This window comes from Orcinus orca, chromosome 4 (assembly GCF_937001465.1).
Source record: "Orcinus orca chromosome 4, mOrcOrc1.1, whole genome shotgun sequence".
Lineage (NCBI taxonomy): Eukaryota > Metazoa > Chordata > Mammalia > Artiodactyla > Delphinidae > Orcinus > Orcinus orca.
In genome coordinates this window covers 48,211,669-48,485,307 of record NC_064562.1, presented here as the reverse complement: position 1 = coordinate 48,485,307, position 273,639 = coordinate 48,211,669, and the positions used below count along the sequence as shown (strand labels likewise).

At 40.5% G+C, this 273,639-nt stretch overlaps 4 protein-coding genes, 1 non-coding gene and 1 pseudogene across 6 annotated transcripts; 3 read left to right on the top strand and 3 right to left on the bottom strand.

Annotated features, from left to right (window-relative positions):
* Window positions 1–3,523: 3,523 nt before the first annotated feature.
* SCARB2 (scavenger receptor class B member 2) lies at window positions 3,524–71,829 on the bottom strand. The gene is made up of 12 exons (XM_004280185.4): window positions 71,372–71,829; window positions 52,398–52,555; window positions 31,754–31,901; window positions 30,812–31,000; window positions 24,850–24,941; window positions 20,804–20,923; window positions 17,266–17,435; window positions 14,001–14,119; window positions 12,526–12,599; window positions 11,115–11,166; window positions 7,929–8,087; window positions 3,524–6,440 (listed from the first exon to the last, which is right to left on the bottom strand). Exons 1-12 carry the CDS (start codon window positions 71,486–71,488, stop codon window positions 6,402–6,404), a joined length of 1,437 nt encoding a protein of 478 aa, XP_004280233.1. The 5' UTR covers window positions 71,489–71,829; the 3' UTR covers window positions 3,524–6,401.
* Window positions 71,830–100,069: 28,240 nt separating this feature from the next.
* On the top strand, window positions 100,070–134,793 carry FAM47E (family with sequence similarity 47 member E). The gene is made up of 8 exons (XM_033406530.2): window positions 100,070–100,229; window positions 104,284–104,656; window positions 106,878–107,005; window positions 112,956–113,106; window positions 121,277–121,477; window positions 126,263–126,418; window positions 126,943–127,020; window positions 129,299–134,793. The coding sequence occupies exons 2-8, from the start codon at window positions 104,513–104,515 to the stop codon at window positions 129,362–129,364; spliced, it is 924 nt and encodes a 307-aa protein (XP_033262421.2). The 5' UTR covers window positions 100,070–100,229; window positions 104,284–104,512; the 3' UTR covers window positions 129,365–134,793.
* A 5,458-nt stretch (window positions 134,794–140,251) lies between these two features.
* STBD1 (starch binding domain 1) lies at window positions 140,252–145,260 on the top strand. 2 transcript variants are annotated; one of them, XM_004280182.3, is made up of 2 exons: window positions 140,252–140,989; window positions 143,384–145,260. In XM_004280182.3, the coding sequence occupies exons 1-2, from the start codon at window positions 140,782–140,784 to the stop codon at window positions 144,244–144,246; spliced, it is 1,071 nt and encodes a 356-aa protein (XP_004280230.1). In that variant the 5' UTR covers window positions 140,252–140,781; the 3' UTR covers window positions 144,247–145,260. The 2 variants fall into 2 exon arrangements, with proteins under 2 accessions (XP_004280230.1, XP_049565361.1); XM_049709404.1 differs by having other exon boundaries at window positions 140,853–140,989; window positions 142,882–145,260.
* Window positions 145,261–147,821: 2,561 nt separating this feature from the next.
* Window positions 147,822–244,298, bottom strand: CCDC158 (coiled-coil domain containing 158). The gene is made up of 23 exons (XM_049709360.1): window positions 244,233–244,298; window positions 229,879–230,022; window positions 223,386–223,603; window positions 218,130–218,239; window positions 217,689–218,016; window positions 217,251–217,327; window positions 215,696–215,806; window positions 214,952–215,066; window positions 208,500–208,619; window positions 205,516–205,713; window positions 204,359–204,841; window positions 201,478–201,667; window positions 199,467–199,619; window positions 197,299–197,411; window positions 193,428–193,586; window positions 191,969–192,049; window positions 191,079–191,177; window positions 171,610–171,767; window positions 162,533–162,589; window positions 159,770–159,837; window positions 157,365–157,523; window positions 150,377–150,484; window positions 147,822–148,091 (listed from the first exon to the last, which is right to left on the bottom strand). Exons 2-23 carry the CDS (start codon window positions 229,946–229,948, stop codon window positions 148,015–148,017), a joined length of 3,252 nt encoding a protein of 1,083 aa, XP_049565317.1. The 5' UTR covers window positions 229,949–230,022; window positions 244,233–244,298; the 3' UTR covers window positions 147,822–148,014.
* Window positions 198,690–198,797, bottom strand: LOC117196758 (U6 spliceosomal RNA). The gene has a single exon (XR_004477110.1). It is a non-coding gene; the product is annotated as a U6 spliceosomal RNA (small nuclear RNA).
* Window positions 244,299–264,887: 20,589 nt separating the features above from the next.
* Window positions 264,888–265,305, top strand: LOC125964196 (histone H2B-like; annotated as a pseudogene).
* The last annotated feature ends 8,334 nt before the right edge of the window (window positions 265,306–273,639 follow it).

The following is a 273,639-nucleotide window of genomic DNA, read 5'->3' as shown; positions in this document are numbered from 1 at the left end:
TGCCTCTGAGAATGATGTCCATTTAGGTTTTTTGTTTTTTGTTTTGTAGAATTCTTGGTAGACACTTTGTAGAATTATTTGCTTCTTAAATCTATGTGCTTCTGTAACTTGAATAAAAATAAAAACAAAGTCATTGTGTCTATCGAAATTAAAATTGTCTTTGGACCTAGCAATGCTACTTCTAGGAATTTATCTTGTAAATGATTTGGCAAAATTAATGGAATACAAGGTTATAGGTTACAGTCTTATTTATAATAACAAATGATAGGAAACAGTGTTTTGCTTAAATAGTTGCATTCATACAAAGGAATACTATTCAGCCAAGTAAAGCTCTTTATGTACTGAAAAGAAAGATCTCAAAGGTAAATTATATAAACACAATTTAGAACACTATATGTGTTCTAAATGCTACAATTTGGGTGGGAAAAAAAAAGAGGGCTAGAATATGTAATTACATATATTTGTATGAAATATTCCTGGAAAGATACATTTTCAAAATGAATAACATCGGTTGCCTCTGAGAAGATGAATTGGGTGGCAAGAAGATGGGTGGAGGGAGGACTTTGCAGTATAAAGCCCGTTTAGTTTTTGAAAATGTAAATGGGTTACCTACTCATACAATTAAATAATGCTAATAGTGGTCATTGCAGAAGTCCCAGTGAGAACGCTGATATACGGATGAGGACAGCAGGCATGAAGACTGGGGAGCAGGTGGACTTGATGATTGATGGGGTGTGGAGAGGCAGGCAAAGAGGCGTCTAGCAAGGGTCCCTGGTTCCTGGCTTGTACACTGTGATGTCATTGGAATTTGGGAGGGAGACAAAAAATGAGTTCCTTTCTTTACTTACTGGATTTGAGGACAACCTGGCTGAGGATATCCAGCTGGGCTTGGATATGTGGGACCGAGGTGGAACAGAGAGGCCCATGTTTAGGGTGTAATTGAAGCCTGGGTGCCAATGAGATTGTCAGGGAGAGAGGATCAAGTGAGAAGATGCAGCTGAGCATCAGTAATTAGACCAGAGGAGACAGCCCTCAAGAGAGCCTGCGAGAAAGAAGCAGCAGCAGCTGAGCCAAATCACAGAAATTATGGATGGAAGGGGAGAACGATCTCAGATGGAAAAGAATGGATGATTATTTCTTCAGTAGGAAGCCATCCCTGATCACCCTTCCTAAAATTGCACATCCCACTCCTGTCACTGGCTGCTTTAATATTCTTATTACCACCACCTATTTATTGCCCCCCAGCCCCCATTTAACGTTAGCTCCATGAGGGCAGCAAACTTTGTTTTATTTGCTGGCGGTGTCCCTGGTGCTAGCAGAGCGCCCAGCCACATGATAGGCCCTTATTCAGTACCGTGGAATGAATGAATGATTTCCTCGACATGTTTCTCTCCCTTGGCTTTCCCATTTTCATCTCCAAGTCCTATATATTTTATCTTTTAAATATTTCTAAAATATTTCATTTCCACTGCCATCTTCCTGACTCAAATTTCCGTAATCTCTTGCCTAGACCAGGGATCAGCAGACAGCCCATGAGCCAAATGTGGGCTGCTGCCTATTTTGTCCACAGTTTCGTTGGAACACAGACATATGCGTTTGCTTACATGTTGTCTAGGACTGCTTTCATGCTACAAGTACAGAGTTGAGTAGTTGCGACAGAGAGGCTTGCGAAGCCAAAACTATTTTCTAAGTGGCCCTTTACAGAAGAAAAGTTTGCCAGCTCCTACCTAGACTACCGCAGTGCAATGAGCGAGATTCATTCTAGGTTGTCCGGTAAATGAGCTAGCTGTGGCTGGGGGTTCCCCCTTCTCCTCGGGGAGGGGAAGGGGCTGCACCCAACCTTATGTCCCACGTAACTGGTGTCTTCTTCACCCCAGCAGTGGAGGTTGCAACGTTCCATGGGCAGCCCAAGTCCAAACTGCCCCTTGTTCAGTTGCTTGTGTATTCCTCCATTGACAATACTTCGCCCTATAAAAAGGTGGACTAGAAGGAGTCTGCCCTCTGCACTGAGACCAAACAGTGCCCTGGCCCTCAGCTTGCCTCACCATGGGATGACAGGAAGATGGAGGGTCTGTGCCTTCCTTTTTCCAGAATTTTGTTTTTCCCCATTAAAGCCATTACTTGACCTATGCTATGTATGTGGCTTTGTGGAATTCACCCTGCAGGCTAGTGCATGACACCCAGACAAGATCCAGTGGGGACCCTAAAGGAACCACCTAACACAACAGCCTCCTAACTGACCCCCCTTCATCCACGTTGACTCTCTTCCAATTTATTCACCCTGCAGCTAGAGTGAGTCTTTCTAAACAAACCTGTCGTATCTCCCATTCCAGCCCCCTACACACACACACACACACACACACACACACACACAGACCAACAACCCAGTTCACAATACTTCAATGGCTTCCCGTTTGCCTTGAAAAGGACCAAAACCTTTGACATGGCTCAGTAAGGCTGCCTTTCTCTTCAGCCTCATCACCCACTCTTCTTCTTCCTTCTCTGAATCCCAGCCAAATATTTTCTCAGTCGCTTGTAACATGTTCCTGGGCACCTCCTGCTACCTCTGTCTGAAATGCTTCGCTCTGCCTCATTAACACCTATTCTTCAGTCTCAGTTAAATGTTACTTCCTTGGGCAAGCCTTCCCTCAACTCCGAGTCAGGTTCCCAGAGCATCACGAAACTTAGTTGAAAGTTTACATTTATGATCAAACAAGGAGCTTCTCCTGTGACAGGAGCCAGTGAAGCAGATTTGGGATTCCTAGGAAGCACTTATGCTGAGGTTCAAGTGTCCTTAATACATAAGGACACTTGTAACACTGAACTAAATATTTTATGATTGATTTGGATTTGCTCTGACTTCAGAAATAAGTTGCAATATTATTGGGATGGGAAAGGTTTTAAAGGTAATCTAAACTTTTGGACTAATAACTTCAGTCCAAATGTCCACAGAAACAAAGGTCTGGTATTTCTCCAGCAGCTCTCTGATCCTGCTGAGCCCTCTGGGTGGACTTGTCTGCATTTCACTTTGCGTTTACCTGGAAACAGACCTGAATAAGGATGTTAGTGCAGGTAGATTATTTGGTTGGAAGCAGCAGTGAGGGGGCAGGTAGAGTGAGACAGGGGATGAAGAAATGATGATAGGAAGCAGTTTCCGGTGTGGGCAACTCTAGCTGAGGAACCAAGTAGAATGAGCCTGAGAACTGTCCCTCTGAGGACTGGCACCTTTGTCAGCTGACTCTTGCCCCCTTTGATTGAGCGTCAATACATAGGAGTATTAAACCCCATGCTCCTGAGGGGCTTCCGGGGCTCTGGAGAAAGCTCTGAGGCAGAAGAGCACAGTGTGGGACCTTCTTGAAGTGGGGCTTGTCAGGCTGCCTGTAACTGCAGCTGAGCTGAAATCAGAGGTGGCCCAAGGGTGTGACTCAGGCCTGAGTCCGTCAGGAGGGCAGAGAGCATCTTTCAAATGAAACGCCACAGACCACTGGACATCTGATGACATAACATACAATTTCCAGTGCAATTTCATAGAAAGTTTTTTTATTAGTGAAATATTTCATTGCATTAAGGGTAGAAATAAACATGTCAAGAATCACATGAAAGGAACCAGCGGTATAAACTATAGGAAGAACATTCTGCTCAGCATTTAACAGCCACAAGCAATTAATCCTAGTGATAATGCCCAGAGGGCCAAGGATGGCGGGCACCTTTTACAGAACTCTTATCTTGAGCAACTGAAATAAAAAATTAGCCTCTCTTAAGTAAAAACCCCGATAAAGGTTAGTTGTGTAGTACTTGGTCTGCCTGACCATTAGTGAGCTTTCTAGAATAAAGTCTAGTGGGAAAAGCCTGGAGCTGAATGTGGCAAAGACCATCTCCTGTCCTGTGTTCAACTCCTGATCTTCCCTGAGAGAAGTGAGGTAACCTCTCTCTGTTTGGTTTCTCCTAAACTGAGTATCATAGTACAGGACACCGTATTCTTTGATTGTGACAATCACAAAGCTTTTGGGGACCTTTCTAGGATAATAGCTCCACAAAAATGACCATGAGGAACTGTTTGTTATTTCAACCTAAAACCAAATAGGTACATTCATTCTTCTTAACCAATCTATGATCTTGACTGCAGTGTATGGGTTTGCCACAGATTTTTCAGAAGGAAAATATCAAATGTGATTTTTAAGCCAAGTAACTATTAAGAATCATAGGAAAATATTATGCTTTTGGCCTCCCTGACTGTGTGGGATTCAATCAAAAGGTGTACATCATTAACTGTAATATTATCACTCATAGTATTTAAAAATTTCTTCCTCACAGATGATTATATTCTGGTAAGAGAATGAATCAGTGGGTACGCACTGACTTATCAGTTTTATTAATGTGAATAAATGGGTGCATAACAGAATAAGATGTGCCAATTATCTAGTTAAATACTGATAAATTTTTAAAAATCTAGATATTTGGCATTATTGAAGACAAAATATCTTCAATTTAGCTTTTCACATTTCGGTGATTTGGGGTATCTATAGGTTCTATCTTAATTTATAGAGAAATTGAGAGTTTAATGAACTGCCCCTTCAAAAAGGGAAACATTACAAATTGCTTTAGGGTAGAGAGTAGGAAAATTGAGGCAAGGAAACGAAATGATTTATTACCTCCATACAGGGATCAGAAGTTGTATTTGTGAAACTGTGGCTTTTTTTCTTTCATTTGCTTACACTGAAACCCAGTTTTAAACAAAAAATCCTGCAGAATGATTCAGTTGTTAAGACATTATCTGTGCACTTTGCCATATTAACTGTACAGGTTTCTCAATCAAAAATGAATAGTGAACGTTAAGAATCAAAGAAACTGCCCTTAAATATGCTTGAATTCTGTGACAGCTGATGGTTCCCAATCCTGACGTAGGTTACACTGAAAGCCAAGAGGTCTTCTGCAGAGAGGTGGCTCTGCTTCTGGTCCCAAGGGACTTTTCTTAAATGCACTTTCTGTGCAATATTTTAAAACACCATCACTCTGTCAGCAAAATGATTGTCACAGGAAGCGTAGGGCACATTTTTCTCTATTCAGTGAGTGACAGTGAGCCACAAAACATCAGAAGGAACTGAATCTGAGAAAAGAACAACTTATAAAAACAATTTCAAAGTTACCAAGAAGACTGCCCTAGAAGAAATGTCTCTTTAGTGTAGTCAGACTTCCTGAAATTTAAGTGTACCTTAGGCTGTGGAGAGATGGATTTCCTATATTTAGAAATCATTTTACAAATAATCACTCAATAGTATTGTAATTGTATTGTAACAGTCACATTTGGCAAGGGTGATTGGGGAAAAAAATCAGTTACTGATTACCTTCTCCCAGAAACATCTTTCCACATCAAGATCATTTGGACTAAAAAAATAACAAACTACCCACAAATGTCATAACTAGCATTCTATTCTATATGAAATATCTGTACTTGTCCTCACCAACATCATTTATGCATTCTCTCAATTCACAAAAGTACAAGTCAAAAATCCTCAGGTGCTTGTCACTATCAGCTCACGGGTACCACCTCCACAAACCCCTTCCCTGCTTGATTCCTACCCTGTATGAAAGCTGTCTGAATTATTTTCCTGGAGGAATTATGAACTGAAGATTAGCAAGAAATGCAATATGGGGCATCCCTGGTGGCGCAGGGGTTGAGAGTCCACCTGCCGATGCAGGGGACACGGGTTAGTGCCCCGGTCCGGGAAGATCCCACATGCCGCGGAGCGGCTGAGCCTGTGCGTCCGTAGCCTGTGCTCTGCAGCGGGAGAGGCCACAACAGTGAGAGGCCCGCGTACAGCAAAAAAAAAAAAAAAAAAAGAAAAGAAAAGAAATGCAATATGCACCTTTTCAAAAGAGGAAATTAGATGCATTTGAATGATATCGAATGAGGCTTACCATTTTACCCTGCATCCCCAAATCTTATTTACTTCTGTTTTGTGGATGAAATGAATGGAGGAATACAACATCAAATAGTATTTATGTATTTTGAGCACAAAGTTTGGTGAATGAAGAGTAGTGAATAAGGTTAGACCAAGTAGTGTTAACAAGTGAGGCACAGACATTATAACCACGACAGTGGTCACAAAATTCTGGAGCTACCAGCACCCAACAACAAAAAAATTACTACACCAGAGTTTATTAAATACTTGCTAGACACATGAAAAACAATTTGTCAGGGACCACAGGATCCTGATGGCCAACCAGGTCAGCCTGTTCTTGAACCTCTGCCAGAAGGTGCTGAACACACGCAGGCACGGGGTCTCCTCCCTCTCGCACCAGTTGACAAGCCTGTGAGGATGCAGACAGTTGCCCCACTGTCGTGGTCCAGGTCACGACAGCTCGCACGCTTCCTTCCCCAGGCGCAGCCCATGGTTAGCTTAGGTTCGTATGAGAGGTGCTCTTTCGTCTGCAGTTCCCTGAGACCAGGTGAGAGAGGACAGCGAGGTTAGGAGATCACGTGACCAACTTCTCCCCAGATGTGAAAAGTGGAGAGAGGGGTGCAAGGAGGGGAAACTGATGGGAAAACTGTCATCCCAATCACCTTCTCTTCTCTTGGCCTGCTTCCTCTTGCTGTTTCTTTAACATTCAGCCCTAATCCTCTCCAGGAGGCCTGCTCTGACACCCCTACCCTGACACTGGACCAGAACCCTTCTCCTTGTGTTGACCTGGACCATAATCCTCATCACACCCTATTGAATTTCTCTCCTTCAGTTGGAGGCCCATCAGAGAACAATGTGTCATAGGTGATGGGTGCTCAGTAATGCTTGCCTGTTGGATATGTGAAGATGGCTAATTGTAGGAACAGTCATAATATTTACGTGGGCTTTCATCTGTGCCTATGAAAAGCTCAGTGACAGTACAATCCATCTTACATTGACTGTAAGATCAATCCATAGATAGAAATGGAAAAATCGTTGTCTCACACCTAATTCACGCTAATGTGATGGGCATGGGTTGAAAGGCATACTGGAAGCACGCAGAAGACAGGGAAATCTGAGCTTATAGGATTTAGATGGTTTCAGCCTATTTCATTTCCTATGTCACATTTGCCTCAGATACATAATGGAGGCAGTGAAGAGAGGGAAAAAAAAAGCCTTTGTTGCAAACAGAGAGGCTGGTGAGAATTTAAGAAGGGCTCATTGAAGGTGTTAAGACCCCTGGGTTGGCCTGCTGGTCACTTAGGGAAGCCAACCTAACCACTTATCCCACCCATTTGGGGCTGTTCCCACCCCTCCAGGAGAGGAACTACTCCCCTGTGCCCATCATTTATTATGCAATGACGACTCAGTGGTAGGTATCTTCTGATAAACCAGGGATTCTTTCCAAGCAGATCTCTGGCTGCCTTGCTCTATAATTATGGAGCTATTTTGTCATATAACTAATATTTATTGAGCTCTTACTAAATACTTACACTGGGCCAAGTGCTTTATGTTTAAAATATCATCAAATCCTCACAAAAAACTCCTAAGCGGGGCTCAATTATCATCCCATTTTACAGATAGAGAAACCAAGGCACAGTTTCTGGGGTCACACAGCTATTAAGTGGCCAAACTGGGATTTGAACCTGGGCAGTCTGACAAGAAAGCCCGGGTGCCTAGCTGTTTTATATTCTTCCTCTTTTTTTCAGGTTACTTGCAAAGACACAATGCTTTCTCCCAGGGGTTCCATTCCTACCAAGAAAGCCTGAAATACTGGAAAATACCATTCTATCACCCCTCCACCTTGACACACTTCCCTTGCCTCTCATTTGGCCCAGCAGTAATATAACCATGAAATCACTGCGCCCAGCATAAAACCTCAGAATCCACCCTAATAAGCCCGCTGACAGCCCTTCAGTGAAGCACAGCTGAAGTCCTCAAGGAACGTTATTCAGTAAGGGAGACATTCCTCCAGCCACTGCTCACCTCGTCCATGGATCCCTGTCCTCTGCACGCGAGCCAGGTGAAGATCAGACCAAAGAACACACCCAGCGCCATGATAATGTAGGGTATGTTGGTGATGATCTGAGTAGTGTTAATCACAGACTTCAGTCGACTTGCAGTCTCTTTATCAATGAGAACACTCTGCGAGGAGGAGCAAGAAAATAGTATTCCCTTGATTACTGAATATCCAGGGTGTAAAGTTTTTTGCTCTATCTTTCCTCCAAACCATTAAACACAATTTGGGTATGTCCTCCTGTTAGCAAACCAGAGATACTGAAAATCCTTTTATAAGTTAGAATAACCAGAGGGGGCACTTATTCACTGATGTCTCTTTTCTCCTGAAGACATGTTTTACTCAAAATTGGTGGGAAAAAGGAGGGGGAAAGTATTCAGAAATACTGAGATAATATCAGCTTTTCTTTTGTATCAGACAACTCCATGTCACCCTTCAAAATCCAACTCAGCATAACTTCCTTCCAGAAGTCTCTTTGGCCTGGTTCAAGGCCCCTTTTCTGCGCTTCCATCTCACATTCTAAAATCTTCCATCACTGTCTCCACATTCTGCATTATAACTGTGTGTTTACTTGTTTGTCTCCTCCTGACTGTGAGGTTCCTGAAGGCAAGACTTTTATTTCAGTCAACTAAACACTGGGTATAGCGCCTGAAACACAGTAGGTGCTCAATTAATGTCTCTTGATTAGATGAATGAATGAATGCAATATTCCAATAATGGCATGTGGAAAGCATCATTTCTCTCTTGGTTGGATCTATACTGATCGGGACCAGAGGTCTAGACAGAAAGTGTTCAGGGAAGTCTTGAGGCTAACCAGAATTCCAGATAACTAAGGGCAAAAGTATTATCACCTTAAACTGTGAGGTATCTGAAGAACTTAATTCTATAAAAATTATTAGCAACAACTGGGACTTTGGGCTTAATTAATGAATGGGCTTAATTCATCTGCTCAATTTGCAGATGAAGGCCCATCATGGTCAGAGTCTCCGCCTCTGGAAGGAAAGGGGTGGGAGAGCAGTCTCCAAGGTCACTTCCAGGTCTAATGTTTTCCTTTTCTAGAGAAGAGAAAAGTCAAGTTCTTTCTGGGAGGGAGTAAAAGCACGAGGTTTCACTCCATCATTCCCTGGACTCAATCTAGTCTTTAACAAAAAGTCAAAGCAGAAGTTAAGGTGGAAGGGACTTCAAATATGGTGCAACAATGAATGTAAGCTGGCAGAACAGGGCCCTTCCACACTTTCAAAAAGCCCTCCTTCCATGGCTCTCCCCACAAACAATAACCGTAATGACCCAGGAGCAACTGTAAATAGGTCCTATAAATGGTAAATACTGCCTGAATTCTTCCTATGAAACAATAAAAGCCTTGTCTTAGAACTGTAATCACAAACCCTTCAAAAGTTTATCAGTGTGGCTACCAATACAATGCTAAGTTGAAAAAGGATATAAAACCGTATCTACCGTATGGTCTCAACTATGTAATATCAAAACCAGAAAAATACTGAGGCAACATAAGCAGATATCAATTGTACTTTTCTCTGAGGGATGGGCTTGCTTATCAAGCAGTTCACTTTTTAAATACAATTTTTAATCTCCTGAGTTCTATAAAGAGCACGTTACTTTTACAAAATGTGAAACATCAAATTTTATTTTACAAAGTTGTTTTGGAAAAAAAATTTTACGACGTATTGCTGAGGAAAATAAAGCAAGTTAAAAACAATTTATCAGGGGCTTCCCCGGTGGCTCAGTGGTTAAGAATCCACCTGCCAGTGCAGGGGACACAGGTTCGAGCCCTGGTCCAGGAAGATCCCACATGCCGCGGAGCAACTAAGCTCGTGTGCCACAACTTCTGAGCTTCCTCCGCTCTGGAGCCCGTGAGCCACAACTACTGAAGCCGGCGCACCTAGAGTCCGTGCTCCACAACAAGAGAGGCCACTGCAATGAGAGGCCCGCGCACCGCAATGAAGAGTAGCCCCCTCTCACTGCAACTAGAGAAAGCCCGCGCAGCAAATAAGACCCAACACAGCCAAAAATAAACTAATTAATTAATTAAAAATAAAACAATTTATCAGTCTGGCTCAGGTTTTGCGAGAAGTCATTTGAACTTTCCCTTTCCTTGCTAATCTTTGTTACTAAATCTTCTACAAAGAACAAATATTTTCAGGGAAGAGAGAAAAATCATGAAACTTTAACAACTGTTGCTGTTAACAATGGAAGCCAGCCGATCATGAATTTGAGGGGGAAAATTCTGCAAGTTTCCCCTCAAAACTGGGTGAAAGAGAGAAGGGAAATTGAGGAGATATAACTACAGTAAATGTGATATGTGATTCAGAAAAGAATTTATCACAGGTGTCTTAAATAGTGGATGTTTCATGAGCTTTCAGAATATGCTTTACAGAACTTCAATTTATGCCTAACAATTAGGGATAACATTTCTGTGGGTACACTGTGAAAGAAATATTTCTCAAGAGAAACTCCTCTTGTTTGAACTAAGACAGGAACCAGAAAGTAGAAAAGACTCTATGCTATGATGAAGAATAAGGCACCCACGTATCACTGCAATTAATGGGCAGGTATCACATTTTATTTAATCATTTCTCAAGCACCCCACGCTCTTTTTTATTCTTTTTCTCCTCAACTAATGAACGGTAAACTAATTACCTTTGCATTTTGTTTCTTACATAACCAGCTTCCCAGAAAGAAGTTTCACCCAAATAATGTTCTTGACAAGGGAAATTTCTTTCTGTCGTTTTCAAATCTCAGACACAGGAAGATTCATGTAAACATATAAACAGAAATTTTCTGAGGACAAACAGGTTTTTAAAAATCAACTTGGGCTTCCCTGGTGGCACAGTGGTTGAGAGTTCGCCTGCCGATGCAGGGGACGTGGGTTCGTGCCCCGGTCTGGGAAGATCCCACATGCCGCGGAGCGGCTGGGCCCGTGAGCCATGGCCGCTGAGCCTGCGCGTCCGGAGCCTGTGCTCCACAATGGGAGAGGCCACAGCAGTGAGAGGCCCGCGTACCGCAAAAAAAAAAAAAAAAAAAAATCACCTTTGCCCCTTTCTCACATCTTAAATTACACATAGCTACAATCGCAGAAGTAGGAAGTTCCCCAAGCTTCCACAGGTAAAACGTACCTGTGGCTCCCTCCCAGGACTTACCTCATTGATATACATCACTGGGAAAACCAGGGTTCTAATATTTCCCGTTTCACTACAAACACAAAAAAAGAGACTATTTTATAGACATCCTCATTAGGATGGCACACTGGCCTGGCGAGACAAGTTTATATGAAAATGCCAGCCCAGTTATTTCATTAAATTACCTGGAATTTATGCAGACCTCTTATTATATCTGCAAACACCTAATAATCAGCAGTTAGATCACAAACAGTCTAACAATTCAAAGTGTTGCATATTTATGTAAAGTGTGTTTAACCAAAACACAAGATGCCAAAAGTAAATTCATCAAAATGATTACCATACTCCCAAGAGTTATTGGAGGGGAGGTTCCAGCAGAACAATACTGTCATTCCTCAGAATGTTTTATAATCAGGCTACTCAGTATTGTCTTTACAAGAGCCTGGAGCAATCACTTACTGAGCATTTACCATGCACCAGCTCTGTACCAGGTGTCTTGGGAACATTATCTCACTTAATTCTCATGGTAGTCCCAATGCAGTAGGTATTACTGTCCCAGGTTTAAGACAAGGAGATGGTAGCTCGGAGTAATTTGCCCAGGACCACCATGAGGAAGTGGTGGAGCTAGGATTGGAATTCCACTTTGATTCTAAGGCTCTAGATTGTAACTACTAAATTATACTCCCTCAGAAATACACACACAAAATGCATCCTTACAAATCACATTTGCTTTCTAGAAAGATCCCAAACACATGTGCTTAAACCTGGCAAATTTTATGGGGGGAGCCAACCAAGTTTGAATGATAGATAGGCAGACAGAAAGATTAGATAAATATAGATATAGTATAGATATGTATTACAGTTTTGCATTCTGCTTTTTCATTCAACATTGAATGAAGTCATTTTCTCAATTACCACTGAAAAGTCTGAGCAGGAGATTATACTCGAGAATCCTAATTAAGCAGATGGAGTGTGGGTACACTGGACTCCAGAGAGTATTTCACCATCCACGGGAGGGTTTGTGGCTGGCCTGGGTGGGAGCAGTGGAAAGAAAGGGAGGGAGGGAGGGAGGCAGCCAGAGTCCTGGTGAGGGAAATGCTTAGCAGAGTGGGTAAGAGCAGACGCTGGGCCTCAGTTTCTTCATCTGTAAAAGGGGGTAATACAGGGTTATTGTGAGGAACAAATGAGTTAATGTATGTAAACTACTTAGAATAATGGTTGATCCATGGAAAGCATTCTATAAGTGTTTGGTTAAGTAAAATAAGTAACTTCCAAGACCCAGGCTGCCCATGACAATGCTGATCGTGCCTCATCCCTGAAGGGCAGGGTGAACAGACTTAGAAGTGGGCTGTACCCCTCTCGACATCAACCCCACCAGAAAGTCAATGCAGCAAAACCACCCTCTGCCTCTGCAGAAACAAGCGAAACTTACATAAAGTCGTCTAATTTTTTGACATAAACGTTGATTTGGAACCTCTTGGCTGCTCTTAGGATAATTCCAGTCAACTGTGAATCAGAGAAGTAGAAAGAAAACGTTAGGATTTATTAAAACCACACACACAGTTTCTGTCGATAGAGCACCGTTTCTGGGTGGTTCTGATAAACAGGGCGGCCACTGCCACATGTGCTAGGCAGAGCGGGACGAGGGAAAACTGTTCCCCAGGACAGAATGAGAACTGTGGATTGTGTTAGGTGCCTGGTAGACCAATGTTTCTCACACTTGACTATGCATGCGAGTCCTTGGGCACCTTACTAAAATGCAGATTCTGATTTGGTAGGTCTGGGGTGGGGCCTGAGATTGAGCAGGATGCTGTCACTTTGAATAGCAAAGCCCTAGAGGACACGGGCAGGAAGGAGATCCAGCAGATACCCTGTCGGCTCTGGGTTTCCAGGCAGAGGGACAGAGTGCTACAAGGAGGATGTGGTCACAGCCAGAGAATGGTGCCCACCTGTGGCCAGGCCCACCCAACAGAGCCCGGAGGACAGACGCAGCATTGTCCTCCCATGGCCACGCCACCTTCTGCACCAAGCGGGTGGGGTTGTGCCTCACCCTGGTGACAAGCGGTTTGGCTACTGAAAAGGAGCTGACTGATGGCTAAGAGAGAAAAGGGAGAAAACCACACCTGACCTTATTCACAAAACGATAAGAGCACCGATTTCTCAAATATGAATGCAATGAGTGTAGCTAATGGTTGAAATGCCCATAAGTCGCTGTGCTCAAAGAATGTGCTGGCTCTTCTGTGACTGTTCCATGCATGTGCTCAAAATCCCAAGAATGAAGATATCTCACCTTTAATTCAGTCCCTACAGTGAAAGGTTCTCACATTGTGAAATGATACATCCTTTCAACATGGTTTTTAGGTTTTCTCCTCTATGAATATGGAATTAGAGTATGTATATATTTGATGCTTTTTAAATTAATGATGTCATATAATAACTCTCAAAAGCACCTGTATAAAGAGTTTTGCCAAAAGTGACTGAAGCTAATATATATACATTTAAATTTCAACCAAAACGTTCCTGGCAGCAGAATGTCTTCACCCTGCTGATCTGTGGCCCAGTGAGAGGAATACGTGTATGTTCAGGTCCAGTCTTTTGGCAACAGAAGACTGACCAGGTTACCTGGGTCCGATTCCAGTTGTTTCCAATGATGGGACTTTCACTGTTGCTTTTTTGTTAAAGTGGGTTTGCCAATATTTCTGCGTATTAGCTCAATACAACTCAGCCTTCTAATTACAGGGCTATGAGACTCTGCATCACATCACACTGAGCTGAGCTCCCTCCACTTGAATATGTGAATGGAAGGAAGACAATACACTTCTCAAGAGTACCCAGGGCTAAGCTGGTGAACACCGTATAGACAGAATAAAATGTATGTTTTTTAACCAAGAAGACGTGTGTACTCACAGGATTAATGTCCACAAATGTCTCATGATAGTCCTTATTTGGGTGCATGCCTTCTATGGCAGAAACAAACTTCTCATCTGCTTGGTAGAAGTGTGGGAAAGACATAATAATAGGTGCACCTGCATTTTGAGGAAAACAGAAATGAATGGTGAGGTTCTTAAAAGTCTAAGATGAATATAAAGTTCCTGACCACAAATCCAGTTCCTCAGTAGGGGGAAAGCTATACACAGAAAAGTTGGATTGGGGAGAGGGGCAGGCTAAAAGTATATCCTACATCTCTTAGCTAGGGATTTATACTTCATCTTCTGACATCTCTTTTACCCCTACATTATTTTATATCAGAATATGAAGTCCTGGCTAAATCATTTATTCTTCAACAAACATTTGCTGAACCTATAATAGACAAATGCTTTACACACATTATTTTAATTAACGCTCCCAGCAGTCCTATGAAGTTAGAACTATTTCCTTCCTTTTGCATTTGAGGAAAGGGAGGATCAGAGAAGTTATAAAATTTCCCCAAGACATCCAGCTTTCAGGCGATGGAGGCATAATTCTGATCGAATAAGGGACGACTCATTTTAAAGCACTTGTTTCAACTGTAATTCTCTACCAGTACATGGACTTTTTTCCCCCTTATCTTTCTGCTTTCCTGTTTATGTTTTACCCAAAATAGGCATCTTGCAGCATCTTAGTTCCCCGACCAGGGATTGAACCCCGGCCCTCAGCAGTGAACGTGCGGAGCCCTAACCACTGGACCGCCAGGGAATTTCCAATGTAGAATTTTTTTTAAGACTTTGCCTGGTCCTGCCATCTGCAGCCTCTGACTAGATCAAGGTCTGCCCACAGGAAGACACTGTTTTTTTTTTCTTACTTTTTTTTTTTTAAAAAAATTTCCTATTCGTTTTAAGGAACACATAGAGAAGCAAGTTATTAAAGGAAACCTATTCTATTGATAGATTTTGCTCTTGAAAAGAGGAGAGGGACTCAATAACTGCTGCCAGGAAAATACATTTTGGGAGAAATTAGCTTAACGGCAAGTAGTTTAAGTCTGCTCACATATCCTCCAGCCCATGGCTCAGACACCTCACTTGTCATACACACAGTTCTGCTCTCTGCTGCTACACAGTTTCACGAAGACATGATTTCCTTCTTTGTGACCTACACTGACCTTTATTTATTGATTTTTTTGGCTGCACCACGTGGCTTGTGAGATCTTAGCTCCCTGACCAGGGATGGAACCCAGGCCCTCAGCAGTGAGTGGGCAGAGTCCTAACCACTGGACCGCCAGGGAATTTCCTATACTGACCTTTAAAATGTATTTTTAAAGATCTGTTAAGGACTTAATAAGGGCCAGACACTGTCCTGAGTGTTTTACATACATTATCTCTAACCTTCACACAACCCTCCAAGGAAGTTATAATCACCCCCATTTTACAGATGAGAAAACTGCTGTCTGGAACCCTCCTTCAGCAACGTGGCCAATTTGCTAACAAACAGAAGTCAATCCCAGATCCCCCTGACTCCAGAACGCTCACTCATCCCACTAGCCAGAATGTTCCCCTGGGGAATGCAAAACACTTGAGGATAGTCCTGAAGGGTAATATTTCAGTCCACATCTGGGAACACAGAACAGGCAAGAGGAAAAGGATTATAGCAAGAGGTAGGACTGTTGCAAAGTAGAATCCTTCTGTTGGTTCTGACATCAACTTCTTGAGGAAGCAGACTGTTAACAAAACAACAAGAAAAATGTGTCTACGTGTGTGCCTTGAACCACAGAAACATGGGTTGATCGGGCAGGTGCCATTTCAGGACCATCCCCCAGTGAGCAAGCAGGAGAGGTCTGATCTCTAGGTCAGGGGTGTGTGTTCCCCAGAACAGCGGTTCCCAATCTCGCAGGTACCACCTTTATGAGAATCACCTGAAGTTCATTAAAACTACAGATTCTGGGGTGCTAGCAGGTGGGCCCTGGGACAGATGTTTTTAATGATTCTCCAGACAGTTCTGAGGCCAGGCTTGGGAGCCATGACCCCATCAGACAAGGAAAGGGAGGGTTATCCCAAAAGGAGATTTTCAAACCAAATGGACACGGGGGCAAAAGTTAGCACATCATTCAGGAAAAAAGTACAACTTTAATCAAGAGAAAGGAGTTACAGAGTTTCTCAAGAGAAACTTTAAACAAGAATTGTAGCCTCAGAAAGATCGCAGTACAAATATGAGAAGACCCTAAGTTCTAGCAGGAATTTGCTCAGAGGTAAGGATTTTATAAAAATCCCATTCCTTCTCTGAGCCCTGGTTTCCACAATTATGAACAGAGGCTACTGGCTGTCTCTCTAGCAAGGCTATTGTGAATATTCTGCAGCATATGATTGCAAAAACTAGTCCTCGTAATGAAAAAAATGCTTCTGTCAGCTGCACCCCTGATCATTCCACCTCATTCACGGAAAGGAGCAGATTAGCTCAAACATTAAGAAACACTGGCCCTGGACCGGTTTCAAGAAAAAGAAAAACAAACTCTTAAACTACTTCCCAGGAAAAACATAACACGGCAATCTAGGAATAAAAATCATTACAGGAAAGCCAATGCTTTTTTTAAAAAAAAACTATGCTATAGCCATGGTACAAAACTTTTTTTTTTTTTAATTGCAGTTCATTTACAAGGCTGTGTTCGTTCCTGGTGTACAGCAAAGTGATTCAGTTATACATACATATATATATATATATATATACTTTTTTAAGATTCTCTTCCTTTATAGGTTATTACAAGATATTGAATATAGTTCCCTGTGCTATACAGTAGAACCTTGTTCTATTTTATTTTATATATAGTAATTTGTATCTGCTAATCCCAAACTCCTAATTTCTGCCCTCTGCTTTCCCCCTTGGTAACCATAGGTCTGTTTTCTATGTCTGTGAATCTGTTTCTGACAAAATGTTATTCTTTTTTTTTTTTCGGTACGCGGGCCTCTCACTGTTGTGGCCTCTCCCGTTGCGGAGCACAGGCTCCGGATGCACAGGCTCAGCGGCCATGGCTCACGGGCCTAGCCGCTCCGCGGCATGTGGGATCTTCCCGGACCAGGGCACGAACCCATGTCCCCTGCATCGGCAGGCGGACTCTCAACCACTGCGCCACCAGGGAAGCCCCAAAATGTTATTCTTGAAAGGTCAAAATCGCTCTTTCTATTGGGCTGACAACATTCTCTGTTGAAGAACACCAATCCTGCATCCAGACCCTCCTGCCCATGTCCCCTCTCTGAGTTCTTACCGTTCTTGCAGACGCTGACATTCAAAACTCCTGAGCCCAGGCAGTTTCCTTTAGGTATACAGAAGCCAGCGTTGTCTGAGGTATTGGCTAATATTTCTGCAGGCACCTTAAACCTCAAGGCAGGCAGTCCCTGTACGCTCTCAAAGTCACTGAAAGTTATATATACTGACCTGTTAGGAGGTAAGAATAAAAAGTCAATGTGAGCTCCCATCAGCATGATCTGCCCGTACCAGTGAGCTAGGCAACCGTTCTTGGGTATAACGTGGCTAAAAGCTTACAGGATAAGTGGAAAATGAAGAGGCAAAAGAAAGCTTGAAAGGAGCTCAACCCATTGAATGTGTAATAAAGTAGGAGACAGATTATAATGAAAGATGTTTAAGAGGCAGCAGCTATGCTAACATCTTAACAAGACTTAGAAAAAAAACATAACGTGGGGTATAAAATCAAGAAAATGAGTTAGAATGGATATTTGTGCTGAAAGAAATGAGTTGCCTAGACTAGCATGGACACATGCCAGGGTGAGGCAGAGGCAAAGCGAAAGCTGAAGAGTTGGCAAAGCGTGTGGCCCGGTAGATTCTGCAGGCCTGGAAAAGTGCCCCATTAGACAGATACTTGATTAGAATATATACTTTTTTTTTTTTTGCGGTACATGGGCCTCTCACTGTTGTGGCCTCTCCCGTTGCAGAGCACAGGCTCCGGACGCGCAGGCTCAGCGGCCATGGCTCACGGGCCCAGCCGCTCTGCGGCATGTGGGATCTTCCCGGACCAGGGCACCAACCCGCGTCCCCTACATCGGCAGGCGGACTCTCAACCACTGCGCCACCAGGGAAGCCCCTATATTTTACTTGTAACATGATATTCTATCAAACAAATACCCCATTATTTATTTATTTATTTATTTTTAAACTTTTTGTTTGTTTGGTTTAATTTTTGGCTGCGATGGGTCTTCGTTGCTGCGCGCAGGCTTTCTTCCAATTGCGGTGAGCTGGGGCTGCTCTTCATTGCGTTGCGCGGGCTTCTCATCGTGGTGGCTTCTCTTGTTGCGGAGCACGGGCTCTAGCGCGCGGGCTTCAGTAGTCGCAGCGCGTGGGCTCAGTAGCTGTGGCTCGCGGCTATAGAGCCCAGGCTCAGTAGTTGTGGCGCACGGGCTTAGCTGTGCTGTGGCATGTGGGATCTTCCCGGACCAGGGCTCAAACCCATGTCCCCTGCACTGGCAGGCAGAATCCTAACCACTGCGCCACCAGGGAAGCCTCATTATTTATTTATATTTTCCTTTTCACAGGCACTTAGATTTCTTTGGATGGAAGAAATTTTCACATATTGAAATATGGGGAAGTTATTCTGGCTAACACATGATTTAACTTAAACTTTATGCTAATGGGAACAGCCTCTCTCATAGCCTATCAAACACTCATTGTACATCTGCTTTAACCATTAAAGTAAAGAATGCTTTTAAAAATCAAAATGGAGTAATTGTGGGTCACATTCAGGATGGAGCCGGGTGGCCATTGTGGATGTGGTTTCAGACACATTCCTGCATCACTGTGAACATAAATTTTCTGAACTGCATCAAACTCAAGGACACCACTAGCCGTTCTCAAAACAGTATCTGCTCGCAGTGGCCAGCTGCAACCTTACGGTCTCAAGGTCTCCCCTTGTAACTATGCAACCATTTCAGATCCCAACCAATCCTTGCTTAACAAGCACTCTTACTTCTTGCCAGCCCCAGTTATAATTCTTGATAAACAACTCACGTAACTAACTGCAACCTTGAGGTTTTTGCCTTTGTACGTCTCCCCCATTTTGTAGTCTGATAAAACACAATTCAAGTGCTCCTTGAATCAGTGCCTCCTAGGCTACAGTCCTCAGTTTGGCTCAAATAAAACTCTTTTCTATTCCTATTATAGATTCTTTATTATTTCCGTTGACACTTCCAATTTTTCCTAACTACAATCCATGTTGCAGTGAACTTTTCTGTATAAATCTCCTTCACGTATGTACACGAGTTCTTCAGGTCAGGGAACCTTCATAGGAGAGAAGTGCGGAATCATGGGGTTTGCACGTCTTTGGCTTTACTAAGCATTGCCAAGTGGCTCTTCAGAAGTAGTGGTACCAAACAAGAATGAGTTTCCTCTGTGCCATATCTTTAATAAGCCTCCTACTACCCTCTGAAGTTTCTTTGTCTCACCCATTGCGCTCAAACATATTTTCTCTTCCTTCAGTCCTTTCACAAATATTGACTGAAGGGAGCAGCTGGATGGAAGGTGACTGAGATATTCCACATGAAAGCTGGAAAGGGTCTGCACCATGGCACAGAGAGCAGGGATGGAGTGAAAGGAGAGCTCTTTCTGAGGAGGATGGATCCCACTTGCTGACTGATTCAGTGCAAGGGAAGAGGGAGATTTATAGTGATTCTGGAAGGGCTGACTGAGGAGGTGCTCAGTTGTGTGAGATATGAAAGCCAGAAGAACAGCTGACCTTGAGAATATTGACTCCATAGCATCAAAGGCAACTAGATTAATTTTTTTTTTTTTTTTTTTTTTTTGCAGTACGCGGGCCTCTCACTGTTGTGGCCTCTCCCATTGCAGAGCACAGGCTCCGGACGCGCAGGCTCAGCGGCCATGGCTCACGGGCCCAGCCGCTCCGCGGCATGTGGGATCTTCCCGGACCGGGGCACGAACCCGTGTCCCCTGCATCAGCAGGCAGACTCTCAACCACTGCGCCACCTGGGAAGCCCCAACTAGATTACTTCTGATGGAGGAGAAGTCTCACAAAAAGCCTTGCAGGAGTGAGTGGGAGAGGAAAGGGAGGCTGTGTGCTCAGCCTCTCAGCTGAGCAGTTTTAGGGTGAAGGGCGGGAGAAGCAGCAGGGATGACGGGGAGCTGGGAATCAGGTCACAAACAGGAGGCCTTCCTGCCACAGAGGGGACTTCATCATGCGCGTCTGGACAGAAATAGCAGGTGGGAGCCAGAGAGAGGTTGCGGGCCACGTGTGAGCAGACGGGATCAACAGGAAGGTTAGAGCTCAGCAAAGACCTATGGACTCTGAAATACGGACTGCAGTATGCTTTCTTTACCTTCTATGGAGCGACCACCTGTTGACCGGAAGAAGACCAGGGCAAATTTCACACCTGACAGAGCATACCATAATAACAAAGAGCTAACATTTAATGTTACTGACAGTGTGACAGGCCCTGGGCTGAGTATTTTATTAAAGTAACTCGTTTGTCCTCCAAACAACTCCCAAGGTAGGCAACTCTTTCTATCCCTATTTCACAAACGAGGAAAGTTAGGCACAGAGTGGTTAAATAATGTTCCCAGGGTCACACAGCTGTAAGTGGTGGAGCTGGTATTCAAACCAACACAGCCGGGCTCTGGAGTTAGTGCTGTGAACCACTACACTTCGCTGTTTCTCAATATGCCATCATCGTTGATCACTCACTAAGCATACATACCCTCACCGAATAAGTGCAACTATATATAATTCCTCACATTTTTGGTGGTCTTACAGTCAAAGAACTTATTTTTCAGGTTCTTACCTGCAAAAATCAGATGGGAAGACATAAAGGATTTCGTCTTTGGTGATTAATGGGTGAAAAGAATCTCCGTCTGTTCCGTTGATCATATTGCACTCGTCTGCTGTCCACCAGTCAAGTGACCTGTCATTGGGAGACAAGAAAGAGTCCAGAGGGTCACACTTGATTTTAGTCTTTTTTTTTTTTTTTTAATGGTCAGGACTTTTCAAGACTCAACTGGGAGCTGGCTACCCACAGAATCTTATTCACACGCAGACACAAGGGTGGTATTGGTTGGGGACTGGATCAAGAGGTGGAAAAGCAGGCCCCCGATCCCCAATCAATTCTGACAGAGGCAACAGCCAAAAATCCTTCTTCCCTTCCTCTAAGACAGAGTATCTCACGTAGAGGTTTGGGAATATGCACTTACTTAAAGCAGTGATCCATTTGGCATTTACAGTAGCTTTGTTCACAGCCAGCCCGTGGACAGATGAGCCCTGGACAGATATGGCAGGGAGATAATATTTGTGACAGAGCATTAACTGTCTCCCCCTCCAAACAGCTAATGGAGGATTTCTTTTGGGTCACAAGAAAGTTTAACCTTGAATCAACTTTATGCTCACTGAGAGCACAGTTGAGATGGCGGGTTTTTAAAAATTAATGCCTTGAAAAATGGTATAAAATGCAAAAGACAGGAAAGGACAGGCAATAAATAGTAATTCTTCTAACTTCTGGTCAAGGTGCCCTTCTAAGTTCGTGAATTGAGGACGTCTTCCAGTGCAGTGGTTGACAGAACAAAAAAGAGAACATTTAAAAGGTCTATACCCTACTCAAACACAAAAGAACATCTCCCTAGACAATGAAAGGTGATAACTGCCAAGTTGTGAGTAAGGCTACAACTGCCAGCCCATTGGACTGCAGGTCTGGAAGCCAGGAGAAAGATCTGCAAGTCTAGTTCCTGAGGTTAATGAGGATTAAAAGTGGTCCAGCAAGGGTGTGAAACCAGGATCTGGGGGCAGGGATTTTCTGGTCAGCGAGAGAGGCCGAAGAAAGCAAAGCTGAGCTGCTGGGAGGCAGAAAGCCCCAGGCACAGCCTCACATCCAGAACCTGAGTCAAGCTGCCTGCTGACTCTTTGGCCAGATCTGTGATGAACCCTGGGTAATCGTGAGGTGGAGACCCACCATGTGTACTGGTGTTGGGGTTCCTAGGTAGGCTACATGGAGGCAACTGCAAAAGTGTTACCTAGGGAGAGGTGAGAGGATAGATGGATGGTAGGTAGAATGGATGGATGGATAGATAGATAACAGACAGACTTCCCAAATAATTATTCTGCAAGTCAACATTTTTTTTAGTGAAAGAAACTTATACTAAGAGATAGGCAACAAAATCAACAATAAGATGAATTCACCTGAGAAGAAATTAAAATAATTGAACAATCTGGCTAATAAATATGTTGTTTAGTATCCTCAAAGAGACAAATGGAAGAATAACATCTGTTAAAAAAGAATGGTAAATTATTAAAAACAAACAAAAAAGAATGAGATAAGAGTAGTGAGACCCAAAGAATGAAAAATAGAAACCTTCAGAATAAAAACACAATAAAAAAGTTTTCTGAGAGAAAAACCCCATATAGGGATAAGCTCTAGACTGTAGGTAGTTGGAAAGAACTGGCTAACTGAAAGATCGCTCTAAGGAATTTATACAAATATAAACTCAGAAAGATTAAAAATTAAAGGATCAAGATACAGAGAATATATCAAGAGGCTCCAATAAATATTTAATAGGAGTTTGTGGGAGGGTAGTGAGAATAGAGTGAATAACAGAGAAGCAATAATTTAAGAGATAATGGCTGAGAGTTTTCCAAAATTTAAGAAAGATACGAGACCTTGGATTGAAAGTATGGCCCAAGGGCCAAATAGAATAAATAAAATAAATTCAAATCTAGATATGTTGCACTAAAACTGCAAAAGGCCAAGGAAGAAGATAGATATCAAAAGCCAATGGAGTAACATCTTCATAATTCTGAACTGTCAACCTAGAATTCTATACCCAACTAAAACCATTAACAGCTGAAAGTGCAATAAAGATATTTTTAAATATGCAAAGTCTAAGAAAGTTTACCACCCACAGATCCTCACCGAAGGAACTACTAATAGAGTGTTTCCCAACCTAGTAACATTTTGAGCCTGATTAATTCTTTGTGGGGGACTGTTCCATACACTGCAGGATGTTTAACAGCATCCCAGGTCTCTACCCAGTAGATGCCAATAGCAACCTCCAGTTGTGACAACCAAAAATGTGTCCAGGCATCACCAAATGTCCTCTAGAGAGCAAAATTGCCCCTGTTTAAGAACTACTGTACTAATGACCTTCAGCAAGAAGAAAACTAAATCCAAGGGGAAGATGTGAGAAGGAAAAATAATAATAAATTAATAAAATATGTTGGTATGTTTAACTATTCACTATAAAAATAATGAAATTTTACTTATATTTGGCTTCTGAAGAAGGTGAAACAAGTTGTAGACAAGAATAACATAGAAGGTACGGGTATTAAGAAATGGGTAAAGTTATTGTCTCATTTGAAGAAGAGAGATAATAGATAGCTTTAGATTCTGTTAGAAAAAAAATTGTTAAAGACAATCAAAGGGTAGAACAGATATAAACCAGCTAAGGGTGAAAAATAATGTCAAAATGGGTCTCAATATATCAAATAATATATCATTATATCGTAAATGTATCAGTAATTACAACATGTATATAAAAGGATTAAACTCTCCTATTAAAAGGAGAAAGAAAATATGGAAAGAAAATAACAGATTGGGTTTAAAACAAAATCCAGCTATATTCTGTTTACAAGTAAATCTCCTTCCCAGCTCAGTACCCAGTCATCTAGTTAACCCTCCAAAGGCAATACTGTTGCCAGTTTCTCATATTCTTTTAGGGTTCTTATATCCTTGGGAATGTGTGTGTGTGCACGCATGCGCTCCCTCATGCATGTGCAAATGTATGTGTATGTACCTGGATATGTGTGTTTTAAAAAAGTTAAATAAACTTAAAATTTAAAAACAGTTTTTGCTTTACAGAAAAGTTGTGCAGATAATATTCCACACCAGTTTTTTTGCCTGTATTTCTGGGAAGCTGCGAAGTAAATTTAATGTTCAAGAACAAAATCCCTTTTACCATAGTTCCTGAAGAATTAGCCTCCTTTTCTCTTGAAGATTCCTAATTTCTATGACTTAAAAAAGTCATTCTGCTTTATGTGTGGCTTTATTGCAAGCTGCCTCAGTCCCTATTTGGAGGTAGTTTGTTTATAAATTATAAACATTAAAAATATTTTGAGGGCTTCCCTGGTGGCGCAGTGGTTGAGAGTCCGCCTGCCAATGCAGGGGACACGGGTTCGAGCCCTGGTCTGGGAGGATCCCACATGCCGTGGAGCAACTGGGCCCGTGAGCCACGATTACTGAGCCTGCGCGTCTGGAGCCTGTGCTCCGCAACAAGAGACGCCGCGATAGTGAGAGGCCCGCGCGCTGCGATGAAGGGTGGCCCCCGCTTGCCACAACTGGAGAAAGCCCTCGCACAGAAACGAAGACCCAACACAGCCATAAAAATAAACAAATAAAGCGAACTGTCTAAATTAAAAAAAAAAAAAAAAAATTTTGAAATGCTATAATGCTGAACTCAAATGTATTTCATCTTAAAAAAAAATACACAAACAATGCAGAATCACTAAATTAAATAAAAAAAAAGAACCTCTCTCCTTCCCCCAAAACAAGCAGTGATTTGAGAAGTATTTGCGCTGCAGCTACATATCATTCAATGACTAAGCGGAAGAGCAAAACTTTTCATTGGCTTGTGATTCCCAATCTTGATTTACAAGATAATAATTTTACATATTTACACTGTATTATTTATATTATAGGATATTTTACATAATTATAGATTTTTTTAATTTATAGGTTTTTCATCCAAAAAAATGATAGTGCTAAACTTCTTTGAAATAAAGCAGAAGTGGACGTTCACTTAAATGAAAATTGAAAAAATAATTACACCAATAAATCATTAGACTTACGTTTTTCCATTCCATTCCACAATCTTGGAAAAGTTAAGGTAATTGTCTTCTCCAGTTAGAAAAACATAGTCTCCATCATTAGTCCCATTTTTCTGAAAATAAGTGAATATGGTCATTTATAGTAACTGTGATGGTTCATTTCATGTGTTTACTTGGTTAGGCTATGGTGGCCAGTTGTTTGGTCAAACAATACTCTAGATGTTGCTGTATCTTGTAGATGTGATCAGTTCGGTTTCAGTAAAGGAGATTACTGTTGATAATGTGGGTGGGCTCATTCAATCAGTTGAAGCCTTTAAAAGCAAAGTCTGAGGTTTCCTGGAGAAAAAGAGTTCTCTTCTTAAGACTGAAACATAGAAATCCTGCCTGGGCTTCCAGCCTGCTGGCCTGTCCTACGGATTTCAGACTTGCCACTTGCCAGGACCCACAAGTGCATAAGACAATTCCTTAATATAAATTCCTGAACAGATATATAGATCTCCATTGATTGTGTCTTTCTAGACAACCCTAACTGATACAGTAACTAACACATTTAATCTGTAGGAAACTGCCCTAGTTGGGCCTAATTGAAACTGCCCTAGTTGGGCCTAATTGCCTCATGGGACTGAACCACAACTAGGGAATAGAGCAACTATTTTGCTAAATCCCATATTAACCATATTATTACTTTATGGTTTTAAAAAGTATGAGCCCAATTAAATAATGGACAAAGGATTTGAAGAGACATTTCTCCAAAGAAAATATACAAATAGCCAATAAGTACATGAAAAGATGCTCAATATTGTCAGTTATTAGAAAAATGCAAATCAAAACCACAATGAGATACAACTTCATACCCATGAGGATGGCAATTAAAAAAAAAGGAAAAGAACAATTGTTAGTGAAGATGTGGAGAAACTAGAGCCTTCCTGCATTGCTGGTAGGAATGTAAAATGTTGCAGTTGCTGTGGAATACAGTTTGGCTGTTCCTCAAAAAGTTAAACATAATGTTGCCAGATGACTCCAAAATTCTACTCCTATGGATATACTCAAGAGAATTCCGCTCCAAGGTTTATATCCAATGGTCATACAAAAACTTGTACACAAATGTCCATTTGCAGCATGATTCACAGTAGCCAGAAAGTAGAAATAAACCAAATATTCATCAACTGAAGAATGGATAAACAAAGCGTGGTATATCCATACAATGGAATATTACTCAGCCGTAAAAAGGAATGAAGTGCTGATACATGCTACAACATGGATGAATCTTCTAAACATTATACTAAATAAAAGAAGCCAGACACAAAAGATCATATATTATATGATTTCAGATGAATTTCATTCCATTTATAGGGATGTCCAGAATAGGCAAATCCATAGAGATAGAAAGTAGATTCGTGGCTACCAGGAGCTGGTGGGAGGGGGAATGGAAATGACTGCTAACAAGTTGTGTTTTTTGGGGGGGGAGGGGCTGATTAAAATGCTCTGGAATTGTAAAGTGCTGGTGGTTGCACACCCTTGTGAATATACTAAAAAACACTGAAGTGTACACTTTTAAATGGTGAATTTTATGTTAAGAGAATTATATCTCAATTAAAAAATAAAAAAGCATAAATCTAGGGCCAGGACCCAATTATACTTGAATAGAAAAAAAGTGGTATTAATATAATCCCATTTTTCAATTAAAGTTTTCTCGAGCTGTATATTCTTTCCAAGTTACACTTCTTAATGGCACAGACAGACACACTGTACATTCTTACAAGTTCTTCATCTGGGATGGAGCTTTGATTTCTGGGAAATAGCATGGGTTACTCTGAAACATTTAAATGCTTAACCACTTAGTTTAGACCACATCTGAGTTAAATGGAGGACTTCAAGAAGCAACATACATGTATTTATATTTTAGTATTTTGGTCTGCTTCTTTTCAGTCTTTTTTCTAGACAAAATTTGTTTATAGAACTAAGATATATTATATATAACATACACATATAGTATCTGCTATACACAATTTTTATACATATATACAATTGTGTATACATATATACAATTTCTTTACTTATGTGTATAATATATTTCCTGTATTATCGAAAGTTCTTCCTAGGTACAACTTAATGACCCCATAATATTATGTGGAAATAATTTAACCATTTTCTTATTATGAATATTTAGTTTTGAATTGTTTTGCTACTATAAATAATATATGAATATCTTTATGGCTAAAAACTTTTTCCGTGCTTTTATTTTCTAAATAGACCACTAAAAGTGAAATTGCCAGATAAAAGAACATGAACTTTTTTTTTTTTTTTTTTTTGCGGTACGCGGGCCTCTCACTGCTGCGGCCTCTCCCGCTGCGGAGCACAGGCTCCGGACGCGCAGGCCCAGCGGCCATGGCTCACTGGCCCAGCTGCTCCGCGGCATGTGGGATCCTCCCGGACCGGGGCACGAACCCGCGTCCGCCGCATCGGCAGGCGGACTCTCAACCACTGCGCCACCAGGGAAGCCCAACATGAACGTTTTTTAAACTTTTGAAACATAGTATCAAGTTGCTCAAGGTCACCCAGTGGAAACAGCAAGATAAATCAGTTTACATTCCCCAAATGCCTTTTGTTAAACTTTGCTTATTGGATCAACAAAAAAGGGGTTTCTTATCTCTTTTCACATTTCTGTATTCACACTCTTTTTTCATTCAGTCATTTTGCTTAAAAAAACATTCATACTTTTTGTGAATTCTTTTTTCAATTTTTTTGCCTACTTGGGTTCTTCTTTTTGTCACTTAACACTACTTCACCAACTATGTCAATATATCAACATGGTCCATATACATAATAGTCATGTTGTGTTCCACATATGAAATTTTACATGAGTTTAAGATATGAGAAAGGACTCCTCTTTAAGGGCAACAATACGAACATACAATTTAGAAGCAAATTCACATAAAAAAATGCTGAACCACCAAATTTTAAAAATGCTTGTGTTACTTCTTGAAGTTCTCCAATGAACTCAGATGTGGGTTAAGCTAAGTGGTTAAGCATTTAAATATTTCAGAGTATGTCCAAGAGTTCTCCCCAGCTGTTACTGGCCCAAGAGTCAGACACTGAATGTCAATGCTTCCCTGTTACTTGCTAGAACTTTTGTTATTTGAGAACAAGCAGGAATAAATAGGTTTTGTGCTATTGCAGTAGGGTTGTGGGTTGAATACAAGGAACATATCACTGCAGGAGGTTGAGAAATGTTCTGAGAATAAGACAACATTCATACCACTAGCGTAATACATGCATAATCTATCCTCCCAGTACAATTGGCTGGACTGGCTGACCTCTCAAGGATACTCCCCAGCCACCATCGCTTTAGACATTCAAGAACCCACACTCACTGGGAGGTGCTTGAACTCTCTTATGCCAAGGAAAACAGAGGTACCCTAAAATCAACGGGTAAAGATTTGCTGATTGGCTTTCCAGTATGCAAATAAGAGCACCTGATATCCAGCCAGGTCCCTTGTTCTCAGGAGCTCTGTGCCAACACTCTGTCTGTATTACCTCATCCTTCTCACTCACACACCCTGTCCCGCACCATTAATTGTTTGGCTGTTTCATCATTAAAGTCTTTGAAGGAAAAGTGTTCAACGGCCTTAACTAAGGTTTTCTTTTTTCATCACAATGTGTATTGGAGCAGGTGGAATGGGCACACAGGCCTAGGGGATCAGAGGGGAATGTGGCAGACGCCACTGGGATTAAGGAAAGATTTGAGGCCGAGCTCAGATGGGTACAGAGCAGGAGGTGCCAGTGAGGTGCAGAAGCCCGTGGTCTGTCCCGGTCTTGAATGAATGACGGCCCAAGTAGGGACCTCTGTGCTGCTGGAGACAGAGTCAGGATTGGCCAGAGCAGATGAAAAACTGAACAAAAAACACCTTTGCCTTTTTACCAACAACACTAGAGACAGTTTATTTGGCTCCCAAATGGAAACATATAGCAGTCATTCATATTAATTCAGGGTCTTTATTTTGAGCCGGTCATGGAAGGGGAAAAAGAATAACGGTTCCTAAAATGTGTTGCAACTTATAGTTTGCAAAGCACTTTTGTGGCCTCTCATTTGGCCATTCTAAGCAAACTTTGAAGTGTAGATACCTTTAGCCTCAAGTTATAAATGATGAAGCTGAGGTTCAGGAAAGTCCCATAGCTATTAAGCGAGAAAGTCAGAATGCAAATCCAGGCCCCCTGAGTCTAAGTCTCGCGCTCTTTTCCTGCATGTGGGAAATCTACACCAGGTACTAATCTAACTGAGCAATGCCAGGGCTTTTCACTAACAGGGCCTTGTAGAGCTACAGTGGTGCTTGCAAGGAGAGGCCGAAAGGGAAAAATATAAAGTAAAACCACATATCCTTGCCACGGGAAAGCAAAAGTGCCAATTTTTAAATCTGTCTGTAAATGTGAGTTACATTTTTAACAGGTATTTAAGGATATTAGTTATGTAAGTTTGATGAGGTCAGTGTAAAAACAAAAAGCAAGCTATACAATGAAAGTTATCAGAGAAATACTGAGATGTTAGGAACAGGATCTACTTGGCAGATGGATGGTAGCCACTGGGACCAAAGGGTGCTTAAGGAAACCTTTGTATCTTTCAGCAGGAAGTTTCCTGGAAATTATTTCTAGGAGGGAGTCTAGTCACAGCTTAACAAGAAATCGGTGCTTCCTCTGGTCCTGTGGAAGCTGGCTCCTGTGAGACGGAAGCGTCTAGGGAACATCTGTTGGGTCTGCTTGCCCAGAGTGAAGGATTTAGGGGTGGTGGGACCCTATTCCTAGGACCAGCCTCCTCTTGCAAAGATAATATTTAAAAGTTGTTTACCATTTCGTTTGAACAGTTTTTAAGTTTTATATATCCCTGAAGGTAGAGGGGCAGTATTATTACCACTAAGCAACTGAAATGCTAAGAGATTACATGATGAGGGTGAGGTTCTCCAGTAGTTAGACCCAGAGAATAACCACAAATTTAAAGATGGGGAAATTCATCATAATTCCATATCCTGTCCTGAACCTACCTCTCTTCCTGAGTTTAAGTTTGTCATTTACCAACCTTCCAGCTATCCATTTTACTCAAGTTTTTTTTTTTGTTTTTTTGGGGGGGGGATAGATTTTTAATTGCTTTTCATTTTAATTCATTGGAAGCTCAGGCAGCAATAACATATGCTTTGAATAATAATTACGTGAATACTGATATTTTGGGGTTCAAGCCAAAGTAAATAAAATCTGCCAAAAATGATACAAAATTCCACTTATAAACAAAAGAAATCATAGACGAGGGACACACAGAGTTTCAAATTATCCAGCCTCTTTCACAAATGTCTAAAAACCTAACAAGTAGCTCCCACTCCTAATGGACTATCACATCCCTATTTAGTTTCTTATTTGCCTCTGTCAGACTGATCCATGGGTTTAGTCTCCAAGTCATCAAAACAAGACTCGGCATTGATCACTGAAATTTATGACACTTTGAAAGACTGCACCCGATTAATGGCACAGCACACTCTATATATTTTTCATAGTGACACTCATTCAAAGTCAGCACTGGTAGCATGCTAAAATTGTGGGATGGGCTTCCCTGGTGGCGCAGTGGTTGAGAGTCCGCCTGCTGATGCAGGGGACACGAGTTCGTGCCCCGGTCTGGGAAAATCCCACATGCCGCGGAGCGGCTGGGCCCGTGAGCCATGGCCGCTGGGCCTGCGCGTCCGGAGCCTGTGCTCCGCAATGGGAGAGGCCACAGCAGTGAGAGAGAGGCCCGCGTACCACACAAAAAAAAAAAAAAAAAAAAAAATTTTTTTCCCCTACTAAAGCACTTTCTTATTTTTCCCATACTCTACAAGAGATCTAGAATTCCAAGCAACTTTGGTCTTCTCCTAGAAGAAACCCGAAGTGAAGATAAAATCTGTCTTGGAATGCCCTCCTCCTCAGCTGAACAAAGAATCTGTGAAAAGAAAAATGGACTTACCCCATAGAACAGGCCAAAATAGGGAGAGATGTCAGGTTTTAAAGTGTTGATGAGGGATAAGATCTCATCTTTGTAGCCCCAAAGCAATTCATCCACCGTGTGGGTCACAAAGAGCTTCTGCTGATACGCCTTCAACAGGGCCTCGATGAGCTCGTGGAGAAAGGGTAGCTTGGCCCATTCCATGGCGGTCTGAGGAACACAGGCACATTCAGAGAGCAGTGTCCCCACCCCACTCTCCTACTGCCCCTTCAGCAAACGGGGCTGCAAACGTAAATGTAAAACGTTGAGATCAAACAGCTGAGAGGTTAACCAAAGACCTCCTCTCTGGCTGAGTGTGAAGAATAAGACTCTTCACTTATTGTCCTTTCTCAGTATTACATTTTGTAACTGTCATTTTAGCATCCTCACTCGCAACTCTCAGAGTTCTCCCAACACCACAGAAGGGGAAAAACTCTTGCAATATATTGGCATCTTTAGCCACAAGGTGGCACCATCTTCCTCCCGATCCGGGTTAGAGGCTGGGTCCCCATAAACTCTGCCCCACTAGCCAGCTGGGCAGGGCCAGACCTGGGATCTAATACTTTCCAGGTCCTGGGTCCACCATAAGTGTCCAGCTGCATATGCAGCGGTCACCCAGGAGTTGGAGTGGGAACCTCAGAGGGGATAGAAGAAGTCTCCTGGGCCTCATATGAACACACAGGAAGAAACTGTGAAAAAAATCCTAAAACTTACATTCTGTCACCATTTGAAAAGACCACATTTGAAAAACCTCAAAAAAAGTCTGAAACGAACTTTAAAGAAGGGGGGAAAATATAAATATATACATACACACACACATATATATAACTTAATAGCTCCTAAAGGTAAAACCATAATGGCCTTAACTTAGCTTTTTCCTTTCTTCTAAAATCCACAATAATGAGATTTAAAATGCCTACTTACCAGTGCAGGAATATTTAATGTTCTAAGTAAGTCAACTTTAGGGTCTCCAACAGATTTATCTCGTTCAAAAACATAGGCCTTGTTGCTCACGGCAGATATTGTTGTTCCGTTTTCTCCAAATTGAATATCTTCTTTGTTTCTGAGTTCCCTAGAAGAAGAGGATTTCGTGTGAAAATAGGCAACACTTTACTAAGTAACACTTTTCCTTTCTTTCAGCATCAAAGTTATTTTCAATATAACATTCCCAATACAACCCATATTGGGGGAGACTGAAGATACTGACCCCCTAAACACTGGAGATTTAAGCTATAATGTGAAAAGGAAATGAGGCCCCGGAGAGAGGAAAAAAGTGTTGTTTTGGGCTTCCCTGGTGGCGCTGTGGTTGAGAGTCTGCCTGCCGATGCAGGGGACACGGGTTCGTGCCCCGGTCCGGGAAGATCCCACGTGCCGCGGAGCAGCTGGGCCCGTGAGCCATGGCCGCTGAGCTTGCACGTCCGGAGCCTGTGCTCCGCAACGGGAGAGGCCACAACAGTGAGAGGCCCACGTATGGCAAAAAAAAAAAAAAAAAAGTGTTGTTTTCATTCTTTCCCCTCATAATTTGGGAAATGCAATGGTCAAGGGTCACCTTAACTAGGGAATCAAAGCCAGTGAACTCTCTCCTGGGTTATAGTTTGGTCCCAAAATATTTTCAAATTTTTCAGTTCATAAATTCAGTTTCAATTTCAATGTGTTTACCAATGTCTTTTTATTTCTAAGTTGAATTCAATTAAAAATCCATTGAACAAAACGAATGCCTAAGGTTTAGTAAATTAGAGGAGTTCACTCCTGGCTTTGATATCCATTTCAGCTTGGCGTCTGTGAGTGCCCCCAGATGAGGTATTAGCAAAGTTGGTAGGAGGTGTCTGGTGCCAGGCCTGAGACTAGGGTGAGGGAAGTGATGCACCTGCCTTGGGTACAAAATGTAAGAGGTGCCCAAACACTCAGTAGTCAAAACAAATAATACTTTAATGCAATTTTAAAAGATCAAAATTAATGCTAAAAATTCATGATGAACAAAATATCAAAATTTTATATAAAAACAGGACTGATGTTTTGACAATCAAATGCCTCATGCCAGTCCTGAGTCTGCCTGGTCCATAGTAGATGGTCACTAAATCGCCATGTCTATTCCTTCTCTGCCGCTTACCTGTTCTTCTTCCTGTCTCATCAAGGGCTGTGTTGTCTCACCTGGTAGCCCTGTGTCTCCTGAACCCTTGAACTGTAGCTAATTGGAACTGAGATGTGTTGTAAGGGTAAAATACATAGCAGATTTCAAAACCAGTAACAAAAAAAAAAAAAAAAAAGAATGTAAAATATCTCAACTTTTTTATATTGATTACATGTTGAAATGATACTATTTATTTTTTAAATTGAAGCATAGTTGCTCTACAATATTATATAAGTTATAGGTGTACAGTACAATACAGTGATTCACAATTTTTAAAGGTTATACTCCACTTATAGTTATTATAAAATATTGGCTATATTCCCCGTGTTGTACAATATATCCCTATAGCTTATTTTATACCTAATAGTTTGTACCTCTTACTCCCCGACCCCTCCCTCCTTCCCTCTCCCTGCTGGTAACCACTAGCTTGTTCTCTATATCCGTGAATCTTTTTTGTTATATGCACTAGTTTGTTGTATTTTTTAGATTCCACAGATGAGTGATATCATACGGTATTTGTCTTTCTCTGACTTATCTCACTTAGCATAATGCTCTCCAAGTCTATCCACGCTGCTGTAAATGACAAAATGTTGTTCTTTTTTATGGCTGAGTAGTATTCCATTGTGTGTGTGTGTGTGTGTGTGTGTGTGTGTGTGTGTGTGTGTACCATATCTTCTTTATCCATTCAGAAATGATACTATTTTAGATGGAATGAGTAAACTAAAAATATATTATTAAAACTAATTGCATCTGTTTCTTTTTATTTTTTTTTAATGTGGCTACTAGGAAAACCTGGAATGACATATGTGTTTCACATTATATTTCGATTGAACAGAGCTAATTTAGACAAAGGTACGAAGGCATTAGGCAGTGGGGCTACCACCTCCTCCGGAGGCCTTTCCCAACCACAGCCACACGTGGGGTTTCTCCTCCCTGAACACCCATGGAGCCTGGCACTCAGTTATAAAATGCTTAGCGACATCATTTAGATTGTGAAGAAATTAGCTTGAAGCCTCAGGTAGATTGCAAGTAAGCTTAAGAAACTTGTATGCCTCAAATCTTTTCTAGATTTTAAAATAAAAATAGATAAGCAAACAATAAACAAATGCATACCTATACGTAGAAGCAGATGAGTCTTCGTTCTTCTCTAGTACTTAGCACCAAGCTACACACAGTAATATAAATATCCGAGACTTGTACAGCTCTTCCAAGGGTTTGACCACACTACGCCATTTGATATCATTTAATCTTTCTAACAAGCCTGTGGCACACACGGAGCAAGTACTTTCGTCCAACTTTTACAGATGGGGACTCAGGGCAGTGGAAGAGTCAGAACCTATGCTCAAGTCTTCTAATTCTTGCCTAGTACTCTCTCCTCTGAATCAGATGGTCTCTCCTAGTAGGTGCTTACTAACTGTCTGTAGGATGAAACCAATGAGTGCCTCTAGCAATTGCCAAATCTAAATAAGTATGAGAGAAAAAAAGTCCACGCCCTTCCGGTTTGCGAGGAATATGTACAAATACTTGTTAAAAGCCTTGTGCAGTTTGCAGTTCGGGGTGTTCGCACTGGACGTTTGGTTGTTAGATACTCACTCCCCTTTCTGCTGGTCAGAGCCCTCATTTTCTTTCCTCTCCTGCACTGGGCAGTGGTGCGGTACCCAATTCCTTTTCCTTGGCCCCGGAATCCTGAGCACAGAGCCTCAGGATGGAAAACACAGTAGACAGACGTTTTCTCCCAGGACGCACAGATGACCCATGGGCTCCTGGGAGTTGGGTCTACAAAGCTTCCCCGGCCCCTGCCCCTTTCTTCTTTACACGTTTCCTTGGGAGCTGTAACCCACTTTATAGCCTTCCCATACACGCTCTTTTTACTTAAATTAGAGGTTTCTCTTGCTTGCAACCAAAAACCCTCTCATAGAGAAATCATAACCCATGAGGAAACAGAGATTCAGCTAACGTAACTTTCCCAGGACTAACCAAGAAGTGTCAGACCCGGGTTTAGACTCTTGGTAGCCTGACTTCATGTCCAAGGTCTTCCTTGAGTCTACACCTAAGTGAATGCAAAGGGATTTGTTAGAAGCTGGAGGAAAAGAAGACATTTCAAAGGCAAATCCCTGTCTGAGCCAAGGCAGGTGCCTGCAGAGAGGGCCCCTCCCCCCCTCTGGTCCCAGAGCCACCCTCCAGGGAAGGGGAAAGGACAGACTTCTCCAGGAGAAGCTGTGTATAATTGGGGCCCAGGATCCCAGCTTGGCCCTGCTGACCACCAGGGAACTAGAAGTAGAAAAAGCGACCCCAGGGTGAACGCCAGTTTCCTTGCACTCACAGAAAGCTGGGCCTGGCAGTCAAGAGCTGGGATTCAACACAGATTCAGAAGCCAGGGACCAACACTGCCAAGTTTTCTAACTGATGACGAAAATCGATGACCTTCCCAAGACTTTTTGTTGTTTTCACTGAGCCTTAGGTCATACACCTAGAGGCCTGAGTAATTCCAAGTCTAGAGCCTGCTTCGTTTATGTCTATGTATGTTTACTGACTTTGAAGATGACTTTTAAAATGTTTTCTTTACTGCTTACCCTGTAAGAACCTGATGTTTTAAAGGGAAATTGCACATGGATGTTCCAATCGCTTTCTGCCTCGTAACTTGACTTGGTTTCTCAATAAACTTCAAAAAGTCAAAGCCAAGGGTTCCCGAACCACAAAAACATTTCATTCCCTTGGCAGGCACAAAGGGTTCATGTCAGGTCACTCAGAGCTAACCAGGAGACTTCCCTCAGTCACCAGCCGTCCTCGGGCATGGCCGACACACAGCCTTTGCTGAGCCATCTAACTGAAGGGAGACAGTGTCACAGGGCTGTCAGGAGTGGCCTCCAGCTCTGCAGAGGCCATGAAAACCAAGGGGAGGGATGGCAAGGGACCTCCATCTCAAAACAACATGTGACAGTCAGAGGAAACCCAAAAGGCTTCCCCTTCCAAGCACTCCTGTCACGCTGGTGACCCTAGGGAGGTCACAGCAAAAGGAGAGGGAGTTTAGTAACAAGAGCAACAAGTCTCGTTACCCAAATCTCCCGATAGCTGATCAACCATAGTCAGCTAGAGGCAGGGCGCTGTCCTGGTGAACAGCAGACTGAGAGCAAGAAGTGATGGATTAGTGCTCTACTGTATCGGAGAAGACCAAAGAAGCTTCCAGAAATAGAAACAGAATTAAAAAAACAAAAAGGCAAAGCAAAATCGCAGGCCTAGACAATTAATTAAGGAACCATACTTGAAAGTGCCTGGTATAGTCCCTGGTACTTAGTAGATACTAATTAATCCTACTGATTGATGTCAAACGCCCCAGGACATCACAGGCGCAGAATACAGTTTACTGTTTGTTAATCACAATGATAGCCCTAGTCACTAAGAAAAGGTTGATTACGCCCCATGAACTGTTTAATCTAGCAGGAAAATACATAATTGATTTTACAGATATTTCATTTAAAACCTTTTTTTAAAAGAAGTTCTTACTTTTTAAAACAAAAAAGAATTTTTAATCTCCTGAATGTTTAGGCAAAATCTCACCATCACAGAAGGCAAAAAATACGCCTGAGATAAGGAAACCAAAAGGAATAATTTTAATCAATTGGAAAACTAACATCTCTGCAATATCTAATTCCTCAGAGGTGTTGGATAAATTAGATACATTCAATACCACCATATAATCCAATGTCCCAAGTCATTTCTGTTCTCCATTCACCCAATGCTCCCTGTTGAGGATTCCTATAAGAAGTGACTGAACACACTGGGTAGAGTCTGGGTTGAGATCTGATTGTCAGGCTTGCATTCAATCCTGGCTTCATCCGTTACTAACTTCTGTGCCTCAGTTTCCTCATCTGTAAAATGGAAATAACAGCATCCCTTCCTTGTAGGGTTGTTGTGAGAATTAAAGCCACATAAGCTTGACATCCAGTTAGAACACTACCTGGCGCATACTAAGTGCTTTAGGAAACATTAGCTACTAATATCATGTAGGAGGGGGCGTGTGCTAAGTTCTTGAGATGGAGAGATGTTAAGACCTGGGTCCTGTCCTCAGCAGAGCAGAGCAGGCTGCCTTTTAAAGGGCTACCTCACATGTAGAAAGAGCTCTGAAGCTGACCCCAAGGTGCTAGGTCGGGGGCAGGGGGGGTGGGCAACTGGAATGGGTGTCCTGAGGGAACACTGGGCAGGAGCACACTTGGTTCCAGAAGGAGTAGGCTTCCTGGGAGTGGGAGGGTGGAGGGGCTCCCAGACAGAGGCAGAGGGAGAGCAAGGCAGGCAGCATCGCACGACAGCACAGGATGTGTTTCCTAAGTGGAGGGTGAGAAAACTGTGGTGGGGCAGAGGATGACGCACTGCAGAGGCGGTTTAGAAAAAGCAGCCAGGACTTCCCTGGTGGCGCAGTGGTTAGGAGTCTGCCTGCCAATGCAAGGGGCACGGGTTCGAGCCCTGGTCTGGGACGATCCCACATGCCGCGGAGCAGGTAGGCCCGTGTGCCGCAGCTCCTGAGCCTGCGCTCTGCAGCCCGTGAGCCACAACTGCTGAGCCCACGCGCCACAACTACTGAGCCTGTGCTCCGCAGCAGGGGAGGCCGCCGCGGTGAGAGGCCCGCACACCGCAGCGAAGAGTAGCCCCCGCTCCCCGCAGCTAGAGAGGGCCCGCGCACAGCAATGAAGACCCAACACAGCCAAAAATAGATAAATAAATAAATAAAAAGCTTCTTCCAACTTTTATGTTAAAAAAAAAAAAAAAGAGCAGCCTGCAGCTCGGGGCATGGCAGGGAAGTGAAGTGCAGTCAGAGTGGATGGGACGACCCAGAAGAGAGGGCAGAGCAGGAAAGCCGGCCAAAGGCGGAGTCTGAACAGCGGGCTGCTGAACTTTCTATCACCACTGCCTTGTCAACTAGGAGAAAGACTGAAAACCCAGAGTCCAGAACAGGACTCGGAGAAAAAGCACTGGGTAGGGGGTGGGCGGTGGCCCATGTTTGTTGGCCATGTATAAGAAACAGCTTCACTGCTGAAGATGGAAATGGTTCCCCGTCCTCCAAGTGTTACCCTGACCCTGCTGGCTCACCCAGGACTCCACATGCATTTAAAACCCACCTGGTCGCCACCTTTTTGTACAGGATAAGAAGCAGATCTTTTTCTATTTTTCTCACTTTTGATTTTTTAAAAAACTGATTTATCTAAAGTTATTTCTATTTTGAGAAAAACGGTCCTATCAGAGTAGAGTGAGTCAGGTTTAGAAAAAGAGATAAGCATCCTCTTACAATAATGGAAACAAAAACCATGGCATTTAAATTTTTTTCTACCATCTCTTTGGTATTTAAAAAAAAAAAAATATATATATATATAGCTTGGCTCAGAGTTGAGTAAAGGACCAAAGGAATAAGAGTACAGCATTTGAAACTTTAAACTAAGTTCCTATCTTGGCTAAATTGTAAGGAGACAATTAGATCCATAAGAAATTAAATGTGAAAAAAAGAGAACTACAAGAAAATAGACTTGAATATCAAACCTTTGAAGGAAGTGGGACTTTTTAAACTCAGAAATGATAGGAAAGTTCATTACAGAATAGATTTGGTTACATATAAATTTTAAAATTAAAAATGCAAACAAGGGCTTCCCTGGTGGCGCAGTGGTTGAGAGTCCGCCTGCCGTTGCAGGGGACACGGGTTCGTGCCCTGGTCTGGGAAGATACCACATGCCGCGGAGCGGCTAGGCCCGTGAGCCATGGCCGTTGAGCCTGCGCGTCCGGAGCCTGTGCTCCGCAACGGGAGAGGCCACAACAGTGAGAGGCCCGCGTACCGCAAAAAAAAAAAAAAAAAAAAAAAAAAGCAAACAATAGAGAAACAGTTGCCACAATTGTGACACAGGGTTAACATCGTTATTACATAAAAAGCTTATGGGGCTTCCCTGGTGGCGCAGTGGTTGAGAGTCTGCCTGCCAATGCAGGGGACATGGGTTCGTCCCCCGGTCCGGGAGGATCCCACATGCCGCGGAGCGGCTGGGCTTGTGAGCCATGGCTCCTGAGCCTGCGCGTCCGGAGCCTGTGCTCCACAACAGGAGAGACCACAGCAGTGGGAGGCCCGCATACCACAAAAAAAAAAAAAAAAAGCTTATGGAGTGGCATGAACACACTGGAACCCAGACAGGCAAACTGGCAAAGGACAAGAACTAAGAATGTGGAAACACAATCGGTTGGCAAACATGAGGAGAACATTCAATCCATGTGGTAACCAAAGGATGGAATGAGAACTGATAGACATATCCAAGAAGAAGGGAGTGGTTAAGTATAGTAATATATTTCCTTTATCTCTTGAATATTATCATCACGAAAATATATTTGTATAATGACTAACACATACATGGGAAAATACCTCTGATGTAATATTAAGTGAGTAGAATATACACGTATGAACATGCATAAGTATAGACAGTATAACCATGTAAAAGTAAGACACAACCATGTGAAAATGACTGAGAATCTATCCATTAGCACTGGTTATCTTTGAGACAGTGAAACCATGGAGGGTAGCAGTAGTTTTTTTATTTTACTTTCCTGTACTTTCAACTTTATCTTTGCTGCTTATATATATTACTTTTATAATATAAAATATATTTTACTCTTTTAAAGGTAATGCTATATATGATATTGTACATGTTGATTACTTTATAATCCAGTATTACTTAATGGTCAGTGAATAATAATTAAAAAACACTTAGGAAATATGTGTCCCTCACATCTTTTTCCTTACTATCAAAGCAGTAATAAGACCTTATAAAAGAAATTAACAATCCAAACAGCAAAACTAAGAAAGTCAAGGAGAAGATGTTTAATGGGATACTGTAAATTCAGCAAATACATGTTAGAAACATGAAAGTTAGTTGATAGAGCCCTTGGACACATTAATTTTTAAAAAAATTCTTGAAATGCTAAATAGTAGGCAAAATAGAAAAAGAAACCGGACAAAATGAAAAATCTCAAAAAGGTTGCAGAAGCCATTGGATACACAATTTTAGGCAAGTAGGTCACTAAGCAACAGGATCGTGAGGCAAATTAGCTTTGTGTCAACAGACCTGTTCCAGGGCTGCTCCATCCACAGCTTAATAAAAATGTAAATAACACACTACATTCCTTAAACCAGACTGACTGGCTTTTTATCTACGTGTGGAACTTCCACCATCTTTTTCCAAAAACACTAATATTCTGACCTCATGAATACGTGAAAGTCATGGGGAATGTGCCACTGTAAATTGTGTGTCCCATCAATCAGGCCCTGCACGGCCCAGCGTGGCCTCCCCATCTCAGAGACTCCCACCCCAGGCCAGTCCACACTGACCAATGGGGGGCCGCACGCCCTCGCCTTCTTTGCACACACACAGCTGACTCAGTCTGGACGGAACACGTGGGACTATCAAATACTGGGGCAGAGCTACTGGAATGTTCTGTCTTTCCCATGTAGCTAAACAATAGCATAATTAAGTCATAAGTGACAGAGATCAGATCCACCAAATGATTACAAAAGACCCATTAGAGGGGCTGTAGGTCTCCCTAAAAAGCCAGGTTTTCCTACAAATCCCAGTTCACAGCCCACTCAACCCTACTAGGAACACTTAGCAGTTTGTAATGCACATGTGAGTAGCTGTTCCTAAACAAAGTCACTCATTTTCAGGACCCTATCCCCCTTTCCTGAACCTGTCCTTGGGTCCTGGGTTTCCCTGACTCAGTCCTGGGGTTCCAGCTGAGCCACTTGTGTCCTGTGGATTTAAACCACGGCTGAGGATGTTTCATTCACTTACTCTATAGATATTCACTGGACACTGGATATTCAGAGATGAAAGGATTTGGTTCTTTCCTTTCACTTTATCACATACCAGGCAGAGTGCATTCAAAGTCAGGGAAAATCTAGGGGAGAACAGAGAGAGGTGGTGGAGTTCCTTCTTGACTGAGGGAACGGCATGCTTACTGACAGGGTAGGGTGTCTAGGGCTGTAAAATTAATTGGAGTTTGGTTAGAACCGTGCTGTCCACTATGGTAGCCACTAGCCACATGAGGCTATTACACACTTGAACAGTGGTTAGTCCTAAATTCAATGTGCTATAATGTAAAATACACATGGATTTCAAAGACTACCTATGAAAAAAAGAATGCAAAGTGCCTTGTTAATAATTCTGAATATTGATTACATGTTTAAATGATACTATTTTAAGTAGTTTGGAGGTAAATGAAATATTCAAATTAATTTCTCCTGTTTCTTTTTACTTTTTTTTTAATGTGACTCCTAGAAAATTTTAAATTACATATGTGGCTCATGTAAAGAAACAAAAATGTTGCCTGCAATTACAGTTCCACAAAGATCAAGCCATCAGCCACTGCAGTAGCCCACCGACAGTGAGCCTGAGGGGAATTCAGGATGGAGAAAAACAGGAAGCATTCTGTGCTTTGGATATCAGCCCCTAGATAGTCAAGGTTCATATCTAAGGAAATATTTCAATGACCCTAGATTCTTGCATCTTCCCATACATAGAAAACAACTTAAATCATTAACTTGAAATGTCTATTCTTTGTGATTAGCAGTAACTTTTTGATGTTCAACTATGTGTTTCTTTCCAGCAAAAAAGTTCACATATATCCTGGCCCCTCCCTTACCTCTTTGGGACAGTTTCTCAGAGCTATCTGAAACGCTGTCTCCTCAGCTATAGGCCTCAGTAAGACTAAACTCAACTCACAGCTCTTATGTTGTGCCTTTTTTTTTTTTTTGTCAGCAGTTTTGGCAACCATGAAGACCCAGAGCAGACTTCTCTCCTTCGCCTGAATTCTACAAGGATCCAGAGCCTTGACACCAGCAGGGCCCCTTGTGCCAGTCTGCCTCCTCAACGAGTCCAGACAAATTTAAGTGAGTCTCTCTTGGTACCGGATCTCCCACTCTTAGCTGAAGATCCTGAGTTTATTCAGAGGTTGTTAAATTCCTCACTATGAGGGGTAGGTTATCCTTGAACTTAGGTTCCAGAAGAGGTACCTATATTTGCTCAACTGAAAGACACTGAGGTTACCCTCAGGTGATAAACACTGGGATGAGTTTGCTCAGCTGAAAGACCCTAAGGAGGCTTGGACTAGGTGATTAAGTAGGAAGCTGACCTGACACCCTTCCTCAACTTGGCTACCTTAACAGACTCTGTCGGGATAAAAGTGAAGATATCACATGAAAGCTTTGCTCAGAGGAAGAGGGACAAGGGTCCTCCCAGTCAGTTATGGCTTTCTCAGGCAACTAAGACATTTATGGGAGTGATGGAAGCAGAGTCCCATAAGGAAACCCACTCATTAGTTTAAAACGTGCTTGTCTGGGGACCATGTATGAGAGTTGGCCACTCACTGATCCCAGCACCAATGGTTGTTTTAGAAGAGACACGTGGAAGAGCAGAAGTGACTCTAGGGTAACACCTAGAGGGGTTAAGCTCACAAGCAGCACATTGCCCATCACACAATTTCATTAGTAAATTTTATTCCTGACAAATTCAACTTTAAAATAGGAAACAGTTTCTCAAACAGAGAAATGAGGGGTATCAGAAAGCCAACCTCCAACTAACAACTAAAACCCAGCCAGGTTTAGGGATGTACAGAATTTATACTTGCAAGTACTTAAGTGAGAACTAAGGAAATCTCACCCTAAAAATGGCTGAGAAGGGGCTCTTTTTGCCATTCTAAAACTGGTTTTTGCATACGCAGTTAAAGAAAGCCAGCTTGATAAAATATCTTTTCAGATTTCTGACCTTAAAGGAACAAAAGCCCTCTTAGGACTTAGGAGGAACTTGCATTTCTCTCCCTATGCCTTTGAGATGTAAATGTTCTACTTGATTGTCTTAGGCATTTTGTTCTGTGTTTTGAGAGCACAGTGTCCGCCATCAGGAAAGTACACATACGATGTACATTTGACAGCCCGTCAAATAGACTGGGATTCCAAACAGTCTTTTTGTCTGGCTGTGCCAGCTCTCAGGAAAATTTGTCATAAGGGGTCCCAGTTCATAAGGGACCTTTGTCTTCTCAACCTTCATTGCGTCCACCTGTACAACAAAGGCCTTTATTTTCTTAGACTATTTTTTTTTTGCAGTACACGGGCCTCTCACTGTTGTGGCCTCTCTCGTTGCGGAGCACAAGACGCGCAGGCTCAGTGGCCATGGCTCATGGGCCCAGCCGGTCCGCGGCATGTGGGATCTTCCCGGACCGGAGCACGAACTCGCATCCCCTGCATTGGCAGGCGGACTCTCAACCACTGCGCCACCAGGGAAGCCCTCTTAGACTATTTTTTTGGAGTAAATTTTCTGGATCTTCTGAAGGCTGCATCCTTTGCACTCCCTTGTTGCGGGTGCCTGTTGCATCTTACTGGTTATCATTATTAAGGTACTACTCATCAGTGGCCAGACAATGGATCTTTTAAATTGAAGAAACTTCTAAATTGGTAAATTTTTAGAGAGCTCTCATTATAAATAGCTGTTTTATTGGTACCTATAAAAAGAGCAAATTAAAAGGTAGATACAGAGGTTTATTAACAACCTCTGAATAAACTATGGGAATTCTTAAGATTCTAACCTTAAGAATTCCCATAGTTTAAAATAAAATAAAACAAAACGATTTGGGAAGCCTTATTTGTAGTCTTGGCTTTCCCTTGATGGGTCTTAGGATACTAATAGAAACATTAGGTTAATTAACATTAATCCGGTTGATTAACAAGGGAATAGGAAATGTTGAGGGGGAAGTCAAGAGACTGCTTCCCAACAAGGTGGAAATTTTAAAGGGACTCGTCCCAGCAGGATAGAAATCTTTAGATAGTGATTTAAAAATGCGATAAATAAAATGGACATTGATGAGATTAAAACAAAGGCTTCAGGGAATTCCCTGGTGGTCCAGTGGTTGGAACTCTGTGCTTTCACTGCCGAGGGCCCAGGTTCAATGCCTGGTCAGGGAACTAAGATCCCGCAAGTCGCACAGCGCGGCCAAAAAACAAAATAAAACAAACAAAAAAACCAAAGACTTTGATACAACATTACCTAAAGTTGAATGGGCCAAAGAGACCCCCTATTGGTCCCCCCAACATTAAAGGGCCCCAAACAAGTCTGGTTTATTTAGCCCAGTAAAAAAAATTTTTTTTAAAGGCTGGAATAAAATTATACTAAGATACCTAACCAGCAATTGCTTGAGGCAACAGTTAGGCCAATTAATCAAGTTAAAGATTGACAAAAGGGCCTGGGTCACTTGGCTAAAGTTAAAGGTATAAGAGTTGATAGAATTGAGATAAAAATTTATTTTTAAAAAATTGGTGTATTTAGGGCTTTCCTGGTAGCGCAGTGGATAAGAATCTGCCTGCTAATGCAGGGGACACGCGTTCAATCCCTGGTCCCGGTAGATCCCACATGCTGCAGAGCAACTAAGCTTGTGTGCCACAACTGCTGAGCCTGTGCTCTAAAGCCCGCGAGCCACAACTACTGAGCCCGTGTGCCACAACTACTGAAGCCCATGTGCCTAGAGCCCATGCTCCACAACAAGAGAAGCCACCGCAATGAGAAGCCCATGCACCGCAACGAAGAGTAGTCCCCGCTTGCCACAACTAGAGAAAGCCCACACACAGCAACAAAGACCCAACACAGGCAAAAATAAATTAAAAAAAAAATTGGCATATTTGAATGGGTTTTCTGTGAGATGGTTACATCTCTCTTGCCTATTTATACTGTGGGATAGACATTATGTCTCACTGGGGAATGCTTCTCCTGCCTGGTATTATAATACAGAGCATATAAATCTGCCCCTAAGGCAGTATTAATTAAACATACTAAAGGAAACAGAGTTACCTGAGCCCGCACAATATGAAACAAAAACTGGGGGCTAATATTCAGGGCCTGATAAAGCAATAGTGGAGACTTTTTTTGCCCCTAGGGTAAATTGGTCTGGGTTTGACTTGTGCACTCAGAAAGAGGGCCTTTGTTGAATGCCTTGTGCAAACTTTTAAAGGCATGATAAAATGAACCCTAAAGTTCTAGAACATAGAACTCCTAATTTCCAGTTTAGCTGGAAATCTTCTCATTGATATAAAAAAGCAAATTAAAGAAAATGTAGTTGCATAAATCAATCATTTGATATCATTTAGGCAGACCAGTTCTTTGGGGAATTGAAAGCAACTGTCTTTGTAAAAAGGCTAAGTCATCTAAGCAAATAAATTTAACTTACACCAACTGTTATTTATAAACTAGTAAGTTTATATTGTAATACCTGATTCACGACTAAGTTATAAAATGAAGTTATGAGATCTCTGGTTATGTCTGTTATATGTCTGTGGGTACATTATAGATATGTCTCTACCTCCAGACAGTATCATCAATATTAATTTATAAAGGAGCCCTATTTAACTGACTTACAGGAGGCACTTAGAAATTAAATATTTTTGAATGTAACAGAAACTAACCCAAATGAATTTCAAGTTCATGTGATCTGGGAAATGTTCAATATTAAATTAATATATGGTTTAAAGTTTAAGTTTGTTGGTTTCATTAATACAGACATGTCTTACTTTTATTGAACCTAGTCAAATATGTTCATATTATTTCTGTTTTAAAATTTATCAGCAAGAAAAATAGCTTGGAATGATGGCTGACGTGGTCTAATGTCTCCTGAAGTTTTCAGGGTAATCTAAATATAATTGTTGGAAACAAATGAGTTAAATAGATATAAATGGGATAAGAGCCATTTAGTGTGTACTGTTTAAGAATTATTATGTTTTATGGTATGTCTACTTAAAAATAGTTTCTCCAGATTTTTGGTAACTTGAAACTTTATAGAGTTTTGCTAAGTTAAGTTAAATGATGGAAATGTACTAAATATCTAGATCATTCCCAAATAAAGATACTGAAAACCTGATTACTGAAAATAGGCTTCCTTTTATAGAGAAATTAAAGATATTTAGCACCATTAATAAATGTTTTGTGTCACATTGAAAATTTTTCCATAAAAGGGCATGTTTTTATTTTTATTTTTTAATAATTATTTTTTAAAGATCTTAATTTTTAAAATTTATTTATTTTTGGCTGCGTTGGGTCTTCGTTGCTGCACGCAGGCTTTCTCTAGTTGCAGCAAGCGGGGGCTACTCTTCGCTGCGGTGCAGGGGCTTCTCAATGTGGTGGCTTCTCTTGTTGCAGAGCACAGGCTCTAGGTGTGCAGGCTTCAGGAGTTGTGGTGCGTGGGTTCAGTAGTTGTGGCTAGTGGGCTCTAGAGCACAGGCTCAGTAGTTGTGGTGCATGGGCTTAGTTGCTCTGCGGCATGTGGGATCTTCCCAGACCAGGGCTCGAACCCATGTCCCCTGTATTGGCAGGCAGATTCTTAACCACTACGCCACCAGGGAAGCCCCAAGGGCACATTTTTAAAAATCATAAATGGTATTTATAAGTTTGCCAATCTACAGAATGCTAACATAAAAGTACATAATTGCTTACTTCTTAGTTTTCACTAGAAATTAAGGTTTTAAAAATTTTTAATTTTTATTGAAGTATAGTTGACTTACAATATTGTGTCAGTTTCAGGTGTACAGCAAAGTGATTCAGATATATATAGATATATATGTATATATATCTATATATACATATTGATATATATTCTTTTTCAGATTTCTTCAGATTCTTATCCTCTATAGGTTCTTTTTCAGATTGTTTTCCAGACTCTTATCCTTTATAGGTGTGTGTATATATATATATATATATATATATATATATATATTCTTTTTCAGATTTTTATCCTTTATAGGTTATTACAAGATATTGACTATAATTCCCTGTACTATATAGTTATGATTCTAATTATTCCTTAAAATGTTGTATTGTCACAGAAATAACCAAGTTGCTTTGTCAACTGCACTGTAATCAAATCTTTAACCATGCCATTTTAAGTCTTTTGTTATTTATAGACAGTCATTGTTTTATTCTGATGCTTTTACAAAAATGAAAATCTTCAAGAAAATTCATAAAAAGGATTTTTTGACAAATATAGGTTTCTGATGACTTTTAGATCATACCACTGAACTGGGTAAGAAATTATAAAACTCTAATAGAAAACCTGATGCGTTTATCAAGATCAACAAGAATTAATTATATGGAACTTAATGAACTGAAAAATATGATTTATAATCTTATGATTTTTTTCTGAAATATACTGGCTTTTAATCTTTGTGTTCCAGAAGACCTTTCCTCTTATGCTAACTATGATATGTGGCAAGTTGATGAAGTATATCTCTGCAAATGAAGATGAAACATTTATCTTCTTCTCTCTACCTAATCTCTCCAGAATTTGGCTTCTCTAACTGGCTCCCCTCTGGACTTGATGGCTTATTGAGATCCAGATTACAACTAGATATACTAATCATTGTTTTAATTTGTTCTCTCTTTGTTGTTTTCAAACTATTTATACTTTTTGTCTCTCTGCTATACTATCTTATTAATGTTACTCGTTAGTTTACTTATATTCTATTTTATCAGATTGTTGCATCCTGCATTACCTGATGTGCAACCAGGCCTCCAACAAAATTAATGATGGCTAAACATCTTGAGGCAATTGATCACACATATATATATGATCACATATATATCACATATATACAGATAAAGTTAATTGTAATAGTGCAACTTTAAATATGGGAAGAAACAACAAGGGGAAAACATTTCCTGGATCATAATAGAGTAGTAAAACAGAACATGCAGAGGATTTTAGGTTGTTTAGGTTAATAGGGCCTAAGCCAGATATAGCATATGAATGGCCTATCACTAAGATCCTTGCCTGACCTGGGAATAAGCATTCCTAGGGCTGTGGGACAAATTGGTCATGAAATGCCTCCCAAGCCTTGGTCAAATTGATGACCAACGTGGGGCACTGTAAACAACAAAAAAATGTTGCTTGCCCTTTTAGTTCTATAGGATCAAGCCATTAGCTCCTGCAGTTGCCTACCAAAACTGAGCCTGAGGGGAATTCAGGATGGAGAACAACAGGAAGCATTTTGTGCTTTGGATACCAGCCCCTAGATAATTAAGGTACATACCTAAGGAAATATTTCAATGACTCAGATTCTTGCATCTTCCCATACATAGAAAAGCACTAAAATCATTAACTTGAGATGTCTGTTTTTGTGATTAGAAGTAATCTTTTGATGTTTTGACTACATGTTTCTTTTTCCTGCAAAAAAATTCATATATATTCTGACTCCTTCCTTACCTCTTTTTTTTTTTTGCTGCACCTAGTGGCATGTGATCTTAGTTCCCTGACCAGGGATCCAACCCGTGCCCCCTGCATTGGAAGTGTGGAGTCTTAACCACTGGACTGCCAGGGAAGTTCCCCTTCCTTACCTCTTTAGAACAGTTTCTCAGAGCTGAGAGGCTGTCTCTTAGGCTATAGTCCTCCGTAAGACACAAAATAAACTCAACTCACAGCTCTTATGTTGCACGTTTTTGTTTTGTTTTTTTTTTGCGGTACGCGGGCGTCTCACTGCTGTGGCCTCTCCAGCCGCGGAACTCAGGCTCCGGACGCGCAGGCTCAGCGGCCATGGCTCACGGGCCCAGCTGCTCCGCGGCATGTGGGATCTTCCCGGACCGGGGCACAAACCCGCGTCCCCTGCATCGGCAGGCGGACTCCCAATCACTGCACCACCAGGGAAGCCCTGTTTTTTTTTTTTTAAGTTGACACTCATATTAAATTTCTATTAGACAGTTCTGGTTATAGCATAGAATTAGCTCTGGTCAGAGAATAAAATTCTAGGTTGAGAGTGCAAAAAAATTAAATTAAAATCAAACAAAGAGGCTATATATACAGAAGAAGCTGGGGTGCTCAGGCCTTGAACATCACACAGGGAGAGTCACTAGGACCCTGAGCAGAGAAGGAAAGGAAATGTCAGCTGTGTGCTTTGGAAAATCACTTTGGCAGTGAAATGGGAGAGACCAGGGCAGGGTGAAAACCGGAGGCAGGAAAACTCATGGAGCAAAAATGAAATATCAGTGAGTGACCAATCCGCCTTCCAACCTACAGGATCTGCTCTTGGGATTCTTACCTTCGCTGTGCCTTGGGCCCTGTGGCAGCCTGGTAGATCCTTTCTCAGATAAATGTCTTTACATACAGAAAATAAAATACCCAGGATTACAAAGGAAACCAATGACTGAAATACAGGTGTCACTGTAAAAATCTGTGATATGGCAATATGTGTGCTTCTTTACCGACATTTTAAATAAAATGTAGCAGCAGGTCTAACAACTACTGTAATTTTTTTTTTTTTTTTTGCCTGCGTTGGGTCTTCGTTGCTGCACACAGGCTTTCTCTAGCTGAGGCGAGCGGGGGCTACTCTTTGTTGTGGTGCATGGGCTTCTCATTGAGGTGGCTTCTCTTGTTGGGGAGCACGGGCTCTAGGCGCGCGGGCTTCAGTAGTTGCAGCACATGGGCTCAGTAGTTGTGGCTCGTGGGCTCTAGAGCACAGGCTCAGTAGTTGTGGCACACGGGCTTAGCTGCTCCGCGTCATATGGGATCTTCCCGGATCAGGGCTGGAACCCGTGTCCCCTGCACTGGCAGGCGGATTCTTAACCACTGTGCCACAAGGGAAGTCCACAATTACTGTAATTTTTAAGTATTTATGAACATGAATTATATTTTGAGCAACCGCTATCATGAGACACAACGATATCTGTGTTTCCATTAGTGGTGAAGCCACGGTACCGCTAACACTGCTGTGATCTGTTGCCTACATTTATACTCAAAGGAAATGCTAAATTTTAGTGAGTGGTTAATGAAAATGAACTGTAATTTTTCCTCCCAAGTCACAGACCACCTGGAATTCTATCCATGACCCCTTAGGGATCCATGGATCAAGGGTTAAGGACCCTTGTGAGGTGTTCCCAGGCTTCCCTAAGGAGTCAGTTTAGGTCCCTCTAAGATGGGAACATGCAGGAAGTATGGTAACAGTTGGACGCTATTTTATTTCTAGGATTTATTTATTCCCATGACCACAACTACAACAGCATATTAAGGCAGCAGACACAATGGCCCAGAAGATGTCTTAATGGAACACTGGGTTTCCTCGGGTTATGGTTAGAACCCATGTCTTTTTCTCAATGAGGATAATGATGACAGGAACAGGCCCAGGAGACCCAGAGGGAAGACTGTTTGTTGGGGTTTTTCTTTAGTTATCAGGTGAGTTTATTCTTGCAGGGAGGAAGTCATCCGTCTCGCCGGAAGGAATTTAGTTACAAAACAAAACCAGAAAAAGACAAATACTGTACGATTCCACTTATATGAGATATCTACAGCAATCAAATTCATAGAAACAAAGTAGAATGTTGGTTCTTAGGGGCCCAGGGTGGGGAGAAAAGAGGAGTTATTTAATGGCTATACAGTTTCAGATCTGCAAGATGAAAAAGTTCTGGAGGTCTGTTTTGCAACAATGTGAATATATTTAACACTACTGAACTGCACTTAAAAATGGTAAAGATGGTACATCTTTTTTTTTCTTAATAATTTTTAAAAAATTAATTAATTTATTTATCCTTTTATTTTTGGCTGCATTGGGTCTTTGCTGCTGCACGCGGGCTTTCTCTAGTTGTGGAGAGTGGAGGCTACTCTTTGTTGCAGTGTACGGGCTTCTCATTGCGGTGGCTTCTCTTGTTGCAGAGCACAGACTCTAGGTGTGCGGGCTTTAGTAGTTGTGGCTCGCAGGCTCAGTAGTTGTGGCACACGGGCTTAGTTGCTCCGCGGCATGTGGGATCTTCCCAGACCAGGGCTTGAACTCGTGTCCCCTGCGTTCGCAGGTGGATTCTTAACCACTGCAACACCAGGGAAGCCCAAGATGGTACATCTTATGTGGGTTTTTTTTTTAAATCACCATAAAAATGGTTAAAACTGCAAAACAAACAAACAGGACGCTCAGAGCCTAATTCTGGCTCAACTTCTAATTGTCACGAAGCTGGACAGCCTCAAATGCAGGCCTGGTTCTACCCAGTACCTGGAGTTTCTCGAGGTTTTAAAGGTATAAAAACGCTTTTGAAAATGACGACCCAAGTGTTGTTTATTTTTCAAAATTCTACTATATAATGATAAAGCTCATCTTTACAATTCTGGGTACTGATTTCCACAGAAGGGACCAAGACAATCCCCTAAGACTAATAATAACATCAAACACTTAATTAGCGTGAATTCTGGGCCAGGCAGTAGTCTAAGCACTTTATAAATACTTGACTCACTTAGTCCTCATAACAACCCCATGGTGGATGTCCTATTTTTATCCCCACTTTATAGATAAGGAAACTGAGGCTCGGAGGACTAGTAAGTGGCAGAAGTGAGGTTCACAACAGGTCATTCGACTCCAGGGTCAAACCATAAGCACCTGAGGCAGGGATCGGGATTTTTATCTCTCAAGTCCAGCGCTGAGACAGTGCTGACTCACAGTAGATGAATCAGGGGGCAACCATTTATTGAGCAATCGGTTACGATAGAATTGTGAGGCATTTTTACCACGCAGCAGTTCTGAAGAAGAAAGATCTCACTGTCTGCTTCCTCTACTATTTTTTTTTTAAACTTGGTAAGGAGAAACTTTGTTGGAAAGAGGCGTGTGGGGCAGTGTACTGTCCTAGCGGGTTGCGGGGATACGGCAACAGTGGGGAAAACACTTTGACCATAAGATCCCCCAGCATCTCCCTCTATTAATCTTTTCAAAAAAATGATTAAAGCAATGCTCCTAACTCCTAACCCACCCTACCACCTGGTTATCTCTTGTACTCTGGAGGAGTGGGAAAAGGAGTGAATATGAAGAGACAGAAAAACAACAAGGTCCTACTGTGTAGCACAGAGAACTATATTCACTATCCCATGATAAACCATAATGGAAAAGAATATAAAAAAAGAATGTACATACACGTGTATAACTGCATCAGTTTGCTGTACAGCAGAAAGTAACACAACATTGTAAGTCAACTATACCTCAGTTGAAAAAAAAAAGAAAAAGAAGAGACAGAAAGTCCTGTCTCCAGACCAACAATGAATTCTAGGAACTGGTCTAAAACTAGGGATGCGGCGGAGAGAAATAGGAAAAGACCCTAAAAGTCACCAAAGAAAATCGCAGGACGACCTTAAAAGGGTAGGGAGTGGAGGGCAGCTCTCCGTCGCTCAGTAGCCACATTCTGCCACCTTAGGAGGAAGCAGCTGCGTTTCTAAACGTAACAGGCTGAGTCTGGCCAGGTCCACAAAGCCACTGACACGTGTGCCAAACACCAGCAGCATTTCAGACAACTGTAGCCGGAACATGTGCCCCCCACGCAGCACACAGAGGATGCTCGTGGGAAGAGACGGGGGCTCAGGCTACAGCAGGGGGTCGCTCCATTTTCTCGCTGGTATGGCAGGGAGGGGGTCGGGACTCACCTGTAGGTGTAGGGCCCCACTTCTTCCAACCGAGGGGTCTCCCCTCTGAGGACCTCCTCTGGATTGGTGACATTGAAGAAATAGAACTGGGTGTGCACGGGCAGAGGGGGCTTCCTCCAGGACTCAAAGGTCTCCGAGCCATTCCTTAACACAATATTCTAGGGGAGAAAACCAAAAGGGGATTTACGTAGTGTAAGGCAGTTGGCTTTGAACACAGAGGCAGAACGAGGGACACCCTGTCCTTTGACCTCCCGGCTCACTTATGTTTTCCACAGGCATTCAGCTGCTGTCCCTTGGGAGCAGGGACATGCCTTACGCCAATATGAAGCCCACAGCCCTCAGGAGCCACAACAGGTTTTCTATAAATATCTGTGGTAAAGAAAGGATGCTAGAGCCATAGCTCATGGGTGGAAACATGGTATCCCCAAAACCAAGGCCACAGTCTGAGCACCCGAAAGGCCTTATTTGCTTCGTCACAAAGGGTCTACTGATCGGACAGCTTCCGTGGAAGTCAGGCCACTCTGAGAAGCTCCGTGCGCTCCCAGCTCGCCCATATGAGAGACCGGGAAGAGAGGCCCCAGAAGGTTACTTTGGTTCTTCCATTTGAGGTGGAACCACACCCAGCTCTACCACTTTCACCACCAGGGGCTGCACACGCATTTTCTCATCTAATCCCCAACAAACCCCTAACATAGGTTTGCATGTCCCTGTTTTAATGGTGAGACAGCTAAGCCACACTGAGGTTAAGTGCTTAGGGTATTCTTTGGCTACAATCCTTCCTTTGTTTCCCACCCTTACCACGGATTATGGTCTAAATTGTGTCCCTGCCACCCCCCCCCAAAATTCATATATTGAAGTCCTAACCCCTAGTACCTCAGGATGTGACTGTATTTGGAGATAGGGTCTTTAAAGAGAAACTAAAGGTTAAATGAAGTCATTCGGGTGGGCTGTCATCCAACATGACTAAGGCCTCAGAAGAAATCAACCCTGTTGACACCTTGCTCTCAGACTTCTAGCACCCAGAACGCTGGGAGACAATAAATTTCTGTTGTTCAAGTCACCCAGGCTGTGGTATTCGTTATGGCAGCTCTCGCAAACTAATGCACCACGGCCCCTCTATGGAAGGAGAATCCTTCCCACCCTACAGACTTCAGGTGTGGCCAGTGACTTGATTTGATTAACGGAATGTGAGTGGAATGGCAAAGCGCCAACTTCGAGCTGAGGCCTTAAGAGGCATGGCAAGTTTCCACCAGCCACCCTCTGTTGCCCTGTCCCAGGTAGTTGCTGATCCTTCAGCCAAGGCCCGAAAATGGTAACGTGTAGACCAGACATGAAGCCAGGAGTCCAGCCTAAGTCGGCTGACCCAGCTACGCTCAAATTGCAGCCAACCTGGCCGTAAGGAGTACGGAGTATATGTTACTATGATAAGCCACTGAGATTTGGGGGTTGTTTGTTACCCAGCATTGCAAGAGAAGCCTGATTAATACAGCACCCAAAGTTAATAGACAGAAAGCTAATAGCTAGTAGTTAACTTGTTAATAAAGAAAAACTGCATTTTTAAAGTTAAGATTACTGAAGTACTCGAGAAGGATAAAAGCATAGACAGAATAAATAAACCAGAATTCAAACAGTGACTAACTCTGCATGTTGGAATTTGGGTCATTGTTATTTTCTCCTGGATGAGATTCTGTATTTTCCAAATTTTTATAATGAATAAAGAAAATTAACACTGAGAAAAATGTTTAAAAGAGGAAAATGGGATCTGCTGATAAAGACAATGTAGGGCCACTAGTAAAACAGTAACTAGATTGCAAGAGAAGCATCCCCTGATATCACCCGTCACTCCTCTAGCGGTGAGGATTTGAATGACAATCAACAGAGGGACGGCTTCAAAACATGACAGAAATCACATGCTAAAACATCCTGTGACACAGAACACAACAGGATGCCAATTTTTAGTAGTTCAGGCCTCCAATTTAATAGAAGCAATGTTGCAAGGGAACTTGATGATATAACACTATTATTCAATGGAAAATATCCCAAGAATCTCTGCAGGGAAAAACAAAGTGGAACCGGAATAAATGGATGCAGAAAACCTAAGCTTGTCAAAGCAAAAACAGTCATCTGGAGGGCTAGAAGTCAGTTCACATCCATGAGTCAGCCGTGTCATAGAACTGGGGACTCTTTGTGGTTTGGCATCAGTTCGGAACATCTAATCATCAGATTTCTAGCCAAACAACACATTACTGAAATATTCTTGGCCTTTACTGTCAGTACTGATTTACTGAGTTGAGATCAGATTGTTGAGATAGAAAAATTTAAAGACAAACCACGAAACCCCTGTCCTCCAAACTCCGGGTCCAGCTCAGACTCTCTCCTTTGTGAAGCCCACCCCGCCTGCCCCTGCACACATTACTCTCTCCCTGCCCTGGCCATAGAGCAGCCTAACCGATCATTTTAGGCAGTTTTTTTTAAGAGTTTCGTGGTCTTTTTATCTTATCTTCTAAACAGGAGTCTTAGCTATCTGGGGAGGAACAAGGGAGAGAGTCGGGCCCGGAGAGAGAGGGCAGCATACCTGGAGAGGCTTAGCAGATGGAACCCAGAGGCCCTGGCAGGGTAAGGAAGGGCCTGTGGTCAAGGTTGTACAGCTGCTTCATGTCAGAACTGGGTCTGGAACCCAGCGCCCCTTTCCTCCACTCTCCCACCCCACCTCAGCATACAACATTTTAATAAAATGGGTATAAACCTACTACACATTTTAGTTATACAAGTTATATGGTAGAGTTTCTCTGGTATAAGGTATACACACAGCACCTAGAAACAGCTCAGTAACATGAATATAACCTACCTAAAACTAGTATGTTAACTATGAGAAGTGTAACACATAAATAATAATTATTTGTCTTCTAGAGGATTTTGAAGGCCCACAGATACCTTCAAAGTCATCTGATTTCATTAAAATGAGTCTCTTTTTTGGGACTTCCCTGGTGGCACAGTGGTTAAGACTCCATGCTCCCAATGCAGGGGGCCTGGGTTCAATCCCTGGTCAGGGAACTAGACCCCACACGCATGCTGCAGTTAAGAGTTCGCATGCCACAACTAAGGACCCCACCTGCCGCAACTAAGACCCAGTGCAACCAAATAATAAATAAATAAATAAATACATACATACATTAAAAAAAAAAAGAACCTCTTTTTCTTATCCAGAAATTTCCAGAAAAAGGCAGGGCAATAATTTCCCCTCCTCCACAAATTCCTTGAGTACCCTCCCCTTAACTGGATGGATCATTCCTTCCTTTGAACCCTATAACACATTACATAGGAATTTCTTAGAAAAAAAAGTGCTCAGGACAGAAAACATCTTCTAAAAATTGAGGTTAACTGGAATCGACATGAAGCAGTGATATTAGCAACCAAAAATGAGAAGGAAAGTGCAGCTACTATATTGGAACATACTAGGTTAACAGTTGGCTACTCAAAACAGAAGGTGCTGACCTACAGAAAAAGAGTAGGGTTTTTGTCTTTTATTTTTTCTTTACTCCTCCCCACTCCTGCTTATAAGATGCTGGGAGAGAAGAAATTGATGTGAGACAACCAGAGAAGAGCAGAAGAAAGGCATGATCAGTCAAAGACAAAGCCACAGTCAAGGCCCTATAACAGCAGCTCGACAGCTACAAGTCCAAGGAGCCTTTAAAGGGTACCCAGAGGAAGTGGGTGTTCCCTAGCCATTTCAGCCACATTCAGATACAGAGAAAGCAATTCAGATACAGATTCACTAGAATCAGAAACACATAGATCTAGCAGCTATTAGTTTGTGTGTCTTATTGGTAGTCCAGCACGCTAAAGAGCTAAGTGCAGCCAGTTCCTTTTGTGGGTGGAAAGCAAAATCTGTGTGTCTCTGTGATCCCTTTTCCTAACAACTATTTAAAGCAGTGCTATACCCACGGTTTTCTTGCAAAGTGTAGAACTATACTTGCAAATCAGCCAAACACTGTCTGTGCCAGGCATTGCAGGTAGGAGATACCCAGCAACACACACATGGTTTCTGTGTTCCAGGAGTTTACCCTCTATCTGGGGGATGGTGATTCACACATGCAAGATAATCAACAATGGAAAGCAGCCCGTAATAAATGGTCAATGAGTATACCAGGCAATGGTCTCCGTGGTGACCAGACAATGGATTCTACGAACTGAGATGGAGACAGGTAGTGCTTAAAGTGAGCGAGGAAGAATGAATTAAAAACTGGGCAAGCGGAGGAGGTCATGGGGATGGGCTCCTTACGGATAGCTGGGGTTGATTCGACTATCCTGTGTGGCTGGACAGAGCGAGCCCTTCCTCCCTGCCTGTTCCATGTCCATCTCTCCTGGAGCCCTCTGCTTAATCAGAAAGAGTGGATGTGGAGAATGAGACAGTAAAAGATACAGAGGAGGGACGGTATTAGATGTGACTGGGTGTGGGTTTTCTAGGGAGTAGGGAGATTGATTTAGAGAGGTAGGTTGGGGTCCCAGGAGTCTAGATTTTATATGATATATAAGGAGAGGGAATAGAAGGTTTCTGAGCTGCAGAATACTATCAAGAGCCAGGCATTATGTTGCCACTTTATCTCATCTAATCCCCTTAATAGTCTACAAGAGGGAAATCATCGTCCCCATTTTACCCCTCAGGAGACCAGAGCTCAAAGAGGTTAGGTGAATGCCTGAGGTTTGCTAGCAGAGGGTGCAGCCAGCCTCCCACCCCAGGACTCACTGCAAACCTGTGCTCCTGGCAGGGTTGAATTTGACCGGAGCCTCATGCCCCTGGAAAACAGTAATGGTTCGGGAATCTCTGCTTCCGTGTTCCGGGAAATGGGTGACTGCAAAGAAACACCCTTCCCCACGTGAATTAGATTCACAGATGTCTCTCTTTACCTAAGACAAGGCTAGGCACTGACCCTCCAGATTCCCATTTTTTGCCTCATCATGATTAGCTGAACAGCTTGACCCCACTGATCAATGGGAGTGAAATGCCGGTACAGCACGGTGACCATAGTTAATAACACTGTACTGTACACTTGAAAGTTGCTAAGACAGTAGATCTCAAGTGTTCTCACCACACACACACAGAATTAACTCCGTGAGGTTATGGATATATTAATTAGCTTGATTGCAGTAATCATTTCACGGTGCCTATCAAGCATCCCATTGTACACCTGAAATATATACAATTTTTATTTGTCAATCATACCTCAATAAAGCTGGGGGGAAAAATGTTTGTTACCCAAACTTTGGTTAGGTTTCCCTCCTTCCCAGCCCCATGAACTCCTCCCTGTAAAAGGAAAACCCTATTGGCTAAGCCTTGAGGCCCTGCAGACCACACAGAGGTTCTCCCTAATGCAAGTCCCCTTGTCCCTACTGCAAAGTCTTTTCCCCTTTACAATCAGATTTGTTTTTTATTTGACACTCCTAACTATTGTGCCACGTTGCCTATTTTGCATTGACACAGGCAAGAGATGTTTCAGAAGGTTACACTGGCATACATGGGAAGGAGGGTTTGGCTAAGATTGTTGTAAGGATGAAATGAAGATTCAGCAGAGCGCTTATTGCAGGCCATGCTCAAAACACTCAGTAAATGGTGACTGCGATCTTGACTATTACCATCTTCAGGTTGGGGATGAGAGGGTTTCAGGACTTAGTCTAAAGAAAAAAAGGAATCATGTCGCTTCCAGGAGTCTGCTCAAATATAAACAACCCAACAAATGTTAAACAATGAAAGAGGGGGAAAAAAAAAGTCTTTAGTCATGATTCTCTCTTCCAGCCCTACATAAAATTCAGTTTAGGTTGAAACAGCAAGGAATTAGTATAAAATCGGAAATAACCAAAATGTTGAACAGGACAAGAATGACTTAGTGAATTATGATAATTCACAGGCTGGAGTAGAAAGCAATTAGAATGATAAAAACTACAAAGACCTAAGGAACATGTTCATAATCTATGTTAAATGGTAAAAGCAGACAATGTAAAATATGCCTAAGTGTGGACAAGACTAGCAGATAAAATGCAAACATGAAACCAGGGGGGTGATATATGGATAATTTTACAATTTCAATCTTTTAGTTACCCTCAAAATCACTAAGCCTCCACACTAAACGTCTAATAGCCTTTATCTCTATGCAACAGGATTATGAAGGGTCTCGCATTCTCTCTGTGATGTTTCTCTGCGTTGTTTGGACTTTTTTTACAACAGAAGTAAACTAATTCTGTAAGCAGAAAAAATAACTGTTCCCTTATCATTTTTTTTTTGTAAGTGAAAATCTAAGAAAGAAACTCAGATTCTACAAAATGTATTTACAGACCCCAAGGCAAGGCAGAAGGAACAGATACAGAGAACCAGCATCATCTAGCTTTTCCTCTGTCCTTGCAAAACAGAGGTAAGGCCGATGCCTCCTCAGCTGTGGTCAGTTCTCCCTCACAAGCGCCAAGGGCCTCCACCCGCCACACTGGGCTGTAGAGTATTTCTTTTCCTGTTATTGTCAGGACGGTTGATGTAACACTCTGTGTTCCTCGCCAGCTTTTCCTGACAAGCGTCACAGTGTGTGAAGAACTTCACAGTGAGAAAGGGCTTGCTGCGGCAACGTGCAAGGACCTAGAGACTGAGATTATTACACTAAGTGAAATAAGTCCGAGAAAGTTAAATATTATATGATTTCTAAATCATATAATATTTAGTGGAATCTATAATTTCTAAATATATAATATTTAGTGGAATCTAAAAAGTAGTACAAATGAACTTATTTACAAAACAGAAACAGACTCACAAACATAGAAACAAATTTATGGTTACCAAAGGGGAAGGCGGAGTGGGAAGGGATAAACTGGAAGTATGGGATTAGTAGATGCACACTACTATATATAAAATAGATAAACAACAAGGATTTACTGTATGGCACAGGGAACTATTGTCAATATTTTGTAATAAACTATAATGGAAAAGAACTGAAAAAAGAATATAGATATATATATGTGTGTGTGTATATATATATAATACTGAATCAATTTGCTGTACACCTGAATCTAACACAATATTGTAAATCAACTATACTTCAATTAAAAAAAAGGATTTGCAACCTCGTTTATTTATTAGAGCGAAGAAAATCATCTCAGAATTATGAACCCCAAAAGAGCCAGTCAGTGTGAGTGAACAGACGGTTAACTGCCCAAGTTTATCTTGCCTGGTTTGTATCCAGCTTAGCCAAAAAAGTCCAAAGACAAGGGGAAGAGTTCCCAGAAAGAAGAAAGGCAAAATCTTTCCCAGAAGGGAGGGTAAGACTAGCTGTCCTCATGACAGTCTGATGTGAACTTGTTCCTCCAAGTTTCAAGTGGATGACGAAGTTCCGGGATGGAAATAAACATTTGGTAGACTGGAGTCCTTCGCTAAACAAAGCAAATGAAAACCTACTAACAGGAACAATCCCTGACAGCTTGCTAGAGCCACAGTGACAGCAGGTGTTGTGACAACCCAGGATTCTCCTCCACCCCCATCACTGGCCTCTCCCTGGTTACTCCAACACTCAAACAAGTCTCAGACCACCTTGGATTCCATTCAAATCGTGCTCTCAAGAGTGTTGGTTTTTCCTGTACCTTTAACATGTCTCTTTTCTTCCCCTGCTAAACGGCTGTCACGGAACCCACTGTAAATCCCAGAGTGGATGGTGTGGGGTGGTGCGTGTGCATGTGTGTGTGTGTGTGTGTGTGTGTGTGTGTGTGTGTACACATTAAGTAGGGAAGGGGAATGAGAGAACAGAGGGGAGTTTATAAATGCAGCTGCCAACATTTCTAAAACAGTTGCTTCTTTATTTTTATCTCCTTCCCTGACATTCAGCTCAGAGAAGGACGATTATCATTGCTAAAATGCTGCTTACTGGAAGTCTCCAGGAATCAGGTGCTGTGCTAGGGCTTTATGGACAAGATCTCTAAGCCTTACGCTGGCCCTGCAAGGTAAGAATTCCCATTTTGCAGACAAGGAAATGTTGGCACCGGCTTTCCCAAACTCACAGAGCCAGTAAGTCAAGTGAAATCCCACCAAGTCTAGGTCTGTGGGTTTGCAAAGCCCAGGCTTGGCCACTCTAGCAGCGGCCTCACCATCGCACCCTCAGGGTAGAGCTGCCAGATTTAGTGAATAAAAACAAAGGATGCCCAAGGATGTCCCAAATATTGCACAGGCCATGTCAAAAATGCTTTAATTCTTAGGATGCAATGCTGAAGGATTCAGGGGCAAAGTGCTGTAATATCCGCAACTTGCATTAAAATAATTCAAGAAAAAGTGTATGAGACAGAGATGACGTCTATATGGGAGGATGCTAACAACTGATAAATTGAAATGAATCAAAATATTGCACAGACATACTCACTAAAATATTATTTGTAGTTTATCTGAAATTCAAGTTTAACTAGACATCCTGCATTTTATCTGGCAACCTCCCCCAAAAAGACCGTGAAACTGTAGAGAAACCATCACTTGGGCTCCGAGACCTTCCTGGGCCACTAGCCAACCCTGTAACCAGCAGAGTTTTCCACTTATGCTAAATTAACAATCAGTGCAAGGTCCCAAATCAGTTTTACAATGTGACTTTGGATACTGCAGAACATGATGAATTGTTCCAGGCATAATATGGTGGCACTACCATCAAAAGAGGTATTGGAAAGATGATCAAGTTACATGGTCAATCTGTCCTGTCAACAGCCAAGTTAATCATTTGGACTGAAAAGCTTACCTTTCAGTTAATTAGCCAATATGTATATAATGAGAGCTTTCTCTATGCCCAACAAGCATAGGCCCTGTTTCAAGAAGACATTTAGCTAAGGACACAAAACTGACCTGTATGTAACAGTGCAGGGCCCAAAGAGGGGCTTATGCCTGAAATTATTTGGATCATTTCAACTGTATGGATTCATCCTAAAATCCCCATCTGGATACCTCACAGGCTGCTCAACATCAACGTGACCAAACAAGGGACTCATGATCGTCTCCCGTAATCACTCAGTCCTGTTGAGTTTACCTCCTCCTCTTCTCCACTTCTATTCCTGTGCCTATTTCAGCACCGGCGGGGACTGAGACAATACTGTTCAGTATTAGCTAGTCTCCTAATAGGTAATTAGGTAACAGGTAGTCTCCTAACTGGTCTCCTTCTGTCCAGCCCTGGCCCTTTCAAAGCTATTATCCACATCAGCTTCCAGAGAGTTCTATCAGGACAGACACTCTCCCTACTGCTCACAGGATAAAGTCTGAGGCGCTTGACCTGACGCAGCCCATCACCTGCCATCCTCTGTCATCCCCTGACAGGTCCTTTGAGCACCAGCAACACTCAACTGCCCACCTTCCCCCAGGTATGGGCTGGATTAGCTGCTTCTGCTGAGAGCTGACATGAGTTGGTACAGCCACAAGATACAACACAACCAAGCCAGCCTGACACAGCTTTTTCTGGAAGGCAGCACAAGGATGGCTGCTGAACCAGCTATGCTGGTATAAGCCACGTCCAGATGATAAAAATAAGCACTCAGGGAATTGCATTAGGCTTGATGGGAGTGAGTAATACTTTAAAGGAAACTTTCAGGCTTCAAGAGCACTGCTGGTTGTTCTTTTAGTTCAACAAAGTGCTACTTAATAATTAAACACAAACTCAGCATCCATGTTGCCATCTACACCGTCTAAATTCACCCAGAGATGATGCAGACCAACTTTGAGAACCTGATCTAATAACATGTGGATGATTCTCATTGGATTCCAGATCAATAAAACTCACCATATATCAAAACACCAGTTGGTGTGCATTATTTAAAAAATTTCTCCCTGAAATTAAGCAAACCCAATGCAGACTCTTATTAATTAATTAATGTAAGTAATTAATGTATGTAATTTGCACTATTTACCTTTTTAAATTCTCTGTTGAGGGAAAAGAAATACACTGCCATTAACATTCTACCCTTATTCTCTGACCTTATTTTAACTCAAGAACAAATGCCTTGGCTTTTTTTTTTTTTAATGTCACTGTTGTTGAACTCATTTTGCTTTAATTGCAACTCCAACGATTTCGGCTAATGAGATCTGACAGTTGAGGTTCAAATGTTAGTCTATGTGTAAGCTGCTACTCTGTCTATAAAATGACATACAAGGGGGGCTTCCCTGGTGGCTCAGTGGTTAAGAATCCGTCTGCCGATGCAGGGGACACGGGTTCAAGCCCTGGTCCGGGAAGATCTCACATGCCGGAGAGTAACAAAGCCCGTGTGCCACAACTACTGAGCCTGCACTCTAGAGCCCACGAGCCACAACTACTGAGCCCATGAGCCACAATTACTGAAGCCCACGCGCCTAGAGCCCATGCTCTACAACAAGAGAAGCCACCGCAATGAAGAGAAGCCCCCGCTCGCCACAACTAGGGAAAGGCCGCGCGCAGCAACAAAGACCTAATGCAGCCCAAAATAAACAAATAAATAATTTATATATATTAAAAAAAAACTTGACCCTTAAAAAAAAAATTACATACAAGACAAGAAGATGGAAGAGTTATCCTGAAAAAGCTCCTGCTACAAAATACACACTAGAGGACTTTTTAAACGCTTCCAGGTAATTACAAATGTGAAACCAAGGTTGAGAACTGCCAGCCTAAAGAAAAAGCAGCCACCAGACAGAAACTTAATCAAAAGGACCAGGTGAAAACTGGGGAAATATATGTGGATTCCAGTCAGCGGGGTGTTGGGGGGAAGAGGCTGAAGGAGTGGATGAGAGAAAGTGTTTTAAGATGTGAATAAATAAGAAGTGTGGCCGTGACAATCATGCTGGGTTCTGTGTATAACCTGTGGAGCCAGTCATTCTTTTACAATCTGTTTGGTTGTGATTATATCTCTCAAAGATGAAATAAGTAATGTTCTACGTCTCCTCTTCCCTCCATTACTGTGGACTATCAGAAATATAGTATTAAAAGTAATATCCTTAAAATGGGACTTGCAAGAGTAATGATTACATTCCCATAACAATGGCATTCTGCCTTGCTTTCTCTAGAAAGAGTATAAAACTCAGATGCCAAAGGAGCCCCGTGGGAAAGGTCAATGAGTGAAGCAGGTACAGGTTTGTACATATTTGCAGGCCAAATCCCAGCAATAATATTCACTTCTACACAGAAATATGCCCTCTCCCATTTTTGTTAAACACATTTTGTTAAACACAGGCTATCTTTCATTTTCCTTCTTTTGGTAAAGAGCATCAAACACAAACAGATATTTCTCTACTCTATGAAAGACAGCAGAGCAAGCACCATGACAAAGGGCATTTTCACTGAGCCTTGCAGTCAGGGGACAACAGGGGTGTGACCGTGGTGGGAACAGGGAGGGAGGTTAGCAGCCTCTATTCTGCCCAGGCTGCTGCCACAGAGGACTGTGATGGGGTCAGCACTGCAAAACAGCCACACGTTTCCGGAGAAGCTGGAAAGCTGGATTATTTGGTGAATTTTCCAGATTTTAAAGGTATAAACTATTAGTGAGGCAAATGTGACCACTGGCCTACAGAGCGGAACAAAAATGTGAAGCTAAATAACAATATACAAACAAAATCATCCTGAAGAGGTTAAGTTTTCGTTCTTCCATTCATCCACACAATGTTTAATGACCATCTTTTTTTTATTTTTTATTTTTTGCAGTATGCGGGCCTCTCACTGCTGTGGCCTCTCCCGTTGTGGAGCACAGGCTCCGGACGCGCAGGCTCAGTGGCCATGGCTCACGGGCCTAGCCGCTCCGCGGCATGTGGGATCCTCCCGGACCAGGGCACGAACCTGTGTCCCCTGCATCGGCAGGCGGACTCTCAACCACTGAGCCACCAGGGAAGCCCTGACCATCTATTTTGTATGACATTCATTCAGCAGGTTGGGAAGAGGATACAAAGCTACATAAGGCAGGACCCCTACCTTCAAAGAGAGCTTTCAGGCTAGCTTTAAATACTAAATTGTGTCATACGAATAGAAAATCCCTGGCAGGGCTGAAGCTAGAGGGGAATTATCAAGGAATTCAATTATGGAGCTGCTTATGTTCTAGTCTAGTTTGTTTCACATGCAGGAAAAGACAGGAGATTTGCTGAACCTGCATCACCAATGGCCCAAACTACTATCCTTCACACTGGACTAATGAAACTAAAAGGACATATGAACATATATTGAATTGGCCAAAAAGTGCGTTCGGTTTTAAGTAAACATAAAAGACACATTTTTCATTTTCACCAAGAACTTTATTGAACATTCACTAACCAAATGAACATTTTGGCCAACCCAATAACAAACTAAACAAAATCCTGGTGGTTTGAAAACATTAATAATATAGCTTCCAAACTGGCCTTACAGAAGTAAAGCAGAGACATTATGTTATTTTTTAAATTATTCTAAAAATCAACAAAATTAATTAAATGAAAACCAGATCAGTAGTTCTCGAAGGGTGGTCTGAGGACCTCTGGGGGTCCCCAAGACCCTCTCAGGGGGTTCCCCAAGGTCAAAACTATTTCCTTAATAATACTAAGACATAATCTTCCTTTTTCACTCATTCTTTCAGGAGCATACAGAGGAGCTTTCTAGAGGTCACACAGCTTGTAATGATGTCATCGCTCTGACAGCTAACGGAATATGTGTTTGTGTATTCTTGTGTTTTAAAAATGTATCCGTTTTAATTTCTAATATTGTAAATAATAGATATAACCCACAGAAATATAGGTTCTTTGGGGTCTTCAATAATTGTTAAGAGAATAAAAGGGTCTGAGCCCCAAAACTCTGAATTAGATCATAAATTTCATAAGAGTAAGGACTGTGTCTCATTTACTATTGTATCCATAGCTCTTAGCACACCGCCTCACAAATGGTTCACACTCATTAAATATTGATATTTGCTAAATAAACAGATGACTGCCAAAGAATATACCTAAAAGTGCTTTTGGATATAGAGAGCAAACACTGAAAGTAGCCTTTATTTTCCTCGGTTGCTTTTGACTAGTTACCAGCTTTGATAAAAAAAAACCAGTCGCTTCATGTAATGTATCCTGTATATAGAGTATATATCTTGATGATATAGGCCATTAATGCCCAGTCACTTGGCCAACATCCTGTGTTTTCATTAATGATCTTATAATCCCACCTGCTGATTCCTCCCTAGGAAACAAGCAAGTGTCTGGCAGAACAGATGGCCCCTTCACTGCGGCCCGACAATGAAATCTTGTACTTTATTCAACAAGAAAACAAAAACGATTCTCACAATCTAGAACCTTCCCCTCCCTCCCTAAAGATATGTCCTTTAATGTAAACGTGCAGAATAATAGTAATTACTAAGAGTAATGGCCCTCAACTAGAATTATCAACTCTTTTATATGTTAGTCATACCAGTTGAAATTAAAAATAAATACAGCAAATTAAAAATAAATTAAAAATAAATAGAAGCACCCCATTTCTGTAAAGTATATGTATTACTATATATGCACAATGAAAAAATGTGGATTAATCAACAATATATGTAACAGTGGTAATCTTTCTTTTATTAATTTTTATTGTCTGACTTTTTACAATGGCATGTATTTTTTTTACCAGAAAAATAAACAAAAATAAAGAATAAAATACAAAGTTAAAAAAAAAAAAAAAGAATTGTCATCTCAAGGAGTGAAGACATGGGTTAACATAATCACCATCCAAACCAGTCACAGACTTCATGGTTAGCTCTTTGACCTGGGTGCTGTTCCGAAGTACTCTGATTCAGCAGGGCTGGTGGGGTCTCTATTTTTTAAATTTCCCTAGGTGATTCTGATGTGGTTCCCTAGAGTCTAGGGACAACACTGAGAACTACTGGTTTCCTCCATTGTCTTAACCATTAGTAATGAATGCACGCACGGTCACCATGAATTAGTAACAGCTGAAAGAAACATAATATAATTTTGATGTCACCAGATCATGTTTCTAAAAGCCAGGGAGGAGTCGGATAATTTTGCTTATGAGTTCAAGAATCTGGCAAGGATACGGCCTCTGTTTACAGATCTATGGTTTCTGCTTGTGCTGAGCCAATCACATGACTCTATCACGAATCTGGAATGAAGGAACTGAGAGATGAAGCATGTTCATGGGAGGCTCAGCAGCTGAAGAGTCATATAGGGTCAGGGCTGGGGAAGGTCCAGATGAGGAAACAGCCTGGGCCAGAGGAAACAGAGGAAGCTGGTTGGTGGGAAAAGCAGAGGAACGCGTGGGAGACACAGAGTGTGCCTGGTCCTGCTGACTTTCCAGTTTCTACTGGATTGGCAGGAGGCCTGACTGTGCTGTGGTTCTTGCCCTTCGATTTCTATGAGCTTCCTCTTCCGGCTTTATAAAAAGCCGGCTAGCTCTTTTTTTTTTTTTTTTTTTGCGGTACGCGGGCCTCTCACTGTTGTGGCCTCTCCCGTTGCGGAGCACAGGCTCCGGACACGCAGGCTCAGCGGCCATGGCTCACGGGCCCAGCCGCTCCGCGGCATGTGGGATCCTCCCGGACCGGGGCACGAACCCGCGTCCCCTGCATCGGCAGGTGGACTCTCAACCACTGCGCCACCAGGGAAGCCCCTACGGCTAGCTCTTTCCTGAGCTCGCGTGAGGGTGCCTCGTTTCCTCAGAGAGCATTGCCCCTCTTTAATGCCAAGAAGTGGAGGACGATGTGATATGGGAGGGTAGAATTTTCTGTCACCACGAATCTTTTGAAAGGAAAGAAGGTGCTAGTAACTGCTCCGGGATAACAGGTGTAAATAAGCCAGAACTGTCACAGGCAACGTATCCAGTGCCACATAGGTGTAAAGGTAATTCGATACCCACCACCATCCATTTCAAAATTGACACAGTCTCAGTTTCCTTGACTAGAAAATAACAGATTAAGTGATGCCTAAGGTTTTTTTCTTAATCTAAGATTCTATGTCTTCTTAACTCTGAAAAGAGACAGCTAAGGAGATGAGGTAGCCGGGCAAGAAGGAGCCCTTTAAGATTACATATACTTGATTGTCTTTACATAAACAACAATGAAGATGTTTTACTCATTTGACTTTAAAAAAGACCCCACATATTCACCAATCAATGTTACTTGGTTAAATTATCAGTGATTATATTTTATTTCTTGAGGCACTAGAACAGCTCCAGAGTTGCTTTGGCTCCCGATGGAGGCCAGCTGGTACCTGCCCAGAGACTCAGGTTCTGGCAAAGGGTAAGGGAATCTGTCCCGTTTGTCTCATCGCTGAGACCTAAGGCTATCGTTCTTCCTTGGTCTGTGAATAGGAAGCAAAGTGTCAACAGTCTCTTGCCCTCTCACTGCTTCCCTTGCCAGCCCATCTCTTATTAGCCAGCCCTGACTTTGGCCAGCTCTGTGTCCTAATTTCTGGGAGATGTTTAAACCGTCAACAAGCCTAAAGGCAAATTTAATATCCTGAGCTGCAGAGTTGTTCTCAAGCACAGGTCATATGCCTGTGTCATAGAATCTCAGAAATTTGAAGCTAGAAGGAACTTTACTATATAAGCTTCAGTTCCTAGATGAGAAACGAATAGCTGGAAACAATAACAAATGTTTACTGTTGTCTGTACAAATATGTTGCCTATACAAATAACAATAACAAAGTCAGGTGCTTGGGAGGGACTGTGCTATATGCTTTCCATCAATCCTTTTATTTCATTCTTGCACCAACCCAAAGGTAGGCATTTTTATTACCCCCATTTTCAAGATGAGGAACCTAAGGGTTTGAGAGGTTCAATACTTTGCTACTTGGCTTGTCCAGTTTAATCCAAGTATTTGTTAGTGACAGAAAAAGGAGTTTTAACCAAGTTCTGCTGATTCTTAGGACACTGTTCTTTCAAGTAAAATGATCAAAAGTGAGGCAGCAGGCTTTTTAGCTACCTACCATGTACCAGGCACTACACTAGGTGTCAGAACAATTAGCAGGATTACCAGATGAAATGTCACATTAAAATCCTGCCCTTCCAGGTTCTAGGGAGGAAAAGAGATTGCTAGGTCTCTGCAAAGCTCTGTCTTCAGGGAGGTTAAAATGCTCGACAGAGAAGGCCTGGTTAATGCTCAGAGTATCCCCCAGGATGTGGGTGTGGGCCAAGGAGGGAAGCATTACTCTGCCTCTTCTGCAATTGAGAAAAGTAGAGAGAAACAATTACAGGGCTTGCCCAATGCAAGGCATAATATAACAAGCCAAGAATGGAACCAAACTGTCTTGGTTCCTTCCACTCTATTCAATGGCCAAAATTAAAATCTCCCTTCAATCACCCTTGGCTACTGTGGGATCAAAGATAATTACCACATGAGACAAATTCTTCTAATAGGAATTATGTTACTAAGCTTCTCACAATTAACCCAACCTACTCATTTGATTTTCATCCTTTTTCTCTCTTCTCTTTTTGATGTAGACAAGACAGGACACAGTCTTCAAATGAAAAAATTAAGAACTGGGAGTATCAGAGTGGATTATATTACAAGTATATTAAAGTCAAGTTATGAATGAATTTTCCATAACAACGTTAATGGAAAGAATGATGGCAGCCATAACTGATCACCTATTCCGTGCCTGATACTGTGCTCCGATTACCTCACTTGGTCTCACAACAGCACACACAGAGGCAGATCCTGGGTTTGTGTGAAGCTCGTACAGGGTGTGGGGGCCCTCCCTAAGAAAAGAACATTTTGGATACAGAACTAGGTAGAAGGCTTTGGAAGGGCCTGTGCAAGCGAGGGACCCAAAGCGTGAGCTTCGTGACCTTCACGGTAAACGCACTGCTGTGCCCAAGATGGCTAACATCCTCACTTCTCCGAGGAATGAAATTGAGGCTCAGAGAAGTAACTTGCCCAGAGGCAGAAGGCTTGGAAATGTCAGGGCTACTATTTGAACATAGGGTGCCTGACCTCAAATCTCATGTATTTTTTCTTTGCTTACGTGCCTTCTAACGAAAATAAAACTGGTATCATTTACAAATAACTATACATACTAACTATACCCCATGAAAAGTACACTCATTTTCTCTAATAATTCTTATAGTCCTTCTATCTACGGGAGTTGTTATTATCCCCATTTACAGATGGAAAAACCTAAAATCAAGAAAGGTTATGCACCAGCCAAAGGTAACCTAGCTAGTACACAGGGGAGCCAGGATTCATGCCCACGAATTGACCTGCAGAGACCTTCCTCTTTCCCGCCACCTCTTGCTACCATCCTACAGGTGATCCGGGAAAGCAGAATGGTAATGATGGTAATGCGTGACCTCTGGTTGCCTTACAATATTCCCACACCTGTCCACAGAAACTAGCCCTGTCATTTAGTTTCACATACCACATTGTGCGATATTCCTTAACAGGGTGAGGCAATTCTGAAAGTTCACTTCCTCTGTACTATAATTTATCAGTCAGATCAGAGTCCATTCCTCATGGAGAAAACCACCTTTAAAAGCCAATTACCAAATATCAACACCAACTCAAGCCCCAGCCAAGCTGCCTTACAGCCCACACCGCCCCAGCATCCTCCCTGCGCAACGCCCATGAATGTACACCCACAGAGCATCAGAAGGCTGATAATATCTGAGACACGGCGGAGATCACTCAACCTACAGGGCTCTCCTGAAACAGCCTTTCAAAGCCACACAAGAAAATTCAATTGGCTGCAGTTGGATTGCTAAACTCTAGTCACCCAAGCAAGAGGTTACCTCCTTAAACAATCTTGCCATGGATTTGCAGGTGGACAAGCGTGGAGAGATTCAGTTTAGTTTTTTCTTTGAACATGGGTGCTCAGAGAAAACAATGAATGGCCTTTGAGCAGCTCAGACAGTGGGCCTTGTCTCCCACTGGCAATGTGAACTTTAAAAAAATTAAACTATGCTTTGCTGTGGCATTTTTTTTTAAGTTGCCTCTAACTGTCAGATTTCAAGTAACTGATGGCCTTTAGAAAAGCCTCTATTAAAGGAATATGTCTTTTGCCACCTGGAACGAAACAATTTTGCTAACGGGGAGTGCAGTGATCAATCTTGGAGGAGGCCCGGGGCTTTTATTATCTGGCCAACGGCAAGTGTCAACCAGTGGAAGAAATTAGGCATGCAGTTGCGGGTGCTAACAAGAAAGGCTGCTCCAATAATCTTTTTTTAAAGGAAAAAGCGATCCCATTAACTCTCTCTGGTTCCTCTTTCCACACAGGTTGGTGGGTGTGGGTGAAAGGGCAGGAGAAATGACTACTGGTGAAGTCATAGGATGGAGAAATCTGAAATGACCAGCTCTCCAGAATACACATCTAGGGGGAAGAGATGGGCTCAGATTCTTTTAAGGATCTAAATGCATCTCTGCCTGAAGCTTACGGCTGTTTGAGAAGAGCAAGAATCCACGGTGAAACAAAGCAACACAGACTGCTGGTACAAGGTATCAAACATCTAAGTCGGCCGGTAAGCACAGACTCTGATGGACTGGAAAGTCACCCAGCCCAAAGGCCTGGCCTGGCTACCAAGCGTGGGCTCAGCCCAGGAAGGCAAGGACACCATAGACCACACACCCGCTTCGCATCCCACCCCACATCACTTCCAAGGCCACAGCAAGCAGCCAACACACCTGTGGGGTCTTTCATTTAGTTTTGTTTCTTCATGAAGTGGGAGGGAAATGAGTTTGGGCCCAACAGAAATTGGGGCGTAGGGAGGGCCCGGGGTGGGCGGGGATGCAGACAAGAGAAGAGAAGTGAATTCTTTAAAAGTCTAGATCCGTAGTCTCGTTTATTATTCTAAAAGGAACAGAAGCGTTCTCATTCCTCTCCTCCTTCTTTAACCCTTACCAACCCACCCCAAGAAGACAAGGAGGAGAGCAGGGCTCTAGTCTAGAGGGTTCGCCGGGGTGCAGATCCTCCCTGAACAAGGTTTAGCAGAGGGAGGGTGGGCTGGAAGTGTCCTCCCAAACACACACGCGCGCGCGCACGCACACACACACAGCCGGCCACGCCTCACCTTCTCGATCGCCTGGTCCACGGCCTTCTGGAAGACTCTGGCCACCAGCAGCGTGACACTGGTCACCAGCAGAAGCAGAGACAGCGTCCCCACCGCGTAGAAGCAGCACCTGCCCATTCCGCGCACCGCTCACGGGCCCGGCGGCCGGCGACTGGACGGGAAACAGGGAGGGAGGGAGGCGCCGCCGCAGTAGCGGCCGGAAGACCCGGGACCCTCGGGCGCCTGCGGCCCGGCCGATGCGCCTGGCTCCCGGCTCCGCGGCCGGACAAGCGCGGCCCCACTGCCCCCGGCCGGCCGATGGGGAGTGGAAGGCGCGCTTTGGTTTCGCTTTCCCTGGCCGGGGCAGCCGCGACGCCCTTGTGGCGCAGCTCACGAGGGAAAGGGAGCGCGCAGGGCGGGGACGCTCGCCGGCCGGGCTCTCCGCAGCCCCGGGAGGCGACAGCCGGCAACTGCGCGGGGAAGCGGGCGGGGCGGAGGCTGAGCCCGCAGTCATGTGCCCCGCAGCGGCTGCCGCGATTCGGCCCGCGCGACCCGCGGCCAGTCCCGGCGGCCCCCCAGCGCCAGCGGCTCCCTGATCCCCGCCCGGCAGCGTCCGCCGCCCCCTCGTCGCAGGCCCCGCGGCCACCCCGGAAAATCGCCTGCCCTCCCCGGCTCTACCCCCTCCTCAGATACGAGCTGCGGGCCAAGCACGGGGGATTCAGGATGCATACGACACTGCGCCTGCTCTAGACGAGCTCACAAGTTAGCGGGGACACTGTGAACCGCAATTAAGGCGCAATGTAACATTGACGAGGTGCGTGCTGAGATCTGTGCCTACCACACCTCTGCCCCGGCGACCTAGGGCCTCACAGTTGAACTGGGCCTTGGGGGATGGGTAAGGGTTTTTGTCACGTGAGGGGTGTGTGCAAGGGAGGGAAGAGGTATTTGGAGGAGAAGAAAAAGCTGTGTTCAGACATTGGGGGTGAAAAGGCAAGATTGTAGGAGGAAAGAAGTTACTTTTGACTCTAGGCTCAGGTGTGCAGTGTAGGATGAGAGGTGTGGAGGCCCCTTGGGGTCAGACTTTCAAGGGCTCTTGTGTCCCATAGGAGAGTTGAGACTTTATCCCTGCTCAGTGGGGTCAGCAAGAGGCTTCAAGCAGGTGGCCCTGATGTTCTCATCTGCTTTGCTCACCAATATGTCCCAAGGCAGCCAGGCTAAAGTCCGCACTCAGCAGGGACTCAAGAAGTATGAGTTGAATGAACATCAACTATATGCTAGGCCTTGGCTAGGTGCTTACACACACCTATTTAATACCCACAGCAGCCTTGTGGCTGTTTGTCCCAGTTCCCCCAAGCCAGTGCCAGATGGGAGCACTTGGACAGGAAGCTGGACCTGGGATGCAGGTGTGGCCTTTGTGAAGGAGAGAGGTGAGGAGGGAAGGCTGAATGGAAGGAAGCATCTTATGCTACAGTGAAGCTCTAAGAAAGTTCAGCAAGGCCTTGGGGGAACCTAAGTCAAGCTGCCCTGTCCCAGGAGTCCAGCATCCCCCAGGAATAGGCTTCTTGCCATTAGGCCTGGGCTGGCGGCAGCCCTAGGAAACTGGCCTCTGCACCAAGCTGGGGATGAGGATCAGAGGATAGATTTTAGGGCTCAGCAGCTGGGACAGGACCATTGGTCAGCTATGCTCTGCACTGCAAGTTCTGAGAGTACGTTTTCTTGTCCACTATGGTAGTAGTATTCCCGTTTTGCACACAAGGAAACCGTGGCTCTGAGAGGTGAGTAACCTAACAAGCTCAACCAGTTGCTGAGGGGTGAATCCTGCCTCGACCAGAATGCAGGCCCGGTGACTTCCAAAGCGCTCACTTTTTCTACCCAGTGCATTGCTGCCTCCCAGCTGCCATCAATGAGAATCTGGGAACAGGGGGTTCAGCTGGGAGACTTTGCTGACGACTTGGTGAGATGCTGTGATGCATTAAAAATGGTGGCAAATTCTTTGACACTCCTTCTATTGAGAAGTGGGGTCTATACCGTTTCCCTTGAGTTTGGGCTGGATTTAGGGATGGAAAGCACTAAATCACTATATCCTGGAACTTCTTAAGATAGATCATAAACACCTTGCAGCTTCTCTCTGGGCCTCTGGAAATGGTAGCTCTTGGTGCCCTGAGCCACCACTAAGCTCAGCTACCCTGAGGCCTCCATGCTGGAGAGAACAGGGGAGAGACAACAGGGAGATGCCCTGCCAGCCCCCTGCTGTCCCCAACCATTTAAGTCATGGGCCCCAGGCACATGGAGCAGAGTGGTCTCTGCCTTGCCCTGCTTGAAATGCAAAATAAAGGACTATTGTTGTTTTAAGCCACTATGTTGGGGCATGTTACTAGGTTTCAGATAACTGGAGCAGACCGTGAGGGCAGGCCTGAGCCCGTGACTCTGGCAGTGACAGTGGCTGCCCAATCCCAGTTCTACCCATCTGTAGCTACCAAAGGTCTTTGAGCAGCAGTCCCAGAGAACCAGGCCTGGGTGGAGTCTGGAATGACTCAGCTCCTCCAAACCTCACGGCCAGGATGCCTGGGCGGTCCCCAGTCCTCATGCCGTCAGCAGCAGCCTTTCCCTACCCCCAATTCTGCCGTGATAATGGCCTGTTCTGACCCTGTCTCTGCTTTAGATTCCAGCTATCTACCTGAGCTCTGTCCTGTGCCCCAGTAACCCTCACTCATCCCCTTGCTGGGCACTGGTCGGGATCCTCTGCAGCCTGTGTGTGTCCTCTCCTGCATTAACTAGAAAAAAGAGTTGGTAACCTGCTTGCTTGAGTACTTGGCACCCCGTGGTTCCTGCTAACATTGAACACCCCTCCCCCGTCTCCAGACTAAGACCAGCTTTTCTGTTTGCTGGCTGCATTCTGCAGGGCAAACTCCATGGTGACCAGCCCACTCCAGCCCTGGGCCACCAATCCCAGGGTGCTGTTCCTTCTCATTGTTCATTGAGGTCTCTTCTTGCCTCTTGTCTGGGCCACTAGGGGAGTAACAGACTGTAGGGATGGAGAGATGGACCCAGATTTGATAAACACATCTCGGGGTGGGGGGAGCATCTAAACCACAGTTTCCAACTCAGTTGCTCTCGGTGTACCTTCCCTTTGAGGCTCTCTCACTCCAGCAACGGCACTTGTCTCCACCTCGTCACGTGGTTGGTAAACTGCTTCCCCTTTAAAACTCTGGTCCAAACTGGACAAAAACCTCTTTCTTGGTTCCTCTTAGCACAGCTGACCAGACTAGCATTTTTAAAATGTACTAAACACTAAGAGAGAACAAAAAGGACCTAAATTACTGAAAATATAAACAGCTTAGAAAAACAAACAAACTCATGTTCCCAAAATAGCAATCTGTGATCCCACAGCAATTCTTTCCTAACGTAAAGAGCTGACGACTTTTGAGCTCCTGGCCTGGCTGTCTTTCTGTTCGGTTTCATCTTCTCCATCCCGTGGCAGCTACTGACAGGGACTTTGCCCAAAGCCCCCCAGATTCTCATACAAGCTTCCAGAGCTCCTGAGACCTCCTCCTCATTTCTGCTCTGTCGGACGCGTCACCTCCGTTGCTCACTGGCACTCTTACGTTTGGGTTTTTTTGTGCTGTTGAATCATCTCCCCTTCCCGATGAGCTTCCATCTCTACATACAAGGGGTAGCTGCTGCATGGCAGGTACACGGACCATTAAGCTCCTCTCACACTCTGGAGGGTCAGACAGTGGAGGAAGGGGTTACTGATGCTACTGGTTGGATGGGGATACAGATGCCCTGGTAGGGAGACAGTCAGGAATTTCCCCAGGGACCCCTCTACACCTAAAATCAGAAGCACAAGAACTTGAGACGAACAAGTGCCTTTGTGAATGAATGACTGTTGGTGCCCACTGCAAATGACACAATCATTCAGGACTCAGAAAAGAAAGAACTTCCTTCACAGAGTCTAAGACAGGCGCCAGGACAACAGACTGAGTCAGGGAGAAGCAAGAAGGACTCTTTGGGCCCCACCTTCAATTTAAAATATTGATATTATACTCAAAGGAGGTTAATCATGTAGTCACTGTACACGGTTATGTTAAAAGTGTCGATGTGTTCAATGTAAACATTTAGAATACGCCACAGGTGTTACAACCCTGTGTGGGAAATAATTTCTAAATGTGACTGTCAGCAAGTCTTCCTTTCTTTGTAGGCTCCTGCAGCTCCTCCAGTCAAAGGTGGCGTTTATTCCCCTCCCTTTAAATCTGGGCTGGCCCTGTGCCCTGCCTGCACCAGTAGAATGTGCCAGAATTGATGGGAGTGTGCCCGTTCTAGGTCTAGGCAGCTCCTTCCTTTACCTTTTTGGTATCCAATCGCCATGTTAGAAGCTCAGATTAGACCGTTGGGTGATGAGAAGCCACGTGGAAAGAGACCCCGGAGAAGGAGAGGGGATCACAGCTCATCCAAGCTCCCGGATGACTACAGCATATGCCACACGGAACAGAGGTGATGAGTTGTCCCGCTGAGCCCTGCCCACATTGCAGAATTGGGAGCCAATGCATGGCTGTGTATTAAGCAACTACGTTTTGGGGTGGTTTGTTATGCCATAAGGGATAACTGAAATACCATATTTTGTTATCTATTCATTATTTTAGGAGCCTGAAAAAGGATGCAGGTGGCCCCAGGCCTTACTTACTTTGTGATCGGCCTGGCTCCAAGAGGTTATCTAAACTCTTAGCTTTCTTACTATGATTTGAAGGTGATCTAGAAAAGGTACTATCACACCCTCGTGATCTGGTATTTTTATTTCTAAATGTTTGTGGAGCATCCCTAACCCTGAGCAATGTTGGATCCATAAGAAAGAATTTCTGTCACCTCCCTTCCCACTTAACAAGCACCCCAAACTTCTCACATTTACACAACTTCTTTATGAGACCAGTTACAGGCTCCTGGATTAGAGCTGCTTTACCATTCATATGCTATCACACAGCAAATCAAGGCAGAGGGAATCCGGGAGGTTGTCCTGGGCCCATCTGCTGTCTCATCCAACCAAGAAATCTTATAGCTTCCCTGTTATCATCTTTGTACCCCAAGTGAGGGGAATCTTTTCTAGTTTGTTGGGTTTGGGTTTGGGTCTGATTCTGTTGGGGTTTGTGGGACAATGAGAACCTCCCTCTTCAAATCCATGTTTCTTTTTTGTTGTTGTTGTTCCTCTAAGGCTGCAGAGTATTTGAAACAACAACTAGGAAGAGACAACTTTTTTGTCTTGTTCCCTTCCCTTCCCTGAAACCACAAGCAGAGTCTCTCTAACTGAGACTGGTTGGCGGGGCAGCGGGGTGGGTAGAGGGGGAGGCAGGGGAGCAAAAGAGGAAAAAAGAAATATTGGGCAAAAATCGGTTACTATGTCAACAATTCGACCTGCTGCTTGGACAATGTGCCAAGCGCTGTGCTAGGTCTTGGACTCGCGTTACTTCATTTAACACGCATAATGCCCCCTGAAGTGGACATTCTTTTGTCAGGATGAGGCAGCTGAAGCAAAGAGGTTGACAAAGTGGTCCAAAGTCACATGGCTCGTACGAAGCAAACTAGTCCTGAAGTCTGAGTCTGTCAGACACTCAAGCTGGGCTCTTAGCCACTTAACCATTGCTTGGGATTTCTGGCCTCGTGTTTACTAAGAGCAAAAGGAAAGCAGGGAAAATGGAAGAAGCTGTGGCAGTACCATCATTCTCGGTCACATGGGCAACCATGCCCCTCAGGAGCGGCAGTGGATCAGAATTCACTGTTTGAGAGAGAGAATACTTCCGCCTGCCTGGACTTGATGGACTAGAATTGCGAGCCAGGAATGAGCTGCAGGTTCCCCTCAACCACAAAATGGCTAAAGAGATAATCCTCAACGCATGCTCTCATGTGAAAAGCATTCTAATCTGTCGTCACTTTAGGTGGTTTGGTGGTGCTTTCTATAAGCAAACGAAGCTTGGGTTGTGTGTTTTGACAGCCGTTCAACTCAGTGTGGCAAGCCAGTGTATAATGAAATATCAGGGCTGTCTGATTCCTGCACATTACGAAATCTGTGCTAAGTAAACCACACAAGAGTTTACAGTTATTCCTTAATGATGTATTCCACGGTTAGAAGTTGTCTCATATGAGAAAGTCAACTTTACTCAGTATCTCTGAGTGGGAGTAGAACGGGGCAATGGGCAGTGAAGAGGGGACTGCGTGAGGGTCAGTGTTCGGCTGGGGACAGGGTGCGGTAAGGGTCGGGGTGCAGGTCAAGGAATTAGCCTATGGAAAGGGTAAAAATAAGAGCTGCATCTCACCTCTAGCCTAGTGCCCACAGGACTCCTGGGCACTGCACTGACCACATTCCCTGAGTCTCTCTTAAATTGTCACTCAGAAGCCTCCTGTAAGGGTCCAACTTCAAAGAAGATTGTTAATCAGTTAACTACTGGTTTAGAAACATTTCCAATTCTCTGATAAACAGCAAACACTCTCTCTTTTTAGCCTCAGTGAAGAATGTTTCAGAATATTCAGGATAAGGGATTGCTTCAACTGCATTACAGGCTCTCTTGAGCAGCACTCTTTTTCTGCGTTTCTAATTAAACCAGGGGAGACAAAGATACCAACCATGGTTCCTCAAAAAGTTGAACATAGGGGGCTTCCCTGGTGGCGCAGTGGTTGAGAGTCCACCTGCCGATGCAGGGGACACGGGTTCGTGCCCCGGTCCGGGAAGATCCCACATGCCATGGAGCAGCTGGGCCTGTGAGCCATGGCCGCTGAGCCTGCGCGTCCGGAGCCTGTGCTCCGCAACGGGAGAGGCCACAACAGTGAGAGGCCCACGTACAGAAAAAAAAAAAAAAAGTTGAACATAGAATGACCATATATTCCAGAAATTCCATGCCTAGGTAGGTAACCGAAAGGATTGAAAACAGATACTCAAACAAATCTTTGTATACAAATGTTCATGGCAATACTATTCACAATTGCCAAAGGTGGAAACAAGCCAAATGTCTATCAGCCAGCAAATGGATAAACAAAATGTGGGAATATGTACAATGGACTATTATTCAGCCACAGCAAGGAATGAAGTACTGACACATACTACAACATGCATGAATCTTGTAAACAGTAGGCCAAGTGAAAGACAGACTCTAAAGGCCACATATTGTATGATTCCATTTACGTAAAACAATCCAGACTAAGTAAATCCCTAGAGACAGAAAACAGATTGGTGGTTGAGGGAATAAGGAATGACTGTTTAATGGGTATGGGGCTTTCTTTTGGGGTAATAAAAAGTTCTGGAACTAGACAGAGATGGTAGTTGTACAACGATGCAATTATACTGTCACTGAATTGTGCACTTTAAAATGGTTAGTTTTATGTTATGTGGATTTCACTTCAATAAAAACTGCAAATCACAGGGGAATTTTATGAGGAGATGGTAGTGTATAAGGAGGAGATGTATAGATATCAAATACTTCCAAGGATTTTTTTTTCTTTCTCATATACCATTTCTGATTTCAGTGATAATCACTCTTGGAATATGATCTTTTGAAAATTCAGTGATGGTAGAGAATTCTAGAAAGGTCTAGCATCTTTTTCTTCAGGGAGAAAATAAAAGGGGGCTCCCTCATTCTCTCTCAGCAGAGATGGCACTCAATACTCTGCTTTCCATGAGACTGGTGACTTCCTCTAAGCCTTCCTTACTTCCCCATGGGGCACTGTACATCCCACAAGTATGTATATCCCAAGGTCCTCAGGACGCAAGGCAGCTGGCATTCCTAATCAACCCCTGTAGAGAGCCGGTGCCCTAAATCCTGACTGCCTGACACCAAGCAATCTGTTTATTCCCTTACAGAGAATAAAGGCCACTTTCTCACACTTGCCCCACTGGAAGGGAGATCCATTGTGGAGGGTGAGGGGGATTTAGGGGAAGGTGGTGGGGAGAAGCTGTCCAACAGTCTTCACCCTGGTGTTGTGAGTTTTCCTTTTCACCAATAAAGCCTATTCCTTAACCTATGCTGGGTGATATTGTGCAATTAGTTCCAAACTCTTTAATAATATGTGACAACCTGAAGGGATCCATCTGGCATGCTAATATCTATGTGTGAAACAGTAAAAAAATACTGCACATTTGACAATGAGGGTCCTCAGGAATTCCCTGGTGGTCCAGTGGTTAGGACTCCATGCTTTCACTGCCAGGGCCTGGGTTCAATCCCTGGTCGGGGAACTAAGATCCCACAAGCCAAGTGGCGTGGCCAAAAAACAAAACAAAACAAAACAATGAGGCCTCAAGACAAGGATGCCCACTGTCACCACTTCTATTCAACACAGTATTGGAAGTTGTAGGCACAGCAATCAGACAACAAGAAGAAATAAAAGTATCCAAATTGTACCATATATAGAAAACCCTAAAGACTCCACACAAAATCTATTCGAACTGATAAACTAATTCAGCAAGGTAGCAGGGCACAGATTAACATACAGTAATCGGTTGCATTTCTTTACACTAACAATGAAATATCAGAAAGGGAGTGTAAAAAACAATAGCTTTTAAAATTCCATTAAAAAATACTTAGGAATAAACCTGACCAAGGAGGTGAAAGACTTACATGCTGAGAACTATAAAACATTAATAAAGGAAACTGAAGATAATTCAAAGAAATGGAAAAATATCCCATGCTCTTGGATTGGGAGAATTAACATTGTTAAAATGGCCATATTACCCAAAACAATCTACAGATTTAGTACGTATGATCCCTATCAAACTACCCATGACATTTTTCACAGAACTACAACAAATAATCCTCAAATTTATATGGAACCATAAAAGACCCAGAATTGCCAAAGCAGTCCTGAGGAAAAAAGAACAAAGCAGGAAGCATAACTCTCCCAGACTTCAGACAATACTACAAAGGTACAGTAATCAAAACAGCATGGTACTGGCCCCAAAACAGACATGTGGATCAATGGAACAGAATAGAGAGCCCAGAAATAAACCCACACACTTATGGTCAATTAATCTTTGACAAAGAAGGCAAAAATATACAATGGGGAAGAAAACAGTCTTTTTAGCAAGTGGTGTTGGGAAAGTTGTACAGCTGAATGTAAATCAATGAAGTTAGAACACATCCTCACACCATACACAAAAATAAACTCAAAATGGCTTAAAGACATAAATATAAGACATAATACCATAAAACTCCTAGAAGAGAACATAAGCAAACATTCTCTGACATAAATTTTACTAATGTTTTCTTAGGTCAGTCTCCCAAGGCAAAAGAAATAAAAGCAAAAATAAACAAATGGGACCAAATCAAACTTATAAACTTTTGCACAGCAAAGGAAACCATAAACAAAATGAAAAGACAGCCCACAGAATGGGAGAAAATATTTGCAAATGATGTGACCGACAAGGACTTAATTTCCAAAATATACAAACAGCTCATACAACTCAATGTCAAAAAAAAAACAGTGACTACCCTGGCAGTCCAATGGTTAAGACTCTGCACTCCCACTGCAGGGGACACCAGTTCAATCCCGGGTCAGGGAACTAAGATCCCATACGCTACACAGCATGGCCAAATATTAAAAAAAAAAGAAATTGTTCAAAAAAACAAACAACCCGGGCTTCCCTGCTGGCACAGTGGTTAACAATCTGCCTGCCAATGCAGGGGACATGGGTTCGAGCCCTGGTCCTGAAAGATCCCACATGCTGTGGAACAACTAAGTCCATGCGCCACAACTACTGAGCCTGCGAGCCACAACTACTGAGCCCAAGCACCCAGACCCTGTGCTCTGCAACAAGAGAAGCCACCACAATGAGAAGCCTGCACACCACAACGAAGAGTAGCCCCCGCTCACTGCAATTAGAGAAAGCCTGCGCGAAGCAACAAAGACCCAACACAGTCAAAATAAAAATAAAAATACAAAAAACAAAAAACCCAATCCAAAAATGGGCAGAAGACGTAAATAGACATTTATCCAAAGAAGACATACAGATGGCCAAGAAGCACATGAAAAGATGCTCATCATTGCTAATTATTAGAGAAATGCAAATCAAAACTACAATGAGGTATGACCTCACACCAGTCAGAACAGCCATCATCAAAAAGCCTGCAAATAATAAATGGTGGAGAGGGTGTGGAGAAAAGGGAACCCTCCTACACTGTTGGTGGGAATGTAAATTGGTGCAGTCACTATGGAAAACAGTATGGAGATTCCACAAAAAACCAAAAATAGAGTTACCATAGGATCCAGCAATCCCACTCCTGGGCATATATCAAGAAAAGATGAACTCTAATTTGAAAAGATACATGCACCCCAATGTTCACAGCAGCATTATTTACAATAGTCAAGATATGGAAGCAACCTAAGTGTCCATCAACAGATAAATGAGTAAAGAAAATGTGGTATATATATATACAATGAGATATTACTCAGCCATAAAAAAGAATAACATTTTGCCATTCTCAGCAACATGGATGGACCTAGAGAATCTCATACTGAGTGAAGTCAGAGAAAGACAAATATTATATGATATCACTAATTTGTGAAATCTAAAAAATAATACAAATGAATTTACTGGGTTTCCCTGGTGGCGCAGTGGTTGAGAATCCGCCTGCCGATGCAGGGGACACGGGTTCGTGCCCCGGTCTGGGAAGATCCCACGTGCCGCGGAGCGGCTGGGCTCGTGAGCCATGGCCGCTGAGCCTGTGCGTCTGGAGCCTGTGCTCCGCAACGGGAGAGGCCACAACAGTGAGAGGCCCGCGTACCGCAAAACAAAAACAAAAACAAAAACAAATGAATTTACTTACAAAACATAAACAAACTCACAGACATAGGAAAAAAACTATGGTTACCAAAGGGGAAAGGGGGGTAGGGATAAATTAGGAGTATGGGACTACAGATACATGCTACTATATACAAAATAGATAAACAAGGATTTTCTGTATAGCACAGGGAACTATATTCATTATCTTGTAAGAACTTATTTTGAAAACAGAATATATATAACTGAATCACTTTGCTGTACACCTGAAACTAACACAATATTGTAAATCAACTACACTTTAATTTAAAAAAAGAATGAGGGCCCTTGACCATTATCAAAAAAACAAAAATAACAAGTGTTGGTGAGGGAACCCTTGTGCACTGTTGGTGGGAATGTAAATTGGTGCAGCCACTATGGAAAACAGTACGGATGTTACTCAAAATATTAAAAATAGAACTACCATATGATCCAATATTCACACTTCTGGGTTATATATCAAAGAATTGAAATCAGGGTCTCAAGGAGGTATCTGCACTTCCATGTTCACTGCAGCATTATTTACAATAGCCAAGACATGGAAACAACCTGTGTCCATTGATCACTGAATGCATGAAGAAAATGTGGTATGCACATACAATGGATATATTATTATTCAGCCTTAAGAAAAAGAAGGAAATCCTGACATTTGAGACAACATGGATGAACCCGGAGGGCATTGTGCTAAGTGAAATATGCCAGTTACAGAAGGACAAATACTACATGATACTACTTATATGAAGAATCTAAAATCGTCAGACTTATAGAAGCAGAAAGTAGAACAGTGGTCATTAGGAGCTGTGGGATGGGGAAACAGGGAGATATTAATCCAAGGGTACAAAGTTTCAGTTAAGATGAATAAACACTAGAGATTTACTGAACAGCATGCAGCCTAGAGTTAACAATACTTGGATTGTTACTTAAACAATCCAATTGGATACTTAAAAATTTGTTAAAAGGGCAGATCTTATGTTAAGTGTTCCTATCATACACAGAAAAAAAATAATAAAAAGGGAGGAAGGAAACTTTTGGAGAAGACTGATATGTTTACGGCACAGATCATGGTAATTGTGGGTGTATACTTATCTCCAAGCTCATCAAGTTGTGTATATTAAATATATACAGCTTTTTGTATGTCGATCATACCTCAATAAAGTGGTTTTAAAAAAAGGAATGAGGGTCCTAGCCAAATATAATGCCAGAGTTTTAAATAGGACTTCAGGAGGCTGAGCAGGCGCAATCCTTTACCTGAAATAAAATCTTAAAATTAGATGGTGCAAAATGTTACTTTTTTTTGCGGTACGCGGGCCTCTCACTGTTGTGGCCTCTCCCGTTGCGGAGCACAGGCTCCAGACGTGCAGGCTCAGCGGCCATGGCTCACGGGCCCAGCTGCTCCATGGCATGTGGGATCTTCCCAGACCGGGGCACGAACCCGTGTCCCCTGCATCAGCAGGCAGACTCTCAACCACTGCGCCACCAGGGGAGCCCCAAAATATTACTTTTTAAATTGAGTCTCTAGTCCTTCCAAACAGCATCCAGTTTGTTGACCTCTGGGGATATCTCTCTGATCATCTCTGTAGCTTTTCCCTTCCCCCCTGCCCTGCACCCCAGCTTAGTCCTGGACGGGCCTCTCAGGTCCTGTGTAATCACCAGATTCTCTAGGGGGTCAAGAGCATAAACCCATCCTTTTCTTGCTAATGTTGAAAGCCTCTCAAATTCTCTATTTACTCTGTCTCATCAAAAGTTAAATATTACCTGCTATTACAACCATAAAAATGCTAAGTATAGCTACAGCCCTTGCTAAGAAATGACATGTCCTGTAAATGGGCCATAATTTCTATAATAAAGGAGAGACAACGATGACAGAAACCTAGTTAATTATTGTCGATGACACAGCTAATCTGATTAATGACCTTACAAATATTTGTTCCCTTCTTCTAGACACTTCCCAAATTTATTTTAACTAAGAGCTTTATTAAGATTGTCCCAAAGAACATTGTAAAAATAATTTGTTTTGTTTACCATCTATGGTACTATTAGAAGAAAAAGGAAAGTTTTTCTCTGCATCTTGAGAAAAAAAGTAAAATCTTGGACACTAACAATACCAGATAGGGTAGACTTCTGAGAATGAGATAGAGATCTTTGCTGTATGTCCTGAAGTTTTCCCTCCTGGAAATTGAGAGCAAGTGTCATGCGGAAAAGGAGATAGAACACTTCATTGTGTTATATGTGTGCCTTACTCTTGACATGGAATAAAATTGGAGAAACTGAGGCACAGAAAGATTCAACCATGTGATTATTTCTGCAGTGCCTGGAAGAGTTCCTGGAACACAGCAGGTTCCTAGTATCTGTTGCAAGTTGAATGTCTAACCTTTGACTAAGGTGGGAGTAATTTCAGGGTTCTAGTTAAGAGAAAATGAAACTTTTTTGTCATGGTCATCTCTGCACTTGGTATTATTCATTGTTCTAGAGCACTCCCTGTTTAGCTGTCTTCATCCAATGTGCTTTCAATCAGCAATCCTACATAGAGAGCTTTAGGGTAGAATACACCTAGATTTGTACTCCATTTCTGTGTGAACTTCATGAGAGCAAGATGTTGATTGTACTTATTTCTGTACCCTAGAAAGGGGTACAGTGGTTCATAACGGATGCTCATAAATGCTGACTGAGAATTTTACTCAAGCGTTCTATTGAGAACCTTCGCATCTGGGCAAAATTTTGGAAGAGAGGAAAGGGGGCAGAGAGAGAGATTGATTTGGGGAAAGGAGTTGTGATTTCAAACCCTCAAATCTGTTTACACTCTCTTTTAGCAACAGCTGGCAGCTTTAGCAGTCTTTCTATAAAGTAACTTTACCTCACATCTTCCCAGGGATCTGCCTTCTCTCCCGGATGGTAAAAATTTCTGAATTGATTATGAGAGGCTGTGTGAAATGTGTGTAGGCCACTCTACCAGAAAAGGCATTATGTACCTGACAACAGTTTAGAACTCTCCGAATTGGATTTTATTTTCTCAGGTATTGGGGAACTTGTCCTGAGTGGGTAAGTTTTTGGTGTGAAGACAAAACACACTGGAAAATTAAAGAGATCATCTTATTCAGGCTATTGCAATGGGGAAAGTGCTCAATAAGGAGGAATGAATGTCTCAAAGAAAGAAAGAATATTGGGAGTTTTGTAGAGGCAGGTAAACAGGAGAGTCCTGAGGAAGGGTGATGACAGGTCTTGTCACCCATAGGCAGGGTGGTCCTTTGAGGTTAGCTGGAATGCAAAAAGGCCGGCAGATATCTCAATTGCTTTTTAGGAGCACAGGGCTCAGACAAAGTTCAACGCTGTCAGTGGACACTAAAGCCTGTTTGTGTCTGAATCCTACTTCCATCATTTAGAAGCTGTGTGACCTTAGGCAAATTACTTAAACTCTCTGTGTGTCAGTTTTTTCATCTATAAAATGGGAATAATATATAGTACTTACTTGATGGAGATGTTTTAAGGACTAAGTGAGATGAAGCATATAAAGTGCCTGGCACTATATAAGTGTTCAATATATATTATTACCATTCTTAAGTATTCTATATAGGACAGAAATTAGGTTTACAAGGAGGGACAAAACTTGCTGGTGCTCTCATTTGAAACTTTATAAAAGGCAAGAAGCTTCACTTAGATAAGACAAATTGTTTTTATGCCTTCCTAAAAAGTTGACACATAGGAATGCTGAATAGGTACGAAATGAAATAACTTAGAAACTTTCTTTTAAAATGCTGAATTGGGACTTTCCTGGTGGTGCAGTGGTTGAGAAACTGCCTGCCAATGCAGGGGACATGGGTTCGATCCCTGGTCCGGGAAGATCCCACTATGCCGTGGAGCAGCTAAGCCCATGTGCCACAACTACTGAACCTGTGTGCCACTACTGAAGCCTGCACGCCTAGAGCCCATGCTCCGCAACAAGAGAAGCCACTGCAATGAGAAACCCATGCACCACAACGAAGACTAGCCCCTGCTCGCCGCAACTAGAGAAAGCCCACATGCAGCAACGAAGACCCAATGCAGCCAAAAATAAAAAATAAACGAATAAGTAAATAAAATTTTTAAAAAGGGGAAAAAAATGCTGAATTATAAAGTCAATTAAACAATAGTTACAAACTTTGTGTGTGTGTATGTGTAAATAGTTTTCATTCATATACGATGGATCACTGGGATTTGTTTAAGTGAATAATTTTCAATGATGCCCCAACATTATTTCATTTTGGGGAATGTTAGTCTCTCTTTAAAACTGTCTTGTGGCCATTGTAAAGCAATTATACCCCAATAAAGATGTTAAAAAAAAAAACTGTCTTGTGGCTGACTCAAATAGTAAAATTAAATTAAGATCAATTTCATTTTAGGGAAATAGTTTTAAATCTATAATTCCAAGCTATCTCTCCTTGATAAATTTAAGGTGGGCATTAGGAGGAGAGAAGCCTCTATTGTGTGCCAGGGACAGTGGTTGGCACTCCCCATATTTTCCTTCCTTTACAGGAATCCTGTGAGGTAGGGATTATATCCCCACTTTACATTTGAAAAAGACAGGGGTAATCTCAGAGAGATTAAATAACTTGCCTGAGATCATGAAGCTAGTAACTAGGCACAGATATGGATTCCCAGTTAAGGGCTCAAGAGAGACTGTCAACCTGTTGAGGGAAAAGAAAGTGGTTTTTGTTTTCATATTACTCCCTTGTTACCACGTCCTGCTGTTTAACAAAACTGGCCTGGGAATCTCCAGATGCACAGATCACTGCAATTCACTGATTAGTTCTATTTAGAGTCCCCGTTTCAGAAATCCTCTGAATTATAGCCGTACTATTTACTGGGAGCTTAACTACATGCTAGGCACTGTTCCAGGCACTTTATATGTGACAACTCATTTAATCCTCACAGTGCTAGTACTATTCTCATTTTTCCAGATGAGGACACCAAGATATAGAGAGTTAGTTTATTTATTTTCCAGTTCTTTTTTTTTTCCCCAGTCCTTACATCTTTATTTATTTATTTAAGTTATTTTTTAACATCTTTATTGGAGTACAATTGCTTTACAATGGTGTGTTAGTTTCTGCTTTATAACAAATGAATCAGTTATACATATACATATGTTCCCATATCTCTTCCCTCTTGCGTCTCCCTCCCATCCTCCCTATCCCGCCCCTCTAGGTGGTCACAAACCACCTAGCTGATCTCCCTGTGCTATGCGGCTGCTTCCCACTAGCTATCTACTTTACATTTGGTAGTGTATATATGTCCATGCCACTCCAGTTCTATTAGTTCTTTACTTATTTTATTTTTTATACATATATCCACTCTTTTTAAGATTCTTTTCCCATACAGGCCATTACAAAGTATTGAATAGAGTTCCCTGGGCTATACATTAGGTCCTTATTAGTTATCTATTTTATAAGGTATAGAGAGTTTAGATAACTTTCCTGAGATTGTACAGTTAGTAAACAGTAGAGCCAAGATTCAAATCTAGGCAGTCTGGAACCACCGTTCATGTTCTCAGCACTCTTTTTTATAAGCTCTGACACCAAAACAAAGTGGAATAATCAGTTTGAACTTTGTACATATATGGAGTGGTTTGGAGAGATTAAGGAACATTATTGTCCCAAACCGATAGAAACCTGTCAGGCTGGCTATTCAAGTGAAGTCACTTTCTAGCTATCACAAGAATTTTAAAGGAAAATAATGAAAACAAACATGCATTAGATGATTCACCCCAGTACAAGCACAATTATCTACATTCCTTTGTTTCTGTAGTAATCTAGATGTCTTGTGACCTTGACCAAGTCTGGAGTTTTCCACATTATCTTTATTTCACGTAATAAGATCATCAAAGGTGACATGTAATAACACAGGTTAGAAACTGCTACAGCTTGGTAGAGTCCACATTTAGGTCAAAATTGGCTTGACTTGGTAGGAAAAAGAGCAAAGGTATGTATGACTCAGGGTTAATTTTAGTCCTTTAGATGCCTGTCTGTCACAATCCTGTTCCAGGCATTGCCAGTATCACAGAAAGTAAAGTCCAGCCATTCTAAGGACAGACCCAGGAGTCTGGGTCCACAGATGAGTTTGGCATGTGTCCTCCAAGTCCACAGAGACTGCACATAAATTCAACCAACATTTGTAGAACCCCTTGTAAGCTACTCTGCTAGGAGCTAGGAAGGATGGTAAATGCTTTATGGCCTCTGATGGCTCAAATTCAATGGTAAAGTCAACCATCCCAAATACTTTTGGTGAATAAAAAAATTAATTATAAATTATAATGAGATAAGCAACAAGGATTTACTATATATAACACAGCGAACAATATTCAATATCTTATAATAACCTATAATGGAAAATAATCTGAAAAAATATATGTAACTGGATTCACTTTGATGTACACCTGACACTAACACAATATTGTAAGTCAACTATGCTTCCGTAAAAAAATTATAATGATAAATACCACTGGGAGGAGCACGAGAAAGGTCTTCCCTTCCCCCAGCCACTGAACTTACATCAAACACTGGATCAATCTGAACCAGACCCCTAGGGAATGCCATGCACTGATTGACTCAGACTAGGTTACTGTCCATACCTGAACCAGTCACAGGTAGAATTCAATTCAATTACTGTCCATACCTGAACCAGTCATAGGTAGAATTCAATCATTAGAGCCGGTGCAGTCATTCTCTGCAAATGAGTGACTGCTACATAATGGGGAAGGGGTAGGATAATTACTGAAGAAACATCTATACTGTCCAATAAAAACGCTAAATGCTTGATACTTAATAGAAGGGAGCTCTGTTGGAGGTCAAAGGGGGAAGGAAGGATTCCATCTCTGGAAAGATGTGTGGTTAGAGTGGGAATTCAAAGGTAATGGTGGAGAGCAACTACTAAGGGATTTTTAGGTAAAGGGTACAACATGAACAACATTAAGAAAGAAAGAATATGGAAGGGAAAAACAGAAAGTAGAATAATATGGTTGGAGAGAAGAGAACTACGTGAGCAGGCCAGATTTGGAAGGTTTTGAATGTCAGCCTGAATGTATTCTGTATCTAATGGGTAGCTGTGCAAGGTTTATGGCATTATTAGTCTGTGCCTGCCAAGACTCTAAAGATTTTTCTGCATCAGCTGTTGATCCAGGTCAGGCTGAATGTCTCCAGGTCACCCTGGGTTAGGATGATGTTTCCAAGCCTGGCTCAGCCTTCAGGGACTAGGGACAGGGTTTCCTTTGCCTGCACGCTTTGATCTTGCTTGGGGAAGCTGTTTCTACCATGCTACAAATATAAGTGCTATTTTTCCAAGACACCTGGACACTGCCCTGTGGGCTTTCTGAGAGATCCTGCCAGGGCCGTGGGGAGTCTGGCCCCTCATTCTACACTTATCTTCAGCAGAACCACTAGCAGAAGGCAGGGTTCCTAGCTCAGCCTGCTGATCACCATGAATTCAGCAGGTAAAAGCAACAATGACACAAGCAGACATAAAAGAGGCAATTCAAATGAATTAATGGTACCATTTGGGGCCAGATTCCCAAGGAAGCCTAGGAGAAATCTGACGAGAAGGATAAAAGGAAGGTGTTTACCCATGTCAGGTTCAAAGAAATAAATGTTATACTTTTGACTCTAGGCATACTCCAGGGGTAATAAGAGCACATTAAATATCTACCCGGCCAAATGCAGTTTGTTCACTAGGACAAAAGTCCTGTGAAATCCTTTATGGAGGCTACACTCTTCATCTTGGTTCTCAGGGAAAGTCCCTCATCTGAAAAAGCTAACAGGGCTAGCAACCCTCTGCTCATGTCAGAAGGAAAAAAAAGGAAACATTCCCTGGAGTAAACAGTACAAGAATAACTGAAATGGAGGAAGTACGTGATTTCAAGCTTGCGTTGCTAACAAATATTTTCTATGCTTGTAACAGTAAGGAATGCAACCAATCTGTGTATAAACCCAGGGAACGTTTCTGAGTCAGTACTCCCTGAGTGCTTCCTCTGTGCTAGGCACTTGGCTAAATACTTAATATTTGTCTTGCCCAATATGGTAGCCACCAGCCACCAGCTACTGAGCACTTGAAATGTGGCTAGTCTAAACTGAGATGTGCTTAAATTTTGAAGACTTAGTATGAAAAAAAGAATGTAAAATATCTCATTTATATTTTTACATTGATTGCATGTTAAAATCATAATATTTTTGATATACTGGGTTATATATGTTATTCAAGCTAATTTTATCTTTGTTTTTTACTTTTAAAAATATGACTACTAGAAAATTTAAAGTTACATAAATGGCTCACACTTGTGGCTTGCGTTGTATTTCTATTGGAGAGCACAGCTTCAGATGATCTCCATTCTGCATCCCCATAACAATCTTATAACATAGACTATTACTAGGTCTGTTTATTGAAGAAGAAATTGCTGAGGTATAGAGACTGCAAGGTACTTGCCCAGCATTATTAAGTGCTGGGGCTGTGATTCAAACCAGGGTTGGTCTTATCCACTATATTATAATAAACTGCCTCTTCAGCTTGCTTTATGTCAGTATTTTTCTGGGTGACTCAAGTGTAGAACTCTGGGTTAGAATGTGGTCTCCCTCGCTAATTGCTTGCATGAGCTTGAGTGATTATCTTAATCTCTTCATGTCATTAGACAGGAGCGTAATACATCTAATAAGTCAATAATGCATTATTGTCTTATGTGAATCACTTCTTTGGCTTCACAATCTACGGAAACAAAGATTCAGTTCAACTTAGCAAATGTCTCCTTAACATCACTATGTACAATTGTGAAAAAGCCCAGATAAACACCATCAGATATGTTAATTCCTGAGAGGGAGTTAATTATGTTTGGAGTAACACCAGAATGAAGGAACAAAACACACTTTAACTTTTCCAGTTGTAAAAAGAGAAGAGCAACGCTCACTTTAAGCTTAATGAATAACAGATACAATACGGTTTTGAATTGATATTGACTATATTGGGTGTTTTACATATGATCATTTTTCAAGTATTCTTACAACCTCTTACACAAAGGATCTTCCAGAACTTGAATTGTTTTGGACTAAGAAAATCATACCAACGCTAAACATAAAAGCAAGGGAAAGGAAAACCTGGTGCCACGCAGAAGTATTTCTTTTCTGTTATTGTCATATTTTAATTTAATTACATTGGTGAGAATTCATGTCCTCCCTAACACACTCCAAATGCTTCTTGTTTCTAATTTTTTAGTGCATATACTGATCATAATCTGAGCCCCACCTGAGAAAGCAGCTCACTCTTCAAGGCCATAGCTGATCCTTAAAAGCACGAAAGAGAAATTTTTGGTATCGCTTATATTCCGTTGTGAGACTCCAAGTCACAATCTCTGCTCATACTTGAGTACAACTGACAAAAACATCTGACCTAGAATCCTCTTCAAGCCCGGATCACATAACTTTGTCACAGAATTTCGATAGCAGCCCCACTTTATCCAGTACTTGTCACTAGCTCTGGCTCCTTGCTTCACCATCTGTCCTGTGTTCTTATTACTACGACTAACTTGGCTTTGAAGCCGTTTCAACATTCCACAAGACACCATGTGTTCTTGGAAATTATGTCTCAGTGCCACCTAGTAACTTTTTCTGGCAACCGTGTTTTTTCAGCTTCAGGTACAGCACATTGGTTCATCTTATTCTTTGATGGATGGCACTCCATTAGCAACTGGGTATACAAGGCCGTCTCTTAATCATTCATTTATATACTCCTTTTCTTCTCCATTTTCCACTTCTGTTCCTCTGCTCTCACCATAAGCAATCATTCTTAAGTGCGTTCTGTAAAATGTATATATTTTTGTTTTGATGCATACATTTTTAATTTATATAAATCATATCATCATAAAAAATCTCACTCTCTTTCTTTACTACATTTTTAAGAAGTCTAACCATGTTGTCAAGTAAAATCTAGACTGTTGCATCTGATACCTAGTTATCCGTCCATTTTACCCATCTACATCACAAAAATGGACATGCGCATTGTCCTCAACTCACCGATATTGCTAATAATGCTGCGACAGACGTCCTCATACGTCTTCCCTTACAGGTGAGACTCTCTCTGGATTCCTAAACCATTCCCGGCAGCAGAAATACTGGGATATAGGATGTATGTGTCAGTCTGGTGCCCACCAGGAAAACAGAACCCACTCTAAGCATGTAAAACCAAGGGACTTTAATGTAAAGAACATGTTGCAGAGGTGATGGAAGTGCTGAGAGCCAAACTGGGGATATGAGGTAACTGAGAGATTAGCAATAGCAGGAACGTGATTACCACATACAAACTGCAGGAATTACTTGTAATAGGAGCCTGCGTCTGATGCAAGCTGCCAGTGGAAGCTGAAAGAGAAGGAAAAAATATAGATACCCCCTTGGAGACAGAGGGAAAGAGAGAAATACCCTGACTTTTCCCTTCTCCCATCCCGTGTCCTATCAGTGCTTTTTGCTGCATTCCCAAATGCATCCTGCAGGTGCCAGAGCAGAGCAGGGACAGGTAAGGAACAAAGAGAGGGCAGACAGTTGTAAGCACACCCTATACTTGATCTGACTAAGTCCTGCTAGACTGCTCTCCATAGTAACTAGCACCAGCTATACTCCTCTCAGCAGCGTGTCCCCACATACCATCTACTCTTTATGGTCTACTATACTCCAGAAAGTAGCAGTAGACCTCTCTTCCATCCTCCTTTGAATGTGTCTAGACTATTGCAGATGCCTCAGGTAGCTCCTTAAATCTAGCAGCTTCCTGGAGCTCGGGAACCCATCCATCGATTGGGCCATAGCCTCTTGAGGGCAGCAACCTCAACAGTTTTTGGTTTTTCTTGGGTTTTTTTGGCCGTGTTGGGTCTTCGTTGCTGCACGCAGGCCTTCTCTAGTTGTGGCGAGCAGGGGCTACGCTTCGTTGTGGTGTGTGGGCGTCTCATTGTGGTGGCTTCTCTTGTCACGGAGCATGGGCTCTAGGCGTGCTGGCTCAGTAGTGGCGGCGCATGGGCTTAGTTGCTCTGTGGCATGTGGATCTTCCCAGACCAGGGCTCAAACCCGTGTCCCCTGCATTGGCAGGTGGATTCTTAACCACTGCGCCACCAGGGAAGCCCCACCTCATCAGTTTTATTTGTAAGGCCCTACTTGTCATTATGCTCAATGCTACTGACCAAGTGATAAATATACTTGTTGATGATTGGTGTCATGCCTTACCCCTTATTGTTATGATTTGGCTTGCAGACTGCATGGGTGGCAGTCTTCAACAAGCCACTTGTGGCACTGTGGAGGGAAATCTCTAGGGAGAGCCTGTGGGTGAGGGAGAGAGTTGATACTCAGCCAACAAGCATAGTTTAAGACCATAATGGTTGTCAAAACACTGTGTTGGTTGATAAACAGGCTCTGCTCTGAGCAATGCTAAGTGACCACTGTGCCCTGACTGCCCCAGCCACTTCCTTGGAAGCACCCCTCCCTCCAAGACCAGCAACTAAAGGGATATGTCTGGCCTGGCCAGGGGACTCTAGAACTCTGCTGCTGCAATCTGGCTTGCCACTTTCCCAACTGGTTTTTGCATATGGCTTACTGGTTGTTAAATATTTTAAATATCCTTCCTGTGGAGGAGTATCACAAAAGAAGCATAGGGGAAAGTCTGTAGACTTTTGGGTGTCCTGTGACTCCCAGGAGCCTCCTTTCTATGTGTGATGATGGCAGAGAGAATCCTCCAGGATTATATTCCTGATAGAAAATGCTCCATTTGTTTTTTGCTTTTCTATTCATTTACAGCATACCCAGTAAAGTGCACAAGGCTGAAGTGTACCGCTCGTTGAAATTTTACACGTGTACACCCATGTATCCACCACCCAGATCAATATATAGAACATTTTTAGCCTCCCAGCTGGCCCCCTCCTGCCTCCTTTCCATCAATTACCCCAAATAACCATAATACCAACATCTATCACTATTACTTAATTTTGCCCATTTTAAAAGTTCTGTAGGGCTTCCCTGGTGGCGCAGCGGTTGAGAGTCCGCCTGCCGATGCAGGGGACACGGGTTCGTGCCCCGGTCCGGGAGGATCCCACATGCCGCGGAGCGGCTGGGCCCGTGAGCCATGGCCGCTGAGCCTGCGCGTCCGGAGCCTGTGCTTTGCAACGGGAGAGGCCGCAACAGTGAGAGGCCCGTGTACCGCAAAAAAAAAAAAAAAAAAAAAAAGTTCTGTAAATGGAAGCATAGAGTACGTACTCTTTTGAGTCTGGTTTCTTTTGCTCAACGTGAAAAATGTCCTTCCTTTGTGATTTATTTGGCTATTTTTCCAAATTGTTAAGTTGGATTCTTAGCTCATTAATTTCAACCTTTCTTCTTTCTTTTTGCATTTATTACAGTTTTTAAAAATTGTGGCAAAATACATATAACATAAAATTTACCATTTTAACCATTTTTAAGTGTACAATTCAGTGGCATTCATTACATTCACAATGTTGTGCAACCATCATGATTATTTCCAAAATTTTTCATCACCCCAAACAGAAAGTCTGTACTCATTAAGAAATAACTTCCTATTCCTCTCCCCCTTGAGTTCCTGGTAACCTCTTTCTGTCTCAATGAATTTGCTTCTTCTAGATATTTCATATAAGTGGAGTTATACAATATTTGTCCTTTTGCTTTTGGCTTATTTCACTTAACATGATATTTTCAAGGTTCATGCATGTTGTAGCATGTATCAGAATTTCATTCCTTTTATGGCTGAATAGTATCCCATTGGACGTATATATCACATTTTGTTTACCCATGTATTTTTTGATGGACACTTGGGATGGTTCTACCTTTTGGTTATTGTGAATAATGGTGCTATGAACATACTGTACAAATAACTGAGTCCTTGTTTTTAATTCTTTTGGGTATATACCTAGGAGTGGAATTGCTGGGTCATACGGCAAGTCTATGTTCAGCTTTTTAAGGAATGGCCAAACTGCTTTTCAAAGCAGTTGCACGATTTTACGTTCCCACCAACAATGCACAAGTGTACCAACTTCTCCACATCATTGCCAGCCTTTTAATTTTTTTTCTCCTTCTTTTTTTTTTTTTTAGGCTGCACCGTGTGGCATGTGGGATCTTAGTTCCTGAGCAGGGGCTGAACCTGCGCCACCTGCAGTGGAAGAGCAGAGTTCTAACCACTGGACCCCCAGGGAAGTCCCTTTCTTTGTTTTTATAGCCATTCTAGTTGGTGTGAAGTACTATCTCATCGTGGCTTTGATTTCTATTTCACTCATGACTAATGATTTTGAGCATCTTTTAATGTGCTTACTGGCCATTTATATATCTTTGGAGAAATATCTGTTCAAGTCCTTTGCCTATTTTTTAATTGGGTTGTCTTCTTGTTATTGAGTGGTAGGAGTTTTAAAAAAAATATTCTGGATATTATACTCTTATCAGATATATGATTTGTAAATATTTTCTCCCATTCTGTGGACTGTTTACTCTCTTGACAGTTTCCTTTGATGCACAACACAATGGTCTGTAATTTTTATGAAGCCCAGTTCATCTGTTTTTTCTTTCGTTACTTCTGCTTTTGATGTCATGTATAAGAAACCATTGCCAAATCCAAGGTTATGAACATTTGCTCCTCTATTTTCTTCTGATTGTTATAGTTTTAGCTCTTAAAATTGTCTTTAATCCATTTTTGAGTTGATTTTGGTATGTTCTCTAAGGTAAGCGTCCGATTTCATCCTTTTGCGTGTGGCTATCCATTATTTACTGAGGAGACTATTATTTCCTCATTGGTCTTGGCACCTTTGTCAAAGACCAGTTGACCATTCATTTCTAGGCTCTAAATTCTATTCCACTGGTCTATACAGATGCTTTTGATTATTGTAGCTTTTAGTAAGTTTTGAAATAAGGAAACTTTGTTCTTTTTCAAAAATGTTTTGATTATTTTAGGTCTCTTAACCCAAAATTCCATATAAATTTTAGGAAGAGATTTCCATTTCTTCAAAAAACATCATTGGGACTTTGATAGGGATGCATTGAATCAGTATATCACTTTGGGTTGTACCGTTGTCTTAATAATAAGTCTTCCAAACCGTGAACATGAGATATATTGATATTTCCATTTATTTAGGTCTTAACCTTTCTCCTTTTTTAGTTTAATAATTTAAGGTGATTTCATTCTAAGTATCATTTTAGTTTCATCTCCCAGTTTTTGATATTTTTACATTTATTTTTAAATTTCTGTCTTGATATACTCCTTGACCCATGAAGTATTTGTCTTGTTTTATTTTCAAATAAATGCTTTTAAATATGATTTTACTATGATATTTAACTTAATTGCAGTATGATCAGGGTTGTGGGTTAAATGATACCAAGTCAGAGATGTGTAAAACTTGTTTTATGAACTTGCAAATATAATGTTGTATATGTTCCTGAGAAGAATGTTTTCTATGACTGTTGGATGCAAAGTTCAGCATATACCCATTAGATCAAGCTTTAAATTCTTTGTCCTCACTGATTTTTTTGGTCTGTTTGATTTATTACTGAGAGTTGTACTAAAATCTTCCTATCAGGATAGTGTCTTAATCAATTTCTTTTGTAGGTCTATCAATTTTCCTTTTTGTATTTTAACCTATGTTATTACGTGCATACAAATTTAGAATTGTGTATCTGTGTCTATCTACTGTGTATGCGTGTGTGTGAATTGCACCTTTTATCATTTTGCATAATGATACATTTAATACTCTTTATATATCTCTAATGATCTTTTTTGCCTTAAAGTCTATCCTGTCTGATATTAATATAGTTATATCAGGTTTCGTTTGCTTAATATCTACCTGGTACATCTTTCTTTGTATTTCTTCAATCAATGTATTTATCTTCTTATTAATTAAATAAAATAATTCAGTATTTTAGATAAGTTATTTTTGTTAATATCCACTGATTAGAATGTATTATGATTTTATACAACCCACTTTTTAAAAGAATACCAACGTATTTATAGTTTTCTTTGTTCAACATTCCATCTCACATTGATATTCATTTGGGGATCATTTCCCTTTTATCTGAAGTGCAACCTTTATAATCTTTAGTTATGGTCTTTTGATGATAAATTCTGCCATTTTTTGTTTGTCTGAAATGTTTTTGAGCCATATTATTGGAAGATAGTTCTGTTAAGTATGCAGCTCTAAACTGACAATTGTTTTTACTCAAACCTTGATTATTTAATGTCTTTGACTTCTATAATTGCTTTAGAAGTTAGCTTTCAGTCTATTTTTTGTTCCTTTGTAAGTAATCTATCTTTCCTATCTGGCTATTTTTAATGTCAAATATTTGTCTTTTGTATTCATGGTGAAATGCTAAGTGAGATTTTATTCTTATTTATCTTATTCAGAGTCCACTGTCCTTCCTGAAATTGAGAATTTGTATCTTTAATCAAGTCTGGAAAATTCTTAGCCATTATCTTTTAAAATATTGCCTCTCAATAGACATTTCTCCAAAGAAGACATACAGATGGCCAACAGGCACATGAAAAGTTTTTCAACATCACTAATCGTTGGAGAAATGCAAATCAAAACCACAATAAGAAATCACCTCACGCTTGTCAGAATGGCTATCATCAAAAAGTCTACAAATAACAACTACTGGTGAGAATGTGGAAAAAAGGGAACCCTCGTACACTGTTGGTAGGAATGTAAATTGGTGCAGCCACTGTGGAAAACAATATGGAGGTTCCTTGAAAAATTAAAAATAGAACTACCATATGATCCAGAATTTCCACACCTGGGTATAGCCAAAGAAAACAAAAACACTAATTTGAAAAGACACATGTACCCCAATGTTCATAGCAGCATAATTTACAATTGCCAACATATGGAAGCAACCTAACACCTTGTCCAGATGCCAAGGGTTTCTACTATTCCAAGACCATTTTATAATATCTCAGCTTAAAGTTCTGTGTTTTTTGTTGTTCAAATGCTTTTTTTCTGGAAAGTACCATGCACTAAGTATTGCTGAGTATGTAGTAAAATGTTACAGAGATAGTAATTAGTCCTTGAGCGGGAAAGATCCAGTAACAGTGTTTGGCAACCCTGTTACGGGTATTTGAGTAACCCTCTTTGGAAATAAAATGGTCACACTATCTGCCAATAGGGCTAAAAACAAAACAAAACAAAACCCCATCATCCTCACTCTTAAATAACATCTACTTGTTGGATTACTATACATAACACATTTTACCTTTGTGCTGCAAAAGAGAAAGAAGGGGAGAGAGAAGAGAATGAATGAGAGATTCTCTGAGTAATGACTATAATTAAGGCATGGAATGTGATGAAATAAAAAGAATCTTAGTTATTTCCTACCAGATATGAAATCAGATTTACTACATGGAGCAAATATCAACTTGTGAGGATACAGGAGTCATGAAAACAGGTGGTTTTTTGTTCATTCATACAACACTACAAACTAAGTAACAAGATGACAAAGGCCAAGTCTGTTTTATCCCCCATTGCCTCCCCAGTGCCTAGCACGGCCATAACAAACAATATTTGTTGAATGAGGACCTACTGTGTGCTATGTACAGTACTAGGAGCAAGGTGGACATGACCCTAACCCTCAGTCCTAAGGAGAAATCCTACTTCCTCAAAGTAATAAAAGCTGGAGTTTGGAATCAAATAAATATTAACGATATTATCGAAGATAATGAAAACAACTAACAGGGCTCCTTTTCATGATTACATTCATAGCTTTCTCTATCAACTATTATAACAACTCTGTGGAGTAGCCGGGCAAATATTAATATCCCCAGTTCACAGTTGAGATAATAATAATAATACTCAGTAGTTATTGAGGGATTCTTACTTGCCAGCACAGCATTCAATGCTTTACATTCATTATCTCATTGAATTCCCCAATAACCCCATAGGCAGATACTACTATTTCCCTCATTTTCAGACTAGGAAATCAATGAAGCTCAAACAAATTTAAGCAACTGTGCGGGGGTGGGGGTGGGGGTGGGGAGTGCATAATTATTAAGTGGCAGAATCATGATTTATCTCAAGCGGTGGGACTCCAGGGTTTTCCACTGTGCCTAGAAAAGGCAGCTGAACACACAGAGCAGGTGAAGATGCTGGAGCTAGTGCCAGTCGGGGCACCTTTATTACCATCCAGATATTTAACAGGTGCCCAAAGGTGAAGCTAATTTATTCCCAGAGAGTTTAAAGAGAAGACTCATCTTTAAATGACTACAAAAAGTATCCCACCATAACAGACACAATTTAACTACTGCAATAATTTTGAGAGAAGAGAATGTTTTGCTGCTATTTCCTCTAGAAGAAATGCTCACTATTTAAATCAGGAACATTCAGAAGCAGCGAGAGAACTTAGCAAACCCCAAATACATCCTCATGCAATCCATATTTACGTGGGCAACTGCCTATCACGGCCAACTGGATGGCAATTTTACTGCTGAAGTGAGTCCAGGCAAAAGACTCAAGCAACACAAGAGCTGGGAGGGACTCTGGAAACCAGCTGGTGACTAGCTAGATACCAGTGCGCAGCCCCCGATTTACTGAGGCGGTGAGATTCACGGAGTTCCAAGACCTCCAGAAAAGCATTCCGTGCTAAAAGGCCTTCCCACCACTAGAAATCAGTCTATCCCTTTCGCCCCCTTTCCACTCCTTCTCTTGCTCTCTCTCCAGCTGCTTTCTTCCTTTTCAACACATTTTTTGAAACGGTGGTGAACAAAATAAACACGAACACGCCTTCCGAACAGATTAAAACATAATTAAACCAAGAACCTGATCCTTCGCGCTTCCCCTGCCACGGTCCACGCCCCGGGGCGTTGGAGAAGGTTCTGGTGAGGCGAGGGTTGGGGAACGCAGGGACGCCCCGCGGACGCGTGTTCCCCGCCAGCAGCAGGGGGCGCCCTGAGCGAGTCTGCGCAGTGCACAGCTCCGCGGGTCTCCTAGCGACCCGAGAGGCGGGGGAAACACACCACCGGAAGCCGGGTGGGCAGCCGGGGAAACACGGCTGACCGCAAGCGGCTGTCCGCACCCGCGGCGCGGGCCCGGGTGTCGGTGGGCACGGACTGCAGGCCCTGGTAAGCGCGCGCACGCGCGCGGGTGGAGCGTGGGGGGAGCCTGCGCCCCCTGCTTGCTGCGGCTGGGGGCGGGGGATGGCCGGGGGCGGCGGAGGACCCAACTCCCTTACCTCCTCATGGTCCCCCGCAAAAATAGACCATAACCAGCGCGCGACGTTCCTCAACGCCAAGGACACCTTTTTTTTTTTTTTTTTTTTGGTTATTCTCAGAGTCCCCCAGAGGATGTAGATGAATATACCCATTCCAGATGGGAAACTGATGGCCATAGAGTCCTCTGCGGAGACTGGTTTAGCCTGCGACCTGCCCTTCTCCGGGTTAGACAGCACCTGGAGCCTTGGCCACCCAGCTGGTAACTGTGGCCAAGCTGAGCCCGTGTTTGGAGAGTCCCTCGGGTACTGGGGTGGTCTGCTGCTGTTTTGAATGTGTTGATCTCGGAGAGACAGCAGTCAGCTGTCCTGAAGAGAGATCTTAGTTCCCTGCCCAGGAATTGAACCTGGGTAGCCTGGATGAAAACCAGGAATCCTAGACACCAGGGGCTAGAGGCTAGAAGCAAAGTTCCCCTGGCTCTTACCCCCACTGAAAACAAGAATGTTTCAAGGAGGCAAAAACTGTAAAAACAGGTACAGCGTTTATTATTAGAGACACAGCACAATGTATGGGAGAGCACACACTGAAACAGTTTATTTAAGTCAGGAGCTAGGCAGAAATACACACCCAGGGAGAACGGGTATGGGCGTCCTCTCTTAATGAGGAGGAGACAGTAAGTCAGAAACTAGGCGGAAGTACACAACCGGAGAGGAGTGCTGGCCTCCTGATTGAGAAAAGCAGTGAAGAGGTGATTTAAATCCCTTCTATAGGACAGTCCTTCCAGGTCTTTGTTTACATCTGGCCAATTATCTTGCTTCTTCCTTCACACCTGACTGGTCCTAGGATGCTCCCCAACATGCGTGTGCAATATTTTGCTAAGATGGATCCCACCGCAGAGGCCTGTGGGTGCATGTCCACACTTACTATGGGGTGGCGCCCCCTCCCTTTTTGACCCCCAAGGAGCCTTCCTGCGCATGTGCAGAAAGGGAAGTTTTCCTGACCTCAGGAGTGGTCATCTTATCTCTTTACTTCAGCAGAGCTCAGCTTCTGCCACTAGCTTTGTCCTTGGAGTGTCTGGGAGAGAACAAAGCTTCAATTTTACTCCACGTGACAGACACCAGCTGTCCAGCCCAGGGGCCCATCTGTCTCCTACCTTTGTCACTGCCGCAGGACAGGAAGCTGAGGCTTTCTGCCTTTGCTGATTCCTCGAGCTGCTTATGAGAATGGAATTCGGCTCTCTTGTAGGCAGCACGATGTGATGGTTACGATTACAAAGTCTAGAATCAGAAAGGCTGGAGTTGAAGGCCAGTTTTCCTCTTGTTTGACTGGTGACCTTAGGCAACTTAGTTGCTGTTTCTGGACTCAGTTTACCTACCTGTAAAATGGGTACAATAAAAGGAATCAGCTTTATAGGATTGTTGTGAGGATTTACTGACATAGCACCTGTGAAGCAGTTACTGCCACATACATGCACTGTATACATGTTAGCAATTATGAACTCTTTGAGAATCTCTCCCCACCCCCATTTTCAAATTATTTGCTTTGAAATAATTATAGACTCACAAGAAGTTGCAGATATAGTGCAGAGGCCCCATATACCCTTCCTCCAGATGCTTCCAGTAGTACCATCTTGCATAATGGTAGTACATTACCAAAGCAGGAAATCAGCACTGGCGCAGTATATGAATTAGACGGTAGACTTTACTTGAATTTCACCAGTTGTCACTTGTGTGTGTGTGTGTGTGTGTGTGTGTGTGGTTCAGGAAAATGTTGTCATGTGTATACATCAAGATACAAAACTGTTTCCTCACCGCAAGGGAACCACTTCATGCTATCCCTTTATTATCATTCATTTTCCCACCCACAACCCTTGGCAACCACTAATTTGGCCTCCATTTCTATAATTTTGTTCTTTTGAGGATGTTAGATAAATAGAATAATACCTTTATTAAAGGTATAAAACTTTTGAGATTGGCTCTTTTTCATTCAGCGAAAGCCCCTGAGATCCATCCAAGAGATTGTGAGCATCAACAGTTAGTTCATTTTTACTGCTGAGTTGTATTTCGTGGCATGGATGTACCATGGTTTATCCATTCATGTGCTGAAAGACATTCAGGTCGTTTCTAGCTTTTAGCTATTACATATAAAGCAGCTATGAACATTTGCGTACAGGTTTTTGTGTGAACATAAGTTTTCATTTCTTTAGGATAAATGCCTGACACTCTTTTGCACTTCTTAAAAGTGGAAATATCCAAGTATCATATAGTGACTCTGAAATAGTAAATGTTTAGAAAAAATGTTTTATTTTCTGGGTCAAGCAAAATTTTTCATGAACTTAACAGAATGCAGAGTGGTAACCTTATCAGCTATGAGAGGTAAAGTGGGGTCATGGGAAGCCCTCCAGCCAGATTGGTTGCCTTATTCACCTCTTTGGAACTCAGTTTCCTCATTGAAAAGTGAGGAAGGTGGACTAGATTTCTTTCAAAGTTTCTGCCAGCTCTAACATTCTATGAGGTTTGAGCTAGCTGCCACACTTTCCCCATTTTAAGTGGTATGACTGTCCTTAAGTAAAAATATTGGTTATCAGATTTGATTTTATGAAGTGCTTGTGTGATGTATTAGGATAATGAGAGACCTGCCATTAAGCTGCTCAGGTTGCAAGTCCTGACTTTGGCCATGGCTGGATATATTAGATTATCCAGGTCCCATTTTCCTTCCTATTTGTCCATCTGTCTCTTCCATCTTAGCTTCATGCCCTAACTACTCAGTGCAAACAGGGGTCTGATGGTTCAAGAAACAGAGTGAAACAGGCTGCATATGAGGCAGTAGGGAGTGGTAGAGACTGTGAATAAGAGAGCATAGGACTTGTCTAAAAGATGGCAGCCCTTATACCAATAATGGCTCCATGGATAGGTGGACCCAGTGTCCCCAGAGCTCCTGATTTCTGTTCCAGATTATTTGTGTGAACTTTTTTATATGTCAGAAGCTCTGGCATAGTAGTTAAACACCTTTCTCCAGAGGCACACTACCTGTATTAAAATTTCAGCTCTCCCCCTTATCAGCTGTGGGAACTTTGACAAGTGTTTGGTTTTCAACTTCTTTGTGCCTCAATTTCCTTATCTGTAAATGGGAATAATATTAGTACCTACTTCATAGGAGTGTTATGAGATTAAAATAAGTTAATTCATGTAAAGCACTTAGAACAACACGTGTTATATAGAAAGTTCTCAATACATGTGAACTCTTATGATTCTTATTAAAACACAAATGGGATCAAATGACAGGTCTGTGGGCCTGATACAGTCCATGAACAACCAGTTTGCAACCCTTGACCCCCTGAGTTTAGAGGAGAAATCGAGGTCCACAAAGGTTAAATGAAGGGCGAAGGTCATGCAGCTAGCTAGGGGCGAGGTGTCACTGTGTCCAAGTTCTTCCCACTGCACTGTGTCCCTTTAAAGGATAAGAAAGAGTCCCAAGAGGGGTCACAACTTGTGAGTATTCTTCACAAAGAGACTGGATAGCTGGATGGTGGTGACAGCACCACCAAATGTAATAATGGATTACATTTACACATAGTGACACGGATGAGCCTTCATGGTATCCTGCTTGGTAAGCAAGTCACAGAATAGTACCATTTACGTACATGAAGGATACACAGGTCTTATAAGGATGTCTGCAAACAACGGGTACATTCCAAATCTGTTAAGAGTGGTTTTGCTTGTGCAGGGGAGGGCAATGACGGTGGGCTATGGGAATAACGTAGAATAAAGAAAACAGGAGAGGGGCCTTGCACAGACCAGCGATAACGTGCCATGAACCAGGACTATGATTAACTCAGACTTCGCCACGTGACCCTCCCTTCCCCCACCTCTCCTCCTGAAACAGGTGGAGACCAGCCTGCTCACAACCTCCTTCTCCCACCCCTTGTGGTCCTTGTGGTCCATAACACCGGCACGTTGTCTCGCAGGTACAGAGAAGATCTGCCGTCCAAGTGCTTCACAAAGCACGGGCGCAGGTCGCCACGTCCCACGTCACTGAACAGCCGGCGGTGGAGGTTTGTGAGAACGGGACTGGATGACTTCCGGAAAGGTTGCCCGCCTTGCGGAGCTGTGATCACTTGGGCCCCTGAGGAGGGCTTTCTCCCCCAGATTTATCACAGAGCTCCCCGACCTGCCCCGAAGAGGAGCCAGAAAGACATGCTGCCTAGGGAAGCAGCCCTGCGTTCCACGCTCTCGCCGGCCCGCCAGGCGCGGAAGGACTTCCTGGCGGACGTTGAGGCCCATCCGACCCCGCACCCCTCGGCTCTCTCCCCGGACCTGGAGGAAGACATGCCCGCAGAGGTGACCACCCGGGGAATATTGCTCCTTAGATGCCTGGGGAGTTCCCTCCAGGGGGAGAGGGTGATGAATGTGTCCCCAGGGGGGGAGTTCTCCTGGGGGTTGGAGCAGCCTTCTAAGACGTGCAAGTGGCAGCAACATACCCGCCGCTCCCTGTGCTTCCTATGAGGCCATCCAACTTACAAAGGCCCAGCAAACCAGAAGTGTCCGACTTGCTTACCCCTGAAGCTCTACCAGTCTACTTTGCTTGTGACTTTTTAGGGGGAGAATAGAGTGGAGGAATTGTCCAGTCTTGCTCCTGTCACGTTAGCCTGGTCTTGGGAGGTATCCGTGAGAATTATTAACTGATGGCTAGAAAGGCACCTGCGCACCTGAAATGTCATGGGCAATTTCACCAGATTGCCAAGACTAGGGCTGGGCAGCAGCTGCGATATGTCACCTCTGTCCCAGGCTTCTTTTAACTTGCAGGTCTAATGTCCTTCGCATACGTCTCTTGTCCTTATAGCTCAAAATGGCTTCCACACCTCCAGGCATCGAGTCTGTCTTTCAGACAAGAAGGGGAAGGGGCAGAGTTTAAAAGTTGCACGCCAGCCGACTCTTTTAATTAGGCAAATAGTAGCTTTCCCAGTAAACATCTCAGTCATCTGACCACTCTTAGCTGCTAGGGAGTCTAGAAAATTGAATTTCTTGGGTGGGTATTGCAGCCCTGAACAAAATCCAGGACAAAATTCTATTAGATTTAAGGAAAGGGGGCAGGATGGATATTGGACAGGGAACTAACAGTGCCTGCTACCCCGCTACCCCCTTACCCCTTGCAGTCTGTTCCCTGTGTCAGCAAGTGTGACAGTTGTTGAGAAGGTAAACACCTCTGCTCAAAGCTTCTCATTCAGAGTGAAGTCCTTGCCATGGTCTGGAAGGTCCTGCGTGTTCTGTGCTCCATCCCATTCCTGCCCTGCTCCCTCTCCAACCTCACCGCCTACTCCTCTGCCCTCCTCAGTCTGCTGCAGCCACTCTGGCCTCGTGGCTGCTCAGCAAACGTGAACAAGCATGTCCAGTTTAGGTCTCTGTTCCTTTGTCTGGAGCACTTGCCCCCGGATGTCTGCCGGCCTCACTCCTTCACGTGCTTCAGCTCTTCCTCAATTATCTCCTCACTGGAGAGGCCTACATAAAAAGACACTCCCCTCCCTCTCATCCTCTTTGCCTTACCATGATCTATTTCCGTCCTAGCAGTTGTCAGCGCTGGCCTTCTCACTGGAATAAAATCTCTACAAGGGCAGGGCTTTTCAAGGGCAGGGATTTTATCTGTGTCTTTCACTGTGTACCACCAATACCTGGCATATGGTAGACACTCAATAAATAGTTATGGATAATGGATGAATGAATGAGTAAGTGATTAGTGTCAGGGAAGGCTGTAGAAAGGACAACTGGAATTTCTAATCAATGATTTGCCCCCTGGGCTTTCCTTCACTGCCTCCTGCGGGCCAGAGCTCTGAGTCCGTGACAAAGACATCGTTTGAACACCTACTTAGAGGGCACATGGGACAGTGGCTCTTATTCCCATGTCTGACCTCCTCAAACAGATGTGTTGGCTTCCTTCTGAAGCAGGATCTCTTCTTGTGGTGCTATGATGGCCACCAGCAGCTCTAGATGTAAATTTTACCCAGAAAAACACCACCTCTTTTTGCACGGTTCCAGCAAAATTCCATGACCAAATTTCCCTAGGTCTCACTTGGGTCTTGTACCCATTCCTAAGCCAGTCACTGTGGGCCTGATTAACATGGTCAGCCTGCAGAGTGACGAGTGGTCAGGACAATTCAGATCACAAGGACTGAGAGTGGAGAGAGACATGATTCTCCAAAGAAAAGTCTAGAGACTGTTACTCATAGGAGGAAGAATGGATGGTGGGCAGTCAAATAAACAGAAATCCTCTAGAGACACTTTTTTTCTGTGGGGCAGTGGGGTCCGGGTGGGTCCAGAGGCACTGTTCCATCTAGAGGAGACGGAACTTCAGTAAAAAGGCCACATAGCTAATGTCTAGGTGATGGACGTTTACCTGCAGCACCCAGCGCTGTATTTGCACTGGAATTAATGAACAGAATTGACCAACTGGAAAGGAAAAGGAAAGGGATGACTAGGTCCATTCTGTTTTAGAATCAAGGGGCACCCTTTTCAGCTCATCTTTCTTTCCTCTAAAGTTGTTTTCTGTTTGTAACTCTTATTAAAGGTGCTGGAAGTGCTGGGTCCTGACAGGAAGCTGGAGGACACACGGGGTTATTGTCAGGGCATCCGGAAAAGAATGAAGGAACCCACAAAACTTTTAAAAAAACGTTCTACTCAAGTCTTCCTGGGGCAGTAAGTATCGTTCTTAACCTCTCGCTCATTCCTGTCCCATGATGAAACGTTCTAGTACAGATCTTCCTTGACTTACGGTGGGGTTATGTCTGCATAAACCATGGTAAATGGAAAATACCATAAGTCAAAGATGCATTTAATACACTTAACCTACCAAACATCATAGCATAGCCTAGCCTGCCTTAAACGTGCTCAGAACACTTACATTAGTCTACAGTTGGGCAAAATCATCTAACACAAAGCTTATTGTATAATAAAGTGTCGAATATCTTATGTCATTAACTGAATACAGCACTGAAGGTGAGAAACAGGATGGTTGTGTGGGTACAGGATGGTTGTAAGTGTATCGGCTGTTTGCCCTTGTGATCACGTGGCTGACGGGGAGCTGTGGTTCGCAGCCCAGCATCACAAGACGGTATCATCACTGCATATCACCGGCCCAGGAAAAGATCCAAATTCAAAATTCAAAGTGCATTTTCTAGTGAATGAACGTTGCTTGCTTTTACTCCATCATGAAGTATAAAAATTGTAAGTCGAACCATCATAAGTCAGTGACTATCTGTAGTTACCTTCTCAAAGCTTCTCATCTTTAGAATATTTTAGGAATAATTAAGAATCTTGAGAATAATTAAGAGAAGCAAAAGTAACTAAGTTCCTGAGGAGGAGGGAAGGGAGCCTCGGGTCCCACTCTGAAGAGTGTTTACTTCATAAATGGATGTGAATTAGCCAGCTATGGAGCGAGTACGGGTGTATCTGCGTGACTCTAGGACAGCTGTCGGAGAAGAAGAAAACTGCAGAAAACCTGATTGACTTTGATTAGCCCACAATGGCTTTCTGCATTATCTGTGGCAGAAGCCCTTTTATTCGACAGGACTGAGACCAGTAGTTGGTTGAATAACCGACCAACCAAACCAGCCAACCAAGAGGCTAACATAGGGAATTGTAGAAGATGATACTTTAGTACTTGACACATTTTGCTTTACCCTAAAACATAACTGTACATTCACTTGCTAGTCTTTTACTATAAAGCCTTTTTTTGGAGTATGGGTCTGCTGCTTGGAGTTTCCCAGTCATCTTTTTTGCATAAACTACACCAGTAATGCCACCTTCATTGAACCTTTCCAAAGCACTAAGCTTAATTTTCATAGAAACCGCTCTCTTTCATATCACACTTTTGTTTTCCCCATTCACATATTATTTAATTTAAAATGTAAATGCCATGATAAGTATACTTGACACAAACAGATTTGGGATATGCATTTGACTGTTGAAATTGATGAGATCACTGGCAGGCACTGAAGCGTATGGGTGAACTAGAGGGCAGCCCAGCCACAGCACCCAGGCCACTTACATAGGACCCAGGACCACGGCCAGGGTGTGTGGAAGGGGCCACAGAGAGCTTTGCTAGTCACACGAGTTAGCTACATGGAAGTGGAGTGAGAGAGAATCCACTGATTAATTATACATGTTGGTTAGGTGGGGACACGAGGTGACAGGAGCTCCACTGTTCTGGCCTCTTAGTGTACCCCTGGTCAGTCTGGGGAGAACAACTGGGCACACTCCTCTCAGCTCTGCCCTTCTACTGGAAAGCAAGATGGCCCATGGAAGCACGCGTTCTCCTCTCTTCCTTCCTTCTTGAGGGGAGCCCCACCCTGGTCCATGCCGCTGCTGCCCGGATGGGACAGTCTGCCCATTTCTGGATTTCAGTTAGCAAGTCCTCTTGGACCTGAACCCAAGTGCTCGAACATGGCTGCCGCCAGTGATAAAGGGGACATTTTGGCTTTTGTCTTTGCTCTTTGTATTATTTTTCAGTGCTTAGAATGTGGGTGGGGAAGAGGGAGGAGTGTTGTAAGTAGGGGGTCCCCTTGGAGACTCCAACAGTGTGGGTCAGTGTGGCCCTGTGAGCATCTTTGAATTCTTGACCCTTAGGGACCACCAGCTCATTCTATTTATGCAAAAAGATCAACAGTACTTATCAAGCACCTACTATGGGTCATGGTCAGTGCTAGGTTCTGAGGACACAGTGGCAAACAAGTTAGGACCCCATCTTCGTGGTGATCACAGACTGGTGTGGAAGAAAGCATTAAATATCAAGGGCATTGAGTCTTTGTTCACAAAGCTGTATGTTTATGAAATATTACTTTTCTTTTATTTCTATTTATATCTGACACCAAGCCCTCATCCCACTGAATAGCAAACATTCAGTCGTGGTCGTTTTTTGTAGTGTAAGAAAGTGGGATAGGCCTCTAGCAATTGCAGAGGCAATTAAATTGATATTTAATTTCTTTCTGGTTTTGGGGACCCCTTCTTTTCTCAACCCTTTGCTGTTTCTGTCACACTCTATGCATCCACCCCACTCTCCCCATCCCATCTCAACACCTACATAATTACTTCAGTGAGCTTGGGTTTCTACACAATATAAGATCTGTCTTTCACTTAGGCAGTTTTCTTGGTCAACCCTGTAAAAATCTCCAGGGCAAGAAATTTCAAGCTAATGGGTTATCTACTTAAGAGGGGAGAAGGTAAAGTATAGAGAAAATGAACAAAATTAATGTGTTAATAAATTGTCATATCACAGATTGAATGTATAATTATATAATGGCGAGGGTTTTTTTTGTCAGTGTATTCTCAGTTTCCTATGGCTGCTACACAAAGTAACACAAACTTGGTGACTTAAAACAATAGAAATTTATTATCTTGCAGTTCTGAAGGCCTGAAGTCAGAAATCAGAATTACTGTGCTGAAATCAAAGTATCTGCAGGTACATGTCCTTCCAGAGGCTCTAGGGAATAATCTATTCCTTGCCTTTTTCAGTTTCTGTAGGCTGCCAGCCTTCCTTGGCTTGTGGCCATATCACTCCATTCTTCAAAGGGCAGCATCTTCAAATCTCTCCCTGCCCCGTCTTCACATCACCTTCTCCTCTGTGTGTGTCAAATCTTCCTCTACCTCTCTCCTGTAAGGCACTGTGATGGCGTTTAGGGCCCACCCAGATAATCCAGGATAATCTCCCCATCGCAAACTCCTTAGTTTAATCATATCTGTAAAGACTCTTTTTCCACATAAAGTAACCTTTAGAGGTTGCAAAGATCAGCACCTGATCTATTTGGGAGCCGTTAGCAGCCTCCCACATGAGGTAATATCTCCCATCTTTAAAACAACTTTCTTTAACTATATAGTCTCTTCTTTCCTTTAGAGCAGAACTCCTTGAAAGAGGTGTCCATACTCACTTCCTCTTTCATTCTTTCTTGAACTCAGCAATCAGCACTCCACTGGATCTCCCTTGGGTCAAGGTCACCAATGGCCTCTATGTTACCTAATCAGTTCTCAGTGATCACCACTTGATGTAACAGTAGCAGCTGACACAATTGATATCATCTTTCTCGAAACACTTTTTCATTTTGTCTCTGGTACATCCTCTTTCTTGGCTCTCCTCCTGCGTCATGGTCCTCTCCCCAGTCTTTTGCTCGTCCTTCCTCACCTTCTTTTTAACCTTGAAGTGCATCAGTCTCTGACATCTTCTTTTCTACATGTTATGCAATCTAAGTCACCTCATTCAGGCCATCTATGTATGGATGTTTAACATTTGCCTTTGAGTGTATAATTGGCATCTCAGACTCGACAAGTCCTAACTGAACTCTTGACTTCTTCCCCAAACCTACACCCGCTTCTGTCTTCTCCAGATCAGTAAATAGTAACTCCATTCTTCCAGTGGCTTTTGAAACAGTGGTTGCAATCTGCCGAAAAATCCTAACGCCTTTACCTTTGAAATATACCTAGAATCTCACCTGTTCTACTACTGTCAGTCTATTCCAAGATACCATCATCTCTTGCCTGGATTATTGGAATAGTTTACTAACTGGTCTCATGGCCTCCACCCAGCCCGCATCCTCTGCCCCAGTCTATTTGTTGCACAATAGCTAAAGTGATTCTGTAAAAAACTTAAGTCATACAATATCAGTCCTGTGCTCAAAATTCTCCAGTTGCCTACTTATTCAGAGTAAAGTCCATAGTCCTTACAGTTGCCTCTCAAGTTCCTTATGATCAGGTTCCCATTATCTCTTCAGGCCTCATCCTCTACTATTATATCCTTTAAGTACTCCTCTCCAGTCGCATTGACCTCTTTGTGTACCTCATACATGCTTAGCACCAACCTCAGGGCCTTTGCACATGCTTTTCTTTTCTGCCTGGTGTCTGCATTGTTTGATATCTGCATGGTTTAATCCCTTTCTTCTTTTGGGTCTCTGCTCAAAGATCACTTTGAGAGAACTTTTCTGTATAAATAAGAGCCCCCATCATCACTCTCCATCCCTCCTGCCCCGTTTTATTTTTCTTTATACCACTTATAATCACCTGGTATATATTTGTTTAGCTCTTTCCTATCTGTCTCTCCCTACTCAATTGTAAGCTCTGTGAGGACAGGGTCTTAACTTTATTTACAGCTGAATCCAAATGCCTAGAATGGTGCCTGGCACATAGTTGGTGCCTAATAAATATTTGTTGAATGGATGAATTAATATATAGGTGCTATGAATAAAAGGTACAGGGTGCTATGAATAAAATGTGGACTCTGGGGACAGACTGTGAATACCTCCCTGAGGAAGTGGCATGTATGTTGAGACATAATGGGGATGAGGGAATAGAGTTGGCATTGCAGTCAGTTAGAATAACATGTACAAAGGCCCTGTGGCTGGATGGGAGCATGATAAATTCATGGGACTGAGAGGGGGCCACTATGGTTGGAGCTCAGAGAGTGAGGGAGTGTATAGTTACAGAAGAATCTGGAGAGATAGGCAAGGAACAGGCCATGAAGAGCCCTGAAAACTGAGTTTAGACTTAGATCTTTACTGGAGGAGTAACAAGAAGCTATTGAACTCAAAAACCTTGTACCTGAATGTCCATAGCAGCATTATTCATTATAGCCAGAGTGGCAACAACTCAAATATCCATCAACCAACTGATGATGGATAAACAAAATGTGGTCTCTCCATACAATGGAATATTATTCAGCCATAAAAAAGGAAGAAACTACTGATACATGCAACAGCATGTATGAAACTTGAAAACATTATGCTAAGTGAAAGAAGTCAGACATAAAAGATCATATACTATATGGTTCCATTCAGATAAAATGCCCAGAATTGGCAAATCCACAGAGACACAAAGTAGATTCGTGGTTTTTAAGAGCAGAGAGAATGGTGGGGGTGGGGAGATGAACAGTGACTGTTAATGTTTATGGGCCTTCTTTTTGGGGGTGACGAAGATGTTTCAGAATTAATGGTGATGGTTGCACAACTTTGTAAATATATGAAAGCAACTGTATACTTTGAAATGGTAACTATTAGGGTGTGTGAGTTATATCTCAAGTTTTAAAAAGAAGCTATTGAAGACGCTTAATCCAGGATGAAGGGTAGCTGCATTTGATAAGACAAGATTTACACTTTGGGAATGGATTAGGGATTAGCAGTTAGGGCCTTAAGAGAAAATGCAGAGACCCCAGCAAGGAGCCTTTTGCAACAGTCCAGAGAAGGAGACAGAGTTAAAATCTACCAGATTTACTAATAGGCTGGAGTTTAGGGCTGAGGGAGAGAGAAGGCAAGGATATCTCCTACTTGTCAAGATAGTCTTGATAGATTCCAAGCACTGTAATTTGTGTTTTTACCTGAAATAGGTCTTAATAAATGGTACTCATAATTTTAAAAAATTAACTTACAGTGATAAAATTCTATATCAGCTTTAATTGTTCTAAATAAATATGATATACTTGTCTTTATGATATTGATAATGAGAATATGATCTTTGAAAAATACTAACATAGAATTTGTACCAGCTTGCAAGAGCCTGCCTGTTAAACATACTTGCATTATGAGCTCCTCCCCAAGATACTATTTGAAATCCACCTGGATTCATGGTGCTGTATATTGTGATTCTTTGATGATCTCATTAACTTTAGTCCCAAGAAGACTCCTGTGTCACATCCAGGCCAGTGGCTTTATGAAGAAAAGAAGCCAAGTGAATCAGATCTGCTCTGCAATGATGGTCCACTTCCTCATGAAAACGTACGCAAAGGAGTTAGCGACTTCTGCAGCTGGGCTACTAAGTTTGTAAGTTACTGGTAATACTTAAAAGTCGAGCTCAAAGTTGCTTTTGTTAAAAAACAGTGTTTGGATATAATCTAAGTCAAATAGGCAAAGTCGTAAAGGAATCTTTTGACTCTCCCACTGTTTAAAATAGAAATGTTTCTTGTAGGTGAAATTTCTGGAAAGTTTGCAAGCTTACAGCCAATGTTTGAATGTTTATTGTTTATAAGTACATTGCTGTTGTTTCATATATTTTTTTTAATTTTAAAATTTTTTTATTATAATTTTTTTAATTAGCTTTTTATTTTGGAATTGTTTTAGATTTACAGAAAAGTTTCAGAAATAGTAAGAAATTTCCCATATTTCTCATGCCCAGTTCCTCCTATTAATAACATCTCTTGTGTTAATAATTAGTATGGTACACTTGAAAAAATTAATGCGCCATTATCAATACATTTTTTTTGAATTTTATTTTTTTATACAGCAGGTTCTTATTAGTCATCCATTTTATACACATCAGTGTATACATGTCAATCCCAATCTCCCAATTCATTACACCCCCCCCACCTCCCGCGGCTTTCCCCCCTTGCTGTCCATATGTTTGTTCTCTACATCGGTGTCTCAGTTTCTGCCCTGCAAACTGGTTCATTTTTCTAGGTTCCACATATATGCGTTAATATATGGTATTTGTTTTTCTGACTTACTTCACTCTGTATGACAGTCTCTAGATCCATCCACGACTCTACAAATGACCCATTTCGTTCCTTTTTACAGTTGAGTAATATTCTATTGTATATATGTACCACATCTTCTTTATCCATTTATCTGTTGATGGGCATTTAGGTTGCTTCCATGACCTGGCCATTGTAAATAGTGCTGCAATGAACATTGGGGTGCATGTGTCTTTTTGAATTATGGTTTTCTCTGGGTATATGCCCAGTAGTGGGATTGCTGGGTCATATGGTAATTCTATTTTTAGCTTTTGAAGGAACCTCCCTACTGTTCTCCATAGTGGCTGTATCAATTTACATTCCCACCAACAGTGCAATAGGGTTCCCTTTTTCTACACCCTCTCCAGCATTTGTTGTTTGTAGATTTTCTGATGATGCCCATTCTAACTGGTGTGAGGTGATACCTCATTGTAGTTTTGATTTGCATTTCTCTAATAATTAGTGATGTTGAGCAGCTTTTCATGTGCCTCTTGGCCATCTGTATGTCTTCTTTGGAGAAAGGTCTATTTAGGTCTTCTGCCCATTTTTGGATTGGGTTGTTTTTTTTGGTTATTGAGCTGCATGAGCTGTTTATATATTTTGGAGATTAATCCTTTGTCTGTTGATTTGTTTGCAAATATTTTCTCCCATTCTGAGGGTTGTCTTTTCGTCTTGTTTATGGTTTCCTTTGCTGTGCAAAAACTTCTAAGTTTCATTAGGTCCCATTTGTTTACTCTTGTTTTTATTTCCATTACTCTAAGAGGTGGATCAAAAAAGATCTTGCTGTGATTTATGTCAAAGAGTGTTCTTCCTATGTTTTCCTCTAAGAGTTTTATAGTGTCTGGTCTTACATTTAGGTCTTTAATCTGTTTTGAGTTTATTTTTGTGTATGGTGTAGGGAGTGTGCTAATTTCATTCTTTTACATGTAGCTGTCCAGTTTTCCCAGCACCACTTATTGAAGAGACTGTCTTTTCTCCATTGTATATCCTTGCCTCCTTTGTCATAGATTAGTTGACCATAGGTGCATGGGTTTACTCCGGGGTTTCTATCTTGTTCCATTGATCTGTATTTCTGTTTTTGTGCCACTACCATATTGTCTTGATTACTGTAGCTTTGTAGCATAGTCTGAACTCAGGGAGTCTGATTCCTCCAGCTCTGTTTTTTTCCCTCAAGACCTCTTTGGTTATTCGGGTTTTTTTGTGTCTCCATACAAATTTTAAGATTTTTTTGTTCTAGTTCTGTAAAAAATGCCATTGGTAATCTGAATCTGTAGATTGCTTTGGACAGTATAATCATTTTAACAATATTGATTCTTCCAATCCAAGAACATGGTGTATCTCTCCATCTGTTTGAATCATCTTTAATTTCTTTCATCAGTGGCTTATAGTTTTCTGCATACATGTTTTTGTCTCCCTCGGTAGGTTTATTCCTAGGTATTTTATTCTTTTCGTTGCAAGGGTAAATGGGAGTGTTTCCTTAATTTCTCTTTCAGATTTTTCATCATTAGTGTATAGGAATGCAAGAGATTTCTGTGCATTAATTTTGTATCCTGCAACTTTACCAGATTCATTGATTAGCTCTAGTAGTTTTCTGGTGGCATCTTTAGGATTCTTTATGTATAGTATCATGTCATCTGCAAACAGTGACAGTTTTACTTCTTCTTTTCCAATTTGGATTCCTTTTATTTCTCTTTCTTCTCTGATTGCTGTGGCTATGACTTCCAAAACTATGTTGAATAATAGTGGTGAGAGTGGACGTCCTTGTCTTGTTCCTGATCTTGGAGGAAAGGCTTTCAGTTTTTCACCATTGAGAATGATGTTTGCTGTGGGTTTGTCATATATGGCCTTTATTATGTTGAGGTGGGTTCCCTCTATGCCCACTTTCTGGAGAGCTTTTATCATAAATGGGTGTTGAATTTAGTCAAAAGCTTTTTCTGCATCTATTGAGATGATCATATGGTTTTTCTTCTTCAATTTGTTAATATGGTGTATCACATTGATTGATTTGCACATATTGAAGAATCCTTGCAACCTTGGGGTAAATTCCACTTGATCATGGTGTATGATCCTTTTAATGTGTTGTTGTATTCTGTTTGCTAGTATTTTGTTGAGGATTTTTGCATCTATGTTCATGAGTGATATTGGTCTGTAATTTTCTTTTTTTGTAGTACCTTTGTCTGGTTTTGGTATTAGGGAGGTGATGGCCTCATAGAGTGAGTTTGGGAGTGTTCCTTCCTCTGAAATTTTTTGGAAGAGTTTGAGAAGGATGGGTGTTAGCTCTTCTCTAAATGTTTGATAGAATTCACCTGTGAAGCCATCTGGTCCTGGACTTTTGTTTGTTGGAAGATTTTTAATCACAGTTTCAATTTCATTCATTGTGATTGGTCTGTTCATATTTCTGTTTCTTCCTGGTTCATTCTTGGAAAGTTATACTTTTGTAAGAATTTGTCCATTTCTTCCAGGTTGTCCATTTTATTGGCATAGAGTTGCTTGTAGTAGTGTCTTAGGATGCTTTGTATTTCTGCGGTGTCCGTTGTAACTTGTCCTTTTTCATTTCTAATTTTATTGATTTGAGTCCTTTCCCTCTTTTCCTTGATGAGTCTGGCTAATAGTTTTGTTTATCTTCTCAAAGAACCAGCCTTTAGTTTTATTGATCCTTGCTATTGTTTTCTTTGTTTCTATTTCATTTATTTCTGCTCTGATCTTTATGATTTCTTTCCTTCTACTAACTTTGGGTTTTGTTTGTTCTTCTTTCTCTAGTTCCTTTAGGTGTAAGGTTAGATTGTTTATTTGAGATTTTTCTTGTTTCTTGAGGTAGGCTTGTATAGCTAGAAACTTCCCTCTTAGAACTGCTTTTGCTGCATCCCATAGGTTTTGGATCGTCATGTTTTCATTGTCATTTGTCTCTAGGTATTTTTTGATTTTCTCTTTGATTTCTTCAGGGATCTCTTGGTTATTTAGTAATGTATTGTTTAGCCTCCATGTGTTTGTGTTTTTTAAGTTTTTTTCCCTGTAATTCATTTCTAATCTCATAGTGTCGTGGTCAGAAATGATGCTTGATATGATTTCAATTTTCTTAAATTTTCTGAGGCTTGATTTGTGACCCAAGATTTGATCTATCCTGGAGAACGTTCTGTGCGCACTGGTGAAGAAAGTGTAATCTGCTGTTTTTGGATGGAATGTCCTATAAATATCAATTAAATCTGTCTGGTCTGTTGTGTCATTTAAACTTTGTGTTTCCTTATTAATTTTCTGTTTGGATGATCTGTCCATTGGTGTAAGTGAGGTGTTAAAGTCCCCCACTATTATTGTGTTACTGTCGATTTCCTCTTTTATAGCTGTTAGCAGTTTCCTTATGTATTGAGGTGCTCCTATGTTGGGTGCATATATATTTATAATTGTTATATCTTCTTCTTGGATTGATCTCTTGATCATTATATAGTGTCTCTCCTTGTGTCTTGTAACATTCTTTATTTTAAAGTCATTTTATCTTTTATGAGTATTGCTACTCCAGCTTTCTTTTCCATTTGCATGGAATATCTTTTGCCATCCCCTCACTTTCAGTCTGTATGTGTCCCTAGGTTGAAGTGGGTCTCTTGTAGCCAGCATATAGATGGGTCTTGTTTTTCTGTCCGTTCAGCAAGCCTGTGTCTTTTGGTTGGAGAATTTAATGCATTTACATTTAAGATAATTATTGATATGTGTGTTCCTGTTACCATTTTCTTAATTGTTTTGGGTTTGTTTTTGTAGGTCCTTTACTTCTCTTGTGTTTCCCACTTAGAGAAGTTCGTTTAGCATTTGCTGTAGAGCTGGTTTGGTGATGCTGAATTCTCTTAGCTTTTGCTTGTCTGTAAAACTTTTGATTTCTCCATTGAATCTGAATGAGATCCTTGCCGGGTAGAGTAATCTTGGTTGTAGGTTCTTCCCTTTCATCACTTTAAGTATATCATGCCACTTCCTTCTGGTTTGTAGAGTTTCTGCTGAGAAATCAGCTGTTAATCTTATGGAGTTCCCTTGTATGTTATTTGTCATTTTCCCTTGCCGCTTTCAATAATTTTTCTTTGTCTTCAATTTTTGCCAATTTGATTACTGTGTGTCTCGGCATGTTTCTCCTTGGGTTTATCCTGTATGGGACTCTCTGCGCTTCCTGGACTTGGGTGGCTATTTCCTTTCCCATGTTAGGGAAGTTTTCGACTATAATCTCTTCAAATATTTTCTCTGGTCCTTTCTGTCTCTCTTCTTCTGGGACCCCTATAATGTGAATGTTGTTGCATTTAATGTTGTCGCAGAGTTCTCTTAGGCTGTCTTCATTTCTTTTCATTCTTTTTTCTTTATTCTGTTCCGCGGCAGTGAATTCCACCATTCTGTTTTCCAGGTCACTTATCCGTTCTTCTTCCTCAGTTATTCTGCTATTGATTCCTTCTAGTGTAGTTTTCATTTCAGTTATTGTATTGTTCACCTCTGTTTGTTTGTTCTTTAATTCTTCTAGGTCTTTGTTAAACATTTCTTGCATCTTCTCGATCTTTGACTCCATTCTTTTTCCGAGGTGCTGGATCATCTTCACTATCATTATTCTGAATTCTTTTCTGGATGGTTCCCTATCGCCACTTCTTTTAGTTGTTTTTCTGGGGTTTTATCTTGTTCCTTCATCTGGTATATAGCCCTCTGCCTTTTCATCTTGTCTGTCTTTCTCTGAATGTGATTTTTGTTCCACAGGCTCCAGGATTGTAGTTCTTCTTGCTTCTGCTCTCTGCCCTCTCATATATTTTTTAAAGTGGCTGTCTGCACCCAACTTTATTGAGATACAATTGACATATAACATTGTGTAATTTTAAGGTATACAATGTGATCATTTGATACATGTATATATCGCAAAATGATTACCATGATCTGGTTAGTTAACAAATCCATCACCTCACGTAATTACCTCTGTGTGTGAGGTGAGAACGTGTAAGATCTACTCTTAGCAACTTTCAAGTATATGATACAGTGTTGTTAACTAGAGTCACTATGCTGTACATTAGATTCCCCAGAACTTACTCATCTTATAATTGGTAGTTTGTACCCTTTGGGCGTCTCCCCATTTCCCCCGCCCCATTGTTTCATATTTTAATCTTTCATTTCAATGTTAGGACCTTCTTTTCTCTCTGTCCTTCCCTCTTTTTTCAATTCATTTTTCTCAGTTATATTTATCTGTAAGTACTTGGAAAGCTATGCTTGACTACAGTCGTTAATGAAAAATATTTGACATGAAGAGACTTTTGACTCAGTTATCAAGTTCTTTTCTTGCCCTCCTTCTAAGAACCTTTTTAGTTATCTATTTCTGTCCCTGAGTCCCAGTAGATGTCTAGATTCCCGATGCTTTTTCCTGAATTTCAGACTCTCTAGAATTTTCAATCCCCCTCCCCCCATTTTTTGAGTCAGTTTTAGTCAATATATTATTTTGGACTATTTCTTTGGCAAGTAATATAATTCAGACTAGATTAAGTGAGAAAAGGGAATCATCCAGAAGTATTCAGAGCTTCAGGCACAGCTGGATCTGGGTGCTAAAATGTTTTTAGGTGCTCTCCCTATCACTTAGCTACTCTCTTCTGACTTCACATTCCTGTAGTCTTTCCCTAAGAGATATCAAAAGTATTCACTAAATTTTCCAAGCTTATATCCCACCAGGCAACAACCTAACATGGGAAAAGAGCAACCTTTTTCCTGTAGGGAAAAATCCAGGGCTTACTCTCACCAGACTAACGTGGGTCACACCTGTGCCTGAATTATCCACTATGAGTAAGGAGATGGAATATGCTCATTGACTGGTCTAGGTCACATGTCCAACCCTGAGGCCAAGAGGTGGGCATGTCCAGCCCACTTGTGACAGATGGACTGAAAGTGGTGGAGGGAGGCTCTCCAGAGTGTGACTGGAGTAGGGATGCTGGACAGGGTAGGTGATGCCCACTCTACCACTGCTTGTCTACAAGCTGACTAGATAGGATTGCCCGAGTCCCAGCCCTTCCACCTCTCCCACTCCTCCTGTTGGGGACTATTCCTCTTTCGAGGCAGGAAGTGTAAGGAACCCTAGGATAATTGTTTAACTGCTGTGGTAACCAGCCTTGTTTTCAGTCCCTTATGACCAAGGTCCCATAACTGTCATACTACTTTGGTCCCAATCACATCACCCTGTGGTATTTTCTCCATAGCACTAGTTTATACTTTCCTTCCATGTTGTTTATTTATTTATTTTTTACCTCATTGATTCTGCTTGCTCTAGTTTATACCCCGACTCGATTTAATGACCCCGTGTATAAATTTCACTCCAACATCAGCTTCAGTTGCTAATGACCCCATTCTCTATATTCCCCAACTTAGATATTCCAAAGTAAGATTGTGTTGAGCCTGTAGAGCAGGAAAAAATAATTTTCCTTTTATTCTTCTAAGTTCTCTCTGGGATCTCTATAACTAAAGGCAGATTAACAAGAGAAAAATAAACAGAAGTTTATTAACAAGTATACCTCATATATACATGGGAGATACCCAGGGAAAAATGACTAACTCTCCTACGTGGCTTACAATTCAGGCTCAAATACCAACTTGCGCCAAAGACAAAGAGAGAAAGGTGTGGGGAGTCAGTAATGGGGAGGTGACCAGGAATAGGAGAACAAGAGTATGGCTTATTATGCAAATTTAAGTGGGTGCCTTTTCCTTTGCTAAGAGTGTCTGTCTTATGATTTAAAGTCTTCCTTCTCTTCCTGGAATGGAGAGGAAGACAGCCTTACAAGTGGAGTTTTTTTAATAAATGTAAATTTCACTTAAAGGGTGACTTCTACTCCGTTTCTAGATCGTTTCCTGTATTGTCTGCTGTTTCTCAAAATCATCAGCTCAAAATAAGCCTTAAGCCAGAGGCATATTTTGGGGTGCTATATTCTCCTATTCTTCAAATCTAAGTTATCTTTCAGCCATATCATAGATCCACGGTCAGTCTACAGATTAGGGGCTCTTAATGTGCCCATCTGTACTCCTGCCAGCTATGGCTGGGGGGCGGAAGGCGGGTTTGTTCTGTGCTCAAAACATGGCTGACTAAAAGGAGCCCATGGCTTCAGTAGGAGCCCCGAACAGGGCAGCTTCCTGTATAAGGGGCTGTGGGCAGAGCACAAACTAACATTTCTAGACATGTCTGGAAAATACCTCTAAAGATGTTACTACTATAAAGTGTTGGAGATGTTTGCTTTTGATCAAACAGACTGAATTTTCCTCAGCACCACTATCTCCCTCAGGACTCACTGCTTCTTGTGGGTCCTAAGTTGTCTCTTAATGCACTGACGAAGCTCTCCAGACCCCAAATACTTCTTGTCTCCTACAAATGGTGACTGAGCACTTTCTACCTCTCCTTTAAACTACCTCTCTCTTCTCCGGCCATGGTCCTGTAGATTAAAGATGGAAGAAGGAGCATTTCACCATTTGTCCTTGACTCATGCCCTGTGCTATTCTTCCAGCGGGGCCTGAACATTGATGAGGAGTTCATCCTGAAACAGTTTGACATTGACTGTCAGAGCAAACCAAGCTATAATGTGCTCCATACAATGAGACCCAGCCAGGTTCCTCTGGAGCTAAAGAAAAGGATTGGGCTGAATAACCTGCAGGAGCCACAGTTTTCCCAGAAACTGCACTATGAGCAGAGACCTCAGAAACCACAGGTAACTGCAAAAAGGGAGAAGAACTGAGAATCAAAGGAAATTAAATCGTATTCAAGTATTAAATGTTCTTGACTTCTGGTACTTCAGAAGGCACTGACCTTTTTCAGGAAAATTCTTGAAATTTTTTTGATGTTTAACATTTGTAAAAAATACAATAAATAAACATTTGTTAAAAGAATGAATATTTAATACATCTTAAAAAGTCAGTTATACAAACAAGGCAGGCCATTCAGCATTATTGTTAATATCTGAACAGTCATTATTTCCCTCTTTATGTGTCTTATATGTTGAGACAACCTCTTTGTGTGTTTTATATGTTGAAATCTATCTCTTTATGTGTTTTACATGTTGAAATTCTAATAGTCAGTAGAAATATACGTGAATGTTTATTATTGCAAGAGTAAGATGCTGCAATTAACAGTTGTGAACACTGTGTATGTCCAAAGAATTCTTGAATTTTTATGGCGGTCTTTTCGACCACAGACCATCATTCTTGACCATATGCTTGCCTGATAATTAACAAATCGCTCAGTTTCCCAGCACCAATTTCCTGTGAAGACAGAACAAGGAAGCAGAGATGAGAAAAAACAAGCTATGTTCTAAAGGGAAGTACTATGGGCCCCTGAGTACTTTTCTACACAATGTGTTAGTGCAAATATATATACACAAGTCAAATTGTGCCAGTCCAACAACAGATTTACGTGCCTAAGTGTGGGTGGGAAGCGGGGAGATTACAGAGTTAGTTTCTCTGGAAGTGAAGATAATAATTTCCCTCTGTCTTTTACACATAATCTTTGATACTATATTTCCAATATTTTTGACATACCAGCTTTGTCCTTTCATAATTGAACATGATCAGCTGACCTATTTTTACATTCATGATGTTTTCCGTCTTTGACTCTGTTGCATAAAGTTTATGAAAACTATGCATTCCATCACTAATTCAGCACTTAAAATTTTCCATTCTCCTCTCATCTTTCTAAAGGGTAAAATGCAGAATGATGCTGGACAGGCAAATTTTATCCATGTGGTTCAGGCACATGGGACCTGAACCACTGCTTGTTCTGAATCTGGGCTGAATGAAATTGCTCAATTCTCTGTATTTACAAATAATTGCACAAATGCTGCTTTATAAAGCATGGTGGTTATTGCCAAAATCGAACTTTTGACTGGCCAATGGAGGATCACTATGCAAAAGTTCAAATAGATTTCCACAGAGTATCATTTTCCTTCCACCTGAAGGACCTCCTTTAATAGTTCTAGAGTAGATCTGCGGGCGATGAATTCTTCCAGCTTTTCTATGTCTGAAGATATCCTTGTTCTTCCTCCATTTTTAAAGATATTTTTGTGGGTATAGAATTCTAGGTTCAAAGTTTTTTGTTTGTTTTTAGTCCTTTAAAAATGTTGCTCCACCGTCCTCCTGGTTGTGTTGTTTCTGATGAGAAATCTTATGTCATCCTTATCTTTGTTTTTCTGGACCTGTTTTTTCTTGGCTGCTTTTAATACTTTCTCTTTGTCACTGGTTTTGAGCAGTGTGATTATTATACACATTGGTGTATATGTCTTCATGTTTCTTGTGTCTGGAAAAGTTTGATCCTTTTGGGTCTTGCTTTTAAGAACTGTTGAGAAGGGTCAAAATAATGTTTAGTCTAGGGCTAACTCCCTACTACCGATGCAAGACCCTTCGTGTATTCTACCCAGTATCCTGTGAATCTTCGAGTTTCCCAGGAGGGAACAGGCCCTGGCCCTGGCCCTGTGTGCATGCAGGACACTGTTCTCTCTAATCCTTTTGGTTAGTTCTTTCCCAGACCTCAGGTGGTTTCCTCCCAGACATACACAGATGGAGACCCTCTGCAAACCTCTGTAGTTCCCTCTCTGTGCAGCTCTTTCCTTTCTGTTACTCTGGGCTGCAAACTTTAGCTGCCTTGGTCTTCCTGGACTCTCAGTTCTGTCTTCTCAACTCAGAAAGTCCACTAGGTTCCTCCTGGGCTCCTTCTCCTGCTCTGTGGCCTGGGAACTCTCTGCAGACAGTGAACTGGGGCAGTTGGGGGCTTATTCACTTTTTGCCTCTCAGGGATTACTGTCCTTTGCTATTTGATGTCCAGTGTCTTATAAATAAATACATATATATATTTTCAATATATATCTATATTTCGTTTTTTGGTTGTTGCAGGTGTAAGGATAAATCTGGTCCCTATTCCGGGGATGGAATCTCCATCTTTATTTTCTTATTCTACATACTCTCAGGCCTGTTATCCTCTGCTCTTTGATGTTCTTTAAAACTCTGAGCTTTTCAACTACCTTACCTTTGCTCACAGTATTCTCTCTGCCTGACGTGCCCCTCTTCTCATGTCTACACTCTTACATCTTCCTTTAGACACAGGTCAGATGCCAATTTTTCCATGGAGTTTTCTCCAGGTCCTTCGGTTGACATTAACTTATTCTTACTTCTAATCTCTCACAGCAGTTTCTGCCTCTATTGTAGCATGTTTCTCTTGGCCCTGTATATTCATTCATCCATTTATTTATACATTAATTCAACAAACACTTCTGAGCATCTGTTACTATGTGCTGAAAAGTGCTGGGACCAAATGAAGGACTGTTTCCTGCATTTAAGGAGCTTACGGTCTAGTGAGGTCAATGGATAAATGACTAACTATAATGAAATGATGTCATGGTTCATCCGGGTTGTAGGAAGAAGTAACCAGTTCCACCAGGCATGGGCTGAGGGTGGGTACAGTTAAGACTTCACAGAAGAAATTATGTTTGTACTGAATCTTGAAAGATCACGAGGTACCCAGCCACCTAACGTATTCCAGAGCTCAAGTTCTTTAGTGGAGCAGTATGTAGATTGTGTTCCTCTCTCTTCCTTTCTTTTTTCCTCTCTTTCCTCTCCTACCCTCCTTACTTTAATTCAGTGGTTCTCAGCCAGGACAATTTTGTCCCCTTCCCCACCCCCACACCCCACCAGGGATATTTGGCAACGTTGGAGATGACATTTTTGGTTGTCACAATTTGGAGATGCTACTGGCATCTCGTGGGTGGAGACCAGGAATGCTGCCCAACATCTTACAATGCATAGGACAGCACCACCGACCCCCACCTCCAGCAAAGAATTATCCAGCTCAAAATGTCAATAACGCTGAAGTTAAGAAACCTGATTTTAACCCAACAAATATTTATTGAGCACCTGTTATGTCCTAAGTATTGTTCTAGATGCCAGGGGGATGTAGCGGGGAACAAGCTCAGAAGCTTACATTTTAGAAGGTCAGAGGTGAGACAACAAACAATCAGAAAAATATACAGCATGTCAAGCGGCGGTAAGTGCTGTTCAGAAAAATGAGGCAGGGAAAGAAGACAAGCAGTGTTGTGAGGGGTTACAGTTTTTGAATTGGGTGGTCAGGGAAGATACAACTGAAAAGATGACCTAAAATAGGTAAGAGAGTGAGCCATGTGGGTGTCTTGGGGAAGAGCATCATGGAGAGGGAACAGTGAGTGCAAAGGCACTGAGGCAGCAGTGTGATAGGTGCTCTAGAAACAGCAAGGAGGTCAGTCTGCTTGGAATGGAGGGATCATAATGCTGAATCCAGCTCTGGGAAGGGATTTCCCTCCCCTCTGCTCTGTCCCATCATCTCTGTTTCAGGCAGGTGTTTCTGGCTTGACTCTAGAATGGCCACACGTTCCACCTCATAGTTTAGACATGAGTGAGAAGACGGAGGAGCAGGGTCTTTGTGTTTCATGTTTCTTTGTCCTACACAAGCGTTAGACCTCCTTTCATGAGACAATGAGCGGGTATTGCATCACAGCATCAGGCTGTGAACCAGCAGATGCACTCCTGAGGAATGGGAGAAAGAAAGGAAAGACATCTCTTCCTCCCCCTCTTTCTCTCTTCCTCCCCCTCTTTCTCTCTTCCTCCCCCTCTTTCTCTCTTCCTCCCCCTCTTTCTCTCTTCCTCCCCCTCTTTCTCTCTTCCAATTAAAGAGGCGAGGGACTTCCCTGGTGGTCCAGTGGTTGAGACTTCACGCTCCCAATGCAGGGGGCCGGGTTCGATCCCTGGTCAGGGAACTAGATCCCATACGCTGCAACTAAGAGTTCGCATGCTGCAACTAAAAAGGTCCCGCATGCCACAACTGCAGATCCCACACACGGCAGCCATGAAGATCCCACGTGCCGCAACTCAGACATGGTGCAGCCAAATAAATAAATAAACACATAAATATTTTTTTAATTAAAAACTAAAGAGGCAAGAGACTGGTGTTGAATAGCATTTGGATCAAAAGTAGTGTACCATTTACAAAGCTGAGTATAGAGCTGGGCTCACAGAGAGGCTGATAACTTCTTATTTTGGTTGACTGAGTATTGTTGAAGGTCATTACCCTTCACTGAAATATGTGATTCTTACATGAGTTCTAGCTGCTTCACATAGTTCTCTCCTTTAGTCTTCCCAACAACCCTATGGGGTAGATACTATTATCTCTATTTTACAAATGAAGCATTTAACTAACTTGTCCATGGACTCATAGCTACTAAGTGGGGAAGGCTGGATTTGAGCCCAGGTTTGTCTAAATCCAAAAGCCATGCTTAACTACCACATTATTTTCTCAGTCATGAACTTTTCATGTTACCTTTGTAAATCAAAGCACACTGAAACTTCATAAAATACTTTGGCAAGGAGTAACCATAGATTAAAAATAAATGATACTGCTTTCATAAGCTAAATCTTAGCTTTATTGAAATGACAAACCAAACAAACTAATGAAATTGGGAATTATGTTATTTCTACAGAATCCTTATAAACCAAAGTGGGTGAAGATGAGGTACGGAGCATGGTATCTGAACACCAAGTTGTGGAAAAAGCAAAGAGCCGATGAGCCTTTGGTTGACCCCAAGGTCTTACATAAAGCTCAAGATGAGAATATGAAAAAGGAGCTATGGGAACAGGTATGTGTATATGCTGAGACTTGATCATCTGAGCTGAAGGTTGTCACCGTGCATTAAGATAAATTGCAATGTGGTTGAAAGGGGCTTGTTATGAATAAGGAAAGACTGTCACCGTTGTGGCTCTCATCACTTAGGAAATTCCGAGGGTTTTAAGGCCTCTGTGCCAGGAATGGGAAGAAGACCCAATATCTCTTATTATAAATCACAGTATCACAATTATTAATCTCAAATAGATTAGATTCCGGACATCCTAGGTCAATAATGATCTAATTGATAAAATGTGTTGCTTATCCTTGATACAAGGGTAAGAAAAAGAACAGAGAAAGGAGAGAAGGTTGGATATCTTTTGAAAGCCTTTGTATTCATCAACTTCTGAACGTTATTTACACACATATTCCTAAATGAGAAGGAAGTCGTTTAAAATAACATACTTGATAAATGGCTAAGTGCTTTTAATTAGGACAAATAATGAAATCAAGCTTCTGACAGCTGACCGGTTTTTTAAAGTGTGGGCCCTCTTTTAGGAGGAGCTACTTGCAGACCTGCATGGAACAGCTGCCTTTAAGGATTTCATTCTGCGCAGGGGCTACAGGATGCCGAGTGTGAGTAAAGGGCCGGAAAGACCTCGGAAAGACCTGCTGAGGGGCTCACAGTTGTTGATGGGAAGGGGTCAGCACCCTGACAAAATCAAAATACTTCTTCTACAGGGACACACCAGGACTCAGCCCTGGGAGAAGGGGTGTGCTTTCCCCAGACGGGGGCCCACAGATGGGCTTTGGCGTCCTGCTCTTTTCAGGAGCAGACAGGAGCCTGTTTGGCTCCTGCTGTCTCCCTGCTGACTCACCTTCCTTGGGTTTGGCCTTAACGGGGCCAAAGTGAAAGGGATCCATGTGCAGGGCGTGAGCCTGCTACTAAAACAATGAATTCTCCAGGAAGTGTCCAGTCTCCTTCACTTCTACTTCCAAGGAGCCATGCTGGGGTCAGGACGAAGTGGAGCTGGGAGTGGAGCTGGGACTATTATTGTGCTATTTGTGGGGTACATGAGGACGCAGACTAGGGCCAAAGGTCACTTCCCGGACAGCCCTGCAGCCTCTTCTGTCTTTTTTCCACTTTGTCTTTCCCTCTCCCTGAGCTTGTAGTGCTGGTCGTCCCCCCACCTCCCACGTGGAGGGCTCCCCCGGGAGGCCACAGATAACAAGAGTGGGGTGGGAGGCTGGCAGAGCAGACCGTTTAGCAGGAGGGCCTGCAGCCTGGAGATCTGTCCCCAGACCAGCCCTGTCACCATGGCAGGAAGCCAGCTGGGCCTGGGGCCCAAGTCGTGGCTGATAAGTTCTGTGTTTGTCCAGAGTCCCCTGTGCTCACGGCCCGTGGAGTCCTTAGGAGGACATGCAGCCAGATGGTAGAAGTTCCTGGAACTAGGATACTGGATTTCTTTTTTTCTAAGAGCGATAAAACTAACAACAGCTTACACTTACTGGCAAATAGATATATTGACCAATCTCAGATCCAGACTTGTTCAAAGTTAAATCAGGTGATGTGAAGGGAAAGTCTAGAGTACTTTCTAGATAATAGACTAATGGGCTAGAAGATTCCATTCTAGAACTAGGATGAAATCTCTCCAATAGCTTTGAGCATCAACAGTGGGCCTACATAAGTATATTTTATAGACTTAGATATAAGTATATATCTTATATATAAGATACTTATATATAAGATATAGTTAATATACTTACACATATTTTTGTACTTATGTATTTAGTCACTGCCTCATCTGCATATATGGCCTACATAAGTATATTTTATATATTTATATGTATAATATATTAAATATGCTTATATATTTTATATAACATAATTGTATGTATGATTATATATTTATATAATACACACAAAATTATACTTAAGCATAAATATAATTATGTGATATATATGTGTATATACACACACACACACACACACACACACACACACACACACACACACAGAGACATATATATTCTTCTTGCCAAGGAGATATACGTATATACATATATATCCCTGTTTGCTCTTGACGTTATAGTGACTCATAGTTTTTTCTTTAGTGGCAAAAGAGGATGCTTTATTTATTTTGATTTGTCCCCTGTTGGTTTAATCCATTCTGCTGCTGAACATTTAGTTCAATTTTGGGCAAAAGGAAGCATGCCTGACTCACTAGTTACTCTTTTAGCTGCATCAACTAAAGAGAGGTGATGCCCCTGGCTATGGCTGAGCCCCCTGAGAACACCTGTCACTCAAAACCCTGGAATATTTTCTCCCTTTATTCTTACATCCTATATCCTCTATTTTATCAGTAGGATTTCAACTAAAAGAGAGGGGGGAATCTATTATGGTAAATTATCTATCTATATATAAAATCATTACTTATTTAAATTTATATGTGAGCATTCATTCTCTTTTTACTCCCTTAAATGTCTATGTACACCTTGTATACATACATGTTTATGTATGTTACATGAGCATACATACTTAACATACACATTCCAGTATCTGCTGCTGGATTAACTGCTCTGTGCATTACCTACAGCTTCATTCCCTCGGCTACACAGAAGCCCCAGGCCTTTAATAGCAGAGATGAGCAGCACAAGGCTGTGCCGAGCTGGCCCGGGCTGGACTTGGCCACAGAAAGAGTGTGGATTATATCTAGATATTCCTGATGGTGTGCAACTACTTTCCAAAGTCCACCATCTCGCACGGTCTATCATCGACATCAGATTTTGGGTCCTATCAGGATATACATCAGAGTGTGAGACTGTGAATTCGGGTATGGTAGTGGTTGTGACTAGACTGTACAATTTTCGTTTGCCAATTTAAAGGAGTTTCTCTCATCTTTTTTTTTTTTAGTTCCTTGAGAAGATGTGTATGAGGAAGGAATGTAAATGTGAATGTAACAAGACTTCTGTAAAATAACTCAAGCATGGAAGAATCTTGGGAAGATGATTAGACAGATTTCATTTACTATATACTTGGCTATTTCTCTCTCTCTTTAAACATTAAACAAAATTTATAATGAATGTCCCACCATAGTTGTACAATTTTGACTTGGCAACATCCATAAAATTTATAACTAATACAAACATTTCAGAATAGTCTTCTGCTTCAGTTAATCAATATTTTATATATTTTATCAACCGTGAGATCAATTTCATATTTGGTATTCTAACATTTTGATAGCATTGTCAATATTACATAGTTATATCAACTATTTGTAAAAATAAATAAAACCATAAAAAAGCAGAATTGCTCTATTTCATTTTCCCAGAGCATTATTTTCCCTGGTTTTGAGTGAATAGCTCCTTTACTCTTTCTTTACAATATAATTTTCTTTCATTTTGAATTAAGCTTACTGAGGGTTTTTTGGCATGTTAATCTTGATAATAAATGTGTACCTATAATATAATGTCATGGGTCATAAAGTTTAATGGAAACTCAAGATGACATATTTTTACATTAAATTTTTAAAAATTATTTTATTTAACATGTTAATGCTCATGTTAGGAAAATTAGAAAATATAGACTAACAAAAAGAACGTAGAAAATACAAATACTTCCTATAGAGTCAGCAGTAACTACTCTTTACTCATTGGAATGCCTCCTTCCAGATCTTTCCCTCTGAAATACCCTCTGGATAATTTAATCAAAGGAATTTATTTAAAGGATATTGGATCCCAAAGTTTTATCAGTTATAGTATTTGTCTTCAAATACAGAATCTCTGGGTGATGGATGACCTTTCATCCTCTGGGTCTGTCATGATCCCATTTCAATAATCTGTAGGCTGTGAGTGAGTCTTTACTATACACTCTATGCATCTGGACACATTAGGGTGATGGAGTACATGACAGAAGCAATGAACGCATAGTGTCAACCCATTGCTGTGAAATGAGTTTCAGTGTTGAGTGGGATACCGTGGTGGTGAATGAGCATGCAGGAAGTGTAGAAATGTTGGTGTGGGCAGAAGTTTGTTAAGCAGGAAAGCAAATCCAATTGCAGAATAGGTTGCTATTCTAGTCAGGCCACTTTCCTCTGACTCCCTTGCTGTTTCAACTTGTCATACATGCCCGCTTGGTAGCCCATGGGAGCCCCAAAGCCTGAGAGCCCAGAGGAGGCATCCAGTTCTACCAGGCAAGCTGGGGCAGGATTCTGACATTCAAGTGCTGAGCCAAGATGGTGTTGGCGGTGGTCTGGAGAGAATGCATTTCTTCCCCTGGACACATTGTTCCTGGCTTTGTTACATTCAAGCCTAATTCACATTAGGGACTCAAGTTTGGTTTTAATTACTGGACAATTATTCCACAGAAGCAGGAGCCAGGGCAGCCTTCGTGAGGGGAAATCCAAGTTGCTGAACCCACGTGGAGCCTGCATTTCTGCCTCCATGCCCACTTTGCCCATGAGATCACTGGGCAACATTGGAATTTCTGGAGAAGGAAGCGGGCTGGCATGCAGAGGATAGGTCAAACTTTTCACCTGATTATTGAGCGCTTCCTCTACAGTGGAGGGCTTTTGGTGGGTATTCACAAAGAACCAAATACTCCCATACTCTGGATCCATTCTGAGCGATCCCCTGTATACCTCTTCTCCCAAATCTCTTTGTCACTATCCCTGCATTCTTGATCCTTCCAAGTCTCTGGCTACTAAGCTAAGCCATCAGCTGCTGACCATTAGTTGGTGACATGCACCTCAGCCCATTTCTCCTTTCAGACAAAGTGGTCAACAGGATGAAATGCTTACATTTCTGTCTACTGGAAAATTCCCCTTCTCAGCTGCTCTTCAGGGCCACCCTTGAGTTGGGCTACAGTGTTGTGGCAGTCCACTTGTGGCTGCTGCCGTCATATAGTGGAGGTTGTCTGTTTCATCACTTGGACTTAGAGAACGTCCCCAGGTCAAATGTGTAGGCTGAGGAAGATGACAGGGTGGTAGGAGCGGGCACACCATGCAATTTGTTCTGTCTTCAATTCCTGGTCAAGCCCAGCCCTAAATAGAAAACTTTCACTTGATTACGAGAAGCAAAATAATTTGGTAATTACGTGTGTGGACTTTGGAGCAGGAGGGCCTGGATTCAAACCAAGCTCTGCTACTTATTTGCTATATGACTATGGGGCAAGTTGCTTATCCTCTCTCTGCTTCAGTTTTCTCATCTAAAGTAAGGATAGTAGCAATAATAACAGTACTATCTCCCAGAATGGTGGTGGGGATTAAAGGGAATGTTACCAGTAAAGTGCTTAGAACACAGCCTGGCACTGTGCACACACACTAAATGTTAGCTGACTTCATGGCTTAGTGGATCAGATGACCCTGGTGGACAATGGGCACCAGTCGCTTGGTTACCTAAGGTCTCAGGATCAGGCTGCCGTATTAACTGGTGCCAAGCAACAAACGGAGATTGGTTTCTCCAAAGGAGAACAGTTACATGCCACAGAGCTCCTGGCTCAGCTGCAAAGCCCTGGGGGCCTGTGCTCTGATTCGCCTTTCTGGACGTGCCGAAGCTCCATTCAGCAGCTCTCTGTGCCACAGGTGCTTTGAGCACGCTGGATACATTGGATCAGAGGGCAGAGATTTCGGGACCAGCTGAAAGCCTTCTCTTGCTTCAGGCTGCCCTCAGAGCCGGCAGCCTCTCAGATTACTAAAGCAATGAGCTGAAACAGCACATCTAAATCTGGCCTCCAAAATCCAAAGAGAAGTGCAAGTGGCACGTCGTTACATGTTATTTCCAACACCCAGACATAATAGACGTAAATAACCTCAAGAGCATAGATGCTAACAAAAGGTGTTAAAAACCAGGAAGAGATGAGGTTTTGAGTTCTGTTACCTTTGGTTTTAATATAATTTATTTTAATTGTAAGTCTATTTAAGTTTTAGTAATGACTGTGTTTACCAACCAACTTGCTAAATTCCTGCAAATTTAACAGTTGGCTTTTGGGAGCTAGGATAAACTGCCTCTAGCACATGGGGAGCATTCAAGGCAGTGAGGGATGTTAGGGGTGAAGAATAAAGAGAGCTGGCTACCCCGGCCTCCTGCCAGCCTATTTCCACAAAGGTCATTACAGAGTCCTCGCGCAAAGTGGGAAAATCCTCACCACAGAGGGAGTAGGGAGAACTTCTCTGACAAGGAAGGCTGCAGCGGTTTGGGTCTGCCAGGGAGCAAATGGCAAAAGGGCATTAGATGCTTGAGAGGTTTATTGGGGTGGGAGCGGCAGAACCGAGGGAGAGCCTTTAGATTCTGATGCGTGTGTGATCCCTGCGGAAGGACAGAGGGAGGAAAAGAAGATACGGTCTTGAACTGCAGCACAGTTCAAAGGAAGGTTTGGCCAGGCCAATGGGGAGACCTTAAGTCAAGGTCGCCAAGAGGAGGAGTCGCACATTTTGCTAAAATGGGCCTGCCTTGGCACTTCTGCATGCTCTGTCGTTGGCTGGGAGCAGCCCAGGGGAGTATGGCCTCGGCGAGAGGGCGAAAGATCCAGAGGGGTAGCAGCTGGGTCCATCAGTCATTTGTGTTCCTTGCAACAGGAGATCTGAGCAGCATATTTTCATAGGGTTGGGAGTTTAGGGAACTTGAAGCCATCTGAACATTCCCATATATTCACAGTTCAGCATTCAGGGTCTCGCTCTTTCCCAATCTATACTCTGTCTTCACCTACGAGATCTTACAAAGCTGTGAATTCAAATGATATTTTAATTCAGCAAATTAAAGGATCATTTTTTTTTTCTTTTTCTTTCTCAGTTCAATAGCTGCAAGACATGAGATTACTTTAGACAATCCCAAGGACTTTTCTAATTTGGGAAGTTTGTGTTTGTTTAAAAAAAGGTCCACAAATTATTTGATGCACCTGTCTTCAAAATGCAGGGTCTAACCCCTTTTCCCCTTGAATGTGGGCTGTACCTAGACTTGATTTTAAGGAACAGAATGTGGAAGAAGTGATGAGGTGTCATTCTGAAACTAAAGCATGAAAGACATTGTGGCTTCCTCGTTCTCACTTGAATCACTTGGGAGAGACTAGCTGCTGTGTTGTGAGGACACCCAAGCTGTCTATGGAAAGGCTCACATGGCAAGGAACTGAAGCCTTCTGCAAATAGCCATGTGAAAAGCCGTCTTGGAAGTGGATCCTTCAGCCCCCATTAAGCCTTCAGATGAGATTGCAACCACTGCTGACATCCTGACTGCAACCATATGAGAGATCCTGAGCCAGAACCACTCAGAGAAGATGCTTCTGAATTCCTAACCCATAAAAATGACTCTAATGTTGGTTGTTTTAAACCATTAAATTTACTGATTATTTGTTATGCAGCAATAGATAACTAATAGATTTTTGTGCCTGGAAGTGGGATGCTATAACAAGAATGTAAAATGTGAAAGGGAACAGGATTGAGAAGTGGGTTGAAACTGGAAGAACTTTGAAGAAACTGTTGGCAGAAGTCTCATAGACTGTGAAGAGGCTGTGGGTGAAGGCTGGCAGGAAAATGAGGTAAATGCAGTTGGAAATCGGGAGAAGTGGTCTCCTTGTTATGTAATAGCAGGAAGTTTATCCATACTGTCACCTGAAGTAACGTGGAAAGTAGAAAAACTACCTAATGAACTGGTGATGTAACTAAGGAGATTTTTATACAGAGTGTTGAAGGTACCGCCTGGTTTCTTGCTGCTTATAGTAAAATGCAAGAGGAGATCGATAAGCCAAAGGGACAGTTTAACCAAAAGCAACCAGGACTTGATGGTTTTGTAAACTCCTAGCCTCTCAGATGACAAATGATGTTTAAATTAAGAAATGATTTGTAGCAAAGATCAAATCCAAAAGAACACATCAAAGGACATGCCAGGAAAACATGGTCTAAAGATGAATCCAAGGATGTAATTGTTAAATCCCTTGTTAAGACCTCAGAAAGTTCAAAGGTGACGCTTCAGAGTACATTCAGGCAGACAAAAATGCTACTGAAATTTTTAAAAGTGTGCCTCACAGTTTTAGTCAAACAATAGAGCGTCTAAGGAAGTGGAGGACGTTGTTCTTCAGCACACTCTCAAGGTAGAGAAGGGCTTATCTTCAAGATAGTTGTGGGGAATTCCCTGGCGGTCCAGTGGTTAGGACTCTGTGCTTCCACTGCCCGGGGCCCAGGTTCAATCCCTGGCTGGGGAGCTAAGATCCCGTAAGCTGCGGCCCCAAATAAAAGAGATTTGTGGTTTTGGCTCTTAAATAATGATGTGGACCGTCTAAGATTCACAGGAGACCTGCAAAGTTTTTTGAAGAACTATAGCGCAATAAACACTGCCAGCCTGGACTAAAATGGGGGTTGTCTAGAAAGGGGCTAAGTGTATTTTGCATATGAGAGCAAACTGTTACTGAAGTGAATGTAGGTCCCCCTCCAAAGTCATGCCTGCACCACTCCTGCACCAACAGGCCAGCAGAGCTGCTGCAGATTATTCCCAGTTCCGGCACCTCACTGATAGCCATTATATCGCCCATCATTCATCATGTTATCTTCTTTGATTACTCATTAATGGTGTGTCTCCCTCACTAGAGTATAAGCTCATGAGGGCAGGGAAGGTATAGGTTTTTCCTAGTGTCCTGCAGAGTGCCTAGAGTCCTACATAGTTGGGGCTCAAACTATGCATTTATTGAATGAATGGATGAATATCAGGAATGGTGAAGCACCAAAAAAGAGGCAAATTTCCCGAAAAAAATTTTTTTAAGAATTGACAGTTATCTTCTTGGGAGAGAGTGAGGTAGACTAGAAAAGGACATACCTAAGCAAAACTATGATGAGGGCAAAGTTTGAGGTGACCATTATCCCCTGTTTCTTGTCTTCTTCCTCTTTTCAGGATTATTCTTTAACTGCTTCCCGATCCCACCCACCTACCCAACCATGGCACTGTAAGTATTGGTAACTGTTAAAATGTGTCAAAAAGAAAGTTGATGTGTCGCCAATACCTTAGAGTGGATTTGCTTGATATTTTAAAATCTAGAGGGAGAACGAACCAAAGGAATGAATTTCTAAAGGAAGAATTTCCTACAGTGGGCTTCTGCCTCGGAGGGGTGGTGAGGGAAGCAGGGCTTCTCCAGTCCTCCACACCAGAATGTACAGTGCCACCTGCTCTGCTCACATAGAAAGTAGGTTCTATGTTTTTGCTCATGCTGCAGAAAAAAAATGGGCTAAGTCATAAAAAAATACAACAGACCAAAATCATTTCTTAAATGGTCAAGGTCACAAATAAAAAAAAATTAAAACAAGGTATCAATTTTTGTCTATCAAATTGGCAAAGATTTTTTTTAAGACAAAACTAATATTGGCAAAAATGCTAAGAAAAAGGTGCATATATTCAACTTGTGAAAGTGGGAAAAGATACAGACTTTTTGTAGGGCAATTTGGCTATCCAAAGCCTTAAAAAAAACCAGAATAAATAAGCAACTTTGTGTGTGTGTGTGTGTGTGTGTGTGTGTGTACATATGTACAGATGTATATAGCCTTTGACACAACAATTCAATTTCTGGGAATTTTGAGTGAGTAGAGGCCAGGGATGCTGCTAAACATCCCATAATGCACAGGCACCTCCTCACAACAAAGAATAATCCTGTCTAAAATATCAATAGTGCTGAGGTTGAAAAAGTTGGCCCTATAGCATGTGATCCAAGAGAAGGCAAGGAGGAAGCACAATGCCTTTTATAACCTAGTCTTGGAAATCACACATCACCACTTCTGCCATATTCTATTAGAAGTAAGTGGCTAAGTACAGCCCACCTTCAAGAAGAGGAGAACTGAACTCCTCCAAATTTCCTTCGAAGGGAAGAATATCAAATAATTTGTGGCCATAGTATAAGACCAGCGCAGCCTGTCTTTTAGCCACAAATTATTTATGTTGCTCTCATATGCAAAATACACTTATCCCCTTTCTAGACAACCCCCATTTTAGTCCAAGCTGGCAGTGTTTATCGCACTATAGTTCTTCAAAAAACCTTGCAGGTTTCCTGGAATCTTAGACGGTCCACATCATTATTCAAGAGCCAAATCCACAAATCTTTTTTTTTTTTTGGCCACACTGTGCAACTTGCGAGATATTAGTTTCTTACCTTTTAGTCGCCAATATGTATTTAAGATTTAATTACATTGCTGTGTGTAGATCAAGGTCATTGTCGTAACCACTTCATAGCATTTCATCGGCATCCACCATAGTTTACTTATTATTTGCCCACATTGGGCAGCCAGGTGGCCTTGAACTTACGGTTATCCCAAATAACACTATGTGCCCCCTTACAGTCTTGTGCAATCTCTTGGCCATACATGTTCAGGAGGGGGATTGCTGGGTCATGGGGTATATGCATACTTAATTTCACAAAATTCTTCCAGATTGTTTGTACTGGTTTACTCTCCCATCAGCAGCATTGCATCTCTCTAATATTTGCCTTTCTGGTGGATGTAAAATGGTGTAACATCTTTGTTTTAATTTGCATTTATCTAACTACCAGTGAATTTGAGCATTTTTGCATCTCTTGCTAGTCATTCATTTATTCAACCAAAAATTACCCTGAGTGCCTATTATGTTCCAGGCACTGGGGAGAAGCATCCCTTGTTCATTTTATACTGGATCTCGTGTCAGGTTTTGTGGGTTTTTTTGGATCAGTTTGTATGAGTTCATCCTATATCTACATATTGGTGCCTTGTCAGTTTTAACAACACGAAAATCTGCTCCCCATCTGGATCTACCTGCTAACTTTGTCTATGGTAGCCTCACTGATGAGATAGCCTTATTTGATGAAGCCAAGAAATTTTTTGGCCTCTTACATTATGCAATATCACAATGACAGTCTCTTGGATTTTGTTCTATTAGTAGTAGTTTGACCATTTACATTCAGGACTTCATTCTATCCTCAGTCCACCATTTTATGTGGTACAAAGTAGTAATCTAACTTTATTCTTCTCTACATAGTGAACTTGTTCTCCTGACACAGATTTTCCTTTGCTCTAAAGGTTTCATCATTCAGCGTAAGAGATCTCAGCCTGGAGTCTATTCTGGAACTAAGATGAGTCAGAGGTTTGCAAACAGTTGCACTTAGAAAATGTCCCTATGAAATATGAAACTGGGCAGCTCCAATGTGACTGCTTTGCAGAAGGTTTGACTTGTGGTTAACATTATGTGGAGTAGCAGAAGCCAGAGGCTTGACAGAAACAGACAGGTGCTGGTGGTGAATACATCTCCCTAATGAGGTGAGGGCTTGCAGAGAGAGGAATTACAAACCGAGAGCAAGGCTGAAATTCACCATAAATGTTGGAATACTACCAGAGGGATACGCTGGTATCAAACATCCGGATTTGCACACTCACTTCTAAAATGTATGCTTTGAAATTTGGACATGGTTTAAAAGCATTAGGATTCAATGTAGCTAGAGTTTCAAGCAGGAGTCCTGGGAGGTCAGAACACTGGGTTCAAATCCCAGCTTGGTCACTCACCAGCTGTATGACCTTGGGCAAATTACTCCTCTCAGGGATTTAACATGAGATAATCCTCATAAAGCACTTAGTTTAGGGCCAGTATATATTCGGTATTCAATGAACAAAGACAATAAAAAGGCCTATTACATAACAAACTTTGTATTCTGGGGAATACAAAGAATAAACAAACTCTGGCCCTCAAGGGATTTATGATCTAATATGGGGATGAGATAAACGACAAAAGTAATTATACCATAAGAGAAAACCTTGTATTTTTCTCTAACAGAGTTACAGTACATAATCAGAGTTCAAAGAAAAGAATGGCATATCAGTTTGAGGGCTGGGGGCTAAGAGTGGGATTGGGGGCTAGGGAAAAGTTCATGGAAGGAAGTGGGTTTTGGGAAACGTCTAAACCAATGAGAGAAGGCTCCCGCGGGAGAGTCCCCGTTTGGCTGGAGTTCAGGTGAACGATAAGAGAAAGGCCTGGAGAGGTTGTTGGGGTGTGTCAGGGAGACCTTGAAGGCTAAAATGGGGTTGGATTTAGTCTGGTAGACAGAGGAGATGCCCAACCCCAGGCTGTGCTTTTAGGAGGATTAAATCAGGAGTGGTTGCAGACTGGATCATAGCCAGAGGGGAGGGAGTTGCGGGAGGATGGTAAGGTCTGGACAGGTGAGGTGGGGTGTGAAAGGAGGCGCGGTCACTGGGAAAGGCAGGAAGGGAGCGACGCCACCGGCCTGTGATGGAAGGACCCACAGGACTTCCCAAGGCAACTTCTTCCCCTAGCGGCCATTTCCTTCCTACCTGCTCTGCTTTCCTTAAAAGCTCACCTGGGCTTCCCTGGTGACGCAGTGGTTGAGAGTCCGCCTGCCAATGAAGGGGACACGGGTTCGTGCCCTGGTCCGGGAAGATCCCACATGCCGCGGAGCGGCTGGGCCCGTGAGCCATGGCCGCTGAGCATGCGCGTCTGGAGCCTGTGCTCCGCGACGGGAGAGGCCGCAACAGTGAGAGGCCCGCGTACCGCAAAAAAAACCAAAACAACAACAACAACAAAAAAACCAAAAAAACTCACCTGGATTTCCTTTCTCTCACTCAGCTGATAGCTAACCTCACTCATGGGCCCCTGTGTATCTCAAAATGTTTCTTTTGTGCCTTCTTTGCTTTTCCACGCCTGTTTCCTCCCCTCCGTTCCTCCGACTCCGCCCCTTCTAATGGTGTTCTTGACTTCCGCCTTCCCGCGGAATCCCCGTCCAGGATTTCGCGTCCTCCTCACATCTTCCTCCAGGTCTCGGCTGGCTCTCTCCTGCCGAAGAACTGAACAAACGTGCCCACGTGTCTCTCCGTCTGAAAGAGCTTCCCTTAGGCCTTGTTCTCTTCTCAAGCGACACTTCGATTCCTCTCCTCCCCTTGGCCTCCAAGTTTCTCTGGAGAGGGCTCCCTCCACGTCGGCCTTCTTCACAGCTTTCACCACGTTCACCGCTCAGCCTTCCGAAGCGAGCTCCCATCCCACAAACACTGCAGAGTCACCAAGGACTCCCACTGCTTTCTGTACCTGACTTTGCAAACAAGGCTCGAGCCCGGGGCACGTTGGAACGATTTGTTTTACCAGAGGAGCCATTTTAGTAATCATTCCAGCTGTGGTCTTAGCAGTTGGATGTGGGAGCGTGTAGGTCAAGGGAAAGGCTCACCCTGCAGATACAAACATGGGAACCGTTAGCTTGAAATTGGTGTGTAAAGCCATCAGATCAGCAGAGGAGTGAATTTAGAAAGAAATGTGTATAATTCTTAGTTCCCAGATTGTTGTTGTTTTGTGAGGATCAAATTAAACGCATACATTAAACACCTGGCACACCGACAGCACTTAACAAAGACGGTTGCAATTTTTTTTTTTTTTTTTTTGGTACGCGGACCTCTCACTGTTGTGGCCTCTCCAGTTGCGGAGCACAGGCTCCGGACGCGCAGGCTCAGCGGCCATGGCTCATGGGCCCAGCCGCTCCGCGGCATGTGGGATCTTCCCGGACCAGGGCACGAACCCGCGCCCCCTGCATCGGCAGGCGGACTCTCAACCACTGCGCCACCAGGGAAGCCCGCAATTTTTTATTAATAACCCATCCGGAGGAGCCTGCGTCTGCACAACACGCAGTCCAGTAAGGAGGGCGCGCACTTTGCGACAACCACGCACCCTCAGTAATGACTGGAGGCGGTTAAGGTGATTGGCATTTACAGATGGATGGATCTCAGTCCAATCCTTTCCTTTTACAGGCGGGGAGGCGGAGGCTTGGGGACGTTAAGCGCAGCTAACTGGCGGAGGAATGGAGCTTCCAACGCGCCGGCTGTATGGGTCTACCCACCCGGCCCGGCTGCCTCTCCCGCCCCGCCTCCGCTCTGGCCGCAACCTCGCGTGTCGCAGATGCACGTCGGCCTCTTCAGCGTCTAAGTGCCAGAAGCTCGGGCCGCACTGCTACTGATTGTCTGTGGGGAGGAGGCGCCGAGGTGGCCGGCGCTGTCCCAGGCAGGGCTGCACCTGAGCTGCAGCCGGAGCAGGAAAAGAAGGCGACGGGTTTGCGCACGGCAGCCGTGCGCCCTTGGACCCTTCACGCGCGTGGGACGCACTTGGAACCCTGCGCCGGGTGCTCCCCGCCGCCGGCGACTGGCGGGGTCGAGAAGGGAAAATGTTGGAGAAGGAGGGCGCTCGCGTGTTCGCCTTGCCAGAACCAGGGGCTGTAGCCCCGGGGCGGGGAATGGGGCGGGGCTGGGAAAGTTGAGTTTTGGTCGCGGAGGGCTGGGCCCCGCGCGGGAGCGCCCGCCACCGGGGACCGTAAAAGGCTGCAGCGGGCTGGGTAGGTGTGGCTCTGCCTGCGTGACCCGAGCCCCCGTCTCGGTCGCCGTCGTCTCCCGCAGCTGCGGCCTCTCAGTCATGGGCGCCGTCTGGTCCGCCCTGCTGGTCGGAGGGGGTCTGGCCGGAGCGCTTTTCGTTTGGCTGCTGCGGGACACGGGAAAGGAGGGGGATGCGGAGCAGGGGAAGGACGCCTCTTCAGGGGAGGCTGCGGCTCCGGGAGGCGATCAGGGTGGTGGCGGCGGACTGAGCCCTGGACCTTCTAGGCGGGAGCTGGTCACCAAACCAGGTATTCTTCCTCCCTGTGTCTCGAGGGCATATTTGCCGGGGGGCTCTGAAGTTACCCGCGGGAGGGGGCAGGGGGTGGAAATCCACCTGGAGGTTTCCCGAGGACTAGCTTCTCCTAGCCCGGGCAGGACCCTCCCCGCGGCTCGCGTTTTTCTCCGGCTGGTGCGCACGCGCCGGGTGGGGTTCTCGCCCTACACCGAGGCCCTGGGGATGCCCAGGCGGTTTGTCCCAGGTCCGCGCCCCGCTGAGTCGCTGCCTTCGGCGCCCGCCCCTGAGGACCTACCCCTGCTCCTCCAGCGGGGATGGGCTCTTCTGCTTGGCGGAGCTTGGTGCAGTGCGGGCTGCTGCAGCGGCGGCGCCCCTTCCGGGCCTTCGGAAAGGGGTGCTTAGAGTTCGGAGATCCCACGACCCTCTCCAATTTCTGTCCGAGCAGGGACACTGTCTCGGTCCCAATCCCATAGCCTCATGGCCTCCCATCCCTCACCCCACGGAAGAGCTGTGTTTGGGAACACCGGCGCAGCGAGTAGCCTCCCATGTCTGGACGCTTCTGTCGGGGAGGCAAAGTTCAGGTTGGACTCTGGCCCTGAAGGCTTGGGCTGAAGCCCTGAGGCTGCTCGATGGCCGCCCATTTCGGAGCTGTCGGCCCTCCCCCACGCTCACCCGAACAGTGCACGGTTGTCTGAAACCCCAGGGAAGAGACACTTAATTCTGCTCCGACGAGTACAATTGACATCTAGGTTTCCATCTCTGTATTTTAGACCCTGTATACTAGGCAAAGTTAAGAGCACTGGCAGAGAACCTTACCTTCCAGCGCCCTCCCTTGGCAAGCTGCCCATGCCTGGACTCCAGCCTAGTGGTGAAAATGACATCTGTAAACTGTAGTGGAGTGGCGTTCATGTGTAGCCACTTGAAAATCTGCCCCTGTGCCTCTCCTGCAGAGAGCTCATTTATCTTCTTTTCCTGAAAGCCTAACTCATGTTTCAGGTCGAAAGACTGGGGATTCAGAGTAATATTTGTTTACGTCTCACTTCCAACACCACCATTAAAAAGAGACAAAATTGAACAAGACCACCCTCTTCCCACCGTCATCTCCCCCAATCCGCATATGCTGATTGTATGGTTTTGGAGAATAAGATCTTGTAGGGCAGCGGTCCCCGACCTTTTTCGCACCAGGGACAGGTTTCGTGGAAGACAATTTTTGCACGGAAGGGGGCGGAGTGGGAGGGTGGTGCAGGCGGTGATGCGAGCGATGGGGAGCGGCAGAGGGAGCTTCGCTTGCTCCCCGCCTCTCACCTCCTGCTGTGCCGCGGGGGCCTAACAGAGGACTGACCTCTACCTACCGGTCTGGGCCGGGGGTTGGGGACCTCAGTTGTAGGGAGCTATTTGGACTATCAATGAGGTGGCCAAGAATGAAACTGAGTCTTGAGGGAGCTTGGATTGTGTAGTCTTAAGAAAAAATATTTTTATTTATTTATTTATTTTGGGCTGTGTTGGGTCTTCATTGCTTCGCGCGGGCTTCCTCTAGTTGCGGCGAGTGGGGGCTACTCTTCACTGCTGTGCGCGGGCTTCTCATTGCGGTGGCTTCTCTTGTTGCAGAGCACCGGCTCAGTAGTTGTGGCGCACGGGTTTAGTTGCTCCGCGGCATGTGGGATCTTCCCGGACCAGGGATCGAATCCGTGTCCCCTGCGTTGGCAGGCAGATTCTTAACCACTGTGCCACCAGGGAAGTCCCAAGAAAATATATTTTTAAAGTATGCAGTGGGAGGGGATATAAGATGCCTGTGTTTTGTCGAAGAGGTTCCTGATGCACATGGGGTGTGCAAGGCGAATCCAGCCACCCTCACCCCCAACTCTTGCCCAGCCATGCACTGCTGTCCTTTGTATTCTCCCACAGTGACAGCTGCTGCTGACCACCTGCCCGCACCTGTGAGAGCCAATCCCTGACCTGCACGCAGTTCCTGGGATTACAAGTGTACTCATCTGGTTTGCAGGGTAACCGTGCAGCTCTTCGTCACACAGGCTGGACATTTTTCGATGATGGCAGCCAAACAACTCGACTTGGTGGCGTGCCAGTACGGCCTGGACTGCAGAGATCCAGGACCATGTCAGGGTTACACTTCTGCCTCTACAGCTTGCCACCTCGTTTACACTCTTGTGCTGGTATACTGACACTCCTGGATGTGTCTTTTATTACTGGATATGCCTGTATATTCTTAGAGCACAGTTGGGAACACACCAGGTAATTAAGTACTTGATTTTAATAGAGGCAAATTTTGTGAACTGCAGATAGATTAGTAGCCAAGTCTTTAAAAACTAAAACTATTTTCTCAGCCTGACTGAACCTTTTTCTCACATGAACTGCACGACACTATTACACTTTTCCTTTTGTTTTTTAGAGCATCTTCAAGAAAGCAATGGATGTTTGGTTTCTACGACTAAAGGCCCTGGTGACCTGCAGGAAGCAGCATGGAGACTGCAGAGTCCTTCTGGAGAAGGCAGTAACCATGACAATTCAAGAGCACATGTTCCCTCTGGACAATTTCCAGACACACAATCTCTAGCTACCTCTGAGACTGGTAACTCTAGAAGTTACTCTGACGTTTCAGGAAACGAAAGCCTTGGATCTCCTATAGGAGAATGGGGATTCCAAAAAGGCCAAGAGAAAACTGCTAAAACAGCTCCATGTCTGGCAGAGAAGTTGCCTTCTAGCAACCTGCTCCTGGACAGAGCACAAGAAGGAGTGAGTCTCGCACAGTTGGACAGTCGGGCCCGGGCTGACCACGTGGACTGGGAGATGGTATCCCGGCACGCATCCTGGGGCGATGTTGGTTTGGGTGGCAGTCTTGAGTCTCCAGTGTTAAGCTCTAAGCAGGGAAAGGACTATGACAGAAGCACTCTTGTGGAGGCAAGAGGTCAGGAAGTGGATGTGAAACCAAAAAGGGTAGGAGCAGTGTCTTCAGAGGCTCATCAGGTTAGTGTCAGCTTCCAGGTCCATTATATCACACGCGCTGGTGTGCAATGCCTTGCAGTAACTGGAGACCATGAGAGTCTTGGGAGATGGAACACTTACATCCCACTCCAGTGTAGCAAGGACGGGCTCTGGTCTCGTTCTGTGCCCCTGCCAGCAGACACAGTGGTGGAATGGAAGTTCGTGGTAGTAGAGAATGGGGAAGTTACCCGTTGGGAAGAATGCAGCAATAGATCCTTAGAGACTGGCCATGAGGATAAAGTGGTTCACAAGTGGTGGGGGATTCACTGATTCAGTTTGCAAAGTAGCGAAGAGGCTATAGAACATGGAAGAGGCTAAGGTTGTGGAGCACCCTGGATAATTTAAAATAAAGGAAGTGAAACTTCCAGTCTAGCCATCAGAGTTGTTTCAGATTTGCTAGTGGCTTTTGTCTAATGTGTAGATGATGCTTCCAGTGAGCATGGACTTTTTTCCTGTGGCACTGATGGATGGATTTATGCTGACCCATCATTACTTTAGGGCTTGGTGGTCTTGAGGAGGGCTTGGCTAAACTGCAGATGTGCACTGGTCACGGAGCAGAGAAACTAACCAGCTGCAGAGGGTTCAGGCTTGAGCCTTGGGTGATTCTTGAAGCAGGGGAGTAAAACACACCTTACTCAAAAGGAGATTTTGTACTGGTACAGCTAGAGAAATGCTCTCTTTAATCATACACACTTTATATTTAAAAATCGTTAACATCGTATGGAACTGTGATTAGAAAATATCTGGTCACTAGATGTGATTAGCCAGGATATAAGGTAATGCATTAAGACTTCCCAATGTTTTTTGCTTGATTTTACTTGCCATGTATGGTTTGAGGGTAGCAAGTATGTTTTTGTCTTAATGATCAACGGCTGGTGTACAAACAAGGGGCCTAATCAGAGCCTGTTAGCAGGAGCAGCCCAAGAGGAAAGAACAGGAAGGGGGATAGGGTATAGGCTGAGCAAGGTGACCTCTTAGAGAGCTGGGAGCTACAGGCCCCGCCGGACTGCAGGGTGGGACACGCCCGTCGTTTCCTCACGGGCCTCCTGCAGGACCATCTCTCCCCACGGCCCCTCCTCTCACAGCAGCTCTGGGCTGACAGATGGACTGCCCCATAGCAATCATTTCACCCTCTTCCCTCTCCCTTCATGCTAGTAGGTCACAAAATTATAACAGGAGAGTGATACGGAAGTACATCTTTGCTCTGGGAAGAAATAAACATTTAAACTTTGCCATTATAACTGAAACAAATAATAAAACCTGAGTTTTAACATCTTTATCAAATGTCTGAATTATTTGTATAAATGTTAGTACCATAATAGCTTAGATGTAAAATAAAATACTAATATTGTCTCCACTAATGACACAGAAAAAAAGCAAACATCCAGAGGCACAGAGTCTGTTCTTCTCCCTTTAGAGAAAAAAGTTTTAGAATATTTCTTTTAAAACTTTACCTTTGTTTGGAGGGATATTATACATGCCTGTATTTGAAAATTAATTCTATATTAAAACAACTTTTAATAAGTGTAACATCTATTGGCAAAACAGCGTTTAATCCTGGTTATAGATGGTCTTTGCTGAAAAGAGCCTAAACCCAACTGAAAATAGTGTTAGAAAGTGCTTTAAGAACTGTTTTGGGCTCATAGCACTTTTGTGTTAAATTCACGTATATTTTCTACAGACTTCACAGTGAATTTTATATTCTACCAGTGAGGTCTTCAGAGGCATTCACCATTACCGTACAGAATGCCCAAGCATTTCTATTAGGTCAAACTAAAGGGAAAACAATTTACAGTCAAAATCTGTTTAGTGTTCTATCATTAGCCATTTTATCATTACCTGATGAAATAAAAATTTTTCAGTAAAGCCAACTGATTTAAGAGATAACATATAATACTAAACTTTATATTTTTAAAACTTGTTATTTAAAATCGGATGTGCTTAGAGGGAGAAGCATGAGGGCTGTGGTGGTAACTTACGCCCTACTTAGCGTGTCATCTGCACTGGTTACCCTGAGCGCCACCCGCTGTCACAGACCCCAGCGTGTAAGAAGGCTGCAACGACAGCAGCTTACTTCTCCCTCACTAAACAGCAGTGGGTGCTCCTGGCGGGAGGGCAGCTTTCCTTGCAGGTCATCACCCAGGCTCCTGTCCTGTGGCTCCTCCATCCCCTAGGACCTCACTGTCCTCTGTAAGCAGCCTGTGGAAGGGGAAATAAAGTAAGGAAAGACCCCACTAAAACTTTGGGCCAGAAAGCACCACAAACTGCTGTGTCCATGTGTCATTAGTGAGAACTGGGCAGGTAGGTGTTCCCAGGTAGGGAGAGGAGAAGTGGGGTTGGGACAGAGTCTCTAGTTGGGCAGCAGTTTCTCAGTGACAGCTGTACTGTGGAACGGGAGTACAGGCTTCTGTGACACTGTTCCTGTTGTCTTTTTTTTTTTTTTTGCGGTATGCGGGCCTCTCACTGTTGTGGCCTCTCCCGTTGCGGAGCACAGGCTCCGGATGCGCAGGCTCAGCGGCCATGGCTCACGGGCCCAGCCGCTCCGCGGCATGTGGGATCCTCCCGGACCGGGGCACGAACCCGTGTTCCCTGCATCGGCAGGCGGACTCTCAACCACTGCACCACCAGGGAAGTCCTTTCTGTTGTCTTTGGCACAATGTGAACATTTTTGTATCTGTTCTTCTGCCCTTTTATTTGGTTCACATCCTGTAGTGTCATAAATATATTTGGTCTTTGCTCCTGGCACAGAGCTCCTCAAACCCTGGGAATTTCCTGAGAGATAGGAGTATCTTGTTATTCATAATGAGGCCCTTTGGATCACGCCTGAGCTTCTGCTAGTGAGGTGACTTAGATGGGGCCCCTAGATAGCCTCAGGCCGGGGCTGGTCACTGGAAAGACCAAGTGATCGGAGGCTTGCAACTTCCAGTGCCACACTCTGATCTCCAGGACGGGGAGCGGGGCTGGAGAAGCAGCTCTATAACGACTCAGATGGTGAGATTTAATGCGCTTCTGGGTTGGCGAACACAAGGTGCCGGGAGCCCTGAGCGGGCATGGAAGCTCCACACCTCCACCCCATACCCTGCTCTGTGCATCTCTTCCATTTGGCGGTTCCTGAGTTATAGCCTTTATAATAAACTGTAATAGTAAGTAAAGCAATTTCCTGAATTCCATGATCAGTTCTAGAAAATTATTGAAACTTTAGAGGAGGATGTGGGAACCCCCAATTTACAGCCTGTCAGTCAAAAAGTATAGGTGGCCCAGGACTTGTGACTGGTGTCTGAAGTAGGGGCAGTCTTGTGGGACTGAGCCCTTAAATCTGTAGAATCTGACACCAACCCCAGGTAGCGTCAGAATGGAATTGACTCATAGACACCCAGTTGGTACCCACAGAGAATTGGTTATTGGCGCTGGAAAACACTCCACGTACAAACCCCACTAATTTATTAAACTCTAATTAAGGCAGACTGAATCCATTCAATCTGCAGAAGTTACCCACTGGCTGAAGAATAACAACCTTTTTCTCTCTTGCTTCCTAGTTATTAATATGTAAAAAGAAAACTTTTCTAAAAGTTTTGATTACGGGCCACAATGTTTAGTTATGTGATTACATTCACTGATATTGACAGAACAAACAGGGAGTTCAGGGTCACAGAAGGAATCCTGGTCAGTACCTTGGAGTTTGTCCTCCCATTCTGGGCATTATACCCCATCTTTCAATTTCATGTGAAAGAAGCATTTTAAGCTGAAAAAGAAGAAGGCTATTGCCTCAGCACCACTAAAGATAACAAAAAAACATGTGATTATTCCAACACACTGGTATTAGCACAAAATAACACCTATTAGGTACTTTTGCTTCTAGCTAGTACTGCTTTTAAGTTTTACTGAGAGAGCGCTGAAGACTAGTTTATTTCAAAATAGAGTTTACAGGACAGGGTATCTTTTATTAAATTTTCACATAAAAAGAAAAAGGCACTAATTATAAGTAACACCACAATTAATTGGGCATCATCTCTCTGTAAAGAACAGGCAAGCAATGTATCATTTTAGTAACATTTTTTCCTGGTCTTTCACTTTCTGTATCCTCTCTTCTTGATTTCTGATCATTGAAGACATTGCTGAAAATGTTGATAAAGCAAAGTTAGAAAAGCAACATTACTCAGGCTTTAAATTCTATTATGCACGTCTTAAAAGGTCAGCTTGCTACCACAGAATAGATACATCCTGAGCTCAATAAGTTCTCAAAAACTGCAAAGTAGCATATTTTTTAAAAGACTGAAATTATGAAACAGAGCTAAGGGTAAATCTTTGCTCTTTCAGTTGCTTTAAATGAACATGATAGAGAATTCCCTGGTGGTCCAGTGGTTAGGACTCTGCTCTTTCACTGCTGAGGGTATGGGTTCAATCCCTGGTCAGGGAACTAAGATCTCACAAGCTGTGCAGCACAGCCAATAAATAAATGAACATGATAATTATTGTTATAGAAGTAATACATACTAATTGTAAATAATTTGAACACCTCAGAAGGGTACAAAGAGGGGTAAAGGTCATTGATTTTGTTCCCTCAATCTGTTGAACTTCCCCATCCCAGGTCATCACTGTAAACCTGTCAGTGAGTATCTTCACATGTGTACACACACACACACACACACACACACACACACACACACACACACACACACACAGAGTTTTCTTCTTTACACAAATGGAAATATGTGGTAGAAATTGTTCTGTAGCTTGCTTTTATTCACTTAACAGAACGTCAACCTCTTTCCAGTTCAGCTCATGATTTGTTATGACTGCACAGTATTCCATTGTGTGGATGCCCCATGTTAGTAAATAAATTTTTAAAAGTTGTTTCTTATCTTTGTTTATGAACATGCTATAGGAAATACTTCAGACTTTTGTATGTACAATGTCTCCTTGCAGAATAAATTGCTAGAAGTAGAGTTTCTGGGTAAAAGAATACATGCACTTTAAATTTTGATAAATGTTCCCCAAATTCTCTCCAAAATAGCTATTGCAGAATTTCCAAGACACACTCTACCCAGACAATGCATCCAATAAAAAGTATTTGTCTAAAAAAACTTTTAAGAAGTTTTTTAAACAAATACAACATGTTTTCCATTTGGATTATTACATGGTAGGATGACTCAGATAAAGTCCGAAATATAAGTCAAAGTGTGAATAAAAATGGGGTCAATAAGATAATGCATCTTCCTTAAAAAGTTATGATAAACTTAAACTCAAACATTTTCCTTTATGTTTATATATGCAGGCATCTGGAGTTATCATAAAGAAGTTGTTAATTTTCTTTAGTAACAATTTGGAATAACTTTAGTACATTAAAAAATGTGCATTTTGGAGCTAGAAATTGCAGAGGTCAAGTCCCAGCTCTATTACTCATTGTGTGACTTAAAACTTACTGACTGATTGTGATCTTCAGCTTCCTCATCACCAAATGACATAATATTAGCACCCACCTCCCAGTGTTGTGAAGCTAATTAGTAAGACACTGAGTACAGGGCCTGGCACATAGCTGGTAAGTGCTCAATAAATGCTAATAACAACTATTATCATTAATAAGGTTAAATTTATTTTAAAAGGATTTATTCTTAGAAAATTATTTATTATCCTCCATCTAGCAACTTATATTCTCTAGAGATGGAAGATGAAATGAGAATAACATGTATCCTCCAAAATTAATTTCTTTCTGACAAAGGCTCCTGGATTCATGTCAGCAAATCATAAAACATGACAGCCTCCCAAATCCATGGGAACATCCACTAAGAATTTATGCCCCAAAAGTTGTCTATCATCTGCAGAGTACAACAGTTTCTCATTTGGAGAGCTTCAGTATATATTTTTTAAATTTAATTTTTTTTTCATTTTTTATTATTTATTTTTGCTTCAGTATATTTATATGCAGTTTATCTTTTTATTGAGTGATTCATGGGGTGGCACAGTCTCCTATACCCATGCTAATTTAAATCCTCTATAAGGCTAAATACTGTTGTTTTGTTTTCTGGCTATTAACTGCAAACTTATCTTGGCTACTGCCATACAAATTCTCATCTACAGACCTAACAGGGACAAGAAAGACAGTGTATGGGAAAGTCTCATGTGAAATCAGCCGCTCAAAACATGTGTTCTATTGAGGGCTAGTCAGCCATATTATCATCCCTATTAGATGAAAGAGGAGAGCAGGGCTAAAGTGACCTGCCCAAGGTCACACTATTAATCCAGGCATTAGGCATGGTTAAGACACTCATATTTTGACTAAGGTTTCTGAATTTCTTGTTCAAGATCCTTTTCAGTGGGACTACAGATAAGAGGCTTAACCTGAAGGGAAGGTGAGTATTCTTTTGAACAAGGAAGATCTCTCCAAAAATGTACACTGTACCTTCATTCTTCATCTGTAAATCTTCTACCAGAGTCTGCAAGCTTTCCAGTCTGTTCTGAAGCTTCCTGCATGTTTTTCCAGTTGTTTCTATTGGCTGAGACTGTGAAGCTATTAGAAAATTGCTTAGATGTGGTATTAAAAATCTATTCAGTATTTCATCTTAGATATCTTTCTCTTACAGGTTAAACAATCTTTCCTTTAAAATAATGAAAAATTTAAAACACTATTTGAAAATAAAGAAATGTTTTATCTAATACTGCAATACTAGCTTATCTGATTTTGTTTCAAACCAATCTGATTTACTATATTTTAACTAGGTAGCATTAAATGTGATGAGTGTGAAGAACACTTCAAGTTTAATGATACATTCTGCATTATAAATGACAACTTTTCATACCAAAGCTGAGTAGTTCCAGTAACTTAGAGTTTGGAAGCACAAGATTTAATACTGATGCTGGCAACAGCTTTGAGTGTGTGTGAGGCCAAGTGCCCATTTCAGTTCTTGACACCTGAATGAGGATAGTATTAAATGATGGGAGAGGGGAGTACAGATGCTGACATGGCCACAGTGAACCTAGAGTAAATGTGGCAGTAGCAACTGAGGAGAGGCTAGAAGCATTTGAGCTACTCTCTAATAAGTACGCTAAGTTTTGTCAACTTCTAAAAAATACTGGTTGTCAATCACAAGATTTTAATTTTGAGCTTAGCCTCTGACTTGCTGTATAACTTTGAAAATACTTTTGATGAAAAAAAAAAAAAAAAGAAAATACTTTTGATGGCTCATTTTCCTACCAAAAGACTCTTTCACTTCAAGATATTAAATTTTAAAGGCAATCATCTAGGAGTTATTTTGGTTCAAGAGAATAAAAAATAATTTCTCATTGAGAAATTTTTAACGTAACACAAAACATATGAAGTTTGATGAGTATCTGACAACAGGGTAAAAAAAGAAAATGCCACACTATTATGTAACCACAAATTAATAATGAGGTGACCAACAGCACTGTTCTACTCTTGCAATAGTCACTGCTGTAATAATGAAGTAATTTGCTACTCTAAATTTTTTTTAAATATTAAAGAATAACTTAGAAGCATAAGAGATGAAGGAGGACACAAATGCAGAAAAAGATGGTAAAACAGAAACTGTACTAAAATCTGTGATTAGGTCCCGATTTCTTTTTTTTTAGAATCTAAAAATATGTTAGGCATAGAATTTCAAAAGACCAGGAACTGACTTAACAATGATGCAACAACTTGCCTAACTTATCCCTTATCAAAGAGAATGATACCACAGAGCACTGGAGCCGTTTGAATCACTGTCATATATGATGAAAAACATTTCAATTTCAATTCAACATATACATATTTAATGTCCACTTATTTATCAGGCTCTTATTCTAAATCAAATCATTTCCCCATCTGTCTTAGTGAATAACAAATGAACTTAAAATTTTAAAAATGAGAACATTTTGGTAAGTTTGTATGATAGACACTTGCACTTACGAAGGCAGAGACTGAAGAGAATGTAAATAATTTTAGAGAATGTAAATAAGAAAGAAAAGTCAGACACATCAGAAACAAGAACTAGAATCCTGCAGCCTGTGGAATGAAAACCACATTTGTGGAAAGATAGACAAAATGAAAAGGCAGAGGACTATGACCAGATGAAGGAACAAGGTAAAACAACTAAATGAGGTGGAGATAGGCAATCTTTCAGAAAAATAATTCAGAATAATGATAGAGAAGATGATCCAGGACGTCGGAAAAAGAATGGAGACAAAGATCGAGAAGACGCAAGAAATGTTCAACAAAGACCTAGAAGCATTAAAGAACAAACAAACAGAGATGAACAATAAAATAACTGAAATGAAAAATACACAAGAAGGAATCAATAGCAGAATAACTGAGGCAGAAGAATGGATAAGTGACCTGGAAAACAGAATGGTGGAATTCACTGCCGTGGAACAGAAAAAAGAATGAAAAGAAATGAAGACAGACTAAGAGACCTCTGGGACAACATTAAACACACCAAAATTTGCATTATAGGGGTCCTGGAAGGAGAAGAGAGAGAGAAAGGACCCGAGAAAATATCTGAAGAGATTATAGTCGAAAACTTCCCTAACATGGGAAAGGAAATAGCCTCCCAAGTCCAGGAAGCGCAGAGTCCCAGGCAGGATAAACCCAAGGAAACACGCCAAGACACGTAGTAATCAAACTATCAAAAATTAAAGAAAAATTATTCAGAGCAACAAGGGAAAAACAACAAATAACATACAAGGTAACTCCCATAAGGTTAACAGCTGATTTCTCAGCAGAAACTCTACAAGCCAGAAGGGAGCAGCATGATATACTTAAAGTGATGAAAGGGAAGAAACTACAACCAAGATTACTCTACCCAGCAAGGATCTCATTCAGATTCAATGGAGAAATCAAAAGTTTTACAAACAAACAAAAGCTAAGAGAATTCAGCACCACCAAACCAGCTTTACACAAATGCTAAAAAACTTCTCTAAATGGGAAACAAAGAGAAGAAAAGGACCTACAAAAACAAACCCAAAACAATTAAGAAAATGGTCACAGGAACATACATATTGATAATTACCTTAAATGTGAATGGATTAAATGCTCCAACCAAAGGACACAGGCTTGCTGAATGGATACAAAAACAAGACCCATATATATGCTCTACAAGAGACCCACTTCAGACCTTGGGACACATACAGACTGAAAGTGAGGGGACAGAAAAAGATATTCCATGCAAATGGAAATCAAAAGAAAGTTGGAGTAGCAATACTCATATCAGGTAAAATAGACTCTAAAATAAAGGAGGTTACAAGAGACAAGGAAGGACACTACATAATGATCAAGGGATCAATCCAAGAAGAAGATATAACAATTATAAATATATATGCACCCAAAATAGGAGCACCTCAATACATAAGGCAACTGCTAACAGCTATAAAAGAGGAAATCGACAGTAACACAATAATAGTGGGGGACATTAACACCTCACTTACACCAATGGACAGATCATCCAAAATGAAAATAAATAAGGAAACAGAAGCTTTAAATGATACAATAGACCACATAGATTTAATTGATATTTATAGGACATTCCATCTAAAAACAGCAGATTACACTTTCTTCTCAAGTGCTCATGGAACATTCTCCAGGATAGATCACATCTTGGGTCACAAATCAAGCCTTGGTAAATTTAAGAAAATTGAAATCGTATCAAGCATCTTTTCTAACCACAACACTATGAGATTAGAAATAAATTACAGGGGAAAAAACGTAAAAAACACAAACACATGGAGGCTAAACAATACATTACTAAATAACCAAGAGATCACTGAAGAAATCAAAGAGGAAATAAAAAAATACCTAGAGACAAATGACAACGAAAACACGACGATCCAAAACCTATGGGATGCAGCAAAGGCAGTTCTAAGAGGGAAGTTTACAGAAATACTACCTCAAGAAACAAGAAAAATCTCAAATAAACAATCTAACCCTACACCTAAAGGAACTAGAGAAAGTAGAACAAACAAAACCAAAAGTTAGTGGAAGGAAAGAAATCATAAAGATCAGAGCAGAAATAAATGAAACAGAAACAAAGAAAATAGCAAAGATCAATAAAACTAAAAGCTGGTTCTTTGAGAAGATAAACAAAATTGATAAACCATGAGCCAGACTCATCAAGAAAAAGAGGGAGAGGACTCAAATCAATAAAATTAGAAATGAAAAAGGAGAAGTTACAACAGACACCGCAGAAATACAAAGCATCCTAAGACACTACTACAAGCAACTCTATGCCAATAAAATGGACAATCTGGAAGAAATGGACAAATTCTTAGAAAGGTATAACCTTCCAAGACTGAACCAGGAAGAAATAGAAAATATGAACAGCCCAATCACAAGTAATGAAATTGAAACACTGATTACAAATCTTCCAACAAACAGAAGTCCAGGACCAGACGGCTTCACAGGGGAATTCTATCAAACATTTAGAGAAGAGCTAACACCCATCCTTCTAAAACTCTTCCAAAAAATTGTAGAGGGAGGAACACTCCCAAACTCATTCTATGAGGCCACCATCACCCTGATACCAAAACCAGACAAAGATACTACAAAAAAAGAAAATTAGAGACCAATATCACTCATGGATATAGATGCAAAAATCCTCAACAAAATACTAGCAAACAGAATCCAACAACACATTAAAAGGATCATACACTATGATTAAGTGGGATTTATCCCAGGGATGCAAGGATTCTTCAATATATGCAAATCAATCAATGTGATAAACCATATTAACAAATTGAAGAATAAATCTGTATGATCATCTCAATAGATGCAGAAAAAGTTTTTGACAAAAGTCAATACTCATTTATGATAAAAACTCTCCAGAAAGTGGGCACAGAGGGAACCCACCTCAACATAATAAAGGCCATATATGACAACCCACAGCAAACATCATTCTCAATGCTGAAAAACTGAAAGCATTTCCTCTAAGATCAGGAACAAGACAAGGATGTCCATTCTTGCCACTCTTATTCAACATAGTTTTGGAAGTCCTAGGCAGTCCGAGAAGAAAAAGATATAAAAGGAATCCAAATTGGAAAAGAAGAAGGAAGACTATCACTGTTTGCAGATGACACGATATGATACATAGAAAATCCTAAAGATACCATCAGTAAACTACTAGAGCTAATCAATGAATTTGGTAAAGTTGCAGGATAAAAAATTAATGCACAGAAATATCTTGCATTCCTATACACTAAAAATGAAAGATCAGAAAGAGAAATTAAGGAGATAATCCCATTCCCCATGGCAACAAAAAGAATAAAATACCTAGGGATAAGCCTACCTAAGGAGGGTAAAGACCTGCACTCAGAAAACTATAAGACACTGATGAAAGAAATCAAAGATGACACAAACAGGTGGAGAGATATACCATGCTCTTGGATTGGAAGAATCAATATTGTGAAAATGACTATACTTCCCAAAGCCATCTACAGATTCAATGCCATCCCTATCAAATTACCAATGGCACTGTTTACAGAACTAGAACAAAAAAATCTCAAAATTTGTATGGAGACACAAAAGACCCCAAATAGCCAAAGCAATCTTGAGGGAAAAAAACAGAGCAGGAGGAATCAGACTCCCTGACTCCCTGATACTATACTACAAAGCTACAGTCATCAAGACATACGGTACTGGCATAAAAACAGAAATATAGATTAGTGGAACAGGATAGAAAGCCCAGAGATAAAGCCATGCACCTATGGTCAACTAATCTATGACAAAGGAGGCAAGGATATATAAGGGAGAAAACACAGTCTCCTCAATAAGTGGTGCTGGGAAAACTGGACAACTACATGTAAAAGAATGTAATTAGAACACTCCCTAACACCATACACAAAAATAAACTCAAAAAGGATTAGAGACCTAAATGTCAGACCAGACACTATAAAACTCTTAGAGGAAAACATAGGAAGAACACTCTTTGACATATATCACAGCAAGATCTTTTTTGATCCACCTCCTAGAGTAATGGACATAAAAACAATAATAAACAAATTGGATCTAATGAAACATTAAAGCTTTTGCATAGCAAAGGAAACTATAAACAAGATGAAAAGACAACCCTCAGAATGGGAGAAAATATTTGCAAGCAAAGCAACTGACAAGGGATAAATCTCCAAAATATATAAACAGCTCATGCAGCTCAATATTAAAAAAACAAACAACCCAATCAAAAAATGGGCAGAAGACCTAAACAGACATTTCTCCAAAGAAGACATATAGATGGCCAAGAGGCACATGAAAAGCTGCTCGACATCACTAATTAGTAGAGAAATGCAAATCAAAACTACAATGAGGTATCACCTCATTGTAGAATGGGCATCATCAGAAAATCTACAAACAACAAATGCTGGAGAGGGTGTGGAGAAAAGGGAACCCTCTTACACTGTTGGTGGGAATGTAAATTGATAAAGCCACTATAGAGAACAGTACGGAGGGTCCTTAAAACACTAAAACTGGAACTACCATATGATCCAGCAGTCCCATTCCTGGGCATATACCCTGAGAAAACCATAATTCAAAAAGAGTCATGTACCACAATGTTCATTGCAGCTCTATTTACAAGAGCCAGGATATGGAAGCAACCAAAGTGTCCATTGACAGGTGAATGGATAAAGAAGATGTGGTACATATATACAATGGAATATTACTCAGCCATAAAAGGAAAAAAAATTGAGTTATTTATAGTGAGGTGGATGGACTTAGAGTCGGTCATACAAAGTGAAGTAAGTCAGATAGAGAAAAACAAATATCGTATATTAACACATATATGTGGAATCTAGAAAAATGTTACAGATGAACCAGTTTGCAAAGCAGAAATAGAGACAGAGATGTAGAGAACAAACGTATGGACACCAAGGGGGGAAAGGTGGGTGGGGGTGGGATGAATTGGAAGATTGGGATTGACATATATACACTAGTATGTATAAAATAGATAACTAATAAGAACCTGGTGTATAAAATTTCCTCTAAACTGAAAAAAAAAAAGAAAGAAAAGTCATTCTCAGCATTTAAAAGAAGACTCAAAATCTTATAATAAAATAGAGAAAAAGGTCATTATTCATGTCAGAGAAAGAAACAGATAATATTTACCTATAATATCTATGTATATTTACTAAGGGGTGTGTGTGTATGTGGTATACAGTAACTATTCTATTTAAATAAGACTCAATAAATAAACAAATAAAGAAGACCCACTTAAGCACACACCCACCACACAGCATCAATTAGAGTGTACATATAAGAACACCATGTGAACCTTTATTAATTCCAATTAATATAATTATATAATTAATTATATAAATAATATAAAAATATAATTAATATAATTCCAGTGAACTTTTAAGTCACTGGAGTAGGAAATCAATTAATCTCATCAGTTATATCAGGTTATTCTTACCTTTAACAGAATCAGGTGAATGAACAGGCTTGGTGGATCTATATTGTGGTGTGGAACCTATAGAATCTTCAGCCGAACTAGTTAGGGATGAGTGAATTGGAGACTTCTTAGGAGAAGAATGGAATGAATGAGAAGCTGAATTTTTCACAGATGGACTTCCTAAAATTTTACAAGAACAAAAACAAAAGGACAGAATTACTTAAAATAATATGCTGCATCTCTCAAAAAAATCAAACTCTCATGAGACTATGTTCCCAATCATGGGGCTGGGGTGTGTTCTGATAAAACCCCAAGGCTTTGGGTTGGAACAGAAAAGGGCTACATCATAGGAATAAGGAACTGGACCTGCCCTTGGGGATCCTGAGGTCCATCTTCAAATCATCTTAATTCCTGATTGGATTAAATTGATCTGGGATTGCTGGTGTCCTTGGCTGTGTACCAGAAGCAAGCATGAATGCTCTCTGGAGGAAGGTGATCATATTCTAAGTCTGAAACCATCTGTACAATTTTTCACGTATGTCTGTCATACAATAAAAATAACCAGGCATATGAGGAGACAAAATAACATGGCAGAAAACCAAGAGAAAAAAAATACAGGTAATAGATATAGACCCACAAGGTCTGGATAATGGAGGCGCAGACTACCACATATTCAACAGCATTACTCCAAACCCCAAACAAGTTCTCCTTATATAAAGAAAATCATACCTAGGTATATCAATAAAAACTGCAAAAAACAAACAAATAAACAAAAAACCCAGAAAAAACCCAAAGACAAAAACAGTCTTAAAGCTGCCAGAAGGGCAAAAATGGCAGATTACATTTAAATGAGCAACATTTAAATTTAGAGCTGACTTCTTAGTAGAGACACTGGAAGCCAGAAAACAGTGGAATATTTTCAAAGTGAAGGAAAAATGTTAACCTAGATTCTATATTCAGCAAAAATGTTCCTCAAAAATGGGGACAAAATAAAGACAAGTTCAGGAAAACAGAAACTGGGAGAATACATTAAAGGGAACATTAATGGCATAAGTAAAATGATAGCAGATAGAAAGTAAAGTGTGAATATGTGGGTGTATCTAAATGAATTTTAACTGTACAACACAATGCAAATGATCCATTATGGCATTTACCTTTACCTTTACATGTGACAACAACTGTATGACAGTTGGAAGGAAAGTGAATGCAGTTAACATGTTCTCAGGTACTCACAAATTATGAGAAAAGGTAAAGGCACTCACATATTAATCTAATAAAACAAGGATATATGTTGTATTCTCTTGGGTAAACATTGAAACAACAGTATAAACATATAAGTGAAGTAAAACCTGAAGGAATTAATTGTTCAATTTCAAATAAATGCTCTTTTCTTCAAAATATTAGTTCTTAAAGATTTCTCACAAGTTAAAGGTTTAGAAATTAAAATTTGCAATTATTTTATTTAAGAATATTATGTTTTTATTTTAGGTATACATAGATACTCTTCTACAAAAGACAAGAAAATATGGAAACTTACCTTCTTCTATCTATTTCACCTCACACCTCGATTTTCCCTATTTACATTATTACTGTCCAGATTTATAGCTACAGTTTGTTGAATAACCATCATTTTCACAGTATCATTCTTTCCCATTTACTTTGTTCTCTTCCATAAGAAGGCTGATAATGTGTCTGCTTATTTGCCTTCGCCTTCCAAATCTAACATATTCTGTATCATTATCTTTCATGTTTCTTAGGTTTAAAAATTCCTTTTCTGTAATTTTCTCTTGGGGTCCATCATGTCCCTGACTATGATTTTAGTCATGCATATCCTAATTTTTATTTTTCTAAGGCTTTCCTCTGTAATGTTATTATTTTTTCTTTTCCTTATCTAGCCCGGGTTGTGCCATTTTGTTTTTCAACAGATTCTGTTATTTTCAATCTCTTCCTTGATCTGCCTGTTTTATAGAGAACATTTTGTCTTTGGAAAGTATATAGAGAACCATCTGTCTCATTTCTTTTTCTTTTCATCCATTCAGTAATTATTTATTGAGGACCTGCTATGTGCCAGGAAAGTTCTAGGTACTGGATATATCAGGGAACCAAACAACTAAAGACATATGCCCTTGTGCAGCTTTTGTCTAGCAGGAGGTGACACACAATCAACAACATAAATTAGTAATTTACATAGTATAAAAAAATGCTAAGTGTAATTTAAAAAAAGAAAAAGATAAGGGGGACTGGGATTGTGGGAGGGTTATAATTTTTACATAAGGTGGTGAGAGTAGGTCTCACTGGGAAAGTGACATCTGAGCAAAGGCTTTAAAGGTGGTGAGGAGGCTAGCAGTGTGGAGGGAAGCATTGAAAGGGGAGCCACTGCAGGGTTTTAAGCAGGCTCCATTTCTGTGCTTTCATTAAAAACTCACCTTCAGATGGGAATGTGAAGCAACTAGGTGGATCTTCCAACTCTCCTGTGTGTAATGTGACTGGCTCTCTGGAAGCATAAGAATGGTCATGCAAACATTCCATTTCAAAACTCAGTGTTAAGATTTATTGACAGAAACAAGCTAATGAAGACAAAAGTGATGGCTTAAAATATAAGCCCAGGGCTTCCCTGGTGGCGCAGTGGTTGAGAGTCCGCCTGCCGATGCAGGGGACACGGGTTCGTGCCCTGGTCCGGGAAGATCCCACATGCCGCGGAGCGGCTGCTCCCGTAAGCCATGGCCGCTGAGCCTGCGCGTCCGGAGCCTGTGCTCCGCAACGGGAGAGGCCACAACAGTGAGAGGCCTGCGTACCGGAAAAAAAAAAAAAAAGCCCAAGATGGCAGCCATAACCCAAACCTGCAGAAGTCCTAAAATACCCTATGAGGGAGATCCAAAGTTGCATCACCTCTATGTACTCAGTGCCCATGAACATTTTGCAGAATGAAAAGGTAATAATATATAATCTTGGTTAGAAAATTCATTTTTGTGTAATAATAGCTATAAAACCCAATGTTTCTCTCATGGATTCTAAGAGATGCAATCTTAATGACTCACTTAAAAATTTAAAAACCAAAGGAAAAAAACACCTCTCTTAGCAATAAGTGTCGCTTTACAAAACTATCAGACCTATTTAAATCAGTAACTTGAACTAAACTACATAGTTCTCTGTAGGATGGGTACCAGTTTGATAATATTATGACAGCAGCTCTGAAGGTGGTGCCCTTGCAAAGGGGGTTTGTGAGGTCAACACTATTTTTATTATAATACTAAGGTATTATTTTCTTTTTAACTCTCAGTCTCAAACAAGTGTATAGTGGAGTTTCCCAGAGGCTCCATGATATCTGATATCACAGCAGATAAATGCAGAGGCAGATATGAGAATACAGCTATCTTTTATTAAGCCATGCATTAAATTGATGATTTAATGATTTTTAACGATTAAGTCTTAATGACTTTTTTTGAAAAACATAGTTATTTTTCATAATAAAATATATTATGGTAATATATAATGTACTTTGTTACTTTTAAGTGAATATCAAAATGTTTTAATTTTTTAATGCTTAAAATTAAATTTTATTTTCCAATACTAAAAATGGAAATGGCCTATATAAACAAAAGCTCTTTGGAATCCTCAATGATATTTGTGAGTGCAAAGGGATCCTGAGACCAAAAAGTTTGAGAATATTAGGAGAAAAGCCTTGGGAAGGAAGGTCATGGCTATATTGTGGCTAGTTTTAATTATCAGGGCAAGCAGTTTGTTCTTGCTGCAGCAGGCAATGGGGAGCCTTTGAAGGTTTGGGGGCTGGGAACATAGTCTGAGGTGTACTTCAGGTGATCAATCTGAAATTGATGCACAGAAGTGACTGGAACTTGCAAGAGATTGGAGATTTAAAACATCCACACGAAACACTGTAGAGCCCACCACAATGGTACACGCGAATGGTAAAATGGCCTAAAAAGTAGGATGTGGTAGGATGAACAATGGCTGACAAATATCTGTGTCCAAATGCCAAGAACCTATGAATGTTACCTTATATGGCACAAGAGACTTCGCAGATGTGATTATGTCAAGGATCTTGAGATGGGGAGATTATCCTGAATTATGTGGAGATATACCTACATTATCTAAATGCCATCACAAGTCTCTGTACAAAGAGGAAGGCAGAGGGAGATTTCACACAGAAGAGAGAAGGTGATGTGACAATCTCAGCAGAAAGACTGGAGGATGCTATGTCATAGGGTGTGAAGATGGAGAAAGGAGCCCCAAGGCAAAGAGTGCCAAGAATGAGGCTCTAGAGGCCCAGAGATCTAAAAAAGAAAGGTAAGGAAATGGATTAATCCAAGGGCTTCTGCAAGGAGTGCAGCCCTGCCATCACCTTGATTGTTCAGGTACTCAGAGGCAGAACACAGGAGCAGTTACAAGCCTGAGCTCAGGAACCAGCTAGACCTGAGTTCAAGTCTGGATCCTCTATTTACAAGCTGTATGACTTGGCAAATTGCTTGGCAAGCTGAGTCTCCATTTCTAACCTATATACAGGGATAATAATGCCTATATCATAGATTCGATTAGACAGACTAAATGAGATGAGTCTAAAACACCCATACAATAGTAAAAATAAAAATATGCAGTAGATAGCTGCAGATATTATTAACAGGAACGATGTAATGTTACACACTCAGGTGAGAAGAAAATCAAAACTTGTTTCTTTTAGGCTATGGGAAAGCTGTATTTAGAAAGATTCAGGTCCACTGAATATTGATCAAACAGCAGGGACATTAAGGAAGTATCTGTCTTAATTCATTCACTAAACAAATATTTCCTGAACAGCTACTATATGACAGGCAATAAGCTTGGTGCTGAAGATACAGTAATGAATAACCCTTTCTTTGCCTAAATGGAATTTAAACACTAGAATTCATTTTCATATTCTTATGATATAAAGAGGGCTCTCATATCTCTATTTTTATAAGTGGTAAAAATAGAAAAGATAAAATCTTTTTTCCAGGCAGTCAGTCAATAAATAGACCTTATGACTATAAGCAACTTGAGGACAGAGCCCATATCTGTCTTCCTCACTGTTACATCCTAAGGGCCTAGCACAGCGTGTGGCACATCATGGGCAGTTAACGATCTTCTGAATTAATGAATGAACAGTAGTAAAGGGGACATTTTGCAAGTCAGGGGCTGGAGAGAGAGTTTCTTACCTGTGAAGAGTTTCACTTGATTCGCTGCCTTCAGTGCATTCCCTTAATGAGTTGTTGCTTCTGTTGGCAGAGGGTGGGAGAAGTTAAAGACTACGTGACGTAATTTTAACTTAGTGATCAAACAAAATTGTTCCTCTGGATACTGCTTTTAGACAAATGCAGATTCAAAAGAGTGAGACTGGGGCGCTGGCTCTTCCCAGTGGAGAGAACAGTATGGAGAAAAGCTTGAAGACAGAAGGAAATGAACCCCTTTTGGGAATCAGGAGTAGTCTGTCTTGGTTAGGGCACAATACAGGAGGAAAGCAGGGTGGTGACGAGTTAGGGAGGTTCTTCAGTGTCAGCCTGAGAACCATGTATTGAATGCAGCAGATCTGCAGGCAACGGCTTCTGTGTCTGACATGAGTAACAAATTAATATTAGCTTTTTTTCCTTTTTGGCTAAAGTCAGTTCTCAGAAGTTGTCTTTGTTTAGGGGTTATGGAATTCATTTCTTTATGCTCCTTTTATGATTTCATTTAAACATTCAGCAATTCAATTATTAATAAAAACTAGAACTGTTTTCAGTAAGGTTCTTATAATCCTATATTGAGGTTGTTGTAACTTCCTTTCAGACTACCTTTCCCTCAAAAGTTATGTAAGCTATTGTAAATACATGTAAATGTAGAAAAAGTATTCCGATTGTGGAATGGCATACCATATAAATATCTTCATCTGGTTAAACAGCAGTAAAATGTAAAATAAGCAAAAAAAAAAAAAAATGGTGGGGCTTCCCTGGTAGCACAGTGGTTAAGAATCTGCCTGCCAATGCAGGGGACACAGGTTTGAGCCCTGGTCCGGGAAGATCCCACATGCCGCCAAGCAACTAAGCCCGTGCACCACAACTACTGAGCCTGTGCTCTAGAGCCCACGAGCCACAACTACTGAGCCCACACACCACAACTACTGAATCCCGGGCACCTAGAGCCCATGCTCCGAAACAAAGAAAAGCCACCACAATGAGAAGCCTGTGCAGTGCAACGAAGAGTAGCCCCCGCTCACCGCAACTAGAGTAAGCCTGTGTGCAGCAACAAAGACCCAACATAGCCAAAAATAAAATAAATAAAATAAGTAAATTTTTTAAAATGCCTATTGTCTCTTTGGCGGGGCTAATGACAGACTCTGGGAGGGCTCACACCAAGAAGTACTTCCCAGAACTCCTGCTGCCAGTGTCCTTGTCCCCACCGTGAGCCACAACCACCCCCTGCCTCTGCAGGAGGCCCTCCAACTCTAGCAGCTGAACACACATGTCGACTGAAGAAAACTCACAACCTAAAAGTTGCGAGTTAAGCTGTACTCCGGGATCTTACTGAGGACTCCAGAACAAGCGGCAGCAGCTCAGATATCCTCGAGGAGCTTCTCTGAAGAGGATGTGCAAGGGTAGCTGTGGGTTATAACTGGAAAGAGTCATCTTTGCATTTTTCACTGTTGCTTTCCGTGTGGAGGAGAGGCTCTTGGTTCTCCAGCCAGGCTTCAGGGCTGTGCCACGGAGGTGGGAGAGCCAAGTTCAGGACACTGGTCCACAAGAGACCTCCCAGCTCCATGTAATATCAAACAGTGAAAATCTCCCAGATATCTCCATCTCAACACCAAGACCCAGCTCCACTCTGTGACCAGCAAGCTACAGTGCTGGACACCCTATGCCAAACAACTAGCAAGACAGGAACACAGCCCCACCCATTAGCAGAGAGGCTGCCTAAAATCATAATAAGGCCACAGACACCCCAAAACACACCACCAGACATGGACCTGCACACCAGAAAGACAAGATCCAGCCTCATCCACCAGAACACAGGCACCAGTCCTCTCCACCAGGAAGCCTACACAACCCACTGAACCAACCTTAGCCACTGGGGACAGACATCAAAAACAATGGAAACTAAGAATCTGCAGTCTGTGAAAAGGAGACCCCAAACACAGTAAGATAAGCAAAATGAGAAGACAGAGAACCACACAGCAGATGAAGGAGCACGGCAGAAACCCACTAGACCTAACAAATGAAGAGGAAATAGGCAGTCTACCTGAAAAAGAATTCAGAATAATGATAGTAAAGATGATCTAAGATCTTGGAAATAGAATGGCGAAAATACAAGAAACATTTAACAAGGACCTAGAAGAACTAAAGAGCAAACAAACAGTGATGAACAACACAATAAATGAAATTTAAAATTCTCTAGAAGGGATCAATAGCAGAATAACTGAGGCAGAAGAACGGATAAGTGACCTGGAAGATAAAATAGTGGAAATAACTACTGCAGAGTGGAATAGAGAAAAAAGAATGAAAAGAATTGAGGACAGTCTCACAGACCTCTGGGACGACATTAAACGCACCAACATTTGAATTATAGGGGTCCCAGAAGAAGAAGAGAAAAAGAAAGGGACTGAGAAAATATTTGAAGAGATTAGAAATGAAAACTTCCCTAATATGGGAAAGGAAATAGTTAATCAAGTCCAGGAAGAGCAGAGAGTCCCATACAGGATAAATCCAAGGAGAAACACCCCAAGACACATATTAATCAAACTATCAAAAATTAAATACAAAGAACAAATATTAAAAGCAGCAAGGGAAAAACAACAAATAACACATAAGGGATACCCATAAGGTTAAGAGCTGATCTTTGAGCAGAAACTCTGCAAGCCAGAAGGGAGTGGCAGGACATATTTAAAGTGATGAAGGAGAAAAACCTACAGCCAAGATTACTCTACCCAGCAAGGATCTCATTCAGATTTGATGGAGAAATTAAAAGCTTTACAGACAAGCAAAAGCTAAGAGAATTCAACACCACCAAACCAGCTTTACAACAAATGCTAAAGGAACTTCCCTAGGCAGGAAACACAAGAGAAGGAAAAGACTTACAATAATAAACCCCAAACAATTAAGAAAATGGTAATAGGAACATACATACTGATAATTACCTTAAATATAAATGGATTAAATGCTCCAACCAAAAGACATAGACTGGCTGAATGGATACAAAAACAAGACCCGTTTATATGCTGTCTACAAGAGACCCACTTCAGACCTAGGGACACATACAGACTAAAAGTGAGGGGATGGAAAAAGATATTCCATGCAATTGGAAGTCAAAAGAAAGCTGGAGTAGCAATTCTCATATCAGATAAAACAGACTTTAAAACAAAGACTATTACAAGAGACAAAGAAGGACACTACATAATGATCAAGGGATCGATCCAAGAAGAAGATGTAACAATTGTAAATATTTATGCACCCAACATAGGAGCACCTCAATACATAAGGAAAATACTAAGAGCCAAAAAAGGGGAAATTGACAGTAACACAATCATAGCAGGGGACTTTAACACCCCACTTTCACCAATGCACAGATCATCCAAAATGAAAATAAACAAGGAAACACAAGCTTTAAATGATACATTAAACAAGATGGACTTAATTGATATTTATAGGACATTCCATCCAAAACCAACAGAATACACATTCTTCTCAAGTGCTCATGGAACATTCTCCAGGATAGATCATATCTTGGGTCACAAATCAAGCCTTGGTAAATTTAAGAAAATTGAAATCGTATCAAGTATCTTTTCCAACCCACAACGCTATGAGACGAGATATCAATTACAGGAAAAAGTCTGTAAGAAATACAAACATATTGAGGTTAAACAACACACTACTTAATAACCAAGCGATCACTGAGGAAATCAAAGAGGAAATCAAAAAATACCTAGAAACAAATGACAATGAAAACACAATGACCCAAAACCTGTGGGTTGCAGCAAAAGCAGTTCTAAGAGGGAAGTTTATAGCAATACAATCCTACCTTAAGAAACAAGAAACATCTCAAATAAACAACCTAACCTTACACCTAAAGCAATTAGAGAAAGAAGAACAAAAAAACCCCAAAGTTAGCAGAAGTATAAAGATCAGATCAGAAATAAATGAAAAAGAAATGAAGGAAACGATAGCAAAGATCAATAAAACTAAAAGCTGTTTTTTTGAGAAGATAAACAAAATTGATAAACCATTAGCCAGACTTATCAAGAAAAAAAGGGAGAAGACTCAAATCAATAGAATTAGAAATGAAAAAGGAGAAGTAACAACTGACACTGCAGAGATACAAAGGATAATAAGAGATTACTACAAGCAACTATATGCCAATAAAATGGACAACTGGAAGAAATGGACAAATTCTTAGAAATGCACAGCCTTCCGAGGCTGAGCCAGGAAGAATTAGAAAATATGAACAGACCAATCACAAGCACTGAAAATGAAACTGTGATTAAAAATCTTTCAACAAACAAAAGCCCAGGACCAGATGGCTTCACAGGCAAATTCTATCAAACATTTAGAGAAGAGCTAACACCTATCCTTCTCAAACTCTTCCAAAATATAGCAGAGGGAGGAACACTCCCAAACTCATTCTACGAGGCCACCATCACTCTGATACCTAAACCAGACAAAGATGTCACAAAGAAAGAAAACTACAGGCCAAGATCACTGATGAACATAGATGCAAAAATTCTCAACAAAATACTAGCAAACAGAATCCAACAGCACATTAAAAGGATCATACACTATGATCAAGTGGGGTTTATCCCAGGAATGCAAGGATTCTTCAATATACACAAATCAATCAACGTGATACACCATATTAACAAACTGAAGGAGAAAAACCACATGATCATCTCAATAGATGCAGAGAAAGCTTTTGATAAAATTCAACACCCATTTATGATAAAAACCCTCCATAAAGTAGGCATAGAGGGAACTTTCCTCAACATAATAGAGGCCATATATGACAAACCCACAGCCAACATTGTCCTCAAAGGTGAAAAACTAAAACCATTTCTACTAAGATCAGGAACAAGACAAGGTTGCTAACTCTCACCTCTATTATTCAACGTAGTTTTGGAAGTTTTAGCCACAGCAATCAGAGAAGAAAAAGAAATAAAAGGAATCCAAATTGGAAAAGAAGAAGTAAAGCTGTCACTATTTGCAGATGATATGATACCATACATAGAGAATCCCGAATAGCCAAAGCAATCTTGAGAAAGAAAAACAGAGCTGGAGGAATCAGGCTCCCTGACTTCAGACTATACTACAAAGCTACAGTAATCAAGACAGTATGGTACTGGCACAAAAACAGAAATAGAGATCAATGGAACAGGATAGAAAGCTCAGAGACAAACCCACACACATATGGTCACCTTATCTTTGATAAAGGAGGCAAGAATATACAGTGGAAAAAAGACAGCCTCTTCAATAAGTGGTGCTGGGAGAACTGGACAGATACATGTAAAGGAATGAAATTAGAACACTCCCTAATACCATACACAAAAATAAACTGAAAATGGATTAAAGACCTAAATGTAAGGCCAGACACCATCAAACTCTTAGAGGAAAACATAGGCAGAACACTCTATGACATAAATCACAGCAAGATCCTTTTTGACCCACCTTCTACAGAAATGGAAATAAAAACACAAATAAACAAATGGGACCTAATGAAACTTAAAAGCTTTTGCACAGCCACGGAAACCATAAACAAGACGAAAAGACAACCCTCAGAATGGGAGAAAATATTTGCAAATGAAGCAACTGACAAAGGATTAATCTCCAAAACACACAGAAGACCTAAACAGACATTTCTCCAAAGAAGATATACAGATTGCCAACAAACACATGAAAGAATGCTCAACATCATTAATCATTAGAGAGATGCAAATCAAAACTACAATGAGATATCATCTCACACCAGTCAGAATGGCCATCATCAAAAAATCTACAAACAATAAGTGCTGGAGAGGGTGTGGAGAAAAGGGAACCCTCTTGCACTGTTAATGGGAATGTAAATTGATACAGCCACTATGGAGAACAGTATGGAGGTTCCTTAAAAAACTAAAAATAGAACTACCATACGACCCAGCAATCCCACTGCTGCGCATATACCCTGAGAAAACCATGATTCAAAAAGAGTCATGTACCAAAATGTTCATTGCAGCTCTATTTACAATAGCCAGGACATGGAAGCAACCTAGGTGTCCATCAACAAATGAATGGATAAAGAAGATGTGGCACATATATACAATGGAATATTACTCAGCCATAAAAAGGAACGAAACTGAGTTATTTGTAGTGAGGTGGATGGACCTAGAGATGTCATACAGTGAAGTAAGTCGGAAAGAGAAAAACACATACCGTATGCTAACACTTATATATGGAATCTAAAAAAAACAAAAAGAAAAAAGAAAAAAAATGGTCAGAAGAACCTGGGGGCAAGGCGGGAATAAAGATGCAGACCTACTAGAGAATGGACTTGAGGATATGGGGAGGGGGTAGGGTAAGCTGGGACAGAGTGAGGGAGTGGCATGGACATATATACACTACCAAACATAAAATAGATAGCTAGTGGGAAGCAGCCGCATAGCAGAGGGAGATCAGCTCAGTGCTTTGTGACCACCTAGAGGGGTGGGATAGGGAGGATGGGAGGGAGGGAGGGAGATGCAAGAGGGAAGAGATATGGGGACATATGTATATGTATAACTGATTCACTTTGTTATAAAGCAGAAACTAACACACCATTGTAAAGCAATTATACTCTTATAAAGGTGTTTTAAAAAAATGCCTATTAAGTTGATTTCTAGAAAGTAAATTACTTTAGTACATTTCCCCGAAATCCTTTTTGGTTTCAGTTAAACACTATCACAACTTTCCATCAATTCTCATGTGAACTGTCCAGACTTCCCAAATTACCTGGTCACATGTAAAATTCCTGGACAATTAATTAGATTCAGAATCTCAGATTCCTCTCACCTATGGCATATCTCTAATCTCAGGCTTGATTCAGTAATGCAATCTCTTATTCTATCATCTCTGTATAGATAAATGTAACTCTCAGTTAATTATACAAAGAATAATTTCTAGATTCCATGTATTTTTAGAATAATCAATTGCTCCTATGTATTTAACTCTTCTTTAAGGCACAACAGTAGAATTTAGGCCTCCAAGCAAATTTTGCAAAGTGCTACCCCTGGAATTTGTCAATTTAGAAATATTTTTGTTCCTGAACCCTTAAAAGCTTGAGGCTGAGTTCTGGCTTTGGTGCCAAAGCCTAAAATGACAAGGTCATTTGTAGGATTAGAGCAAATTAACATAAACTCTCTAACGGCAGGGGCTAAATATATTCATGTTGAATACAGTTCAATGTAGTCAAGCCCATCATTAGTGGCTGAAGTGATGGAAGTTTGATCAGGGAAGTCATGGTAATCTTGTGGAATGATTAGTGCTGGAAGCCAGGGGCTCTAATGTTTACTTCTGACTTTGTCTCTTTGCCTCATAGGAGGAGGCAACTTAATCTGTCTAAATGTAATCATCTGTCAAATGAGCTTAATAATACTGCCCTGGCTTAGAAGGCATATTATAGAGTTATGACAAAAATGAAAGTGCTCTGCTCTTCACAACAGCCAAGACACGGAAATAACCTAAATGTTCATCGACAGACGAATGGATAAAGAAGATGTGGTATATACATACAATGGAATACTACTCAGCCATAAAAAAGAACAAAATAATGCCATTTGTAGCAACATGAATGCAACTAGAGATTATCATACTAAGTGAAGCTAGTCAGAAAGAGACAAATACCATATGATATCATCTATATGTGGAATCTAACATATGACTCAAATCAATCTACCTATGAAACAGACAGAATCACGGACATATAGAGAACAGACTGGTGGTTGCCAAGGGGGGAGGGAGTGTGGGGGAGGGATGGAGGGGGAGGTTGGGGTTAGCAGATGTAAGCTTTTATATACAGAATGGATAAACAACAAGGTCCTACTGTATAGCACAGAGAACTATATTCAATACCCCATGATAAACCATAATGGAAAGGAACATTAAAAAAAAAAGAATGTATATATGTGTATAACTGAATCATTTTGCTATACAGCAGAAATTAACAACATTGTAAATCAACTACACTTCAATAAAAAAAACTGAGAAAAAATAAAATGCTTGAGAACATTTAAAAAAAATGAAAGTGTCCTGCACATATAAGTATTCTTGGATGGAGTGACAATAGAATGTTTCTAACATGTGATTCAGAGAATGCAATGTTATGCTAGGTAACTGGACTGTTATTAATATTTTACTACTACTATTAATAATATTATTAATAAAAAATAGACAAATCCAATTAATATTTTGCTACCTCAGGTTAATAAACGCTAACTGAACATCTTAAGAAAATGGAGATTATTTATATAAAAGTATTATGTCAGAAAGTATTATTTTGAGATATTTGCCATATAACCAGAAAACAAAATTACAATGGGTTATTATAATACTATCAACATATAATTAGTATTATAATGCTAAGAATATAGTATATACCATATTAAAATGCTCTAAGCTGATTTAATAATAGCACACATTAAAAATTTTAAACACTTTTGAAAAGAGTATGAGGATCTCATTGATTTCTGCAGGTACGTGCAGGCAGTGGCTGGTGGACTGGTTGAATCCTTTTTTGGATCCGACTTTTATTAATTTAAGTCATTGCCTAGACTTAATGCCTAGAGAAGCAAAGCTTTCCAATTAGCTTATACCTGGAGAGTTATGCAGTTCTCAGGGTTTGAGCTTTAGCTTCACCATGTGTGGTTGTAGGTAAGTCAACCTTTTGGAACTTGTGTTTTTCTCATTTTTAAAATGGGATAAATAAATCCTGCTCTATCTTGTCTCAAACAGACAGTTGTTGTGACAATCAAATAAGATTATGAATGTGAAATCTGTTGGGAACTATAAATTACTGTATGAATGTAACTTTGGGTAACACGTTGCCTTGACTAATTTCTGAGTAGGAAAACTATTGCTATTATTTTCTCTGATGTCAAGGTGTTTTACTTTTGCTAACTCATCCACTTTTGTTTTCCCTGGTAATGTCCAGATACCCCTCAAAGTTACTGAAACTTCCACCCCCCAGAAGTTGTCCCACATAAACACCGTGATCGCCACCCACTGATTAGAGAAGGCTTCCCACTGTCAAGTACACTCAGTCTTACACAGCCACATAGGAGAACCCCAGAGATGGTGCTCTCCCGTCTTCCTCGCTCTTGCCCAGGCGCACGGGTGGCTCCTCGTTGATCACACTTCTCAACTCCTGGAGAAGCTGTTTCAAGTCCCTGGTTGGATCTTCCTTTGTATTAGGTTTCGTAGAGTGCTGAATTAAAACAATTTACAAGACAAGTTTTTTCTGTTTTTTTCAGATTCAAATGCCATTTCCTACTATAAAATTAATTCAACTGGTAAACAGAAATTATGGAGGAGAAAGAAGAGGAAATAAAAAACCTGTAATCTTACTACTCAGGGATAATCAATAATATTCAATCAATAATCCACACAGTGCTATATCTAATCTATAAATGTGTGTATACCTATTTATACATATATGTAAACACAGGATCAAACTATACACATCTATTTTTAAATCCTTTTTTATTTTTTAACTTTAACAATGTGGTATGTACATCTTACCATGCCATTAAATATTTACAACTACATCCAGGCAAAATAATTCCAATACTTTTGTTAAGGGCTGAACTAATTTTATAAAGCTACAGAACTTTACAAGTAAGGAACTCTCTAGCGATGAGTCAATCTACCCCCAATACTTTACTGATGAGGAAAGACACATCCAGTATTTTCAAACTGTGTTAGTTGGAGAATAATATAAAAAAGATTTTTAAATACATAGTATTCCTCAATGAATATTTATAATATAAGAAAAAGTACAGAGGTTCCCAATTGGCACAAAAAGAGAGGAAACCGAACATTAGTCAGAAGTTGCCCTGGTGAGCAGGTGGACTTAGTTGGAGGATGTTCATGGCTAGAGAGGCATCAAGCATCATCAAGCTATTTTAGCCAGAAGTGTCTGTCCCAAGGCAGAGTTACACCTGCCACACGGATTGGTTGCTGAAGGATGAACACTGCAAAATTTTTGTTCTTTGGGCATTACTTTTCTAGGGTCCATGTCAACCAAGTGTTGATGTTACTGGTATAACGCTCACATTCCCCTCCCTTTCCTACCACCACTGATAAACCACATAAAATATCCAGCTGAAGATGTCAAGAGTTCTAACTGAATGTGTGGTAATTATGATCTTTCCAGTTTACTGATGGTCACCTTACCTAGAAATTACATGATGAGTTCAGAATTTCATAAATTAGACTCCATTAAATTATGAAATTTGATTTCATTAATTTAAAATATATGAAGATGTGAACCATTTTGTTTTTGTTTGTTTTTTGTTTTTGTTTTTTTGCGGTACGCGGGCCTCTCACTATTGTGGCCTCTCCCATTGCGGAGCACAGGCTCCGGACGCACAGGCTCAGCGGCCATGGCTCATGGGCCTAGCCGCTCCACGGCATGTGGGATCTTCCCGGACCGGGGCACGAACCCGTGTCCCCTGCATCGGCAGGCGGACAATCAACCACTGCGCCACCAGGGAAGCCCGGTTGTGCTTCTTTTTAACAGACTCTGGTTAATCAATGATTCTCTTAAATGCTCATGCCCAGAAATGAAATAGAGAAATCAAGGAGAATCTGACCAGAGCAGAAGGGAGGAGAACTGTCTCCTTCCTTGATCTGGGTGCTATCCTTAAAACCTTTTTTGGCTGCAACATAATACTGCTGACTCAGACTGAGTAGGCAGTCAGCTGAGGCTCCCCAGGTCTTTTCCACACGTTATTGATAATACACATCTTCCATGTCCTGTAATTTGCATTTCTGTGTATTTAGTACCAAGTTCAAGACTATATCTGTCCCAGTCAAACTTTCTCTCATAGATGTGGCTCATCATTTCAACTGTCAAGATAAGTTGATAGAGGCACTTTTTATCAAATGTTTACCATGTACCAAGTACTCAATATATTATCTCATTTAAACTTTAATCTTCAAACCACCCAATAAGGTAGAAATCATCACTTCCATTTTAGAAATGAGAAAACTGAGGCACAGAGAGGTTAAACAACTTGCTCAAAATCACACAAGGGGTAAATGGCACAACTGGGATAAAAAAACATCATCTGCTTGTCTTCAAAGTCCATGATCTGTCCAATGTGATACACTGACTAATTCTCACTGGATATATTCATCAGGAAACGTTATCAGTATGTAAGGGGCTGTCCAAATTTAGGATCATAAAATCACAAAATTGTAGAATATGGACAAGTATTAAATCATATAGTTGAACACCTGAGCTCACCATACTTACAGTCTGGTTATTACTAAAAGTAATTCACAAATCACATGAAGGCAACTACTCTACAAACTCAGAGGCATTAAACAAGAATTGATTTATCAGTCAAATGTACCCTGGGAATCTTTAAAACTACTAAAGAGATAGTAACACAAATGCCAGTACCACTTCCTAACCCATTCTGGAGGTGATAGGGAATAGAGAGGCAGTGTGGTACCAGTGGAAGACAGCACAGGCTTTTAAATCATGGCCACTACCATTCTCTGGCTATGTGATGTAGAACAAGTTACCTTTCACACTCTAACAGACTTTGCAGGATATCTGTTATGTGCCAGACACTCTTAGGAACTAATGTAAAATGACAAATATAACTGGTCCTTGCTTGCAGAGACCATACAGATTAATATGGGAGGCAAATGCACAAACAGATCATTTCATTATAACAAGGGAAATGCTTCTTTTAATCTCCATCTCCTAATCTGTAAAAATGAGGAAAATAACTCTTACTTTATAAGGATGGCATAAGGAATGAGAAGCATTTAATGTATACATTGGAAGTATTCAGTAAAGGCTGGTTTCCACTTCCTTCTCCCTTTAGCATAGAAACACATGAAGTATTTTATATGCTTCATATTTACTGATCTAGAATGACCAGAAAGGTAATAAGACTTAAAGTATTATAATGTGTTAGTACTAGGATAGAGCCACTAAGAAGATGTCATAAGGGTTAACTGTGCATTCTAGTTACTTATGCTCTCCCTTGATATAAGTAGAGACATTATCTTTCTTTTCTTTTTTCTTCGCTCCCTTCCTTTATAAACCAATATCCTATTGTTAGACAGTTGTATTATTTCCATTTTTGGCTATTATAAATAATGCTTCAGTGAATATCTTCATGCATTTACCTTTGTGCCTATCTCTCATTATTTTATCAAGATCAATTTCTAGAGATGATATTACTGAATCAAAGGGAATTTTAGGACTTCTGATAACTATTATCTAGAAAAGTCATAACAGTCCAATCCAATATGTAAGGAGCTTAGAAGTCACCAATTCTTTCCTCACAACAAGAAAAAAGCTTAACAAACTGATAATCATCAACTCCCCTTAGATCCATCAGAGAACTGAGGACACAGGCCAAACTGCTACTCTCAAAACTGGAGGCAAATATACAGAATTATAACTTACTGGAGCAGAAGTCCAGGAGCAGAGATCCTCCACTGAAGCCAGTAAAGGGTAGAAAAACTTAAATTGATGAAGTGTTAGAGGCTCAGTGTGAACAAGCTTAAGAATTAAAAACTCCAGGTTAGGGCCACCACGTTTTTGTAAGCTTTACCTCCAGGAGCCCCATCAGTTCTCAGAATGAAGACTGGAGAAAAATCCCCTTGTGTTTCCTGACAGGAGTAAGGGAAAAGTAACTATCTTGAAATATGCTCAGAGCCTTCTGTTCTTCTTAACAAATCCAGCCCTCAAGGGACACTTGATATCAAACCAGAGGTGAAACATCTTGGGTTTTACTAGAGCCTGATCAACCTGGGGGAAGGGAAATACCCAACTCAGCTCCTCCTAGCCTTCCTGTCTTACCTAAAGATGATAGTGGTGGTGGGGTAACAAAACTGAGAACTTGGGAGAGTCCCACCCAAGGGGCATAGGCTCACTAAAAGACAGACCTAATAACAGGACTATATAGTGTTCCACACACACACACCTTACCACGACATCAATAAGCCTTCTGTATAATAATGAGACTACAACATAAATAACTGCATGTCAAAGGCCTGAAGAGAAAGTCTCTAGGGAAACCCAAAGACAAGAGGGGAAACAAAAACAAGGACACCTGAGAAAATTTTAGCCTCTGACACCTACAGCTACAGCAAGCAGTAAACACAGCCCAACTCCTAGCAAAAAAAACACAAAACCACACACTAAAGGTCTGTTTATCTCGGGTTTTTTTATCCAGTACATCATGTCCAGCTTTCAACAAAAAGGTACAAGGCATACTAAAAAACAAAAAAACACAGTTTGAAGAGACAGAGCAAGCATCAGAACCAGACTCAAATACGGCAGATATTTTAGAATTATCAGACTAGGAATTTAAAATAACTATGATTAATATACTAAAGGCTCTAATGGAAAAAGTGGATGACTTGTAAGAACAGATGGGTAATGTAAGCAGAAAGATTAAAATTCTGAGATAGAATCAGAAGGAAATGCTAGAAAGAAAAAACATTGTAAAGAAATGAAAAAGGCCTTTGTTGGACTTATCAGTAGGCTGGACATGCCTAATAAAAGAAACAATGAGCTTCAAGATATGTCAATGGAAACTTCTAAAGCTGAAATACAAAGAGAAAAAAGCATGAAAAAGATAGAACAGAAAATAGAACTGTGGGACAACTATAAAGGTGTAAAATCCATAATGGGGATACCAGAAGGAGAAGAAAGAGAGAAAGAAACAGAAGAAATACTTGAAGTGATAATAGTTGAGAATTTTCCAAGATTACTGACAGATACCAAGCCACAGATCCAGGAAGCTAAGAGAACATGCCAAGCAGTATAAACACCAAAAAAAAAAAAAAAAAAAAAATCTATGCATAAGTATATTATATTTGAACTGCAGAAAATCAAAAAAAAGAAAGATTTTAAAGAAGCCAGAAGAAAAAAACACCTTACCTATAGAATAGCAAGGATAAAAATTACATCAGAGTTTTCTTCAAACTATGTATGCACGCGAAAAGAGAGTTGAGTGAAATATTTAAAGTATTGAGAGAAAAACACCTACCAACCTAGAATTATGAACCCTGCAAAATTATCCTTCAAAAGTGAAGGAGAAATAACAACTTTCTCAAACAAAAATTGAGGGAATTTTTTGCCAGTAGACTTGCTTTGCAAGAAATGTTACAAGTCCTTTAGAGAGAAGGAAAATTATAAGGTCAGAAACCCAGAACTACATAAAGAAAGGAAGAGCATTAAAGGAGGAATAAGTGAAAGTAAAGAACAAAACTTTTTCTTAATTGCTCTAACAGAAGTTTGTTCAAACAATAATAGCAATAATGTATTCAATTAGTTACGTACATCATATATATTAATAAAGTATATAATATAATATACATTATGATATGTATTACTAATATATGCTTATGTATAAGTGAAATGAATGACAACAATGATACAAGGGGCAGGAGAGAGGAATTAGTACTATTTTGTTGTTAGCAGGTACTTGTACTACCCATGACACAGTATAGTGTTATATGAAAGTGAACCTGGATTATCTGTAAATGTATATTGCAAATTCTAGGAAAACCACTAAAAAAAGCAGGAAAAAACCCATAATTGATGTGCAAAAGGAGAGAAAAATAAAATCTTACAAAATGCTCAATTAAAAAAAAAAAGCAGGAAAAGAGTGAAAGACAAAAATAGGAAAGAAAACAAAGGCAATGACAAAAAACAGTAACAAATATGATACATATTGATCCAGCTATATAAATAATCACTTTAAATGTTAATGGTCTAAATATACCAATTAAAAAACAGAGATTGTCAGCGTGCATCAAAAAAAATAAGACCCAAATATTGTCTACAATAAACCCACTTCAAATATAAAAGCACATATAGATTAAGAGTAAAGAGATGATGGACTTCCCTGGTGGTGCACTGGTTAAGAATCCGCCTGCCAATGCAGGGGACACAGGTTCGAGCCCTGGTCTGGGAAGATCCCACATGCCATGGAGAAACTAAGCCCGTGCACCACAACTACTGAGCCTGTGCTCTAGAGCCCTCGAGCCATAAATACTGAGCCCACGTGCCACAACTACTGAAGCCCATGTGCCAAGAGCCCATGCTCTGCAACAAGAGAAGCCACCGCAATGAGAAGCCCACGCGCCGCAACAAGGAGTAGCCCCCACTCACCGCAACTAGAGAAAGCCCGCATGCAGCAATGAAGACCCAATGCAGCCAAAAATAAAAAACAATAAAAAAAAAAGCAAAGAGATGAAGAAAGTTACACCATGCTAACACTAATTTTAAAAAATCGGGGGACTTCTCTGGCGGTCCAGTAATTGGGACTTCACCTTCCAGTGCAGGGGGTGTGGGTTCGATCCCTGGTCAGGGAGCTAAGATCTCACATGCCTTGTGGTCAAAAAACCAAAAAAACATAAAAAACAAGCAATATTGTAACAAATTCTTTAAGACTTTAAAAATGGTCCTCATTTAAAAAAAAGTTGGAGTAGCATTAATTTCAGACAGAGCAGACTTTAGAGCAAGGAAAGCGATCAGGGACAAAGAAGGGCATTACATAATGATAAACAGGTCAATTTTCTTAGAAGGTATAACAATCCTTAATGTGTATGCACTTAACAGTGGAACATCAAAATATGTGAGGCAAAACCTGACAGAACTGCATGGAGAAATAGATGAATTCACAATTAGTTGGAGACTTTAATAACCTTCTTTCAAAAATGGAAACATTCAGCAGGCAGAAATTCAGTAAGGATACAGTTGAACTTAACAACACCATCAACCAACTGGATATAATTGATACCTAAAGACTAATTAATCTAAAAACAGCAGAATACATATTCTTCTCAAACTTACATGGAACATTCACCAAGGTATGAATTCGGGGCCATAAAACAAACCTTAACAATTATTAAAGAATAAAAATCATACAATATCTACTCTAGGAACACAATAGAACTGAACTTGAAATCAGTAACAGAAGGACAGCTGGAAAATCTCCAAATAATTGAAGATTAAACAGCACAGTCCTAAATAACACATGTGTCAAAGAAGGTATATCAAGAAAAATTTTAAAATAGTTTGAATGAAATGAAAATGAAAATAAAACTTACCAAAATGTGTGTGATATAGCAAAAGTGGGGCTTAGAGGGAAATTTATAGCACTGAATGCACATATTAGAAAAAAAGAAAGATCTAAAACCAATAATCTAAGCTTCTTTGGGAATTTAGGGGAAAAAAGAGCAAATTAGATCCAAAGCAAGCAAAGAAAATACAAATAAAATTTAAAGCTGAAATCAATGGAATTAAAAACAGGAAACCAATAGAGATAATCAATGACCCAAAAGCAGGTTCTTAAACCTGCTTTTTATTAAAGATCAATAAAATTAGTAAGTCTCTAGCCAGGCTAACTAAGAAAAAAAGAGAGGATACAAAAATTTCTATCAGAAAGAGGTGACATCACCACAGATACCATGGACATTAAAAACATAATCAAGGAATATAATGAACAACTCTGTACCCACAAATGTGATAACCTAGATGAAATGGACCAATTCCCTGAAAGACATAATCTGTCAGAACTTACATAAGAAGAAATAGAGACTCTGAATAGGCCTATATCTATTAAAGAAATTAAATCAATAATTAATAACCTTTCAAAACAGAAAGCACCAGGCCTAAATGGGTTTACTGCTGAACTCTAACAAACATTTAAGGAAAAGATTATACCAACTCTCTACAATCTCTTCCAGAAAATAGATGTAGACAGAATATTTCCTAAGTCATTCTATGAGACCAGCATTACCCTGATACCAAAACCAAAAACACTAGAAGAAAAGAAAACTATAGATTAATATCTCTCATGGACATACGTATAAAAATATTCAACAAAATATTACTAAGTATAATACAACAATCTATTTTAAGAACTACACCCCACAATCAAGGGGGAATTATCCCAGTTATATAAAGCTAGTTCAACATTCAAAAACCAATTAATATAATCTATCACCATCAACAGGCTAAAGAGGAAAAATCGCATGATTAAATTAATAGATGCAGAAAATGTATCTGACAAAATCCAACATCCACCCATGATAAAGTATCTCAGCAAAAGGCCATTTACAACCAACCCACAGCCAACATAATACTCAACAGTGAAAAGCTGAATGCCTTCCCACTAAATTCAGTAACAAGACAAGGATGTCCGCTCTTGCTGCTTCCATTTAACACAGTAGTGGAAGTCCTAGCCACAGCTATCAGACAAGAAAAAGAAATAAAAGGTGTCCAAATTGGAAGGGAAGTGGTAAAACATTTGCAGATGATGTGATACTCTATATAGAGAACCCTAAAGTCTCTACCCAAAAACTATTAGAACAAATGAATTCAGCAAGGTTGCAGGATACAAGATTAACATACAGAAATCTGTTCCATTCCTGTACACTAATAATGAAATATCAGAAGGAGAAAGTAAAACAAAATCCCACTTAAAATTGCATCCAGGGGCTTCCCTGGTGGCGCAGTGGTTGGGAGTCCGCCTGCCGATGCGGGGGACACGGGTTCGTGCCCTGGTCTGGGAGGAGCCCGCATGCCGCGGAGCGGCTGGGCCCGTGAGCCATGGCCGCTGGGCCTGCGCGTCCGGAGCCTGTGCTCCGCGACGGGAGAGGCCACAGCAGTGAGAGGCCCGCGTACCGCAAAAAAAAAAAAAAAAAAAAATTGCATCCAAAAATATAAAATACCTAGGAATAAACTTAACCAAGGATGTGAAGGACCTGTACTCTGAAAACTATAAAACACTGATAAATGAAACTAAAGATGATTCAAAGAAATGGAAAGATATCTCATGCTCTTGGATTGTAAGAAATAATCTTATTAAAATGGCCATACTATCCAAAGCAATCTACAGATTTAACACAATCCCTATCAAAATACCCCATGACATTTTTCACAGAACTAGAACAAATAATCCTAAAATTTATATGGGACCACAAAATTGCCAAAGCAATCCTGAGAAAAAAGAACAAAGCTGGAGGTATAACCCTCCCAGACTTCAGACTATCCTATAAAGCTACAGTAATCAAAATAGTGTAGTACTGGCACAAAAACAAACACATAGATCAATGGAACAGAATGGAGAGCCCAGAAATAAACCCAGGCACCTTCAGTCAATTAATCTATGACAAAGGAGGCAAGAATATACAGTGGAGAAAAGACAGCTTCTTCAATAAGTGATGCTGGGAAAACTGGATAGTCACATGTAAAACAATGAGATTAGAACATTTCCTCACACCATATACAAAAATAAACTCAAAATGGTTTGAAGACCTAAACGTAAAACCTGAAACAATAAAACTCCCATAAGAGAACACAGGTGGAACATTCTTTGACATATTTTCTTGTATCAGTCTCCTAAGGCAAAAGAAATAAAAGCAAAAATAAACAAATGGGACCTAATTAAATTTAAAAGTTTTTGAACAGCAGAGGAAACTTTCCATCAACAAAATGAAAAGACTACTTACAGAGTGGGAGAACATATTTGCAAATTATGTGACTGACAAGGGGTTAATATCCAAAATACACAAACAGAGCATATAACTCAATATCAAACAAACAATCCAATCAAAAAAATGAGCAGAAGTCTTGAATAGATATTTTTCCAAAGAAGACATACAGATGGCTAACAGGCAAATGGAAAGATGCTCAACATCACTAATTATTAGAGAAATACAAATCAAAGCCACAAAGAGGTATCACCTCATACCTGTCAGAATGGCTATCATCAAAAAGTCTACAAATAGAGAATTCCCTGGTGGTCCAGGGTTAGCACTTGCTGCTTTCACTGCGGGCCCAGATTCAATCCCTGGTTGGGGAACTAAGATCCCGCAAGACATGCAGTGCAGCCAAAAAAAAAAAAAAAGTCTACAAAAACAAATGTTGGCAAGGATGTGGAGGAAAGGGAACTCTCATACACTGTTGGTGGGAACATAAATTGGTGCAGCCACTATGGAGAACAATATGAAGGTTCTTTAAAAAACCAAAAATTGAACTACTATATGATCCAGTAATTCCACTCCTGGGTAAATATCCAGAAAAAACAAAAACACTAATTTGAAAAGATAGAAGCGCCCCAATGCTCACAGCAAGTAATATTTACAATAGCCAAGACTTGGAAGCAACCCAAGTGCCTATGAACAGACAACTGGATTAAGAAGATGTGACGCATATATATACACACACACACATACACACACACACACAATGGATACTACTCAGCCATAAAAAGGAATTGTAATACTGCCAGTTGCAGCAATGTGGATGGACATAGAGAACATTATGTTTAGTGAAATAAGTCAGACAGAGAAATTGTTTAGATTCCACATAAGATATCACTTATATGTGAAATCTAAAAATATAATACAAATGAATATATATGCAGAACAGAAACAGACTCACAGATATAGAAAACAAACTTGTGGTTACCAAAGAGGAGAGGGATGGGGAAGGGACAAATCATGGGTATGAGATTAACTACTATATGTAAAATAGATAAGCAACAAGGATATACTGTATAGCAGAGGGAATTATACCCATTATCTTATAACAACCTATAATGGAATATAATCTTCAAAAATACTGAATCACTATGCTGTACATCTGAAAGTAACACAATATTGTAAATCAACTATATTTCAATTAAAAAATAATTATTTATAGTCTTGAAAGGGGAAAAACCTCTCAGTAAACTAGGAATAGTGGGAAACTTCCTCAATTTGATAAAGAACACCTACAAAAACCCTACAGCTAACAACACACTTAATGGGGAGAAGCTAGATAGTATCTTGCTAACGTCAAAAACTAGGCAAGGGGCTTCCCTGGTGGCGCAGTGGTTGAGAGTCCACCTGCTGATGCAGGGGACGCGGGTTCGTAACCCGGTCCGGGAAGATCCCACATGCCGTGGAGCGGCTGGTCCCGTGAGCCATGGCCGCTGAGCCTGCGCGTCCGGAGCCTGTGCTCCACAACGGGAGAGGCCACAGCAGTGAGAGGCCTGCATACCGAAAAAAAAACAAAAAACAAAAAACTAGGCAAGAATGTCCCTTCTCATCACTTCTGTTCAACATCATATTGGACGTCATAGTTAATGAAATAAAAAGAACAAAAAGGAAAAAAAAGGTGTACAGATTTGGAAAGGAAGAAATGACTTTCTTCACAAATGACTTGATTCACTATGTAGAAAATCCCAAAGAATCAACAACAGTAACAAGAAAACTCCCGGAACAAATAAGAGATTATTGCAAGGTGTCAGGAAACAAGGTTAATATACAAAAGTCAATTGCTGTATAAGAGCAATGAACAATTGGATTTTAAAATTAAAAACACAATACCATTCACATTAGTACCAAAGATATAGAATTCTTAGGTATAAGTCTAACAAAATATGTACAAGATCTACATGAGTAACACTAAAAAATTCTGATGTAAGAAATCAAAGAAGAGCTAAATAAATGGAGAGATATTCCATGTTCATGGATAAGAAGACCCAATATTGTTAAGATATCAGTTTTTTCCAACCTGATTTATGAATTAAATACAATCTTAATCAAAACCCCAATAATTCTTTAAATTTTGTTGATATTGACAAACTGATTTTAATGTTTATATGGGAAGGCAAAAACCCCAGAAGAGCTAAGACAATAGTGAAGGTGAACAAAGTTGGAGAATTGACACTATCCAAGTTCAAGATTTACTGTAATAAGACAGTGTGGTACTGGTAAAAGAACAGACAAATAGACTGATGGAACAGAATAAAATAAAGATCCCAGAAACAGTCCCACACAAATATAGCCAACTGATCTTCAACAAAAGAGCAAAGGTAATTCAATAGAGAAAGGGCACTATTTTCAACTAGTGGTGCTGGAAAAACTTGACATCCATATGCAGAAAAAAATGAATCTAGATGCAGACCTTATATCCTCCACAAAAATTAACTCAAAGTGAATCACAGACCTAAATGTAAAATTCCAGACTATAAAACTCCTAGAGGATAATATAGGAGAAAATTTAGATGACCTTAGGTTTAGTGATGACTTTTTAGATACAACATCAAAAGCATGATCCATGAAAGAAAAATATCAGTAAACTGTACTTTATTAACTTTAAAAACTTTTCTTTGTGAAAGATAATGTTTAAAAAATGGAAATATAAACCACAGACTGGCAGAAAATCTTTTCAAAACAGATAACTGATAAAAGACTGGTAACTAAAATACACCCCAAAAAAGAACCTCTTAAAATTCAACAATAAGAAAAAATTGTAAATGCCCATTTAAAAAATGGGTAGAAGTTTGGAACAGACATCTCACCATAGAAAATATGTATATGGTAAATAAACATATGAAAATAGGCTCAACATTGTATTTCATTAAGGAATTTCAAAGTCAAACAACAAGATATCATACTACACCACACTCCTATTAGAATGGCTAAAATCCAAACACTGACAACACCAAATGTTGTCAAGGATGGGGAGCAACAGGAACTCTTATTCACTGCTGGTGAGATTACAAAATGGTACAGCCTCTTTGGAAGACAGTTTCATTGTTTCTTACAAAACTAAACATGCTTTTACTATACAATGCAGCAATCATGCTCTGTAGTATTTACCTAACAGAGTTAAAAACTTATGTCTGTGCAAAACCTGCACACAGATGTTTATCTGCACATAGATTTATTCATAATCTGCCAAAACTTGGAAGCAATCAAGATATCCTCCAACAGGTGAATGGATAAACAAACTGTGGTACACCCATACTATGGAATATTATTCAGTGAAAAAGAAATCAGCTACTAAGGGATGAAAAGATATGAAGGAATCTTGCAAGCATATTGCTAAGTGAAAGAAGCCAATGTGAAAAGACTATATACTATATGATTCCAATTATATGATATTCTGGAAAAGACAAAACTACAAAGAGAGTAAAAAGATCACTGGTTACCAGGGGTTCAGGGGAAGTGGGGGAAGAGATGAACAGGTGAAGCACAGGGCATTTTTAGAGCAGTGAAACTATTTTGTATAATACTATAATGGTCGATATATACCATCATACATATCTCAAAACCCACAGAATGTACAATACAAGGAGTGAACCCCAATGTAAATTATAGACTTTAGTTAATAATAATGTATCAATATTGGCTTATCAATTGTAACAAACGTACCACACTAATGCAAGATATTGGTAATAGGAGAAACTGGGGGGAGGGAGGGGTAGGACAAAGGGAGTCTATGGGAGCTCTCTAAACTTTCTACTCAATTCTCTAGTTTCTGCTAAAACTACCCTAAAAAAATAGTCTATTAATTTAAAAAGAAAAAAAAAAAAAGAAACTGAACTTTGGAAGCAAAAATGACAAAATCATATCAATTTATATCTTTATCAGTAAGGTATGATACAAGAGTGGCCATTATGCTGCACCCTTCCAGTTACCATCTGACCATTTTATATGCAAAATTGTTAGGTTTTTTTTGCTTTAATATGCAGTAATTATTATTTGTTTATAAGTGAGTTTGAACATTTTTCATGTTTATTGACTATATGCATTTCTTATGTGAATTTTGTATCCATATCTTTAGTACACTTTTTAGAGTATATGCTATCTTCATCTGGGTATGTAAAAACTCTCTATATTATACACATTAACCCTTTATTTATTAGAAATATTTTTCTAGTTTGTGATTTCATTTTGATTTTATTTATGGTGGTTTTGTGATTTAAGTTTTATTTACTCAAAATAATCAATCGTTCCTTTTTAAAATCAATTAGTTAATTTATTATTTATTTTTGGCTGTGTTGGGTCTTTGTTGCTGTGTGCAGGCTTTCTTTAGTTGCGGCGAGCGGGGGCTAACCTTCATTGCGGTGCGTGGGCTTCTCATTGCGGTGGCTTCTCTTGTTGCAGAGCACGGGCTCTAGGCGAGCGGGCTCAGTAGTTGTGGCACACAGGCTTAGTTGCTCTGCGGCACATGGGATCTTCCCAGACCAGGGCTCGAACCCATGTCCCTTGCATTGGCAGGTGGATTCTTAACCTCTGTGTCACCAGGGAAGTCCCAATCGTTCCTTTTAATGTTTATAAATCTTGTAATACTTTCACTGATTCATTTTTAATACTTTTGTATGCTGTTTGATTCATATGGAACATATTTTGATTTATAACATGAGCAAAATACACTTTTAAAAATTAGAAAATAGCTAGGAAATGAACAATTTAAAAACATTCTTTACATATGACTCCTGTCTGGCTGGTAAAGAAATAGCTACATATAAGCTCTTCCTGAAGTTACTGGAGCCCGTCAAAGAATCTTGCTCTCTCCCACTCCAATCTCTGACCCTTAGGATACACATTAAGGCTATTGCTAGGGGACATACATTTTCAGGTTAAAACTTCTACAAGCTTTTTTGGTTTCAAGGGAAAAATATAAGCTTATACTGTTGTTGTTAAACTTAAGGTTTGTTTTGTGATTTGATTAGCTTCCTATTACATTTTGACTCTGAAATTATTTTATGTTAAATTTGTTTCCAAAATACCTTGCAAATTATATCTCTAATGTACCTCCATCTTCCCCAAATACTGTTCTCTCTAATGGCCTTGAGTCCATTACAGGCAAACTTATGAGTTATAATGTAAGATAAGTAATGTCTAGGGAGAATGTGTGCTTCTCAACTCCTCCTAGCTCCATTTTCCAAAGATAGAAGATGAATGTAAAAGCTAAAAATAAAAGCTTGATCTCATTCAGTTTGAATTAGACTACTCTATTTTGAGAACGTCTGACCAAATCCATCTCCTATAATACTTATGTTCCTGTCAGAAGGCGGTAATAAAAATGGAATAAAAATATACTGTTTAGAATATATATATATTATTTATATTGTATACTAAAAATGGGTGAGTAGGAAATAAGACAAAAGTTACAAAGTCTTGCTGAAAATCTTGCTCACATCATGGGTACTTCAACGACAAAGATCAAGCACAGCTAGCACAAATTACAGTGCACGTGTACAGAGTCTGATATATAAACAAAATAAATTATATGATCCTGGAAATATTTTATTTTTATATGCTACAATAGCCTTTGTCTGAAACTTTCATCTAAAATCTTCTATGTCAAGCTACCAATTATTTGTGTGCATGTGTCTGTCTGTGTAGGTATGTATTTAGATACACATACATATATACATGTTCTTGGTGTTTGAGCTTGGATCAAATCACATAATATAATTTTTCTGGTTCTACCATTTTCTCACCTGTTAAAACTAGGGCAATCAATTGGATAATTTTTAATGCCTTTGTACCTCCAAAATGGTATAATACTCATCCACAAAGACCTAATGAAATACACTGTTGGTTCAGGTAGAGTATTTACGTCATCATCCATTTATTTTGTTTATAAACAGCATTCAACAGTGTGGTGTAGAGAATGAGTAGAGTATAACTGGCTAAGGAGACAGGTTCTAGGCTCAGGCTCTCTTGGTTAAGTGTTGGCACAACTGGGTTTTTGGAGTGTGAACTCTGCAAGTCACTTAGCTTCTCCAAGCCTCAGTTTCCTCCTCTGTAAAATAAGTATAATAACAGCACTTATCTCGTGTGGGTGGTTGTGAGAAATAAATTATATAATCTATAGAAAGTATGCTGCACAGTGCCTGGTGTTCAGTAAGTAATGACTATTATTAGAATCATGGAACAAGAAGACTAAAATGAAACGAGATAAATGAAGGGGCAATGGAGAACAATGCACATAGAGATATTCTGCTTTTAAACATAAGACTTGGCATTTATTTTTGCTCTATCTGAAGCCCCACTAAAATGACACTAAAGAAATTAACAAGGATAAAGAAAGGAGAGATAACATTAGATGAGTAATGATGATAAAATTTGGGGAGATGGAAAGCAAATAGGTCATTCATAATTAATTTAGTAGAACAAAGCAAAGCTAAAACATCAAGTACCTGCACAGAAGTAGCCAGGAAGCAGTAAGCTGCTCTGCATCAGAGTATTCCAGAAAGACTCAGGAAATGCAGGCCTTGTGTATTTCTAAAGGCCAGGGTAAGGGACAGGGCAGCAAAACGGGAGGACTGGCTAAAAATTTATGGTAGAAGCTGTGAGAATACCAGATGTCCTCCCCACAGAGTCAGGTAATAATTCGTTCTTTTCCCCTAAATACATTTAGAGGCTTAATCTCTGGGTGAGGTTGAACCAAAGGACTTTAGGCTCCAAAAGGATATCTGGCATGGCAGGAGGAAGGTTGCAAACTGAAAATATAAGCATAAAGTAAGATTTACAGATATATAGATAGCCCAGATTCCCTGCCTCACTCACCTCTCAGAATACTGGCAGATAGATTTATATACAAGTCTGTAGTAAGACAATCGCTCTTTAAGGGAATTAACAGGACCAAGAAAAAAAACTAAGATCATTTTTGGATCCCTCGGTTAAAAAGTAATATCTAACCATCTACTAGCTAACAAATCCTGTGAACCTTACAAAGTGCTTTTCATTGGTTTTTCAGGGCCTCAGTCTTAAATATGAATGGATAGCCAATGATCGCCAAACAGTGAAGGAAAATCTCCAACATGAAAGACAGACATCAAAACAAACAGAAAAAAAATGAATTTAAAGAAACAGCAATAATTCAGGTAACAGAAGAAATTACTGAAAAACTGATACTAATATCCTTAGACGGAAATGAGGAAGTACCGCATCCACAAAAGAACACAAAACTGTATAAAGAGAAGATTTAAAAAACAAGAAAAGCCTCCTGGAAATTTTTAAAAATACATGATATCAGAAAAAAAATTCAGTAGATGTTTGGAAGATAGAGTTGAGGAGTTTTCCCAGAAGGTGGGAATAAAATATGAGGAGATGGAAATTGGAAGTCAGAATTAAAGAAGATTAGAGAATAAATCCAGAAGCCTTAATAGGTGACTTAACAGGAATTCTAGAAAGAGAGAACTGAACAAATGAAGGAAGAAAATGATCAAATAAATGACACAAGAAAATTTCAGAGAAGAAAGAATATAAGAGCCTGCACAATGAAGGGAAAAAGACCCCCAGCAGAGATCACCCTGAAATGAATACCAGAGGTAAAGAAAAGACTCTAAAATCTTTGAGAAACAAACAAACAGGTCACATACAAAAGCCCTGGAATCAAAATGGCACAATAGCAACAACATTTTGCACAACAATCAAATGTAAGTGAAGAATAAAGGTATTTTCAGACATGCAAGGTTTTAAAACACTTAATGAATGAAATGCACCCATTCTCAGGAAACCACTGGATTATATAATCTCTGCCAAATGCTGGCAAGGCTCTGGAACAAGAGGAACTCTCATTCACTGCTAGTGGGAGTGTAAAATGGTACAGCCACCTTGGAAGACAGTTTGGTAGTTTCTTACAAAACTAAACAGATTCTTACCATATGACCCAGCAATCATGCTCTTGATATTTGCCCAAAGGAGTTGAAAACATGTCCACACAAAAACCTGCACATGGATGTTTATAGCAGCTTTATTCACAGTCACCAAACTTTGGAAGCAACCAAGGTGCCCTTTAGTAGATGAACAGATAAACTGTGGTACATCCAGACAATGAAAATTCAGTGCTAAAAAGAAATGAACTATCAAGCCATGAAAAGACATGGAGGAATCTTAAATACATATTACTAAGTGAAAGAAGCCAATCTGAAAAGGCTGCATACTGTATGATTCCAACTCAATGACATTCTGGAAAAGGTAAAACTGGGAGACAATAAAAAGATCAATGGTTGCCAGGGGTGGATGCGGGGGAGGCAGAACTTTTAGTAAAGTGAAAATACTTCGTATGATATGATAATGATGGATATATGTCAATTATGACATATGTATAAACATTTGTCCAAATCCATAGAATGTACCACGCCAAGAGCAAACCCCAAGGTAAACTATGGACTTTGGGTGATTATGATGTGCCGATGTAGGTTCATCCTTGATAACACGTCATTCTGGTGAATGATGTTTATAATGGGGAGGCTGTGCATGTGTGAGGGCAGGGAGTATAAGGGAAATCTCTGTATCTTCTTTTCAATTTTGGTGTGAATCTAAAACTGCTCTAAAAAATAGTCTTGAAAAAAAGGCAGTAAAAAGAGCAGACAAAAATATGACCAGAAACCAAGAGAAACAATGGTCAGAAGTTCATAGGGGATTCAGACAATGGAGTTATCACATACCAATTTAAAAAATAAAGTTACTTAATAGTACAAGTCACAGAAGGAAACAAGAGAATGGGGCAGAAAAAATAGTCAAGAATATAAAAGATAAAAATTTTCCAAAATCAATGAAAGATATCAATCCACACATCCAGGAAGATCAGTGAGCCCCAAGAAAGATAAATACAAAGAAGACTACACACAGGCACATCACAGTCAAACTGCTTAAACCAAAACAAACAGAAAATCTTTAAAGTGGTTAGAGAAAAAAAGTACCTCCCAAAAAGCGACAATAAGACTTAAAACTGACTTGTCAGTAGAAACAATGAAAACCTGAACACAATATTTTACAATGAATTCATTCACCGATTAGACAAATATGTACTGAATACCTACCACATGCTAGATACTGTTCCAGGTGCTTGGAACACATCAGTGAATAAAACAAAGAATGTATGTTACATTTAACGTGTAAAATTATATAATAAACATTGTTAAGGGAAGAAATTGTATAAAACATGCTTAACACTCTATTTAGATAATACACTTCATTACTGCTGTTAGAATTACAATTAAAGTGTTAAATTTAATAGACTTATGACTAGTACTTTCTCAGTGATGGATGAGATTCTTTATAATCAAGCACAGTCTATGTATTAAACAGCCTAACTACTAGGCTGGCTTTTGGGTAATGAAGAGTCATGGAATTTCAGAGCTGATCTTCTAGAAAACCCCAGAGATGATCTATAGTCCAGACTCCTCATTAGAGATGAAAAGGAGCAATATATTTAACTCAGTTTCCAAGGTCACACAAAGTAGTTAGAGACACATCTTAAGTCCCAATGACTCCTGGTCAAATGTTCTTTGTTGTGTTTGTTGTTTGCTTCATGGGAGAGGGGTTTAATTTAATTTTTATCAATGTAACGTGCATATAGTTTTAAAGGTAAAATGATTTTATAACACTTAAAACAAAAAGCAGCAGTCTCCTTTCCTTCCTCTGCCCACCTCCAAGTTCCAGTCTCCAGAGAGAACCATGTTAACTTCTAATTTTAATAATATTCTTTTGTTTGATAGAATGTTACTTGCTGGGTGATAGCTAGTTTATCAGTGCACATAACTCATGTGTGTGAAAATAGTCCATTTCAACTTTTTCATTTTGCAGTGCATGCTTTTCATTTAAATGCATAAGCAGGATAACTGGTAGGTTACTAGCAACCCTGTTGCTATATGTACAATAGGACTATTAACTAATGAAATTGATTTTCATGTGTGATTTCATGTGTGATTAGACTACAAGACTAGTTACTTACATGAGATAGGAAGCTGGCTGCAGACTGGGCAGCAGATGATGGCTGTAGAAGGCGTGGTTTCACAGAAGAACTGTAGGTGTATCCAGGGCTCTTAAGTTCCTGGAAGACAATATACATGTGAGCAAAATAACTGTCAACCTACAGTGAGAATTGTGAAATCAAAATGTATTTTTGCAAATATAATTTCAGTCTTACATGTTGAACTTCTACAAAGTTTTAAGCCAAAGTATTAAGCAAGATGATTCGGGTGTATATTACTCTTTGGGGACTAATCATGGGCTTAGGAAGATGCCTTCACACTTCTGATGGATAAAATCATTCCAGATGTGAAAACATATCTCGGATGGGATGCTACTACGTTTGTTTCTAACTTTGCCAAACACTCCACACGACTTCTGACATACTACTGAGAAAGATCCTCTCCAACTATGGAGTGCTTCTGCCTGTGAAAATATCCAGTATTGAGACTTTAAAGTATGTCTGCAACTTTAAAATATACTCGAAAGCCAGACATATACTACAGTGGAAAAATCTACTATTTTTAAGGAAGACATGTTTTGTCATGCAAATTACATCATTTTTTAAATTTTCCAAACAAGCCAAACATACTTGACCTCCTGTATACAAACCTCTGGTTCCCCAAGGTAGGTACTTCTATGTTTCCCTCATTCAGTATAGACTTAACATAAAGCATGGTGCTTCAATTTGTTACTATATATGAAAAGGATAGGTATAATCTGTACAATGCACAGATTTTATAATTGCTAATATTAGATAATGTTAAAAGTACACTTGAATGTATCTCAAGTACATGGGGAATATATGAAAGTATATCAAACCAAGGCATAATTTTTGCTTAAACTACTATTTTTGATGAAAAAAGATCTTACTTTTACATCCAAAGTGTGTTGAAGTTTTAGGTGCACTGATTTTTGTTCCTGATGCTGTATTATATCTTGACATTCTGCAAACTGCAAAGATGCCTACAGTCGAGCAACCACATGTGGTTTACCCTCCATTCTGTATGCAATTTTATTTTATTAATGTATAAGTGCAGAGTTGCCATCTCTTCAAGGAAACTGCCCCTGTTCTTGGCACACTGTATTACATTTATCTATTTATTTATGTTTTATTCAGAAAACTTGAGAGTAATTGGAGGCCATGTCTTTATCCTCTATAGCCCCAGCATCTACATGGCATTTAGTATGTGGAGGGCACTCAGAAGAATGAATGAACTAAGGATGAAATGAGCAAACAGCTTTAGCAATGTAAAAACATTTCTATAAAAATAACCACAACTGAAATTCATTGAGTCAATATATCATGTTCTAAGACCTAAGTTTAAATAGGTGGGATCACAGGTCATTTTCTATCACCATGAATGCTCTGATTTCTCAAGAATCAATGACTAGTCTTGGTATATTTTTAGGCTTCCAGAGTTTTCAGGGGACACAAAGAGAGATTTACTTCTCTACAATAAATGGCAATGACAAATACAGTGTCATCATTGATCCTTCTCATTCTTTAAGCTGTGTTCCTCACCTGCACTTTTTCTTTTTTTTAATTGATTAATTTATTTGTTTTTTTTAATTTTATTTTTGGCTGTGTTGGGTCATCATTGCTGTGCGTGGGCTTTCTCTAGTTGCGGTGAGCGGGGGCTACTCTTCGTTGCAGTGTGCGGGCTTCTCACTGTCGTGGCTTCTGTTGTTGCAGAGCACAGGCTCTAGGCGCGCAGGCTTCAGTAGATGTGGCACGTAGGCTCAGTAGTTGTGGCTTGTGGGCTCTAGAGCTCAGGCTCACTAGTTGTGGCGCATGGGCTTAGTTGCTCCGCGGCATGTGGGATCTTCCCGGGCCAGGGCTCGTACCTGTTTCCTTGCATTGGCAGGCAGATTCTTAACCACTGTGCCACCGGGGAAGCTCCCCACCTGCACTTTTTGAACTCCACAAAGTGCCAGACGTTAGCATTACTTTATCTATGTATGGATATTATTAACAGACTGTATTCTACCTAGTATTCAAGTCCTTCTTTGATGGTAAGTTAGATTGGTGGTATTTTTAGTTATTCAGGTCACAAAGGATACCAGGAGCATCTTACATCTTATATCTGACTGCTCTTGTGACCTGTTAGCCAGAAAAAAGATAATTTTGTAAAAAGTATGCATCATGACTATGTTTTTAAAGCTCAGCCTTCTGTACAGGATACAGTTTTTTTCTTGTGTGAGGTGACTGGGATACAATACAGTTTGACAGATTTGGTTCCTATCAACATGGACCTTTCATTCAGAACAATTCCACTTGGTTAATAACTATTTAGTTGATAACTATTTTATATATTTAGTTAATAACCACCTTATCAAGAGCAACTTCCATATTAGCAACCTTTTCTTTCAGTCGGCGTTCCTGAGATCGTAGGACTTCTAGTTCTCCCGCCATCTTGTTTTTCTCTGCTGCAACAGTACTCAATTCCTGGCTTAATTTTGTCTTTTCTTCTTTTAGCAAATGCTTTTCCTACAATTACAGAGGAGAAAATATCAGAAATAATATGCTGATGTGTGATGGAAATATAAAACTATTATGTAAAGATCTGAACTATAGCTTAACTGTATATGGATTGGAGTTGGGAGCTGCTAGAATTATGTTACCATGTTCTCTCTCATTTTTATCACTACTAGTTTATCACTTCTTTCTAGGCTTACTAAATCTTTGATAAAACCTATGAAATATGTAATAACTGTGCTGTCATAAAAAGAGACAGTGTTGTGGTGAATTGAGAAATCATATACCAAATCAAATTGAAACTTCTTTAAAATGACACAAGAGATTTAAAGAAGACACACGTATTTGAAATCTTTATGGGTTTTCTATTTTGTTTCAAGGTTGAATATTAATTTCACAAATGGTTAAATATTCATTTCACAAATGCCTATTATAGACCCTCTGGCATAAAAAGAAATAGGGCACACAGTTCCTGTCCTCAAAGTCACTGTGATCCAGTGATGAGAACGAGCTTACTGATAAACTTATGGAGAATCTTTGGTATCTAACAAAGTTTCATTAAAATTAGTTCATTCCTTTAAAATACATCATGAAATGGGTAGAAGAGAACAAATGCATAGTAATCAAGTTAAGATATAAACCTGAACTTACTGAGTCTATATTTCTTTCTATATGTATATTTTTTTCATAGAGAAAATGTTTAATGTAAACAAGGTAGTAGGTATCACCACTGTAATACACATTTTGGATACAAATAGTTTTTCCTTTTCTGATGAGAAAGAAAGAAGGATTAATTTTTCAAGCTGCCTCCTTCCTGTTTGAGAGGAATGTCATCGAGCTTTGATGAACACCTTCCTTTACTAGGTGAAGGTGTTTCTGGTGACAGCAGGCAGTAACCTCTTACTGCCTTAAGTACCCTTGGGGAGGACGAGGATAAGCCCTGCTTTAGGTTCCAAATAGGCAAATAATGGAAGAAGAAAAAGAAAAGAACAAATTTAGGATAAGAAATGGAGGGGAGAAAAAAGTGGGAAAGAACAAAAGCACAGGAAATAAATAAGTCCATATGATGAGGGGTATGCACAAATGTATGTACATATTTGTTAATACTTAGCCTCATTCTAAAAAAAGTATTTCAGCATTTTCAGTAAGGGGAAAGCAATTATTTTAGTTGCCCTTATTTTCTGCTTATGCTGTTTACCTTCTCATCTCCATTACAGTCAGTTCTGTTATAACTCTTCTTCTAAAAGTGCAAGTTTGTTCCAAAGTGATTGATGTTATCAGGGAACATTTGAATATAACACAAATTTCACATTTACTTATGCACAGTTTCATTTATGAGAAATACGGGGTCAAGGCAGAAAACAGCACCCAGCTAAACAGAGCTGCACAGAAATACACAAAAAGCATACATACACACTCTTCAAACAACTATCAGCTCCCTCAGTTTACCGTGGGTTATGCGCTATGTCCATGCACATCCTGTGTTACAGGAAACCCACCTTCTACCCCTTCTTAACAACTCCCATGCTGCCATTCTTCAAGGCACAAGCAAACTTCCAGTCTTTTTTAAGATAAAGGGCCATCCTAATTGTAGTATTTATGTATCTCTTAACCATTTAACATGTGTAAAACAGTGCTTCCATTTCCATTAGGTTCCTGTTTTCCTTTTGTCACTGATGAAGTTCGTTAGTGTGGTGCTCCTGATCCCACTGCTCTGATAAGCCCCATGGTAGTTTTTATGGCACAATTTTGCATAGCGTGGTCATTTCAGGAACACATATGTTGCACTAGAGCAGAACTGAATATGCTTTGTTTATAACCATTCCGTCTCTCTACCATGAATATCCTTCTGCCTACTTCTTGCAGTTAAAATATTAGCTCTTGGACAGCTACATGTAAAAAAAATGAAATTAGAACATTCTTTAACACTATACGCAAAAATAAACTCAAAATGGATTAAAGACCTAAATGTTAAGACCGGACACTATAAAACTCCTAGAGGAAAACATAGGAAGAACACTCTGACATAAATTGCAGCAATATCTTTTTCGATCCATCTGCCAGAGTAATGGAAATAAAAATAAACAAATGCGACCTAACTAGACTCAAAAGCTTTTGCACAGCAAAGGAAACCACAAACAAAACAAAAAAAACAACCCACAGAATGGGAGAAAATATTGCAAATGATGTGACCGACAAAGGATTAGTCTCCAAAATTTACAAACAGCTCATGCGGCTTAATATCATAAAAACAAACAACCCAATCAAAAAATGGGCAGAAGACCTAAATAGACATTTCTCCAGAGAGGACATGCAGATGGCCAAGAGGCACATGAAAAGATGTTCAACATCACTAATTATTAGAGAAATAAAAATCAAAACTACAATGAGATATCACCCCACACCAGTCAGAATGGCCACCATCAAAAAATCTACAAACAATAAAATGCTGGAGAGGGTGTGGAGAAAACAGAACCCTCCTATACTGTTGGTGGGAATGTAAATTGGTGCAGCCACTATGGAGAACAGTATGGAGGTTCCTTAAAAAACTGAAAATAGAGCTACCATATGATCCAGCAATCCCGCTCCTGGGCATATATCCAAAGAAAATCATTGTTCAAAAGGATACATGCGCCCCAATGTTCACTGCAGCACTGTTAATAATAGCCAGGACACGGAAGCAACCTAAATGTCTATCGACAGATGAATGGATAAAGAAGATGTGGTACGTCTATACAATGGAATATTACTCAGCCATAAAAAAGAATGAAATAATGCCATTTGCAGCAACATGGATGGACCTGGAGATTATCATACTAAGTTAAGTAAGTCAGAGAAAGACAAATATCATATGATATCGCTTATATGTGGAATCTAAAGAAATGATACAAATGAACTTATTTACAAAACAGAAACAGACTCACAGACTTAGAGAACGAACTTAGGGTTACTGGGGAGAAGGGTCGTGGGGAGGGATATATTGGGAGTTTGGGATTGACATATACACACTGCTGTATTTAAAGTACAACAGATAACCAACAAGGACCTATTGTATAGCACAGGGAACTCTGCTCAATAATCTGTAACAACCAAAATAGGAAAAGAATCTGAAAAAGAATAGATACATGGGGACTTCCCTGGTGGCACAGTGGTTAAGAATCCACCTGCCAATGAAGGGGACACGGGTTTGAGCCCTTGTCCGGGAAGATCCCACATGCCGCGGAGCAACTAAGTCCGTGCACCACAACTACTGAAGCCCACACGCCTAGAGCCCACAACGGGAAACTAAGCCTGTGCTCCACAACAGGAAAAGCCACCTCAGTGAGAAGCCCATGCACTGCAACGAAGAGTAGCCCCTGCTCGCCACAGCTAGAGAAAGCCCGTGCGCAGCAATGAAGAACCAACACAGCCAAAAGTAAATAAATAAATTTATTTTTTAAAAAAGAATAGATACATGCAAAAAAATAATAAAAGAGGACCAAGGAAAAAATAATAAAATAAAATAAAATTCATTCCAGAGTAGTTACAAAAAAAAATAAATACTAGCTCTTTCAAGGTCCTGCTCAAATGTTCCTTCAGGAACTTTCTCCTCATTCTCTCTGTCAGGAATAAACTCTTGTCTTTCTTCCATTGTACTTTGTATCTCTGCTACATCTTCTTCTGTGTTGTAGTTTACTAATGAGTGAACATATTGGCTTCCCCCATTCCAAGGACAGAGACTTACCTTGTTTGCATTTGCCATGGCCTCTTCTAAAAATTGTATCTTGCTCTGAAGGGCATCTATCTGACCTCTTTTAGCCGTAATTTGTTTTTGCATCCCCATTGCCACTTTCATAGCTGGAAAAAAAGGAACTAAACTGTATCTTAGTTTCTAAAGTTTCTAAATTTTGAGAGGTGACTATAATTTGATGGTCAAACATTATGAGAAGGTGACAGGTAAGATTCCTCTAAGGCACCTGGACAGTTTCAAGGAAGTGTTCACAGAAAATGTCTTCAGATTTCACAATATTGGGATATAACAATTTCCAGCAATTACTCAGAGGTTTTGAGCTCAGAAATGTATATAAATGATGATGTTTTGTGATTCCTTGCTAGAATTAATTTCACTGGCCATCATAATTTGCCATATCTCCAACAGTAATAAATAATGCTGACCAAGTTCATACTTACACATATAGGAAATATATACACACAAAATATATACAGTCATAAAATGAAAAATGTATATAGTATTTTTCCTAAAATAATTTTTCTAGAAACTGATATATAAAATACCATGCAAGACATCTACTATTAGTGATCTTTTAAAAGATCCCAGTGATATCACAAACGATTCAATTTCCAATCTCATGGTTACCGTCATGTGCTTGGAACTCACTGCTGTTTCAGAAGTCAAACTGGCAATACAAGCATATATGTGATTATTTTACTAAAACTGATGACAGGATGAGAATGTTCTAGACAGGTAGTAGGCACTGAATACTTAAGATATGGCAGGCCACTGAAAAGATAAATAAAGCTCATCCTTGTTTGGAAATTCAAAGTCAGAGACCTTATGTTGTTTCTTGGAGTCAGCTGAGAAAAGAGGTTTGAAAATGCCACTGCTTTGAGTTAGGTCCAGCTAGAGCTTAGAGGTTAACAAGAAAAAGAAAATGTGCCATTCTTTAAAAGCAAACTATTGGAGGATGAAAGGTGTGACTTCTTCCTAACAAGATACAGTTCTTATAGCTAAACTGTCAAAGACAGGGTTAATACAGGCACAGTACACAGATTGGCTGGCATCATTTGCTCACCACTTTGAAGAATTTTGGTCTGATTAAGTGGATCATGGTTGGCCTTCAAAGGTAATTTTCTTAATAAAGTTTTTGTTTTAAGGTGATCTTAATCAATGAAAATAGGCATTCGAGAGCAAATACAGGATTACCTAGTTAATTTAACAATGGTAATGTGTCTGGGGCAGTTGTGGAGAGGCCTGGAATACACTGAGGACGAGACTCTGTCTGGTGGAGGGGACGAGGGAACAGACCCCAGATGGGCCTCTGGAGTGATCTCTCCAAGCCCCACCATTTTCTTGGTGTTAACCAGCGAAGAAAGAGCTGAATCTCCAAGAACCACACAAAATATGGACGCATCAAGAATTTGCGTGCCATCTTTGTGCAGGGGCCATGGGAATCTCCTTCAGTATCTTTCCAATTTTGGTATATGTGCTGTTGAAGTAAGCACAAACGTAAGCCTTTTAACATGAAAAAATACTGAGAAATAGAAAAAATGTAGCCTTTAGTTAAATATTTATTCTTACAGTCAGCTAATAGAGCCATACAAACAATGATATGAATAATATGAAACAGCAACTAACCTTCTCTCTCTGAATTAATATGGGCAGCAAGGTGAAAAGGGAACAGGTAAGTGGTTGAAGTGACCTCTCATCCTAGCAGTTCAATTCCCAGGGCTCCCTCCCATCTTCATCTCAGAGAAGGAATTGGGAACTGACAATTAGCCACAGGTACACAGTTTATGTAGATAATAAACGTGTGAAAAATAAGGTGTTGAATGAAAATTATTGGTAACCCGTATTTATATCAACACTTCCTTAAAAACAATTAACTGGCATTTATGGACATTGAGGTCTGTTAGAAATTATTGAAATAGCTAAAAGATTCAGATACTTAAAGATTAAATTAAGTAAATGGCAATTTCCCTCAAAAAAACCACAAAAACCTGAGAACTACTGCTATATAACACCCATCAGTGATACCTATTTACCTATTGTTGTATGTCTCTCACATCATGCTGCCCTGTGAAGAGGTGAAAGGCAATGTATCTAGGTTTGTGTTTTAATAAATCTAGACCAAGGGAATTAAAAACAAAAGGAAAAAAGCTATTAAAGCATACCGTGACCATCAGATCCTTCCATTGACTTTAATGTATTTCTTGTTTGTTCTAGCTCAGACTGTGCAGATTTTAATTGCATTTTCAGCTTATTTGTAGTAGTTTCCATTTCTTCACTTTTGTTTCGAAAATTCCTTTTTAAGACTTCATAGTCCTCTGTACAACGTGATAATCAATAATAGTTGATTAATTTTTTTCTACTCCATTGTTATAAAGTATATTGTATTTGTAATTAATGATCGTAGAATTTTAGAGCTGAAAGAGATTCCATTTAGTTACATCATTTGTTACAGAAATTAGATGTACATACACGTTTCCAGGCATCTGACTCTTTTTAATCTGCTTGGGTGGATCTTCCTCCTTTACCCACATATTATTTACTGCTTTTTCCCAGCCAGTGTAATTGGCTCACATCTATTTCATCTTAAACCTTCTTGGATAATCATATCTACCACAATAGATTTAACCTCCAGCTGTAGGTAGATGAAATGTCCACCACATGGTAAGTAACCTGAGGCTGTCATGTGTCTTACCTGATTTTTTATCTCCAGTAACTATCAAAATACCCAGCATTCATTGTTCATACATAAGAATACACACACACCCACACACACACACACATATATACACACACACACTTATTCAAGTATCTATTTATTTATATTTATCTATTTATATATGATAGATAGATTTACATATATAGGGAACAAACAGAACCAAGACCTCTCTGCTAAGATCTAACTCTGTCTAACCAGACACTTCCACATGGATGTCCTGGTGCCCCCAGACCAACGGTATCACACTGACTGCGTCTCACCCTCCTGCCCGCAAGCCAACCCCTCCTGGTTTCCTTCTCTCAGCTGTTGGTATCATTGTTCTCCCAATACTGCAAATTTAAAACCTGAAACACATACACAGTCCCTCCAATCTCCAAAAATATTCTTAATTCTTCCCTCTCCTCTCCTTCTCACTGCCACTGCCTCAGTTCAAGTTATCATCACCTTTCCCTGGGACTACAGCAAAACCCTCCTTAACTGGGTGGCCTCTGTTCATTTAGGCTTGCCTTTCTCTCTTTACCCGCCGACAATGTCCTTCTAACATGTAAATCTGATGACAACAATCTCCTACTTAATATCTTTTGCTGGCTCCACACTGTCTGCCTCATTTCTTAGTCCTCATTCCTTTGTATTTTTACTTCCATAAATACTTCTGAGGTCACATTATGTTATTTTATGCCTTCATGCTTCTGCCCATAATGTTCTCTCTGCCTGGATTGCCCTTCTACCTCTTTTTCACCTGCCAAATTCCTTTTCCTCCATCAAGCCCAGTACAGATGTTCCCTCCTACAGGAGGCTGATTCTCTATCCTCTGCCACATGTGCAGCCAGCACACGTCCACTGTACTGTAACCTGTTCTATACGGGTCTGGTTCTCAACTAGCCAGGAGCCTCACTGTTGTTTCTAGGGCCTGTCTCAGCATCTGGCATAGTAAGTGTTCAGGAATCGCAGATGTATGCGTGTGTGTGTGTGTGTATGTGTGTGTGTGTATGCGTGTGTGTGTGTGTGTGTGTGTGTGTGTATGAGAAGTAGATAATACCTATACCATACTCTTGGTGAACTAGGAGTATTTCATTTTAAAATTTAAGGCCTTGGATTTTTCTGTTTCAAGAAATTTGCATAAGTCTGTTTACATGTGTTTCTTCGTTATTAAACATCTAATCAAGCTATCTGACTCAAAGGACTCAAGGTTTCCGCTTCCCTCACCCTCCTCTTGGAAACTCAGTGAAGAATTATATGCACACTGAAGACTGACTAAAGTTAGTGGTTAATAAGTGCAAGCTGTGGGAGGGCTTCAAGGAGAAGCATCAGGATTTCAGGTGTCCACTGGGACAGTATAATTATCCATGTTTGTAATTGGGATGAGGAACCATTCTTTCACATAGTGCCAGGATCCTCATTGAACTTCACTGATAGCACTCCTATTTTTTAGCAGACTTTGAATTGGAGTAACATACCTGTAAGACTGTTTAACTCATTCCTACTAGCTTTCACCTCACTTAATAAACGGTCTCTCTCTTGTCTGATGTCCTTCACTGCATGGAGCCGCTCAGAGCCTGCATTCACCAGCTTCACATTTTCCAGCTCCAGGTCACTCACTCTGGCTTCAAGCTCCCGTATCTTTGCATCTTTTTTATCTTTCAAAATCTAAATATAGGGATAAACACAAAGGACAGAGTAAGAAATAAAAAAATAAAATATAAAGCAGCAATAGTAAGCTGGAAAACAAAAGGAATATTTGACTTCCTTTTAACCTTAGATGTTAATTCTCAGTATCACTGACCGCAACCCTTCATGATTCCTATTCTTTGTACTCATTCATTCAAAAAAAGGTATTGAACACCAGCATCTACTTTGTGCCAGGCTCCACGTTATCTGTTGGGGATAGCGTAGCAGGGGAGGTAGGGGAGGCCCTAGGTGAGCACCTCCTTGTTTTACTCCCAAAACACCTCACCTGCGAGGCTTCCCCTGCCCTGGCCGTGTACAGCAGTAATCAAACAGTGTCCTCACCCTCGTGGGGCTTTACATTCCAGTGAGAGGAGACAGATGAAACAAATATTTAATAGTCAGATAATGAGGACAAAAAATAATTAAAAAGGTGAGAGGGTAGAGAATGAACACAGGGAGGGGGCTGCTACGTGAGCTAAGTTGGTACATGGAAGAGAGCCTGACTGCTACCCTGAGGAAAGCCTGCTAGGCAGGCTGGCTGTTGGCTGTTCCAACAGCCAGGATTTTGAGAGGGTTCCCACCAGTCTAACTAATAAAAGTGGCCCACTCTGCCTAAACTGTTCTGCAAACAAAACGATTTATGCTGAACACCTGTTTTCCTTTCGGAAGACTGTATTCACCTGTCCGGTAAGGAGTACCTAAATGACCAGCCGCCAGTATAAAAACCCTGCAGACTGAGTCTCTAATGACCTTCTCTGGTTGGCAACATTTGACACATGTTGTCACAACTTGTTGCTGGGGGAATTAAGCATATCCTGCGTGACTGCCGGAGTGGACTTTTGGAAGCTTGTGCCTGGTTTCCTCCGTGTGCTTTTAACCTTGGCTGATTTTGTTTTAGATCCTTTCATTGTAATAAATCCTATCCATGAGCACGACTATCTGCTGAGTACTGTTTGAGTCCTCCTAGTAAATGATCACCCTGTGAGTGGTCTTGGGGACCCTGCCACAGTTGGTCAGGAAAGGCTTCTCTGATGAGCAGAAACCTCAAAGAGGTAAAGAAGCAAGCATGTGGCAGGCTGGGGACAGCTCCAGGCACGGGTAATGTGTTCAAGGAACAGCCCTGGTCCAGGAGGATCCCACATGCCACGGAGTAACTGAGCCCGTGGACCACAGCTGCTGAGCCTGTGTTCTAGAGCCTGTGAGCCACAACTACTGAGCCTGCATGCCACAACTACTGAAGCCCGTGTGCCTAGAGCCTGTGCTCCACAACAAGAGAAGCCACCGAAATGAGAAGCCCACGCACTACAAGGAAGACCAGCCCCAGCTCACCGCAACTAGAGAAAGCCCGCGCACAGCAACAAGACCCATTGCAGCCAAAAATATAAACAAATAAATAAATTATTTTAAAAAAGAAAATCAATATTAAAAAAAGATTTGTGATTATCAGAGGCAGGGAAAGGATGGGGAGGGGAAATTGGATCAGGTGGTCAAAAGGTACAACGTTCCAGATATAACAGAAATAACTACACTAGTGATGTACTATACAACATAATGACTATAATTAATACTGCTGTATGGTATATTTGAAAGTTGCTAAGAGAGTAGATTCTAAAAGTTCTCATCATAAAGGAAGAAACATTGTTTTATTTAATTTTTTTTGTATCTATATGAGATGATGGATGTTGACTTACTGTGGTAATCATTGCACAATATATGTAAATCAAGCCATTATGCTGTATACCTTAAACTTATACAGTATTGTGTCAATTATATCTCAGTAAAACTAAAAGAAAAATAATAATTGTACGTGACTTGTCTCCTACTACTTACCGTGGCAGATACAGGTAACATAAAGCTTAGGAAATCAAATTTTTAAAAATCAGTTCAATAGTTTTAAATTTTGATAAATATTTACTGAGCACCTGCTGGGTGCAAGGCACAAAGTCCTGGGGCAGGGGTACAAAGATGAATAAGATGTGTACCCTGCTTGAAGAAGTCTGCAGTCTTATAGGGAAGAGGAGACATTGCTATTTATACACACACACACACACACACACACACACAGTGCAATACAGAACGTGATCCAGGCTATAACAGGTACAAATGCAGTATGATAAGGTTCAGAAGAGAGAGAACGGAATGGGGGAAGAGAACTAATATTTTCTAAACATCTTCCACAGGCCAGGAACCAAGCTAAATAAATCCTTGATACATATTTTCTCATGTAAGCCTCAAATAACCCAATAGGTTTTGGGGGTTTTGTTTTCTTTGTTTGCTTTTTGGTTTACAGACACAGAAGCCAACGTTCAGCAAACAGTCCAGTGTTTTACAGTTATTGAGTGGTGAGAGATGGGGTTCAAATTTAGGTCTGTTTGAAGAGGGACAGAATACTTCTTCAAACTGTGGGATCAGGAAAGGCTTCACAAAGAAGCTGGATTTTCTCTTTTCCGTCAGCAGTTCCGAACCATTTTGGGGCCATTCCTTGTGAAATCTGATAAAAGTATGGAAACTTTCTCACGAAAACATATATGCATACTGACACAAATACATTCAAACAATTTCAGAGTGTCCACAATCATCTTACAAAACCCCTTTCCAGTCAATTAGGTCATACTTACTCATGGGAAAAAAGATATTTCAGAAGCTAAACCAACAAAACACTCTACAGACCTTAACTTCCTGTAGCTCCAGTCTCCTATCATTGATCTCTTTCTCCAGCTGGGCTTTCTCTACTTGCATAGCGCCAGCCGTCCGTCCGTGCTGGCCCACCAGCTGCGTCATCTTTTCAATCTGTTGCCGCAGGATCTCGACCACTTTGTCCTTCTCTGCCATCTGCAGCTTGAGGGCCTCGCATTCTGTCTGCACGTTTCTGAGGTGAGCCCCTTCATTCTTCAGATGCTGCAGCTCCTGCAGCTTCAAGTCCACCCGGGAGCGCAGCCTCATGATCTCCGAGTTGGTGGCCTCGATGGCTCTCTCTTTCTCCTGGAACGAAGCTGTCAGGTCCAACACAGTCCTCTCGGAGCTCTCCAGGCTCAACTTCTTGGCTGTCAACTCTTCTACGACTTTGCGGAGCATCTCTTTGGTGGATTCAAGCTGAGCAGTCAAGGAGGACACTTTTTCGAGACTTTCATTCTTTCCCTGAATTGCTGCCATCTGATTGTTAAAGAAGAATTTCATGAATTTAGGCAGACAGACAGAGGTCTCGAGATATGACAAGTTAGCTCAACAACGTGAAATCATGAATCTGACAGTGTCTCAAATTGTTCTGCTGTCAGAACCTCATAGAGACCATAGACTGACATGTGTTAATTAGACCAAGGTGGAGAGGCCTTAATTGAATAATAATGCTCCTCCTCTAGAGTGGTTTTCTAGCGTTGGGAGGAGCTTGGCAAGTTTCCTCTGAGGATGTCTTCCACACCAAGTTAAGTTAGCATAACACTGGCAATAGTGGAGAGTGTGGTAGGATTGAAGACAAACTGCCCTTTCTATTTCCCTCCAACCTGCCCCTTAATTCCGGGGGAAAAACAAAAACAAAAAAAATCTGTTGGAAACCTTCAACCCTGCTGTTCCTCAGATCTCCCTATGGTTTGATGCTTTTCTGAAATAAGCAATTACTAGGTTACCAATTTCTAGGTGGAAATGAAAAGGAAAATTGGATGGGAGTTTCATTACACAACAATGGACAAAAACGAGATAAAGCTTAACATTTTAAATTTAACAAGTCGTCAAAAATATAGACATAAACAACAGGTTTTTATAAGTTGCTCACAGAATCCACAACCCTACTTTGGGGGAGACCAAGGAGGAGCCGCCCAGCCCTGCCTGACCTGCCGTTCCATCTGGTCCTGACACTCGCTCTTCATGGCCTTGAGGAGGGCCTCCAGGCGCTGCACCTCCATGTTCCTGTTGTCCAGCTCCTGCCGCAGGTGGTCGATGGTGATGCTGTTGCCTGTGTCCCGGTCCCACAGACGCTTATTCTGTTCCTTCTCGAGACTCAGTTCCTTCTCTCGTTTATGCAGATCAGCCTACAAGAAACGAAGATAAGCTTTTTCCCTAGTATTAAATAATTAAAGTAAAATTCTTATTTTCCTTCCTTACATCATTTTTGGAGTTGCTATGTGATTTGAGAAGCCTTTGATTTTGGAATCTGATTCCCTTTTAATGGCTTGATAAAGAACAATATTTCCTAGAAAAATAACATTTTGTTTACTTGTAATTTCTAGCATTACACCTCAATGGACTAGACCCCAAATAGTATATAATGAAGAGGAAACTACAAATCATCCTGTTACGTTTTGAATTTTCTAACAAAGGCATTATGCTTCACATCAAGTGTACTCCTGTAATAAAGAAAAGCTTGAAGGGACAGCAATAGTAATTTGGTTGACTGCTTCAGAAATAGCAGAATAGTGTCTGGTATTGGGATTGGACGGGCAATTGGGCTGTGGATAGAATACCTCCCTCTTCAGTTACTCAAGAAACACATAGTGAGTGTTGACTGTTGGCAAAAACGCCACAGTCGGAGAAAGAGAAAAAAAAGACACACAGATATTCAGAGAACTTTTCACCCAGAGAGAGATAAATGGACAAATAACTGGAAGTGGCTTTTCACTGAAGAGACAGAGCTAATGAACAGCAGAGAGAAATGATCGAAAAGGAGATCAAATGCTTCAAGACGGCATCTAAGTTGGACCTTGAGAACAGCTTGGAGATGCAGAGATTAGGAAGAAGGGACTAGAAAGACGCACATGGGGTTTGCTTGGAGCACTGGGTGTATGTGGAGAGAAGAGACTGGAAAGGTAAGCTGGGGCCAGATAATAATTGAAAGGCAGGGAGTCTGACTTTATGGGGAGAGTAATTTCTGAGTGGAAGAGAGACACAATCAGAGCTATAGTTTAGAAAGATGAATACAGGCTGGACGGAAGAGGGAAGAAACTAGATTTAGGAACCAAGTGAGGAGATGCTGCCACGCTGCAGGTATGATGAGGGGCTTGGATGAATGGGTAGTGGCAGCAAGAATGAAAAGGAGGGGATGGTTATGAGGACGGTTCAGACATTTAACCTCCAAGATTTTCAAATTAGATATGAGGACACTGGGATACACGCAATAGGAGGGAGAGAAGTGAGGATCATCCCAAGGTTTAGAGCTTCTCTCCCAGTTGCCAGCTCTCCCTTTACCGCACACTCTTCAAGCCCCCTGTCGGCCTGTCCTCTACCAGCAGAGGGCGCTGTAGCCTGGAATAAGGTTGGGTGGGGAGAAAAGAACCCTATTCTATAGGACCTCTAATAAATATCACACGAAGGGGTACTAACGTCTCCTTTCCTAAACTTCTCAGCCTGTCGTACCCCTAAACAGAGGGCAGAATCTGGTTCACTACTCTCAGAATCCTCTTTTCTTTCCTTCTAAAAAAATTTTTTTTACCTGAACTTGCATTTAAATTTTCTTTATACATAATTTGTATGTGTTTTGGATGTTGTTTGGCTTTGAAATGAACACTCAACATTATTTCAATTTAGCAGAACACAGTACCTAATTGAAAGACTATGGGTGTTTGACACATGAAAGAATGCTCAACATCATTAATCATTAGAGAAATGCAAATCAAAACTACAATGAGATATCATCTCACACCAGTCAGAATGGCCATCATCAAAAAATCTAGAAACAATAAATGCTGGAGAGGGTGTGGAGAAAAGGGAACATTCTTGCACTGCTGGTGGGAATGTGAATTGGTTCAGCCACTATGGAGAACAGTATGGAGGTTCCTTAAAAAACTACAAATAGAACTACCATATGACCCAGCAATCCCACTACTGGGCATATTCCCTGAGAAAACCAAAATTCAAAAAGAGTCATGTACCAAAATGTTCATTGCAGCTCTATTTACAATAGCCCGGAGATGGAAACAACCTAAGAGCCCATCATCGGATGAATGGATAAAGAAGATGTAGCACATATATACAATGGAATATTACTCAGCCATAAAAAGAAATGAAATTGAGCTATTTGTAATGAGGTGGATAGACCTAGAGTCTGTCATACAGAGTGAAGTAAGTCAGAAAGAAAAAGACAAATACCGTATGCTAACACATATATATGGAATTTAAGAAAAAAAATGTCATGAAGAACCTAGGGGTAAAGCAGGAATAAAGACGCAGACCTCCTAGAGAACGGACTTGAGGTTATGGGGAGGGGGAAGGGTGAGCTGTGACAGAGCGAGAGAGAGTCATGGGCATATACACACTAACAAACGTAGTAAGGTAGATAGCTAGTGGGAAGCAGCCGCATGGCACAGGGATATTGGCTTGGTGCTTTGTGACAGCCTGGAGGGGTGGGATAGGGAGGGTGGGAGGGAGGGAGACGCAAGAGGGAAGACATATGGGAACATATGTATATGTATAACTGATTCACTTTGTTATAAAGCAGAAACTAACAAACCATTGTAAAGCAATTATACCCCAATAAAGATGTTTAAAAAAAAAAAAGCAAATAGAACTTCTGGAATGAAAAAAATACAATTGTTTAAAAATACTCAATAAACTGTCATAAAACAAAAAAAAAAAAAAAGAAAAACTATGGGTGTTTGAAGATCGGCTTCACCTAACTTTTAAGCCCTAACAGTTCTGCTTAAAGTATAGAATACTATATTATATATGTAAAACTTGAGTAGTGTCTAGGATATTGTGCTGTGTATAAATGTACAACTATGTTGTAAAATTTGTAATTTTACAAATGAAACTAGTTTTGTGAACTATTGTGGTAAAAATTTCCCAGAATTAATCTCATTCATATTTCAAATCATCAACTTGCCAAGAGCTTTTGAAGTTTATCGTCCAGATTTCCAGATTCCTCACTGAACTGATCACGTTCCGTCCGTGCTTCCATTAGTTCTGAGTTCGCAAGAACTAACTGCTTCTCCAGCTCTTCTATCTAAAAGGAAAGCACAAATCAGTCTGGCTACATCAATGAGTAATATAAAATAAATAGAGTCTTTGGAAAACAAATGGTATTATGTTGGGGCAATGGTATTATTTGGGGGGCAAAAATAAAGTTTATTGTGATGTATTTTGCAAAGTTTTCTAAACTTAAGATCTATGTAGAATTTAGCCAGACAAACTGACCAAAATGAAATACTTGGTACTGTTAGGTTAAGCCATGGTCTGTAATGCATCACTCTCATTTTCACACTATTCAAGATTTATCTTCTGTGAATATGTGTTCTATAATTTGGTATTTAAGGAAGCTTGATGTAGCATAAATAACATTCTGCAGAGCCCACATAAATTAACTATATTATACTTAGAAGAGCGATTTTGTTTCAGAATATCAGTGTCAGTAATAAAAGGCATTGAATATAAAAGAATAAATGGTAACAACAAGTTTATAGTTACTGTCATTATTATATAATCACCCTATTTTGCAAGAATAAGTGAGGTTATATTACAATCCTCAATTCCTACAACTATAAAATGGGATAAGAATACCAATTTTAAAGGATTGTTATAGGTGTATTTTTCTCTTACAGATGGGCAGCTGTTTCATCTGTGTGACTGCATTTCTATGACATATGCCAGAAGGGCCATAGCTGCTAACAGCATCCCTACAGCTCTTAACCTGGAGGTGCAGTGCAGGCTAAAAGGTTAAGGTCTCAGACAATGTAGATTCTGGGTTTAGATTCCGGCACAGCTGTACAAACTCATAACTTAGACACAGATATTAAAATAATGAAAAACTACTGATACTTAGTGATATGTAGTAATCCCTGATCTTTAATGTGATGCCTACAATAATAGTTCATCATCCACTTTTCAGTAATAACAAATCTTTCATGTCTGCATAAATGTTACATATCCCTTCTTACTGCTAAGGCATCTATTGAACAGGCTTCCAAATCTACTGTCAAGGATAAAACTTATTGATTGGTTTGGACGCAACTGTGATTAAACCTTCTTAAAGAACATATGAGCAAGACTAACTTTTTCTTAATGACTATTTTAAACTGGACTAAGTTCATTTAAGATCTTCATTTATTAATTCAGCACACACTTATTAAGCACATTATATAAAAACACATATATGCAACTATCTCTTTGATAAATGGTAAGTATGAATACTTAGAAGTTATCTGTGTGTGTGTGTGTGTATATATATATATATCTTTATACATACATACATACATGACTTAAGAAAATACTAATACAGGACTACCAAACAGGTTCAAATTCAACAGAGTAGTATTACAGCCTATAGGGACTGGAATATAAATTTTAATATATACATTGGATATATTTTAAAACTGACTCTGTATTTGACTGCATGTTATCTATAAAAAAAGTATTTCACAGGAATTAGATAAAATAAAACATTAGGTGACTGACTGAAATGTGCTCAGAGATTCTCATAATCCTATAAAGAAGTACTTTCACTCTTGTGCTCCTTTGGGGGCATACACAGAAAAAAGCCCTACAACAATTCACCCTCTGTGGCACAAGTAGCTTCCTAAGATAAATGAATGAATAATGTCAGTTGATATAACCTCTTCAGCTCTTTTATTATTGGGAAAGACTAACTCAGCACACTTAGTAAAGACAGTAGGAATAGTTAGGAAAAAACCCATAAACTTTCACTTTGGGTAGACAAATGTGATCAGACAGGAAATGTGATCTTACTAAGAGTCAAACACCTTGGGTTCTGAACCAGCTTCTGTCACATAAGCTCTCTGAGCCTATAATTTGAGTCTAAATTATACATTTTTCACCAATAATTTGAAAAGAGTATTCTAGATGATCTTTTAAATTCCTTTCAATTCTGCTACTAATACTTTTTAACACAAGAAGAACAGTATTAATGAAGCTGAAATTCTATCTTTTCCACCTGTCTTTGGAAACAAAATATGGTCAAAGGAACCATATTCTGAGCTATAAATTTAACAAGAACACTTTCCACTTGAAAAGTTACTCATATGACTAAAACAAACATCTTCTACTCCTAGTCTGGTGTTTCTGTCTTTGAGCAAAGTATTTGTATATGCGCTTTAAAAGCTTCAATTAAGACTTGCTATTTTATGTCTGTTTTCACTTTTTAAGAAACCCTGGGTAACCATTTGATGTTAAAATCTATGAGGCCAAAATTTTAAAAAGAAAAGAAAAAGAGTCAACTCGTAACTTTCTAAGTATCAGAAGTTCCTCCAGACCCCTGCAGGAACACTTGTTTTGTAGTTGTCAGTACTGACTCAACTGCTATAGCTCTGCTTTTACCTTTCACTTTTTAGAGTAAAAATATTTATATTAATTAATCATTCAAAAAGATAAATGGAGAGTGAAAGGGAAAACCATTGAAGTAGCAGCTGAGCTGATACAAACCGCTGTTAAAAACACTATAAAGAAAAGCCTTTTAAAATGTCCAGAATAAATACTGACATCTGAGATATAGTAAAGGTTTTTTCTTTTTCTTTTTAAATAGCAGCACTGGTTTTCCCTTTCACCATCTATGAATCTACTTTTTGTTTTGGATCACTGGACAAATCGGTACTGGGACCTCATTCTAATCTTACAGTGATTTTAGGTATCACCAATCATGCCAAATTGTATCTTTTGTTTTCTGTGCTCAAAAAGACACAGTTATGGGGTAATAAGGGATGCTGCAGGTGAGCATGGAGGTGCATTGGCAGAACTATGCAAAGAGGTTTGCACAGAATCTTCCCGCCACAGTAGATAGCTCCAGCCAGTGCTACTAAATCTTTACTTTTTGAGTATGAAATTCAGCCCCAAATGCTTTCAAAGTAGGAAAAATAAACTTAGAATCAAGATCATGAGATATTTTTGTTGTCAAAAAGCGAAAGTTAAGAGTAAAGCCAAATCTACAGAGCCAATAGTGACAGCTTCTACTGGTCCAATTTCGTAAAGGGGAATTCTGGAGGTTCTCCTAAAATGGAAAGAGAAGAATAGAAAAAACATTACAGTAAAACACTTTTGTATGTCTGAAGGCTACGTCTAAAATGTTCTTTGAAACACAATTTCTATTTTCATCAATACGATCTGAAGAGAAACACTGCCCTCCTAAACAAGTTTTCTCTAAACTTATGCATTTTAGTTGGGAAAGTTTTGTTCAGACCTGTCATCAGTTTTTTAAAAATAATAAATACTTTTTTTCTGAAGGAATCTGACCTCAGGAGAAAATAGTAATACTGCCTGCCTCTCATAAAATATGTTGATGTATAATATCAACATACCCTTATAAGTCTCTTTTCTCACAAACCTCACTTTTAATCATAGCTTTTAAGTATTTTTTCCTTATTGTTATTTGGACAGTATATACGAAAATGTGCACTGAAGCAGTGGAAAATAAAATATATTTTAAAGTTTTAATAGGCTTTAGCAATGTAAAGTCAAGGTACATGAAAAATAAAAGAAATTAACAAAAGAATCTGTCTTTAAAAATTCTATATTCGATTTATTACAACAAAAACATTTCATAACAATAGAATTTTTCATGAACCCAAACTGAAATACTTTTGCTAACTTGCTTGATCTTCTTTGCTCAGTTATGCCATGTATTATTATTATTTTGTGTGTTTGTGTGTGGTACGCTGGCCTCTCACTGTTGTGGCCTCTCCCGTTGCGGAGCACAGGCTCCGGACGCGCAGGCTCAGCGGCCATGGCTCACGGGCCCAGCCGCTCCGTGGCACGTGGGATCCTCCCGGACCGGGGCACGAACCCGTGTCCCCTGCATCGGCAGGCGGACTCTCAACCACTGCGCCACCAGGGAAGCCCTGCCATGTATTATTAATGCCTTTCAGGTCGGAGTATATTCAAATCTGTATTTACATGGTAGGGTAATCATCTCTCAGCGTTCCTTCACTAAAGCGAGTTACTGTTAAGAGATCCTTGTTAGCCATCATCTAGGTGCCAACTCAGTTAGGTTCAATATGCTTATTATAAGTCTCAACGATCTGGATTAAAATTAATTAAACTAATATGCCCCCCTTATTTCCAATAATGTTGACTGTTTAAGACTGTCGAAATTCTTGGTGATCCATTGTTTACATTAGAGCAAAGTAAGACAATGATTTTAGTATTATGTTTGTATCTATATGACCTCAAAACACTCATATAAAAGGTTTGCAGTCATTCATCTGGATGCTTATGCTTCTAGAATGCTAAAGAGATAGACGTTTATAAAACCAAAAACTATTTTTGTATTGTTTACATGTCAGTATTTGTTAAAATTTCCTACCATGCCCAAACTTAGAGTTGATCAGCATGATGCTATATATCAGACCGTGTGCAGATTAGCAATGGGTGATAGCTTATGAAGGGGTCATCTTTCCAAGCAACATAACAAATGGAAAGCTATATCAATTTCAAATTATGTAAGACAAACAGGTGAGTTGAGTTTTATTTAGTACTTCGTGGCTTTTCAAAGGGTTTAATTTGTCAATAAACAATGAATAGTCTTTTCAAAATGGTTTGAGTATGATGAATATCGGTTATTGTACCGTACTATAGTACAGCAGCTCTCCTATTTCCTTTCTTACTGTTGGATCGTCAGTGCTCAGCTCGGCCAAGGTGCCTACCTCCACTCAACCTGAGTAGTAAAGTAAAGCATCTTTCTACCCCACGCTGTATTGAAATCATTACCATCCTATAGGGTGAGATCAAGGCCTTTTGTGTAGGCTTGATCTGCCCAGAATGGGTTCGATCGATATTCCTGCTATCAATCTTCAGGGGAAAAGTTCACCCTGAGGAAAGAAACCAGAACACAAAAAGCAGGCCTCAGAGAAGCAGTAAAGAGCAAATATTTCTCTCTGGGCTTTTGTTTCTTGGGTTTAGCCTTTAAGAAGTCTAAGGTTCCTCAAGGCTGCTTCCAGGTGGCTGTTGTTGAAATGACCTTGATACAAGAATCTAGGCCACGAGCTAAGGAAGAGGTCTTGGAGAGCAGTGTTATTCACACTGCAACCCAGCAGTGAAAAACGAAGTCAACTTAGTGAGCATCAAATCAGTATCTGAAGAAAACAGAAAAGAGCCAGCGTCTTAAGTAATAGGGGTAAGTATTGTTTTGTGAAGTGTGCTTCAGTTGTACGTGTGTACTAGATTATATGGTAAACTATGTTTCTTGCTGTGGGTAGTGATCAAAAATGTTTGAAAGTCCCTGTAGAGCATCCAAATCTCATAACTGAGATTATATAGTTTCATGCTACTCTTTATTGTTTAGACTTTTATAGTAAATTCATGTCTAAATTTTCCATTCTTCTTTCAGCCGTGCCACAACGAATTAAAGTTGAGGTCTTTAAAGTTGAGAACCGAGGAGAAACAGCCCCCTCCTGTGGCCAGCAAATGGGTGACAGTGGTAATTACAGGAGGGGTTGCTCAAAGGCAGGAAAATATCTGGAAGAGTTAGTGCTGCAATATTCAATTGCTTCTTCCCATAAGGAGCTTTTTTCTTGTACTGTTACCCTGTAGAACTGGATTATTTTATAAAGAAAATCTGGCAGCTTCCTTATACTCTATTTCTTCCCAATCAACTAAGGAGTAGGAAATTAACTACAAGTGGTTAGAACTGTAGGTTCTCTTGTAGGCAGGATGATTATACGTAGAATTTATCTTCCAGACTAGGACATTTTGGAGATGAAAGGTGGCATTCACAAAACAGGACACTACTTTGTGTCCTTGAAATTAACAAAAACCTAAGCTCCAGAAAAATGGTTGATAATGATAACGAATAGCTTGTCTTTAGCTATAGACAGGGAGAGAACAGAATATTGTAGTAAATATTAATATCTAGTTTTAATAGGAACTGTGTGATGAGAAATGAAGATTTAGCTTCCTAATTATTTTTTATTCGGCCTAATCTTGAAGGGAACTCAGTTTGCTAGCCGCACAATGATTAATAAGGAGGAGCTGAAGTAAGAGAGGAGGTTAGGCCCCAAAACGTTCAGTGGTCGGGGAGACCAGCTGGTACCAAAGTACCTGCTAAAGCTAAGCCTTGTAAAAGTAACTAAAATGGCCTTATTATTCACTTTTTAGAAACTTACTTGAAGGATGCAAAAAACTTTTCTAAGAATCAATTAATTTGAGCAAACAACTTAAAAACTGTTTTTCTATAGTAATTTAACATGTAGCTATTTAGCACCCATCTTATAAACTGCTTTTAATTTTAAATGATTGCTTTGATTCCTCATTTTCAAATAAACCATTAAAAACTATATAACTGATTCTGTGTATAATAGTCGCTGGAAGCAGAGCAGCAAAATCTAAACTCACTTTGTCTTCATATATCCTTTTGGCTTCCCTTAATTCAGAACGTAGCTGAGAAACAGTAGATTCCAGGTCACTGAGTTGACGCATATACATTGAATTTTGGTTTCTTGCTTGTTCTCTAAAAAGGGTTTAAAAGGGGAATAACAGCAAATAGCAGACTAAGAATAAGTGTGATACCTAAGGGTTCTCTAGCTTTTAGATACTTCCACTAATTATTTAATATGGCATTATTAGGTCAATAGTCTTTTATTTTCCAAAACTGCTTATTAAAAGATTAAGTTCAAAAATGTTAACTGTTAAAGGTAGGTGATGTATACATAGGAGTTCATTATACAATTTTCTCTATACCTTTGTGTACGACTGAAAATGTCCATATAAAAAGTTTCAACACAGGAGCTCAAACTATAAAGTTATTTATATGTGTATATATATAATTTATGTATATTTATACATACACACACACATATATAGTGTGTGTTTGTTTTATCCTTTCAGTTGAAATGTAGACAATATCTAAAACATCCCGTCCCAAGAGGCCCAAATACTTGCCCTAATACTTCTGATATGGTTATAAAGTATTATCTACATGTTAAGTAATCTTTTCTATTTCTTTGAATGTTAGAAAAGTTTTACTTTCCTGTAGAATCAATTATTAAGTAATTTTTAAAAAGATCTTAGAACAAAAAATTGATAAAAATAAAAAGAAGATAAATGACTATCAATTTCAAACCACCAGGACACACATACTGAATGATTTCCAGTTGACTTTGGATACTACTGGCTTGGCTCCGAGCACTGCTAGCTTTCTCAGTAAGTCCTGCTTTTTCAATTTCATATTCACTGATTAACTGCTCAATCCTATAAAAAGAATGTGGTGATTGTTATTTGATACAGATGTTGCCTGACAATGAATTATTCTAAATATTAATGATTGTCAACACTCTCAAATTTAGTATTTTGTTTTAGCTTTGAATATGTTATTCTTTTTGTAACAAGTATGTAAATTAGATCCAGAATCCTTTATCCAAGTCCTTTGGGGGCAGTTAGGTTTTAGGATTCAGATTTTTTTTTTTTTAATTTTACAATGGTGATAAATAACAGTACTAAATATCATGTGACATCCCCAGAGAGATCTAGGGAAGTGTCCTAGAAGCCAGACATTACTAACACAACAGTAGATTTTTAAATATTCACGGTAACTCATAAAGACTATAAAAAGCTTTACATTAGCTCAGGCTTTCCCAACAAATGAGTGACAAAGACTCTAACCTTGACCAAGCTTTAGTCAGACTCCTCTCGGCAGTCTGTGCCTCCAGCCCACTTAGTAAGCAGCCCAGGCTTAGTATGAAGCTCGCTAAGTCCGTTTAGTAAGAAGCCTCTCACCTCGACGCCTCCTCCTAGCAATTTTCTATCCACTGAACCCCTCACCCTGCTTCTTGGCTATGAATCTCCGTTTGCCCTTGTATTGGGAGTTGAGCCTCATCACTCTCTAACGCAAACTCCTGTTGCAACAGTCTTCAATAAGGTCTTCCCTACTTTTTAAACACGTGTCAGAATAATTTTTTCTTTAACGTGAGTTTGCCACAAATCTATGAAAAAAGGATTCTGTGCTTTAGAGCTTTATAGATTTTAGAATTGCTGATGAGAGATTATAGACTTGTGGTATAGTTTCACTACGATCTTCTATACCAGTGTTCCCCAACCTTTTTGGCACCAGGGACTGGTTTCATGGAAGATAAGTTTTCCATGGACTGGGGCTGCGGGGGAGGAATGGTTTGGGGATGATTCAGGTGCATTACATTTATTATGCACTTTATTTCTATTATTACTACATTGTAATATATAATGAAATAATTATACAACTCACCATAATACAGAATCAGTGGGATCCCTGAGCTTGTTTTCCAATTGATTTATTATGGTCCCTGTGCAGTCAAACCTCTCTGCTAATGATAATCTGTATTTGCAGCCGCTCCCCAGCGCTAGCATCACCGCCTCGGCTCCACCTCAGATCATCAGGCATTAGATTCTCACAAGGAGCATGCAACCTAGATCTCTCGCATGCGTAGTTCACAGTAGGGTTTGCGCTCCTATGAGAATCTGATGCCACGGCAGATCTGACAGGAGGCGGGGCTCAGGCGGTAATGCGAGCCATGGGGAGCGGCTGTAAATACAGATGAAGCTTCACTCGCTCACAACCACTCACCTCTTGCTGTGCAGCCCAGTTCCTAACAGGCCACAGACCACTATCAGTCTGTGGCCCAGGGGTTGGAGACCCCTGTTCTATACCTCAGAAACCTACCTATTTTGATGTTGTTGAAGTAGTAGTTCTATTTTGTTCTGTGATTCAGATTTCAGTGTTTCAAGCTGATCCTCTACCTGGTTATAATAAAGAGATACTGATTTAGGAATTGGTAAATCTAAAGCTTGGAAAATTTAGAGATTTTCCAACAAAAGGAATGCCTTAGAAAGATGCAAACAGAAGCAATGCTAAAATCAGATACATTCTATCACTGTATTTTATTAGACCTTTTACATTGGCTATACTCTCACGTAACTACACAGAGAAGTCGAGTTAGTTCCCATTATTCACAAAGATCATTGTGGAAGTAACTTCTGCTATTTTAGAGAACAAAAATGAGACCTTGGCTTACTTTGAAGAGTTTCAAAAATTGTATGCCTAATACTATTGTCTTAATGAGTTTTAATACAATATGGATGTAGTGTTCTCACCACTTACTGGAAATATCCTCCCTTTAAGATAAGAAATCTCTGTGTCTAATTCTCTTAGGATTTTACTAATAGCTGAGCCCATGCTGCGGAAGTGGATGGTAGACATGCTGTCATGGTCATATATTTTCTTGCCTGAGGCTTCTTCAAAGTCAACTAGGACTGATCGAATTTCTTGAAGCACTCGCTCATGACCAAGCATCGTCTTTCTTAGCTGCTCTATCTGTGTGTTGCTGTCTTTCAGCATATCATCCTTAAGGCATTTGGCAGCCTCAAGTTCATGAATGGTATTTTGAAGCTGATTTCTTAAATCCTCCTGGGACTGACTCTCTCTTCGTCTAGAAAATAAATGAAAGAGAAGAAATAATACTGATAAAACTCAGATTCACACAAGTGATTTTACACTACAAAGAGTAAAACTTTAAGATAATATCAGGTAACGAATCCCAACCTGATGTCAGCCATGGCATCTCTCTCCATCTGCATCTCTTTAAGTTTTGTTTGCAAACCAATGACTGACTGTCTTAAGTAAAATGTTTGTTTCTCATGCAATTCATTGCTCTGGAAAAAAAAAAAAAGTCCTGCAAATTAGTTTTCATTAGAGGAACGTATTTCCTTATAGCTAATAATTTCCAAAAATCTATATATCAATGATTTATTTTTATGTGTACTTCCTTCCCCCTTCACCATTGTTCGGGGCCTAATTAATCATTTCTCACCTAGGTTTTTTGAATACCTTAGTCTCACTGTCTCAACCTTGCCCTCTTTCAATCCATTCACGTTACAACCAAAACACCGTTCCTAGAACAAATCTGACTCTGGTTCAAGACAGAGATAGAAATAAACTCTATTCCCGAGGACATGAGAATTGGTGGAAATTGTGTATATAGAAAAGTCAACCTCTGCCTCCAACTGACTTAAAAAACTTGGCAGCAGACAACTACCATTCAAAAATCAAGGTGTTCTACTACAAAGAAATTCACAAAGATCTCAAAATCAGGCACTAAGCGATCTCCCAGCACAATGGTTGATGCCCCACCTAATTATCCCAAAGTAAAGCCATCAAGTTCTGCCCTCAGGGAGACTGCCATCAGTTTTTTTACTGTTCATTCTTGAGTATGAACAAAAAGCCAAAAACCACTGAACACTTGAAGGAAGATTACAAAATAAAAAAGAGACCAAGATTAAACAAATGAGCAAATACTCAGGAAAAAAGATCCAAAGAAACAAAAAGAGATAATGCAACAGTGGAAGAACACTTCCAAAAACTTGTATTGCAGAGAAGTTTGAGAGACATTTTTGCTGTAAAGTAAGAACAGGACACTGTGTCAGAGAAGTGATCAGAGGAGAAGAGAGAGTTCTTGGAAATTAAAAATATGGTTGCAAACTAAAAAGTTGCAATAGAAATGATGGAAGTAAAGAAATGCACCCCAAAAGTAAAAAAGTAGACAAAAATTTTGAAAGAAAAGGTAAGAGATTTAGAGGTTCAACCTAGGAGCTAATATCTGACTAACAGGAGCTTCAGAAAGAGAGAATTGAGAAAACAGAAAAAAACTATCAAAGAAAAAAGAAACCAAAAAAACCTGAATTCCTCAAAGCTGAAGGGCACAAATCTGCAGGCCAAAAGGGTCCACTGAGTCCCTTTTGGTACTAGCACAGGGAAGGAAAAAACAAAAATCCACACTTAAGAACATCATAGTGGAATTTCAGAGATAAAGACCCTAAAGTTTCCAAAGGTGGACCCCAATTAAGTAAAAACATATCATCTACAAAGGAACAAGAATCAGATAGACATCTTCTCAGTCTGTGCAAGGGCACACAATATTTTCAAAGGACTGAGAGAAAATAACTTTCAGCTTTATCCAGCTTAAGTCATTATCAGAATGAAAAAATTCATATAATGTATGTCCCATATACTTCTTAAAAGTTTCTAAAGATGTGTTTTGACTAAATGAAGAAATAAATCAAGAAAGAGGAAAAGAGAAAACAGTGAATCCTGGAAATCATGAATTCAACCAGGAAAGCAGTGATAGGAATCCCAAGAAAATATCTATACAGCAGACCTAAGAAGAAACTCATCGAGACTAGACAGAAGAACTCCTAAAGGGTCCTGGGTTAAAGGAGGTTTGATAGAAAACCTATATAATAATTTTTTAATGAGGATATGATAAAGGTAAATATCAACAGTATAAGGAAAAAGCAAGGCAATTAGGAACCACAGGAAAAACAAACATTACACAGGAAAGGAAATATAATAGGTTACTACCTAATTCTGCAGTTGACAATGTTTATATAGTCAATATAAGGTAAGATCCTTTACCTTCTTTTCTAATAGTCCAGGTGAACGGCTAGAGTAGTCTGAACTTTGGATGGTAACAGTGGAAATGAAAACATTTCCATATTTGAGAAATATATGTGGTACACTGGATGGACTTGGTAGTAAAGTGGATGTCAGGGAAAATGAAGAGGTATCAGGAATGAATCAGGTTTTTGCCCTGTGCAACAATATAAATGTGGCACCATATACAGCTAGAAGAAAGGTTTGGGGGAAAGATCAGGTATGCAACTGGAAATGTTGAGTTTATGGAGCCTGAGAAACATTTCAAGTAGAAATGTCCAGTAGGAACACAGGTACACTAACTGGTGTGGAGACCAGTTAAGAGGTCTGACCAGAAACGTAAACTGAACATTCACTTACATATAAATGGCAACAGAAACTATGGGAATCACTATTACTGTCTATGGAGGGTTTTGCTGGAATAAGAAACTGAAAAAGAATGAGCTGGAGGAAAATCAGGAGAGTGTGTTTCCATGAGACCTAAGAGAAAAGAGCACTTCAAGAGGAAGAGAATTGTCATGTGTGTCAAATGTTGTTGGAAAGTCAAGTAAGACAAGGAATGTAAAGGATTGATTAGATTTAGCATCACCGCTTACCCCTACTGCAGCATACATGTCCTGTTACTATCATTTTCTATTTTAAATATCTCAGCTATAAGACTGTAAATGTGTACATAAAAAGGACCACAACTTTTCCATTTTTATATATCCAGTACCTAGCATAGTATCTGTTACATAGGAGGTTTGCGATAAATATTGTAAGTACCCAAATAGCCCTGTTATTTATTTACTGATTTAACTAATTTATTGGGAGCCAGTCAAGTGTCACATACTCCGCCAGAGGATAGACTTGGAAAATTAACTGACATTGCTTCTTTTCCTCATTGGTACCTCTGTGTTTCATCTATCTATCTATCATCAATCCATCTCTTTAGTGCACTTATCATAAAGTATTGTCATTATTTGTTTATATGCCAGGCCCCCTTCAAGACTATGAACTCCTTATGAGTCCTATCTTATTCATCTTTGCATCCCCTCTACATAATACAATGGTATCTCATTTTCAGCACTTAATAAATTTATAGTTATTTTTTTAAGTGCTCACACATTCTGATGAAGTAGAACAATCCGTTAATGAATATAATAAAACGTACTAAATACTACAATAGACGTGTGTATGAAGAGCAACAAGTGTACAGAGGAGAACACACCTACTTGTGTCTAGAGGAAAGGCTTCAGAGAAGGAAATGCTTGAGCTGAGTCTTGATGGATAATAAGAATTTCACAGGTAGACAGGCAGAGAAGAGGAAATGACTTGGGCAAAGGCATGAAGGTCTAGAACAGAATGGCACATCCAGGGTAGAGTGATATCGCTAGAATGGAGGGTACATATAGGGAACAGGTAGCCGAAGAGGCTAAAATGTACAGCGAAAAAAATTCGATCACAAAGGCCTTTGTATAAGTTTGACTTCTAGGCTATAGACTATCAGGATCCAACATGCAGCTGTAAAGCTGACTAAAGCCAGCTTCATTCTACACAAGGTCCACTTGAAATTTTTATCGAATAACTTCTATACACTACTTAGCTATCGTGTATACACATGCATCTAAAAACCGACCCCCTACCAACTGCTTTGTAAAGAAAAACCAGGTATCATGAAAGCAGGACAGCAGGCCTGAACCGATTACTAATTATAATTATAGATGAATGTCATTAATTGTAACATTTTGAGCTATTCAAGTTTCACTAAGATTACACCAAGAGCACAGCAAAAGAAACAATTAACAAAATGAAAACGACAACCTATGGATTGGGAAAAAATGGTATTTGCACATCCTATATCTGATAAGGGGTTAACATCCAAAATATATAAAGAACTAATATAACTCAATAGCAAAAATCCAAATAATCTAATTAAAAACGGGCAAAGGATCCAAATAGACATTTTTCCAAAGAAATACGAATGACCAACAGGCACATGAAAAGATGCTCAATACCACTAATCACTAGGAAAATGCAAATCAAAACCACAATGAGATATCACCTCACACCTGTTGGAATGGCTAACATCAAAAAGGCAAGAGATAACAAATGCTGGCGAGAAGGGAACCTTCGTGTACTACTGATGGGATTATAAAAAACTGGTGCAGCCACTACGGAAAACAGTATGGAGGATCCTCAAAAAGTCAAGAAGAGAACTAACATATGATCCAGCAATTCCACTTCTGGAAATTTATCCAAAGGAAATGAAAACACTATGTCGAAGCGATACCTGCACCCCATGTTCATAGCAGCATGCTTTATAATAGCCAAGACATGGAAACAACCTAAGTGTCTCCTGACAGACGAATGGATAAAGAAGTTGAGGTACGTATGTATACACACACACACAATGGAATATTATTCAGCCACAAAAAGGAGGAAATCCTGCCATTTACGACAACATGGATGGACACCGAGGGCATTATGCTAAGTGAAATACATCAGACAGAGAAACACAAGTATCATATGATCTCACTTACATGTGGAATCTAAAAAACAAAAAACCAAAAAAACTTACACAGAAAGAGATCAGATTTGTGGTTACCAAACAGGGATGTGGGGAGAGGGGGAATTGGATGAAGGTGATCAAAAGGTACAACATAAGTACCGGGGATGTAACGTACAACATGATGACTACAATTAACACTGTTGTATGGTATATATGAAAGTTGTTAAGAGAGTAATCCTAAGAGTTCTTATGACTAGGAAAAAAATTTTTTTCTTTTTTTTTTTAATCTATATGAGATGATAAATGTTAAGTACATTTATTGTGGTCATCATTTCATGATATATATAAGTCAATTCATTATGTTGTACACCTTAAACTTATGCAGTGCTGTATGTTGATTATAGCTCAATAAAACTGGAAAAAAATTACACCATTAAGACAAGGCATTATGACTTATTATTAACAAAAGACAAATGGGTGTGTAGACTTTTCATCAGTCCAATTTTTAATAGTGAAATAGAAGGCATAGGCCAAATTAACAAGTTTAACCAATGAATCCATTATTTTTTTTTTTTTAATTTTGTTTATTTATTTTTGGTGATTTTGTGCTGGGTCTTAGCTGCGGCCGGTGAGCTCCTTAGCTGTGGCATGCAAACTCTTAGTTGTGCTATGCATTTGGGATCTAGTTCCGTGACCAGGGATCGAACCCATGTCCCCTACATTGGGGGGTGAATTCTTAACTACTGCACCACCAGGGAAGTCCCATGAATCCATTATTAAGTTTTTTTTCCAGAAAGCTTGGGTTCTATTCCAAAGCTCTGTGCCTCACTGTCTCCCCAAAATGGTATCAGATACTGGAGGAAAAGAATGTAACTCACTTCATTTAGTCTTCTCTGCAAATCTTTGACTTGATGTGAATATTCTTCCAAAACACGTTCAATGTGTTCCTTTCCAGGGTAAGGAATGGCTTTTCTGTGAGAATCAAGTTCCACTTCATATTTAGGGAAAAAAGGGATTTGCGTCAAAGTCCCAGTTGAAGATGTGTTTTCAATTATTGTTCCACGAACAGATGACATAAAAAATGAACCTGAAGAACCTAAGTATTAAATAATTAATTAACCAATTAATTAACTTAATAATAAAATAATTTTGTGGCAAACATTATCCCAGGTAGATTCCCTTATTGAACCCTGAAGGAGCTCAAGGTCTCATGGGGAAAACAGAAAAGTGAGAGTGTCTCTGAGAGAGAAGAGCACAAGGTAAAAAGGAGGAACAGGTTAGGGAGGAGGGCGTAGTTTTACTTGACAGTGATCAAGTGATACTTGAATTAGTCTTGAAGCATCTATGAGTAAGAAGTAACTAGTCTGGAAGACAGGAGAAGAGGAAGAGCATTCCAGGCAGTGGGAACACCATCATTATTGGCGAGGGGTCTTGAAGCAGCATGGCATACTATGGGTGAAAGGAAGTAGTGGCCAGATATGAGAATGAAAATGTAGGACATATCACGAAGGGCCTTGTGGTCATGCCAAGGAATTTGGATTTCATTGTGAAAGCTCTAGGGAATCATTAAAGGACTTGAAGATAGGGGTAATATAACCTACACTTGTGTTCTGAAAAGGCTCTCTGGCTTCAGTGTAGAGAATGCATTGGATGGGGATAAAAATGAAGGTAGAAGCTCAAAGTAGAAGAAGGCTTTCAACAGTTCAGGTAAGGCATGGCAAGGGTCTGCCCTAAAGCAGAGACAGCAGAGCTAGAAACAAGGGCATGAATTTAAGAAATATATGTGGTAAGTAAGAGAGAGGGAGACATCAAAGATTTCTCTTTAGTTTCCGGCTTCAGCAACGTCCAAGTAACGAAGTTGATTTGCAAATACTGTACATGGACTTGAAGTCTGGGAGAGTGTTTTACTTTAGAGATAAGCTTCTGGGAATCAACAGCATATGAGTTCTAATGAATCCTTGGAGTCAAGGGGATCATCTAGGGGCAGCATACAGAGTGAAAAGAGAAGAGGATCAAGCAGAGCACTCTGAGGAAATATTCACATTTAAAAGGAAGACAAAGGAGGTAAAACCCAGTAAGAGTCACAGAAGACACACGAAGATTTTCAAGAACCACCGCTGGCTTAAACTGAGGGACAGAGACAGTATGAGACAGAGAGAGGCTTTTCTACAAGCAGGCTGAAAAAAGCCACCCAGCTGGAAACATATGCTACCTTTCATGCAAAAGGGAGGAGAACTCAGAGTCAGACCCAAGAGTCCAGTGGATGGTGCCAGGAACCATGGAGACTTATCCCCAGGCCTGCGTCCTAATCCATCAGCTAGTCCTGAGTGGTCAGCCTGTGCCCAGCTGGATTTCAGAACTGTGTGCATATGTGCCTCCAGACATATGTGCTTCCTGTTTACTGCTTCCTCAATAGGAGTGGACAGTGGTTATCCTGTGCCTGGCTACCATTGCATGTTGGGTGTCACAAGTCTTCAGATAATGAGGAACTCTACTCAAGGAGCTGTATTTAAGGGATTACAATTAAGGAGTTTCATCCATACTTGAATCTAATTTAGGTAAAGGTATTCTGGCCTTTCAGGGAGTGCTGTAGTGTGATCAGGCTATTAGGGGCCTTCTTAGGAAAGTGAATATATTTTGCATGTGAGAGAAATATAGATAATCTGTGACCAGAAAGTAAACTTGCAGTGGTTTTAAAATATGTCCACATATTCTTTGCTACTCCTCCCTTAAATAGGTGGAGGTTAATTTCCCTCTTCTTTGTAAGAAAGGAGAAACAAGAGTGTACGTGTATGTGTATATGTATGTACATATATGGATATGTGTGTATGTGTGGCATTTGCTTAATTTTGCACAAAAGAAACACTGGAACAATAAGACAGAATCTCATGAAAACAGCTATCTATAGGAGTATAGGGATGGGTGGAAACAGAATGGAAAATGTAGGGATGGCAGCAAGACTCTACTGAATATACCTTTTTATAAAGTTTTCACTTATGAGCCGTATACATGTTATACATATTCAAAAAATAAAATTGAAAACTAACAGAAAAAAATAAACCTAAGTGTACAGTAAGTTGACAACATAACCTCACAGAGAAAATAGTCCCTTTCAAATAACTTTAGAACACAGTACCCTGACTGCACGTGAACTTAACTTAGCAGGTAGGCTGTTAATATAACAGGTGTCGTTACAATTCTGAAACAATTTTGTGTGTACCGTGTAAGAGAGAAAACAAGTAAACACACTGAAGTTGTTGGAAACTTGAGTTTTCACTGTAAGGGAAATACAGATATGGAATGGGAGGAAGATGAGGAAGAACTCTGTGGTACTGGATTTGAGAATTACCAGTGTGAACTGAAGGGAAAAAAATCTAATTCCAAGCTTTAGACACTGAACACTCCTAGACACAGTGACACTTCAGTAGCAATAAGCACACGAGATCTTGGTGTGTGAATACTATTTCCTACTAGAAGGAACCAGGGCTCTTTAGTGAATAGCTGATTCCAGGTCTGGTGGAACAGGAGGAAAAGTACAGCCTGGAACATTCTGATGTGCCAGAAACTAATGAAGTGGGCCATGTTTTAAAAAGACACAGAATTGGCTTAAAGGGGCTGGCCAAATTTGGTACAACTGAGCATCAAAACAACAGTGACAACAATACATTATAGCACTGTGAATTAAAAACAACCTATGGATCTAGAGTGATAATAATAAAAGAAAAGCTTTTCTTTCCTGAAAAATGTAGGTTAATAACTATGGTGAAATTAGAAATCATCGGGCTTCCCTGGTGGCTCAGTGGTTGAGAGTCCGCCTGCCGATGCAGGGGACATGGGTTCGTTCCCTGGTCCGGGAAGATCCCACATGCCGCGGAGCGGCTGGGCCCGTGAGCCATGGCCGCTGAGCCTGCACGTCTGGAGCCTGTGCTCCGCAGTGGGAGAGACCACAACAGTGAGAGGTCCGGGTACCGCAAAAAAAAAAAAAAAAAAAAATTAGAAATCATCAATGTAATAATTGATTCAGGCAAGGATCTTCAATTGACGCTAAAACCACTGAATGGAAGGTTATTTAGTACTAGGATATTCACAAGGTCTCAAAGGGCCATCCTATAGGTTACTTATTTATTGTAAAGGAGAAAATATGACTGTAAATTAGCAGGATCTGGCATTATGTGTTCCCTAAAGTATGATGTAAAAGTATAAATTGTCACCTACGTAAAACTCTTGCCAAATGAGTTTCATCTGAATCTAAACATGAGAAACAATCAGAAAAAATCTAGAATGTGGAACATCCTACAATACAACTGGTCTGGACTCTTAAGGAAAATGCTATGAGAAACAACAACAAAAGGAGGGAGGATGGTTACAGATTTAAAGAGAATAAAGAGACCAAACAACAAAATACAGTGCATGATCTCTAGATTTTTTAAAATGCTAAGTAAAACTTTTTTTGGAACAACTGGGGAAATTTAAATATGAATATGAATTAGATGATAACTGCATAGACAGTAATTTTCTCAGATACAATGATGTGGCAATGTAGGAAATCATCCTTTTTCTAAGGAGATGCACATGCAGGTTTTGAGGCATGAATAATGATGCCTTCAACTTCAGCAAAACGAAATATAAATTGTAGGCATAGAGATAAAGCAAATATGATAAAATGCTGACAACTGGTGCATCAGTTGAAGGGTATTTAATGTATTCAACGCACTATTTTTTCAATTGTTCGACCATTTTGAAAAAATTCGAAATAAAATGTTGGGCAGGGGGAAGAGTTCACTGCATTTGGCAAAAAAGAGAAAATCTAGTCATTATGGCCAGAGTGATTTCATTGGAATACTAGGTTCAAAAGTCCTAAGGCAGTGGTTCACAGAGTGAATGGATGGTGAAGATGTGGACAAGTGAACACAGACTTGTCTTTCAGACGGCACAGCTGTGAAGGAAGAAGGCGCACGGAAGGCGCAGGTTGAGGAGAGGTTTTCATTTTTGTTGTTTTGGTTTGTTATATTTCCTTGTTAGTGGTTGTAGGCTTGGAGAGATTTAGCATGTTTACTTTGATGGATAAGTACAAATGGAGAGAGAGGGACTGAAGATATCGGAGTGAGTGGGGCCCAAGACTCTGCAGAGATCCTGGAGCCAAACCTCCGAGGAGGCTGAGCTGCTGCGAGCGGGGGTGGGAATTAAAGCATGAGTAGCAAATTAGGAGGGTACCTCCTCCACGGAGCTTTGAAGAGGCACGGACTGTGAAGAACAGTGAGTCTTAGGGGCAGCAGAGGAGAGGGTAGGAGAATGCCAGCCGAATGGCGTATTTTCTCTGTAAATCAGGAAATGATGTCATCTGAGAGTGAGGAAGATGGTGGCAGAGTGAGGGGCTTGAGAATGGTGTAATTTTGAAATAAGTGTGGTGAGAAATTAGAGACAGAACTGGCTAAGATTAAGAGAAAGATTCCTCAGCAGCATCGGGGGCCCAGCTGAGATGGCAAACTATGACTCTCAAGCGGCAAATTGGTGGAAAATCCACATTAGTGTATTTTCTTCCAGCAGCCCAGGACAAACATGGAAAAGGCAGTCAGCCTGAAAGGACTGGGATTCTCCTGTAAGAGTTCAAAGAAGAATAAGAGAAAGAGGAAGCTGAGGATATTGGCAAGTGATAAAGAAAGTGAAGATAGGAAGAGGTTGATAGTTTAGGAGAAAATAGCAGAAGGTAGAGCAGCTGTTCTCAGCCCTTGTTGTAAACCAGGAACACAAAGAGAGCTTTAAAAAAAAAAAAAAACCAGTGGTGCCCAAGCCCCATTCTAGATCTCCCGAATTAGCCTCTCTAGGTGTGGTTCTAAGCCATTTAAAAGTTTAAAGTCTCAAAAAGTGATTTTCACGTGGAGCCATGGTTGAGAACCACTACCTTCATGAGGCAGAAAAATAAGTGTTGCAGGAATAAGAGAGTGAGAGTGCTAGAAGATAGCAGGCTGGATTCCAGAAGTCCAACAGTTCTTGGCAATAAGATCCAAGATAGGAAAGTGAGTAGCTAGAGTACAGGTCAAAACAATTAGAACTAAAAAGGTGGAGAAGCCGTGAGTCTAAGATCTTAGACGGGTCGTCCATGAGGGCGATGGTATTACGGGATGATGATGTGCCTGGGGAGGGAGAGACAGCCCATGAGCTAAGTGCCCATGTCCCTGAGGATGAGGGATATCGTGTAGATGGGGAGGTGAGCAGGGTTGATGGCTATAGTAGGATGGAGGTGACAATGGCATGAGCAGCCTAAGGAGCAGAAGCTTTTACAAAATAAAGGTGCCAAAATAAAAGTTTTTCAGCACTGTTTCACTGCGCTTAGAAATGGTGAAACAACACCTATAACTGAGAATAAACTCTGGCTGCATTCTTTCAGATGAGACAGACATGACAGGGAAAGCAGTTACGGCTGTGCAGGTCACCTGCCTGACTCCAAGATAATCCATTCTCTGTTCTGCCCCTATTCTGCTGTGTGTTGTAGAGAACTTCTTTTCCTAGGCCCCGTTCCCAACTTGTTTCCAGGACGGTTCGCAGTGGGAGGTACCGGCAAAAGACCGGAAGGCCAGAGGAAGGGAGAAGCTAAGGGACCGCTCCTCTCTCCTGCCTCTGACAGGCTTCTGGCAGTGAGGGGTGGCTTCAGCTCCCACAGGCAGCCGTCCCCATGGCTCTAACTCCTGCTTGTACCTACGCCTTATGACAGTTCCCATTCTGAGGGTCCTTCTAGCCCAAAGGCTGGTAGCAGCTTCCTACAGTGGCTCATCTCTGAGCCTTCTCAGCTCTTTCAACACCTGTGTTGTCAATTCCCTGTATTAAATGTCACCTATTTATTCCTACTGTTTCTGTTTTCCTGCCTGCTCTCTGTTGACTGAAATAATTTTCATCAGAGTTGATGGGGGGCCTGAACTAGGACAGCAGTCGTGGGAATGGAGACGGCAAATGCACTCAAGACACATTTCTGAGAATAGAGAAAGCAGGACTTGGTACCTGACTGGATGGGGGGCGGGGGGCGTGAGAGAAAAGAAGTCACCATGATGCAGAATTGGGGCTTAGAGCAGACCGAGGAAGAGAAGGCATTTAGAGAAACGTGGCATGTGCTTAAGTTCCTCAACTTGAAAACAATCTTCAAACCAAAAAATAATGTAAACACATGCTAAAAAATAGATACGCTATTTTTAAAAGACTAAACAATTTCTTCCTCATAAGGCAGAATTATAAATAATCTGGTAAACATTCATGAGCAAGGTCTGTGCCTTGCACAGTTAAAATCAAAACATACTGAAAAATAGCAGCTTGAATGAATATTACGAAGACTGCTTAGTTCTAATTTTTTTCCCATTTTGTTTTATAAAAATTACTTACCTGCATTGGATGTAATGCCACTACTTGATAAAAGATCCTCATTATTTGAGTCACAAGGGTTTTGTTCCATATTGAATATTTGCTACCTCTTCTTAGAGATCTTGAAATATGAATGCTTCCCTATTTAGTTCTTTTAGTTCTTATCTAGAAAAGACAGGGATTCGATCTTTATTAATAAGGTATTACATGAAAAAAGTTCATAGAGGAGGAACTGACTATATTCACATTTGAAATTTAATAGCAATTTTTCACCAGGAAAATATTTACACAGAAATATTTTATTATTATCTAACATTAATAAGTGAAGAGAATCTTACTGTAAAACTTATTGATTTTAAAGGCCAAGTGGCTTATTAGAGACAATCTAAAAATAAAAAACTAACACTTTAATTATTATGATTATTAGCACTCTGATTTGGGGCAGAGTTTTTCCTCTTCTTAAGTCTCTCTCATCACGTTACATTGTCAAATAATGGAAGAAGACATTTCCTCAGTAAAAAGCCACAAATTAGGAAAAGAGATCACAAATCAGCAAATTAGAAATCATTAATAAAAGGTAAAGACTTCTTTGATATCAAACAGGGCTCATAATTTTAGATTAGGCCAAGAGGGTCTTCTGGGTTTGGAAAACACTGGTGGCCTGATTCCAAATCTCCTCCTCATCCTCTGAATATCCATAAAATCAACAAGAACAACAAATAAATAAAAGCACATGGGCTCCAAGCCTTCAGCATTCCCAGAAGACAGAGAATACCACAGCCTTCAAATTGTCTGTAAGGAGAGGGAAATTTTTTTCCAAAAGTTCTCTCATATTCTACCAACCAGTACTGCAGGCCTGTGAGTATGGACAACAGGAAAGGAGAGGCTGAAAAGACTGAAAAGGAGTAGAGGACTGCGAGGAAGCACAGAGTCACCCCGGAAAGTGAAGAAGAAAGGCCAGGTTACTAAGCACAGGATGGAACATGATGGTCTGTAGACCTGGCTATGCAGTAAGGGCTTGGAAGTGGGTGGGCACCAGGAGTGTCAGCCTCAGAGAAGAATGTTTCTGGGGGAGAATCAGATATGGAGACATGGCAGTAAAGGGAAGAAGGAAATGAGAGGGGAAAATTCAGGAACCAGCAGAAACAAAAAGAAGCAAGATATGCCAATGCTCCTTCTACCCTTCCCACCCAACGTCCCCACCACCATCCATAAAAGGGAACACGTAGAAGATGGCTCTCTCAGACAAGGAATCCTGTCCACTAAATGAATAAAAATAGATAAAAGTAGAACACATCCATACAAAACTACAACAAAATGTCAGAAAATGTGGATAAACTCTTTTTTGCCTATGAAGAGTCCCCCCACACCCTCCCTGCCAACAAACATGAAGTCAAAGAAAATTGTAACACAACACTCCAAACTGAACTAAATAGTCTCAAGCAAGCATTTGGGGGTGATTAAAAGTCACCCTTGAATGAGAATTGTAAATGTAAGAACAGAAGTGGACAAGAAACAATGAAAAAAGCAAAAAATCAGGAAGAAATGAAATGAGAGTTGATTAAAGTAAGGAAAGAAAGAAAAGAAAAAGACAAAATTATATCAGAAATGAAGACCAAATTACAAAGTAGACAGGGAGGAGAGACTGTAATGTTAGCTTAATAAAAGGCATTGAAGAAAATCAGGAAAACAACCAAGAGGATGAAAACTGAGATAAAGAAATAAAAAGGGTGGGAGAGGAAGTGAATGAAATGGAAGACAGGCAAAGAAGGTTGAACATAATTGGTGTCCCTGAAGAAAAAAGTCAAAAAAAAAATGAAACGAACTATTATTTAAAATAATCTAAGGAAGCTTCCTGTAAATAAAGGAAGATCCAAATCTACACATTTTTCATACTAGAGAAAATCGACCAAGAATGATCAACTCTGAAATATATCCTAATAAACCATGTTAAGACTTTAAAGATTATGAAAAAATCCTCAGGGCCTTCAGGCAAAAAAGATGAAATAACATACAAAGGCAAGAGGATTAGAACGGCATCAGATTATTCAAAAACAACATACAAAGCAAGGCAACAGAAGAGCAGCATTTTCAAGAAATCTAAGGAAAGAAAGTATTGATTTAAACCAAGGATATTATACCCAGCCAAGATCTTCAAAAGATTCAAAGGCACAGAAAAGCAGTTTTGAATGTGCCAGAACACTGTACATTAAGTGCCCCTTCTGAGAAATCAACTAGAGGGAGTGAAGCTTCATCCAACCAACAGATGACCAGCAAATGTGGCCAAATGGTAACAACTGGTGAAAATCTTGGTTTTTCTCTAGGTTTTAAATTTTCCAAAATAAAACTTGGGAAAAAAGATGAACATTTGAAAAAAAAAAAAAAAAGATGACTGGGAACACTGAAAAAAGACTGATGGTGAACATTTACATATTCAGTTGCAAAGTTGAGACTAAAACATGGGTGGGATAATGGCACTGAAGAATAACATATAAATATTATATGTGTGACAATGGAGAAGAGATGTAACTAAAGATGGGAAAAGAGAAAAAAAGGGAAAGTAGAATGCCATTGGTTGTAAAAGGTACCATTTAAAACTGACAAAAAGCAAAAGGTAAAGAAAGAAAAAAAAGGGGGTTATAGGTGCAGTATAGAAAGTACTAAGGCAAAGGTAACCATTAGAATAAAAATACAAATCTTCTTAAGTGACAAAAGAATTTTAAAAAGAAAAAGTAAAGAAGAAACACCAAATAAACACAGTAAATATAATACTTGCAGTAATTACACCAGAAGATAATAACATAATAACACTGTGACAGAATTTAGACCAAACACAACAGTCACATCAATAAACCTGAAGGGACTTAACTTGCCTATTCAAAGAGAAGTATTTTCAAATTGGCTCTTAAAAAAATTCAACACTGTGCTGTACACAAGAGGACACTAATAGGCATAGCTTCAAAAAGACTACAAATAAAGTGATGGACAATGATTTGCTAGGCAAATGAAAGCAGTAAGAAAGCATGGGTTGGCCATACTACCCAAAGCAATCTGCAGATTTAATGTGATCCCTATCAAATTACCCATGGCATTTTCCACAGAACTAGAACAAATAATCCAAAAATTTATATGGATCCATAAAAGACAGAGAATTGCCCAAGCAATCCTGAAGAAAAAGAACAAAGCAGGAGGCATACCCTGACTTCAGACAATACTACAAAGCTACAGTAATCAAAACAGAATGGTACTGGCCAAACAAACATATGGATCAATGGAACAGAATAGAGAGCCCAGAAATAAACCCACACACCTATGGTCAATTAATCTTCGACAAAGGAGGCAAGGATATACAGTGGGATATACAGTCTCTTCAGCAAGTGGTGTTGAAAAGTTGGACAACTGCAGGTAAATCAATGAAGTTAGAACACATCTTCGCACCATACACAAAAATAAACTCAAAATGGCTTAAAGACTTAAATATAAGACATGACATCATAAAACTGCTAGAAGAGAACATATGCAAAACATTCTCTGACAAAAATTGTACCAACGTTTTCTTAGGTCAGTCTCCCAAAGCAATATAAATAAAAGCAAAAATAAACAAATGGGACCTAATCAAACTTATAAGCTTTTGCACAGCAAATGAAACCACAAATAAAACGAAAAGACAACCTATGGACTGGGAGAAAATATTTGCAAATGATGCGACAGACAAGGGATTAATTTTCAAAATACATATATAAACAGCTCATACAATTCAATAACAAAAAACAAACAACCCAATTGAAAAATGGGCAGAAGACCTAAATAGACATTTCTCCACAGAAGACATACAGATGGCCAATATGCACATGAAATGATGCACATGAAATGATGCACATGAAATGATAATAATACTAATTATTAGAGATATACAAATCTAAACTACAATGAGGTACCACATCACACCAGTCAGAATGGCCATCAATAAAAAGTCTACAAATAATAAATGTTGGAGAGGGTGTGGAGAAAAGGGAACCCTCTTATGCTGTTGGTGGGGATGTAAATTGGTGCAGCCATTATGCAAAACAGTATAGAGGTTCCTCAAAAAACTAAAAATAGAGTAGCCATATGATCCAGCAATCCTACTACTGGGCATGTACCCAGACAAAACTCTAATTCAAAAAGATACTTGCACCCCTATGTTCATAGCAGCACTATTTACAATAGCTGAAACATGGAAACAACCTAAATGTCCATTGACAGATGAATGGATAAAGAAGACGTGGTATACAATGCTATACAATGTACAATGGAATATTACTCAGCCATAAAAAAGAATGAAATAATGCCATTTGTAGCAACATGAATGGACTTAGAGATTATCATAATAAGCTTATCATAATAAGCAAATAAGCAAAGTCAGTAAGAGAAAGACAAATACCATATGTCTTATATGTGGAATCTAAAATACGACACAAATGAACATATCTAGGAAACAGAAACAGACTCACAGAAATAGAGAACAGACTTGTGGTTGCCAAGGGGGAGGGAGGTGGGGGAGGGAAGGACTGAGAGTTTGGGATAAGCAGATGCAAACTATTATATATAGGATGGATAAACAACAAGGTCCTACTGTACAGCACAATACTCAATATCCTGTGATAAACCATAATGGAAAAGAATATGAAAAAGAATATATATATATGTGTATGACTGAGTCACTTTGCTGTACAGCAGAAATTAACACAACACTGTAAAACAAATATACTTCAATAAAATTTTTTTAAAAAGCATGGGTTAAAATCCTGATACCAGACCAAGTAGTCCTCAAGCCAAAGAGTATTAAATAAGACAAAGGGCACTTAAAGTTAAAAGCTGTAAAGATATAATACCTCTGACTCCATGTACCATGTAACACAGCAACCACTAAGATAAAACATAAATTACAGGAAACGCAATAAGAACTAGAAACACAGTAATAATGAGAGACTTTAACAGGCCACTCAGTATGAGATAGGTCAAGCGGCCAAAAAATAAGTAAGGATATAAAAGATTTAGATGAAATAATCACTAAGGTAGACTTTTTGGATATATATTGAACACTACATTTTGATAATAGAGACTATACCTTCCTCTCAAGTGCACATGGAATAGTCACAAAAACCAATCATACTTTAGGGCACAAATAAAAGATCAGTAGGTTCCATAAATAGAAATGTTACAAACATCCACCTCTGGTCACAAGGTAATAAAACTAGAAAATAAAAATAAAAGTAAAACCCAAAAGCAAAAAGGCCTTTCCACTTGGAAATTAAAAGGCCTTGTATTAAATAACTCATGTGATAAGAGAAATATAAACAGAAATTTAAAAATTTCTGAAAAATAATGACAATGAAAGCACTACATATCAGAATCTGAGATACATTAAAGCAATGCAGGGACTTCCCTGGTGGCGCAGTGGTTAAGAATCCGCCTGCCAATGCAGGGAACACGGGTTCGAGCCCTCGTCCAGGAAGATCCCATATGCCGCGGAGCAACTAAGCCCATGCACCACAACTACTGAGCCTGCACTCTAGAGGCCGGGAGCCACAGCTACTGAAACCCGCACACCTAGGTGCCCGTGCTCCGCAACAAGAGAAGCCACCGCAATGAGAAGCCCGCGCACCACAACGAAGAGTAGCCCCTGCTCGCTGCAACTAGAGAAAGCCCATGCACAGCAACGGAGACCCAACGGAGCCCCCCACAAAAATAAATAAATAAACAACAGACTTAAAAAAAAAACAATGCAAAGAGGAAAATTCCTAGCCTTAAACACCTATTTCAATTTTAAAAAAAGAATGATAATAAGTGAATTAGATTTCTAACACAAAAAGGTAGGGGGCAAAAATATAACAAAAGAAAGCACATGGTAGGAAATAATAAAGATAAAAGCAGAAATTAATGAAGAAAACAGAAAAACAACAGATCAAATTAATGAATCAGAATCCTGATTCTTTAAAAAAATATAGGCAAGGACCATCAAAATGATGGAAAGAGGAAGATCACTTATAACATACTGCTTACCATTTTTACATTAATGCACAATGTAAGCATAGTGTTAAATTTAAAAAAAAAAAACTTCTGAGCTAAGAAGAATTTTTGTTGAACAGAATTCCTTTTTATTTCACTCACAGTTTCTCCCTTTAGATTACTGAGGTGCCACCTGTCAAAACAACAACTAGATAAATTCTACCTTAATATGTTTTGTGCTATCATTTTTAGGAAATACGTAGTAGGTAGGGAGACATTGCATAAAGAATTATAACAAATGGAATGTTACTCAAGATTGCTAGGCAATTTAAATGTTCTAACAGAAGGAATTGCTATTTGGGAAAACCTCTCATTTAAACAAGTGTTATCATGAATGTCTGCTGTATAATTTAGCTTACACACTAAAGTGATGCATTTGGGGATTCTTCAGGATGATGAAAGACAGTAAGAAAATGTAAATTACTGAGTAATGTTATTATCATAAATTACAGTTAGATCAAAAGCATGAAGGAATTAGCAGGACAGGCTGAATCAAAGCCCAGCATTGTGAGATCATACACTAATCCACTCCGCTTGATACCAGAGTTCTGGGTATCAAGAAGGAAACAGAACCTACAAGCAAGATAAGCAGAACGGGTACTAGAAGTTGGAGAAAAGAGAAGAAAGGAAAAGGTTTGACTTCAAATTATTCTGATATGGAAACCATGTTCTACTTTGGCATAAGATGATGATAATAAACTCATTAATTCAGTATCCACTGATTGTTGGTAGGATATTAGGAGCCACAGTCCTTCAGAGGGAAATTTTTTTCTTAGAAAATTAATAAAGAAGACAGCACAGGTTTATCTACTTAAACAAGAATTTTAAAACCATTTATTTGTAAAGATGCTTAGCACTTCTACTTGTCAATGCTGCTAGCTATTTTATGTACCGTAGAGTAATGAAATCTGTCTTTAAAAAAGTATTTGTAATCTAGATTTTCACTATTTTAGACTGACCAAATCATTAAACTGGTCAAATCATTCAGTGTTTCTCTACCTGCATTGAATTGTAAGAACTGAAAGATAATTCCTATTTTCAGGCATAAAACTTATTAAATTACTAAGGATTCCTGGGAAAAGAAAGTTTTTTTGCCTCAGTAAGTCATCAAATTGTGAAAACACTGCACTTTGTTGATTTGGGGATCAAAACATGAACTTACATGTGTCTGATTTAAATCTCTGAGTAAAGTACACACATAAGATCTTGGCCTCTTCTAGTATGCTCAAGATTTATTAAGAACAATTCTACCTGGTTTAAAATTATGAACAGGTTCACATTGAAAGGAGCCTTAAATTTCTGATGAATAATATCTAGGTAAAGACTCTACTCTTGTTATTTAATTGGAATGTTGCAGAAAAGGCCTTAGAAACCACAGACCACCAAAAGAGGGCTTTTGGAGGAAAATAGTTTATAGGCTTTAGCTTTTGCTACATAGTTGAGCTAAAAGACTTAAAACTATCTCCTGGGTTCTTACCCCTTCTCCTTGGCTTCCAAAAGGCCATGGTGACTGTACACCCACTTTCCCTAATGTGACCAGTCTTCACCTTGATTTCTTTCCTTATGGCTACGTAAGGTGGACCTCTCATGTGACTGTGATAAAATGTGACTATCTCCACAGTAAGCTGATTTAGAATCCATGCTCTATTTTGATTGGGAAAGATTATGTATAATGTGTGTTATATTTAGATGACTGGATTCGTCAACTAATGACTCAAGCCCCTAGAGTGCCACCTCTCACAGAAGCCTGAGACTGGTGATTTTATAAAACTGGTCCATACTCTTGTAGAACCAGTCTGCAGGAATGTTTCCCCTAGAAAATTCTAAGGTACCCCAAGATTGATCCAAATACCACATATCTGGGCTGGTACAGTCTCAGAAATGCAATGAGGAGAGCAATTATTACTGAATAACCCTTTATTGCCTGAGTTATTGTTGTTACCAATAACGTCACATCACTCTTACTGTCTGCTTTCTCAATCACATTCTTTCTCTCTAGATGTTGTCATTGACTGTCAGCGTTCAAATCCTAGCTCTGTGATCTACCACCTATGTGACCTTGAGAACTATATTTAACCTCTGTAAGACTGTAAGATGGAGATAGAGTATATACCTCAAAAGAATAAGAGTTAACTGAGATAACTCAAGTCAGCCTTACTATACAGTACTTGCCTCAATCTACAGGTACATAGTGCCACAGTAAGCCATGAATAACAATATTGTTTTTAAAATTTAGGCAGTGTACACCCCCTCACTTGCCCATAATAAATGGCTATATCTTTCTATATATCTAGAAAGAAGATATAAGTTTCATATAGGTCCACTAACAGAAAAGAGAGTGAGTTTAAAATGCATTGAGTAAACACAGGGACCATTATAATATAATGTAGAATTAAGCTATTTAGACCCTACTTCACCAGTACATAAAACCATCTTGTAGGGAGGCAGCACATAAGAAGCACAGAACTTAGGATCAGGGCACGTAATTCTGTCATTGGTTACCTGTGAAAGCATGGGCAAATCTTTTCACATCTCTGAGCCTCAATTTCCACCATTACTAAGTGAGGTTACGGTTGTGTTTTCCAACCGTAACCCCGACTACACACCCTCCTCTATGCCTCCCAAACACCTTTATGGAATTCAGAAGGCTCCACGGAGCAGAGTTTGAAAACCACAGAGATAAACCCCTTATAACTTTATTATCTTAGATACTCCAGCCTAGACATTCATCAAGTTTAAGACTTCAGGCTCTAAAATTAGATACAGATATAATAAATTAGTGTATCAGTTGTATTTATTCACAATTCTTAAATATAACTCAAAGTAAAACAAGAAATACCTTAAAATCTGGATATTCTTATTTTCACTTATACTATTAACACCTGACAAAAAATTTTTTTAATCTGCTCATTAATATATAGAATACTTCATTATCTGAAATTTATTATTTTCAAAAAGTTCAATTTGCAAGTTAATTTTCATCACTTAAGATCTTGACAACACCTAAAACACACACATACAACAACACAGCAGCAACAAAACTAAATTCTTTTTCCTTTGGGCTTATCTTGTATATGAAAGTATGCTTTAAAAGTATAGCCTATGGCACTTATCTAGGCTATGTTTATACAACAGAACATGTTCAATTATATGCTCCCTATTTATTGGCCCAATGCTAATCTTGTTGGTATAGGTCTCACTGACATTATCAAGATGGCGCAGCAAGTAAACAATATAGGCCCGTGTCTACATTCCCAGACCTGACCTCTCTCCAGGTACTGTCCAAGCTGACTTAAATAGACCCCCCTGAATGTCTTCTGACCATTTAAACTGCTTTTCACTGCTGGAGATACTTTGACCAGGTAACAGCTCTTATGCTTGGTTAGAAAAGTTACTGAGCAGAGGAACTTCTGTCTATAAATCAGAAATAGGTCAGAAATGGGTCTATAAATCTTAAGCAATGGAGCTGAGATAAACAACTAGGATTTTTGGACTATCTCAGTGGAATCTAAGTAAGCAGTTGCCTCATTGGAAAAATGAATGACAATACAAGTATCAAATCACTGTGGAATACACCTAAAACTAATATAATGTTATATATCAGTTATACCTCATTGGAAAAAAAGAATGACAATATTCTATGTTCAGAATGAGGACTAATGAACAGAAGTAAAGGGAGGTAGGTTCTAGCTCAGGGTGGAAATGGACATTCTAAAAACTAGAGCACCTTGGATATTTACATGGTGGACTTCCTTGTGAGGTGTTCAAACTGAGGGGGGATGAACATTCGTTGGGATGCCAACTTGCCGCTGGCTGTCCTCCCTTGGGCAGAGTATTGGACTAGAAGAAGTGTAAGATCTTCTCCAATCTGGACATTCTATGATTTTGTATGGAGAACATTCATCAAAAAGATGACCAGGAATACAGTGACTTCTCACAGATGATTTCAGTCAACAGCAAAGCCAGATAGGGACAATTCCACTGCTTCCAGCAAGTTTCATGCTCTTTTGTTTAAAAATTTTGGCTCTAGATAAATTTTAATGAAATCTGTTCCTTTAACACCTCTGCATATATGTTTACAGTCACCTTAAATTCATCTTATCCCAAATCTGGTCTCTTTTCCTTCCCACCTAACCTGTTTTCTAGGGCATTCTCAGATAGTGATACCATAAACCCAACTTCCCAAGTCAGACATTTCAGTGTCTTCACTCTTCATCTATTCAAACTCCACATTCTGTTGAGTCTATCTCTGTAATACCTTTTAACTCAGTGAAGGAGACTTAAGTGTGGTCAAAAGTTATAAGGAAGGAATCCTGGAATATGTAGTTTAGTTCATTTTAGTCCTATCGTATTCTTTCATGCTTTAATCAACTCTTACTAGACCTGCTACAAAATACCTCATAATGATTCTTCTAGTTTCAGTTTCTTACAATCTTCCTTTAAAATCAGAGCCATCTTGCCATACCTTGCCCAAAAACAAAGCTGTGAACTAAGACCAGCACTCAATGCCCTTTACCATCTGGCCTAACCAACCTCCCAGCCTCCTCTTCACTCCCTTGACGCACACTGTGCACCATTCAATGTTTACTAGCTGTGTCCTGAGCATGTCCTGCTCTTTCAGGACCCTGTTTGTATTTATACTCTTCTTTTTCTTCCTCCTTTCTTCCCAGCAAAATCCTCTCCAGTTTAGCTTTTAGGGATGTGGAGAAAGAGGTTCAAAACTATGTAACTGGTAGCAATGTACACTGATCCAGTCTTTAAAATCTGTGTTCTAATAAAAAGGGAACGAAAACTGCCCAATGCCTCTGAAACGTATAATTTAATGTAGGGGACTATATTTGGAGGACATGCTCCCCTTACTCTTCTCACATCAAAAGTAGTAAGCTTTAATTAAATCATTCATGCATATAAAACACTTAGCACAGGGCCTGGTACAAAGTAGACCTCTGGTAATTATTCATTACTGTTGTTAGCATTTTGATGGTTTACAATGTATTGCTGGTATGACTAGTGCTTCTGTAAATATTGGAGATAGAACTTTCTAAGATCATGACCAATCAAGTTTCTGCCCTCGTGGATCTTATATTCTAACGGAGAAAGACACTAACAAAACAAATCAAAAATATAATTTTGGAGATTGGTCAAGTGCAATGATGAGAATAACACAGGGTAGTAATAATATACAGAGAGAAGGAGTTGAGACTACTTAGTTAGGGTAGGTCAGGGAAAGACTTCCTGAAGTGACATGTGAGGTGAATGACAAAAATTCAGCCCTGCAGAGGACTGGGGAAGATCTTAAGAGGAAGTGCTACGTGCAAAGGTCCTGAGATGAGAGGGCTAAGGGTTCACTGCCTGCCAGGAAGGAGGCTACTGAAGCTGCATGTAGTCCAGGGAGAATGGGAGGTCTGCTTATAGACAGCCAACTGTGTACTGTGCCCAAAGAAATGCTGTGCTTATTAGCAGTTCCTTTCCTAAATTATCCTGAGAAGTTGCTGGTGAGGTTGGCTGGTGGTAGAGCTCACGGGGCCTTGAAAAAGTCATACTAATGACTTTGGGGTTTATTCTATAATTGCAGTGGAAAGCCACTGGAGGATTTTAACCAGGGGAATATAATCCTCTAGTGGCTGGGTGGGAAATATACTGAGTAGAAGGCGCCAGTTATGAGGCCATTGGAGCAGTACAGCAGAGGAACTAAAACTTTAACTCTAAAGGAGGCCAGTGATCTAGAGTGGATTGGTGCTGGGATTGGGAATGGCGATTGACTACAAATGGGTACCAGGGATCTTTTTTGGGTGATGGAAATGTTCTAAAACTGATTTGTGGTGATGACTGCACAACTCTAAATTTACTAAATATCACTGGATTTTACACTTAACATTGGTGAATTTTATGGTATGCAAATTATACCTCAAAAAAGCAGTTCAAAAAGAAAGCAGATTGGCTACTCTTTGTACGTTTTTGTGATGTTTTGTGGGGTAAGAATAGGGGTGCTAATTAGCTGCCTGGGACCCAGAAGTCAATCAGTTAAACCTGAACACTGGCTTTTTCCTGCATCTTGAATACTCCAAAGGGTCTTTATTTCAAGATGACTAGAGGTTGTTTTTAACTCCCCGCCACATGGAAGCACTTTGGCACTTTGGATTGAGCCTGGAACTCAATCCCCAAGTGTCTGCAACTCTTATTTGATATACACATGACAGCTATCCAACAATGTCTTAGCTAAGGACCAAGCCTAATTCACTTTGTACCTTTATTCTCTTAACCAGAACAAATGCGGTGATATATTAATAGGAATACAACAAAAGTTTAAAAAATTGCTTTGAAGTGCTAGACCACCTCTTTCTTATGCACTTTTTAATTTCTTTTCTCACCAAATTCTTTGTTCAGTCTTTTCCTTAGGATTTACGGGGTTCAGGAAATATTTAGTGGTCTCCACTACTACACCTGCCACTGCCCCAGCTGGAGAGCTTTAAAATACAGTAAGTCCCCTGCATATGAACGAGTTTCGTTCTGGGCGTGTTTGTAAGTCCAATTTGTTCGTAAGTCCAACAAAATTAGCCTAGGTACCCAACTAACACAAGCGGCTATATAGTACTGTACTGTAATAGGTTTGTAATACTTTTCACACAAATAATATATAAAAACAAACAAACACAAAAAATAAAACATTTTTAATCTGACAGTACAGTACCTTGAAAAGTACAGTAGTACAGTACAACAGCTGGCATACAGGGGCACGTTCACATCTTTGAAAGCCTGTAACTTGAAGGTTCGTATGTAGAAGACTTACTGTATTCATCAATACAGGTTTGATTCTATGTGATTTATAGTGTATTAGTTTCCTGTAATTGCCATAACAAGTTACCACTAGTTTGGTGGCTTAAAACCATAGCCATTTATTCTTTCACAGTTCTGGGGACAGAAGTTCAAAATCAGCCTCACGGGGCTGAAATCCAAGTATTGGCAGGTCTGTGCTCCCTTCAGAGGCTCTAAGAAAGAATCCATTCCTTGCCTCTTCCAGCTTCTGGTAGCTGCTGGCATTACTTGACCTGTGGCTGCATCACTCCAATTTACATCACTGTGATCGCACTGCATTCTCTTCTTCTGTATCTAATCTCCTCTGACTCCTTATAAGGATACTTGTGTTTGCATTTAGAACCCACCCAGATGACCTCCCATAACAAGATCTTTGACTTTACCCTCTTTCCTTATCCCGTTCACAGGTTCCAGGGATTAGGACCTGATATTTTTGGGTGGCCCTTATTCAGCCTACTATACCATATGATTTGGAGCCATCTAGCTTGGGAACAGGTGGTTCACAGAGCCCCTATTTAATGAATTGTGGATTATTACAGCGAGTGGCCCTAACATACTAGATAGACAACACTGAGTCCTCTTTGTAGAACACAACAGTAAGGGCTATGCACATACTAAATAACTTGTCAATTTCTGCCCTCAATTCAGGAGTATAATAATATCTCTACGGCCTAAAAACCACTTTACCCACAACACAAATAAAGATAACTGTATAAGTTTTAAAACAATAAATGTGGTACAGAGTTGGGAGGATCAGACTGTCTCCCACCACTCCCTCACCTCCATCCCACGACTTTACACACATGGAAACAGTCCTGCCCGGCTGGTCTCTGGGACAGTGGAAAGTGCTAGCCCTGTCCTTCCCGAATCGGCTGCTGAGAAAGCAAGAAGTGGTTTTGCCAGTCTAAAAACCCTGAGAAATAGCCGACTTCACTTTTCTTCTACTTTTCCTTGCCCTTAAAGTACACCAAGATAAATGAACACAACCTGGGACAGCTTCAGCGGGGACTTGGAGCACAGTTTTGTGGAAAAGGATGGTCTCATCTGAGAACTTGTTTCTGACTGATGCAGAACCAGACTCCTCACTCAACAGGGAGGGCTCCAGCTGAAAGGGCCCCTGCACAGCATTTAATACAATCTCATTCTGGATGAGACTGTCCAAGGCTACACATTCCTCTTCATACCTCTGTCTTCCCCACCCCTCCCCCCGTCCGCCGGAAGCGGGGTAGAAACAAGAGTTAGAAGTAATGTTGGGACAGGATCCTGTTATTTCTACCAAAAGGAATACTATGGTCCCAGAGTTCAGCCACCGTCCCCGGAGGTCTTGCGATCCCCGAAAACAACGGCAGTCCGTTCTGATAAAGAAACAATTTATCGGCCATCTACCACCACGTGCAAAACAGACACAAAGGTCTGGAAGGTTCCAGAAATGACGACGCGCTGCTTCGGGTCCTCAGGAAAACGACCCACCCCCTCACCCGGTCCCAGGGTTGCGCCCGCCCCTGTACCTGCGGCCAACTCCTCATCCTAAGAGACCGACCCCATCACCGGGGGGACGCCGGCGGGCGCGGCGGCCGCACCCGCGTCGACTGGGCGGGGCGGCGGGGGCGCGGACGCTGCCCCGCCCACCCCTGCGCCCTCTCCTCGTGCGCTCGGGCTCCGGCCGCCGCTTGCTCCAAGCGAGCCGCGCGGGCAACGGTAGGGCACCTCAGCCGGGCGTGGGGAGGGAGAAGGGGTGCTGGACTACTCCGCGGGGGCCGGCGCCAGACCTGGACTGCGTCGCCAGACCTGGACTGCGTCCCCAGACGCCGTCGCCCGGGCAACCGAGCGCCATTCCCCCCCTCTCCCGCCCTCCTCTCCGACCCCAGGAGCCCTAAGGAGGCTGCTTGCACCCCGCAGGCATCAAATGCTGCCAGCCCTACCCCAGAAACGACCCTGATTCGGGCCTCCACTTACACTGTCTGCCTCCCAAGACCTCTCTCTTTTTCTACGGCCTCTTAGCCGGTTTCCAAGTCCTATTCTTCCCCCCCTCCCCCACCTCCCAGCACCCGAACGTCCCAGGCTATTCTCGAAGTTGTTCCGCAAATGATCTTCCCCAATTCTTACCGACCCTCACAAATCCTGTCTCTACCCACAATCTAAGCGTCAAGCCCAATCTTGGCGTTGCCAGTCAGGTCTCCCCGCCCGGCTTGACAGTGCCTCCGTACCCGCCTCCGCCAACCCACCCCTCAATTCCCCTTTGACTATCTCCTTTAACGATTCACATTCTGCAGCTCTGCCTTCGCTTATGCCGATCCTCTGTACGGAATGATTTTCAAGGTTCACAAGTGTTCTCGGGGTAGCTGACCCTCTTGCCTCCGGAGAGTTGTTTCTTCCGCTGTGCTTCACTTGCTCTCTGTCGTTATCTCTAATATAGAACTTATCACATAATGTGATTTACACACTTAGACCTCTCGGTGCTGCCTAAATTAGTGCTCAGATGGAAGGAATCCAGAAAGGCCTGCGTGTGATAGATACAACCTGTCGCGTTAATGCTATTGGCTGCCGCGTTATACGGACACCTACGGTGAATAATTTTTATGTGCAAGTTTATTGGAAGTATTAATAAATCCTACATTATATAATGTAGTTATAAATTTTAATAAAATTAGTATTAAATACCACTAAAGATTGCTTTTTATTGTACCTATGATATAAATTATTCCATTTATTGACTGGGAGAGAGCTAAGATTGCCTATAGAATCAAGTATTTTAATAGGGAATGAAATCGTATTAAATGGAGGGATGAATGGTTTAAGTTTTGTGGCTAGACAGAAAGCATTTTTTAATTATATTGTTTCAAATTTTATTCTATGAAAGCATGAGTGTGGCAAGAAAATATTTTAGTTCCTAATATGTGATTTCCATTGGTGTCTCATGTTTGTACCCTGGGCTCTACGAACAAAGAAAGTTCTGTTTTCTTTACGTTTTGAAGTCTTTAATTGAAATAGTATGTTAATTAGAACACGATAAAACTATTTAAACCCTCATATATGTATGAAAATTATTTTATTATAACTTTCTTTTTATTTTATTTATTTTTTTATACAGCAGGTTCTTATTAGTGATCCATTTTATACACATCAGTGTATACATGTCAATCCCAATTTCCCAATTCATACCACCACCACCACCCCACCCCCGGCTTTCCCCCCTTGGTGTCCATATGTTTGTTCTCTACATCTCTGTCTCAATTTCTGCCCTTCAAACTGGTTCATCTGTACCATTTTTCTAGGTTCCACATATATGCGTTAATATACGATATTTGTTTTTCTATTTCTGACTTACTTCACTCTGTATGACAGTCTCTAGATCCATCCATGTCTCTACAATGACCCAATTTCGTTCCTTTTTATGGCTGAGTAATATTCCATTGTATATATGTACCACATCTCCTTTATCCATTCATCTGTCGATGGGCGTTTAGGTTGCTTCCATGTCCTGGCTATTGTAAACAGTGCTGTAATGAACATTGGGGTGCATGTGCCTTTTGGAATTATGGTTTTCTCTGGGTATATGCCCAGGAGTGGGATTGCTGGGTCATATGGTAATTCTATTTTTAGTTTTTTAAGGAACCTCCATACTGTTCTCCATAGTGGCTGTATCAATTTACATTCCCACGAACAGTGCGAGAGGATTCCCTTTTCTCCACACCCTCTCCAGCATTTGTTGTTTGTAAATTTTCTGATGATGCCCATTCTAACTGGTGTGAGGTGATACCTCATTGTAGTTTTGATTTGCATTTCTCTAATAATTAGTGATGTTGAGCAGCTTTTCATGTGCTTCTTGGCCATCTGTATGTCTTCTTTGGAGAAATGTCTATTTAGGTCTTCTGCCTATTTTTGGATTGGGTTGTTTTCTTAATATTGAGCAGCATGAGCTGTTTATATATTTTGGAGATTAATCCTTTGTCCGTTGATTCGTTTGCAACTATTTTCTCCCATTCTGAGGGTTGTGTTTTCGTCTTGTTTGTAGTTTCCTTTGCTGTGCAAAACCTTTAAGTTTCATTACATCCCATTTGTTTATTTGTTTTTTATTTCCATTACTCTAGGAGGTGGATCAAAAAAGATCTTGCTGTGATTTATGTAAAAGAGTGTTCTTCCTATGTTTTCTTGTAAGAGTTTTATAGTGCCTGGTCTTACATTTAGGTCTCTAATCCATTTTCAGTTTATTTTTGTGTATGGTGTTAGAGAGTGTTCTAATTTCATTCTTTTACATGTAGCTGTCCAGTTCTCCCAGCACCACTTATTGAAGAGACTGTCTTTTCTCCATTGTATATCCTTGCCTCCTTTGTCATAGATTAGTTGACTATAGGTGCGTGGGTTTATCTCTGGGCTTTCTATCCTGTTGCATTGATCTATATTTCTGTTTTTGTGCCAGTACCATATTGTCTTGATTACTGTAGCTTTGTAGTATAGTCTGAAGTCAGGGAGTCTGATTCCTCCAGCTCCGATTTTTTCCCTCAAGACTGCTTTGGCTATTCGGGGTCTTTTGTGTCTCCATACAAATTTTAAGATTTTTTTGTTCTAGTTCTTTAAAAAAATGCCATTGGTAATTTGATAGGGATTGCATTGAATCTGTAGATTGCTTTGGGTAGTATAGTCATTTTCACAATATTGATTCTTCCAATCCAAGAACATGGTATACCTCTCCATCTGTTGGTATGATCTTGAATTTCTTTCTTCAGTGTCTTATAGTTTTCTGCATACAGATCTTTTGTTTCCCTAGGTACATTTATTCCTAGGCATTTTATTCTTTTTGTTGCAATGGTAAATGGGAGTGTTTCCATAAGTTCTCTTTCAGATTTTTCATCCTTAGTGTATAGGAATGCAAGAGATTTCTGTGCATTAATTTTGTATCCTGCAACTCTACCAAATTCATTGTTTAGCTCTAGTAGTTTTCTGGTGGCATTTTTAGGATTCTCTATGTATAGTATCATGTCATCTGCAAACAGTGACAGTTTACTTCTCCTTTTCCAATTTGTATTCCTTTTAGTTCTTTTCTTCTCTGATTGCTGTGGCTAGGACTTCCAAAACTATGTTGAATAATAGTAGTGAGAGTGGACATCCTTGTCTTGTTTCTGATCTTAGAGGAAATACTTTCAGTTTTTCACCATTGAGAATGATGTTTGCTGTGGGTTTGTTGCATATGGCCTTTATTATGTTGAGGTAGGTTCCCTCTATGCCCACTTTCTGGAGAGTTTTTATCATAAATGGATGTTGAATTTTGTCAAAAGCTTTTACTGCATCTATTGAGATGATCATATGGTTTTTCTTCTTCAATTTGTTAATATCGTGTATCACATTGATTGATTTGCACATATTGAAGAATCCTTGCAACCTTGGGGTAAATCCCACTTGATCATGGTGTATGATCCTTTTAATGTGTTGTTGGATTCTGTTTGCTAGTATTTTGTTGGGGATTTTTGCATCTATATTCATGAGTGATATTGGCCTGTAATTTTCCTTTTTTGTAGTATCTTTGACTGGTTTTGGTATCAGGGTGATGGTGGCCTCATAGAGTGAGTTTGGGAGTATTCCTTCCTCTGCAATTTTTTGGAAGAGTTTTAGAAGGATGGGTGTTAGCTCTTCTCTAAATGTTTGATAGAATTCACCTGTGAAGCCCTCTGGTCCTGGACTTTTGTTTGTTGGAAGATTTTAAATTACAGTTTCAATTTCATTACTTGTGATTGGTCTGTTCATATTTTCTGTTTCTTCCTGGTTCAGTCTTGGAAGGTTATACCTTTCTAAGAATTTGTCCATTTCTTCCAGGTTGTCCATTTTATTGGCATAGAGTTGCTTGTAGTAGTCTCTTAGGATGCTTTGTATTTCTGCAGTGTCCATTGTAACTTCTCCTTTTTCATTTTACATTTTATTGTTTTGAGTCCTCTCCCTCTTTTTTCTTGATGTGTCTGGCTAATGGTTTATCAATTTTGTTTATCTTCTCAAAATACCAGCTTTTAGTTTCATTGATCTTTGCTATTGTTTTCTTTGTTTCTATTTCATTTATTTCTGCTCTGATCTTTATGATTTCTTTCCTTCTACTAACTTTGGGGTTTGTTTGTTCTTCTTTCTCTAGTTCTTTTAGGTGTAAGGTTAGTTTGTTTATTTGAGATGTTTGTTGTTTGTTGAGGTAGTATTGTATTGCTATAAACTTCCCTCTTAGAACTGCTTTTTCTGCATCCCATAAGTTTTGGATTGTCTTGTTTTCATTGTCATTTGTCTCTAGGTATTTTTTGATATCCTCTGATTTCTTCAGTGATCTCTTGGTTATTTAGTAACGTATTGTTTAGCCTCCATGTGTTTGTTTTTTTATGTTTTTTCCCCTGTAGTTGATTTCTAATCTCATAGTGTTGTGGTCAGAAAAGATGCTTGATATGATTTCAATTTTCTTAAATTTACTGTGGCTTGATTTGTGTCCCAAGATGTGATCTATCCTGGAGAATGTTCCATGTGCACTTGAGAAGAAAGTGTAATCTGCTGTTTTTGGATGGAATGTCCTATAAATATCAATTAAATCTATCTGGTCTATTGTGTCATTTAAACCTTGTGTTTCCTTATTAATTTTCTGTTTGGATGATCTGCCCATTGGTGTAAGTGAGGTGTTAAAGTCCCCCACTATTATTGTATTACTGTCAATTTCCTCTTTTATAGCTGTTAGCAGTTGCCTTATGTATTGAGGTGCTCCTATTTTGGGTGCATATATATTTATAATTGTTATATCTTCTTCTTGGATTGATCCCTTGATCATTATGTTGTGTCTCTCCTTGTCTCTTGTAACATTCTTTATTTTAAAGTCATTTTATCTGTTATGAGTATCGCTACTCCAGCTTTCTTTTCCATTTGCATGGAATATCTTTTTCCATCCCCTCACTTTCAGTCTGTGTGTGTCCCTAGTTCTCAAGTTGGTCTCTTGTAGACAGCAATGTATATGGGTCTTGTTTTAGTATCCAGTCAGCAAGCCTGTGTCTTTTCGTTGGAGCATTTAATCCATTCACGTTTAAATTAATTATCGATTTGTATGTTCCTATGACCATCTTCTTAATTGTTTTGGGCTTGTTTTTGTAGGTCCTTTTCTTCTCTTGTGTTTCCCACTTAGAGAAGTTCCTTTAGCATTTGTTGTAGAGCTGGTTTGGTGGTGCTGTATTCTCTTAACTTTTGCTTGTCTGTAAAGCTTTTGATTTCTCCATCAAATCTGATTGAGATCCTTGCTGGGTAGAGTAATCTTGGTTTCAGGTTCTTCCCTTTCATCACTTTAAATATGTCATGCCACATGGCTTGGACAGTTTCTGGCTTGGAGAGTTTCTGGCGTGGAGAGTTTCTGCTGAGAAATCAGCTGTTAACCTTATGGGAGTTCCCTTGTATGTTATTTGTCGTTTTTCCCTTGCTGCTTTCAATAATTTTTCTTTGTCTTTAACTTTTGCCAATTTGATTATTATGTATCTCAACGTGTTTCTCCTTGGGTTTATCCTGTATGGGACTCTCTGCGCTTCCTGGACTTGGGTGGCTATTTCCTTTCCCATGTTAGGGTAGTTTTCTACTATTATCTCTTCAAATGTTTTCTCGGGTCCCTTCTCTCTCTCTTCTCCTTCTGGGACCCCTATCATGTGAATGTTGTTACGTTTAATGTTTTCCCAGAGGTCTCTTAGGCTGTCTTCATTTCTTTTCATTCTTTTTTCTTTATTCTTTTCCACAGCAGTGATTTCCACCATTCTGTCTTCCAGGTCACTTATCCGTTCTTCTGCCTCAGTTATTCTGCTATTGATTCCTTCTAGTGTAGTTTTCATTTCAGTTATTGTATTGTTCATCTCTGTTTGTTTGTTCTTTAATTCTTCTAGGTCTTTGTTAAACATTTCTTGCATCTTCTCGATCTTTGCCTCCAATGTTTTTCCGAGGTCCTGGATCATCTTCACTATCATTATTCTGAATTCGTTTTCTGGAAGGTTGCCTATCTCCTCTTCATTTAGTTGTTTCTCAGGGGTTTTATCTTGTTCCTTCATCTGGTACATAGCCCTCTTCCTTTTCATCTTGTCTATCTTTCTGTGAATGTGTTTTTTGTTCCACAGGCTGCAGGATTGTAGTTCTTCTTGTTTCTGCTCTTTGCCCTCTCTTATCATTTTATTATAACTTCATTGTAACATTCTTTTCATTTTGAAGTATCTTTGCAGTTTTACTTCATGGTATTTTTCTGATATTGAATATAGAAGAGCTTCTTAGGTTTCAAAATAATTTAGAGATAAACGAAGGGGTCCAGAGTTAATTTACCATTCATCCAGTGTTTTCACATATATTCACAGGGCACCTGATGGAAAGGTGTTGAAAATATAGCTGTGAATGAAAAAAAGTCCTGATCCTCGTGGAGTTTACATTCTTGTAGGAGAAGATGAGTAATGTGCAGAGAGGCAAGTTCAAATATATCAGATGGGGATAAGTGTTCATGAGACATGTAAGGAGGTTAATTTCGTAGTGTGGTCTGAGAAGGGCTTATTGATAAAGTGACATCGAACAGAGGCCTCCTCCTACAGGGAGGAGCCATATTGTAGAACACAGCTCCCCAAGTGTGTGCTTGGTGTATTTAAGAATCAGCCAAAAAGCCAGCTTGGCCTGAGCAGAGTGGACCAGCCAGAGGAGGTTGGGGGTTCTGGTCATATAGGGCCCAAGTCACCAAGAGCTTGTTAGTAAGAGTCCATGCCTCGATCCAGGGTTGTTATTTGTCTCCCTTCTTTGGGTTTCTACTCTGGACCAGACCCTATGCTGGGCACTGGGGGAAGATACAAAGAAGCTTCCGTTTCCACCCTCAAATGACCAGTGTCCTTTTTATTGTTGAATGGCTGCTGGCCTTTATGAGGTGCAGTTAAGGACTGTTGGTTGATTAGAGGATGGTTCAGGAATAAGGAACCCAGAGCTAGTCTGAGCTTTGTCACTAACTATACAGCCTTGGGCAAGCCATTCAACCTGTTGGAGCATTAGTATTTCCATCTGCAAAACACTAGCTGGAGAAATTATCACAAGAGATATTTCTAACTCAAAAAATCCCCCCAAAACCCCACTATGATTGTATAAAACCAAAAAATAGAACTTTATGTTAGTACAGTAGCACTGATTAAAAGTGTACTAGGAAAGCACTTCAGACATCACATACATCATGTATATGTAGGGTCACTTAAAATGTAATTCATGATTTGCTTAGTTAAAAAAAAAACCTTGTTTCACCAACACAATCAGTTTTGTAAATGAGTCGTAGTTTAAAAAATATAGTGTAGATTATATAAAAATTTTTAACCATGTGTTTCCTTTATAACTTCAACCTTAAAGATTTTTTGCCAAAGGTCTTCAAAGCTAAATGCAATGCTAAACCGGAGTTACGGAGTAGTCTGGATTTTGATGTAGATATTTTCTCTTTCTGATTATGGTTTAAAAATTTCTATTTCAAGTGCTATTTGACAGCCATATTTTCCCAGTGCCTGGTAGAATGCAGACACATAGAAGTGACTCAATAAATATTGTGGAGGAAATAAATGGCAAATCACCTCCAATAATTTTTTCAAGTAGACATGGTATAAAACATTAGAGACTGTATAGTTGATGTTCTAACATTTTCTTTCCACTAAGACTACAAGAAAAGAAATGTATTTAGTAAGGAAGTTTGAAACAACAAGATCCTACTGTATAGCACAGGGAAGTATATTCAGTGTCCTGTAATAAACCTGTGGAAAAGAATATGAAAAAGAATGCATATATATATATATATATATATATATATAACTGAATCACTTTGCTGTACAGTAGAAATTAACACATTGTAAATCAACTATACTTCCATAAAATATATTTTAAAAAAGAAAGTTTGATCTCATTCAACAAATATTTATTAAACACCAACTATATGCCAAGAACATCAGTGAACAAAAGAGACAAACCCTGCCCTCATGGAACTTATTCTAGTTGGGAGAAACAGATCATAAATAAACACTTGTCCTAATTAACATATTAGAACATGGTGAGTGCTATGGAGACAGGGAAGAGGGAGCATGGGATGTATGGACATTCAAATAGAGCAGAGAAGGACCCACCTGCTTCCCAGGTGCGGTTGTGATTAGATTTCTAGAAATATTGCCTGACGGGGTGGACTGGAAGATGAGCAATTTCTAACTTGTGGTTACTATCTAAACGAGTTTTAAAAGAAGACTTTCATATACCATCCTAAGTGCAGGAATGTATTTACTCTTTAGAGTTGATTGAGGTTTTTAAAATCAACTTTATTGATATTTACTTCACTTACAATAAAATTCATTCATTTTAAGTGTACAGATTGATGTGTTTTGAGAAATATACATACATAGTAAACAGCACTCCAGTCAAGATGTGGAACATTTCCATTGACCCAGAAAGTTCCTTTGCATCCCTTTGCAGTCAGCCTCTCCCACCAACACTGATATGAGTTAAGTTTTTTAAAAATGCAAGTCCTTGAGTTTTGAGGATAAAGACTTTGTTTTATAGAAGAATTAAAAGGGATAGAAGTAGGAGATTGAAGCCAAATAACTAATAAAATGAAGGCAGATTGCCTTTTCTCCTCTAGGCTGTTTCTGCCGTTGTGGTCAATCACCGTTGTCAGTAGGGTTTGTTTTTTGTTTGTTTGTTTGTTTGTTTTTTTTGCTGTATGCGGGCCTCTCACTGTTGTGGCCACTCCCGCGGAGCACAGGCTCCGGACGCGCAGGCTCAGCGGCCATGGCTCACGGGCCCAGCCGCTCCGCAGCATGTGGGATCTTCCCGGACCAGGGCACGAACCCGTGTCCCCTGCATCGCCAGGCGGACTCTCAACCACTGCGCCACCAGGGAAGCCCGTCACTAGCGTTTTTGAAGCTGGCTCCGGTTCTTCCAAAATAAATGTATGCACTTTATCATAACCATCTATTGTTTAAGATTTTAATACTGCTGTTTCTGCTGAGCTATATTCTTATTAAAATCCTTTACTTCTCATAAGTTTATGGATATATTTCTACCAGTTTTTTAGAATAATAGCTTACTACTAATTCCTAGAAGAGTTATACTTTTTGCCAGGTATCTAACATGTAGTATATGCTATCAGGTATTATTATTCTTTGGTTCTTTATGCATTTGGCAGTCTTGGGGACATCCACCCATAACCATGCTCAGCATGGTGAAGTGATGAACTGATTAATTATAGTGTCATATTTTATAATCTTTCTTCACCTTTTACAAGTACCTTTTAAAAAACCTTTTCACTGCAGTAAAATGTACGTAACATAAAATTGACCATTTTAACCATTTTAAGTGTTTAGTTCAGTATATGCACATTGCTTGACAACCATCACCACCGTCCATCTCTTGAACTTTTCCCCCAACTGAACTCTGTACCCATTAAACTCTAACTGTCCATTCGCCCTCGCCCCAGCCCCTGGCAACCACCATTCTACTTTGTCTCTGTGAAATTGACTACTCTAGGTACTTCATATAAGTGGAATAATACAATATTTATCCTTCTGTGACTGGCTCATTTCACTTAGCATAATGTCCACAAGTTTCATCGATGTTGTAACATGTGTCAGCATTGCCTTCCTTTTAAAGTCTGAATAATATTCCACTATTGTGTGAGATATATATATATATATATACACACACACACATATATCACATTTTGTTTATCCATTCATCCATCAATGGAGTTCTTGAGTTTTTCTTAAACTAATTTTATTGAGGTATAATTTCTGTTTATTCAACTGCATTTATTTAAAGTGTACCGTTTGATGAGTTTTCATAGATACACATTCGACCCTTGAACAACAAGGGTTTGACCTGCGCGGGTCTACTTATACGTGGAGTTTTTTCCAATGGTAAATTCTACACGATCTGCGATCTGCGGTTGGTTGAATCCTCGGCGCAAAATCGAGGAAACAGAGGGCTGACTAGACAGTTAAACGCAGCTTTTCGAATGCGTGGGTGGGGGGAATCTGTGCCCCTAACCGTCATGTTGTTCAGCTGTGTACACCTGTGAAACTACCACCTCAATCAAGACATAACATTTTCATCATTCCCAAAAGATCTGAATTGATCGTGCTCTGATAATTTTATGACAGCCCTCAGGATGGTTAGTGAAGCAGGTGCTATAAACTGCATAACCAACATGCATTTCCCCTTCCTCTTTTCTAGGAGAATCCTACTTTGCATATTCAACACAGCATTCTACAGAGCCATGACATTGCTTCAGGGGAAGGTCTAGCAGGTGCATCCTGATGATTTTTAAACTAATCTTTGGGCTTTCAGTCCTCTTTCAAGTGACTGTTTTCAGGTGAGGCTTCTTGGCATTTAGCGATGAGGGAAGGTCGGCTTGGAAGTTTTCCTCACTCTTAAGAAGGAGACACATGAAGAGATAATTCTTTTTGCCTCTGAAAGGTTGCCTAGAGACACTGTGAAAAGTTTAAAATAAGGTTGATTTTTGTCTATTTGGGATGGTTCTGAGACGTTCCTTTTAAGAAAAACTGAATAAACTTCCAAACCTACAATTTAACAACTTATTGTCTACAGTTACTTTGATGATGATTCAGTAAGCCAGAAGAGCCACTAGATGTCACTCTGACTTTATTATTTTTTATTTTCAGAGACAACCTAGTGACAGTTTCAATCTTTGAAATACTAAATTTAAAGGTATTCCAAAAAATCCAATAAGTTAAATCACATTTAAAATGTTAAAAAAGGTAAAGACACATAGGTTGCTCTGAAAAATTAAAATCAAGAAATGAGAATTTTGAAAAGAACAAATTAATTTTTCCTTAGGTGACGTTAACAAATAGAGTGATGAGTGACTTCTAAGAAGTCAAAACAGTGTTTAGGCAAATGACATCTAAAACAGTGTTTGGTATGGGCGTGCCAGAAGAATAGGAGAGGCAATATGATTGAAGTATTTTTCTGCTTTGGGACCATATTCACAGTAACAGAGCAACATGAACTCAATTACAACACTGGGAATTTTTCATATAGAGACAGAAAGCAAAGTTGTGAGGTACATTGGATCTATTTATCATGAAGGGAAGAGCTTGTTAAGAAGGTAGGAGCAATCCTAAGTTAGAGGCAGAAGGAAGGAGGGAAGAAGTAGAGAGAAAACAAGATTCGAAGCTACCTCTTTGAGACTGCACTGTTTCCCTAAACTTTTTCCTAAACCAGGAAGAACAATGAAGGGTTTCATTGTGTTTACCCGGAACTCTTTCGGTTGCAAGTAACAGAAACCCAACTCCAGCTATTTAAGGAAAAAGTACACATGTGTTTATAGGCTCACCAAACTGGTAAGAATGGGGTAGCTTCAGCTATGGCTGTATCTGGTTAAGGAAAGGAATTCTCACAGTGTGGTCTGGGGATCTTGGAGAGTTCCCTGAGACCCTTTTGGGTCTGCAAGGTCAAAGCCATTTTCATAATAATACTAAGACAGAGTCTTAGTGCCATCCACTGTCAGCACCTTGAGACAATAGGGTTGTTTTTCTCTCTCTAGTGAGGAGAGAGGGTCCAATTTCATACTCTAATTAGAGTTTGAGTCCAAATCACATACCCTAACAGAAGTTATTCTTATGAATTAGCAATGCTGGCAGAGACATAAATTATGCAAGAGACCTACCTTAAACTGAGATTCCATTCCTGAGTGTCTGACAATTTTAATTTTATGCTCATTTATGCTGTTATGCTGCTTGCAGGATGACTCTGGTCAGATTATTTAGGCTTTTCATGGCCTCTATGTCCTTACCTCTAAAAAAGGATACGTTCGTTGATTGTGAGCAATGGAAGATGGGGAAAAAGTTATTCTAAGTCTGATCTATCAGTTGCTACAATGAATGCCCACCAAATGAAGTTCTATAGGGTTATTTTTCAGATTGTATATAAATTTTCATTAAATATTTATGTCAAATATTTTTGGTGATAATGTAAAATAGAGGTTTCATTAGTCCACAAGCACCGAGTTCTGTTCATCACTGTTTACCTTGTTCTTCTTTCCTTTGCCTTTTGATTTGGGCTTTATTACTTTTAATATTAAATGTTGATTCTGTGAAATCCCATTTTTTACAAAATGAATCAGGAGCAAGATCGTAAGTGCCATAAGAAATAATTTTCAGAAAAAAACTATTCATTTACTTAGGATTTTATTTAAATGTATATACATATATATTTTAATAATGGAGTGAAAGAAAAACCAGCATTTCTCCTTTTATTCTTAATTTATAAATTAAGCTGGAAAAGGAAGCCCCAATAAAAACTGCATAATTACTCTTAAGAATCAGACAATATTTACCATCTATTTTCATTTTGTACAACTTTTGTTTCCACTAAAGTACTATCATTACATTAAAATGAGATTTTACTTTTTTTTTTGGTCTTTGAGCTCTACAGATAAAGTTACTACTGAAAAGCAAATAACACTTGACATGTGTGGTACATTAAATACCATCTAGACTTCTTTGCATATTATATCTGCTTCTCTATTATATTGACTTTTCATTAACTGTAGGTACAAACACCCAAATTAAATTGATATCAAAATGTCAGTTTCCAACATAATTCACATTATCAAGTACTTTTAAACAGAAAAAGTTTTAGCAAAATCTCTCTTTGAAATAATTCTAAATTGTTCCAATAACTTGATAACTGAAGCTTCTGGGTAAAAGATATAGTTATCTTGCACTATTTAAATTGTTAATTGAAAGTATTAATGTTAAATTTTATATAACATTATTACAAAATTCCATTGCTAACCTGAAATCAGAACAACATTCCGCCTTGAGTGTCTATTACTTGCCAGATATTAAGTATTTCTTTTCATTTAAAGAATGGATAACAAACTGTCTTGGAGTAGATAACAATTAAAATACAGAAGAAAGCCTGCCTCCTGTTTGTATTGAATCAAATAAGGAGAAATTTGACTGGAGAGTCCTATTTCAAGATGAGAGACCGGTCATATGTTTTACTTGGCATTTTCTTCCAAAGAACAAAATAAAGCCCTTGTGCTACCACCTTGACACTTACTTAAATGTTTACCAAATCCTCTGCAAACTTGGCTGCACAGCAGAATTGCCCAGAGTTTTTTTAAAAATGTCAATGTCTGTGCCTCACCCCCAGGGATTCTGCTTTAACTGGAACAAGGTGTGGCTAATCTATCAACTATTTTTCTACTCCTTGCTAATTAGCCATCTGTATGGTGTTTTTAACTGTCTCCGTTTTATCAGCTGTAAGACTGTTTTGATTGGTCAGGTCTTTGTGGCGAACCGAATTCCGCAGAGCAGGGCTTACTGTGCAGAAAGGTTGCGGTGCCTCTGTTTGCCTTGATCCATTTTCCTCTCACTTCCTTACTCTTTCTCTCAGAGGAGGCAAGTGGCTGCCTCGGCAGCTGCGGTGGCTGACCATCACTGAAAGGACCAAAGAAAGCCCTGAGCTGCCTCCTGGATATTTTCTCCAGGGAAGGTTAATTTACCATGCTTTCTTCCATTTTTCTCTACATCCTGGAAAAAACTTTTTTTGTTTTCTTTTACAAGAAACAAACTGAACTTATTGCTGAAAAACAGAGGCAAGAAGTTTTAGCACAGCTCCTCAGTTTGGGACAAGTTAGAAACTCCTGAAGCGAGCAGAAGCATAGTAAGTGCTTTCTTTCTTTTAAAGCCACTTCTGGGGAGAGGGGGGGCTATTGTAATGGTAAATTTCACTCGGAGAGGAAGAAAGGGTTGATAATCAATCAGAATTGAGGGATTCAGTTGAGTTTTTGCAATTTTCTTACTACATTGTAAGATGACTTGAAGTTTCTCTGTAAAATCTGCTGGAAGAGTTTTGGTGTGGGTGTGTGTGAAATAAAGGCAGTCTTGAGAGTGACATTGAAAGAAGTTTCTTTCTGAACAGAGTAGAGAGATATACACCACTCGGGGGCTTCAGTGAGAACCGGGAATTCCAGGAGGAGAGTTTACATTCAGAAATGTTGAAGTGAAAAATCCTCCTGGCTCAGCATCTTGGAGTTAAGCTCGGAAGAACCCTTTACATCTGAAAGAATTTGTTCCTGAAAACCTCTTTTTCGGCCAGCGTGGATCATGAAGGATGGGATAATGTGCTATACAAGCACCGCTTTCTTGAATCTGCTGCAGGCATTTAAAATTTAACTTGAGGGATCATGTGTTTGGCATGATGAGGACCACAGAGAACTTCGATGAGACCAGTGCCACACTAAACCCTAACAGGACCCCCGGGGGAAGGTACGTTTATCTGGAAGTGTTCCTGCAGGGAGGAGCTCCCTGGGGTTTTACTTTGAAAGGTGGCCTGGAGCATGGAGAACCATTAATCATCTCTAAGGTATGTTTCTTTTTCCAATATTGTCTTTATTGAAATTGCTTTTTCTACTTTTGTCAGATCTGTCAAGAACACAGAATAATGCCGAGGATTGCCCAGATATTGCTTAATTTGCTGTTTCATACCTTTCTGATTATATCGGGAAATATTTTACATAGCTTGGTGTTTGAAAGAAAAATGTGTCTCGCGCATTTATTCTGTGAAATCCTAGGGGAAAATGTGCTTGTTTAATGGATAACCTCTTTTTGTGAATGAAATAGTATAAAACCAGCTACCACATGATCTTTTCAGTTATGAATCAGATTAAAGATTAACAGCATAGTTAATGTAGTGGCATGGTATATATTTGTGTATGAGTGCCTTTATGGCTAGAAAACTATCTGTTCTTTCTCCTTTCAACTGGAAGTATCTAGCGTTCCGAAATATTTTACAATCTGTTTGCAACTCTGGATAATTGATTGCATAAATATTATTTATTGCTTTTTGAACACTCAGGAGAATTAAATCAGCTTTTCAATATAATCCAAGGGCAAAACAGCATTTCTGCCTCTTCTGTTTATCTATGTATTTAAGCCAACTTTTAAACCTTCATCATCCTGCAACATGCCTCAATTCTTCATATATCTTTGGTGTGGATAGGTATACCCATTGAATGACTCCTTTTTGTGCATTAGGTTTAGTGTTTCTGCTTTTCTCTAAAACTTCAGCGGTTAAGAAAGATTACAGAGATTTTTTATTTTTTAAATAATTTTTTAAAAATTCATTAATTTATTATTTATTTATTTATTTTGGCCGTGCCAGGTGTTAGTTGAGGCATGCGGGATCTAGCTCCGCGACCAGGGATTGAACCCGGGCGCCCTGCCTTGGGAGCGCAGGGTCTTACCCACTGGACCACCAGGGAAGTCCCCAGAGATTTCTTTTAAAATTTCAGAATATTAACAGTCTAAAACAACAGAATATAAGTGCTTTTCACACCTTAGCATCACTCAAGAAACATCTGCAGTTGAGGGGAAATTTAGTTTCAGTTGGAGAGTGGGAAAGAGGTAAATATGCATTTTGCCTGCGCTCTATTACCTACTTAAGGTTATTTTTCATATCCCACCGAAATGTGTGTTTTGAGAGAGACAAACGATGCTTACTGTGGGTGAGCCAGTGGGAACTGTTTTCCAGCCGTCAGCCAAGGACGTGCAGAATAGCACTGTAAGCCGTGTGACTTTTCCTTGTCTTTCCTAAGAAAACAAAAGATACGTATACATATATGTGTATCAGTTAGGAAGACTTCCAGCTATAAGTAACTGGAAACCCGACTGATAGTAACCTAAGTAAACTGGGGTTAGTTTTTCTCATATTACAAGAAGTCTGGAGTCCAGGCAAGGAGCAGCAGTTCAATAATGTCATCAAGAACTTCAGTTAGCTCTCCACTCTGCCTTCTTTACGATGTAGACTTTTGTCTTCATGGTTGCAAGATGGATGCCATATCTCCGGCATTGCATCTTCATTCTGGGCAGGGTTTTGGCTTTTGGTTTGGAACCCTCCCTATCAAACTTGTGCTTACATCTTGTTGACCAGAACGGTGCCACATACCTATCCTTAGACCAATTATTGGCCAAGGGGAATGAGACTACCATGACTAGTTTAGACCAGTCAGGACTTCTTTCCTGGGTTCTGTGATAGAAACAGCCTTCCTGATGTCAAGGAATCTCTGCCCACTATTTGAACAAATTGAGGTTCTGTTTTCAGGAAGAAGGAGGGAGTGGGTGCCGGGTAGACAGTTGAGAATGTCTGCCACAGACATAAATATTATCTCTGCATTTTAAAACTCTTGTTTACATTCAATTTGCCTGGTCTTTAATGTTAAGATATTATGTATCTGCTCACTAGAATACAGTTTCCTGTCAAACAGGCCTAATCCTACCACTAATGAGCCACTCTGCAAGGCTCCATTTTATCTGCAGAATGGGGGTAAACGATTATCTCCCTTATTGGAATGTGTGGGGATTAAATGAGACCGTGTATTTAGAACAGCTAACATAGGGGCTGGTACACAGAAAGAGCTCAAAAAAAAAAAAAAAAATCTTAGCCAAGATTATGACTATTGCTTTTCATTAGTCTAAGAGACATTGTATTAGGATACAGATTTGTCTGATCTACAAAGATCCAAAATAGCATTAGCTTAAGCAATATAGGAATTTCTATCTCTCTCACATGACAATCTGAGCATAAGCCACACTGAAAGATGGCTGCAAGGGGTCAGGGACCCAAGTGCCTTCTACTTTCTTACTTTCATCTTGATGCCCCGTCTGCATGGTCCAAGGTGACTTGCCCCAACATCTACTTTCCAGTCCGTAAGAAGTGGAAAAAAGAAAAGAGAAGACAATCTCCTTCCTTTCAAGGGTATAATCTGGCGTAATCTGCTCTGTCTAATATGGTAGCCACCAGCCACACGTGGCTATTTCCATTTCAATTAAAAGTAACTAAAATGGGACTTACCTGGTGGCGCAGTGGTTAAGAATCCGCCTGCCGATGCAGGGGACACGGGTTCTATCCCTGGTCCTGGAAGATCCCACATGCTGCAGAGCAACTAAGCCCGTGCGCCACAACTACTGAGCCCGTGTGCCATAACTACTGAAGCCCTTGCGCCTAGAGCCCACTCTCTGCAACAAGAGAAGCCACCGCAATAAGAAGCCCATGCACTGCAACGAAGAGTAGGCCCTGCTCGCCGCAACTAGAGAAAGCCCACACACAGCAACAAAGACCCAACGCAGCCAAAAATAAATAAATTTATATTTTAAAAAAGTAACTAAAATGAAATACAATTTTAAATTCTGTTTCTCATATCCACTAGCCAGATGTCAAGTGCCACATTGCTTCAGAGCTCTTGAATCTCTCTCCCCATCCTGTCTGTCTGGCAAACTCATATTCATCCAAGCTCCATTTCTTCCTCTCTCTGAAGTTTTCCTGACTTCATCAAGCTGGGTTAGGTGATCTCTCTTCTACACTCCAATAACATTCATTTATTACACCAAATCATAATTTTTAAATTTATGTTGACTGTCTTCTCGGCGGTCTGAAAGCCTCTTGAAAGGCTGCGACCATTTTCTTTTCATCTCTACCACATCTAACTCGGCCCGGGTACACAAATATTTGTTGAGTAAATGAAAAGGCGTGGGCTATGTCTTATTCATCTTGCATTTCCAAGATCTAGCAGAGAGCTGGCACAGGGTAGGTGCTCGATAACTTCTACTGAATTAATAGGCAAAGACAAAACAGAGTAGGGAGGCAGTCTAAGCAAGGATGCAGAGTCCCATGAGATGAGGATGCCAGGCAGATCTCCAGACATGGAACGTGTATGTTTCCCATTGCTACCATAAAAATTACCACAAACTTAGTGGCTTAAACAACACAAACTTATTACCTTACAGTTCTGTAGGTCAGAAGTCTAACACAGGTCTCACTGGGCTAAAATTAAGATGTCAACAAGGCTGTGTTCCTTTTTGGAGGCTATAGGGGAGGCTCTGTTTCCCTGCCCTTTCCAACTTCTAGAAGCGACCCCCATTCCCTGGCTCATGGTCCCGTTCCTCCATCTTCAAAGCCAGCAATGGCAGGTTGAGCCCTCACATTGCATCACTCTGATCTCTAACTTCTGCCTCCCTCTTCCAATTTGAAGTACCCTTGGGATTACATTGGGCCCACCAGGATAATATCCCTATTTTAAGATCAGTTGAGTAATGACCTTAATTCTGTCTGTAGCCTTAATTCCCCTTTGCCATGTCATCTAACATATTCACAGGTTCCAGGGATTAGAACGTGGATGTCTTTGGGAGGAGAGGGCTTTATTTTGCCAACCAACAGGGAGTTTGAACATTGATGAAAGTGCGCGTAATTAAGATAATACCAAGGATGAGACAAAAGTTAAGTTTAGAGGCTGATTGTGTGTATCCAAGACCTTTTTCCTAGGACTATGAAGAAAGTGCCCATTAGCTCATATGCTGCTCACCAAATGTTCACTATTCCCCTAATGTAGGGTGACCCCCATTGTAAGTGAAGGGAAGGGATAGTACACATTAAGTCTTTGATATGAAAGGCAGGTACATTTATACAAAGCAGTTATAAGCTGCCAGGTGTGACAATATAATGAATGAAGTAGCATTTTTCTTTAGGTACAAATGAGGTGGGAGAATGAATGGGGAAAAAGGAGCTACAAAATTGTGGCAGTAAAAGAAATCACTTCCAAATCCCTTTCTTTGGGTTTTAATGTCCTTGAAAAGGAAAGGTGGAGTTGAGGAAAGAGCCTCTGTAATCTGTAAACTTCAAAAAGAAAGGGTAACTTTTTTAAAAAAAATAGGGATTGTATGTAGAAGCTCAAGTATTTCAATAGTTCAGGAAGCTGGCAGCATGATTTTATTATGACTCACTCCGTATTGTGGCTGAGAAAAGTGGTTCCACCTGCTGTGGGGATGCACCTGCCCCTAGGATTCATAATCAAATAACAACTAGAACAACAACGAACAACAACCAGTAACGACCACCAGTAAATACTGGCACTTACTAAGTGCTTACTGGGTGCTGATCTCTATTCGAAGAGATCCATGTGTGTTAACCCATTTAATTTCCACAACTCCATGAGGAAGGTAATATTATGATGCCAGTTTTATACATGAGAAACCAAGACACAGAATTTGTGTAGCTTTCTGAAGCTCTCACGGCTGGTAGAAAGTGCTAGAGGTGGAATTTGAATGCAGGCATCCTGGTTCTCCAGAGTCCACGCGCTTGACATACTCTGCCGTTCAGTCACTGTTGCCTACCAAATATTTGTCTCAGTCTAGTTTCTAGAGCTATGATCTGGGTAAAATATGGGATTAATCTTTTGTTATATATGTTTTAAAATTCATTAGAGAAAACAATTTTTAAAAATCTTAGTCCTTGGGATTTCCTTGGTGGTCCAATGGTTGAGATTCCACGCTCCCAATGCAGGGAACCTGGGTTTGATCCCTGGCTGGGGAACTAAAATCCTGCATGCTGCACAGTGTGGCCAAAAAAAAAAAATCTTAGTCCTATATGTGGAAGCAACCTAAATGTCCATCAACAGGTGAATGGATAAAGAAGATGTGGTACATATATACAATGGAATATTACTCAGCCATAAAAAGAAATGAAATTGAGTTATTTGTAGTGAGGTGGGTAGACCTAGAGTCTGTCATACAGAGTGAAGTCAGAAAGAGAAAAACAAACACCATATGCTAACACATATATATGGAATCTAAAAAAAAAACTGGTTCTGCCAAACCTAGGGGCAGGACAGGAATAAAGACACAGATGCAGAGGATGGATTTGAGGACATGGGGAGGGGAAGGGCAAGGTGGGATGAAGTGAGAGAGTGGCATGGACATATATACACTAGCAAATGTAAAATAGATAGCTAGTGGGAAGCAGCTGCATAGCACAGGGAGATCGGCTCAATGCTGTGTGACCACCTAGAGGGGTGGGATAGGGAGGGTTGGAGGGAGATGCAAGAAGGAGGGGATATGGGGATATATGTAGACATATAGCTGATTCACTTTGTTATACAGCAGAAACTAACACAACATTGTAAAGCCATTATACTCCAATAAAGAGGTTAAAAAAAAATCTTAGTCCTATAAAGGTCCCCTAAAATAGGTACAGGAACTCCTGTAAGTAGTTCAAGACCCATAAAAGGAGGGACCACTTACCATTTCTTAGTAAGTATTGTTGTGGTGTCTCCACTCGGAGAGGCACCTTTTTTGTGCACTTCAAAGGATTTAAACCTCCACATGTACTTCATGTGCTTACATGGTCTTCCCTAGGAAGAAGACTAAAATGTATAGTCTAGCCACAAAGAAGTATGAGTGTACCAGTTCAGCCCTTGGGAAGAAGAGGAGGAAAAGTGAGGCTTATTTTAGTTATATGGGGGAAATCCTAAAGCAAACCCACCCAGACTTCAATAGATGCTCCTGGGTCTTGGATGCTCTGGGCTCTCTGGAGGATTGGCGACTGGAACAGATTAGCCTGGAGGCAACTAGACCATCCTTTGACAACCACAGAAAAGCTGTCACTGGCAGACAGCTCCTTGAAGCAGTCAAGCAGAGATCCTCTCTGACGAGCTTTTGGATAAATGAAGTGTTTCTGAATGGCCCTGTTGTTGGAAATGATTGCACTTGCCCCCCAAAATTGTATGTGTCAGAGGGCTAGGTTGGAGACAATGTATCTAAGAAGTACTGGCTACAACAGGAGTCTTGGTGCTCCACACCTGGTCTCCCGGTCCTGTGTTTTTAGCCTCTGATGTCCTTTGTAGAAAAAAATAAAGGATTTTTCTCATGTGTGTTAAAAAAAAAAATCCTGGGCTTCAGAATTGAAGGTCAGCCATTGTCTCTTATGTCATCAATGCTCCTGATTCCTACCTGCCTGGGAGGTATCTTTGCTCTTTGGACTGTCTTCTGTGTCATCTCACGAGTAAATCCTGTTGGTTCCATCTTCCACGCCATTACCCCTCCTTCTCTGAATCTGCTTCTACCACCTATAACACCATCATCCTCTTCCTGTCGATCTAAATCTCAGCCTTCCCCTACCAAGGCTTGGCTCACCACCCCATCCCAACCCCATCTTTCCATTCTTTATCTGTAAGGGGGTGTGTTAGCTAGATGACATCAGAGGCTAATGTCAAACTTATGCCCCCTGTCTTCCTGGTGGCTGACGCTACTCAGATTTTAAAGTGGATTCTCTCATTGGGTTTTTCTAGCCTCAGTGATATGAGATAATCCCTGAATCCTCTTCACAATTCCTCTTCTGGAGAGAATCATCCAGAACATCCCAATCAACCTGCCCTTTCAAGATGAAATGAACTGCTTTGCTACATTGTGAGAAGCCTTGGAAATAGAAACAGCCCGTAGGTTAGGAAATGACTCCTTTGGAGCATACTTAAGTCGTCTGGATGACCATGTTGAGATTTCCTCACTTCTGGATTTTCTATATCCATCTGTCCACACTGAGCACATTACAACCTTCTAGCTTCCTTAGCGATCCTCAGTTTCAACACGCCAACGTCAGCCATACAATCTCTCTTGACCCATTTCTTCTGCACTAAAACAAGGATCCTTTTATGAGTTTATGGTAGCCGGTTTCTGAGTTCAATGTGAAATTGACTTTTAGGCCGTTTCCCAAGACCTTGGGCTGTTTGGTTTAGCTCATCCCAAAGTCATCTTTTTCATCTCCTTCCAAGAACCCAGCTAGATCAGCTTGTTATTGACCTTTTAAAATAGCCAGTCCTTTCTGAGGTTCTCTCCCTACCTTTCTTGCTCTTTCCTTTAACATCACTTGCCCTTCATACTAGGGTAGCCTCATCTGTCTGCTGTCCTTAAACTAATTAGTTTGGTCCCTCATTTTTCCATCCCCTTCCGTCCTGCATTTGCATCAAGTCTTCCTTCTTCTCATGTTCCCAGCACCTTTATTCGTGCCATCTTCTAGTACAGGTAGTTGTTTGCATTTGGCCAATAAATGATAATCACTTTAAAGCCAAATGAGTTTTACTCAGGCTGTATATCCCGTTTCTCCTAGTGAAATACTTCCCATTTCACACACAACAAATGCTCAATAAATGTTGAATGACCTATCGGAGGTTAGAGCTATAAAGAATCTCAGCAATCATCTAATCCAACTTCCTCATTATACAGAGAGAAAACTGAGATACAATAAAGTTCAGTTATTTGCCAAGATGGTTTCTGCCATAGCAAACTGTGTGTGTGTGTGTGTGTGTGTGTGTGTGTGTCTGTGTGCACGCAAAGCTCAGCTAGTGAGAGAATAATTAATTGCTTTCTGCTTGTGCCATTCATACTTTTCCTGTTAGGCTGCTAACTTCTGGAAGCTGAGGGCCTTTCTTTCCTCCCTCCCTCCTTTTCTTCCTTCTTTACTTTCTCTTATCCACAATGCTTAAACTATGCATAACAATGATAAAAATGATGTATTAATGAAGAGGGAGACAAATGAAATATTAAAGGGGATCTTCTTTAAAGTCTTTGTTAGAAAGATGATGAGGGTAGTATATACTAGAAAACCCTGCTTAAAAAATTAAAGTAAGTAGGTTGAGTTTGATTTTCAATTTAATGATGTCTTGCACATATATAATGTTTGGTAAATGTCTGTTGAATTGAATTGATTGGGGAAGAAAAGAAAATTTGTGTTTTTGATTTAACTTTTTGAAACTATGTAAACTTTGCTTAAAGGTTATGTGTTTTTAGATAAAAACTAAGTTTGTGATCCTATCAATGTTGTTGGAACTAACTTTTATTCAAGCAGCATGCTGAGGTGATGTACCAGATGGCTCTTAGCATTTGTAAGAACTCTGCTTTCTTTTAAAGGTAATAGATTCCCAAGGCACTGCCTCTTATGTAGGGAACACAATTTAAGAAATATCTGTCTGTCTCATTTTAGTGAACCCACAATGTGATTGGAGACACATAATGCGAGACTTTCTATCAATCTTTGAAAAAAACAAAACCCTAAAGGACGTTCTGGATCTTAAGTAACCCACAGACAGAATCGTCCACGTCTCTCCCTTTGATGTACTTCCAAACAGCAAACATCTTGATCCAAAGAGCTGCAGAGTCACTGTTTTCCCACTCGGTCCATCTCAGGAGTCCATCCATCTTTTATGCTCTGACAACCTGGGCCCTTCTCAACGAAATGAAATGAAACAAGGCAAAGACTCTTTGCTAAATCTAAGCACTGTTTCTTCCCCTCTTCTAATGACTATCCCCACAAAAGAGAACTTGTGTGGCTCGGTCTGTAGAATGGAAGTGACAGTTCTTTCCTGCCTTCAGAGGAGGCTTTTCTAAATCAACTGCATTTTTTCATTCCTCAGCTATTCATGCATCTATTCATTATAGCCTTCTCCATCTTGAACTGCATTTTACCTTAGAGATTTATAAGATCTAACTAAAGCCTTTATATTTAATGCCCTTTGGTATGTCTGTATTGATTTAGGGTTGTAATTTCTTTTTTAAAAAAATACATGTCTTATTTCCTTTTTTTTTTAGTAATGCCTTTATTTTTTTTTTTTAAATATCTATTTGGTTGCACCAGGTCTTAGTTGCGGCAGGCAGGCTCTTCAGTTGTGGCTCGCCAGCTCCTTAGTTGCGGCACATGGGCTCCTTATTTGTGGCATGTGAACTCTTGGTTGCGGCATGCACGTGGAATCTAGTTCCCTGACCAGGGATCAAACCCAGGCCCCCTGCATTAGGAGTGTGGAGTCTTTTTTTTTTTTTTTTAGCATCTTTATTGGAGTATAATTGCTTTACAATGGTGTGTTAGTTTCTGCTTTATAACAAAGTGAATCAGTTATACATATACATATGTTCCCATATCTCTTCCCTCTCGCGTATTCCTCCCTCCCAACCTCCCTATCCCACCCCTCCAGGCGGTCACAAAGCACCAAGCTGATCTCCCTGTGCTATGCGGCTGCTTCCCACTAGCTATCTATTTTATGTTTGGTAGTGTATATATGTCCATGCCACTCTCTCACTTTGTCATAGCTGGAGTGTGGAGTCTTATCCACTGCGCCACCAGGGAAGTCCCTGGGGTTGTAATTTCTATGTTATCTTTTTTCTTTTCATTTTAGGCAAAGATGTGTAGTGTAGCAAAATACACATCCCAGACACTCTAAGGCTTGGAGTGAAAATAAACAAATTTCATCTCTACCATAGTCTTAACTGGCTGTGTGACTGTGGGCAAGTAACTTAGCTTTCCTGAATCTGTGTCCTCATCTATAAAAATGGAACATTCTCACCCAATGGAGTTGTTATAAGTATCCAAGGGATTAAACTATATAATAATGCTTTGAAATGACAAAACACTTCCGAAGTTTAGTTATGACATGATGTTATGGACTGGTGGGAGAGTAGTAGGTACCAAACAGACGTTAGCAACTCACATAACAAAGGTGATACTTGGCTAATTTTCCGTATCATGGCCAATAGTTGCTACCTGAACAGATAATTCCCTGCCCTTGTGGAGCTCATAGTTCAGTAGAAATAGACTGGTGGAAAATATGTTTGTATATGGTAATTTCAGGGTTATTACGAAAAAAAAATGATGAGTTCCAGAATGGTAGTATCGGTTAGGTAGAGGTGTGGGGAGCAGGGTTTACATTAAGTAGGATGATTAGAGAAGAGTTTTCCGATAAGATGACTTCTGAGCTAAGACCTGATGGATGAGAAATAAGAAATCAGATATAAAAGAGGTTTATAAGTTAGGCTGATGTAGGAAGGTCTTGGAATGTTTCAGAAATATGAAGAAAGATGTTTTTGCAGTATATTAGGTATCTGTTTGGACTGCTATAACAGAATGCCATAGACTGGGTGACTTATAAACAAATTTATTTCTCAGTTCTGGAGGCTGGGAAGTCCAAGATCAAGGCACTGGCAGATTCAATATCTCGTGAGGGCCCACTTCCTGGTCCGTAGATGTCATCTTCTCCCTGTGTCCTCGTATGGTAGAAGGGGCAAGGAAGCTCTGTGAGGTCTCGTTTATAAGGGCACAGATCCCATTAATGAGGGCTCCACCCTCATGACCTAATCACCACCCAAAGACCCCACCTCCAAATACCATCACGCTGGGGGTATAGGTTTCAACATATGAATTTTGGGAAGGACACATTTTCAGCATATAGCAGTAGGCAGGAGAGAGAGCAGTATGACATCAAATGCAAAGGGGGGCAGGGGTCAGATCAGACAGGACCTTGTAGGTTGTAGAAAGGACCTTGGACTGAACTTAAATGCAGGGTGTGAGGAAGGGTACATCACACCACAATTCTTTCTCTACTTATGGTGGGATGGGCCAATTGCATGTAATTAAACTCTGGGTGATTTTTTTGTGCTGACTTTTTTTTTTTTTTGGCTCCGTCGGGTCTTAGTTGCGGAACGTGGGATCTTCTGTTGCAGTGCGTTGGCTTCTCTCTAGTTGTGATGTGCTGGTTTTTCTCTTCTCTCGCTAAGGCTTGCGGGCTAAGTAGTTGCGGTACACGGGCTTAGTTGCCCCACGGCATGTGGGATCTTAGTTCCCTGACCAGGGATCGAACCCATGTCCCCTGCGTTGGAAGGTGGATTCTTTACCACTGGACCACCAGAGAAGTCCCTATGCTGACTCTTAAAGCCAGTCTCTCCTCTCCCTCATACATTTCTAAGGCACTTCCTGGGTGTACAACAAGACAGAGCCTTCCAAAAGAAAACTGTCAAAATTCATTGTGATTTATGGAATTATGCATAAATAAACAGTAAATATTCTTTTTGTAATTAGTTGGGAGAAAGTTCTCCCCCTCCACCTCATAACTGTTGATCTCTTGGGTTATTTTTCACTTAAAGACAACAAGATTTGTCGTAGCAATATGACTAACTTTACTGAGATCCTGCTCTGTAACTGGCATGTTAGTTCACATAAGCGTCACGAAACTCTGTGAGGTACGGATTCTATTATTAATTCCACTTTATAGATGAGGAAACTGGAAGATTGCTTAAGGTCATAAAAGTAGTTAGGGGCTGATCGAAGACCTTTTAAACTTTAAGCCTAAAAAATACCTTTTAAAGTAAAAACTGCATTGTCATTTTATAGTTCCAAAGAATCCTTCCATCTACTTTGTCCCATGTCACGATTTCTGGGGGAAGAAGTGGGATGTGTGAACTGTGTGGAAAAGTCAGGCAGCTCAATGGTATCTTGAAGGTCACTTGCACCATGAAATGAGGGGTGTGACTGAGATATCAACCTCAAGAATTAAACTGGACTCCTCCCACTTTCCCAGGCTCTGCTTCCTGCTATCTTTTATTTCTGTCAGGTTCTAACCTTGGTCTCATTTGACCTCTCTGATTGTTGTTTTTCAGCTGAGATATTGTGTTTTCATCTCCATGCACAGTCATCATCTTTGCCTTTGCTTTTCTATCACGCCCGTGTCTCCTCAATTGACTTAAACTTCCCCCTCTCACTAGCCTAAACCCTAGGGCTTACCTCTTGGGCTGGATACACTCCATCACATCGTTAAGCCATGATAAAACCTTAACCCTCAAATCAAGCCTGTTACCCCAGGAGAAACACTAATTGACTAAATGAACACTAACCAGTTTAAAGCTAACAGGGGCTGGATCCAGTTTATATAGTGATCAGACTAGTTGGAGAGGAGAGAGATGGAAGCAGATGTCAGAATGATGTAGGGCCCAAGCCAAGGAATGCAGGTGACCTCGAGATGCTGCAAAAGGCAAGGAAAAGACTCCCCTCTGGAGCTTCTAAAAAGAACACAACTCAGCTGAAATCTTATTTTAGTCCAATAAACCCCATTTTGGACTCTGACCTCCAGTGCTGTCAGATGATAAATTTTTGTTATTTGAAGCCACCAAGTCCGTGGTAGTTCGTTACAGCAGCAACAGGAAACTAATACATTATCTCATTTAACCCACTGTGCTTTTCAGAAACATTGAGGATAAAATATAGCACTGAAAGGGAAAGTGAGGGGGAAAAGGGTGAAGGAAGGAAAGATAAAGGTTTGACCCCAGGCAGGGTCAATGAAAAAGCCTGCATTTGAATCACAGTCAGACTTGAGTTTCAAACTGGTAGAGGACTGATTTTCTGAGAGGCTTCAAGTTCATGCCCCCCAACTTGGTGAAGAGACCTGGTTATAAGCTCAGCAGCACAACAAATGTTCTTTCATGGAGGAGCGTCCATCAACTGGCCTCAACCCTCACCTTTACTTGGCTCCTGGAAATGTAGTTTAGACAGATCCTAGAACTCTAAAGATGTCAACATTTTAAACCGATCTCAAAACACAGGCAAGTTAAGTGGAATAAGCACTCTTCAGGTTAGTTGGACTAAGTGCCTAGCACTTTGGGTATTAAATTATATCCTGAGCCACACATTTGTTGGAAGGTAAGAAGAAAGATTGGATTTCTAGAACTAATTGACTTACTCTTTTCCTTTGAAAAGTTATAAATTTTAATGGAGGAAGTTGTACGGGTGTAATTTAAGCTTTTATCTTCTTGTGTGCAGTCCTCTGAGAAGTTCACATTTTTCAGGCCTTGTTTCGTGGAAACTGGGAAATGAGCTATTGGAATTCAGACCTGAGATCTGGCTGGGTTCTAGAAAGAAATACACATGTTTAGTGTTGAGATAAAACATTAAAAGAGTATGAGAGTGAGTGAATTTGGGGAATAAGAAGGCAGAAAATACCTGACACTTTCATATTAGTCCTTGATTTTTTTTTTTCATATTTTCACTTTGGAGTAATTACTGATGAGCATCAGGTCAAAAAAAAAAAGTCATCCATTGACCTCAATATAAGCAGCAGGCAGGTTAAAAGAATTAGTGTCATTCTTCAGGATTGCATTCGTAGTTGCATAGTGGTGCTCTTGGCTCAAAACTTACAATTAAGTAAGTGTTGGCCCTCTCTTGAAAGAACTGCTATCACAGCTTCCCCTACATATGTAAGTCAATGAATTTGACCTTTAAGAAGAAACCGTTGGTGTGGGCCCTTCCACTGGGTCAAGATACATTGCAAATTTCTCAAATTTCTGAACTAGGGCACTATCAAATGCTACAGCCACCTTTCCTTTCTATGAGAGAAAAGCAAAATAAAGGAGGGAGGACTGCACGGCAGAAAGAAGGAAATCGATACATAATAACTACATTTACTCAGTTCCCGCTGTGGGTCAGGTGCTATCTTAGGTTATGTCATTTATTATTTCGTAGAATGAGGTCTTTTAAAAATTTATTTATTTTTATTTATTTATCTTTGGCTGCATTGGGTCTTCGTTGCTGCGCACGGGCTTTCTCTAGTTGTAGCGAGCTGGGGCTACTCTTGTGTGTGGTGCACAGGCTTCCCATTGCGGTGGCTTCTCTTGTTGCAGAGCACGGGCTCTAAGCGTATGGGCTTCAGTAGTTGTGGCTCGCGGGCTCTAGAGCGCAGGCTCAGTAGTTGTGGCGCAGGGGCTTAGTTGCTCCATGGCACGTGGGATCTTCCTGGACCAGGGCTCTAACCTGCATCCCCTGCATTGGCAGGCGGATTCTTAACCACTGCACCACCAGGGAAGTCCCAAGGTTTGTTTTTATGTATGAGCAAAGAGGTTTTTCACAAATGATGGAGCCAGGATTTAAAGCCATTTCATGCATTCACTAACACATTTAGTTAACACATTATTTACTGAATGCCTAAAGTACGACAGAATTGGGAAACAACAGCAAACAAGGTCCCTGCACCCAAAGAGGGAGGTGTTTGTTCCCTGGTTGTTTTTATACCACTTGAAGCTGACCCAGGCATGGCCACACCCACATTCCCTCACCTTTCGCTGCTGTGCACAGAGGCTTGACTTCCAACTGTCAGCATCTGCATTTCTTCACTTATGGACTTTCTTTTGCCTCCCCTTTGGTTAATGACTCTGGGAGCAGCCCTCCACCCGTGACTGAGTGAAGTCGGAAGGTGACCAGTCCAACTCCCTCATCCGTTGGATGGGATAACAGTGAGGTGCATGTTTTCCACTAGCTCCTGGAGCTGCC

Bases quoted from the DNA above. Each gene is read 5' to 3' on its own strand.
- FAM47E (XM_033406530.2), top strand. From the start codon at position 104,513: ATGCTGCCTAGGGAAGCAGCCCTGCGTTCCACGCTCTCGCCGGCCCGC. The intron at 121,478-126,262 runs GTAACTGCAAAA...TTATTTCTACAG, and splicing joins AGAGACCTCAGAAACCACAG to AATCCTTATAAACCAAAGTG. The intron at 126,419-126,942 runs GTATGTGTATAT...GCCCTCTTTTAG, and splicing joins AAAAGGAGCTATGGGAACAG to GAGGAGCTACTTGCAGACCT.
- STBD1 (XM_004280182.3), top strand. From the start codon at position 140,782: ATGGGCGCCGTCTGGTCCGCCCTGCTGGTCGGAGGGGGTCTGGCCGGA. The intron at 140,990-143,383 runs GTATTCTTCCTC...TTTGTTTTTTAG, and splicing joins GGAGCTGGTCACCAAACCAG to AGCATCTTCAAGAAAGCAAT.
- SCARB2 (XM_004280185.4), bottom strand. From the start codon at position 71,488: ATGGGCAGGTGCTGCTTCTACGCGGTGGGGACGCTGTCTCTGCTTCTG. The intron at 31,001-31,753 runs GTAAGTAGGCAT...TGTGTTCCTCAG, and splicing joins CATTAAATATTCCTGCACTG to ACCGCCATGGAATGGGCCAA. The intron at 12,600-14,000 runs GTGAGTACACAC...TCTGATTCACAG, and splicing joins CATTTGTGGACATTAATCCT to TTGACTGGAATTATCCTAAG.
- CCDC158 (XM_049709360.1), bottom strand. From the start codon at position 229,948: ATGGAACAAAACCCTTGTGACTCAAATAATGAGGATCTTTTATCAAGT. The intron at 215,807-217,250 runs GTAGGTTTCTGA...TTCTTTTTATAG, and splicing joins CTTCAACAACATCAAAATAG to GATTGAGCAGTTAATCAGTG. The intron at 197,412-199,466 runs GTATGCTTTAAT...CTTTTTTTCCAG, and splicing joins GGAAGGATCTGATGGTCACG to CTATGAAAGTGGCAATGGGG.